We start from the raw sequence: 252,053 nt of genomic DNA on the forward strand, positions 1-252,053 counted from the left end.
TAGGTCACAAATCAAGTCTCAATAAATTCAAAAAAAATTGGAATTATCCCATGTATCTTCTCAGACCACAATGGATTAAAACTAGAAATTAATAACAAACAAAACTCTGGAAACTATACAAACACATGGAAATTAAACAGCATTCTACTTAATGACATATGGGTCCAAGAAGAAATCAAGCAGGAAATCAAAAAGTTTATTGAAACTAATGAAAACAATGATACATCATACCAAAACCTGTGGGATACTGCAAAAGCAGTATTGAGGGGAAAATTTATTGCATTAAATGCTCACTTCAGAAGAATGGAAAGATGGCAAGTGAACAACCTAACACTTCACCTTAAAGAACTAGAAAAACAAGAACAATCCAATCCTAAAGTTAGCAGACGGAAAGAAATCATTAAGATCAGAGCAGAACTGAATGAAATTGAAAACCAAAAAACAATTCAAAAGATCAACGAATCAAAAAGTTGGTTTTTTGAAAAGATAAATAAAATTGACAAGCCATTAGCATGGCTAACTAAAAAAAGAAGAGAGAAGACTCAAATAACAAAAATTAGAAATGAAAAAGGCGATATTACAACTGACTCATCTGAAATACAAGGAATCATTCGAGACTACTATAAACAACTGTACGCCAACAAATTTGAAAATCTGGAGGAAATGGATAAATTTCTGGACACACACAAGCTCCCAAAACTGAACCGTGAAGATGTAGAAAATCTGAACAGACCAATAACAATAAAGGAGATTGAAGCTGTTATCAGAAGGCTCCCAACAAAGAAAAGCCCAGGACCAGATGGATTCACAGCAGAATTTTACCAAACATTCAAAGAGGAATTGACACCGATTCTTTACAAACTATTCCAAAAGATTGAAACGGACGCAAATCTCCCAAACTCATTCTATGAAGCAAACATCATCCTGATACCAAAACCAGGTAAAGATATAACCAAAAAAGAAAACTACAGGCCGATATCCTTGATGAATATAGATGCAAAAATCCTCACTAAAATACTAGCAAACAGAATACAGCAACACATACGAAAAATTATTCATCACGATCAAGTGGGATTCATCCCAGGGATGCAAGGTTGGTTCAACATACGCAAATCAATAAATGTGATACACCATATTAATAAACTCAAACACAAGGACCATATGATCATCTCTATAGATGCTGAGAAAGCATTTGATAAAGTTCAGCACTCATTCATGACAAAGACCCTCTATAAGTTAGGTATAGAGGGAAAGTATCTCAACATAATTAAAGCCATATATGACAAACCCACTGCCAATATCATCCTGAATGGGGAAAAGCTGAAAGCTTTTCCTTTAAGAACAGGCACTAGACAAGGATGCCCACTCTCACCACTCCTATTCAACATAGTGTTGGAAGTACTAGCCAGAGCAATCAGAGAAGAGAAGGAAATAAAGGGCATCCACATTGGGAAAGATGAAGTCAAACTGTCCCTGTTTGCAGATGACATGATCCTATATATCGAACAGCCTAAAACCTCTACAAAAAAACTGTTGGAATTGATAAATGATTTCAGCACAGTAGCAGGATACAAAATCAACACACAAAAATCAGTAGCATTTATTTTCTCCAATAGTGAACATGCAGAAGGAGAAATCAAGAAAGCCTGCCCATTTAATATAGCCACCAAAAAAATAAAATACTTAGGAATTGAGTTAACCAAGGAGGTGAAAAATCTCTATAATGAGAACTACAAACCACTGCTGAGAGAAATTAGAGAGGATACAAGAAGATGGAAAGATATTCCATGCTCTTGGATTGGAAGAATCAACATAGTGAATATGTCCATACTACCCAAAGTGATATACAAATTCAATGCAATCCCCATCAAAATTCCAAAGACATTTTTCTCAGAAATGGAAAAAACTATTCAGACATTTCTATGGAACAATAAAAGACCACGAATAGCCAAAGCAATGCTCAGCAAAAAAAATAAAGCTGGAGGCATAACACTACCTGACTTTAAGCTATACTACAAAGCTATAATAACCAAAACAGTATGGTACTGGCATAAAAACAGACACACTGCCCAATGGAATAGAATAGAGAATCCAGAAATCAACCCACACACTTACTGCCATCTGATCTTTGACAAAGGCACCAAGCCTATTCACTGGGGAAGGGACTGCCTCTTCAGCAAGTGGTGCTGGGATAACTGGATATCGATATGCAGGAGAATGAAACTAGATCCATACCTCTCACCGTATACTAAAATCAACTCAAAATGGATTAAGGATTTAAATATACACCCTGAGACAATAAAACTTCTTAAAGAAAACATAGGGGAAACACTTCAGGAAATAGGACTGGGCACAGACTTCATGAATACGACCCCAAAAGCACGGGCAACCAAAGGAAAAATAAACAAATGGGATTATATCAAACTAAAAAGCTTCTGCACAGCAAAAGAAACAATTAAAAGAGTTAAAAGACAACCAACAGAGTGGGAGAAAATATTTGCAAAATATACATCTGACAAAGGATTAATATCCAGAATATATAAGGAACTCAAACAACTTTACAAGAAGAAAACAAGCAACCCAATTAAAAAATGGGCAAAAGAGCTAAGTAGGCATTTCTCTAAGGAAGATATACAAATGGCCAACAGACATATGAAAAAATGCTCAACATCACTCAGCATCCGGGAAATGCAAATCAAAACCACATTGAGATACCATCTAACCCCAGTTAGGATGGCTAAAATCCAAAAGACTATGAACGATAAATGCTGGCGAGGCTGCGGAGAAAAAGGAACTCTCATACATTGTTGGTGGGACTGCAAAATGGTGCAGCCTCTATGGAAAATGGTATGGAGGTTCCTTAAACAATTGCAAATAGATCTACCATACGACCCAGCCATCCCACTGTTGGGAATATACCCAGAGGAATGGAAATCATCAAGTCGAAGGTATACCTGTTCCCCAATGTTCATCGCAGCACTCTTTACAATAGCCAAGAGTTGGAACCAGCCCAAATGCCCATCATCAGATGAGTGGATACGGAAAATGTGGTACATCTACACAATGGAATACTACTCAGCTATAAAAACGAATGAAATACTGCCATTTGCAACAACATGGATGGACCTTGAGAGAATTATATTAAGTGAAACAAGTCAGGCACAGAAAGAGAAATACCACATGTTCTCACTTATTGGAGGGAGCTAAAAATTAATATATAAATTCACACACACACACACACACACACACAAACCGGGGGGGGGGAGGAAGAAGATATAACAACCACAATTATTTGAAGTTGATACAACAAACAAACAGAAAGGACATTGTTGGGGGGGAGGGGGGGGAGGGAGAAGGGAGGGAGGTTTTGGTGATGGGGAGCATTAATCAGCTACAATGTATATCGACAAAATAAAATTAAAAAAAAATAAATAAATAAAAAATAATAATAATAAAGAGTCCTGGAAAGCTAAAAAAAAAAAAAAAAAAAAGATTACACTTGTTATGTGGGTGGGCCTGATCCAATCAGTTGATTATATTTATATTTCTCTATAAATTATATAAATTATATAATTGGGATCAGGCCCACCCACATAACAAGTGTAATCTTTACTTTAAATCAATGATTGTAAATGTTAATCATGTCTACAAAATAACTACATAGCAATGTCTAGTGTTTTGCCAAATAACTGAGCACCAGAGCCTAACCAAGATGACCCATAAAATAAACCATCACAATTAGTGACCCCCCCGAGAGATTCACACTCCATTTCCACATTCGTTTACATGCAGCTTTGCATGCTGCAAATGAAAGCATGCCATTCCAAAGTCAAAGGTTTACAAATCAATGATCATAATCTTCACTGAATAGGATGGATACTATTTACTCAAATAATTTTCCAATACTGGAATGCTCTATTAAAATGTTCATACAATTGGGGTCAGGTTATCTCAGAGTAGGCCTGTTATATCCCCTTTTATTTTCACTAATGATCTTCCATTGAGAATTCAATACAGTCCTAGTTAGCTTAAAGGCATTACCAAATAAATCTTCTCTACTATTATGAGAACTAAGCAGTCTGGCTGTCTCAACATTAAATGGTTTAGAAAGTACAGATATGTAGATGAGAAAAAAAAAAAAATCCCTGTTGTCATGAAGTAGCCCCACCCACTGTCTCAATGAGAAGAAACTAAAGTATGTAGATATATGGATAGGGTGGAGGGATGGTTGGATAAAACATGTTTTTTATGAGAAGATAAAGAGTGTATGACGGTTTGAGGTACTAATTACATCTTTATTGGTTTATTCTTAGCTAGAGCCAATTGTAACAAAAGAAAAAAATTACATACAATTCTCCAGCATTTTTCTGAAATCAGCCTAGAGGAAGAAAGTGCTTCACAGAAATGCCAAATTATATAACTGAGGCGGGAAAGTCTGAGGTTTGGTCCATTTTCATCCAGCGAAAGCTACACTGAGAATTGTCAGCAACTATAACTGTCAGCAACCAACCAGAACACCAAAGCCTTAAGCTAAATTATACAGGTAAGATACAAGTATATTTAGGATTGAATAGCAATTCTAGAAGCTTTTAAAATTTGCTACTAAGCAAAAAAGATTCCTAATGCATCAGTAATTACTTTTCTACAAAAAGATATGAAGCACTAATTTCTAAAAAATCGATATTACTAGCAACACAGTCTCTTGTTTTTTCTGGGTTTTTTTTTTTGATAAATACATCTTCTCTTAGGCTTGACTGAGTTAGGGCCATCAAAATATTAGGGGACTCTACATGGAAAGAAATAACATCTCAGAAGGATGAACAGATTGATAAGCACCTAAGGGGCACCTACTTCATCTCTAAAACCCTTTCACCCTTCATATCTGTGATCTAAGCCCAAGCCTTAAAAATCATGTGAATTCAAGATAGCATCTGAGGAAGGGTTATTAATGACAAAGGAACCTTTTGGCAAACTTCATAAAACACTCAAAGGCACCACTTTGCCTTTATCATAAGGCAAAATGGCTACACTCCCATTGTTCAATGTTAAAATCTTTGGTATGTTTAAAAAAAAAAAAAAAAAAAGTTGTTCCAGATACATGCACCGTTGCAGTGAAGGAATCAAAATTATTATAAAAATCTCCCTCTAGTGGACTGAATTATGTCCCCCGCAAAACTCACTGAAGGTTGAACTGTGTCTCCCAAGTGTTATGTATCAAAAACTTGGCCCCCACTGTGACTGTTAAAAGGGTGGGAAATCTTGTTATGGCAACTGAACAGTGGGGCCTTGAAGAGGTGATTAGATTGTAGGACCACGTGCCATAGTAAGTAGATTAAAAATGGTGGTCAGGGGCATGGTTCTAAGGGCTTTAAAAGAAGAGAGAAAAGAGTCTGTTTCTCTATGCGCCACCATTTCACAATGTGATACCCTGTATCACTGTCGCCACCACCAAGACCCTCACCAGATGTGTTCCCCGGACTCTGGACTTCCTAGCCTCCAAAACTGTAAGCAATAAATTTTGTTTCCTTCATAAAATACCCAGTTCTGTGTATTTTGTTATAAGCAACAGAAACGGACACATACTCTCCACTTCGTCTTACATTTTTTCCTGGAGATAGCACTACCTGGTTCCTGTTTCCACACAGGTGTAGAGGAAGACAGTTGCTCCAGACCCCTGAAACAAGCAGCATCCATGTCCCTTTTCAGCACTCAGAGCCAGGCTTTTTATCCAGCTCACTGGAAAAGACCTTATTTACAAACAAAAAGAGGGAGATTTATGTAACCAAAAAGTGTCCTAAAAATAATTGCAACATTGCAAATTGTTCCATGAACATGTGTCCAGATAGGTTCATCTATAATAGAAAACAACAGTGTGCTTTGGAAAGCAAAGTCATCTTTGCACACTTTACAACTGGCTCAGAATGCCCAGTTCACAGGTGTCTGAACGCCACATCCGAGTCCTGTTTCTGAATCATTCCCTGGATTCAGAATGGCCTTTTGCTCCCTCCTTCTGGCATTTCATGCATATCCCTCTCTCTTCCAAAACCTTGAAGACTTACTTTCCATTTTGGGTGCCCTTAATGAATCCTGCAGTGTCTTCACATTGATATGTGGCTTTAATCACGTACACAGTTGAGATCTGTGTTGCACAACTTGGTTGATGGTTAGGACCTTTCCCCCCCGCCTCTATGCTCTTCTCTGTGAGTACCAGATAAATGTTGCACTTCATCAGTTTGTAAATAAATTGAATGACCTTCTCAAATCTGACTTTAGGCGTAAGGATACCGTAAAAATAAAACAAAAATAAGCCAAGAAAGGCTTACATGGGTGTTTAATCCACCAAGGATTCAATCTGAAATACCAAATTTGTATTCCTTCCTGAAAAGTATCACTGGATTATAAGATTATAGGTTTTTTTTTAATCCAAAATCATTTGAATCTCATAGGTCTCCTCGACTAAAAATAGCTCCATTTCCCACTTCTCTATTTTAATACTTTCAACTGTAGAGCCATCTCTTCTACACCTATTTTGGTTCCTAATACTCTGAGACTTACACAAAGCCCCTTTCCAAAGCATACGGATATAGTGTATTTTTATATACATAAGGAAGGCATCTTCATTCCAAGGATGTTGGAAGGAAGGAAACCACTGTTACAAAAGAAATTTCTGGGTTTATTTTAAGTGTTAAGTATATCAATACATAATAATGCTATCATTTTATTTTCAATAATAATGTATATCAAATTACTGAAGAATGATATAAATTTTAACATTTCAAGGGTGGCATAAAGCATATTTGTTTAATCAATTACCACAGTGGCTATTGTACATGTAGGGACAATCTGAAGGCCTTACTTGGATAATCTAAACCCGGGACCCATCTGAGGAAGTGACATTTTCTGATTTACTAAGTTATTACATTTTTAAAAAGATAAAAATCAAAATTACAGGTGGAACAAAATATTGTTTTCTTAGGAAGAAATGTGTCTCTCTCACCCATATGCCCACACACCACACCCAGGGCAGGCCTTCTATGGTCCTCTGCAATTTAAGAAAGCTTCTTTTAAAATCTTTGACTTTAATAAATAAAACAGCTGCTAATATCTTCTATTTTATGTATGTATTTGTAAGAAATCCAAACTGCCTCCTGCTTTTCTTGAAAGCCTTAAGGAAGGCAAGTTGTGTACGCTTCCTCCATTTTCTTTGTGCAGAAACATTCAGTGTGGTGACAGTGACTTTTTAAAAATCAAAATGGGTCTGGGAAGTCCATCTCCATGGTTTAAAGCAAAATAACTTACGCAGCAATATTTTAGGAAAGAGCTTAAAATTTAGAACTATGATATAGTAAAAACAACAACAAAAACTTTTGTATACCATAAAAATAAAACAAAAATAAGCCAAAGAAAGGCTCACATGGGTGTTAATTCAATCACGTAACAATCTAAACATCTCTCAGGCCAGTGGAACATTTTGTGCACTATTTTGACAGGAGAAAAGCACTGTCTGCTGTGTTTTGATGCTGCCCTTTATACCTGAGCCAAGCCTATGACAGTGTGATCACACAGCGACAACTACATCTGAATCAGCATTGCATTCTGATGCCCTCATTATGGGGAGCTTAGTATCATAAATAAAATTTTGCTTAAGGGAGAAACCTAGCATGCCGGGATATGCCCGTCTTTACACAGTGATGCAGTACCAATCCTTAATCATCACGAGCACAATAATTATAACAAACACTTGTGCTTATGCTGTGCCAAGCACTGTTCTAAGTACTTTATGTGCATTAACTCATTTAATCCCTGTGAGGATATTACCACTATCCCCCTTTTAAAAAGGAAGACACTGAGTTAGAGAAGGGTTAAGTGACATGCCCAAGATCCCACAGTAAGTGGAGGAGCTGAAATTAGGACCCAGGCAGCCAGACCCAAGGGTCCTTGTACAAAACAGTAGTTCAGAATTATCCCTGAATAATTGGTCTTAGTTATGAATGCATGCTCAGTTTCATTACTATCTTGAAGAGAAATCAAAGATATTCTCTTTTTGATGCGTCAGTCCCATCCAACATCCCTACTGCCCTTTTCATTTTGGTCTTGGATCTTATAGTTATGTACACACCAGCTGTAAAGAGAACAGGGAATCAGTGCTGCCAAAGGTTAGCCCTCACTGAAAAAGCTTCAAATCACAAGTGATGGATGACACCACAAAACCTCCAAAGCAGGCACAGATGTACCTCAGAAGTGCCTCCAGATGTTCTGGCATGGAGAGCCAGAGATGATAATTTGAGGAGATAGTCAAAGCATAAATGAATAAACCTGCTGAATAAAAAAAAGGAGCAGTGGAAAGCACAGAGGATACCAGCTGGGCCGAGGTCACAGCAGCAGCATCTAGTGAGGAGAAAGAAGAGAGGTGAAGGAGAGAAAGATTAGCCTGAAGGGTATTAGCATCCAGTCACTCAGTATGACAGAAGGGAACAGCATCAAGGAGAAGGTTGTCCTTGTGTCAACTATTTATAGACAGACAGAAGAAACAAAGGCCAGCGGTCTCCAGGGCCAGGGGTCTGGTGATCAGAGATCACCATGGGTCATCAGGAAGATCTCTGTGAAAAGTACATAAAATTCTATGAAATATTATAATGTCTACTCCAAATTAACCCTTCCTTATTTTGAGGGAGGGAGGGAGAAGCATTGTGGCAACTAAGCAAAGTAGAATAAAGCTGATTATCTAATATTTTGTCTAACTGCACATATTCATATATAAAAGTACATAAATGTACATGAGTATATGTGTGTGCATATTTGGCTATTCAAATGTACTCCTACCTGTATTCTCTACTTCCTCCAAAAAAGTACTGTGCAAAATAAGGATAATTTGAGTAAACTCATTAGATTTAGGGCAATAGCTGTTATGATTTTCCATGTGGTTTCCATAAGCAAGGTGCTTGACACCTCCTATGATGGTCAAATGGAAAAACACAAAATAGGAAATGCATCTAAACCAGCAGTTGTCAGCATTGATTGCACAATGAAACCCAACTGCAGAATTTTAAAAACACTGCCACCTGGCTTCCACCCCTCAAGATTTTCACATAATTACCTAGGGTGCCACTTTGGCATTATGGTATTTCAAAGGTCCCCAGGTGACTTTAACTTGCTGGCAAGATTGAGAACCAATGATCTGAATCAACAGTACTCCAGCCCATGAGCTCAATTATCATTTCAACAACATAACCTTACACCAAGGAGTGAGCTATATTTAAATGAACCCACCAGGGCTGTGGTTATGAGTATACTAATTTAGAGCATCTACCATGAATAGAAACCAACCCAGCCGGAATGCAGGAAGAAGGCAACCAGGTGCTATTTGGTGTGTCTGCCACACCAAAGACTCTCGGGTCAGGAACTTCTGAGAATCAGAAACCTAGATTAAAATCTTGAGAAGCAGCCAAGCTTTCTGCTACAGGAACACATCTTATAGCCAATTATTATGCACATTACTGCCACCCAAGAAAGCGGGCCTTGTGTTTGGGACTAAGGACACTTAAGGAAGGGGTTTTCTCTAGAATTTCACTTTACCTGAGAGAATAGCTTCTTTTTGACATTTAACAGGGTCAGGAATACAACTTTTATACTTGGAGGTTATACCATAGTAAAGGATGATTCTTTATCAGAGAACCAACTCCAAAAAGGAAGCTTTCATAGCATTAAAAAAAAAAAACAGAAGAAATTTTAAGATGCATGCCCCAAATCTCAGTACTCTTAAACAGCATTTACTCACAAAGCCTGCACAGTGCAGTTCACATATGCCAAATGCACTTCTCTCAGCTTCCTCCCCACTCTGTTTTGCATCCCTAAGCTCCTCTGGGCTATCTGCTAGCAGGTCAGGGGTGTCAATCCTCTTTGGCATTTTTCTCATGATTCTTTCACAATTATTTCTGTAGGAGAATCAAGGACGAAGAACTGTTGAATGCAGTTAATTCTTACTGTCAGAAATATATACTATCTCTTTAGAGAGAAAGAAGGAAGGAAAGACCACAGTAGTGCATTGGTCTTGCAGGGGGAGAGAACACTTCTTGGGCTACAAAGTGGAGTGGGGGGAAGAGTGGGAGGAGGGGGAGGGAGGTTGGGGTTAATTCGGTGGGGGACACGGGGTACAAATGCAATTTCTGGTAATGGGTATGCTGCCAGTTATGAAGCTGGCCCTCACATCATGGGCATGAGGGGTGACGATTAGCTTTGTATCTCATGAATATTCATAATAAAAAATAAATTAATTAAAAAAAGAAATATATATCTCAAATTAAAATTCAAAGTGGTACCTAATAAAACAAAATCTTATAGATTCCTTTCAACTGTTTCTCAAACACAAAGATACTACAGAGAATATTTATTGAACAGAAAAACCAAATGCCATTTAAATGTGTAAACAAATTCACTCAGAGCACTGCAAGAGCTGAGATAGTAAAAAGTAGAAATCATCACTGCTAGAGAACTAAACAGACTAACATTGGATTCTATAGAAGAGAAAAGGCCTAAATACCATACCCAGTTAGTATACAAAACCTCAGACTACAGTGATCAGTGATTAAATGTCCAATGACAGATTGTCAAGACTTTTACAAAGCATTGTAAATACACATTAGTAACTGAGAACTGATACTAAGCATTCAGTTTGGCAATATAAATTGTGCCAACAAATAATCAATAATCAGGATCACAAAACAAGTTATATGACCAATATTTCTAGTTCTCTAACGAAAAAGAATTCATGTGAAGTTCTGAAAAGCCATATCTCATTAGACAACAGACACATTAAGGAGGAAAAGAGAATTTCAGTTGGCATTGGATGTGCTGCATAATGGCAATTCTGTTCACAATCAACTTCAGAATGCAGACTCCACAGGAAATAAGAAATATATACTATGGGGGGAAAAAGAGAAGGAGAGAATTAAGAAACTGATGCAACAGCCAAATAAAAACTCCGCAGTATACCTGGGCTCTGGGATCAACACTACCTCCAGGTTTTCCTAATTCAAGTGAGTATCGTGTTTAGCATCAAAAAGGCACTATTTGACTTTGAGTAATTACATTCCTTTACTTGAAGTTGGTTTAATGGCTAAAATTTAAAAACAAACAAAACTAACAATACCAAGAGTTGGCTAGGATGCGAGCAACTAGAACTCACATGCATTGCTTACAGGAATGTAAAATTGTACAGCCACTCTGGAAAAGCTTGGCAGTTTCTTGTAAAGTTAAACATACAGTTACATGAGTCAACAATCCCACTCCTAGGTACTTATCCTAGATAAACTGAAACTATGTTCACACAAAAACCTGTGCAAATCTTTACAACAACAGTATCCATAAACACCAAAACCTGGGAATAACTCAATGTTCCTCAACGGGTGGATGGATAAACAATCTGTGGTACTTACACAATGGCAAACTACTCATCAATAAAAAGAACTACTTACATGCACAATAGCATAATGTATTTGAGATTCAAACATGCTAAGTGAAAAGAATTCCAGACTCAAAAGATTGCACAGTGTATGGCTCCCCTTTCATGACACTCTGGAAAAGGCAAAACTAGAAAGATGGTGAACAGATCAGTGGTTGCAAGGGTTAGGGCTAGGAGGACAGCCTCCCTACAAGGGTGCAGCATGAAGGAAATTTTGGGGGAAAGAGACCTCCTCTGGATCATGATTATGGTGGTGGTACATTACTCTACAGATTTGACAAAACTCAAACAACTGTACACCAAACAAACTCAGTAAATTTTTGTACGCAAATTAAAAAGTAAATTTTAAAAACTCCCTCTGCCTACTCAAGGATTTCTAAGTTTGTTCTTTCACCAGCAAATTTTATGGAAGGGTCCACTAACTTTACTTCCCAACTCCTTGCTCATGTATTAATCACTTATAATCTAGTGCACCCCAACTCTTGCACCAACAATTGAAATTCCTCTTCTGGGAGTGGTAACTACCTGTAACCACACCAGTGGCTTTTTAAAAGTTTCTTCAGTCTTTGAATCCTTGACCTCTTTGTTCCTCTCTCTGGGCAGGTGGCACTGCTAAATTATGCTTTTCCAACTGTCTTCTTTATAGGCTCTTCATCTTCCTAAGCTTTAAATGTCGTCGTCTCCTCACTCCCAAAGCTGAAATCATTATTCCCTTATGGAATGAATCCCAGAGTCCCATCTCTGTTTTTCTCCTTCTGTCCTATTCTTACAGTTGCCTATTAGACGTTTCCGCTCACCACACACATTTTCATGTCTAAAGCGGAGTTTGTTCCATTTCTCCCACCAAAACCAGCTTGTCCTCATGAATATTTTCCAATAAACCAATGAGCCAAACTCAAACTTGGAGTATAATCTCCTATGTCACCCTTTTTACCTACAATCCTTTGACACACGCCTCTGCAGACTCTTGAACTGATCATTCTCTTCCCTTCCACTGCCATGCCAATGCCTTCCTCGATTTCTGCAGTAATCTCAAAGTTGGTCTGTGTGTATGTCACTAAACTCTTCTTCAATCCATCCTCTGGTCCACACTGCTACTCTGAAATGAGGACCATCTGGGTCTAACACCTATTACTTCATTGACTTCAAGAGAAGCTTTGGCTGATCTCTGGCTAGGCAGATGTTCCTCTTGCACTCTCATCCCCATGTGTACCCTAAAGCAGCAAAAAAATGAATTGGAGAGAATGACTTTCCCACATGTGGAGACTTTGCTTCCATTAAAGGTACAGCTGAGCTCTTTTGTTAGAACCTGCAATCAAGATTTCAAGATTCATGGGCACAGAACTACCTGATTAATCATGCTTTAATCAGTAAATGCTATTCCAAAGAATCATCAACAGTTCCCCCCTGCCCACAGAATAATGTACTAACCTCTCAACTTGGCCTTCAGCCCTTCCACAATTTGGCCTCAATGCATTATCATTCCTAATTGATCTTCTAAGACTCTCTTTTTGAGCCTTACACATTTGTCAGTATGGCCAAAATTTTGCTCTTTTCCACATACGTTCCTTTATTTTTCTCCCTTTCCTCCATCCAACTTGATATATCATTTAAACATATTTAAAAGTTTAAGTGCTTGCTGTGGATTGATTGAATTGTGTCCCCCAAAGTCCATATAATAAAAGCTTAATTCCCACTGTAACTGTTGAGGGTGGGAAACCCTATTATGGTAATTGAAAGCGGGGGCCTTGAAGAGGTGATTAGATTGTAGGACCATGCCTTAGCGAATGGATTAATAATGGTGGTCAGGGGTATGGTTCTGAGGGCTTTAAAAGGAGAGTACACAGAGTGTCTCTCCCTCTCTGCTCCTCCATCTTCTGCCATGTGGGACCCCTGCATTGCTGTAAAACCACCACCAAAGAAGACCCTCACCAGATGTGTTCCCTGGACTTTGGACTTCCCAGCCTCTGAAACTATAAACAACAAATTTCATTTTCTTACAAATTACCCAGTTTCAAGTATTTTGTTATAAGCAACAGAAACAGACTAATACAGTACTATAACCAGTATGTCATCCCTGATGACCACAGCCAGACATGATTCTTCCCTCACTAAACTCCTCAGAACCTGCAATCATTTGTGGATTTTGTCTTCTTTGCTAAATTCAAGGATCATGTCTTCATCAACCTTCTAGCCACCATAACACTTAACATATAGAATGTACGCATTTCTTGGTCAAATTATTCTAAGCCTCAATATTTTTAATTCTTACAGCAATATAATGAGACTTGTTTTTAAAATAATTCCTTTAAATGATTATTTTTCACGCATCAGGAGGCAAAGATGTTAGAATTTTTTAAAGAGAATATGCCAATATAAATTAGTGTTTCCCACACATGCCTAACTAATGATATCACACAAATGCATGCTCCTGAGCATGACTGCTTAGTCTAATAATACTTCCTCCTACCTAGCAAGATGTAAAGGGAACAGCTAGCCATAACAGGACGGCAAAAAGTTATCTAGCCATCTGAATGAAGCCTCTCTAGCTTTTAGGACTTTAATTTCAAAAGGGACAGGCTTAATATCAAATTGTAGTCTGAGCTCCTATCTTAATATTTTTATTTGCAGATATTTAACATAGACCCTTGGAGCTAAGTGAGACTTTAAAGACAACTTTTTAATTTGGAAAAAGTCAGTGAAGGGACATGACCAAGATCACAAAGGAAGCCTACATTCTGTTCTTCTACCACACAGCCTGCTAAAGAGTGAAAATGCCCAATTCCAGGTTCTAAGTCATTTTCCATATCAACTGAATTCACAGAGCACAGGTATTATAACTTATTCCTTTGTGCATCAAAGCATAATCTGGTGAATCCACCGAACCAGCTCTAAATTTGCTTTTAATTCAATAAGTTTTTTAAAAACAGGTTATCAAATTGAGAAATTAGCTCTGTACACTTGCTTTCCACAGCTCTCGGAGGTGCACAAAATTAAATAAACAAAGCTTGGGCAGAGGCGGTTTGTGGCCATCACCCACCTATATGAAGGGAGGGAGGTTTTGGTGATGGGAAGCAATAATCAGCTACAATGTATATCGACAAAATAAAATTTAAAAAAAAAAAAAATAATAGCCTGAAAAAGGACTTGACATCCTCTAGTGGCGAACTCCAAAACTTGTTTCTGAGTCAATTGTTGCTCTCAGTTCTTGCTTTCTTTTGGCTATTGACAAGGAAAATATTATATTGAAAGAGCTGTTCATCCTCGAGAAAAATAAGTTTTCCCCACAAGGAATGTGATTTGACTAACTTTGAGTTGAAAAACATACCCACAGAAATACAGTTTTTAAATGTTGGCTATATATAATGTCTTTTAATATACTTAATGAATGTCTCATTTTGTAGGCGACCCACTCAATTTTCAACCCCTCTTTGATATATACACACACATGCATATAATTCTGAACCCATTACAGGTATCATTTCTTTATAATAACCAGAGATTCTAATCCAAAGTGCCCTAAAATTAGACCAAAATCTTTACATAGAGACACAAAAACTAAGTGCCATTTAAGAGTGGACTCTAAAAAGGGAATAAATTGGGCCCAGCCTGTGGCGCACTCGGGAGGGTGCGGCGCTGGGAGTGCGGTGACGCTCCCAGCGGCCGCGTGTTCGGATCCTATATAGGAATGGCCGGTGCACTCACTGGCTGAGTGCCGGTCACGAAAAAGAAAAAATAAAATAAATAAATAAATAAAAAATAAAAAGGGAATAAATTGAATCCCTAAAGAAATGTTGCCATTTGAGGTGGCAACGTTCACCGTTTCATCGTAATAAAAGACAGAGGGTCTCCTTGCTTCCCCTTTCAAAATCTCCATACAAACCTGTGATTACTGAAAATATAATAACGACTTGCAGCATTTATATGTGTATAATGTGAAATATGTTCATAAGAATAAAGTACTAAATTGAAGTCCCATATTCAGATATAGGTCACATGTCTTAAATATATCAAAGAACTTCTTCAGATGTTAAGGTTAAAGCAATACTCACTTATTCTCTCAAAATATTGTAACTTAGATTAAAAAAATACATTCACACCTTCTTTCTTTGGCACCCACTGACAGAGGTGCTTCTGAGCACTAAAAACATTAACAGTAATCCAGGGCTAGAAAAATACAAAAAAGATGTAGGGCCAGAAATAAGTTTTTAGTTAAATTATAAAGTACAATTATTCAAAAGTCCATATATAAAATGTGTCCCTTGGAAATGGAAGTTTCTAGGCAAAGGTGTGGAAGAATTGTTTTTTATGAAGGAGATGGCAACCAATTTAATTCCCCTTCTAATAAAAGAAGATACTTCACTGACAGGCACACGGCTGACTTGTATATTAACTGTTAGAAGCACCGCCAGTTTATTAATTCACATGCTCAGTCACTGAATAAGCTATAGTTCGTAGTTCACTTATGCCTAACAAGTTGTTCATGTGCAGATTCTAGAAAGTTCATTTCTTTTTGAGCATAAATTGATGCGTATTAACTCGCTGGAGCAATTCTGTTTCAGAAGCAACTGATCGGTGGGGCTGGGCACCAAACCATGTACATATATTCACAACTGAGGACATCGCTCTCTTGCTGTCCTCGGTCAAGGAAGCCCAGTCCTGGCAACCCAGCTCATCAAGGTCCCTAAAGCAATTACAAAGACATCTCTTCTCCACCTCAAACCAAAATAATGATCTACCAATCTTTCAAACACATCAAGAGAAGATAAACCACCGTACAGAAAGCAGTATGACTTAAAAGTAAACAAATTAAGACATCTTGGCAGTCTTAACCTCAGATATTTTGGCCTAAGGGATTAAGTCATTAGGCTTTTGGTGCCCAACTTCTTCCTAGCAATAGCAAATATAATTTACGAATACTGTTTTCTAGCTGTCCAGACCTTTCACGTTAAAATAAGCATACCATCTAAATCAATACTGCACTTATTCTTTTTTTTTGGTGGTGGTGGGGGGGTGTTAGTGATTTTTTCCATTGACGAAAAAAATTGTTTCCAATTATGAGTGTACGGAAGCAGAAAGCAGCTTGCAACTGGGGAGCCTGCGATTAGAATGTCTTTTTCAAATAAACTGCCTGGTCGCCTCCATCCCAGGTGTAGGGAGGCACAGAAACAGCCTTTCGGCCAAGAGCAGAAGAAAAGGGGACTAAGCGGAAGGGCGGACTCGCTCAAGAGAAAAACCATCACGAGGGGACAATCGGCTCACCCTAGAGAGCCGGGTGGGGGCGGGACACCTGCCGCTCGTCTTGGGGATGGATATCGCCTCTGTCCCCGAGTGTGTCCGTGGTGGCTGTGGGGGAGGGAGGATCCTCCACGCCGCGGCCTGACGCCCAGATCCGGGGCACAAACCGACTAAACGCAGAAACTCCGAGGACCTTCCAAGTCAGCGGATCGCGGAGCCCGCCAAGCCCGCACCCGCACACCCGACACCCCACAACGAGCCCCCGCGTTCGGCTGGGGAAGGTCCTGCCCCACAGCGACCCCGCCGAGGAGCCCCCGACACCCGGCGAGACCAGGGACAGAGAGACGGGGGCGGGAAGCAGCGAATCCTGCCGGTCGCTCCGGGCCGCGCGGGTTTTCGGGCCGCTTGTCTGGTCTGGGGATAGGACTTCCCCATGCCGCCGCGTTAGCCCCGAGCCCGCAGGCGGCCGCGTCCGTCCATTTCCCCTCCCGCCCGCGCTCCCCGGCTGCTTCCACCTGTTGCGGGAGGTCCAGGTGGGGCACGAGAGCGGCGACCGGACCCCGGGCCGGCGCTGGCCCGGGGCGGGGGAAGGTGCGCTCGGAGCCCCGGTGCTCGGCGCGCCCGGCCAGCCGTTCCGGGCCGCGGCCGCGCGGGCGGGCGACGGGGGTCGCCGGGGCCAGCCTGCCGATCCCGCTCGTCGCCCCCTACCCGCGCCCGCGGGACCCCCAGCCTGTCCCCGCCGCGCAGTCACCTGTTTCGCTGAGCACAGCGCCGTCGCCGCCCCTGTGGCTATCGCCGCCAGCTCCCAGCTCCGCCATGGTGCTCCGCTGACGCGCCCGGAGAGCCGCCCCGCCCTCTGCCTCGGCAGCGCTCCTGCCGGCCCCCGCCTCCGCGGCCCGCGGCCCAGACAGGTGAGCGCCGTCAGGCGAGGGCGGAGGGCGGGGGCGCGAGCGCGGCCCGCAGGAGGCGGCCTCAGCCCGGCGCGCGCGCGCCCTCTGGCGGGCAGGTGCGGCGTGGCAGCCGCTCCGACCAACGCTGCCGAGTCCGGGCTGGAAGAGCCGCGGGCGGAGTCAGGCACCGCGGCAGCGAGTTTCTGGCCGACGCTGCAGACCCGCTGCCTGCTCCTGTAGGTCTAGAAGGAGGCGTGGTGGCACTCCCTAGGGACGAGGGATGAGCTGGGGATCAGCCCACGAGAGGCGAGGGCGTGAGGACGCTCTGTTTGCCTCTGAACTCTGAGGCAGCCGGGTCAGTTTCGGCTTGGCGGGGTCAGGAGTTCATGGTGACAGCCACAGAAGAATCTGATGCCACGTGGAGAGCCCAAGAGCACCGGCTGGATTCCAACCTGGGATCCGGTCTCGCTCTGAGTTTTAGGAAACCATTGCTGGCCAACCTATCTTTTCATCAGGACTCCGTATCGGATGAGAACCAGGGAACACAAGTCAGTGAAACTTGTGCAGCCTGATGCGGCTTTTCTTATTGTTGGTTTCCGATTAGTAAACTACCTTGTGACTTCTGGCTTCCCCAGGAAGACCAGGAAAAAAGCAATAGGCAACAACATTTTTTTTTTTTAAAAGAAACACTGTTAGTGAGAACACACAAATTTCTGCCCTAACAGGCAAATAAACGATAAGGAACAAAATGCTGAGAGGAAAAAATAAGTAGCCTGCATAAATGGAAACATAAGGAACAAAATCAAGCTGCGACCAGTTCTGCCTGGTGACACAGAAATCCACTCCCACATCCTCGGTTGGCTGAACAACCAGCAAGCTCTCAACAGTTTAAAATCCTCTGAAGGCTGCAACAGAATCTATTGAACACCCAAGAAAGTCTGTGGATTTCTTGTTAGGGTGACAATTCTCTAGATTCTTAAATACAAAACCTGCCACTCTGAACTTAGGTGTGGACTACTTTTATTTGGTTTACTAGTTTTCTGACTATGTAGAGGTTTTGAGTAAGGGACGCTTCAGCTATGGTCTGTGGTTATGGATTTTCCCTCGTGGGGAAATTTCTACAATGGAATAGGCAAACTGATCATTTAGCAATGTGATATTCCTAAATCACATTCAAATCAATTTGATCAGACTTCTAATCAATAAAAATAAGGCACCAGGTGGGCAGAGGTAGTTTCAGTTCTCAACTTGGGCCTCAGGAAAGTTTTTTTTTTTTTTTTTTTTTTTTTTAACATATTAAAGCATCAGGGTATATAAGGCACTTTTCTTTGAACATCAGAAAGAGTCTCTTAGCTGAATTTAGAGAGTGAACTGTTTGGAAGAACCCTGGAAAAGGAACATGATTTGTTTTCAACCTTCTGGGTTTCTACCTACTTAAGTAAACCAGTGAGTTCTTTAAAATAAATAAAAAGTCAATACTTGTTGATGTTTCTATTTGTTTTGTGTATGCTTACCTGTTCCCTCATGCTTTTGATAATTTATGTTTCCGTTTGCCAGAAATCGAACAAAAGTAAATGTAATTAGGGACACACCAAAATCCTGCACTTAGCCCTGTACAGATTGTGTGTTCCAAACCTAACGCGGTGTCTGCAGCAGGGTGGGCTGTCGCGTGGATGACATCTGTTTAGTGTCAAACACCATCATGCTGTACTTCAAGTTGTACTTTACTTGAAACACGGAAGCCATCTGTTTCGAGCTCCACATCCATCTCAAAATCTCTCCGAATCTTCATGGTTCCCCTTTCCAGGGGAGGGGCTAGACCTCCTGTCACCATCTGTTCCCCTCCTGCCTCCTTTGAAACCTCATTGCTCCCTTCTCCCTACTCCCTAAACTCCTCTCCACCCAGTGGCTCCACTCCTAACAAACACATTCAGGACTCTTTGATTCTGCAAATTTCTCCCTTGACTTCCCACCCTCCCATATCTATTGACATATGTTTTATTCACCAAAGGTAATAAACATGTGGACTCTGGTGCCATTATTGTCTTTTTCTTTTTCATTTTTTAAAATAAGCCATATCATTTTTTGGCCTATCTATAAAAACTTCTCAAGTCACAAAATCAGATTACTACTTATTTTTAAATCCATCTTTCCTCTAGACTTTCTGTAGCGCTTCATTAACTTTCTCTTGGTCCACCTGTGGACTGTTTTTTCCCATTCTTCCGTGGCAGGTCCTTTTGTCTCCTTTGTTGATTTAGATTTCTCCTCTCTCCCAATCCTTCCTGAAGTCTTTGCCCTCCCAAAATGCCACGCCATAGCCTTCCTATCTCTACTCTGTCTCTCACAGCCCTCATTTACTTTTAACTCTACCTGGGTGACTCCCAAAGCCAGTTTGTACACCCTTGACCTCAGTCCTGACTTCCACCAATACATTCTCAATGGTTTCTGCACAATCTTATCATGATACTCCGCCATTAACTCGACATATCCTAAACCAGCTTCCCTTCCAAACTTTCCTATTTTCAATTCTTCTCTTACTCACATAGGCTTAACATCTATTCTTTTCTCTCCCTTGTCATCATTGCTTATAGTCCTCAAATCTTGTCAATTCATAGTTTTAATGCCGCTCTCCCAATTCCTACTGCTCTGACTCCTACTAGACACTCATTCACATCTGAGACAGCCTCTGAACTGCTGTGTCCAACTTGTTTCCCCTAATTTACCTTACACAAGTTTACCAGATTAATCTTATAATACACAATCACCTTACACACAACTCTCCCTTGCTCAAAAACCTTTAATAGATTCCCCATTTCCACATAACCAAATATGAACTCCCCCCCAAAATTGGGCTCTGAGCTCTCTACTACCCCGTTTTCCACCTTTTGCCTTGTATAACTCATATTTTCAGCCAATGGAGTTATTCAATTTCTTCAGTAAACCTTTCAAATTCCTAATTTCTAGCTTTTGTTTTTGGAGCTCTCTGCCCAAAATGACTTCCCTGGTCCTGACTTATTTGATAATACCTTCCCTCTAGGGCCCAGGATAAGGTCTGCCTCCTCCATGAAGCTCAGTCTACCTGTGCTGGCTCTGCTCTATCCTGGCAGGCCTGTCCTCTGAACCTCTCCAGGGATTGCGGGGCTTGCCACTTGTCCAGCCTTTAGCATAGACTAGGTATGATTTATTACAAATTTGTCTCTTCAATCTGATGTACACTTTTTGGTGTCAGGGACTTTTTCTTCTGTTTCTCTACAGGTTGTCCATAAAGTCTGGGACCATCAACTATTTCATTTGTTCACAGGTTGCAGATACCCTTGACATCATGTGCATTGCCTGAATTCTAACTTGGTGGGCATGATGTAGATCTTTTATATTGCTACAGTGCCTCACACATAGTAGGCATGCAAGTGTGTTAACAATAATTCCTCATTGCCATACTCTTTTATGTGATGGCCTAGGAATGAATGAAACAAAGTATGCAATGCCAGAATTTGGAGAAAGATATCAAAATGCAGTTAAAATGAAACATTGGATCGACTTCTCCCAGCAAATTCCTGTTTTGTGTCTCTTACAATAGCTCCGCTGCCCCTCCACCCTCCCTGCATAACTGTTCTGTCCCAAACCATCTTTCCAGGTTCAGCTCTGGACCTTTACTTTTCTGGAAAACTTTTCTTGACCCCTTCTGGCAGTTAGATGTAGCTAATGTAACTACAGCATTTACTACACCACTTGTTTCTGCTTTGTCTTGATTCCACCTCTGACAATGAACTTCAGGAGCAAGAACTGTGCCTTGCTCATGCACCACAGTATGTATTACCCAGTAAGTATTTAATAAATACTTTTGAATGAATTGATAAGTGATAACAATAGCAGGGAGCATCCGAGTACTTACTATATGCTAAGCATTGTATTAAGCACCTCACTTGCATTGTCATATTTAAATCTTACAACAACCCGGGAAGGTACATCATTATCCCCATTTTACAGATCAGGAAACCGAGACTCACAGAGGCTAATTAATTTGCTCAAGTCACAAATTAAGTGATAGTTTTGCTCCAGGCCTATGTGTATAGCCTCTTGCTACACTGGACAATCAATGAACAGGAACCACCTTACTACCACCTCTATAGAAAGGGGCTCTCCATGTCCCTGCCCAGGTGTCACCTGAAATAAGGAGGTGGGACTTGATTATGTTAAGTTAACTGTGAAGCGTTTTAAAAAGAGTGTATGGGCCCACCCCTGACCAATAAAATCAATATTTTGAAAAAAGCATCCAGGTCATTTTAATGTGAAGCTGGACTGAGAATCAGCAGCCTAGATTGATGATAAAGGCCTTTCAAGTGCAAACCTTTCAAGGGCTTTGATCCATAATGGATCTTTTGTGCTTGAGACCCAAAATTCTGACAAAAGCCGAGTGATGCTGGCCTTGGAATGTATTATAAACCATGTAGGGATAGAGGAACAGCTGCCCGCAAGATAGGACAGGAGGAAGAGCCCAAGGAAAGATTTGGTTGAAGATGGGTAGCCTGATCCTATACAGACTAAAAGAAGCACATGACCACTCAAATTAGTGAGATAATCTATGGCTTAATAAAGAGGTTCCCTGTGTTTCACTGTGATTCAAATGATGTATCATTGAATTTATATCTCACTTCCTTAGAAATTTCCACACAGGATGCAAGAGGCGACTATCTGTCCTCTGAATTAGGATGTAAAAAAAGATGCAGCTATGTTTTTGCAAGTATAAAATGAGAAAAATGAGTGAGAATGGTTTGTAGACTCTGATGAAATATAAAACGTATGTACCTTGATTTTCACATAGAAATAGAGATGATTCCTGTTTCATCAAAACTGTTACACTGTGGGTCCAGTCGTGATACATAAACAGCTCTGTTGTTTCTACGCTGCATAACAAACAGGTGCCTCTGTGTTTAAGAAATTTGTTTATTTCAAATTTCATCCATCTAGGAGCTTTAGACTTCATCCTATTAATATGGCTCATAAAAATATCATACTCAGCTTAAAATAAAAATATTTCCACCAAATATGAGAACCAGAATCAAGGACATAGAAAACGCAGTGTTCTCCATTAAGATGCTCTTCACAGACCCTGTAAGATACACAATAGTCATTCAAGACATCTTGGGGCCTTGAGAAAAATACACTGATTTTCCTTTATTCTCTTTCTTCACCCTCTTTCTTACTCCTCAGTTGCCCTTAGGAACAACTTGGTTATCAGTTATTTTTCGACTGCTTGAATAAAAGAATCTACTTAATGTTATAGCTGAAGAAATGACTAGAAATTTTAGTAGTTTAATTTGTCAACACAAAATAAGTATTCTTTAGAATTTATCAAAACAGCACGTTGAGAGTCTTTTTACTTTTTAGAGTAAATTTTACACAATGGATAGCTTTAGAACAAGCTAACATTACTATGATTCAGGCAGGTGCAACTGGTACAGTTCAGTAGTACATCAACAACTCAAACAAATGTACTGTGGGCCAGAAACTTAAGTTACAAAATATAGTCAATATTACAATTAATACAGATAAGTAAAAACCATTGCTCTCCGATTCTGCACATTTAAAAAAACATAAACTTTATACAATAACTGAAATTATGCATTTCTACTCAGATGATTAGGGCATATTACAAACATACGTAAGCCTAAAAAGATATGGTCACATTTTGGTTTTTTTGTTCCAGTGGTGCACAATCACATGAAATGTTACATCCGTTTCGTGTGAAATCAACATTTGGCTGAAGTGCAATAGCTGCTGAGTTAAAAATATTTCCATAAAAATGTTTAGACTAAAATAACCCTAAACATTAGGATTCTACTGTTTAGGATTATTTTGAGAGTCCTTATGAAGAGTCCTTAAGAATTATAGAAATAGAAACAGTAAGGAAATTTCAGTGTGTTTTGTCTATTTTTTAAACAGGAGTAAACAAATACTGGATTTAAAGTGCAGCTTCTTTCTCCTCTCTCTTCGATTCTCCCTCCCCCAAGATCAGTTCTGCATTCATTTTTAGAATCTCCGTTGAAGATTAAATCGAATGGTTGTCAAGTCTGTTTATCTCTAAAGTCAACGATGGCCTTCCACAGTGTGCACAGCATCCCTCCTCTGTTTAAAAACACAAGAACACGGGGAAGAGAACACTTCATTTGAAACATTGCCCTTGAAATATGAAAGTGACTTCTTAGCTCTCAGCTGCTCTGTGCTGGTCGGAACGTGATGATCCCAAAGTCCTATCAGTCGTTTTGTGCTCTTTTTGTATATATTTTCTCATCATCCCTCTATTCCTTTCCTTTCCGTTCCCACGAAGTGCCAGGTCCCAAAACATCATTTTAGATTTTCAGTATTTTTGAAATGTGTTTTTATAGAGGTGGATGTAATAGGTATGTATATGCTTGGCCTGATAGATAAAACTAATCATTATAAGAAATTGTATCAGATTATACCAATGTTTGGATGGCAAATCAGCACCTCATCCTAATATTTCTAGTAAGTATGGCACAATCATGAACTAAATTAGAGCATTTGTTTAAGGCAGGTTTAGAATATCTGCATATCTTAGTCTGCATATTACTCAAGAAAATTCTTCCAGCTGATTTTCATTTACTAATATAGAAATATTGGTTATTAGAGCACCCTAAAATAGATTGGCCTAACTCGGTTTACTTGGAGCAGCTGAGAGCCAGAGAGCTGTGCCCAGAATTACAGAGCTAGTTAGAGACCCAGCCAGAGCAGGAGCCCAAACTTCTTGATCTTTGCCCAGTGCTATTTTCATTATGTCTACTTAACAGAAAGAAAGGTGGTACCTTAGTCTCAGGCATTTTAAATCATCACGTGTAACATAGTAGAGAACATCCACTAGTGTATAATCCTCAGCCAAAAACTGTAGAGAAAGTAAAATATGCACAGGAATAAGATTTTTATATACCTTTAACAAATAAACTCTATTCATAATGTAAACATTAGCAATAATTGTAAATGAATCTAAAAGGAAATCCACTAAAAGCATAATCTTCTGGAATTATTAAGGGTCTAGCCTCTCTATTATAAAATAATTACAAAGAAATGCATCCAAATGATTTCCAAATGCATAAAGATTACAAGTGGCACAGAATTTCTGAATGGCCTCCTAATGAACAGATAAGACTCATAATTACATCTACTGCTCAGAAGCAAATGTTTGTATTTAAGAGGTTTGGTGCTGTGTAGCTTTGTTTTTTTCTCAAATGCATAAAAAGTATTCTTGGAAAGATATTGCTTACACTTAATCTCTGAATTTATTTTTTCACGGCTAAAAGGTACTTTCCTGTAACTCACTGCAACATCAAAGTTATGAATTAAAACTGAAGCTCATAATTTTAAATCAAATAAAAGGGGCAACAATTTAATGGATCATCAAAGTGACTTCTTAGCTCTCAGCTGCTCTGTGCTGGTCAGAACGTGATGATCCCAAATTACTATTCCTTAATTATGCTCTGAGTCTAAATTAGAAGAAGAAACATTTTGGAAAAATTGATTGGGTGCATTATTTTCCAAAGGCAAAAGAGTTGTTTAAATTTAGTTAGCAGTAACTTGTTAAATGCAGATGTCTAAGGAGACACTAAATTTTATTTAGTGATCCAATAAATCATCAAGTCAAGGGAAAAGACATCTTTATTCTTATTTTTTAAATTTTAATATAAAACTGTAATCAATATAATATTGTATTATGAGGCCCTTTCTATAAAATGATAAATAACATAACCTTTTAATGTGTGTATACATGTTTGCATATATATGTAATCTTAAAACATAAACAAATGCTATTCATGCCCATTACAAAAGTCTACACGGAGCAGAGAGGAATTAGATCATTACAGATACAATATGGTTTGTATAGAAAATGTTTCTGACATAAGTTCACCAACTTGATCTATTTCATTAAGTAGCAATAAATAGCTGCTGCCCAGTGGAGTCTAATAAGGTTGAAAGAGAATTCAAAATTCAAGAAACAAAAGAATTAGAAACACAAGAATGCTTTTCTTTTTGTTCTGTCTTAATTTTTTCTCACTCCTCCTTATTTTTGATTCAAAAACAAAAATCCTTAGGAGTTCTGGATCACAAAGGTTTTGCCTGCCTCTTGGTCTTTTCACAAACTGCACGCCCACCCCCGAGTGATCATCCCCTCCTTGCCTGCCCCACCAAAAACATGCATACAGTTGGCCTAGTTTATTACTGCATATTCCTTTAGACTTTAGCTCATTCTTCACCTTCTCAGAGAACTTTCCCCAACCTCTCCCTCCCCCGTCTCATAACACCTGATACCTTCCCTTCATAGAATTTATCAGTATATACTTGTATTTTTATCTGTGGAATGATCTGGTTAATGTCCGCCTACCCTAGTCTGTAAGCCTCAGGAGGGCAGGGCTGGGTCTGATTTGCTTATCAGTGTATCCCCTGGGCCTAGAATGGTCCCTGGCACACAGTAGGCACTCAACATCATAAAATGAAATAAAAGAATACTTGTTCCACATATGGTTTTCTTTACCCGACTTATAGTGTCTTCATCAGCTCCATTTTCTCTCAGCCAGTCAGTAAGTTCAGAATCTTCAGTATTTGTGCCAGGAGAAGTCAGGTGACGTGCAGGCAACCCAGGAATATCTAGAACAGAATTTTGGGGAAATACTCCTAACTTTACCTAACAGAGGTAATCTGAGACCCTCACAAACAACAGCCGTTTATTGATACTTTAAAAGATTTGGCTCTATAATTAATATTAATAGTTAATAGAAACAATTGAGAGTGGCTCTATAAACAATAACATAAATAAAACTCAGACAAGTTACCTAGTAAATGGAGAGCCCCACTTTATACTTTCATATCAATTTTATAGTTTCTTAGAATAAACTTCGTGTGCCAAAATTATACTTTGTGTTTTTCATGTAACAAAAATGTACACAATTAGTAGAGAACCGAATAATTATAATAATCTCTTTTCCCACATTTGCAATAATATAGAAGAGCCATATATTCGAATAAATAACTATGAATTACATCTTCCTCTAAATTTGCTAAATAAGATTCTCTAAAGATTATCTTTTCCCTCCAATTTCTCATACAATAGATTTCTTCAAAGTTCCAACTTACGACTTTTTTATTACTATACGTTTATTCTATTTAAGGCTCTTCAAATTATAAGAATAAAAGCTAAAATACCCAGAATACAAATGGAAAATGATGAAATACAGTATTATTTTACTCAAGTCATCTCATTGTGAAACTTTAAGAAGAAATAAAGACTAAACAAGTAGAAAACCATATAATAATATATAATATATAAAGCTCCCAATAATATGTAATCTCAGGAAAAGATGACTATGAATCATCTATTTTTATTACACTTTTAAGAATGACAGTTTGCTACAATTAAGAATTGGATGTTTTTAAAAGCAATTCCTGCTTATAGTTGCAGTACAAGTGACAGATGCTGACTAAGCCATGAAATAAAACTGTTGGCTTTCTCAACTTTTTGTGGCAGCCTGGTTCAACAGTATTACTTTAAAATTTTCTGCTATTCACCTATCGGTTGGGACTTAAGCTTCAGGTGTTTAATTTCCTGTTCTTTTTCTTCAATAGCTCGATGAAGAAGTACTTGTAATTCTTTCTCTTTTCGAACCAATTCTTCCAGTAATCTGCAGAAGGAAATTATATTGATTGACAGCATAACAGAGCTGGAACTGACCATGAGGATCCTCCAGACATGGTTTTTCTCAAACTACTATGAGCACAGACACCCCCGGGATTTTATTGAAATAAAGATTGTCTGCCAAAATATTCAGCGATGTTGTTCTACTGTTTTTTTTTTAAGACCATAAATGTCAAAAATATAAATATGATGTATTAACAGACCTATATTTTACATGTATGGACCTTCATCAAAACTAGTTGGTAAATATGGATAATGTCATAATCAGTGCAAATCAGAATGGCAATTGCTTTTGTTAAACTATGAAAACCTGAGAAATAGCTGTAGATGAGATTGCTCAGAGTACCCGAAACATAACAAGTGCTAAATATATGTTAATGGTTGTTGCTGCAATTGTGGATGTTACTATTATTCCACTCCTTTTTACTGTGGGTAAAAGGATAGCTGTGCTCCTGGTACATTCAGTTCCTAGTTGGTATCTGATGCAGTCTCCAAAGAAGCAAGGAGAAACTATGATATCACACCATAGTTCTTATCCATGGAAGGTTCACGATGCAACTGAGAGCCAATTGGTAACCTACTCACCATTTCCAACACTGTTTCTTGGAGAAAACATTCCAAGTTATGAAACAAGATGCCTAATTTTTCAGAAAAGTATCTTTAAGTAACTTGGTTCCAGAATTACAATAATTTTAAATATATAATTATTAATAAGATCAGCAACATAAATCACTGCATACTCTACAGCTCTTATTCATTTCAATTTCTGAGCATTGAGAGATTTAACTCAGGACCGTGTTCCATGCAAAAGTTTGTTTCTGCTTCAGCTGACATGCTCTAAAAGACAGACCCAGGCTTGTGTCCTGGTTGAGCCACGCACTTCCTGGTTAGCCTCAGACAAATTACCTAGTGCCTCTGGGCTTCAGTTTCCTCATTTGTAAAAGGGAAAAGTAAAACTTCCAGAAAGAATTCCTGTGAGCACAAATGAGAGAGCACAGGTAAAGTGCCAAGCACAGAGCCTGGCCTTTAATAAGGGCCATTCTGTTCCCTGCTGCAGCCTCAGGCCAGGAAAAGAGCCCTCTCAGGGCTCAGTAGGGGTTTCGTCCCTGACCCCCAGGTTCCACTCCATTTCCACAGGACATAATGATGAGGCCTTTAGGTAGGAGAAGGGATCAGAATGGAGCAGGCAGCAGAGGTAGGACAAAAGTAAAATACAAGGAGAGGCAGACAGAGAAGGTGCTTTGAGGAAGGCGGGGAAACAAAGACAACTGCAGAGTCAACACGGTGCACAATGAGGTGGATTAAGCAGCAGGAACTGAGAGCAGCGGGGAGCAGAAGGTTAGAGGGAGACTTTTTAGCTACTCCTACATGACTGATATTCAAAGAAATGGATAGCAAGCTCTGTATGAATTGTTAAGTTGGCAATTTTTTGGTCTCGTGTATTTTTATCTTCCTTGTTAATTTACATGTATGGGATAGTGATAGCATATTCCTATTGTTTTCTCAAAGAACACAGAGACATTTTTCTAGAATTTAACCTATATTTATCTAGATTACATAGTTTCTTTTTATCTTTAAAAGCCAGAACTTAACATGGGAAGCACAGTATTGACAGGCCACTTCACTTGTCCCAAATCCAGCTCTGAAAATTTACTTTGTATTCAGTTATTAGGGAAATATTTGAAATCAAGGCAATTGCCTGCCTCTCTGTTCCAGAAAAGGATAACAAGGATCTACCATGAGGTCAATATTTTAACTCGGATGGGTGGGAGGGGGTGGTAGGTTGGTGGCTAATTCCAGAATTTCAGGATACGGAAGTTAGATAACCAGCCAGCTCCTAATAATGTCCCTGCATCTCCTTGTGCAAAGTGAACTTTCAGAACATTTTATGTAAGCATATACTTAAATGGAAGTAAAACATAAATTCTAAAGCCATTTTGTTATTTTCTGTCATTTAGTAGTATTGATGATATAATAATCAAAAGCTGAATAAACCTGATATACTTTCATCAGTGATCACCCTAAATATTATAAACTTAAGATTTTAAATATGAGAGCTACAACCTTTCCTAAAAACACACTAACATTCCCCTAGATCCATTTTATAATATATATACTTTCATATTTCAAGTAAATACTCGACTGAAAGTTACAAGGACCACCATAAACATGACCAGTCTGTTATTTCAGTTGCTCAGTGCTTATACTAAAGCAGCTGCCCTGTCTTCAGATCATGAGTGAAGCAGATGATGTACTTCATGTCACTTTTCTGAGGGTGATGGAGCTGTGGGAAATACTACTGAAAAAAAAGGGAGGTTGATAATCCTGTACATTTCTTATATTCAAATGTAATTATGTAGAGAAAAAACATCAATGTGTGGGCCATTGTGGAAAATGCAGTTATGTACTAATGTAATAAAGCAATGTGGCAAATCCTAGTCTTTTTCAACAGAGTTGGGAAGATTAGAGAAGCAGGGACCAAGAGACCCCCTGAAGAGGAATGTGCAGACATGAAGAAAGAGGCTGGAGAAGAGCAGCCCTAGGGACTGCAGATGGCCCAAGTTTGGTGGACAGAGGGCAGCGCCAGGATGGTAAGTCCAAGGCCAGCCAGATGGGCTAAGGACAGAAGGGAAAGGAGTGTGTACCCAGGCTGCATGAGGAGAGACAGGTCGTATTGACATAGCCAGGGTGTGTAGACAGAAGGTTTCAGGGCCAGAGAAGCAGATATACCAGCTCTTGGGTAAACAAAGTAGCTTTACCGTCTATATAATGCTTACCAGAAGCCCTGGGTAGGGAAGGCTGGACCAAAATAGTAATGAGTGAACTTTCCTCCTCCAGAGATCAGAGCAGGGGTCCAAAAAACAACTCCACTCAGGATTGGGAGACAGAGAGTAAACTAAAGAGAAGTGACTAAAGTTAACCCCTACCATAAGTGATGGCATGTTATAATTGGACTCTTGCTTGAGAAGAGGAGGAATGAGGGATACCAAGATTTAGATGAAATCTCAGAAGAGAAAAGACCCAAGTTCTCTTCCACTAAAGAGTAGAGATGGCAAGTAAAGAAAATAAGATTGGAATATAGAGGTCAGAGAGCAAATTTCCCTTTATTAAAAAGATTTCCTCTGCAAATCATAGAAGATATGTATGTATGGATTTACATGTTTCTGAATACAGGATGAGTTTTGTAAAACTTGTACTGTTTGGTATTCAAGTTTAACTTTCAAAACCTAAATTTATGACTAGAAATAAGGTATTTTTATCTTCCTGGCGAACAACTAGAATGTTCACCTAAGGTTTTTAAACATTCCAACAACTTTTATTGATTCACCCCAAAAAACATTTTCACTGCAAACCCAGTTATAAAGTCAGTTGTCCACATGTCAACTGTAGCCAGAACAGGAAGCTATAAATCATAAAGATTCAGACTTTGAACTGTGCCAGCATCTGTGAAGAACAGGAAATATTTACTGTTCACGTAATAGCTTGATCATGTGGGTTCTATGCTACCAAATTCTCAAAGACAAACTCTAGATATGTCACAGCTTATTAAAAATAAAAGAGAATCATAAATGTGGTCAACAACCATCGTTTCAAGGTTCTAAAATGCAAAACTTTAGCACTATTAGTTTTGTCCCCTCGAGCACAGAGATCTTCTTTTCCTAAAAGAACTTGATATTCCAAATCATGGGCTTTCAAGATCATGGGCTTTCTGTTCTTTTAGCTATCTATCAGAAGGTACATGCTGCTCTGCATCTGTTTCCAAGACAGTCTATGAAATTACAACTAAGTTCTTTTGTAAATCTCAGTACACTAGAAGATAAATTAGCAAAGAAATGGTGCTGCGGGAGGCTTGAATTGGTAGAGGCAGAAAGTGGTATTTGACAAAAGAAACTAAAATAAACCTCTCTTGTTTTATAAAGAAAGGCATTAAATTAAGTTTATATGAATGGGATAAAGGAATCATATTTTGTATTTTCTGTGCACCAAACTTTTAGAGTAGACCAAAAATTCATGCGCTTTTATAAAAGTAAGAAAAAAGAAACCAACCTATGTCAGCAAAGGACTTACCGATTAGTTTCTATTTTCATCCTTCCAAGCTGTACATTTAGTGATCGGTGAGCACTCTGGGAATCATGGGATACAGTAGAACTGAGTGTGCTCACCCCAGAGGTAGCCACAGCGTCTTCAATGACGGCCTGAGGTCTTCGAACAGTTTGATTTGAAGGCTGTTCCTCATGGTCATCTTCTACATCCAAGTCTTCTTGATCAGCAGTATCACTCTCGGATGCAAGGCTAAAATGTGGCCTCAGTTCTATTTGGTATAACATCAACAATGGTATTAGTAAAATATGACTGATTGCCTTAATTTCTTGATATGAATATCAACCTCCCTGCTATCAATGAGATATGTATTCCAAACTGCTTTTTCAAAAGTGAGAATGGATTTCTGCATATTAACTGAGATTTGTTCTTTCACTAAATATGCAAAATTTACAAGATATATAAACTCAGAACCATCTAATTCAAACAAATAAAAATGTTCACACTGCACATAAGATATGTGGGAAAAAGGCTAAAATCTGAAAGAAAGTTAATAATGTGCAAAGCTATTAATATAAAAAATTATTCATGCAAGTAAAATTCATTTATAGGTTATATACTATCTGGCAACTATTAACTTGCTTAGAAATAAGCAAACAGATTTACAGAGATTATACAAACAAAAGTAAGTATGCAGAATGCCTTTGCCTATAATAGTCAAAATTCCACACACATGCTATATTCACTTTAGTGATACTATCTCTCTTTGACTATTCCATTGACTTTTAGTGTGTGTCCTATTCAAACCTGTTGACTAAGCACTGAAACTTAAAGCACTAAAGTTACAAGTTTTCAGCTCAAATACACAGTCAAACATGAGATATCTATATGTCACTTCAGAACTTGGATGATATCTTCCCATAGAAAAAAAAATTATAAATTGTGATTAGATCCTCAAACTGGCCCACAAAAAGGAATTATGCTCATAATGTAAGTGAAATCAGGATGGCAGAAATACTGGATCCTGACTCCTTACGCTCTGGCACATGGAACATTTATCAGATCACAGAACCTATCAAGAATCTGATGAAAGTCATGTAAACTATTCTAAGAAGAAAAACATATTCATACAATATTTTGCCTAGATTTCTTAGATGTGCACAGACTCCCTAAAGCCTGTCACAAGAGTCCATGAACTACAGGTTAAGAGCAGAGGAGCAGAGTCTAGTGGGAACAATGGAAGACCCCATCCCACCACTCCAGTAGCCCTTATGGCAAGGTCACCAAAGGCCTGCTAGCCAAATCCTCTAGGTAACTTGTCCGTCTGTACTTTACTTGACCTGTGTACAGTATTTCCTCTAAATCTGTGGCTGCTGCTTCTTTTCTTCAGAGCCATTTTGTCTTTAAAAAAGCTGAAACCTGGGATTCTGCCCTTCCTTTTTTTATGTTTCTACTTTCTTCCCATGGATGAGCTCATTCAGCTCTATGAAGGTTAAGTACTACTGTGTGGATGACAAACTCTACACTTCTAGCCTCAATCCTGTTACATCCAGAACCTCCTGGATAATCCTGTTGGGCAAGCACCTGAAATTCAACAGTCTAAAGAGAAGTCATGCCTTGTTCATAACATAACCCAGACTTCCCTTCTTCAGGGCCTTCTTCGGTAGCCCTGGCTTCCTTTATCTCTCTTTTTAAATTAAAAAAATTGTTTATTGTGGTTTCAAATGCATGCCATAAAATTTACCATCTTAACCATTTCTAAGAGTACAGTTCAGTAGTGTTAAGTACATTCGCAATGCTATGCAACCTATCTCCAGAACTTTTTCATCTTGAAACACTGAAGACTCTGTACCCATCAAACAACAACTCCCCATATGTCTGCCTCTCCCCAGCCTCTGGAAACTACCATTCTACTTTCTGTTCCTATGAATCTGACTACTCCAGATACTCCATATAAGTGGAATCATACAGTACTTGTCTTTTTGTGGCTGACTTATTTCACATAGCATAATGTCCTCAAGCTTCATACATGTTGAAGCGTGTGTCAGAATTTCCTTTGTTTTTAAGGCTGAGTAATATTTCATCATATGTATATACCACATTTTGTTTATCTATTCATCTGCTGATGGACACTTAGGTTGCTTCCACCTCTTGGCAATTGTGAATAGTGCTGCTATGAACATGGATGTGCAAATATCTCTTCGAGATCCTTCCTTTAGTTCTTTTGAATATATACCCAGAAGAGGAATTGCTGGATCATATGGTAATTCTATTTTTAATTTTTTGAGGAACTGCCACACTGTTTTCCATAGTGGTTTAGCATTTTACATTCCCACCAACAATGCACAGGATTCCAATTTCTCCACATCCTCAGCCTTCATCTCTTAAGGCTAACAACCAAACTTCACATCTACTCTGTTTTATGCTTTATTTCCTCTCTCTTTCCAAAATACCATTTCTCACATTTCCTTATTTATCTATCACAGGAGTAACTCAAGATCAGGTCCTTCAGTTTTGTAAATCCAGCACCTAGCATAGAGACTAAACATATTAGGCTCTCAAAAAATGCTGGCAGAATGGAAGAGTTATCCCACTAAGGATTCTTCACATTTAGAAGGAAATTAAATAATGAAAAAAACTTACTTTGAAAATAATTTAAGAAAATGCAATTCTAGATTAAATGAGAAGATAAGATTAGGTCTTTTAAAAAATTTTAAAGTTATTCGTAAATTTCTTTTATGGTTTCTAAACTGAAATTTCAAAAATAATTTAAAAGTTTTGTAATCCTGTTGACTATAATCTCACTTTTTGGGAGGGGAAATTTTGGCTATTTATATTTAAATATCCTCTTAATTCTGTACATTTTAAATTATTATTTTATTTACGTATAAATGCCTAAAAAATTAGCTCAAATAATTTGAAGGAGGTAGAAAATTTTAAGCTAATGCAAATGCTTTGTTATTTGGGTCTTTCATGGTGGCTCCCTGAGTGCACACCATCAGATTGGCATTGTAAAATATGCAAATGAAATAGAGCACCTGGTCCTTGTCCTCAAAGGTATAAGAATCTGAAGGAGAAATAGGGCAAATATACAGAAGAGCCCTAAAAGCATGTACTAAGAAAACACGAAATCATAAGTACAAATTCATTTATACAGCCAAAAATAACTTAGATGATCTCAGGTATAGACCTAATTACATATATAATTCACATATATATTGTGATGGTTAATCTTTTTTTTATTATGAATATTCATGAGATACAAAGCTGATTGTCCCCCCTCCTGCCCATGATGTGGGGGCCAGATTCATACTGGGGCATATCCATTACCTGAAATTACTTTTGTACCCTTGGTCCCCTTCCAATTATCCTCCAGCCTCCCTCCTCATCCCCCTCTCCCCTCAACTCCAATTTGTAGCCCTAGGAATGTTCCCTCCCTCTGTTGGATCATGGGGCTACTGTGGTCTTTCTTTCCTACCTTCTCTCTTAGCTCCCACATATGAGTGAGCACATGAGGTATTTATCCCTCTGTGCTTTGCTTGTTTCACTCAACATAAGTGTCTTTAGGTTTATCCATGTTGTTGCAAATGAGAGTATTTCATTCTTTTTTATGGCAGAGTAGTATTCCATAGTGTATATATACCACAGTTTCCTTATCCAATCATCTATTGATGGACATTTAGGTTAGTTCCATATCTTGTGTGATGGCTAATCTTATGTGTCAACTTGACTTGGGCTAAAGGATGGCCAGATAGGTGGTAGAACATTATTTCTGGCTGTGTCTGTGGGGGTGTTTCCCGAAGAGATTCACACTTGAATCAGCGAACTGAGTAAAGGAGATCCATCCTCACCAATGCAGACGGCATCATCCAATCCACTGAAGGCCTGAATAGAACAAAAGATGGAGGAAGGGCAAACTCCCTCCTTCTCTTCTTTAGCTGTGACATCTATCCTCTCCTGCTGTCAGATATCAGAGCTCCTGAATCTCAGGCCTTCATTCTCAATTATACCACCACTTTCCTGGTTACCCAGTTTGCAGATGACATATCATGGGGCTTCTAGGCCTCCATAATCATGTGAGCCAATTCCCATAATAAATCTCCTTTCATACGTCTATATATATCCTATCGGTTCTGTTTCTCTGAAGATCCCTGACTAACGTATGCATGTATTAAGAACACTATGGGTAAAGCACATTTGCAATGGCTAAATCCAGTGGTGGTTTACTCATTGACGGATTCATGGAAGCCGAAGGGCCCAAGCAGGTTTCTGGAGGAGGGGAAAGCCTTGCCTTGGTGGGAAATGGGAAGAAGTGCTTGAGAGAAGGAAGCTCGAATGGTGGCCCAGAGCCCTCTGGGAAGAATGTAAAGCAGAGTGGATGGTCAGGAGAGAGCCATGTGTTAGGAGAGAGACCTGAGACCTGAGAACTAGGGAGACCTGAAATGAGCACACAGCGTTTAAGCTCATGTATGGGAAAGTAGAGCCAGTGCATGTTTCCAAAACAGCATGATGGGATAAAAACAACAATACCATTCCCCTCATTCCCACCCCTCAAATAGTTACTTCTCCAAAGGAAAATAACTAGGCCAAGGTTCTTTATCACAGGATATTTCTGATGCCAAGTAAGATCACACCTGTGAGTGCAGCATATCAGATACTGCATTAAGCTCCTCATTCGGTAGGCAACGCTCTTCATTTTACCTTAATATGTGTGCAGGGCACGTGCTTGATTCAGTTAATAACAGTGGTAATAACAAATTCTTTAAGTGGCTTTTAGAAACTATTGTTAATATGGGAAGTATACTTATGTTAATTCTCTCTCCCTCAGCACTGCCATCATGGTCTCTATGCTCAGCATTTCTCCATCTGGTCCCCCAAGCCAGACTGCACTTGAGGACAGCAACAGATACTTAATGTTGCCAATAATCTAAAGTCTGATTCTTGAAGACAAGTGAGAAAACAGTCTGAGAAAAAAAGAATTCTTCATGGGCTTGCACTGTACTCTCTGTTCTGTGTGCCCTTTCTGGAAGAAAGAAGATTAAACACTTTCTTTTTACTTTTTATTTTGAAATAATTTTAGAATAACAGAAAAGTTGCAAAAATAGTACAGAGAGTGCCTGTATACCAGTTCAGTAACTTGCCCTAACCTTAACATCTTCTATACCTTCGACACTGTTATCAAAACCAGGAAATTAACATTGATAACAATGCTAGTAACTCTTTTACAGACGTTATTTGGATTTCACCAGTTTTCCTGCTGATGTCCTTTTTCTGACCGAGGATCCCTCATTTCAATTAGTTGTCATGTCTCCTTAGTCTCTTCCTATCTGTGACTAGTATTTCTCAATCTCTCATGACCTTCACACTTGAGGAGTACTGGTCAGATATTCTGTGCAATGTCTTTCATTTTGGGTCACCTGATGTCTTGTCATAATTAGGCTGAGGCTATGCATTTTTAGCAAGAATACCACACAAGTGATGTTGCTCCTGTCTCAGGGTATCGTATCAGGAGTATATGAGGTTGATGTGTCTTACTGCAAGTGATGCTTACCTTGATCATTTGGCTGAGGGGGTGTCTGCCAGCTTCCTCCACTGCAAAATTACTGTTTTCCCTTTGTAGTTAGCAAATATCTTGTGGGGAGATACTTTGAAACCACTCAAATATCCTGTTTCTCATTACTCTTTTGCCTACTAATTTTAGCAGCCATTGACGGTCCTTGCCCCTCGCCTGCAGTAATTATTACCGTGGTGTTTGCCTAAGGGTGATTTTCTATTGCCCTCATTCCTTCTACATTTATCAATTGGAATTTCACTACAAAGAGCCGACCCTTCTCTTCCATATATTTATTTATTCAATTATTTATGTCAGTAGGGACTCATGGATATTTATTTTATTCTATGACCTATAACCTAATACTATATTTTATTTTGTTTTATTTTATTTCTCAAATTGTTCCAGCTTAGACTATTGGGAACTGCTTCAAGTTGGCTCCAGTGTTCTTTCAATAAGCCTCCATCCTTTTCTGACACTTCCTTACTTTCTGGCACTACAAGATATTCCAGGCTTGTATTTCCCCTGCCCAGGCCTGGAATCAACCACTTCTCCTAGGAACCCTGCTTCCTTTTATTGGAGAATGGTGTTTAGAAACCAAGATCTGGATCCTCTAAGCAGACAGATCTAGGAAATATAATAATGATGGTAAGCTTTTAAATGTATGTTTTCTTTAGTGTGTCTCTTGAAATTTGATAGGTTAATTGTAGTATTTTATCATCTAAAAATTTTTATCAGGGATATTTGAAGATAGTTGTTTTTAAATATAATTTCTTTGTATCTCAATTTTATCCCCAAATCCTTAAAGACATTTGGTAATTTGACAGAACGGTCAAATGACTGAAATCACTTCTGCTTATTCATGTATTTCATCATATGCATATTGGTGTACAGTGTACACTGGCTTCACCTACCCTGGGAAAAATATAAAAAGTATTTTTTTCATGTAATCCTTCTCTAAAATTTCCACTTTCTTTTCTTAATGCTTTCAAACAGTAATTTCAAATGAAGTCAGTGACTCCTAGTGGCCTCAAAGAAACCAATTTCATGGTGGAAGGACCAATAACTATCTTCAGCAAACACTTTTCATAAAGAACATGCCTCATTCCACACATGGATGGGTAAAGCAGTGCCATCACTGGGGTATGCACGTGAGGACAGCTCCCTCTCTGTGTTCTCCCTAAACTTAACAGTTTTACCTATAGCGTGATATCAGTTACTTTTGCTTTTTAAACTTTCTATTTTGTAAGAATTTTAGATTTACAGAAACATTGCGAAGACAATACAGAGAATTCCTGTAGATCATCCACACAGCTCTCCCTAATACGAGTGTACTTCCAAAAGTTCATGGAAAAATATAATTAAAAGATAATAGGAATTTTTCCATGAACATTTTGAAGTACCCTTGTATATCTCACATAACTATGGTGCATTTGTCAAAACTAAGAACTTACATTGTAAGTTACTACTTCTGTGTTTAACTCATGGCCTATACTTATTCCTTTCAGTGATACACACCTATTTTCCTTTACCTTTTGTGTTTTTTGAGTATACAACCGCTCTAGAGTACATTTCCCTACATCCAGGCTTATCCTAATGATAAATCGTCTATAGATAAGTATTGCTGACCTCCTAAGAGCATGAATTTCTTCTGTACACATGCAACTGCTGATCATGTGTTTCAAAGCCTCTCTAGAATTTTTTTGTTATGTAAATTATCCACCTAAATTTGTCACAATTGGGTGAAATTCATTTACTTATTGTTTCAACCAAATATTTATCAGGGGTCTACTGTTCTCCAGGAATATGCTGGACAGTATGCTGGGCACAAATAAATAAAACAGACACGGTTACCCTTGGGTGAGAGTAAGAGCCATTAAAGTAGAAATGAAGGTAGTTTCGGATTGTGATGTGTCACAAGTGGGTGAAAACAATTTCCAAGGACAGAGCCTAACAGAGGGAGGCTACCTGAGATTTGGCGGTAGTCTGCTTTAGATTCTCTAAGGAGGCACCTTCTAAACTGAGACCTGGAGAAGGCAAAAGAGCAGCCACAGGACAGGAGGGATGGAGGGTCGAGGAGTGATCCAGAGAGAGGGGACATGCTCAGGGATATTAGAGCTTCTGCATATACTTCTTTCTTACATACGAAAGAAAGAAATTAATCTTCATTAATGTTTAATAAAAAGATTGACACTGGGGCCCTGACTCTCAAATCAAACAAGGTATTCTGAGAAAAGAGAGGGAATTCCAAAACTGAGAAGGGTTGACTTGAACTTAAAAGTTTGTGAAATCACTTATAAATAGATTAAAATTTAAAATATTTCATATTGATCTTATCCTTTTAAATTTCTATTGTAGCATAATTTATAATATAGGTACAAATTAGCATAGTTGTGCATTGCTTAACAATTGGAATAGTTGAGAAATGCATCACCAGACAATTTCATCATTGTGCCAACATCATAGAGTGCACTGACGCAAACCAAGGTGATACAGCCTACTACGTACCTCAGCTCCATTATAACCTTATGGGACCACATTGTATATACGAATCTAAGTCTAAATCTGTCTATCTATCTACCTACCCTGCTTATCTATCTATACTTCCACACCCCTTCACACACACACACACACACACACACACACACACACACACACACACACACGGTGGAAGAGCTTTGCTTAAAATTTTTTTTAATGGATAGACTATCAAAACACTTTGGAAGCTCTGCCTCAGAGCGTGAATACACTCCTCACCTACTTCATTGGGCCCTGTTTCACCAGCAATACCACTTTTGTATCTCACTGCCAATATAACTGGGGCTATATATAGACCAGTGTTTTCCAAACCTGGCTGTACATCAAAATGATCTGGAAGCTGTATTAAAATCAGATTCCTATAGGATTCTTAGGGCTGTAAAAATATTCTGTATGATACTATGATGGTGGATACATGTCATTTGTCCAAACCCATAGAATGTACAACACCAAGAGTGAACCCTAATGTAAACTATGGACTTTGGGTGATACTGTTGTGTCAATGTAGACTCATCCGTTGTAACAAATGCATCACTCTAGTGGGGGATGTTGATAATGGGAAGGCTGTGCACATGTAGGGACAGGAAGTACATGAGACATTTCTGTACCTTCTCCTCAATTTTACTGTGAATCTAAAACTGCTCTAAAAGAATAGCCTTTAAAAAAAGAAAAATTAGATTCCTGGATTCATCCCCAGCAGATCCTTTCTCACTTGGTCTGAGTTGGAGTTCTAAAAGCTGTAATTTTAAAGAGCTCCTTACATTGCTCAATATACTGGCAGATTTGGGAACCATTGGTAAAAGGTGACATAGGAATGTGTTTTGTGGGCACAGATACCTGTATATTGACATGCATATTTATTTGGGTCACTGATATAATTTTCTCTTTCTCTTCATATCCAAACATGTTCTTTAAAGATGAGGAAGCAAGTCTTCCTCATTCATAGTAAACATTTGCTTGGTGTACCATTACTCAGACTGTATGCACTAGATAAATGTTATTTGGTGGCTTTAAAAAGATTTTTTTTTAAAAGACTACCATGGTTTTAAAAGCACTAAGAAGATATCAGAGATAACAGAAGAACAGTAATCTAAAATATTGAAGCAATAAATATTTGCAGAGTAGTTAAATATTTCTGACCTGGAACCAGGATGGTAATGGCTGTCTGTACCGCCTTTCGGATGATACTGTCTAAGGCAAACATCCAATGTGGCTTGATGTTATGATTCCGAAGAACTTTATTGACCTGGAGAAAGAGAGTAAGATTTAGCCTACTTTAATTTTTTTAATTGATGCATAATAATTGTACATATTTATGGGGTACCTGTGATATTTTGATACATATATACAATGTGTAATGATCAAATCAGGATATTTGGGGTATCCATCGCCTCAAATATTAATCATTTCTTTATGTTGGGAACATTACAAATCTTCTCTTCTAGCTATTTTGAAATATACAATGAATAATTGTTATCTATAGTCACTCTACTGTGCTATAGAACACTAGCACTTATACCTCCTAACTATAGTTTTGTACCCATTCACCAACCTCTCCCCATCCATCCCTCTCTCCTTTCCTCCCCAGCCTCCAGTAACCACTATTCTGCTCTCTGCTTCTAAAAGATCAACTTTTTTAGCTCCACATATAAGTGAGAACATGTGGTATATGTCTTTCTGTGCCTGGCTTATTTTATTTAATATAATATCTTCTATAGACTACTCTAATTTTTAGTTGCAAATAACTTAGCTGATCCAAGCACTTGGATGAAGTTCTGTCTACAAAAACAACTAAAAGCTTTCTTCACCTTAATTACACACAATTTCTTTATGTCACTGGAAAACAAATTAAAAATTGCCACTTCAAATTAATGTTTAGTGAGCCCATGTGAGGAAACAAGATAAGTCACAGGCTGGTTAAATGAGAACTTCACTTTTTTTGGACTCAGGATGTGCAGTTTGCAGCTTTTATGACTTCTGTAGAATGGGTGGTGGAGGGGGATAAAGGAGGAAGAAAGAATCCAAGGGATTTTAAATAAAAATAAACTCTCTTCTTAAATGCCATGACTCTGCCATTTTACACAGTCAAGTGCCTCAGCATACTCCAGTGATTTGAAAGGGAGACATTAGCATTTGTTGCTAACTACAGGTTTGCTCCCGTGCAGTCCTGTTTACTTCCCACAGTTGTTTTTTTCTCTGTAAAGAGGGGAGAAATCTGCTAAGGTATTCCAGAAAGTCTGTTCATATTAAAAATCTTTGTTATAAAGATATCTTTTTGTCGTGACTAGTAATGTTGCACACATTTGAACAGACACTGAAATAGATGCGTGCATTACCTTTTTGTCTTTTTTCTTTTTAAAAATTGTGGTAAAATATGCATAACATAACATTTACCATCTTAATCATTTTTCTGTGTACAGTTCCATGGCATTAAGTACATTCACATTGTGCTACCATCACCACCACCCATCTGCAGAACTCTTTACATTTTGCAAAACTGAAACTCTGTATCCATTAAACAATAACTCCCCACATCCCCCTCCCCCCAGCCCCTGGCAACCACCATTCTACTTCCTGTCTTTATGAATTTCACCATTCTAGGTACCTCATATAAGTGGAAGTATTTGGCCTTTTGTGACTGTCTTATTTCTCTTAGCATAATGTCCTCAAGGTTCATCCATGTTGTCGTGTCAGAATTTCCTTCCTTTTTAAGGCTGAATAATATTCCATTGTATGTATAATACCAAGTGCATTACCTTTTTTAAAACAACCTTCTATCATAAGAGGCTCATTTAAAGTTTGAATTAACTCCACTACTTACTGGTTGACACAGCCCTCTAAGAAAAAGGCTATTTCCCCAACAGGGCTCTGGTTAGAGAACTTAAAGGAAGCTGGTGACCTAGCTGCAAACCCATGCCAAGAGCTGGAGCTCCAGTTGCTCATTCCAGCCTTTTGTCCATCTTTGTCAAAATCCCCCAATTTAGAAGAATCAGTTTGAGGACTTCTTCACGGTGGTTGTTCTCCAGGAAGTGAGCCATTGCTGGGTTCCCTCTTGTTTAAGGAAATCTTTTCAGGCTGAATTTGTCTTGGTCCCTTCATTTACCTGCTTTTTTGACTGATGGTATAACACTTAGTGAACTAGAATACTTCTCTCAAGAGTCATGCACACAAGGCAGAAGAGGAATCCTATGTCACCTGCACCACATCGTATGCCACATAGGGTGCATTCTTGGGGTTCATTTCCCTCCCAGACTGTGAGTGAGCAAGAGCGGGGGTGTTTGCAAGCATGAACGTGTGTGTGTGTGTGTGTGTGTGTGTGTGTGTGTGTGTGTGTGTATGTTTGCCTCACTTGGGCCCAAGGCCCAGGATTACAACTAAATAGCTCTTAATTTGAATTCTATAGCCAATTTACTTTTCAACCTCTAGGTTGGAAGCCAAAGGTGTTGGCAAGTGCAAATTACCTAAATTATTTCACTCTATTTGTAGATGGTCGGGTTTCCTTAGCTGCAGTGTAAGCATGCCTTTAGCATTTAATATTAGTGATAGGCTTCGCCTGTTGCTTTCATTTCCCTTGACTTCCACAGAGTCAGGACTCCTGTCCCTGCCTACAACATAGCACAATACCAAGTGGCTTACACAGTGTCTCAGAGTACACTAGTGGCCATTGAAGGATTATAATTTGGTTTTCAACTGGGGATCATTTGATGCTCCAAATGCAATTGTCAAGACCTTCTATATAGGACCAATAAACACATTAGGGCTGAATTAATTTTTTTAATTTAAATAAAATTATACGAAGTGCTTCCGTATTCACACCACAGGCACCATCAAGAACTCTCTTCTTTCAGTCTCCCACACCTCATAAGGGTCTTCTGGGAGTGGCTTATGGCTTTTTTGGGACAAAAGTCCACATAAATCTTATCCAAGGATAATGCAGAGGATTTTAAATTGGGCTTTCAGAAGACTGGCTTCCAGTTTGTGTTGCATAGCAACTCAATTTTAGAGAGAAGAATTCTCAGCAATCTCTCATTAGATCATGTGGACTAATTTTCATTCAGTGATGCTCTGTACTCTGCAGTATATTTCTGGTTAGAATGTAGTGGATATTTATGATATAAACATGTTTAAAATGTTCTGTTTGGAAACCAGAGAAAAACTAAAAAAAAAAAAAAAAATTACTGGTTTTATTTAGCAGTGACCATTCCAGTCTGTACTGTTAGATTTTTCTCAATGGCCACTAGATGGCACTTCTCATATAGCATTAGAAAATGCATGACTAGTGTTCTGTTGCGAAAGTCATCAACATAAATAGTGACCCACTAATGGTTTCATAAGAACAAAGTTCAGAAAGGAAGATATCTGTAAGTTTTGCTATTTCCCATGGTGATTCAGTTTTATGTGTATCTAACTTTGGGGGGTGCAAACACACAAAACAACAAATCTGATACTTAGAAGCACGCAGGCAAATATCTCCAATTTATCATCCCAAGAAAACAGAGTACACTGAAATTATTGAAGAAAGAAAAGATAAGAGAATATATGTCATATCCTATTTTTCTGACTAATTTTAGCTTGAGTTTGTGGGAAAACATGGGCAATATATCATACTTACAGCATCTTGAAAACCAAAAAGTACCACCTGGACTTGGCTAATACCGTGGCTGTCAAAGTCTAGCTCTAATTTCAGCTTTGACAATGTGGTGGCTATGATTTTTCGGTCAGTGGATCTCACAAATTCTCTGAGGCTTGCAATGAGGGTTGTGATGTGTTCCCATTTTAGTTTTGGTTCTTCAGCCCCCTGTGAATAAAAAACAACAATCTCTCAATCAGTGCTGGATCTATTGGCCATGAGTATACCATTCCCAAGGCCCTTTCTGTGAAGAACTGGGCTTCAAAATGCCTGGGGGAAGACCATATTTTGAACTATTTGACTGCTCTTCATACACACCCGTACCACCACTGAGAAATAATCAGACCTTGGGAGAACGGGCAATTACCCCACACACTGGTCAGTACCCATGAGATACTCAGATACACAAAGCTTTGCCCAAACAGGGTCAGGATGGGGCAATAAGATTCATGCTCTCAGAAATTTTAATTGGAAACTTAGGAGAGATTCAGGCAATAAGATATAGGATCCCAACCTCAAAGACTGCCCAGAGAGAGAAAAGTCATGAAACAGCGTCATGAGCATGTTCAATTATAAGGAAGGAAGCAGAAGCAATGGAATTGAGAATGGCAATAGAAGGAGAGAAGAAAGGTCAGAAACAGACATGCACACCAAGAGGGCCAATGGCAGCTGAGCCAGAGAAAAGATGCACAAACCCCTAGAACTTGAAGTCCCATGGAATCACACTCTAGTTTCAGTCTGTGTGAGGCTTGGCTAGGGACTGTGGTTGGAATTCCTTCAGAATCCACTTTCTTCTCTGCCACATGTGTCTACCTATAACATGTCCCTAGCACTTCAGCTGCCCTTAAAGTGCGTCACTTACAATCAAAAGGGTCCGATCTCAAACCCTGTCCTTGAACCTATTCCTTACCCATCAACGAGGCAATTAGCCATAAGAATGAATCAATGGGCTACTTTACATATTCAGAATATAATACAATATTCAAACGAATGCCTTCTCTCAAATTGAATTTTTTTACTTTGAGTAAGGCACATTACTTCTTTAAAGGGAACACAATGGTATGTTATTTATCCTTATTTAACTTTAAGAAACAACAGCATTTTTATTATGCTTATTTCTATTTCATATTGCACATTTTCTTACTGCATCACTAAAATTAAATTCCTCAACTGGGCTGTGAACATTACAATTTCTAGGATTCTATTGAAATAAAAGAGAATTGCACCACCAAGTTCTTTCTGTATATTTTCATTTGGAAGCTGTCTTATGTTTATGTTTTCATGAGAAAAGATTATATTGAAAAGCTTGAAAGCTGTCACTAAGAGAACATTTTAAAATCAGACTGGGAACAATTATAAGTTTTGTATTTTTTTTCTTACTACAAACTAAATTACACCCAAAGTAAGGATTCACAGGCAAAATCATAACACCATGAAAATATGTTCAGGAAGAAAAATGTGAGTTATTCTGAAATTGGAAGCTGATCTTAACAAAAATCAGTTACATGTTTGCCAGAAGCTTAAATAGCAGACTTTTTTTCTTAACATTAGCTTTGTTTTCACAACAGAAAAACAAGCTGCTTCTGGTTTTGTGATATGTGTGTCACTGTCCTACCAAGGAATGTTTTCTACTGTGGGAAATGTTTTCTGCCCAGGCTACTTCATTCACTTACGTAACGGTTATTTCTGTTCTAACTACTGTCTCTCCCTGTTAACTCATCAATGTGCCTTCATAAACAGGCATCTTTGGTGTTGGGTGAGCCTCAGTATTAGAAGGTAGCATTTGATAGTGAGTCTTCCCTGTACACTCACAGTGCCAGTCAGAGTCTTCTGCAAAAGTGTCCTCTATTTTTCACCTCTAAACTTCTTTAAAAACCGTGAATGGATTTCAGAAGGGTAGTACAGGTTAAAAGTCTTCTCATGGTTTAAAGGTTTGCAGACCTGACCAACATCTACACTTTGGTTTTGTTATAAAGGGTAGACTTAAATGTAAAAATGTATCTAGAAATATTTAATGTAATGAAAAGATTTCTATCTGATTATAGAAAAAGTTAACGATGTTAGATAACTGTTATTAGACTGCTTGATAATAATAACAATAATAGTTAACATTTGTGAAACATTTTCTGTTATGATCTAAATCACTCATGATCTCAGTTATTCCTGATAGCAGCCTTATGAGATAGGTTGCTGTGGTTTATGGATGAGGAAGCTTAGGCTCTGAGAAGTTAAATAACTCACTCAAATTGTACAGTCTTTAAAGTGGTGAAACCGGGTCCAAAACAGAGGCAAGTCCGAGCTCCTAAACATTATATTCTTCCACCCCAATTAGCTGGAAGAGCCAGCTGTAAACCTGGGCCATGACCTGCTCTACCACTAACTCACTGTGTGATGTCCCAGGAAATGATTCACAATGTCCTTAACAGTACAATTGGAAGGACCCTCGCTGTCACTTGACCATTCTGGACTGGGCATGTGATTCTGATCAGCAGTTTCTCACTGATAGCTTCATGCTGGTGAACCATGGCATGTCCTCTGATGGTTGCTTTTAAGATTTTCTTTCATTTCTCCTTTTATAGTGTGCTTTAAAAACTAGGAGGTACCAAACAATTGAATATGATTAACTAACTCCAAAATATAAAAACTTCAGTACAGTCATAGAAGTGAATTCTGTTGCCAGGCTCTGTGCTGAGGGCTGGGATAATGACCAGCAATGACTAAGGCAATCCCTGCCCTGATGGAGCTACTGTCCAGGAGGGAGACAAAGAAAAAACCCCCCAACAAGCTGACATTTTCTGTATTGGAAAAATCATACCTTCTGGGGCTAATTACGAGATTCATGTAATTCCTGGGTTCTATTTGTTTCTGACCTTAAAATAAGCATCTAAAACTAATGGCCATAGGAGAAGCCTTCATTCCACAGTGGCTGATAATGAATTCCTTTCCTTCCCTCTCCCCAGCACTCACCCCCCATCCCCTTCCCTGCTTTATTTTTCTTCCAGCACTGTCACCATCTGGCATACCAGAGAGGCAGAGCAGTGGGTGGCCAAGAGCACAGATCCAGCAGCCAGGCTGCCTGGGTTCAAATCCTGACTCCATCACCTGGCTGCATGACCTTGGCAAGTTACTCAACTCTTCTGTGCCTCAGATTTATCACCATTAAAATGAGGATGGTAATAGAAATATTATTAAAGAACTACTGTCATGAGGATTAAATGAGCAAATATGCATGGCATACTAATACCTGGCCCATAGAAAGTGTTTTCTATTATTATATGTTTAATATATACAACGGTACTTCAAAGAGTTCGTGGAAAGATTCACATTATTTTTCTTTCTTTTTTTTTTTTTTTTTTGGTGGCTGGCTGGTATAGGGATCCAAACCCTACATTATCTTTTAACTCTATTTTTTCATGAACTCTTTGAAGTACCTTTGCATTTAGCGACTTTTTATTGCTTTTCTTCCTCCACTAGAATGTCGACTTCAATGGGATACAGACTTTTTTGCCTGCTTCACTGTAGTATGCCTATCACACAGGACGGTGTCTGGCATTTAGCAGATGCTCCATGAGTATCTGTTGACTGAATGAATGAAAGTGCTACACTGTTGCTCTCTCCACTTAAACTTGGTTCCTCTTCCATTTCAGCCCATCTGATTCCCAGTCCATGAATGACCACAGTGAGCAGAAGGAAAGGCAAGAGAGAAAGCTAAAGGCCCGAGACTGGTCTAGTCTCCTCCACATCTGCCACCAATCCTGCCCGTGCAGCATCCTCAACACTCATCTCACTTCCGACCCAGAGGCCTGGCGACCCCGGCGACCCCTCCTCCTTCTTCCTTTGCCTGGGACTAACTGCTCAGGACAGTTTTCCTTTAGGACCCAAGTCAGGGTTTTCCCAGAAAATGAAGATGGTGCGCATGTCAGTTCTCTTTGTACTCAGAGACCCTATTGGCACACACATGGCCTTTCAGTTGCTCCTATGGGACCTAAAGAGATGGACATCAGAGAATTCCTAAGGTGACGAAATGCTCAGGCTCAAGAGACCACAGAAAAGCTTAGCAGGCTTCTCAAGACAAAGACAAGCTGAGGCTGTTCGGTAAGATCCAAGAAAGAGAGAGCCTTGCTCCATTTACATCTCAGTCAATAAAAGATGAGAACAGGTAAGCTGTTGGACTGAGAAACTTGGAAAACTTGGCCCGACCCCTCCAGCTCCATGCTTTTTGCAGCCATTTTCTCAGCACAGAAGGGAGGGAAGAAGCTATGTGCAGTCCACAGTGATCACCAAGTTATAGGTCGTGGCCATGGGTAAAGAAGCAGGCAGACGAGTCTCTGATGCCCCCAGAACTAAAAGAGGATGAACAGTGTCATGCCTGGGACCGAGCATGTCTGTGGGAGGGTTGTATCCACAAGAGGCTCACAGCTGAGGGAAGCCCCGTTTCTACTGGTGCAGATTTGGGAGGGGATTCCTCCTCTCTCTGTAAGCAGAATCCCAGCGAACACATTTTCACAGGTATTATGGACTGAATTGTATCCCCCAAATTCTTATGTGGAAGCCCTAACTCCCAATGTGTATTTGGAGATAGGGCCTCTAAAGAGATAATTAAAGTTACATGAGTCATAAGGGTGGGCCCTCATCCAATAGGATTGTTTCCTCTGCTGTCCTTAAAAGAAAAGGAAGAGACACCAGGAGTGCACGTGCACAGAGAAAACGTCATGGGAGGTTACATGGGAGGCAGTTGTCTGCAAACTGAGGAGAGAGGGCTCAAGAAAAACCAAACCTGCCAACACCTTGGTCTTGGACTTTTGTTATGTATTTTGTTACGGCAGTCCTAGCAGACAAATACACCAGGGAACAATAGTCTCACTGACCAGCTTTGTTTTTTATATAGCTCATATGGCCTGCTAACATACCATATAATTTACCTATTATCGCCTGTCACCCTCCATCCCAATGTAGCCCCAGAAGCACAGGAGTTCTCTTGTATTTGCTGATGTTTCCCAAACGTTAGAGGAGTGATGGGTAGGGAGCCTCATGCTAATGTCACGATCAGCAATTCATGCGGTTCAATGCATTTTTATTGATTGAATGAATACATAAATGAAGGGTGAAAGAGACTTGCAGGGACTGGTTGGAACCTCACCAACACGAAGAATTTGCTTGTGACTTAAAAATAGCTTATGTTCAAAAATGCAGTTTCCATATTGGGGATTTGCTTTTTTGCTTGCCCCTGGAGTAGGTCTGTTTTATCACCCTGAGCACATCACGTCTCCACATCATCTGTACAGCTCCGGGTGGTTACGACACAGTCCAGATAGGTAAACTTTGAAAAATGAAGTCCCCGTGAGAGTCTTACCTGAGCTAAAGATTCCATTAGGTTTCTCACAACTTTGTCTTGGTCCTCTGTCAGGATCCTGTGGAGAGTGGCTCGTCTCTCACTGTCCTTCCTCAGCATAAAGAATCCGGAATCTTTTTCTTCTGGGGAAGGCGGAGCACTGTGATCTTCAAAATTTTCATCTGGAATGCTGTGATAATTTACGCAGCATAAATCACAATCTCCTTTATAAAATGACACACTGAACAACGTACTCCTTTCACCCAAAACAAGTCAGAACTTTACCCCAAAAAGAGTGTCCGTATCCCTTTCACGTCTTTTTCTCCACAGGATTTGGCTCGCGTTTTGAAGGAGAAGGGGTCCACCTTTAATTCGGTGTCAGGTGACACTGAGCCATACTCGCTGCTGCTGCTGGTGTCCTCCACCAGGACAGGCACCGGCAAGGAGATACTCCTCAGGTATTCCGCTTGTGATGAGAGGGGGGGAAAGATAGTTAATGCTTTTAAAAACTTACACACCTGAAACATCTGTTGAAAGAGACCAATATCCTTTGTCAACTGTCCCGCTGCAATGGGCGGTATACTTATGTCATGTGGTTATGACTGCCCCCCTTGCTCAGTGCAACCTGTGCAGCCACCAGCCAGGCAAGGGCCTCTGGGCTCTGAAAGGAATATCTCAAAAAGTTGAAAAGTTGTGAAAAGTTGAGGAAGCATCAGGCTCAGCAGGTCTTGGGTTCTGATCCCCTCATTTTTACTGACAACTCATTTTTATTTATGAGTCTCAGTTTTCACATCTGTAAAACACATTACCAGATTCATAATTTTTAAGCCATGTTCCTTAGAGGCTTATGAGTCCACACAGGCTCCGACCCTGTTTTACCTAAAACAAATACACCTTGACCATCACAGATCACAGACTCTGCTTAAGGATTCATTAAAAAAAACATTCTTTGCTAAAAATGGATTTTAGAAACCCATGGTCTAGATGATCTCCTAGGTCTTTCTCGGTTTCCAGATACTATGATTCTGTAGCATACATGGGCTTTGACTTTATTTGGATGGAGACAAAGCTGGCACAATAAAAGTTGCCTACATTTTATCAAACCCTGGTTTTAAGGAAAGTAATTTTTGCCAGAAACATCTTTACAAAACACGTATCCCAAAGCTACAAAAGTCTTTTACTAAAGAAAGCAGGTGTAAAATTATAAAAGAGGAAATCCACCGTTGCCTGGAATCCTCTTTTTATTTAATTCCTCTTGGGCTGGGCTAAATCAGCAACTGCCCCAGTCTCAAAGATGGGGGATTGTTAGTCAGCCTTGGACTCCTGACTCTCTTCTCTGCAACTGCAAATCAGCAATCATGAATGGCGAGGGATGGAGGCAGAGAGCCACCAAGACTCTGATCAGACAAATGGACAAGTTTGAGAAGCACTCATCCCATATCTCTGATTTGCAAATTCCTGAAAGCTAGACAGGTCTTTTTTCCCTTCTTCCTTCCCTTCCTCCAACTATTTACAGATTCTATACCTTAAGATTCCAAGTATGTGTGTGCGTGTTGTATTATATGTTGTATGTATAACTGGAAGAAAATACACCAAAATATGCCATAGTATCAATGGCAGTTATTTGTAGAAGATGTCATTTGGGGTGATTGTGATTTATTTTTCCAGGATTTCTGCAATGTACGAGTATTACTTTAAGATCAAAAATATGTTATTAGGATATTTTTCACATGCAAGTATTCAACAGATAGCAACATTCCATTAGCAAGAACTCGATTCACCTAATACACTTAGGTTAGTGATGATCCAGAAGATGAAAAAAATCCCATCACATAGCAGGAAATGACATTTCTCTGAAAATGTATTTCCCTCGACACTGGGGAACTCTTCCATGTTGCTCAGTCTTGGAAACAGTTTTCTGACCATATCCAGGAGCATCTTTAACCATATAACCTTGCAGGTAGGACACATCCCACCCCCTAGTTATATCAGAGAAGCCATGCAAGTCCGTTCTCTTATTCTATCCCACTTGTAGGCCAGATGAAGAAAGCAGGGATTATAGGGGTACCTAGCTTTGGTTTCACCTGTGCCATACTAATGAATTTTAAGGTTGCTATGGATACTGATTGCCTAAAAGGAAGCCTAATGAGGTAAAACTATATATTCTTAAAAATGGAACCCAGTGCCTGTCATTTTGGCTCATCAAGGAAATAAACAGACTTACAGATGATCAATCTGCATGCCCTGTGTACACAGCCCTAATTCCCTCCTCGACCTGATTTTAAATTAATAAACCTTATTTTAGATTGATTCCCCTTCTATATTCACTCAACACATAGTTACTGATCATCTACCATTCATTGGGTAGCCAACAGGACTTGCTGATGGACTGAAGTGAAGGGTGTGAAAAATAGAATAAAAAAAAGACCCCAAAGTTTCTGGCTTAAGAAAATAAACAGATGCATGTACTACTTATACACTCAAATGAGAAAGAATACAGGCTGAAGAGAAAGTTCTTTTTAGTGGGGAAGGGATGTTGACAGCTCAGTCTGAGAAATGAAGGCAACTAGATATGAGTCTGGAGCCCAGAAAAGAAGACTGGGTTAGAGATATAACCTTAGTAGCCCACTGCCTAGAGATGCTGTTTAAAGCAAAGGATGACAGAGCTGGCCGGTTAGCTCAGTTGGTTAGAGTGCAGCCTTACAACAGCAAGGTCACAGGTTCTGATCCCCATACCAGCCAGCCACAAAAAATAAATAAAGCAAAGGACGACAAAATTTAGGGAAAGATAAGAAGAAGGCATTGGTCCCAGCCCTTAAGAACACCAATATTTAGAGAGAAAGGGAAGGAAGGAGAGTGACAAGGAACAGCCATGAGGTTGGAGGAAAACAAGGAAAACAGGGTGTTGCGAAAGCCTACGCAAGAGAGGGCTAAGGCGAGAGGGAATGACCATCTGGGCTGAAAGCCACCGAGCAGTTGAGTGAATTGAGAAAAGTCCTTGTTGGATTTGGATAAATGGATCTCATTAGTGACCTTGGCCAGAGCAGGCTCAGTGATCAACGGAAGGGTAGAAACTAGATTGGCGGGAATGAAGAGGTGGAGAAGATCTGGAGACACTGAACTTCAAGACCTGGAGCTGTGATGGGGAGCAATAAAAAAATGGGGTGTTAGCCAATGAGGCAATATGCAAGGGTCAGGGGAAAGATCGGTTTATGACAGAAGACACAAGAGCACATGTATATAGGACTTATCTGTAGAGGTGGAAGCTAGGGGTTTGGCTTTCCATAGGAAAATGGATACTTTCTCTATTGTAAGGGGTGGGAAGAAGGAGAAAGGGGTGCTGAGGCAGGTAGCTTTACGCATTTGTGGTGGAAATATGATCAAATCCACTCCTGAGGGTTCTAGCTTCTCAGGTTATAAAGATTTCCAGGCAAATGAGAAAGCGTAGTGACCTTCCACAGTAGCTGTCATTGCAAAGGGGGAGAAGCTCAACTATAATTATTTCCAGAGGGGCACATTGATAGTTTCTGGGTATCAGAGGTCACAAGTCCCTTGATATCAGCTCATACACCCGAATGACTGGGTCCTGAGGCTGCAAGAGAGGAGCCTGGCAGGATTTCTGGGACTGGCAGCCTTACTGCTAATGTCTTGCCAACTATTAAGAAGCCCTCTGCTACAGGGCTGGCTGTGAACAATCTAAGTGTCTGGGTGAACCTCTCTGAGGACATGTCAAAAGTGTGTCTCCAGAGAGGTGATTCTCATTGCACCATTTGAGAAGCTGATGGGAAGGGTTGTGCATCCAAAATTCCCTAAGAGATGGCTTTACCAAGAGACCAAGAGTAGGCTGGGGTGGGGAGGGTGTGAGTGGCCAATCTACAGACCCCTGATTGCTAAAAGCTCCCATCTAGGGGAGGGACATGGCTCATACTTCAAGGAATTGGCATGATCCTGTTGTGGGAAAGTAGGAATTTTCTAAAATTCTTCCATCACTATGAGGGCAGTATGAAATCCTAATTAGGTATTCATGAGCACCAGGGACCTTCTCCAGGACAACCCAGGGACAAAACCTTGCCCCATCCTAAAGACTCCTAACTGATCATCCTGCCTACAGTCTCCAGTTGTCCAAACTTCAAATAATGGTTCTCACACTTTAGTAAGTGTAAGAGTCATCTGGGTTTACCTAAAATTACAGAATTCCAAGTTGCACTCCCAGATTCTGAGAAGGACTGGGCATCTTAATTTTTAACAAGCATCCCAAGTGATCCAGGTAGGCAAGATCTGGGCCTGAGTCACTTCTATATCCCTACTGCTAAGTGCATAGCAGAGGTATAAAAATGTTATTGAATGAACGTTACTAAGTAAACCATCCTTCACACAGCTATTAGAATGATCCATCAGTAGCTTCGATATCCAGTATGGTAGCTACTAGCCTCATATGGTTATTTATGTTAACATTTAAATCAAATAAAAATAAAAATTCAGTACTTCAACCATGCTAGCCATATTTCAAGTATGCAATAGACACATATGACTAGTGGCTAATGTATCAGACAGTGCAGATATAGGACATTTCTGTTATTGCAAGATTATAGACCAGTGCCAGTCTATAACACTAGTCCAGATTGAAATCTGTCCCTGGCTCCCCACCCTACTTTGCTAATTCTTTAGCATTTCATTAGCAGCCCTTTGGGACCTGACCTTTCTCCCACTTCTGGCTTCATTGCTCCTCCTTGTACTTTAAGCACCAGCAGGGCTGAGCCTCTGTAGCTCCCTTAACACCTGGCGAGTGGGGCTTCACACATCCTGGCATTAACCTCACCTGGTTCCCCACTCCCCATCCACCTGTTAGACTCAGGTTCCCCTTTATTCATCAGGTGCCACCCCACTGGAAAGTCTTCCTTGAAACCACACTTTCAGACTGGCTCTATCACTCTCTCCCACTTTGAGACTCCTTCTGTACAGACTAAGTTATGCTATGGTGTACTTGATTTTTTCCTTGTGGGTCTCCCCTGTGAGAGCAACAGCTCCTTAAAGTCAGGAACTCTGTGTTCATCATCCGCATACTTGTACATTCAGGGCATAGCACATGACCTGTGCACACAGTAAGTGCACAAGAAGTATTAGAGTGAATTACTTCAATCTCTGGGTCTGTGTGTGGCAATGGGCAAGCAGTCGGGACCAGCCAAGTCACGTCTTTCTGTGAAGGGAGGGAGGGCCCTTCCTCACCACCCTCCACTCCCCTCTGGAGGGGAAGCTGAGCACAGTTATTGCAGGTGGAGGCCCCTCACATGGACCGCAGTGTCCTGTACCCTGGACAGACACAGGTATATGGCTGGAGAAAGAAGGAATACCCAGGGAAGGAAGAGGCCTGTAGCATGTACTCATCCCAGAGAGTAAGACAAGGTCATAGTTCACCATTCTAATTAATAGCAGGTGTGAAGTTCTCTATAACACCTGAGAACAATAAATGGGATTTTAGCTCCCAATTAGGTTAGCACATCGGTCTCACTTTCCTAGTGAGGAGAGGAAAGGGTTCATGAGCACAACTAGCCTTTTAGCTGACAGTCTGAGCAGTTTAATCATGCGGGGAGTTGAGGGCTGCCCATTCTTTCCAGGCCTGAGTCCATGTCTCAGGTAAGGGGGGCCAGACCAAGGAGGGATGGGTCAGTGGAAGGTATAAAGGCCCAAAGAATGCAGGAGGCCTGGGGGATGTGCTGAGGGAGGAGAATCAGGAGGGCCTGTAGGGACACGGGAGGGGACCTTTGGGCTGTGGTCCATAATTCTGGATGGGTGGCAAGAGCAAGAAGAGGAGACCAGCAATAAGAGGAATAATGACCACCTTGTGAAGGGCTTTCTGGGCTGAGCATCTTACAGATGTGACCTCATTTACTCCACAACAACCCCATGAGCAGGTGGTATAATTGAGCTCACCAAACAGATGAGGTGGCAGAGTAAGTCATTTTCAAGGTCACCCAGTCAACAAGTGAACCCAGCTCTGACCCTAACATCTATCCTCTTAATTCTAACTCTGTAATACCTTAAGTGGGTTAAACTCTAAGAGCAGAGTCCAAATCACTGTTGCATTACCCTGAGCCTGGAGGGTGGGGGGCACGTGGGAAGCACGGCTAACTGAGGTCCACAGGTTCACCTCCCGCCTCACATTCACTCTAAGGCACATGCTCCCTGGGAAGACCTCTGGGTGGAACTGCTGGCTTACATGATCATTCTTTCTCTCTGTCTCCTGCCAAGTGTGTATAGTTGAGAGCGCAGAAGGCAAATGAGTGTGCGATGGGAATTTGTTTCCTGGGAACCAAAACCAAGTCATGTGGAAGAGATAAAACAATCATGAATTGAGCTTCTGGGCACAGCTCCAAGGTTCTTTTAGGCTATTATTTTATTCTCCGAACCAAATCTGTGAAGTAGGTGTTGCTACCAGCACAGAATGACAGATGAAACAACTGCTGCGTGTCATATATCTAGAAAGTAGTTCAGTGGGATCAGAACCAACTTCTGTGTAATTTCAGTCAGTGCCCATTTGATGATACCAGGAGCACGCTGGTCAGGAGGCTGAGGAGCGTTGCAGGGCCTGCCTTGTAAAAATGCAAGGCTGCCTTCCAGAGCCTAGGCTGCCTGTGGAGAAAGGCGGGGGGGTGGGTCTCACCTCTTCTCAGAGCTTTCTACAACTCCCAGAATGGAAGAAGAAAAACTGGAGAGGCTGTGCTCACGAAACCCCAATCAAAGGGCCTCTACTCTGGGCTGACTGGCTTTGAGGCATCTAAGGAACCTGCAGAAACTTGCCCCTAGCCCATGGAACCCATGTGCAACAAACATCATGCCCTCTGCACTCTTTCATTGACCATTCATCCAACTCAGGAAAATCCAAAGCCATGTTTGTTTCTTTATTATTCTTTGAAATGCTCTAGTTGCTCTTCCTAGAACAAATCTACCTTCCTAGTAATGATCTGCAAAAGCCAACTTTAAAAGACAAAAACACAACAACTCCTGACCAATTGAAAATAGAACGTATAACCCCAAAGATGACAGAGAAAGGTATCTGGTATTGAAGTTTTCCACAAGAAATCCATTAGGTGGCCTACTGGCTCCTAGATAAGAAAGCATGAACTTCACTCACATTGAAGATTTCACAAATGCAGTCACCATCTTGCATTTTGGGAGGAACAGTTTAAGCCCCCCTCATGAAAGAGGAGAGGCAAGGGGTTCCCGAAGAAATGAGCCCAGCCATGTGCAGCTGCTCACATCTTTAATACCCAGAAGCCACCATGTCAGCAAGGGCAGAGGAGGAGGCTGTTTGATAGGAAAGCTAGAGCTCAGCGGGCAAAGATAAAAACACTCACCATTTGATCCAGCTGAGAGAGCTGTGGGAGGAAACAAACAGAAACATAAGCACACGTTGGGTTTGTTGTTAAACTCAGAAATAAACAAAAGTGAATGCTTAACATAGGATCCATATCCTTTCCAAACATTCAATCTGCCCATTCTCATCCAATATAAACACCAAAACTGCCAAGAATCAATGGATCATTTATTTGTTTTTTCTTTCTGAAATGAGTTATGGAAATTATTGCAAAAAGACAGTTATATTTTTACACTACTGTTTATTTATAGCTGCTGAAATTCTTTTTTCTTTTGGTAATTAGATATCAAAAAGGATATCAAAAAGATATCCTTTAAGAAGCAACAGGTATTTTCTACTGCCTAAAATGAAAAGAACATATTCCCTAGGTGGCTTGGAAGTTTAACAGCTTTGTAATAACCCTGTAGCTCATTAGTGGTGATTTAGGGTTTCATGTCTAAAAGGCTACATTCATCTTTAAAATGGATGGAACCGAACACTATGCTAATATTTTTACCAATTTCTAATAATATCTGTAAACAGATTAGTTTACTTTTGGAAAATTCTTCCAGCCTAAAAGCTTAGGATTTCATGACTCTGACCCGCATCCTCTTCAACACAACCAACATACCTGAAAGCTTAGACTGTGTCTTTTTCTTCTTGCTTGAAACTTTTAAGAATTCATCAACAAGCAAGTCATTAGCTCCGGCTCTCTTGTCAGGGTCTGGCTCAAAACATTTCAGTATAAATGCCTTGGCCTCTGCAGACATGGACTCTGGGATTTCAGGGTGGACTTTAAACATTCCCACCTAGACAAAAATATAAAAAGCACAGTGTGCCTTCTGAATGACCATCTCATCACCCAACCTCCAGGTTCCCCTAGTGCAACAAGATCCTTTATCATATACAGTAGTCCCCCCGTTATCCACAGGGGATGTGTTCTAAGAGGGACTGCCTGGAACCACAAATAATACTGAATCCTATATATATATACCATGCACAAATTTCTTTTTCCTTCTTAGTTTCATGGATAGAAGATTCGTTCTTATTGTAGATCTTAGCAACCTCATTCGATTTTTTTTCTTTCCTTATTAAGTTGAGATCTTTCACCTTTTCACTTAAAGGAAGCACTTTACAGCTTCTCATTGGCATATCTGAATTGCCAGCATCTTGCACTTTGGGGCCATCATGAAGGAAAATAAGGGTCACTTGAATATAAGCACTATGATGCAGGACAGTCGATCTGATGACCGAGATGGCTACTAAGTGACTAATGGGTGGGTGGCATCTATAGCGTGTGGATGCTGAACAAAAGGATGATTTACGTCCTAGGCAGGATAGAGTGGGATGGCATAGGATTTCATCACACTACTTAGAACAGCAATCATTTTAAAACTTATAAATTGTTTATTTCTGGAATTTTCCATGTAATATTTTCAGTATTTCAAAAAATTCATGGAAAGATTTGTATCGTCTTTTAATTTTATTTTTCCATGAACTTTTTGAAGTACTCATATTATCCCCATTACACTGAGGAAAATGAGGTTCAGAAGGGACGAGTTTACGTGGATATGAAAAGGTAGATCTGAGATTTAAACCTTGATTTGTTTTGTTTGGATTAAAGCCTATATTCTTTCTTTTATTACATGACTTGTGAATGTTTTCCCTGTCTCAAATCACCTCCATTAAAAGAGATATTTCAAAAGCACTTTAAGATTAAACAAACAGTATTTTTTTAACAATTAGAATTTATTTCTCATTGCTGTTATTCTAAAAAAAATTTTAATGATGTTTTCATGTACAGAGAAAATTTTCTAAGTAAATCCTTTTTATTATATAGCTTACATAAATTTATTGTTAATTAAATAATAATGTGTAATTATTCATAAGAATTATATAGCCTTTACTGTGTCAGACACTGTTCTAAGTGCTTTGCACGTATTATCTCATACACTTCTCAAAAAATTCCTGTGAGATACATACCCATTTTATAGATGAGGAAACTGAGGTACAAGGAGGTTAAGTAATTTGCCCAAAGTCTCAAATATCTTTATTGTGCTGGAGCCTGGATTCAAACAATGTAAATCAGTGCCACAGCCTAGTTATCTCATCTCTCTAAGGAAGTATCACTTTCCCTCTGATGGATAATAAAGCTGCATTTCAGAGGGAAGTCCTAATCACATGTAAAAACTTGAAAGACTGGCCAAGAACAGAAAGACATCCATTCATGTCAAGAAAGGCACCTCTCATTGCTCTTTCAGGGTTGGTTGCTCTACTCATTTTCATATTAGCAGTATCCTATGAGATCATCTTCAAGCTTAAAGGAAGTCTAGCTTTGTACAAAGCAGAAGGTATATAACATGTGGTCCCTCATGGGATGCCACACACAAATGGAGTGAGTGCTAGAAACATGACCAGTGGCAGGGATCTTGGGAAACAGGTTTCCACTGTAAACTGCCCACTGGCCTGGCAGTCTGGCAGGTGGAAGCCTGCAGGGACTCAGAGGCAGGCCATTGCCATGCCCAGTCCCCAGATCCTAAAACTGTGGCCCTGGGCTCTCTCGGGCCTATTTCTATATTCAGGCCTCCTACTGGGGAGGGAGGGCTATTACTCCCTCCCACAACAGTTACTGAGGGGCGAATTAACAGGCTGGGAGAGTAGATATATGAGAATAAGACTGATTTACTTAAAATGATAATTATGCCCCTTTTTAATGGAGCCTCCAAAGTATTACAGAAGTTAAAGGAAAATACTGACTTTTTAATTCCTAAATGGATAACAAATGTTCTTATATTTCCCTCCATGGAAAATTTTTAGACTGTTTCCCAAAGAGCTTAAATCATCTTCCATGTAGTGGTGCATTATTTATATTGTGTTCTCATAAGGTGGTCAGAAGAAGATACATTGAATCTCACTTTACAGCTGAGAAAACTAAAGCAGAGAGAGAGCCACTGTGTGGGGCACAGACACTGACTCTGAGAAGAGTGAACCTTGAACTCTGATGTGTTCTCAGCACCTGCTTACCGAGGCCTAAAAAAGTATGACAGATACACACAGAACATCCAGTAGCTATGAAAAGCTTTATCCATCTCTTTTTAAGATAAGGAAATGCGACCTTGAACATAGCTGCTTGTGGTTCTCCTAGTTCATAAAATGGTGGTTTTCCTGTGGCCATTTCAATGATGGTGCAGCCCAAAGACCAAATGTCTGCTGCTTTTCCGTAGCCCCTTGGTCCTTTATCTATTATTTCTGGTGCCATATACTGAAGGGTACCTGGAAATAATTAGAACACATTTCCACGTTAAAAAGAGAAAACATATTTAATGACAGGTTCAGCTTTTCTACATAAAGAAGACAACTTTAAAAACATGATTCAGGTCCTTTCATCTTTTTTGAGTTCCAGTTTTCTCTGCTGTTAATAAAAGTGAAAACAGCAGTTTTTATAATACGTTTTATCAATGACATAGAAATAGTTCACCAATATTGTCTGGTTGTAAATAGGTATATTCTCATTCCCTAGATAGTATAGTATAATTGAGGCATCATTTCTTTGGGACTGCTTAGAAACTTATAACAATTAGTATTTTCAGAACAACAGAGAATACATTGACACACTTTTTTTTTGCATTCAGTTCTTCAAATACACGAAGACTGCTATTATGTCTACTTCTAATACTTTCTAAGAAAAAATCTAGTTCATTCATCCATTTCCTTAGTATGTATTTCTTGATTCCTGAATTGAATGCTTAGTTCTTCTATTTTCATTCTGATGTTTTAATCATGACAGCATAAAAATTCTGAAAGCCATTGTGAAAAATAATGTAAATAATTTCTGGTGTATACTATTCTATAAATCAAATCTACATGACTCCTGCTGTGTGTCTGTGGTCCCTGGAATAAGAGGTTTAACAGATCAAAAACAGGTTATGAGCCTTCGATACAGACAAATCATCAGATAAAGAGAATAAGAATAAAATGAAAAAGAGAGGAGATTCAAAAGGCTGCATGAAATCAGAGAGTTGAAGAGCATGGCATGAGGGAAAGAACATTAAATGGGTGGTCAAGAGTCCTCAACGCCAGTTCTGGCCTGGTACATCCCAAGTAAACACAACTGCAATTACCCCATTGGCCCAAATGAGAGGTTGGATTTGGACATCTAATACCCTCTAGAATGGTTTTCCAAAGTTCAGCAATAGGACAGGAGCATAAATAGGCACATATTATCGCCATATCCCCTGCTTCTGAAATACTCATATAAATGATATAATCAGCAAACAGGTACCCATCCAAGATGCCACGTAGAATTACTTTAAATCCTGAGGTATCTGCCAAAAGAGCTCCTTCAGTACTTTCTGATTCATAACCAAAGTGACAGACATTTTGATAAAAACAGATGACAACTTTTATAAATGCCTCATGCATGATTTATAGGTGAAAACTGTTATGTAAAATTCATCCAAACTGTTCCTATGAAACTTACTCTTATAGGTTTGAAGCTGACTATTGATCATAAAAATAAATAAAAGTACATTATTTTTGTCAAGTATTGTCATATTGCCATGTTTATCCTCCAGACCTCAAATTGTATGCCAATAGTTCATGTTCATGTTCACATACAACTGCACATGTCTGCTCTCAGCATAAATCTGAAAAACTATTGGAGGAAAGCCTTTCACCTGGCCAAGGAAAGGGAAACAAGCTCCGCAAAGACTCACCTACCCGTAATAGAAAATTGTTATGATTTTTCTCCATCTGTAGCTTTCACCCATGTGATAATTTTTTGTGCTTTAAATAAATCAAGCGGTCTTTTAGAAATTATGTGTTGAAGCTGTTGGGGCTCAGAAAACAATACCCCAAAGTATGGCACCTTGGCATGCTCAGTACTTTGAACTAAAGGAGATTGGAAGCAGCTTCAGAAGCAAAGTCTCTCTCTGACCTTCTCCTGACCTCCTGTCTCCTGCCCCTCTTTCTTCCTCAAAACAAGTCTTAGAAACCACAATTCCTCTTTCCCAAGGCAGGTCACAGAAATTAGAACCCCTCTTCCCCAAGACAGCCACAAAACCTAGAAATGTTACTCTAACCTTCCCGCCTTTATATGTAGGATCTGGCCATAAAGAAATTCTCTGACCTACCTTGCCTGAAAGTAGATCATAAGACTTTTGTTCCAGAGGGGCCTTTCTCTATATCCAGCAGAAGAAATACTGCACGGAGAGGCCAGGAAGAATCAGACCAGGCAGGACTTACTGGGTTCCCTGCCTCAGCCCATTACTCTTTTGTCCAATCACACTTCTACATGACTATCTGTTCTTCACTGAACCTAAGCATAAAAATGAACAGTTTTCCCTGGGTCTTTGAGTCTTCATTTCTGAAGGCTCCCATATCACATAAAACTTTGATTAAATAACTTTGTTGTACTCTTCTCTTGTGAACCTGTCTTTTGTTATAGGAGTGTGGGCCATGACCCTTATGTTGGGTGAGGAAAGGAGCACACTTTTCTGTTTCTACAAAGCCTACCACCACATTCTATCTCTGGGTCTAGAATAGAATTAATGAGAGAATTTAAGTTGTACTAATATCTGAGTTGAAATTACAACTGATCAAAAATACAGTGAATTTTATAAATTGGACAATTCAAGAGCTGGCTGATTGGCTCAGTTGGTTAAGCACAGTGTTATAACACTAAGGTCAAGGGTTCGGATCCTCGCACTGGCCAGTTGCCTAAATAAATAAATTAATTAATTGGACAATTCAAGTAAGGTCAACAATAAATTATGCAATATTTTTATTCATCAGATAATATTTCAAAGAGCTTATCTGCTAATTGTGTTTAATTATCCCCTATTGAGCAAGTGTCCCCAAAAAGCAGGTTTAGTTATGTGTTCATATCTGCTCCTCTCTTTACATAATACATTATATAAAATATGACACATAATGCTTTAAGAGATTTACACAGCTGGATAATGACGATTTGAGCCAGTCTCAACATTAGCCTAAGGAAAACAAGTGAGACTATTAACTTGAAAACCCATACCTCATATGAGGGGTCTTCAAAAAGTTCATGGAGAGATCTGTATTATCTTTTAATTCTACAAATACTTCAAAAAGTTCATGAAAAAATAGAATTGAAAGACAATATGAATCTTTCCATAAACTTTTTGAAGTACCCTCATATTTTTCCACAAACGTCTTGAAGTACCTATCTTTATATTATCTACATTCCAAAGTTTTTAAAAAAAAATTTCTATAAAATGTCTATTTTAGAATTTCTTTGTCACTGCAACTACCTGGGAACATAGTATAGCTTAGTGGTCAACAGCTTAAACTTTGATGCCACACTTCATTCATTCATTCCACAAATCTATATTGAGGGCCTACTACGGGCCAGGCAGTGTTCCAGGCACTTGGAATATAGCAGTGGAGTAAAAGGACAGAAATCCCTGGGCTGGTGGAACTTACATTTTTGTAGTGGAAGACAGAAAATAAGCTATCGGCATAATAAATAAGTAAATTACATAGTATGTTAGAAAGTGATGTGTTATTACAAAAGGAGAGAAAGAGAGAGAGCGAGCGAGCGAGCAGGGTGAAGGGGATCAGGAGTGCCCAGGGAGGCTGTCATTGTATACAAGGTGTTTGTGGGAGTCTCACTGAGGAGGTGATATTTGAGTGAAGACTTGAAGGAGGTAATGGACTTAGCCACGCAGATAGCCAGGAGGAGAGTGTTACTGCATGTGCAAAGGCCCTGTGGCAGGACCTTGCATGGTGTCATGAAGGAAATGGCACTGAGTGAGCATTGGGAGAAGAGTGGGAAATGAGGTCTAAAAAGCAACAAGCTCCAAATCAGACCAGAGCCTTGTCCACCATTGTCAGGACTTTGGCATTTGTTTACTCTGAAGACTAGAAAGCTGTGGAGGGCTCTGAGTGATAGGGCTTGACTTATGTTGTAAAAGGATGACTCTGGCTGCCATGTTGAGGATAGACAGGAAGGGGCAAAAGTGGAAGCATTTGGGAGTCTTAAAGTAACACAGATGAGAAACGAGGGTGGTAGCAGTGGAGGTGGTGACAGTGCGTCACTTTGCAGGCAGAGCCAACAGGCTTCCCTGAAGGATTGGGTTGGCATGTGGGAAAGAGAGGCACCTGGATCACTCTAAGTGTGAAGCAGCCATCAACTGACACAGAAGAGTGTGGTGGAACAGGTTAGGGAGAAGGTAATTAATTCCATTTGGCCTGTTAAGTCTAGTTTGAATCTCAGCTTTATTACTAACTAGCTTTGTGACCTTGGGCAAGTTATTTAACCTCTTTGAACCTTAATTTTCTCACCCTAAATGGGATAATGATATCTAATGATTAGGGTTGATGTATGAAGTTCAGTGAAATAATGTAGGTAAAGCACTTAGCACAGAGCCAGGTATACAGTAAGCACTCCATAAATGATGGTCACTGCTGCCTCCCCCTCACCAAGATCACCAAGAGGTAAAACAGATCAGCATCTTTCCACTCAGCGCATCAGAGGCTGGCTAAGCCTCTGCGACTTGGGGAGCTCCAACTTTGGGCTGTGGGGCCTGTGGGTTGGAGGGGCTCGAGGTCCGCACACCCTGGCCCTCAGGATCAGCGCTGGAGACACATCTGAGCACACAGGTCACACACGTCACTCTCAGGGAGGCCAGTGGGAGAGGGAAGCAAAGGCAGAAAGGGTCCTGTGAAGACTGCTTTCCTACAACTCCTTTGGGGTTTTACAAAGAAAAAAAAATGTTTTCAAGATTAATAGAAGATATTAAATTAACATGCTGCTCAAAAAAGTGTGTGAAAGTAGGGATTTTTTTCCTCTCAGAAGTTACTGAGTCTTGGCAGCATCTGAAACATCTCTTGCCAAGTCAAGAGTATGAGGAAAGAAACGTAAGGACATTGAAAGTTACTAATAGGTTGGAACTTATTCAAAAAATACATTCTAAATGCGTTTAATTCTGTGCCCTGAAATTCCCATTGCCTTGAGGTTGGGACCTGGGCCAGAGTTGCTGCCGACCGACTGTTCTGAGGAGAAAACTTAAGGAATTTCTCTCTCTTCCTTCCCACCACCCAGGCTACCAGAACAGATACTGCAGGAAGGTGGAGAGAAAGATGAACCGGAGAAAGAAGGAGAAAGCAGAGAGCACAGGATAGATTTAAAATCTGAGTTTTATCAGAACAAACTGTTGTGACTTCCAGCTGTGATGTCCCTTCTCTCCCAACTTCCTCATCTACAGAGTGGAAGGACTCCCACCTGCTTCACTGAATTCATTTTGCTTTATATTACACCGAAGATTGTTCATTATCTTTTTTTTCTTCTAAATTTCTCTCTAATAATAATAAAAAGAACATAAGACTCCATGAACACCAGCATAATGGAGTGATAAGAACTTGGAACCGAAACCAGCCTTGAAGTTCCATCTACCCTCCTTAGAACTGTTGAACAGTCATTAATCTCTTGAGCCTCAGTTTCCTCTTGGCCACTGATACCTTTCTGGAAATCACTTTGTCTCCACGCTCCCAAGACTGCACTAGAGGCAGCCCAGTCACTGCACTGCCTGATTTCTCAGGAAAGCTCTCTTGCCAGCTCTCTCCTGAGCTGGTGAGTCACTTCCTCTTTCTGAATTGAAATCCTATGGTTATTTATACTGTGAAGGAGAGGAAGAGACCACAGGGAGTAAACAGACGAGGAAGGAGAGAATTCAGAGTCCACATGGGACGTAATTAGGGCATGAGTAAGAGTCACAGAGAGGTAGGACTAAGGAAATGGTTTTAAAAAAATAATCTTGCCAGGGTTATGGTGGTTGTGGGCCAAGCAGGAGAGAAGTAACAACACGAAAAGAAAAACAAATAACAAATTGAGAATTAAAAAAAAATCTTCAGTGGCATGAAGAGGAGACTGAGCAAGTCATAAAGATACTCACACAAGAAGAGAGAAGGGTCAGATCCCATTCTATGTAACATTTTTCAGTGAGCATCGAAAGGCGCCAACATTAAAGTGTGTGAGAACACCAACTAAATCTACCTCTCACATGATGCTCAAACTCAGCAATTACTTCTTTAATTACATAAGATCTGTATCATCGTTGCAAAAACATACCAGTAAAAGTTTCAGTACATGGATTTATGCCAGCAAGCCTCTTTGATGTCCCGAAATCAGAGATCTTGAGAACACCACTGTAGGTATTAATCAACACATTGTCACCCTAGAGAACAGAGGACTTTAATCAAAAATGTTATCTCTCTTCGGATACTGTTTGTTGTTTACTTGTTAAGTCTAACCAAAAAAAGTGTGCTTAGAGCAAATAAGAACACTAACTCTGTATTCTTCATTCATAGTTTACCTCAATAAGGGATTCTTGACACATTTTTTGTTTACATATTATCAGTTGTTCACAGTCTGCTACTCAGGTCACAATGTCAAACATGGCTCCTAATTAGAGCTTGCCACAGTTTGGAGATAGTAGCGGCTGTCTGTGCATGATACACGTATGATAAATTAAATTATGATTTTTGTAACTTCCCAGGCACTTTACTTTGTTTTCTAAGTTGCTTTATGTCTTTTCCAGGAATATGTAAGGACATCACAGATAAATGACCATTTGGCTTGATTTTAGGGTAGTAATATTAACTTGCATTCAATAGTCTAGCATTTGTCGAAAATTCATTAGTTCTAAATTTTCTCTTTTTAAAGAGAATCTAAAGTTATTAGTTTGTTATTTTAGAAAATCTGTAAGTTATAATTTTAGTTCAATCCGTGAGTATGTGACACCTGTGAGAAAAGGAGATTTTATTTTTTTTCTTCTAACCATTCGTCCGTGATTCAATAAATACTTATTGAGTAGCAACTATGGGCAAGAATACAAAGATCAATCAGCCTGAAAGCTCCTCAGGAGCAGGTACCACATCCTGTTTAACTTTACACTGTTACACCCCACCCCTCTCCCCTACCCACACACGCACAGAAAACACAATCTCGTTTGCCAAACATAGTTAAGGAGTTTATTCCTTGAGCAGAAGAGATAAGACATGAATATAAATAACTGATTCTTAACTGTCTGCTGTTTCTAAGATTTACTTATACACCATTTAAACTAATACTCATGACACATTATGGCAAATAAAACAATTCCTCAGAAAGGAACTCATGAAAATGCACCCTGGTGCACCTTACCTTTATGTCCCGGTGAACTATCTGATTGTCATGGAGGTATTTCAATCCTTCCAGTATTTGCTTTGTATAAAAGCCAATTGTTTGTTCATTATCTTTTAATGGACCCCATTTGGAACGAAGGAGAGCAGAAAGACTTCCTGTAAAGTAGGGAGAAAGAGTGGATCAAATCTTATACAAATGAGCTCTTTAAAGCATATTAATAGTGTAACATTAATTTCAGCCAAAATTCATTGGTTCTTCACTGTGGCCCAGGAACTGCACTAGATACTTGGACTCAAACATGAATATGAAAATATCCCTACTCTGGAGATGCTCATTATCAAATATGGTGCAAGTAAAAAGCCAATCAATTGCTAACTTTAATCCAACTCATAACGATTGATATTAAAATCATTCCAATATTTATTTATTGTTTCCTAACAAACTGCAAGGTAATGTCATTAGTTAATTTTTCTTTCAGTTTACACAAATTAAGACCTGTGTTCTGTTAGTTCCATTCAATTTTACTCCTCTTCAAGACCCTATAAATGTATACTTTTTAAAGAAAGAAAAATATCTCTTACCTCCCGGGACTTGCTCCATAAAGATTTTAATGAAACCGTTCTCACTGAAAGAGCCCAGATACTGGACAATATTTTTGTGTTTCAGGTGCTTATGCAATGCTATTTCTTCATGTAGGGGCTGAGAGTATCTAAAAGACATGCAAATGTCAATGAACTAATTATGTAGCCAGACTCGAGTGCATAGATTTAAGCAATACAAACTGAAAATTTCAGCTAAATATATGCCAATATAAAAAATCAAAATCACTTCTAAGTCCTTTATTTCTTATAAGGTAAATCTTGTGAGGTTGAAGCTGTGATAGGATCTGCGTGAAAATGTGCCAGGTGCTGTTCTAAGCCCTTAGTATATATTAACTCATTTCTCAACAACTCCATGAGGAAGTACTGTCAGAATGCCCATTTTACAGATGAGGAAATTGATTTCACAGAAGGATGACTAACTTGCCTAATATCACAAAGCTAGCAAATGACAGAGCTAAGATTTGAGCCCAGGAGAATTGAAATCATTCCCACAGCTTACTGTCCATATTAACATGACTTTCTATTCCACTGGCCTCATCAATATAACTTCACTATTCCAGGAGACTCTTGGCCAGGAAGACAAAAATTGCAAATAACTTTAATGTTCGTTCCAGAACTTCCTGAAAGGCCCATCACTTCTTCAATAGAAAACATAAAACCAGGCTGGCTGGTTAGCTCAATTGGAAGAGCGTGGTGCCGGTAACACCAAGGTCACAGGTTCAGATCCCCATACCAGCCAGCCGCAAAAAAACCCCAAAACATAAAACCATTTGAATCCCTAGTCTCTTTGAGCCCCTTGCCTCAAAATCCTCACCTTACTGTGTCCACCAATCCCATTATATCATGATTTTTACTGAATCCTAACCAAGCCTCCACATTGAAAGACCAGCTTTAAACCAGATTTCAAAATCATGTACTCAGTATATGTTGCCATTTCAAATTATAAAAGTATTTTATATTTCTGCAACAGAACACTTTTGATGATTATTAGAAGTACTGTAAAGCTTGTAGACTCTTAATTATCCTGAATTCAATGTAGTGCTAATGTAATTATTACATAGCTTTTCAAAGAACAAAATTTCAACAAATTGAGTTTTAAAGATCTAACTGGCTTTTATTAGTGATTCATGAACTAGGCAGCATCCAATCAAAATAGACCACAGCTCTGTTCAACATGGCAGAACAGTTGGTTTTTTTAGAGTAGCTTGAGCAGGAACAAGGAAACAGCATAGTGCAAAAAGCAATTGGTTAACATCAGGTTACTTCAGGTTACTTTCCTTGTATGGGTTAAAGCAGAGGGAATTTCCTTATCATGTTGGCTCAGGTTGACTGGGCCCCTTTAGATTGGTTGCTGTGAATCTCCTGGGTTGTTTCTTTTGTTGTTGTTTTTTGTTTTTTTTTTTGAGGAAACTGGCCTGTTTGGGAATTTGGCTCATTACTCTCCTGATTTGAAGAAATACCAATATATAATGTTATCAATAAGGTACTTAGGTAATGATTTTCAACTGTGAAGACTTTTACAAGTTATTTCTTCCATGAGGGTTTAAAAGTACTTTGACACTAGTTCATGATTGCTCTTGAAATGTATTAGTGGCAAATACTGTGCTTATTCTATAGATTTAGGAGATCAAGATAATCAAATAATCTGAAACAAGCATCTCAGTTTATTATGAATCAAAGGGTTCCCACCTCCTGATCTTCTATTGAAAATCAAACCATGAATGCTTAAATGTAAGATCCTGAAAAAGCAGATATTCCCACCTCATTATTTGAGCCAAGGATAGCTCAAAATTTGCAATACCAGTCAGAGTCTAACCTAGCTAAAGATAAATACTATCCTACAATATGGGAAATATTTCAAACACCCAGCAATTTTCACTAAGTGTAAGTGCTAGGCCCTAAATAAGGATGGAATTGTAATTTGTTCAGGACAATAAACTATGCTTGTCTATGGGTATTACAAGAAAATCATATTTCTTCTCAATTAGCTCTAACACTGGAAAGAAAAAATGGTGTAGATAATCAGAGATACTTACATACATTTAACTATGAAAAAATGATTAATACATAGGTATCTCCAGACCACCCTCTCTGAGTCAAATCACCACTGATAACCATTTAGACCAGTGGTTCCCAACCTCGACTAGACATTTGTATCTCCTGGAAGGCGTCTTACAAAATATCGGTGTCCAGGACGACCCAGAATTTTTCAAGGTGAAGCTTGAGCATCAGCATTTTTAAAAGCTCCCCAGCTGACTCTAATATACGGCTGGGTAGAGAATAACTGACAGAAATAAATAGTTTCGGGGTGTGTGGAATGTTAGAGAAAGCCAACTTGAGATTAACAATCAGTTGGGGATAGATGATGAGAGTGTAATTAAACCCACCACCTCTCTCTTTCAACACGCTGATTCACTAACAAAGTGTTTTCAGGATGTGAAGGAAATACAGAAGACACTGTTTCTGTTGCTGTGGTCTTTCTTTAAAGGTGTTAGTTTAGTGTGCCCTGGATCATACATTATTCACACCCATCACAACTACCTTAGAAATAATCCTTTGTAAATGCTCTTTTTTTCAATGGAACATACCAATGTCTCCAGGGCACATAGATAGAAATAGCATTGTTTGCTTTGTCTTCTCAATAACCCTAAGACAGACTTCTCTGTAATCGCTTTATATAGTTAAAAAGAAGATGTCTGGCACTAGTCGTTCAAGGTAATGGTTTGTCATGCAAGTGTTTTCAAACAATCCACATATACCAATAGGACTGCTACAGAACAGGAGCTGAAAATATTTTGTTGGTATCGGTTTGCTTTGTGTACATACAGTGATATTTGAATTAACTTGAGGTACAAGGTAAATTTTAAAAGTGGTTTTCTCCATTCAGAGGCCAGTTCACAGCAGGAAGGAGTTTTGCATTTGGTCTCAGATGAGACTTTGGACTTTGGAATTTTAAGTTGGTGCTGGAGAAAGCTAAGACTTTTAGGACTGTTGGGATGGAATGATTGTATTTTGTATGTGAGAGGGACATAAGTTTTGGGAGGCCAGGGGTGGAATGATAGAGTTTGGATGTTTTGTCCTCCCAGAACTCATGTGGAAATTTGATCCCCAAAGTGGCAGTGTTGGAAACTGATTTAGTCATGAAGGTGGATCCCTCATGAATGGATTAATGCTCTCCCTGGGGGAGTGGGGATTAATGAGTGAGTTCTTGCTCTATTAGTTCCTGTGAGAGCTGTTTGTATAAAAGACCCTGGCACCTCCAAAAAAACAACAAAAAAAAGTGGGTTTTCTTCACGTGCCCACTTAAATCCATCGGGAAAGGGGAAGAGAGGGGATGTGGCTACAAGTTAGTGAATTTGGCTGCAGGAATTTGATAGTGATGACCCCTTTATATTTCATATTGTTCCTAAGTCTATTCTGTGTATGTATATATTACTTAAGAACCTTTAGGAATATTTAACAAAAATTTTAATGTGACAACTTTATACACATCACTCTAGGTATTTAATGAATCATTTATATCACTGTTTCATAAGAATTCATAAGCATGTCTCATGAACTAACCAAATGAAAACTCTGGAACAATACCACAAGAAATAGAAAATTGAGACAGTCCATGTGGCACACAGCAACAGCTGTTTGTCTACCTATTATTTGTTCTTTCCTCTTTGTATGATTTCATCTGGAGAAACCAATGGCTGGTAAAAAGCTATAGAGTTCCTAGTCTTCCTTTTAGGTAGGGATGGGCACTATTGGTCAGTGAAACAGAGTTGAAAGTATGCTAGACATTTCTAGGAAGCTTTGTTTTCCTTTTTCTTTGTCCTGCCTGGAGTGCTCAAGGGGAGACAAAATAAGCCCATGGTGGGCTGGCTGGTTAGCTGAATTGGTTAGAGCATGGAGCTGATAACACCAAGGTCCAGAGTTCAATCCCTGTGCTGGCTGGCCAACAACAACAACAACAACAACAACAACAACAATAATAATAATGATGGCCCAGCATTAAAGCCCGGCCAAATAAGAGTAAGAATTGTAAAGTAAGTAATCCAATCCTCCCTCTTTCAGACTTTGAACACACAACACATAGAAAATGTACATAGTTGATTGTAGCAGCACTATCTTACAGAGAGAAGGCATAAGAAAAGCCAAGATGCCACAGAAATCATGAGGCTGAGAAGAGAATTATTATCTGGAGAAACAAACCATAAAATAGCACTACAGCAGGCAGCGACAGATAATCCTGTTACCAGGGCTGTTCAGTCATTAACAACTTTGTTCCTAAAAACTATTCCATTTTCCACAAGGCCCCACTATGTATGGTTCAAACCATTTCTTCAACATTTCACCTGTTCCTTTCACTCTTTTCCTTCTGGTATTCCCATGAAGCATATGTTATACCTTTTGTAGTTGTCCCACAGTTCTTGATTAATCTGTTTCTTTTATTTCTTTTTTTTTTTTTTTCAGTCTTTTTTCACTTTGCTTTTCAGTTTTGGAAGTTTCTATTAACATATCCTCAGGTTCAGAGATTTCTCACTCAGCTGTGTCCAGTCTACTAATGTGGCCATCAAAGACATTCCTCACTTCTGTTACAGTGTTTTTGGTCGCTAGCTTTCTTTTTAATTCTTTGTTAGAATTTCCATGTCTGAACTTACTTTACTATCTGTTCCTGCCTGTTGTCTACTTTTTCCATGAGATCCCTTAGCATATTAATCATAGTTGTTTTAAATTCCTGGTCTGATAACTCCAACATCTCTGCCATATCTGACTCTGGTTCTGATACTTGCTAAGTTTCTTCAGACTGTGCTTTTTTTGCCTTTTTAGTATGCCTTGTAATTTTTTGCTGAAAGGCAGACATGATGTACTGGGTAAAAGGAACTGCAGTAAAGAGGCCTGTAGTAATGTAGTTGTAAATTAGGGGGCAGAGGGAAGAGTTCTATAGTGCTATGATTAGGTCTCAGTGTTTTAGTGGGCTTGTGTCCCCAGTATTGAACTTCACAAGTGCTTATGAGTTTTATCCCCTGTAGGTAGAACAGGATAGCACAGAGTGGGCTGGAGTTTGGCACTTCCCCTCCTCTAGGTTGGTTTAGGCTCTGGTGAAATATTTTCTCCTGCGGGCAGGTCTCGTTAGGAAGAACAGAATACTCTGGAATATTTCAAAATGGTTCCTTTTTTCCTCTCTGTGCCAGAAGCACAAGCGGATTTTTTCCCTCTGATACTCACTGTGAGGACATGGAGAACCTGGTAGAGCTCCACAAGGTAAAACTCACAAAAGCGTACCCCCCACCACTGCCATGATTGGGCGCCCTGGAGTTTTTAACTCAGACTAGTCCACACTGAGCCTCCAGCAATTTTCCAGTTACAGTTCAGGTTTTCTACCCCAGCTGGTTCCCATGGAGGTTTCTGCTTGTGGCTTTTTGCTCCAATAAGTTATGACTCTCTGTATTCACCTGTCTGTCCAATTTTAGGGACAGCCACCTGCCATGTGACCTCACTTCACCTGTAGATCCAAGAAAAGCCACTGATTTCTCAGTTTGTTCAGTTTTCCACTTGTTAGGATGGAATGATGATTTCCAAGCTCCTTACACGCTGGACTGGAAACTGATAGTTCTGGTTCAAGCTATTTCTGATAGTGCTTATTCCCCATCTACCCATAGAAAGTAACAAACCTACCTTTATCCAGCATAACTGAGCTCAACACATGCAGGGCTGTTCTCTTTTCTAGTCTTTGAAAGTCCTGTCCTTCCCCACTATAGTCTTGCACTTGTATCACTAAACGAAAGAGCAACTAAACCCCACGGGGAACTAATTAACACAATGGAGTTTTCAGACAGAGTTTCATTCATTAGAATATCACCAAGTACTTTCTAAAGTATTATCAACAACCCAAAGTACTTGAGAAAACAGCTTTTATTAGTCATAATTACTGTACCTGCTGTCTCGCTCTGGGATTTCCTTAATAGCAATTCTTACTTGGTTGCTCAAATCTCGACCTGCGTAGACTATCCCGTACGTGCCTTTTCCTAAAACGACTCTGTCACCATTCTCATCATATTCATAGTCATACTACAGAAAAAAAACAAGGAGAGAAGACTGAAACATTAGTTGCATTCTACATTTCAAGCATCACTTTTTTTCCACCAGCATTTCCCCCTGTTTTGTCAAATGCCTTTCACAAGAGAAATCATAAGATAAAGTTCTAAGAAGTAGCTTCAAGAACTGGAAAAAGAGACCTTCTCAACAGAAAGCAGATAGTGTGTTCGTGTTTTTTACAACTGTTATGAATACAGTGGCGACTACATAGTTAAATCCGTAAAAGTGCTTCTCCAAAAGCCCACTTGGATTCTTTTACCACCCAGTCCTGTTTTTCATTGATTCTGGAGATGTGTACAAATGGCATCACCACCTATCAATATCTATCACATCTAATTAATCTTCCTTTTGTTATTCAGGTATTGGTACTGTTAAAGCATTTCACACGCTGCCAGGAGAATAAAACCACTGAAAGGCTTTGGGTAAGAAGAAAATTTTGAGGTCTTACTAGTTGACAATAATAAAGTAAGGACTATTTTTACTTTACCCCCAGTTCCCCAAGACCGCAAAACATTAAAAAAACGAAAAATAGAAGAAAAATTTGATCTCTGATGTGAAAAGGAAATATCTACATCCCTAAACCCCAAATTGTCATGTGTCAGCCAAATATGGAAAACTGGATCAAAGTGAAAGGGGTACAGAAAGCATCTGGTAGAGCCTCCTTGGACCTGGAGGCATCATCCAGAAAGGAATATCCTTTGTCTTGAACTGGAACTACAGGATTTAGGGCCATCAAATGATCCAGCCATGTCCCTGTAGAAACCCAGTGTGAAACTACAGGCCAGCAGAAGAGAACGTAAAAGCAAGCTCTTCTTGTTGTCTACATTTTGCTGGAGTATAAAACTGGCAGCAACTCACAGAAGGTTCAATTTGGCCATTAAAAATTTTTTGATTTCTACCATTTATATGCCAGCACATTTAACATTAATACTGATGAGTAATCCACAAACATGACAATGATCATGGATTTTTACGCTCATTAAAAACACAGCCTTGAAATATAGCAGAGCTGACAAAATTACAAAGATAAACAGACAAATATAAACCACAATAGGTTTTAATGAAACTCTTTTATTGTTTTTCAACTTAAATCATGATAATTTTTTTTAATTGTAACAATTATTTGTACATATCTGAGGAGTTCAGCATTGAATATTGATACCTGTGTGCATTATGTGATGCTCAAATTAAGATAATAAAGTATGTTCAACATTACACAATATAACCATTTTTGTGTGTGTGGCCCTTTACCAATTTCTCACTAACTCCCTCTCCCCATCTGCCTTTCTCACCTGTCGTTGCCTAAGTTCTGTTCTCTCCTTTTGAAAGTTCAATGAAATATTGTGATTGTTGTATCTTTCTTAATTTATTTTTTTATTTTTTAATTCCCACTTGTAAGTGAGGACACGAGGTGTTTCTCTTTCTGTAAAACTTTTAGAAATGGATATATCTATCAGACATTTAAAACAGAGATCCTAATGGCACAATTAACAATTTTGATATAACATACACAGAGAGAACTTTGCACCCAGATATTAATTCCCTTTATGCATATATAAAAATATATTATAATTGATCACATATTAGGTCACAAAGAAAATTTTAACAAACTCCAAAGACTGGATATTATAAAGACACACAGGATATTAAAAATAAGATAGTCCAAAGCTATGCTATCTACCCTAAGTGAATCAATGCACAGTATATGCATGTATTGAAACAACACATGGTCCCATACAAATATATACAAATAAATGTTAAAATAAAAAATTGAAATTAAAAAATAAAATAAAATTAAGATAAGATAGTCAAAAAGTATATTTTACTTTACATTAAAATAATCAATGTGTTAAAAAGGAAATGACCATAAAAGGAATTATAAAATAATTAGAAGGAGAGCATTATATATCAGAAATCACAGATACAGAGCTATGTAGAGGAAGAATTTCATGACCTGAAAGAATTCCGTTAGAAAAAATAAAAAAAAATTTAAATTGAACAAGTTAAATGGTCAAGGAAATACAAGAATAATATATTACTCTCCAAAGACAGTAAAAGGGTCGCTCTAGATTTGGCAATATGGTGGAGTAGGTACTGAAAAACCTTCCTGCTGTAAACACCTAGATAAAATAAGACAGATGTATTTTTAAATTTATAGCTGTTCTTACAAAAAATAAAGGTGACTGCCAGGAGCTAGAAATGAAGAGGAAAAGGAAAAAAAGAGGATAATCACAAGAACTGATGCTCCTGCATCATCCCAAATGGGGATAAGACAGGGTTTTCAGTGTCATGAATCTAGGGCAGGGGTGTGGAAACATTTTCTGTAAAGGGCCAGACAGTGAATATTTTCAGCTTTGTGGGCAATATGGTATTTGTAGCAACTACTCGATGCTGCCATTGTGGTATGTAAACAGCCCCGTCCATATATAAACAAATGCGCATGGTTATTTTTCAATAAAACTTTATTCACCAAGATAAGTGGTGGGCTGGATTTGGCCCTTGGGCCATAGCCCACAGAGCACTCATCTGTGAATTGAGTCTTAATGTCCATGAGGGCACAGGAAATGTGGCCTAGTGCCTACAACAGGGGAAGAGCTGGAACACACAAAACCAGGCCATCAAAGGAAAACAACTTGGTGAAAGGGTAGATTAGAAAAGTGAGCACACTACACTGGAAAACAAAAAGAAAGTTGGTCTTAGACTGAGCTCAGGATGGGCAAAAACAAGTCTTTTCTGAATAATTTCAACCACAGCTGATCTGCACACTGTTTGGAGTTCTAACCTACACTTACTATAATACTCATGATTGCTCTTGAGCCTGGGACATCCCTGGGGTGCCTGACAGAAACAAAGCAAAAACATTTTAAAGGTAGACCCCTTAATACTGACTATGCAGGAATCTCACTGATAATACACCACTGAAATTGAGCTCACAATCTAAAGATTTTAAATATATAAAGAAATAATTCATTATCAGTGAAAATGGATATGACAAATCTCAATTCTCAAATCTTCATAAAATAAAGCAGAAACTGTAGAATATGTATGTTTAATATAAAGACATAAAATAATTTTTAAAATGAGAAAAGGATGAGACATTCTAAAGACCAGATTTGAAAAAGAATCAAATATAACTTCCAGAAATTGAGTACTAAATGAGAAAAATAAAAACAAATTCACACTTAGATATGATACAGGGAAATACAACATAAAACTTTTTTAATAAAGGCAAAGAGGGCTTCTGGTCAAGATGGCAGAATGGACAGTCCCTGGCGTCACTCTCTCCCACAAATCAACCAATTTACAAGTATAAGAAAGCAACGACAGCCAAGCGGGGCTGCTAGAGCTCAGGGGAAGAAGAGGAGAGACCTATGGAGTGCATGAAGTTGGGAGAAACCATGATGAGAGAAAGAAAAAATCTCTCTGACCGTTTTGGGCCCCGGCTGCTTCCAGGCTGGAGCTGCTGAGTGCTCGGAGCAGGAGCCAAACTGTGCTTTTGAGGGTCAGATGGACAGTTCAAAAAGCTTCCTGGAGCTTGGTATTGAAACTTGGGGCGGGATTACCTAGGTGGAACAAGCAGCACCCAGTCTGGAAATGACCAAGCCACTGCTGGAAGTCCCCTGGTCTCCCCTGTGGGACTGAAGGGGGTGCCACAGGACTCAATCCTGCCCTTCCTCCTTCCTCCTTCTTCTTTTTTTTTTTTTTTATGATGAAATGACATCTTTATTTTATTTTATTTTATTTTTTTAGTGTTCAGAAGGAGAACTTTCTTTTTTTTTTTTTTAATTTTATTTTGTCTATATACATTGTGGCTGATTATTGCTCCCCATCACCAAAACCTCCCTCCCCTCCTTCCTCCTTCTTCCATCCCATTTCCTTCCCCTTTCCCCTCTGCCTCCCTCCAAACTGCTCCGCAACAACATCCTAGAATGTAAAAAATAATATTAATAAAGTTACATTTTCTTTTAAAAAAGTAAAAAGGCAAATAGAAGATTGAAAAAGAAGCAGAGATAAAAAGAACAAATTACCTACAGAGGTAGCTAATCAGATCACTCTGCAAACTCTTTGGGGTACACATGGTTGACTTGAAAGGATGGGGGTGGAGTGGGGCATATCGTTACCAGCTCCAGGTTATTTGTTTCCAACAGGTTTCCAAGCCCTAATACAAAGCAATCAGATGATATCTTTTGGGGAAAATTATGCCCAATATCATGCCAGGGCTTGGGTGAGCACTGGCTTCCCTATCATGGATCTTTCTCTAGCTCAAGACAGAGGCCAGGCTCTGGAAGGCAGGTGTCTACTTCCCTGGTGGTAACAGAACATCTACAGCTAGGTACCAAGTGGACCATCAGAGGATACTCCATTAGGATACTCCTAATGTAAGGCCGAAGACTGTCCTAGTTCTGAGCAGATGACTGAGCAGGTTTTCAGGGGGATGGAAGAGACAATAGGGACCATTTAGCAATCTGCCCAGACTCAGAGATAAAACTGGGCTCCTACAAAGAATCAGTGAGCTTAGGTCACACAATGTCACATGAAAGAGCCCAAGTCTCTACACCCAATTTTTATGGTCCAGACTTTTGCAATGCTGTGCCATGCATGCTGGAATTCTACCAGCAGGAACCCAAGCCAGCAGGAGGCAGGGCAGGGACCACCAACAAAGAAGCTCAATTTTCCCAGCATGCCCTCCCAAAGGAATGGAAGCCCCTACACTGATCCTAGTACTACCACCACCTTACATTCTAGTGATGCTTTATAATTTAACAGAAAAAGCAAAACAAAACAAAAAACATTTCAATAACCTACCTCATTTGACTGTCATAATAAGCCTGTGTATAGCAGGGAAGGTCTCTGATTATCTCCAATTTATGAATGATCAGAAATATCTATGCCAGTTAAAATACATCAGAGTTGTGGTTTAAAGCCACCTCATAACATTCCAGATTTTGTGTTCTTTCCACTGCCAGTGCTGTAGGGAAACCTTATTACAGCATAAGAGCTTATAAAGTGAAAATTAGTTCTATTCCCAAACACCAGTATTGTAAAGATATTCCAGTATATTATCCATATCCACTGACCATCCATTCATTTTTTCAAGCAGACATCTGGTAGCCCTCTCAGACTCCATTCTTTACTTTCCCTTACTCTCTATAGCAAATTGATTGCCAAATGCTGTCAGGTTTTTCTTCTTAAAATCTCATAAATCCATTTTATCTCTCTATCCACACAGATATTGCCTCAAATCAGGTTTTTCTTCTGCCCTAATTCCAGAGTCTTAACTGGCCTCCCTGCCCCCTCCTCTCTTCTTGCCCTGTTTCCCAATTTATTCTCCATTAAATTGATGGTGAACTTTCCAAAGCTCCAGGTGAGCTGTCCTCGTCAGTACCACTGCCTCTGCTTTATTGGCTGCTGATCACTTTCAGGATAAAATTCAAACTGTACAGCATAAATGCCTGCTGTGGTCTTAACATTTGTGTCTACACCCCCCTCACCCCCCCATCCCTCAGATTCATGTTGAAACCTCATCCCCAATGCAATAGCATTGAGATGGGCTTTAAAAGGTGACTAAATCATGAGGGTGGGGCCCTGGTGAACGGGATTAGTGCCCTTATAAAAGAAGCTTGAAAGAGCCTGGTTGCCCCTTCTGTCATATGAGGACACATAGGAGGCACCATATATGAGGAATGAATCTCACCACACACCAAATCTGCTCATGCCTTGATCTTGGACTTCCCAGCCTCCAGAACTGTGAGCAATGCATTTATGTTTGTTTATAAATTACCTGAGGTGTTTTGTTATAGCAGCCAAACAGACTAAGACAATGCCCTTCAGGATCTTATTGCTGCCTCTGTGTCTAGCCTTCTCTCTCATCAATTTCCCTTTTTTCTGGGGAACTCTCATTGAGGTTCCCAGACCTTTGTGCCTTTATACATGCTGCTTGTTCCACCTAGGTAATCCTGCCCCATGTTTCAATACCAAGCTCCAGGAAGCTTTCCTGAACTGTCTACCTGACCCTCAAAAGCACAGTTTGGCTCTGTATGATGTGTTTGCAAGGCCTTCGCTCTCCTCTGTCAAGTACCAGGAAAAGTATTTCAAAAAGTTCATGGAAAAATAGAATTAAAAGAAAATACAAATATTTCCTTGGGCTTTTTGAAGTCTCCTCATAGTTTCCCTCTGCCCTGTTTTTCCCACTTGTCCACATCCCCATCTGGACTCTGAGCTCTTTGAGAACCAGGACTTCATCTTTAATTGCTCTGTCCCTAATCTCGTCAATAATATCTGGCTTGGTAGCAGATGCTCAGTAATTATTTGCTTAATTAATTAATCGGGTTACAGAAAATGTGATAAGAATTTTTGTTTAACCAGGTGACAAAACAAAACAAAACATTTAAAGTCAGTATGGGTTTATTTTTGGTTGAAAGCTGTTTTGCCACAGGAATATTTATATAGCATAGTGAAGAATATATAAGCCTCACTGAGGCTGCTCAAGTTTTAGTTTCCCTCAGGAATCTAAAGCACCAAAAGACTACTTTTTGAAAAAATATTATTTATTAAGTATAGAAGTTCACTCCTGTTGAACAAGGTGGTCACAGTCATCAAAAAGACTGTTAATAAGGCCAATGCAATTTAAATAAAGCCATCTCAATAGGTAATCACTGCTTTGTTTCTTCTTCTCTCCTCTTTCTATTCTTACAAGAGAAAGACATACATTGAAAAGGAGATTTTAAGGGAAGCTGAAATAGAGAGGAGACTGGTCTGGCCTATAAGGACAGAGAGTTATCTGTGTGATTGCCAGAAAAAGTAGAACAGAGCCTGGGCCAAGGATTAAGGAAGGCTGGGTCTATTAAATGACAAATATGGAAAAAAAAGAGGGAACAAAAAAGGAGAGTTTTAAAAAATAAAAGGTAAGATTACACTGCTTATATATTTTGCATTCTATTTCTATGGCAATAGATTAGCAAATCAGGTTGTTGCTAAGGGAGACAGCAGCTGCATTTTGAAGCAATGGTAGAAATAATTCCAGAATCATCCCTTTACTGTTGCCTGCGCAGAACAATCTAAACTGGTGCTGGGAAGAGAATTGGTGTAGGAAGACAATATTGACAAAGCCAAATAAAAAAGTGATGATTCACTTAGTCCTTGCAGTGTCAGGGGACCTACAGAAACAACCATCTTATAAAAAGCCGTGAACTTCCTTCTGGGACTTAATGACATTAGGTGAATAGTCACCTCCAAGATCCAAACCGCAGTTTTGATAATTTTCAGTCTGTATTGCCTTCTTAATATGTAAATGTCAAAAGCATTAATAACTATTAATAACATTCATAGAATGCCAAAAACATTGCAGTCACATTACAAATGTCTAGTGTGACAGATCTTCCCTCCCTCAGATCTTTACTGAAATACCACCTTCTTAATGAGTCTGCCCTGGCCTCCCTGTCTAAAATTGCACATCCTAGCTACACTGTAACTTCCAAAACACTCCTTCCTTTAACTTTCTCCTTCACACTGATCACTATCTAACTTCCTATATATTTTACTTATTTATGTTGTTTACTATCTGTCTCTCACCAGAATGTAAGCACAACGAAGGCCGGGATTTTTCTCTATTTTGTTCTCTGCTATATCTCCAGCCCCTAGAATAGTCTACCACACAGTAGATGTCCAATAAATATTTGTTGAGTGAATTAATGGGATCCGTGTGGACGCACTGATGTGGATTATTTTAAGCTGAACACATCTGAACAAACAACAGTTGCAGAAAAAATCTCATCTAAACTTCTTTTGTTGACTTAAGCAAAGCCTTCTGATAATACAGCTTGCATAAATCCCCTCTCTAGGAAGTTTACAGCCAAAAAAGATGGACCACACGTACCAAGGTGAGAAATTACATAAACAATTTCATCAAAACTTTCCATATCTTCCACTTGTTTCTCCCCACTTGTTCTTGTTAGTTTTCCACCACCTGCTTTCCCTTGAAGTCCTAACCCCCTTCTTATTAAGATCATATATGAACACTTAACTCTAGCTGTTTAGGGAGCCACTTATTTATGTGTTGTCTCTTTTATAGACTTAACATTGATCAAATGAATAAATTTTGTCTATTCTCCTGTTAACTTGTCTTTTGTCAGTTAATTTGCAGGCCCCTAATCACCGAACATAAAATTATAAAGGAAAGTTTTTTCCCTCTCAACAGAATGAATAAATAAATAAATAACAAGTTGGTACTCATATCCTATAACACTATAAGTGATATATTTTCTCAGACAGTGAAATATCTGTGGGTATTCAGCTTCACAAAAATAGAAATAGGATGTTAAAGAAAAACCAGTTTACTACTTGATGATTCCAAATTGATTTAAATGAATTCTAAACCGTAATTCGCTGTTTGCTAATGTTTGTGAGGCAAATCATCAGAAAAGGAAATAAGGTCTTTCATCATGCTGCAGATGCTTGAGTCAAAGGAAAATGTCCCTTTTATCTCGCTTGTCCCTACTCCACTCCACAGGGGCCAACTTTCTATTTATGCACCCTGGACACTAGGCCTAAACAGGTTCACAGAGCCAGCTGCTCCGATTGCCTCAGGCTCTGATTGCCTCAGGCCCAGCCCATTTTGATAAGAAAAGTGAAGTACAAATGCACATAAGAGAAAGAGAAAGGGAGGAGAAACAGGAAGGGGGGGGGGAAATGCACATGTGTTTGGGAGAGGAGTAAAGAAGACACAATACATTTCGTACTGAGCACCAAAAGGACCTCAGTGATTTACATCTTTTTTTTTAATGGAAATAAAAAAAGGAGAGGAGAAGAGGATGGGTAAAAATAATGGCTTTGTTATGGCATTAAGCTTGATCATGGTATTCATTCTTCCATTGATTTAACATTGATTAAACAGCCTTCAGTCCAGTTTCCCAGCACCTACTCTGCCCCCTCCAATCCATATCCCTCTGCCCCAAGTTTGAGGTATAATTTAAACAACTCTAGTTTTGTCACTCCCTGGCTTCAAACCCTTTAAAACCTCCTGATTGAATTTCCTCTGCTTGGACACCTGGCACCATGTGATATGTATAGACTGAAGCCATGGTCCTGTCTTGAGACGTTAACAGTCCAGCGCAGGGAGAAGAGCAAGGGTAGAGGGGTGGGCAAGAATGCTATGAGAGCAGAACAAAGTGAGAAGGGGAGTGAGAAATGATTCAAAGAGAATGTGACATTTGAGCTGAATCTCAAAAAATAAGGGCAGTCATCAAGTGGGGCAGAGCAGAAAAATTTGCAGCGTTGTGCGTCTGCCTGTCAAGCCCAGAGGCAGGGAAAGCATGGCCAAATGGAAAGGGATTTGGCATTCTGGCACAGGGTGGAGGAAAGGGTAAGTTACAACCAGAGGGTTAAGAATATTGTGTAGTGCAGAAACCTCCTTCTACAAAGAGTAGGATCTAAGGCTTTTAATTCGGGGAGTCACAGGATTTAATCTGTTTGAGGGAGCTCGCTGATGATAAAAGAGATTGTGTATTGATGGCAGGGCAATGATCAGGTTACAAGAGATATGATGAAGATCTGAGGTCAGGGGAATCACAGAGGGTGAAATGAAGGGGCTGAAGGAAAGACTGGGCATGAGGGAAAAGGAGGGCTTGGGCAGAGGTTTCCCTGAGGTGTCTGGCTTGGGTTAGTGGGTAGATGCCTTTACTATTCTTGATGAAAATAAGGAAGGCAGGAAGAAGAAGAGAGACCACAGTGATAAGTGGTAAAACCCTAATGGTTAACTGTAATAAATTGTTTGATGACTTCAATATAAATTTATTAACACATTAAATTACTTAAAATATGGGTTCATAACCCTTCCATATCAAAATAGTTTCTTGAGTCAAAAAAAAAATAGCTTTGAGTCAAAAGAAATTGTTCCTCTGTTTAAAAACAGAAAAGTCCTTTTCTGAGAAGTGGTATTGAGTTATATTTGAAATAGCCTTGTACAGTTTGTACCAATCTTGAAATTATAAGAAAAAAAAATTCAAGCTAGGAAAGACATTAAAGATCTTCTTGTTTAACTCTAATTTAAGGAATGACATCATCTTAGCCCAGTGGGAGTATGAACTTTGTCCGAAGTTATAAAACTGACCAAGTTAGAACAGAACCCAGGACTCCTGACCCCAGCAAGGAGATCTTGGTGGAGCCAGATTTGACCTGAAAGAGGCTGAATCCCTCCCACAATGGTACTGCTTCAAAGAAACCTTATTATTCAAATCAGAAAGAATAGCAGATCTTAACTTGGGCTCCTGAGAGGATTTTCAAATGCCGGGAAATCTGGGGATTAGCTTCAAATTTGTAGTTTATAGAACCACATTAATAGTTAATATTTGCCAAATGTTGACACCGCCCTAAGTGTAGTCAAAAACATCAAAGATCAAATAAAAGCATCTACTGATCACCTGACTTTTACAACAGTTTTATTTTGTTTTGGGACAAGGTACCCAAAGGCTTCAAGAATAACTGACACATATATATATGGAAACAATTTTAACTCTATCCCCAATTAAGGTAAAGAACAGGAAGTAATTATTTTGCATACAAATCTTGATTACTTTGTACAGATATCTCTAAAGTAATTCCTGTTTGCCCTGGAAAAAATGGGAAGTAGAGGAATTATTTTCTGTATCTCATTAGTGGGCTGAAGTTTGAGTTCAGTTTGTGGTAATAGAATTAAATAATTCATTTTAATCAAATAGTTAGACTGCTAATAAAATAATTCTAATGGAGAATGTTGAAAATATCTAAGAAATGTAATCCAATATACAATGAAGAGTTATCATAAATTATGCAAAAATGTACATTAAAGCTTAATAACTCATGATAAAGGTGCTCTGGCTACAAAAGAAATTCAAGTGAGAGAGAAAGCCAAGATGGATCTTGTCATCTTCCAGCCCAGAACATCACCGTAGGCATTCATTAATGTCGTGCTAACAGAACACCCATGAAAAAGCATCAGCGACGTCACTAGTGGTGGCATAACAGCAAACTTAGGCAAAACTCTTAAAACGAGTATGCTTGAACTCTTCATCTAGGCTATAAAGTCCATTGACAATGCTGTAGAAGCCATTTTCTGTAAAAAATTTTAAATTATTCTGATGAAATGCAAATGATAGAAGTGTCAGAATGTTTTCTAACATTGAAAGAATAGTACTAACTTGAGAAGAGCAAGCTACGAGCACTTGGATAAATCAAAGAAATATTGGATAAGCTGTTTTTGTGAGTTCAGCAGATTTACTAAAACCCTCTGGACATATATATATATATATATATATATATATATATTAATATTTATATATTAACTATCTGGATATTCCTAAGAAGAAACCGTGGCATTTCCCTCCTTGCTCAGTTGGTTCACAGTGATTGCCATAGAATTGCCTAATCAGGAAAGTCTACTCCATATAGGAACTGCACACAGATCAGAGGATCTTGATCCTGGAAAGTCTTGCTAGCTCTTCAAAAAGGCATCTACCTATCCTTTTACATTATAGGAGACTGAGGCTTAGAAAAATCAACCATCCAAATTCATCACAAATTGTAAGGCTATGAAGACCAACCTTGTCTTATATGGTTCCCATAGCCTGGTTGAGCTATATATATCTTTGGTAACATGCATTTATTTCCTGAAAGGAGGAAATGAAATAAAGGATAGATATTGCTGGTAAAAAAAAAAAAAAAAAAAAAAAAAGCCAGCAATTTATGACACTGCAGAAGACTTTATGGATTTTCCAGTCCACCCCCTTCATAATTTTATATTACTGATAGAACTGTTTTATTCTCATTATCTTTAACTTTTACCCTGGCAATTGTTGTATATCTAGTGATATTAAACTTAACACAAGTAAAAGCAGATATAAGGAGGTATAGTCAAAAAAACACTGAAGTAGGAGTCAAATAAGAAGTAAAATATAAAACATATACAAATGAGAATAATAATTTTTATTCATCTATTACTTCCACAGATAGCAAGCTAATGCATGGGGAAAATATTTTTTCCAAATTAGGTCTGTCATCTTTTTATAACTTTAATAAAAGACCTTTAGGCTTACCTAAGAATGTCAAGGCTATACAACTGCTAGGTAATTACAGAACTTAACTATGGACAGAGTTAACAATTGGTTATTATACTTAAATTTTCTCTCAACTGTTACCCTGCTGATTCAATGTTTTTACAGAAATTTTAGTGTATGAAATGAGATTATCAAGGTGACCTCATAAATAAATATACCAGTCAGGCTGGTTTCTTCAATTTCACTTTAACATTAAAAATGTAATTTTTAGTATCCCTTGGTGCTGACTGAATATCTGTATCCTCCCACAATTCACGTTGAAATCCTAACCCCCAGGGTGATGGTATAGGAGGTGGGGCCTTTTGGGAGGTGATCAGGTCATGAGGGCAGAGACCCATGGATGGCATTAGTGGACTTGTAAAAGAGACCACAGGGAGACCTTTGCTGCTTCTACCATGTGAGGACACAGCAAAAAGGTGCCATCTAATGAGGAACAGGCTCTCACCAGACACTGAGTCTGTTGGCACCTTGATCTTGGACTTCCCAGCCTCCAGACTGTGAGAAATAAAGTTCTGCTGTTTATAAGCTACACAGTTGGTATGAGGATACTTCAAAAAGTTCATGGAAAAATAGAATGAAAAGATAATATGAATCTTTCCATGAATTTTTGAAGTACTCTTGCATTTTGTTATAGCAGCCCAAACAGACTTAGACTCTTGGATTCAGAGTTCTATCCCATGTCAAACACTGGGAAGGGCTTGGAGAAAACAGTGCCCTACTGTCATGCTGGAAGAAGTGTCATCCTCCAGACACTGAAGATGCTGGACTGCTAGCGTCAACAGTCTTGAAACAGTCCAGCATGGATCCTTGCATGGTGGGATGCTCTTTTTCACAGATTAGACATGGCAGAGAAAATGGTTGCAAATAAAAGGAGGAATCCACAGTGCACTGTGTCCATAAGGCACATTTGGGGTGATTGTTATTACCTCCTTCCTTTATTCCATTAAACTTTCATGGTTTCAGGTGCTCTGTGTAGCATATTAATGAAGGCCACAAAGGGTACTGTCATCTAGAATCTTCACCAAATTTTGTTTGTCTGAATTGCACATGACTCAGAGGAGAACAGAAGATGTGTAAGGGCACTATGGCCCATGCATTGAGGATAATCGACACCCTCACAGATAAAGCATAGTGACAACCAGATAAGTCAAATGCTAAACCTCAGTTCTCCTGAATAAGAGTTCTCCCCTGTCTGCTTTTTAGCCATTTTTTGCCAAAAAGAAAAAAAATTCCAGAAGTTGCTCTCAACATTAAAGGAAAACTAAGGACTCTGGCTGATCCCCCCCACCCATAAACCCACTCTACTCCCCTCTCTCTGTAAGGCTTTAAATAAAGTTCCTTTAAAAAAAGTCAGCTACAGAGAAACTTTGTAAAATGAACACTGAAACGTAAATCATTACCTCCAGGGAGTCCCCTTCACACTCTCCCTCCTCCGTGCTTCTCCCCTTCTCTTCGGTAATGGTGTTCACCATTTCAAAAAACCTACAATGAAAGTTGGCATGTGGGTGTTCATAAGACGTGCAATATTAAATTTAAGCAAGTACATCCCAAAGCGATTTCAGAGCAAAAATTGAGAGTTAAGAGCATCTCTAAAATCAGGCAATTATCAAACTATCAGGATCAGTGTGAAAATATGATTTTTCAAAAAGAAAACACAAGTAGGATTTTTCTAGAAATTTCTGACTTAATGTCTCACTTGAAATGATAATAATGCAATATACTATAGAATTAGAACAGTGACTCTAGACAGGGTCATAGACATATTAAGAATGTGGACTTGGATGCCAAAACAAGATTATTAGTGTCTGCACAATCTTGGGCAAACCCTGAACCTCTTTGAGCGTCACACTTCAATTATAAAATGAGGAACATACAAGTACCTGCCTCACAGGTTGTTGTCAAGGTGATGTGAGGGAATGACTTGTAAAGTGCTTGGCACAGTGCATTCATTAAATATTAGCTAGTACTGTTTTGCAGCTGTTAATATTATTTAATAGTAATACTTAATATTATTATTTAAAATGGGACATAAAAAACTTATATTCTGTAATAGCATATCTAAATTCTTAAGTGATTATTTGATACAGTGTTCACCACTACAACATTTGATCTCAGTTACCAAGTCATCTGCCTGGGCACCTTGATATTATACATGGAGGTCCAATATACACAGTGTGTGAAATACTGATGTAAACTCAGAAAGACTGGCTTATACATATGTTGGTAACAGAAGCCACATCTCTTTTGGTGAGAAAATAAACATTTTTCATCTGGAACTCTTCTTGTAAAGTTTTGCTCTGGAGACCATTTTAGAACCAAGCAACATAATTACAGAAAGAAACAGATTTCCCCCCCGTCCCATGGCTAGTCCATTCAGAAGGAATGCTGATGGTCCACAGACATAAAGAATGGGAAACTCTATGAACAAGGGCCAGTGATCTCACAGGGAGATCATGCTATGCAATGCCAGGCCAAAGGAAGGACAGATTATGATGTGACAAGAAAAGTTTACCTAACACAACTCAGAACCTTTCTTCCTATTTCTATACGTCATTTTATCCATCATATCCATCCATCCATCCATTCAACAAACACTCATTGAGTGTCTACTGGTATCAAGAACTGTTTTGGTCATGGGAAACATGACAATGAGCAAAGTCTGTTTTGGAGTTTGAAGTCTATTTCTGGAGTTCACATGTGGTGTTTACTTCCTTTCTCTCTACTGACCTCTCTTAGGGGCACCAAGTCTGATTGGAATAACAGTACACTCTGATGAAGGTTAAATATCATGATGAGCTAGAGACAAAATCAAGTTTTACCAAGAGAAATAAGAAAGTGAAAGACCTAACACACACACACACACACACACACACACACACACACACACACACACACACACACACACACCAGCTTTAAAGACAAGCTTTAAGATCTCAGGTAAAGACTTGCATCAGCCACTCATAAAAATTTTTTCAACATGAACATCTCTAACCAGAATATACACTTACAGAGAGATGGGAGCACCATATAATTTTGGGGAGCTTGGATTCTGCAGTCACATGTGCCTGGTTCGAATCCCAAACTTTACATTTCCTGACTATATGATTTTAGGCTAATTAAACTCTCCAAGACCCTATCTTTTTTTTCCACTCTTTTCAATAAAGATATTAATACTATCATCTAATTGGTTTTCTTTGAAGATTAAAATAGATATTAGGTCTGGAGTAAGCACTCCATAAATCTTAGCTATAATTATCACAGAAACAAATAAATAGCCTTCAGAATTTAAGTGTAAGCAGAAAATTAGACCATACATGAGCTAGGTATTCTTTCTTATCTCTAACTCTTTTTACTGTACATGTTATGATAGCAAAAGATAAAACTCTAGCCAAGAATTGTGCATTAAACAAACTTTTTTTTGTACCAAGATAAAAATGAATGACTGTATATTGTAGCTAGTATATCAGTCATTTATAATGACTTCAAATAGTGATTATTTGAGTAAGAATAACTCCCAGTAAAAATTTTAAGTCCAAACTGGTTTTCTTTCAGCCACACTTTGGCTTTTAAATTGTCACTCACTTCTCTAGTTCCTCATAGTCAGTCATTGCGTTCTAAAGGAATATGAAGTATTTAATTATCAGCCCAAGAGAAACATACCTAGGGAGGTTAACCCAAACATACTATGCAGTCCACTGGTTTTTGGATTATCTCTTTCATTGGCGTAGATCACTGGCTCTTAACTCCAGCTGTTCCTCCACCAGAAAATCCAATATAATTAGTCTGGGGTAGGGACCAGGTACTTTCTTAAAGCTAACCAGGTAATTCTAATATGAGCCCAGGTTAAGGGCCACCGTTGCAGACAATAGTGAAAGTATTCCATAATATTTAAGAATGAAAATTTTGGTAATGATGTATAAGTGAGCACTTTAAAAGTGAGGCATAATATTTAACAAGCAACCAGTAAGTCTTGGCTAATGTTTCATCTGTGGGAAAATAAATTATGACTAAGAAAAAGCTTGATTTATTAAAGAGAACACAAACTGCTCTGCTAAACATACCACATAATTACAAAATATTAGCCCAAATAAAATATTTATATAACCACATAGCCATAAATTCTTCACAGGAGCTACATGTTCACTCATTAATTGAAAATAATGATCAGGTAAGAACAGTCTTTTTCACACATAATGACTAATACGTACTTTTTACAATGAAGTTCTGTACAGAAATAGATTTGGAAATCATCAGAATTGTGAAGTACATAAAGAAAACAGCATCGTTCTTCAAACTTAGAAATACTGAAACAAACAAAAAGGCATTATTCAAGGAAATATCAATACTTCTGTGGATCTACAATGAAAACTAAATACTTTCTATATCCAATCCCAATTTTATCAGTACTGTTTATAACAAAGAGTTATAAATAGCACTTTAAGAAGTGATATTCCCTGCATCATAATACTAAAATTATTTATTATTCTGAGAATTTCTTCCTCCTCATATCTGCAGAGAAGGGCTATTCTGGGGTGCTATAAAATAGCAAATAAGCCACATATCCCATCAATTTGGCAAGGAAAAGGTGTCCTGCCTGCTATAGCACTAATCTGTAAGTCAGGAGAAAAAGCATAAATATCAACTGGCTGACTGACCTTGAAGATTCTGATCCGGCAGGATCTGCAGAACAATGAAATGTTTGCGAAGACAAGAAGGCAGTATGTGGAAGTAGTAAAAGCACCTGATTAGTGCTAGAGATTTCAGAGGAGAGAAGAAATGTGGACTAGCACTTGGTTTGAACTCAGCAAACTTTCTGGCTTACATTATAGCAATATAAAACAATTTTGAGTTGACCAGCTAGGCCATACTGTTTTATACCAGGGATTGGCAAACGTTTTCTGTAATGGGACACGTAGTAAAATCTTTTAGGTTTTGTGGGCCAAACTACACAATTCTGCCATTGGAGCATGAAAGCAGCCTCAGATGATACATAAATGAATGAACGTGGCTGCATTCCAATAAAACTTTATTTACAAGAATAGGCAGTGGGCCAGATTTAGCCCAAGGAACATAGTTTGCCAGCCCCTATTTTATGCCTTTGTACTTGCTGTTCCTTCAATTTGGAATCCATGATATTTTTAACTTTTAAAAGAAATTCTATTCATCATTTAGGGCCTAGCTTAAATCTTACCCTCTCTCCCTCCCCTATTTCGACCCTAAACAAAAAAGACTTCCTCTTGCACTTCTGTTCTCTGAATGTATCTCTATCATTGCTCATCTCACACTGTATTGTCATTTGCTAAATGTCTGTTCCTGTGAGTTCTTCAAGAAAGGAGTTCATTTCTTAGCCATTTGTATGTCCTTTGCAGAATGGGACACAGCTAGTGCTTATAAAATGCTCTTTGACTTTGAGCTGAGCAAGCTCTGAGGTGATGCAAGACAAACTGCTGACCTAGTTGGATTTTCTTCCATCGTTTGTCATCTCTTCCTTATTGGGGAGGGATCCAGGGAAATTAGCTCTCTTTGAAGTCACAGACTAGAACTCAAGTTTCCCAATATATAACCCAACAGTATCCAGAAGTAGGCATTCTATGTAAATGTCATAAATCACAACAGTAATGTAGGTCTGTCATACTTGATTAAAGAAAATTAATTCATTGGAAAACAGATACAATAAAGTGAAATTTACGTGTACCATACTTACCTAAATGGATTGCTTAACAATGCGGCAATAATGAGTGCCTTGCTAATGACTGGCTTAAAAATTAAACATTAAGACAAGATTTGGCACATTCAGAGTGGTATGACCATAGACTAAAAAGTGAAATAATAAGAGAGTAAAACTTCACTTGAGAAGGTATTGATTAGAAAAACATGTAATGAGTCAGTCCATAATCTTGCTTGTTTCTATTCAGATCATTCATGAGGTAACAGGTAGTTTTACCATGCAAACTCCAATTAGCAGTGACTCAGACTGCCCTACTAATTCATGCTCTGACAAAACCAATAACTATTATTCCAAAAGCAACAGGATGTTGCATAACTGACCTGTAGAAATCTGTTGTCTCTCGTTTATGTTATGTAGAAATAAATAGTAGTAAACACAACTAATTTGGTTAGAAATTTGCAAGAGGTGGTTTAGCAAGAGCTACTATAGAACAGGAATTTAAACACTTACCCAGTTACTCTTGACTCTAAAAAATAATCTTATTTCTAAATCCCAAGAAATTGCATTTTCTGAGCCACTGGCATTATGACAGCAATGTCAGAACTGAACCAAACTGAACCAAACTGAAGGTTGCCACTGTAACTTCATGAACAAAGCATTAACAGTGACCTTAGGAAGAGTTTTGAAAAATGAGTTTCCTATAATCTCATGTTATTAATATTAGCTCTGTAGTTCTATCACAACCTGGTAGATGGCATGGGTGCTTTGGAGCCATTCAAGGGGAGATTAGTTCCTTGTATACCAAAAGGACAGAAAACCATCCTATAACATAAACCCCAGCCAGCCAGAGAGGACCTCCACAGAGCTCACTTTTATCTATAAAATTCTGATCCACAGTTCGCATTTACCCCACAGCCACCATATTTTAAGTAGGTGACAAGCACCGAGTCAGTTCGGCCAACATTTTGTTGCAAATCTTTTCATAATGGAGACAGTGAGACTGAGGAAGTTTGGGGATTTCCGTCAGTAGAAGGATTCTTGACATTTTTTGCATTTTAAAATCATGATTAAAAGGCCATGAATATTCCAGAAAAATGTCTTCTGAGTAAACAAAATGTAACAAGGAAACTTACCTCACTCCCCTGACAGAAGAAGCACTAAAATTCCACTCATGTATACCTTTCTAGAACACAGGAGAAGAAGAGCAACAACAAAATTATTGAGTCATCCAAATGGAAAATAACATAAAAACAATAATTTTATTATTTTTAAAATAATATACAGTCATTTTTCCTAGTGCATAATTCTTCATGAACTGTAATTATCTGGATGGAAATTGCAATTCATTCTCAAGTCATAAGTGTGATGTTTACTTAGTAATTTGTGTACTTCAATAAAATGGCTACCAAAAGAGCTAAAGAGAATTAGTCTCATTAAATTCTAAAACTTGTTTTCTTGGTAATAACTGTTGTGCATTAATTTTTAAGTAAAAAGCCCAGTGATCAAGGTAATTCAATTATTATAGTTTTTTTCTGAGAAAGAAAAACATTAACTTGAATAAAATCTCTGCAAGGTTTTACAGATAATTATTTCTGAATTATCTTTAGTTAAAGTTTCCAATTAAATGGTTCTATTTCTTCAGAAAATAGTAGAGCAAGTAGGTATGTGCACGCACATGTGTGTAGTGTCCGTCATAGCTACAGGGTGTTGGTACCTAACTTATGCAAAATTCAACATGCTAATATTTTGAACATAAAAAGGTGATTATCATATGATACACGTGTGATTTGCAGGGCCAAGATGAAAAACAATGTGGAAATTTATTTCTTGAGTTTATTACTAAAGCTAAATTAAAATTATCATCCAATTTGTATGTTGCTAAATTAAATAAATTACAAGATGGATCATATTTGCTATAAAATTTTTGACAACAATATAAAATTAATAGCATACATCTTTTTATAGAAATAAAATAGTTTGATTCATGAGTCTAAGTTTAGCAAGTAGTGTACAGCAATAAATTCACACTGAAATTCAATTCCATGAATGTAAAACCACCAGGAGAACAAGCTCTTAACCACATACTGTCAAGAGGCTGAGGTCTTGGCTGGCTTGTCAAATGGGTAATGAAGCCCCGTGGCTCTGAGGTGGCCCAGAACTCTCGTCTTGACCAAAGCAACTCAAAAAGCCACAATTTATATCCACAGCCCCTAGTTCTTTGCTAGGGCCATGCAACTTGAAATAAAAATAGATCCTCTCAAGCCTGATGTAGATTTACTAAAAAGCTAGTTTGAATGCACATCAGTCAGGTCATGGGGGTGTGACCTGAATTCACACAGAGCAAATTTTGTGGTACATGAAGTCCAGGGAGAGAAGACACAATGGAAAGGTGCTCATGGAATGTGGTTCTCAACCAGAATAGAGGGAGTTAAATGAAAATAGCAGCCTGCAGCCTCAGCTGGTAATTTGAAAAGTTGCTTCTAAATCCTGTTGGCCTCAGGTGAACTTCTAAATATATATGTGACCCAGGAGCTGCAGCTGTTACCTGTATGCTACTTGCACACAATGCAGCCTTATCCTCACAGCCTGCAACTGAGCTGCTTTCCAAGGCCATGTCCAGGATCAGGAGGTGCGGGTGAGTGCAGTGCTTGTAGAGCGGTGTGCAAACCAGCAAGTGAACACAGCAACTGGCAAACACCAACAAGACAGCACTGGTAAAATCTGTCTTCCATCAGCCCTGTCTGGGAGCACCCAAGGAGAGATTTCCCAGTTTGACTGGGCTGGTTTTGTACGAAAGGAGTAGAGCATTTCCAGGATGCCAGGTTCCTGAAGGGTTGCCAGTGCTGCCAGGGAACATTCTATTTTAGTGGTGTAAAGCCCAGGGCCTGAGATGCAGTGATCAGAATGAGAAGGCCTCCCTCCCCAACTACCTCGCTAGTGGGACTCACCGCACAGAGGCACTGGTGAGCTACAAAGCCAACAGGTAAATTAAAAGGCTCCTTGGACCTGTCTGGGGATCAGGTAAAAAGGCAGGGACAAGGGCAGAGCTGCAGTGATAATTAATTAGCCCTAACAGGCCCCAAACCAACACTTGACCTAATTTAATCAGCACAAGCACCATCTTCTAGGAACTGGTTAACCTCAGATCACATGCCCCAGATAGGGCAAGAGTAGTAACTGGGAGTTAGTACTGAGTTAAGGTGGCAGAAATGACACTGGCAGGCACTGTTGGCTCCTTAGGCAGGTGCCATTCCCTCCTTCTCCTTTGCTAACAAAAAATGGATTTTGTTCAGGTTCAGGTAGCCATGTTTTGGGATGATGAAATTGATTAGTCTAACTCAGCCACGGTAAGTCTATTTCCCTCGCTGGTTCAGGCATGGTCACACGACACAAATTTTGCTATGAAGGAGAAGGCCTGACCCTCCTTGGGATGCTACCTGTGTGAGGCGATGCTTGGAGCAGCTATTTAAGATCATGAAAAGAAAACCGAGAGTATATAGAGAAGCCAGATCAGAATTCTAACATTGAAATCACCCCCAGAATGTTCCCACTTCAGAATTTCTTGTAATATATAATACCATTTCCTAAATATTTAAGCCACTTTTACTTGGGAGTTTTGTAGCTGAAAGCACCCTTACTGGGAGAGGGCAGCATACCATAGCCTAGAATCTGGGGTAAACATGCTCCCCTCATGAACTTCCTGGGTCTTCTCTGAGTGGCCACTGGCTGGAGCTGGAGTGGGGGAGGGGAGTCACCCTTAGGTACTACACTGGGACCCTGCCACCTGCTACCTTCACTTGATAAGCCACCAGATAGGCCAAGGGTGCTGAAACTTCAAACTTAAAAGGAGGGGAATTCTAAATAGCAACCATTTAAAATATTTTGCAAATACTTCTCTCTTCTTCAGTCTAGGTTTTTCTTTCACTGTACACATGTAAACCTTCCCCAAGTACTAACTTACTTTAAGTAGCAACCATATGTTGAACAAAGGGAAAACTGTTAAAAGAATGGGATTTCAATTAATTTTGCCCTGAATGTAGGGTAGCTCTCTAAGAGTCCCTGGGAACTGCGACTTGGTAAACAATGTGCTTGAAGTTTTGAAAATTGCTGTATAAAGTCTATAATAGCTCATAGAACTGTTCGTTCCATATTTTAGAGTGAAAACACTGAGAATAAAGAAATATGATAAACGAAAAGCAACATTCTCTGTTCTACTTTTATAAAAAACTTTTTAAAAACATTCTATGAAAAAAACAATCCATTTCCTGTTTTACATAAGAACTATTAAACTGGTTGCTAATCTGTTATTTACAGTGTCACAGTTGTTTTAAACTAACATAGTAATAATAAGGTTTTCTTATTTTTATTGCTTGTCCTCCTTCCAATTTTACCATTCCTATTTTAAAAAATCAAGAAAATGGCAGGGGTAATGAATACACTATGGATAGACCGAGGGTTTGCAAAGAAACTGACAAATTCGAAGCGGAAACTGACTTAAGGAATGCTTACATTTTTGAATAAAGAGAATTGTTAGTACTAAAGATTATCGAAAATGGGGACAATGAAAATGTAATTCTTCTTGATCAAAAGATGGTGAAAATGGACGTTGGACAATTCACAGTCTAAATCTGTAACCCTTCTTAATGCACTTGTTTATATCCTAACATATTTATTTCTTAGCATAAAATAAATATTGTCTCTACAACTGTCACAAAACATAAGAGAATCAATACAAGGCTCACTTTATTGAATGAGGAACCTCCAGGAAAGAGAAAACTAACAACTAGCTGGAAATAGTACTCATTTTCCAAAAATCGTTGGCTTCCATTCTATTCTTTTTCTGTCTTCCAAATCCTGCTGGCTTTCTACTCATTCTCTGGGCCTTGTTAATCAATAATTCCTTTAGCTTCGTTCTGTTTCCAAGTGTCCTTGGACAACCTTGCTCTTTCCAGTCAAGCCTTTGAAAATCTCCTCTCCTGCATTCCTTTCCAGAAGGTTCATGTCTCCTAACTTCTTTTAGTTTTTGTAGTTTAAACTGGTTGATTACTATACTCCAGCTTGTGAGAACATGCACGCACATACTTTAAAACAATGTAAATAAAACACTGCACTTTAAAGCAATATTAATAACATGTAGATAGATAGTTACATTGATTATTCTCAATTTTGTCACTGGATGATTGCACTTGTCATGCCGTCAGTTCCAACGAAACAAGTCCAAAATGAAATTCCTTCTGATTCCTCTACAATGCAGGCTTTCCTGCTAACTACCCTATCAGTGTTATCAATACAATCAAATTTTAGTCACCTTACACTTATTCCTCCCTTTTAATTCCTCTTCCTAATTAAGTCACACATTTTTCTTTCTACATGATTTGTACCTTTGTAGTCACTTTATCCCAGTCTAAGGTCTCTACCTGCCTCACATCTAGCTAGTTCTTCTTAACGGTCTTCTCTGTGACCCTCCAGAGTCCAAGACTTCTGAACTCTAAAGTCAAGGCCAGATAAATCTTATAGCTCTAATAGCTACCATTATTGGGCACTTGTTCCATGTCATTTATCACTATGCTAAATGATTTATATTATCTCTCTTAGTCTTCACAACAATTCTATGAGGTGCTGTTATTCTCATTTTACATGTATGTGAACTAAACAATGAGGTGTTTAAGTGATTCTCCCAGGTCACAAAGCAAGCAAGAGATTACATCAGTCTTCATCTCTGTGCTGACCCAGTGTTCTTTTTTATTTATTTATTTATTTATTATTTTTTTAAAATTTTTATTTTGTCGATATACAATGTGGTTGATTATTGTGGCCCATTACCGAAACCTCCCTCCCTCCTCCCTCTCCCTCCTCCCACCCAACACTGACCCAGTGTTCTTAACCAGTACTCTATTCCACCATCATGCCAGCTCTCAGAGTTTAAGAAACTTCAGTGGTGCCCTGTTTCCTACCAACACGTCTGAATTCTTCCTAGCTCCAGTAGCGCTCTATAGTTTTATAATCATCCTGCCTACCCGATTATATTTCCTACCACCTCAACACGTTTCCCCTCGTGAGTCAAGTCTGGCTCTTCCCCCCCTCTGAACATTCATCCCATGCTCACTTTCACTTTGGTGCCTAGGTTGGAATTCTGCCACATTCTTCTAACCTGATTGTCTTCCCTTGCTCCTTTACCTCTTCTAGTCCTACTCACAGCCAAAGTCCAGGTTCCACTTCCTATCTGAGGCCTTCTTTGAAGACTCCATGTGTCACTAGTCTTCCTCCTCACCAGACTTCACAAACCAAGAGCCTACAGTCTTTCCCATAAAACAGTGCAGTCCCCAGGTTCACAGAAGTCAACAATGCTTGCAGATTGATCTGCACTACTCTTATGTCAACAGGGCTTTCCTCAGGTGTCGCATGATGCCTTGGGAGAGGTCTCTTTAACTTATGTGACAGCAATGTTGCTGGTAGGGTTGCTGGAACAGTGACTTCTTTCAAAGGCTTTCCACTATCATTTCACCATGAAAGTAAGTATAAGGGGAAGCTACATATTAGCTGAAAGTCTGCCATAAAAGTCCATTATCAGGGAAGTCTTCTGTTGTGAATAAGTTAGTATCATAAGTGACTTTTTCAAGTGTTTAACCATATAATTGGCACTCCTAATAATGAAAAAGAATCAAGTTGCTGACTCTGCTAATAGTAATGAATATTGGCATGTGTGATCTGGGGTTTGTTGGGTAAAGATCCTTAGTTACTACAACCTGTTAGTGGAGTGACTCTAGAATTCTGGTGCAAACAGACCGGCATTGTCTTGTAAAAGTGTTAGCTGGGATAGTGTTCCACAAACTGGGACTGAAAAAGACCATGGTTCTGAAAGATGCTACTAGGTATTTCTCAATGCTACTGGATAGATTCAGTGTTGAAAATGGATAGTTTTCTCTATGTTTATTATGCGATTTCATGTTACCAACATTTATCATGCCTGCAAAAATTCTAAGTTACCAGTCTTAACATGACCAACTTTATCCAAATATATAAAAACTTAAAATGCAAATAAAAATGCATTCAGGGTGCTGCTCAGTATCTATCTGTTCATTTTAAACACAAGACACTGCCTTTTCTAGAAACTATGGCAATGGAACAGGTGACTTCTTGCCACTTTGATAAGGTCACAGAGCCTGGCAATTGTGGGATTCCCATGACTGACATCTGGGAAAGGTCTGTACCAGCTGACTTAAACGCATCAGGACAGTCTTCTTGCTGGATAATAGACATGCTGTGTTCATTTTCCTGTTGAACTTCCTAAGGTTGGTGATTCACACTCATGAGTTCTGAGACTGTCTTCAGTAGGTGTGACATGTAGACTAGGAATCTGCATTTTAAACCAGCTCCTTAGTTGATTCTAATGCTGGTGGTTCCAGGGGGACACACTTTAAAAAACACCATTGCCAGGAGCCAGCTTAGTCATAAAGTCAAGGATATTAATGATTTTTCTTCAGTTATGACAATTGAGTAACTTAATATGCCTACAACTCCTATTAAAGTTGTTCTCAACCATGGCTACACATCAGAAACACACTGAGATCCTCATAAAAATGTCTGTGCCCAAGCTTCACTCCAAGTATAGAAAATTCCAACTCAGTGGGTCTCTTGCTGGCCAGGGTGCCACAGGTGGTTCTGATACACAGCCAGGCTGTGCCCTAATAGAACACCAACAACCTCCCAAATGATTGCCCCCATGTCGTTTAAAAAGTGAAACAGTTTAAATTCTGGGGTTTCAAAGTTAGGGTTTTTAGTCCAAGTAATATGTACACTGCAGTGATTTTATTATTGTTGTTAATGTTGTTAAAATATACTGAGCATTAATTATATGCCAGGCACTGTGAAATGCACTCTACCTATGTTATTTCATTTCATCTTCACAATAACCTTCAAGGTGGGTAACATTATTATTACCCCATTCTACAGATGAGATAATAATAATGAGCTTAGAGAAGCCAAGTTGCCCAAGGGTAGTGATAGGATTTGAACACAGGTCTACCGACTCAAAATCCACATTTTAAAAAATTGCAACCCATACTCCCAAATGCACTTCATATATATGTGAATACACACACACACACACACACACACACACACACACACACACACACACACACACACAGAGGGATCTGAACCCTTGATTTTAGTGTTATAATACTGTGCTCTAACCAACTGAGCTAATTGGCCAGCCCCCAAATGTACTTCCTGATTCAATTTCCTGCTTTATTTTTCCCTTATCACCCTTGAAAGTACATATATATTTTATTTATTGGTTTATTGCCTCTCTGAGTAGAAGGTAAATACCACGAGGGCAGGAAGTTTACTTATTTTGTACACAGCTGTTTCCTGAGTGTCTAACATAGTGCCAGGTAGTGCACAGAGTAAGTGTTCAATATACATTTGTTCTGTGAATAAGTGAATGAATGATGTTTAAAGAAAATTATAAGGGTATTTCAGAAAACAATTAGGAGAATATACAAATTGAACTACTTTTTTTTTATAAGACTCCTCTCATTTCTGTGGTTTATCCTGTGGACTAGAGTCAGGGCCTTAAAAGTCTCTAGTTTTAAAAATAGTTGGATGATTTGGACATGCATTAAAACTGCAGACGTGGAAAAGTTTATCCACATGACTGCCATGAGCAGAAATGAGAGTGTTTAAGATCCTTCTGAAAACAGGTGGCAGGACAGCCCAGCTCGTTTTGTGCACAGTGCATCAGGTCAGTGGCTAATCTGAGATACAGCAGCTACTCAGACAACCAAACAGCTAGATGTAGTGATAACCATAATGGTACCAGTGTATAACTAGAAGTGGCTTATTCTGACAGTTTTCCTAGAATTAGGATATGCATTGTTTACATCATATTTTTAAGTATTTGTTCTTTGGTGCATAATTTAATTTATAGCATAAATTTACAAAGAAGACAAACGTTCCAATTTTGAGTATACTTTAGATTGTTATTCCATCTGTAATAAAAATCCAAATAGTTCCATTATATCTTATTAACTGAAATTTGTAGCCCAAATTTAACAAATTTTATATTGCAGAATGTATTTATGCCAAGATACACAGTCAAGCTATTTCTTAACTAATGCAGACATTCGCTGGAATATCTAAACATTGAAGGGGGTGAAGTCCTTCCTTACTAATGCTGTGTCTTCACAACTGCACAATTTACCTTGTCATCAGGAAGCACGTGCCAGATAGATATTGTTTTTTCCTCGACTTCATTGTTGATAGATAAATAAGAAGGTTGATAGATTTTGGTTGGTTCTAATATTAATACCTTGAAAAGATAAGGCAAAGAAACTAATATTAATGACTTAAGGTTTAAACCACTTCGTGCTGCTATCACAACCCAATACTGACCTGGGAGATTATTGGATGAAGCTCTGGATCCAATGCCGGAGTAAACTATTTTAATTTCTGGTTGCTGCCATCCCTAAGAGTCCTTTGAACATTTGATGATATTATACAATTATCATAAGGTCCAATAATACATCACCTTTTACTGCCAATGAACTTAGAAATAATTTTTTGAAGTCCATATATTGGTTCAACCATCCCCAGGAAATCTACTAATGATACTTTTTAAAAAAACCTTATATTTTATCACATAAGATATAAGCTATTTCTATAAATATAAACGTGCCAAGAAAAGGCAGAAATGTGGTAAAACAAACAATTCTGTACCCAGAAGAGAAGAGATTCTATACGAGGGCATTTCAAAAAGTTCAAGGAAGGACTTGTACTATCTTTTAATTTTATTTTTCCGTGAACTTTTTGAAGTATCCTCATATATAAAATGTCACGTACTTATTTCGAGTTTTCTGCTGTCACTCTATCATAGAGATGTACTAGTATGGTTTTCATACTCATATAAATGGATTTAAAAATGATTTTGGTTATTATTGAGTTTTATATATAAACAAAAAAAAAATGGACATAGCTACAAGAAATAATAAAAACATTTTTGCACTGCCTCCAAGATAAAACTGGCATATTCAATAATGATATATTTAGCCATATGAGAGAAAAAGAGAGGTAAAATTTGCTCCTGTTTTGGAGATGTCTGAGGGATATGTGATAAGTAAGATGAGAATCCACCAAAAGACTGCATGAATATTACATGATTACTAATATCTCACATTAGGAGCAAATAACATTAAAATACCACACACGCCCTGATTTCAAAGGTGCTATAATTATTACCTATTTGTGAAAATGCTGAAAGCCACCTACCTATTCCAAATTTTCAATGCCGACTTCAGTAGCAATATTTTTTAAAAAAAAGAAAAAGAAAAGCCAGTGCTTCAGAGAAACTGGAATAGTTCTTTCTACTCCACTGTTTAACTACCAAGACAATTACCTTTAGAATTAATCTTGAATCAAGCAAGTTTACCAAACAAAAGTGGAGGGGCAAAAAAACCTTCAGAAGGCTCTGTTAACATGAAATTAAAGATTCACAACACATTAAAACATGAAATCCAGCTTGAGCAAGAAGACACAAGAATCTGGGCCAGAAAACTGACTCCTAGCCATACACGGCAAACCCAATGTATTTATTTTGCTCTAAATTTATCCTAACAGTAGCTTTGTTTAAGTTAAGGCACAGAAAACTAGAGAAAGGGGACTAGGAAAACAAAATTTTCTTTACTTTTCGAGTGTAAAAAACTTTGAGTGCTCAAAGAATTCTTGCGTAAATTCTAGCTATGAAAATAAGATAGGATATGCCACAAATAAACACACACTGAAAGCTCACAAGGGAACATATTCTGACTCAGGAACATACTTGCCAGGTGAATCAAGGCCCAAAGGTCCAATCAACAGAGAATTAAGTGCTACTGATTAATAATGAAAATCAATGTTCAATCTAAGCTTCGTAGAAATGGTGCTCTCATACCCAAGTATCACACTGTTTATGACATTAAAACAAATAATAACTATGCTACCTACCCTAAGTGAATCACAGTGCAGTATATGTATGTATTGAAACAACATGCTGTACCCCACAAATATGTACAAATAAATGTTAAGGGCTGACCCCGTGGCTCACTCGGGAGAGTGCGGCACTGGGAGCGCCCCGAGGCCGTGGGTTCAGATCCTATATAGGGATGGCCGGTGTGCTCACTGGCTGAGCGCGGTGCGGGAGACACCAAGCCAAGGGTTACGATCGATCCCCTTACTGGTCACACACAAAAAAATAATAATAAAAAAAATAAATGTTAAAATATTTTGAAAAAAAATAAAATGAATAATAGAGAATAGAAGGTGGGTTTCTCAAAACATCATCCAAGGCTCTTCACTGACAAATGAGAATGTACCTTGTTCCCTAACTATGAGGGCACACGATGTAACACAGAAAAGCACAGCACCAGGTTAACTCCTCTCTTGTTAAATCATGTCTTTATTGTCCTCTCAAACACAAGGGTACCTCAAAAAGTTGATGGAAAGATTCAAGTTACCTTTTAATTCTATTTTTCCAAGAAGTTTTTGAAGTACCCTTGGATTTCTGATAGGTAAAATCTGAACTATGTGTTCCTAACTTGGGAGAGGAGATAAAAACAAGGTTGTAATTATCATTGTCTAACGTTTGTTGAGCCCTTTGATCTGCCCTCGAAATGACAAAATGTGAGAAATATGTAGCACATATTACAGAGGTTACAGAAAGGCTGAGAAAGGATAAGGAAAAGGAGGCAATTTGACAAAGCCATAAAGCTAGATCCAATTTGCTTATGAGTACACATATTCTTCTTTTTAGTTCCTAGTCTTTTATACTGGTTAACATTACAAGTAACTAACTTCATGTATCTGAAGTGGGAAGGAATACAAGTTGTAAAAAGTAGATATTAACTAGAGTTACATGTCCAAGTTCCTACAGAGTCTTCAAAAGTGCCACACCCCTTGTCTTCCTCTCTCCTGACATTAGGTGATGAGCTGATGGTCTCCCAACTCTCTGGTCTCTGGCTCCCCCACCGTCTCCTCCTGTCTCTCAATTCTCTGTCTCTTTTCAAAACATAAGATGAAGCTTTTCACTTACCTGCCTAAAGTCTGGACCCACCAAAGAAGAAAATTGCCTCTGGTCCTTTCCCTGAGTTTTCATTAACTTAACTCATTTCATGGGAAGGAAGACTGGAGTCTGCCAGCATATCTGGGCAAACTTATGTTGCAGACCATTGTCTTCTAATTCAGTCTCTTCAGCATTGTGAAGAGACTCATTTACCAGTCATTGTCTGCTCTGTGGGTCAAACAGACTTTGTCCCAGGCCATTGTGAGGTCTCCAAGCCCACTGAATCCCCTAAAAATCATTTACTCCTACACCCCCATTTTCCCTTTCCCTATGAAGATAGGTATATAAAATTTGTACCCCACTGGAAAATTGGGAAGTTACTCTCTTGTGATTCCCTCATGCACTTTCCCCTCCCAGCACGTTAAAATAATAAAATTTGTTATGACTTTTCTTCATATTAGTCTCTGTTTATTAGATGATTTTTCAGAGAACTTTCAGGGGGCTGAAGGGGAAGTTTCCCCTTGGCCCTCCACTACAAAGTTCCAAGAAGGAAATGGATGGCTGAAAAACACCAAACAAATATGTTTGCAAGATAATGTAACAAACACCTACGTGCCCATCACCCACAGATAACAGTGTTAAAATATTGCCATATTTGCTTCAAAATTTTTGTTAAAAAATAAAATGTTGCGAATAAATTTGAAGCCCCTATGATCCCTAACACAATCCTATCATCCCCCTCCCTAAAATGATGTCCTGGACAGCATATTTAGTAATTCCTATACCCACCAGCAATCTCTAAAAATGCCCATGTCCACATACCTTTGCCAACTGTTGTAAGACTTTTTAATTCTTTGAGTTCAATGGATAAAAAATGGTGTCTCATTTTAATTTGCATTTTATTGATTACCCAGTGAGTCTAGTTATCTTTTCATATGATTCGCCCATTTTCTTTTTCTTTTATTTATTTATTTATTTACTTTGCTTATCAATGTAGTTTTTTTTTTTTTTTTGTATATTAGTCAAATTGACCATTTTGTAGCATTCGTATTAAATATTTTCTCACTGTCTAGCATTTTCTATTTGGCAGGTTTATGGTGTTTTTTACTGAATAAAAATTTCCATTTTTTAATGAAATCAAATTGGTCAATATTTTCATTAAGGGCTTCCAGGTTCCCTTCTTGCTTAAGAAAGCCTCTCTCACCTGGAATTTATACCTATATTCTCTTAACTTCTCATTTAATAGTTCCTGGGGTTTTTTTTTTACATTTACTTATTTAAATTATTACAGACTAATTCATATTATACTAATTTAAATTAGCTCAAAATAGCTGATACGAATGGCTTCCTTTCACAGGCAATTTTCTAGTTGATCAAGTCAACAGCTAATTAACTACTTGAATTCTGTGGTCTCTTCTTTCACCACCTTATCCACTGCTACTCAGAGCACCAGCTACAGGCAAGCTGCCAGCTCACTCTAAGATAAGTATTTTCCTGGGCTACACATTATCTAGGCTAGAAAATAAAGTGAAGTGTTTTAGTTCGAAAGGCTTTTCAATTAAAGATCCTGCTGAGCGCAAGGCTTCATCAGGAAGCAAAAGGAAAACCCGATAATGCCAACAATGGATTTAATTAAATGAAGCAGATGATCCTACCAACAAGAATGAGAAAACAATATTTTACAAAAAGAATTGAGAATTGTCACCACCTCTGAGTAGGGAAGACTGAGATTAGAGAGCTCAAACAGAGATTTATGGCATCACTTTGATGTGGGAAGAAATTTGTGCACACAGTGAGTTGCCAGTAATTCTTAAATTGGATGCCAAAGCCACACTGCTTTGGATGGTATTCCGAGAACTATCAGGACAGAAGGGGCACCAGCTGAGAAGATGAGCAATGTATTTGAAAGGTATGTATTATACATTTAAACGTTATTTCTAAAGTCCACGAGAGACCAGCCAAAATGAGTTGCAGACCAGAAACTACGAGTTATCATTTCCCACGTTCTAAAGCATTGAAAATAGTGATTGGGGATCCTACATATACCTCTGACCCACACGGGTAATGGGTGCTGGAGATAGAAAAACAATAATAACAATAACGGCGACAATACTGAAGACAATGTCAACAACACTGCAGTATTAATAAAAAGCATCAATCTGGTCTGGTCTGAAGATATGTCTTGACTTAGTGAACTGACCTTCAGATAATCTTTTCACTGCTTGGGAAGCCCACTTCATCATTTATCAAAAGGAATTATCCAAATTCCATGGTGAAAACATAAAAATGTGTCTCATTTCTCTGATTTTGAAATTTTATTTTACAAAGTAAGCTAAAGCAAACCAACTTGCAGAAAATAAATATATTAGCCAGATGACTGCAGTCTTAGGTCACGGAAATCAGCACAGTAGGACTGTTAACAATCACAGAGCAAGATGTTCTTTAAGTAAAAAAAAACAACATAGAAATGTACTTAGATTTAAGTGAAGAGTACTCACTGGAAATCTAACTACAGTAACATCTGTCTTAGTGGCCTCAACCAGAAAATCCATCCAAAAGTCCACCAGTTCCTGCTTGGCCACAGGCTGTTCTGTAGTCAGTTTCACAAAATGCTTATATATCAAAATGGTCTCTACCATAGACTTGAGGAACCTGAGAATGGAAAGATATAAAACACATAACAGACAAATTTAGACCCATCTGTTCCCATGCATCCCAATTTTATTCTGCAAATGTAATTCATATATGGCATTAATAATTATGCATTCAGATTCACCAAACATTCATTATTTGTTACATATCATGTACTTTCACACATTATCTCTTTTAAATTTCACACAACTCAGTAAAGTAGGCTGCTTTTCCTCATTTTAGGGACGAGGAAACTGACGCTCTCAAGGTTTAAGTAACTTGGACTGAGGCCATCCATCTACTTAAAATATGAATTTTAAAACGCCTATGTTTTATCCAAGGAAGTGGTTAATGCATTTACTTTTTAAACATGCTTCTTTGAGGAAGCTTTCCTAAATAGACCCTTCATAAGAGACCACTATTTTGCTCCGAAGCAACTCAACTTGTAGAGAATACAATATCCTCAAACCAAATAAGACAGATGGTGCTTCAAAGGAAAAAGTTAGGAAAAATAAGGAGTAACCTTATATAATTATACAAAATAATGGCTATGCAGGTACTTTGTAGACTATAATCACGGAAATGAACTTTCCATAAAAATTAAGTTAATGGAAATGTAAGGCACTGTTTGTGCTGTTATTACCATTGCATAAAAGTGTCTGTTTTCTTGTTAACAGAAGCCAGGATACCTAACACTAAAGTTCTTTGTACCTGTGCTTCAGTTCCCTCCTCTGCCATCAGAATAGTCATTGTACAGAAATAGCAAATTTGGTTAAATATAACACATGCATTCATTGGTTCGTGTATTTCATATCATCTGCTGAATGCCTTCTGTGGACATGATACTGTTAGTACAGCCCCTGTTCTCAAGTTCTGCACAGTGCCATGGAGACAAATGTAAAAAGGTATTATAACACTATGAATAAATATCAATGGAGATGTAATTAAATAGAGCATCGACTGAAAAAAGCCATGCAATCAATGTCAATAACTAAAGAACGACAGAAACACGAAAGGGACTTGGGTGTGAGGAAGGGTTTTAGGTCAGGGTCCGCTTTACGAGCTGACACGATGGATGAGCGTTCCCAGGTAGATAAGAGCAATAGAAGAGGCATTCTTAGCAGGTGCTGAGACACAAACACATGAAACACAGTTTGGCATGTTTGGTATGAAGAGAGAGCAGTGAAAACCCAGGGGTGTGACAAGGACTGAAATAGGAATGGCTAAGGACCAACCTTGTTTGCCAAGCCAAGGAGATGGACTTTACCCTTAGGCTATGAGGAACAATTAAACTATATTGATGTAAGGATTTCAGTGGAGGGGAAGGGTCAGGCATGCATCTGAGAAAGATCACTGTTGGAGTGATACGGAGAGGACTGGTGAAAGAAGGACACCAGGACGTGAGGAAATCCTTCACACGAAACATGGTTGTCATCTCCTCATCTGGTTCCTGTGATGAAAACAAGCCTGGGCTGAGGCAAATCAGTGGCCTGGGCTCTGAGTTGCTCTGAGAAGAGCCTTTTTTCACATCATTGTTAACCTTTTAAAGTCTTTACAGTCAACCATTACATGTGATGCATAATAAAATTGGCATTGATTTTCAAAATGTTCCTAAATGCTGATAGAGTTTTGTTTTCATCTCTCCAATTACCACATAGATAATGATGACACTTGGGTGCATTCCAAGAACAACTCGAAATTAGAAAAACACACATAGATAAGAAACACCCGAATATGTCAGTCAAACCCTAAGTAAAAATAAATGAAAAGCAAGAATGAGATTTCCAAAACTGAGGTTAGAACATAAAGGAAGCAAAGGGCATATGTTTGAAGCAGAGGCCCAAGAGCTGAGATGGAAACGTGGTCCCAGGCCCTGAACATGAGTCGTATTTCCATGTGTAAAATGCGTGGTCTCTGCTTGATTCATGAAGGCAACACTGGCCAACTTGGGCCAGTGGGTGGTTAATGTATAGGAAAGTCAAAGTCAGTGACTGGCTGACATCAGCCATATCCAAACCCATCAGAACCTATATTCAACACACTTTCTTTATGAATATCACATTTTCCTCTAGATTCTACATTTGTTCTAAAGCAAATAAAACCATCAAATTGACAGTTCAATAAATACAATATGGAAATAATATGGAGCTCTTTATTAAAAGTAATTGTATGAACTCATGACAGCTATTACCATGCCGGTGTCTTCAGTTTGAAAAGCTTTTCAGATGCTTGAATGACTCTCATATGGTCATTGGCCAGGACACTGGCCCCCAGAAAAAATCCAACTTCCCAGTAGCTCTGGAGTTTTTCCAAATTTCCCTTTTTACCAAGAAGGCTACTTAGCTTCACCCCTAAAAGATGAACGGGAAGTAGAATGTTACAAATACACTGTAGACAGGTACAGCTCACTTGTCATTAAAAGCAAAATTAAACTTTCATTCCTCCTTTCAGATCGAAATAGCTTTGTTAAGTTTCTAATTATTAACACAGTCTAAGTTCATTGTAAAAAAATAAAAGTCAGACTAATCAGAAAGGTACACAGAAGAAACTGAAAATTATCATTTGAGTTGAAAACCCAAGAGTAACTGTCACCATCACAGATGTACATCAGTCTAGAATTTCTATGTATGTCTGCATGTGCATAAATTAAAACATGATAATACTGAACACGTTGTTGTGAAACCTATTTTCTCTTATTATATCATGGATTTTTACGTAACTTGAAATGGACACTCCTATTTTTTGTTTGTTTGTTTGTTTGTTTGTTTGTTTGTTTGTTTTTTGGCAGCTGGCCAGTGCAGGGATCAAACCTTAGACCTTGGTGTTATTAGCACCATGTTCTAATCAACTGAGTAGCCGGCCAGCCCGGACATTAGATCTTAATATTCAGGTTAAACGTTTTTAGAGATTATATTTCACAATACTGCAAAGCTGTGGACTTCATAGTCATCACATCAGCAGGCACACGTCCGGCCATCCCTATTAGTGATGCAAGGCTCGATCACTGACAGCCGGTCCCTCCGCAGTGCAGGTATATTTGTTCCTTTGTGACTAACAGCAATCTGTGAATTAGCATTGTTACCATGTAAATATGGTGAAATGTAAATTATTAAAAAAACAAATATTTTCCCTTAATGGTTTTAGTTCTGATGATCCTTGCCAAAATCAATGATTTCAGCATCACTATTGTTATCAGCTTGATCATCCCTTCTACTTTATTCACCTCATTCCTTTGAAGAATACATTCTCTTGAAGAGAATATATGTATATGTAGCATAGTTCAAGAAGAGCTGTACTTCATCAACTGGATGAACTATAGTATCTCCTAGAAAGGAAAAAAGTACTTAATTCTTTCCCTATAATTTCCAATTTTCTGTTAAGTTGTCACCACAGGTGACAAAAGAGATGTTTTGCGGTTAGTGATAAATTTTGTTTTTGTTTTATTTTTTCTGGATTAACTCATGGATTTTTGTATTCAGTAACACAAATTTTATATTCAATAATTTTTTTTAATGCTCGCTGAAAATGAGATTCAAATAGTGGTTTGTCTCAATTCCAAATACATGTTCTTTTACTACAGCATCATTATTACTGGGAACCCAAACTTATGATCCTGACTGTCTCCCATAAAATGTCTCGTAGTTGAAAAATTCCACAGAAGATGGGAATCATCTTTTATTTTGTTAAAATTTGAATTTAATTTTAAGGCTTAAAGCTAAAAATAGGAAGAAGATATAAGTTGTGGTTCTATGTTTTTAAATCCTAGTTAAAATATTCTAAACATCAATGATTCTTCAAAAACCAGAAAAGTCAAACAGATCCATAAAGCAATTAGTTATAACCTCAAACACAATTAGAATTAAGAGTCTTTGAGCAACAGATCATGACAGTGAAGAATCATTTCTTACACTAGAAATCTTAAAGATAATATGCTTAGAAAGCTTTAGATTTTGTGCTCATCTTATGACATCTTAATTTTTAATAATTTATCCTTTATAAATAAGTAAAATTCTCAAAAAGTATTCAATGAAAGGGTTTCATAAAGAAAAGTCTTACTATTTAAGAACTCGGTAATTCAGACTAATTTGTATGTTTGCAGGGGGCCAACAGGAGGAATGGGAGGAGATATGAATTAGTGAAAATTTTTATTAGAGCATTTAAAGAAAGAATGCAACTGTATATCTTTAAAGTGTGCCAAATATGTTATTAATCGGTCTTGTTTTTATTATATACTATTAATTAATATCATTATTATGTTAGAATATTAATTTATTTGCTAACCTCTTTCCTTGAAAATCCATTTAATCCTATCTTACCATATAAAAATTAACTTTAAATCAACCTATTTTGATTAGCATAATTTATGATTGAATAGAACCAAAATTAGTGAGTTTTAATTATTTTTTCATTATTGAAGGACATGCGATTTAGAGTATATATCAAGTATTTTAGAAGCCTGAAACTTAGCTCTTATATTTTAAGTCTGTGTATGTTATACAATTTTCAAAATTTTAAATTGAACTTCGTATGTTTTCAAATGCTTATTCAGTATGTATTATGAATAAGTTCTTGGAAAAAATTAAAGTATGTTTTCTTAACAAAATTATATTAATTGCAGTTCCTCAAACCTCCAAGTACTGACCATCTTAATCCATATTTAACTTAAAAATGAGATTTAGACTAAGAACATTTTCTAACCACTGTTATTGTTCTACCTTCATATGCAAATCAATGTCAATTTCTGCAATGATTTAGTGGCTTAAACAAAACTTCACTTTCAGTTCAAGAACAGAGCAATACAAATTATTTTCAGACCACTGACATTGAAGGAGTTTTGGCTAGTATAGAGTTTTTCAATTAATCTTAGATGCAAAATTTTATTATAATAATTTCTGAAAAGCACAAGTCACAATGTATTTACTCTGATTTCATTTGCCAACAACAAAAAAAATCATTTCAATCAGAGCTTAGTGTCTTCAATACCACTTCAATCCAGCAGTGGTTAATATTTTATCATTCTTTTAGTCTGGGCCTTTTAAAAAGTACTTAATACTCAGAATTTATTTACCTTCAAAGATTTCCCAGAACATTACATATGGATATCTTATAAGCCCTTCCCAAATAATGTAAAAAAGTCCAGGATTCATTTTTCTTTAAGGAAAATTAAATAAAACATTCTCCAGTTAAAAGCTTTAAAGGAAAAATTTCTTCTATAATTCATAGCTTCACTAAGATCAATGTATTTTTCCCCTCTATGAATAATCAGGGCAAATACTTCTATGTCTGTAGTAATAACCCTAAAATAGTTGGAAAAGTTCTTTGAAACAGTTGATTAGACACTTAAGAGAGCAAAATCTGATTACCACAGACAATATTCTAGTATCTAGAATCTGAACAGAAGGGTCAGCAGATGAGACAGTCTGCAGATAAAAGGGACAAAAGCACATTCTATCAATGTCTATAATTCAGAGATGGTCTCTGAGGACACCAGTCACTACCAAGACTGCCATCTACCTGACCTGTGATTCTAGGGACTTTGGGAGGTTCCACCTCCAGCACCAGTGAAATCATAAGGTGTGCTTGAGAAACAGAAAAAGGAAGTTATCAGAGGTTTTTTTTTTTAAAAAAAATCACCAGGAAAGCACAATCTAAAACAGAAAACATTCTTGGAGTTCCACACAACACTAACCTTATTTGGGAGTTGAGGGCTGAATACAGAGCCCATACCTTTAATATTAGTCTGAGCTGGAACAATAAATATTAACCAGGGGGCTTATTTTAAAATAAATTAAAAACTGAATTATATCCTAATACCAGGATTCTTCACAATAATATGAAACATCAAACAAGGAGCTATAATAAGCTTTTTATTCCCCTCACCCCCCCCACTCCCCACAGGAAGTCTGATGAGATAGAAAGCAACAGGATCTATCTATTAATGGTTCTTTTTCTTTGTACCAAGTTGGGTTCAATTTCTTGATTTCCATGTAAAATACCAAGTTGTAATTACCAACTTTCCGGAGTTCAAAGGAAGATTCAAACTGGTGCCCAGCTGCCAGGAGGAGGACCGCATAATTAATTCCTGATTGTAGTGTTGGCTCAGATTCAAATGACTTTTTGAACCTATTTAAAAAAAATGTACAAGTTTACTTTTTCAATCATGAATCCCTGGGTGTGCAATGACTTCTGTTTGCATAACTCCAATGCATGAGCAAGTAAAAATATTCCATTGGCCTTCAACCCACATTCTAGTGTGCTATTAGGACTTAATGCTCAAGAAACTGCATATCCTTGTCTTCAGTTCCATTGGGTTTTCCCACCTAACTCTCCTGTAACCGAGCAGCCCCAGCCTTTTTTAAAAAACCCTCTCTTTGACCATCTACCAGAAATGTGTAAATGTAAAAATTTAGTTAAAAGGGTATTTATTACAAGATAAAAAGTTACTTTAAATTTCCAATAATATTATAAAGTGTAATATGGAATAAAATACATTCCAAATGTTAGAAAGCTATGTAGCTATTTATATTGTAGAAGAATATTAAATGTCAGAGGGAAAACTTCTGTTTCCAAGTGAGATGTAGTAGTCTGTTTGGAAGCTATCACTCTCTGTGTGTGTGTGTGTGTGTGTAAGCAATAAAATTTTTTAAATAACACTGCACATATTTTAAAAAATAGTTTTTTTAAACCCTTAAAAATATACAAAGCACTAAGGAGGGTCATTTGGGTAAACATACTGAAATGATCAGTTCCATAAAAGTGATATAGAAACAAAGTAAAGAACGTCAATTACAGGAAGAAATTAAGAAAGGCAGAGATTGTGCCTCTGCATACTAATTTTGGCCCAAAGAGAATAGGAACCCCTTTCTGAATATGTATGAAACTGAATATCAACCTTTGAAAACACTTCAGCATTTGAAAGGACTTCAGTGTTTGAATACCCACTGTATTTTTGAGGTGACACTTCCCAGTATCCATTTAAGGGTTTCCTCACATACATCATTAAACAGGCAACAATATTTAATATTATTTCATTTGGGAGCATGGAAAAGAAGAAAATTAATGTCTTAGTGACTAACAGAAACTGCCTAAGACAAACACATGAAAAATAATGTCTTTATTTTTTAAAAAAATCACATTGAGGGAAATATAAGGACTAAATACCTAATGAGTGACCATTTGATGATACAAAAAGACGTTATATAGGGAAAAATACAATTCTAAGATAGAGGCATTCCTGTTTAAATCATAACTGCATAAATGAAATAGTAAAAGTGGTGGTAGGCACAATTACAGGGTATTCTTGGCTTTTCCATAATTTAAGTTAAACATCAAACAAAAAGAAAATATATTTTTCTGAATATTGAGGATTGTGCCCTTTCTAGAAGTCTTACTTTTTAATTTTTTTTTTTTAGTTTTTTTTTTTTTTTTTTTTTTTTTTTTTTGTCTTTTTTGTGACCAGCACTCAGCCAGTGAGTGCACCGGCCATTCCTATATAGGATCCGAACCCGCGGCGGGCGGGAGCGCCGCCACACTCCCAGTGCCGCACTCTCCCGAGTGCGCCACGGGCTCAGCCCAAGTCTTACTTTTTAAGTAGAGCAAGTATCTCTACATGGAAAGAAAAATCAAGTAAGTATTAATTTCAACTAGCTGGCTCTGATAGTTATGTACCTGTGTAATAAGAAAAAAAAATATGTCCAACTGCATCACTGTAGGTAATTAAATATCATTTTTTTCAGGAACACTTACTCTATTTTATGGAATAATGTGTTGCCCGATTCCAGAATCGCAAAAGCCAATTAAAATCTTTAACTAAAAAAAAAAAATCATTTTTTTCTCGCCAGAAGTATAGATGTTCCCATTCTAAAATGGAAAAAGTATTTACCCAGACTATAGATATTTAACATGATATCAAAAAAAGGTATGATTTATAAGTCTTAGCCTCATATGTCTCAAAGGTCTTTGTTTTCATTCAGTAGAGAGTCCAAATAAAAAAAGGTTTAGGAGAAGAAAGAAGTTATACACTTTCCTTTCTACCAATTCCTATCAAGATATACAATCTTTTTCAGCAAATAAATTCTTTCATTTCCCCTGAAACCAAAGAACATGGAATACCTCTCTTAAAGATATAAAAAAGAAGATACAAAAAGCAAGACATGCCAAATCCATTAATGAATATTGACTGAGTACCTCTTATGTGCCAAAACCAACCAAAATGAATATTTGGGCTTACAGCTGTTCTTCTGTTACCATAAACAATACATTTTTTTAAATTTCAGACCAAAATATAGATACCAAAAAAATTAATAATATACATTTTTCTATGGCTCATATGACTCCATGACAGTAAGTTCAGTATTGAGGAAAAAGTCATAACATTTTCTAGATTTTATGGAGACTAAAATAGCATGTAGATATATTTCAAAAGAAATAAAATTCTTTCATAGATTGTTAATGTACCACTATAGAAAGTGAGAACTGGATGGGTTTCAAGATGGCGGCGGCTGCGGCGGCTGGCGCGGAGTAGCTGAGGTGGAAAAGGTGGCCACTGGGCCTCAGGCAGCCGGGAAACTTGTGGACCTTCCTCTGGCCATCTCTTAAGGGAGGACTGCTGCTGCTGGCCGGTCGTGGGGGCTCAACGCCACTTTGCCCCCGGCAGGAGAGGCTGCCTCATTTACAGGCAACAGCTTTGAAGTGTGGAGCAGGAAAAGAACTGATTCTTAGCTGCAAAAGTGAGTCTTGAAACAGGGAACACGGCGCCAGGGCTGCTGTGGATGCAGCCAGGATCCCGGAGGCTGGGGCCGCACTGAAGGCGGCCAGCTGCCCTATTCAGGATTCGAGGTTTCAGGCCGGCATTAAAGAAGATTCCTGGGAGCGCCCGAGCGGCGCCGCGACTGAACAGCCCGAGGCGGCAGCGCCGAGAACACGGAAGGCAACAAACCAGAGACAGAGCGAGCGCCCGACCTGGCACAGCACTGTGAGTGATCCCTGGCACAGCTCTGTTCGGGGGGTGAATGCCCACGCGGCTTCCGCCTGCACCACCAGGCCACTCACTGCCCCGGTGCTGCCTCCATTTGCCCAGGTGCGGGCAGCTCCGCCCTGCTCGGCCATCACTGAGCCCATTTGCTTGGCCTGGCGCGGGGCTTTCCGGACCCTGCGGGCCGACCTCCTCTCCCACTCCCTCCGCGGTTCTCTGGCAGGACTGGGGGTGTGGGGCGTCCCGACCAGTTTTGGGAGGGCTAGGAAGTACGGGCGGGCCGACTGTCACTCCACCACACCCTGGACTCAAGCCCCGGTAAACTTCCTGTTACTGGGAGGCAGATACCATCTCTGCGACCACCAGTTTGGAAAAAAGCCTAACGAATTTCTGGTTGGGAATAGTGTGGTAGGAGAGTTCCCAGGTCCGCTTGAACCTGCCGGAGAGCAGGCTGCAGGCGGGCACTAGACTCGGTTTATACCGGGGGGATACAAAGGTGAACAAGACCCGAGAAAGATCTACACAGTGCTACAAAGGCACCCAGAGAGACCGGTCGTCTGTGCCTAGCAGAAACCTGGTAGACTTCCTGGGCGAGGCGGTGCTGAGCAGGGTCTTGAAGGCCCAGCTGATAGATGAGGGGTGCAGAAGACACGCCCCAGCCCAGCACAGTGTGCACAGAGGGGGGAGACGTGCGGCCAGGGAGGCGGAGTCTCGACAGAAACCACACACCCGGTGGGGTCGCCACTGCATGATCTAACAGCCTGGGCCAGAGCACACGGAACGGGGAGAAGTCCTGTACAGAAAGTGAAAGCTCAACAGAGATCACACACCCTGTGGTACGTGATCCACCAGCCCAGCAGAGTACAAGCTGACCAAAAAGGTGGATCCCCGGAGAAGCCCAAGACCCGAGGCAACCACACACACAAGACACTAGAGGCCAACTGAGCAGTCACGGTGGGAGCCATACCAAATTGGCAACCACAGCAACATCCTATTAGTCATTAGTCTTAAACCGGTGGACTGTGAAACCCCCTACAACAATGAATAAACACAAAAAAAAGACACCAGAAATACAAAAAATCAAGAAAGTACACCACCAAAAGTTAATAAATCTCATACTCTAGATCCTATAGAACAAGAAGCCCTTGAAATAACTGACAAGGAATTTCGAGTGATAATTCTAAGGAAACTGAATGAGATACAAGAAAACTCAGCTAGACATCATGATGAAATGAGGAAAAGTATACAGGATCTGAAAGAGGAAATATACAAGGAAATCAATGTCCTGAAAAAAAATGTAGCAGAACTTGCTGAACTGAAGAAGTTATTCAGCGAAATAAAAAACACAACGGAGAGTTTAACCAGCAGGCTTGTCGAAGTTGAAGAGAGAACCTCTGAACTTGAAGATGGGCTGTTTGAAATAACACAAGCAGACAAAAAGAAAGAAAAAAGAATCAAGGACATGGAAGAAAATCTGAGAGAGATATCAGACAACCTCAAGCGCTCAAATATCCGAGTCATGGGTATTCCAGAAGGGGAGGAAAATGGAGATTCCATTGAAAACATATTCAACAAAATAGTGGCAGAAAACTTCCCAGGTATAGGAAAAATCACAGATCTTCAGATCCAGGAAGCTCAACGATCTCCAAACGTATTCAACCCAAAAAGGCCTTCTCCAAGACATGTCATAGTCAAATTGGCAAAACTCAGAGACAAAGAGAGAATCTTAAAAGCTGCAAGAGAGAAGTGTCAAATCACCTATAAGGGAGCCCCAATCAGGTTAACATCAGACTTTTCATCACAAACCCTAAAAGCTAGAAAGGAATGGGATGATATTTTCAAAATACTAAAAGACAAAGATTGCCAGCCAAGAATACTCTACCCTGCAAGGCTATCCTTCCGAAATGAGGGGCAAATAGTATATTTCTCAGACAAACAAAAACTGCGGGAGTTCACTACCACAAGACCACCCTTACAAGAAATCCTCAAGGGAGTACTGGGTTTGGTTCCTGAAAAATAACTACCACTGCCATAAAAACCTAAGAAAAATCTAAACACGCTAGTACAATAAAAATGGCATTCATGAAGAGAAAACAAGCTAACAAAAACACTATCTACAACCTAAGGAACCAACAAACAAAGAAACCAAACAGTAAATCAGAAAGCAAGGAACAAAAGACACCTAAGACAACCAAACAACCAATAAAATGCTAGGAATAAATCAACACCTTTCAATAACAACTCTTAATGTTAAAGGCTTAAATTCCCCAATTAAAAGACACAGACTGGCTGACTGGATCAAAAAGCAGGACCCAACTATATGCTGCCTACAAGAGACCCACCTCACCCATAAAGATACACACAGACTAAGAGTGAAAGGATGGAAAAAGATTTACCATGCAAACAGAAAAGAAAAACGAGCTGGAGTGGCTATTCTTATATCTGACAAAATAGACTTTAAACTAAAAACCATAAAAAGAGACAATGAGGGACACTACTTAATGATAAAAGGACTGATCCATCAAGAAGACATAACAATCATAAATATGTACGCACCCAATGTTGGAGCAGCCAGATTTATAAAACAAACTCTATTAGACCTAAAGAAGGAAATAGACACTAATACCATAATAGCAGGGGACCTGAACACTCCACTGTCAATATTAGACAGATCATCTAGGCAAAGAATCAGTAGAGAAACACAAGATCTAAACAAGACTCTAGACCAATTGGAATTGGCAGATATCTACAGAACATTCCACCCAACAACCTCAGAATATTCATTCTTCTCAGCAGCACATGGATCATTCTCCAGGATAGATCACATATTAGGTCACAAATCAAGTCTCAGTAAATTCAAAAAAATTGGAATTATCCCATGTATCTTCTCAGACCACAATGGATTAAAACTAGAAATTAATAACAAACGAAACTCTGGAAACTATACAAACACATGGAAATTAAACAGCATTCTACTTAATGACATATGGGTCCAAGAAGAAATCAAGCAGGAAATCAAAAAGTTTATTGAAACTAATGAAAACAATGATACATCATACCAAAACCTGTGGGATACTGCAAAAGCAGTATTGAGGGGAAAATTTATTGCATTAAATGCTCACTTCAGAAGAATGGAAAGATGGCAAGTGAACAACCTAACACTTCACCTTAAAGAACTAGAAAAACAAGAACAATCCAATCCTAAAGTTAGCAGACGGAAAGAAATCATTAAGATCAGAGCAGAACTGAATGAAATTGAAAACCAAAAAACAATTCAAAAGATCAACGAATCAAAAAGTTGGTTTTTTGAAAAGATAAATAAAATTGACAAACCATTAGCATGGCTAACAAAAAAAAGAAGAGAGAAGACTCAAATAACAAAAATTAGAAATGAAAAAGGCGATATTACAACTGATTCATCTGAAATACAAGGAATCATCCGAGACTACTATAAACAACTGTACGCCAACAAATTTGAAAATCTGGAGGAAATGGATAAATTTCTGGACACACACAAGCTCCCAAAACTGAACCGTGAAGACGTAGAAAATTTGAACAGACCAATAACAATAAAGGAGATTGAAGCTGTTATCAGAAGGCTCCCAACAAAGAAAAGCCCAGGACCAGATGGATTCACAGCAGAATTTTACCAAACATTCAAAGAGGAATTGACACCGATTCTTTACAAACTATTCCAAAAGATTGAAACGGACGCAAATCTCCCAAACTCATTCTATGAAGCAAACATCATCCTGATACCAAAACCAGGTAAAGATATAACCAAAAAAGAAAACTACAGGCCGATATCCTTGATGAATATAGATGCAAAAATCCTCACTAAAATACTAGCAAACAGAATACAGCAACACATACGAAAAATTATTCATCACGATCAAGTGGGATTCATCCCAGGGATGCAAGGTTGGTTCAACATACGCAAATCAATAAATGTGATACACCATATTAATAAACTCAAACACAAGGACCATATGATCATCTCTATAGATGCTGAAAAAGCATTTGATAAAGTTCAGCACTCATTCATGACAAAGACCCTCTATAAGTTAGGTATAGAGGGAAAGTATCTCAACATAATTAAAGCCATATATGACAAACCCACTGCCAGTATCATCCTGAATGGGGAAAAGCTGAAAGCTTTTCCTTTAAGAACAGGCACTAGACAAGGATGCCCACTCTCACCACTCCTATTCAACATAGTGTTGGAAGTACTAGCCAGAGCAATCAGAGAAGAGAAGGAAATAAAGGGCATCCAGATTGGAAAAGATGAAGTCAAACTGTCCCTGTTTGCAGATGACATGATCCTATATATCGAACAGCCTAAAACCTCTACAAAAAAACTGTTGGAATTGATAAATGATTTCAGCACAGTAGCAGGATACAAAATCAACACACAAAAATCAGTAGCATTTATTTTCTCCAATAGTGAACATGCAGAAGGAGAAATCAAGAAAGCCTGCCCATTTACAATAGCCACCAAAAAAATAAAATACTTAGGAATTGAGTTAACCAAGGAGGTGAAAAATCTCTATAATGAGAACTACAAACCACTGCTGAGAGAAATTAGAGAGGATACAAGAAGATGGAAAGATATTCCATGCTCTTGGATTGGAAGAATCAACATAGTGAAAATGTCCATACTACCCAAAGTGATATACAAATTCAATGCAATCCCCTTCAAAATTCCAAAGACATTTTTCTCAGAAATGGAAAAAACTATTCAGACATTTATATGGAACAATAAAAGACCACGAATAGCCAAAGCAATGCTCAGCAAAAAAAATAAAGCTGGAGGCATAACACTACCTGACTTTAAGCTATACTACAAAGCTATAATAACCAAAACAGTATGGTACTGGCATAAAAACAGACACACTGACCAATGGAATAGAATAGAGAATCCAGAAATCAACCCACACACTTACTGCCATCTGATCTTTGACAAAGGCACCAAACCTATTCACTGGGGAAGGGACTGCCTCTTCAGCAAGTGGTGCTGGGATAACTGGATATCGATATGCAGGAGAATGAAACTAGATCCATACCTCTCACCGTATACTAAAATCAACTCAAAATGGATTAAGGATTTAAATATACACCCTGAGACAATAAAACTTCTTAAAGAAAACATAGGGGAAACACTTCAGGAAATAGGACTGGGCACAGACTTCATGAATACGACCCCAAAAGCACGGGCAACCAAAGGAAAAATAAACAAATGGGATTATATCAAACTAAAAAGCTTCTGCACAGCAAAAGAAACAATTAAAAGAGTTAAAAGACAACCAACAGAGTGGGAGAAAATATTTGCAAAATATACATCTGACAAAGGATTAATATCCAGAATATATAAGGAACTCAAACAACTTTACAAGAAGAAAACAAGCAACCCAATTAAAAAATGGGCAAAAGAGCTAAGTAGGCATTTCTCTAAGGAAGATATCCAAATGGCCAACAGACATATGAAAAAATGCTCAACATCACTCAGCATCCGGGAAATGCAAATCAAAACCACATTGAGATACCATCTAACCCCAGTTAGGATGGCTAAAATCCAAAAGACTATGAACGATAAATGCTGGCGAGGCTGCAGAGAAAAAGGAACTCTCATACATTGTTGGTGGGACTGCAAAATGGTGCAGCCTCTATGGAAAATGGTATGGAGGTTCCTTAAACAATTGCAAATAGATCTACCATACGACCCAGCCATCCCACTGTTGGGAATATACCCAGAGGAATGGAAATCATCAAGTCGAAGGTATACCTGTTCCCCAATGTTCATCGCAGCACTCTTTACAATAGCCAAGAGCTGGAACCAGCCCAAATGTCCATCATCAGATGAGTGGATACGGAAAATGTGGTACATCTACACAATGGAATACTACTCAGCTATAAAAACGAATGAAATACTGCCATTTGCAACAACATGGATGGACCTTGAGAGAATTATATTAAGTGAAACAAGTCAGGCACAGAAAGAGAAATACCACATGTTCTCACTTATTGGAGGGAGCTAAAAATTAATATATAAATTCACACACACACATACACACATACACACACAAACCGGGGGGCGGGGAGGAAGAAGATATAACAACCACAATTATTTGAAGTTGATGCAACAAACAAACAGAAAGGACATTGTTGGGGGGGAGGGGGGGGAGGGAGAAGGGAGGGAGGTTTTGGTGATGGGGAGCATTAATCAGCTACAATGTATATCGACAAAATAAAATTTAAAAAAAAAAAATAAATAAAATAAAAATAAAAATAAAAATAAAAAAAAAAAAAAAAAAAAAAAAGAAAGTGAGAACTGTCACATAATGTGAAAGTAAATAAGTACAATATTTCTTGGCAGAAATTTGCCAACATAAAACTGCAAAAAATTTTTTAAAACTATGTATACCTATTTGACACAATATTTACAAATTTATGCCAAGAAAAATAATTAAATATGTGATCAGACATTTATTTACAAGGTTATTTGTTACAAGATAAAAAGAAATTATTCTTAAGTTTCCAATAATATTATAAAATGTAATATGGAATAAAATATATTCCAAATGTCGGAAAGTTATGTAGCCATTATAGAAGAATATTAAATGTCAGGAGGAAAACTTGTGTTTTCAAGTAATATGTAGTAGTCTTCTTGGAAGCCATCACTCCTGCTATAACAACTAGGGGGAAAAAAGTATACATATCCAAAACACATTTTTACAGACATTAAAGATCTGTGAAAACAAACAAAAATAATTGAAATAAAATCCCAGAGAGGGAAGTTCTCTTCCAAGATGGGCTAAGTTACCATCGCCTTCCATGAGGACATTTACTGATTCTGACCATAAGAGAGGAGAAAATGTAATACTAAATTGATATAAAAATAAAATAAATAAGGCAGGAATGGAGGACTAAAAGAACAAAAATCATAGAAGACAAATAGAAAATAAATAGCAAGATGGTAGACATAACCCCAACTATCAGTTGCCACATTAAATGTAAATGACCTAAAAGCTCCAAATAAAAGTGATTTTTCAAATTAAATTTAATAACAGCAAAAAAAAAATAAAAGGACACAACTATATTCATTTTAAAAAGACACACTTTAAACATATGGACACGGGAAGGTTGAAAGTGAAATGATGCATAAAGATGTAAACGATTAAATATTGACATCAGTCAAAACTGACTTTAGGATAAAAATTATTACAAGAGATAATAATTCTTTCATAATGTAAATTCAACAAGAAAAATGGTCTTAAGTGTACCTATTAACATGACTTCAAAACATATAAAGGAAACATTGACAGAACTAAAAAAATAGATAAACAAATCTACAATCACAGCTGGAAATTTTATTTATTTATTTATTTATTTTGGCAGCTGGCTGGTATGGGTATAGTCAGAGATTTTAAAACACTCTCTCAGTGATGATCAAACAAACAAAAAATATCAGTAAGGATATGAAAGATTTGAACCACACAATTAACCAAGTTAATCTGACTTACCTGGAATGCTATGCCCAACCACTGTGGACTATATACTGGGCCAAAAAGCACTTCTCAACAAATTTCAAAGGACTGAAAAAATGCAAAGTGTGTTCTCTCACCACAATAGAATTAAACAAGAGAACAATAAAGAAATGTAAGTTTGGAAATTGTGCAACCCACTTCTGAATAAACCAAGGGTCAAAGAAGAAATCACACTGAAAAAAGATACTTGAACAATGTTGAAAGTTCAATATATCAAAATCTCTGGGATGCAGAACAATTTATACATTTAAATGCATATATTGGAAAAGGAGTAAGATTGAAAAATCAATGCTCTAAGATTCCATCTAGAAAAAGAACAGCATATTATCCCCAAAGTAGGAGGATATAATAATTTTTTTTAAAAAAGCAGAAATATATGAAATAGAAAGTAGATGTGCAATTAAAACTTCAGTAGTGCTAAAGGTTGGATCTCTGTAAAGATTAATAAAATTGATAAGCTCCTAGGCAGACTGCTCATGAGACAGAGAGAAGAAAAGAGAATACAAATTAACTTCTATGGTATCAGAAACAAAGAAGGGGACATCAGTACAGATCTTACCCGCACTAAAAAGAAAGTAAAACAATATTAAGAACAACAAATACAACTTAGGTGAAATGAAAAATTTCTTTAAAATCACAAATTAGCATCACACAAGAAAAAAAATGGAATAAGGAGAGAATAATGTATCCACTTCCTACCAAGAACTAGGCTGAGACAAGTGACAAATATACCAGCTCATGTAAGATACAAATAATCTATTAACTGTATTTTGTTGTTTTTTAAAATTTTGTTTTATAAGACTCAAACTTGATAAAAATACATGTAGAGGTTGAAATAATGAAACCATCCATTTCAGCTGAAGATAATGTGTCAGTCATTTTAGGGCAAATGTGCCACGGTATCAAATGACTCACAAACCCTGTGGCTTACAACTCCTGTTCAAGCCACGTGTCTGTGTCATGAACTTGATGTCATGGTTCAGCTCTGCTCCACATTGTCCTCCCTCTGGGATCGAGCCTGAAGGAGCAGCCTTCTCGTGGAATTGGCCAAGGAAAAAGTACACATGGTACAACCACAAATGGCTCTTAAAGCTTCTGCTTAGAATGCACATCAATCAAGACACACAACCAAGCTTGGTGACATGGGGTGGGAAGATATTATCTTCCTACAAACAGGGACAGTGTATTTCTAACAATAATATAATACAGCACAGATGATATTCTCTACCAAAGAAAGCTGTGATTAATATCAAATAGCTCAGTTGGTTAGAGTGTGGTATTATAACACCAAGGTCAAGGGTTCAGATCCCCTGACCAGCCAGCCACCAAAAAAGAAACCAAAAAGCAAACACCAAATAGTAAAAGAAATAATAATAGTAGCTGCCATGGATTACTGAGCACCTATTAGGTACAAGGCATTATATGAGACACCTCAGTCACAATATTTCTAATTCTGACAACTCTTTAAGGTAGGGGGAATTCCTTGCCAATAAGGAAATTAGAGCACAGAAATATTAAGGCATGCAGAATAGAAGTGCTCAAGCAGGAACTTTACCAGTTCAGCTGGATTCCAAAGCCTGAGCTCTCTCCTCTGTATCACTCTGTTTACCCTTTGGTTTTTTTAAAAAATAAAAAAATAAAAAGAAAAGTTTTTTTTTTTTTTTAGTTCTTTTTTATTACTTTCTGGGTTTGTTTTTGTTTTATTTTTTAGTAAAAGGGAGTTGAGTAAAACAGGAAAGATAAAAATGAGAAATAAAACAGAGAGAACTGATTTGTTAATAGGATGAACTTTGAATGTCATATACAACAGAAATAGATATTGATATATCCTAGGAAAGAATGGTGTTTTTCACGAAATATATTTTCTCAGTCTCATTAGACTAAAGACTGATATTTCAAAAAAACTGATTTGGCAATCAGTGAAATGTGCCCATAAAAATGCATCAAAGGAGAAGTTTTATGTTGTTGAAAATGTCACAGTTTAACTAGCAGGAGGATAAATGAACATGAACAATAAATTAGCCCATACATAAAGAAATCTATAAATAATGATTAATAGTGCAAAACTATCTATAAAGATAGAGAAGTAAAATGATTAGACATAAGTGAAGCTAAATTAGAGAAGAATCCATGAAGGAAACAAATCTTAAGAGGGGAACCAAACATTCACATCTTAAGAGAATTCCAGTGGCTATTTTGAGTAACAACCTGTTTCATTACTCAAATATATTTGAGCAACAGTATATTTTAGTAAACACTCTTATTGATTTTTTCTATTTTAGTACTAAATATTTTTTGAAAGGGGGTAAATAATTTACATTCTTCAATTCATTATTACATTTAAAAGATGAAACTTCTTTTTCAAGCATTCAAAACAATAGATTTTTGTTCAAGCATTGCCTCATTATTAGTACTGTATTTTGGGCTGGCTGGTTAGCTCAGTTGGTTGGAGTGTGGTGCTAACACCACCAAGGTCCAGGATTCGATCCCTGTACTGGCCAGCTGCCAAAAAAAAAAAAAAAAAAAGCACTCTATTTATTACCTCATTGTGAACTAGCTCTAAAAGCAGTAAATCCTTAATTATAAAGTGAGTGATGAAGTCTTCATAATAAAGACTTTGTTCACATTTGCATCTGTACTGAGACATTCAACAAAAATCAAGAATAGGGGCTGGCCAGCTAGCTCAGTTGGTTAGATTGGAGTGTTGTAACACTGAGGTCAAGGGTTTGGATCCCCATACTGGTGAGCCACCAAATAAAGAAAGAATAAAGGAAATATTCTTGATTACTTCTGGCTAAAGAGAATCTACTTTCCAACAAAGAAGAAACTGAGCTCAAGCCAAGTTCTTTTTATTTTTCCTTGTTTGTGATACAACAGCTGCGATTCTTTTTGTGAGACACACAGGTAATTAAATTAGAATTTCATGGTGCTTTGCATCTCAAGGGATACTTCTGAAATTATTGCCCACAAAGTAACTCAGAAGCAAAGCAGGATAGCATGTGAAGAAAACTAGTGCTTAAATTATCCTGTTGATTTGATCTGGAGATGGAGGAGTGACCCTCTCTCCAATTCAACTATTTATTTGTATGCATTCCTTATTATAATAGAGAACTTGGAAGAAAATGAAAGAATCCCAAATTCTAACTATGTTCTTCCAGTCCTTTTATGATGCACATTCTTTAATTTTTCAAAAAAAAGAGAATCATGCTAAACAGCTGTTTAATTTGACAAGTTATCGTGATGCACGTTACTATTAAACATTTTTCAAAACTGCAGTTTTCTTCTGGGTATATACTCAAAGCAATTGAAAGTAGGCTCTTAAGGAGATATTTGCACAGCAACATTCATTATTTACAATAGCCAAAAGGTGGAAACAACCCAAATTTCCATTAACAGATGAACAGATAAACAAAAAGTGGTATATAGGTATACAGGAAATATTATTCAGCTTTAAAAATGAACGAAATTCTGATACATGCTGTAACATGTATGGAGCTTGAGGATATTATGCTAAGTGAAGTAAGCCAGTCAAACACAAAAAAAACAAATACTATGCCACTTATATGAAGTACCTAGAGTAGTAAAATTCTTAGAAAAAGAAAGCAGAATGTGGTTGCCAGGGGCTGGGTGAGGGAGGGGAGGAGAAGTTGGGTATATGGTTGTCCAACAATGTCAATGTACTGCCTGTCCCTGAATAACACTTAAAATGGTTAAAATTGTCAATTTTATGTTATATATATTTTACCACCAAAAAAATTCTCACAATTTTGAGTGAATGATATTCCATCATATGGGGATGTTATTCTTTGTTTAACAATTTCTCTATTCTTGGACATTTAGGTTTCTTCCAATTTTTTGTTACCATAAAATTCAGTGTAGTGAACGCTGTTGCAAACACATCTTTGTTTCCATATCTGCTATTTCTTTAGGATAGTTTCCCAATGCTAGAACTGGGTCAAAGAACACGAATGATTTCAAAGCTCTTGATGTATAATGCCAAATTGCTTTCCAGAAATGTCTTACCAGTTCACATTCCCAAGTGCAGGGTAGGAGAGTGACTTTGACATTACACCCATGCCCAAATCAAGTATTCTCATCTCTTTTCATCTTGGCCAATTGATAACAACAAGAAAGCATAGCTCAGGGTTTTAACTTGTGCTTACCTGATTACTAGAGGGTAAATAGTTTTCATATGCTTATGACCAACCTACATTTATCCTTCCAATAACTGCACCAATTCTTTCAAATTAAAATGCAAACTCATATTCTAAGTAGGACAGAAAGATGGGAGGAGACACACTTGGGAGAACTCTGAAGGGGATACGGGGCTGGGACCAGGGGTGTAGATTTAGTTTTTGAGGATATGAAGAACAGTAAAGATTAAGGAGGAAGAGAGGGAGTGACAGCAAAATGGGGAAAATATAAACATTTAACAAAAGGGGAATAGTCATATTAATCTATCATAGTTAATCTATTCAATGAAATGGGTCCACTAAAGCAGAATCTCCAGGGACAAAGAATTCCCCGGTGCTGAGAAACTCCCCAAGTGATTCTGATGTTCAGCCAGGTTTGGAAACAATTGTTTTGGTTTACTGAGTGAAATCACTAATCACTCCTATTCTTTCGTATTCTCCTTCCTTTTTGGCATAATTCTTGGCAAATGTCCAGTTCTCTTACTCATTCCTCTGACAACTGAATTACATAAAGCAAGCCTTTATTGCTCTCCTTAGGTGCTCCACATTTGTCATTTACAATTAGGAAACCTCCACAGAGACATATTAAATATTATCATTCTTGGACTTTAACTTGGTCATGCCATAATAGAGCTCCATCCAGTCTTTCATCCACTGAATGTGGTATTAAATCAAGTCAAAGTATGAGACCAATGTCCCAAGGCACTTGTTTAAAAAGCAACTGCAGGGACATCGTGTGTTTTACTCAAGTTCCCAGGTCATCCTGAACCTGTTGGTCCCTTAGGAACCACCTACATCTGGTCACCAATGAGCTGGGTGTCATGCTGAGTTACTAAGGACTCTTCAGGGTTTGTGTTCTAAGAATAAAAATGATACAAAATCTGGAAACTCATTTAATAGGCACAATAAGGGATTAAACAAAAACAATCTCAATGGAATAACTGTGAGATAAAACTTTGATGGTGGGGGAAAGGAAAACGGGGGTGTCAGAAATGAAGATAACATCAAGAAAGATATCTTGAAGCCAAGACAAAGAAAAAAGGACTAATCTGGTAAATGGAAAATAGAAGTTGGTCTCTATTTGTATGCCATTGGATTGTTACATAACTCTTCCAAAGTAAAGCCAGCCCCATTAATAATGTAAAAACTAAATCTTTATTAGGCACACATTGCTGTTTGAATAGCACTGTCACTGACGTAAAAGAAAATTTGTTGATAAGGCAAAGCTCTCTGTTCTTTCCCAAGTTACTATGGAAAAATGAACATATTAATGCTAAAAACAGACTTAATGGTTTTAATTTCCTGGCTATGGATCTTTTTTGGCATTACAACAGGAGAGACATGATTATGCTAATACAGTACGGGCACCTAATTTCCTACCAAAGTTCTGAAAATGATTTCATATCTCCCCTTAAGAATGAGAACACCACCTTCTCCAAACCAAATGTGATTTCAAGGACGCAGTCCCTGTCCCACATGACCCCACGATAGCCCTTATACATGAAATTCAAACAAGGCCTGTGTAAAAATTATACAGACTCTATACATTTTCCCCACTAGCTAAAATGTTTTGGTAGATCCAGAAAGAAGAGATAGAGAATTCATAGGAACTTTTTAGTAAAGGGAAATTTAATATAGTCAATGTCCATTTGGAGCATGAATATATACAACAAACATGTAAAGAAATACAAAATATTCTTATATATACATTAAGGATATAACACTAAATGCCTATCAAATTCCAGAACTTTAACATATGTTGCTTCATTTAATCCTCACAAGACAGCACTCATCCCTCCCAAAGAGATTAGTCTAAACCGGTTGTAATAATTCCATCCTCCTTGCTAGTGATTTGTGAACTATTGGACTGATGATGAAACAGTAGAAGCATAAAGATGTAAGGAAAGTCTGGGGAAGCTTTTTATGACTGTTTTCTCAGTCCGAAGATAAAGATAAAGGAAAAGACTGCCTCCTTTCCCCTTTACATTGGTGTAGCTAATCTGGATCAATCCTGGAATGGCCACAGCCACCTTGCAACCCTGAGAAGGCCAGCCCAAGTGCACAGCCACCCAGGTAACAGTGAGGGAAGGAACTGAGCTGATATTTTAAAACTGCTTCAACCTACACTAGAGCCAGTCCTGCTTTTGGACTTCATGTTTTAGGAGATACATTTTCTTACTGTTTAAGTCTATTGGAGTAAAATGTTCTGCTACTTGTAGGATGCCAGGAGCATTCTAACTCATCTAGGTAGGTATTATTTTTATTTTTAAAATAAGAAAACTGAATTTCCTAAAGGGTAAGTAATTTGCCTGAGATTACTCTTTTTCCAAGCACTTGAGTCAACATTTGTTCCATGTCAGTCTCCCAAAAGTCCATGCCTCTTCAACAAAACTATAGACATTTCTGGAAATGTCTGTCCCTGGAAATTGCAGGAAAGAGAGCTTAGGATCTAGTAAAAACAACACTGGATCTGAAAAAATTAGATTTGAAATTTTATTAATCACAGAGCATCAAGAAATTCACTTAAGTTGTTTGAATTTCAATTTCCTCAGTTGTAAAATGGGAATAAAAATATCAGCCTTGCTTACTTTACAAGGTTTTTGTAAGCCTTCATCTCTAATAACATATACAAAACTTGTGTGAACTCCAAGGTTTAAGGACTTGATTTTTATTTCTACCTATGCAAACAAATACTGCATATAACAAAATGTTCTAGATAAGTCATGATGCATACGAATTCAGCATAACCATTTCGTGGTTATTTCTTTTTAGACTCAGTTAAAAAGAAATTGTGGAGATAATCTTGATGATTATAATTTCCATGGCACTTTAACTCATGGCAATTTGTCCATAATATTTACTTGGGCCATCTTCAGTTGTTAAATCTGTCACTTCAGAAACTCAGTGGCCTTTTTGTAGGATGTAAGTCTAGGCTCTGGGGTCATAAACATCCCATACGTTGAAAGCCAGCTATACTTCCAGGAACACACCCTCCCTTCCCTCACCTTGCTCCTCCTACAGCAGCCCAGCACCACCTCTAACCAGCATGAGAGACAGGAACCATTGCTGCCTTCTTTAAGTTATTTAAAACTTTAAAAGGAACAGCTGTGATAAAAAGGCACAACCTTTTAATAAACCAAAACTAAACTGCAGTTTAATTACCCAGAGATGAAAAAAGGCATTTTTCGTAACTTAACTTGAATTATAGAGATTTAAATATAAGAAAAACAGCATTATTTCATCCACCTCAAAAGCTTCAATGATCAAAAATATGGAAATGACAAGGAAAAACATCAAATGGTAGAGAACTACCCCCTTTAAATATATACATATATACTTAAATCAGCAGGATGTATTCATTCAAACCACTCGCCCTCTGTCTCTAATAAGATAAAGCAACCAAAGTTTGTTCTAACAACATATCATAATTTGGAAAACTTAAAAAAAATCTAAATCATCAAACTTTTATTTTCTGTTTTCACATTCTGAATCACCAACTAAAGCTCTCAAGAAAACAGATCTGCATTAGAGGGTCTTCCTAGCAGTGAAAGGGAGCCATCACAGGACTTGAATGAGATGCTAACACGGGGCATCTCATGCCTCTATTATAGGGCAGAAACATTTAATTTATTAAGGACATTAAAAAGGGGAATTGTGGGAAAGGGTTAGATGAGCCGTTGTAATCACAACTGCTTGGGGCTCTTTTTCTGTTGAGTTGAGCTCTTAGCCTTAAACTTTCCACGGGTGGCGGATCACTGTTTATTCAAGCCAACAGAAGATGACTCAGTCCGTGGAAAGAAGCCAGAAGGACTGACTACCTGCCATGACACCCCAGTCCTTCTCCCAGCACCTGGATTTGATGAGTGAAAGCTCAGAGGATTATGACTCAAAAAAGCCTGGTAGAAGCATCCTTTTGGGACCCATGACTGAGGGCAGGCATAATCCTGGGTACGTCTGGCCAGATGCCCAGTAACCTCCGTGGCCCCCTCTCCTGTCAGGGCAGTTGTCCTTCTCTGCCCTAACAGAAAGGGAGGTTAGGGACAGTGTCAGCATGAATAAGAGTGTTTGCACAACCACGGAAATTGGATCCAAACACTAAGAAACACCAAAATAGCTTTATAAGTGTGAGGGTGTGAAAAAAGTATCCATTTTTAAATAGGGAGAGGGAAAGAACCCCTCTTAATGTCTTTTGGGACAAATGGATATAATGACAATAATGGCAGTTTACGGATATGTACTTTATAGTGAATGTGACATTCTTACATTGCTAAATAAATCAGTGAATGATACACACAAGACCAACTTCTAAGGACTCTCCCATTAAGTCTTTGAGTGAAGGGGCTGGCCAGTTAGTTCAGTAGTTAGAACATGGGGCTGATAACACCAAGATCTAGGGTTCAATCCCTGTACCAGCAAGATGCCAAAATAGTAAATAAATAAATAAATAAATAAGATTCTTTGAGCTCTAAAACCTTCCCTGTTCTTAGAAGAAAATTAATGGATAGATTCACATGAAATCATAAAAGTCCTGACATCTTCAACTTGACCTGAAGACCTTGGACAGAAACTTCTTTGGAGAGACAGTTAATGTTACTAGGCTAATGGGGAACCCATAAAAAAGGTGTCAGAATCTGGAAGAATAGAAAGTTGAAACACAAAGACAACCAGAAAAAGCTGCCTTTTAACTGAACTTTATGAGACCATGAAAGCTCTCAGTAGTCTAAATTATTTTGTTCTCAAAAGGGGAAGCAATTCTATTTCATTCCTGGGCACGATGCATGCTAACTTCGTAGAAGGTGTTTTCCATTTGAATTCACTGACTGTGAAAACCAGGCTTTTTAGTATTATCTAAGCATTTCATTATCACTACCAAATCAAAGCATTTATAGTCAGCATAATGCTCCCCAAATATCAGGTTCTAATTCTCCTACAATTAAGAATTTCCCTAAAGTGTAAATCTCATGGTAATAAAAAGTTTGCATAGTTACATTCCTTTTTTGAAACAGCAGAAAAAAATCTTGGCTAAGAGAAACCATAAAACTCTTGGCACTGTAGTAACAATTTACAGTACAGTCCAAACTAAAGCTTCCCATGATGGATCTAGGAAATCACTGTCCCTGTTTTCCTCTCTGGTTATGTATACACACATTTAGTTCCTCCTGTGGTTTGAGTGAGTCCCCCTAAAAGCATGTATCGGAAACGTGATCCCCTATGCAACGGTTTTGGGAGGTGGAGCCTAATGAGAGGTGATTAGGCCATGAGGGCTCTGCTGTCATGAATGAATTAATGCTGTTATCGTGGGAGTAGGCTCCCTATAAAAGGACAAGTTCAGCCCCCTTTTGCTCTTGCTTGCTCTCTTGCCCTTTCTTTGCTCTTCCACCTTCTGCCATGGGATGATGCAGCAAGAAGGCCCTTGACAGATGCTAGCCCCTCGATCTTGAGTTTCCCAGGCTCTACCACTGTGAGAAATGAGTTACCCAGTCTCAGGTATTCTGTTGTAGCAGCACAAAATGGACTAAGACAGTCTCCCTAAACTGCTAAAATGATATTAGATTTTAAAAAGTTAATACTTGTTTCACAACTTTAAAAAATTTATGACTATCATAAAGAAACTCTTGAACTAAATTGGCCTCCTTTAATATACTATTATCAGGAGATATTTTAGGAATGTTTTAGGAATGCTAAGAAGTACAAAACAATAATACAAGCAACACCCCCACATACCCACCACTCAGCTTAAAAAATAAAATATTTTAAATATATTTGAAACTGCATGTGAATCACTCCAAGATCTTATTCTATTCCTTCCTTTCCTCTGGTAACTAAATTATACTGAATTTGGAGTTTATGATGCCCATCCATACATCTGTACTTATACTAGAATTCTATGACTGTTTTTAGACACTCTATAAATGATACTGTGCTCTATGTATCCTTCTGTTACTTACTTTGCTCAATTTTTTAAAAAGATTTTATTTTACATGGAAATTTTTTATGTAAGAAGCTTCAAGAGTTTCTTTAGGGCATGTAACTCTGAGTAGATCTGCTGCATCTAGAGTAGGCAGCTGTCAGCCTTCCTCGATAATGCCAAAATCTGTAAATGGTTATACCACAACCAGCAGGGGACTCAAACTCCCATTTCTCTAACATTCTTGTCAACACTTGGTATTGTCAGATTTATAAATTTTGGTTAATCTGAATAGTGTAAAATGGTATAATATTGTTTTATCTTATAGGTAAAGCACTTTTTTATATGTTTTAAAAATATGTTTATTGGCCATTTGTAATTCCTCTTTTGTGAATGACCTGTTCATATCTTATGCCCATTTTTTATGTTTTTTTCTTTAAAACTTTTAGAAGTTATTTATATATACTAAATACAATATTGGTTACATGCATGCTCCTCATCTGTGATTTATTTTTTCACTTGGTTGGTAGTATCTTTTGTTCACATATTTATCATTCTCAGTACTCTACATTCCTTTCTATCGATCCAAGTTTCCATTTGGTGTCACTTCCCATCATCCTAAAGATTTTCCTTCAACATTTCTCATAGCAAAAATCTGCTGGCAACAAATTATGTCAGTTATTTACCTAGAATCGTCTTTATTTCACCCTCATTCTTGAAGAATATTATCACTGGATATAGAATTCTTGGTTGACTATCTTTTTCTTTCAGCACTTTAACAATGTTATTTCTTTGTGTTTTGGCTTCCTTCTGATAAGAAGTCAGCACTCACTTTTTCTCCTGATGCATTTATTTTCTTAGATTGCACTGATGACATTTTCTTGCATTTCTGTTTTTTGGCAATTTTACTTTGATGTACCAAGGGATGATTTTCTTCATACTTATACTGTTTGGATTCTGCTGAGCTTCCTAGCTCTATGGGCTGCTTCTTGTTTGTTTGTTTGTTTGTTTGTTTAGTCATATTTGAACAATATTTGGCCACTAATTCTTCAGATATTTTTCCTGCTATATCAGATCCCTCCTCTCCTTCTGGACTCCAATTAAAGTCATAATAGACCACTCAATGCTATTCCACAGGTCACTGAGACTATTAGTTTCTCAACCTTTTTCTCTCCTCTGCTTCAATTTGAATGATTTCTAATAGGCTGCTTTCAAGTTTATTAATCTTTTCTTGTATTATGTCCTATCTGCTGTTAGTCCCATCTGATGACATTTTAACCTCACATATTGTATTTTTCAGCTCTAAAATTTCCATTTGGTTCTTTTTCAGTTTCCTTATATCTCCTATAATTCCATATGTTTCCACCCACTATATTAATCTTTTCAAGTAGATCCTTTAATATATTTATCATTGTTATTTTTGTGTCTTTGATAATTCTAAGATATATGCTGTCTATGGGTCTATTTCTATATAACTAATTTTTTTCTTAATTATGGATCATACATTCCTATTTCTTCACATCTTTAGTAGTTTTTTATGGTATACTAGAAATTTTGCATAATGTGTTATAGAGAGTTTGGATTCTGTTTTCTTCCTCTTGAGAGTATTGAGTTTTATTATAATGGACAAATAAATGACTGGTAGTTCACCTTGATCATGTGGAGTCTTGGTTTAAGTTTTTATTAGGGTGACTCTTTTGGATTTGCTCTTAATTTTTTGTGCACTCCCTTAGTCCTAGGATTTAGTTTTTATTACCAAGACTTGGCCCTTTTGGAATACCAGTGGAAAGTTCAAACTATCTATCAAGTCCCTCTAACTTGGTGAAGTTCAAACTCCAAGCTTTGTTACCCCTGCAGTGAGCAGCTGCTGAAATCTCTGTTCAGCTTTTTCCTGCTTTTATTCTTTACCCCCAGGCTTCTTTGAGTTTTACACTGCACATGCACGCTTCAGAGGTTAGCCAGTAATTGAAGGGGAGTTAATACACAGATTGGGGGGTTCCTTCCTCTGTGGCTTCTTCATTTCTTATGCCACTCAATTTCCAGGCACTCTGACAGACTCCAACTGACTCCTCGGGCCAAAGAGACTGATTTTCTGCTTGAGTTCTATCTGCCTTCTGCTCAGCAGACCAGGGAGTGCCCCAAGGGAGAAGCTATGTACATGTAGATTTTATCCAATGTGCTGCCCTTTGTCCAAGGATCAAAAACTCTCCAGTTTCTGACTACTATTAGTCACTCTTCAGTGCTTTCTGATTTTAAAAAGTGTTTTTCCAACATTTATAATTGCTATTGGCAGGAAGATCAGTGCAATAGAACCTATTCTACCATTTCCAAAAGCCAGAACCTTGACAAGCAGAAGCAAATTTTAATGCAGTCCATTTTCCCAATCTTTTCTTTTATGGTATATGGTATTTTTAAGCCTTGTTTAAGTCATCTTTTCCTATCCCAAAGTCAAAAATATCACTTACATATTTTATTCTAAAAGTATTTTTTCTAAAGTTTTTTTTTCATATTTTGGTCTTTAATTCACTTGGATTTCATTTTTTGTGCATGGTTTAAAATAGGGATCCAATTTTATTTGATTTTTCCAAGCAGACAAATTTTCCCAGTACCATTGCCACAGAGTCCATTCTTTCCTCTCTGGCTCATGAAGCCTACTCTGTCATAAATCTGTTCTCATCTATGAGTATATCTCAGTCTTTTCCAGGCTCTCTCTTCTATTATGATGTTTTATTTGTCTATGCCAACTACAGTATCTTAATTACTTCAGCTTTTCTGTAAGCCTTGTTATTTGGTACAGCAAATTCCTCCACTTTGTTCTTCAAAATTGCTTTGTCACTCCTTGGACCTTTATTCTTTCAAATAAATTTTGGATTCAGTTTGCCAAATCACATGAATAGCCTTGCTGGGGACAATAAACATCTTTAAAATATCAAACCTTCTCATCTACAAACTTGGTATATTTTTCCATTAAGTCAGGTCTTCTTTAATGTCTTTCTATAAATTTTTATAATTTTTTCCACAAATTTATATTTTGTTATTTATATTATATATCTCAAGTATCTTTTTAAAATTATATATATATATATATATATATATATTTATTTATTTATTTATTTTTTTGTCCTTTCCGTGACCGGCACTCAGCCAGTGAGTGCACAGGCCATTCCTATATAGGATCCGAACCCGCGGCAGGAGCATTGCTGCGCTCCCAGCGCCACACTCTCCCGAGTGCGCCACGGGCTCGGCCCAAAATTATATTTTCTTAAATTACCTTTCATACAACTTATCCCAATTTACTATGCTATGTTAAATTAATTTCGCCAAATTTTTTACTACAGTTACAAAATCTAAGATTTAGTTTATAATACCCAAACTAATGGGTAATAATATTTTAACACTTTCATTTCTAAACAATTTTTTATGTCATGGATTAATCAAGTGAGTAGCTTACTTATATCCTATATACTTACCAAGAAGCTCCATGATCTCTACTTTCAGTGTCTGTAAAATTAGAGTCCAAAAACATATCTTTGTAGATTCGACCTACTAGGCAATATAGATCTGAAGCAACTTGCCCTTCACTTTGTACCATGGGGATCATAATATCAAGAGCTTTTGCTCTGTCTCCAGGGAGATTTCTCCTAAGATAGAAAACATTATTGTTTCAATATAGATTACAGAAGCCAATTTGTAGGCCAATTTGCTTTTAAAAACTCTATATAACATATTGACTCACATTAGTGAAGTTTGGAAGGATAAAAACAATTAGATATTAAGAGTCATCTTTAAACCTCTGTCCTAAACCTAATCCTTTTTTTTTTTTTTTTTTAATCCTATTGCATGTCTACTGCGTCTAACAAGGATCTCTTTGGGGTTGTTTTTCTGATAATGGTGATGGATTTGTACTTACCCATCCACAGTCCTTCCAGTTTTCCTGCAGTCTATATGCAGGTTCAAGTTGGTGAAGTGAGAGTAGTAGTGGCCTCGAATAAAGCAGGTCAGTTATTCCAAAGAGGAAGAAAACCCTGACCTTAGGTTTCAATAGGCTTTTGCTCCAAAACCCTGAGCAAACTAATTCATAGGCAATACCAAAAACCAAATCTAATCCAAGAATTGCCTAATTTCTACATGTGACTAATTATTATCTAAGGAAACTGCCTTATGTAGCTCATTTTAAATATCAAGTATGTGTAGAGAGTTCTCAAAACCAGACAAAAATTCTCTAAGAGTCATCATTTCTTGGACTTTGAAAACATTATGCTAAATGAAAGAAGCACAAAAGACCACATACTATGTGATTCCATTTATATGAAACATCCAGAATAGGCAAATCTATACAGACAAAAAGTAAATTAGTGCTTGCCTAGGGCTGGGAGGATTTGGGGGTGACTGCTAATGGGTAGGGGAGTTCTTTATGGGGTAATGAAAATGTTCTAAAATTTATTGTGTTGATAGTCACACAACTCTGTTAATACATTTAAAATCATTGAGTTGTACACTTTAAATGGATAAATCGTATGGTGTATGAATTATATTTCAATAAAGCCATTATTAAAAAAGTAATCATTTATATTCTCAACTACTACTTCAAATCTTCTGTCCATGTAACAGACAGCTCCTTTTTAGCCTTTATACTAAATACCTTGAGTTTAGAATACTGCTTCATACAAGTATGAAGCAGTACTATCATTTTCATTATGCTATTTTAGGAAAGAGATGAAATATCAAGGAAAATTATAAGATGCTCTTATAGACTTTCACTTTTCATTTCAAAATGTAACATATTCCATTCTACCTTTCAAAAAGGATTTATTTGAAAACCAGTTGGAACAGGTAATCTCTGGAGGTCTCATCTAAGTCTGTCAAATCTAGAGAAAAAGATGTTTAATACATTGGAAGGCAAAAGGTACTTTCATTAGACATCTATTGATAAACTTAGCAAGTTCCACAGTTTGGGTGGATAAAAAAGGAAAGAAACGATCTCTGGGTGGATCGCATGCTGACTTTTTTCTTTGAGATAGAGGCAGGAGAGCTTAGTGACAGAGCACAGACCCCAGCATCAGTGGATCTGGGTTGGGGCCCCGGTTTTACGGCGTGCTAACGATGAGCCTGGAGGAGCGGTTACTCAATCTTTCCGAGCTTCAGTTGCCTCAGCTGTGAAATAAGGACAATGAAGGCTTCCATGACACATGCATGGCAAGTGCTCAGTAAAGGTGATGTCCCCGCTCTTTTGGCTTTTCATCATTCTCTTCAGCTGTGGTAATTACATATCTAGGCAACTCTGTTACCACAGACGAAAACAGCAGTACGACTAGTTAAGCTTTGGACAGTTCGGTGCCCTGGTCCCCTACATCGTGACTGTGGTCAGGAAGTGGCACTACAGTGACAGAAAGCACAGAGGCAAGACTGGAAGTGACAGTGTCAGTCCTAAGCCTAGCAGATTCATGGGCACATAATCTAAAATGTGACCAACAGAGTTCTGATAATGATTAGGTGTGTTCAGAGCAATCCCAGTAAAAATATTCTCTGATTAGGAATATTTTCATTTAGACATACTACCTTATTTTACTTTAGTTAACTTTTGTGTGAATAACCATTTGGTGTTGAATGTATTTGCTTAAAGATAACATCATATTCATATAACTTAAAAAATATAAATAGCAAATACAAACTTTGACAGAGAAATAAAGGAATTGTAGGAATGTAAATGTCAGGTACTAATAGTGTGGGACTTTTTTACTGACCAAAAAAATCAGAAAGAAAAGAGAATGCATGCTTCCTATATTTTATGTAGTTGAGGTAGACATGTTAATATTACATTCTCATAGTGATTTGGGGCAATACGACAGTAAATACATACGCTGTAAAGAATCTGCAGGTTAAATAATGATATGTATTGCATTGCAGAAGGGAACTTTTCATCTCACCTGCTCAGTGCAAATGCATAATGAAACTTCACATGGTGACGGGAGGCCAAGTCAAAGGTTGGCAGCTTTTCTAAAGTCTCCACCAGCTTCACGATAGAATCATAGTCCTTTCAAACAAGAGGAGAATAACATAGAATTAAACCATTAGCAGAAAGTTCGGACAGTGAAATGTCTTTCGACAACCAGTATCTGAATCTGAGAAGGACAATAAAAAGAGGTTAGAATTTATGGAAGACTTTGAAGAACCTAGAAGAAACTGTTGTCTTTCTTACAAGAGGTTTGGATTATACAGATAAAATCATTGGAAATATAGAGTTACCATGTTTGACAAAAAACCAACATCCAAAAACACCTAGAATGATAATGCTCTACTGTCTAAATGTGGGTGGTTTATCTCTCCGTAGAGCTAGATTTCTGGTATGCCGTGTTCTAACAATCACTTTTAGGGAAATAAAAAATTTCAAGGACATGGAGCAATTGATTGAACTTCTATTGTAAGTAGCAAAAGGTTTCATTTCACGTGAGGAAGCTACTCTAGCCATGGGACTCTAAGGGCCACAACCCTCCACAGATGTGAGTCTCTATCCATATGAAGCTTTATATGGATCTGAAGGTCTGGGAGTGAGAATAAGAAACCAGAAGTCACTTCGATTTCACTATAAAAACAATAGCAATCCCCACCTCAGAGAGGACTTTATTCTACTTACTATGTTTAAAAAATTTTAAGACATATCAATAAAAATGATACAGCAGATTAGTGTGTCTTGCACTACATATTTTTTAAAAGTAATTTTTACAATTAATCAATTACATATTTCTTCCTTCTGGCTAGTTAGATGCAGCACTATCAATTTCAAAAAAATACAATTTCAAGAAGTAAAAGATATGTCCAGAGAGCTCTAGAAATTTCTGCCATCTGCCAAAACAAAGCTTTCATGTACTGACTGACAGGTGTGCCTGAGGCTAACAGAGTAAAACAGACTATCCATGGGTTAGCTATACGAGCAGATTTTTTTGTTCTTTTGGAGGGAAACATCAGATCTTTACCATATGTCTTTCACAATCATTGATGGTTAACTCATATGAGGCTTTTTCATGCATCATAAACTCATAGGATGGAAAGCTTACGGGAGCCAATAAAAAATTACATGTAGTAACATGAATGACTTATTTTCTAAATGAAATTAGATGTTAACATTCCCTTATTCCTCTAACATGCTATATGACAAAGACTTCCCTTTAATCATCTTCTCACCTGGATATCTCTGTAGGAAAGTAACAGATTTATGACAATATCTGCTGTCAAGACTTCAATATTATCTACTCGCTGCCGAATTCTTGCCAATTCAGCTGCCAATTCTTTACCAGTGTATAAATTACGAGCTTTCCTGATATCGTTGAGTATAGACTCCCGGAAATACTGGCTGGTGAAAAAAATACACATTTCGAAGAATTAACATCAGAAAAATTTCAATGAAAAACAGTAATTTTATAAGAAAATGAATGAGATTTGCAGCATTAGTAGCTTTCAATTCATTAAGACACATAGAATGAAATTAAGACACATAGAATGAAATTAAGAAATTTGGGAGTCCATATATTTCTTTTAATACTCTGCCTCATTTCAAAAAGAATAAAAGGTAAAGGTATTCCATGTTAATGAATTTTCCCGCAATATATCATGTATCATTATACTAAGTAAATTTGATGGGCCTATGATTTGAACATAATATACTCCTTACTTTCTCAGTGCCATCATTTATTAACATAAATGATTGTTTATTAACATAAGTGATTGTTCTTTACATTATATTTATAATGATGCTCTCTGCAATTTTTGCAGTTTTTGCCCTTATAACTAAAAGTCTCTAGACGTTAATTCTGTTAATGTTTCTGTACTTGCTTTGTATATACTTTTAGCTCTACTGATACTATAAAGCAGTTAGCAATTTTTTTTTTCTGATATTAAGTTGTTCTGTGAATAGAGTGAGTGAAATGCACTCTGTGGAATCTTTATTTTATTTTATTTTATTTTATTTTTTTACCTATTTAGAGGACATATACATGTTTTTCTGGTTCTTAGCTGTATACTGACATCTAAGGAACATCTGATAGATGCACAAATAGAGGAACTAGAATAACACTTCCTTGTCCCCACCAAATGGCATTATTAAACTTCACCTGGAACTTGCTTGTGCCACCTTCAGAAGTTGAATGAAACGATCCACCAGAGGTAAGCAGATGGGTCCAAGAAGCAGCTCAAAATTTGGTTGCATGAGCTCTGTCAATCCCTTCATGAAGCTGCTGTCACAGCAATAGACCTTGTTATGTGGCGTTATCATGTAAGGAACAAAGGTGTAGTTCCCAGTGCACATCTGTGGAGAGAGGAGGCACAGGGAGGTGGCGAGCTGGCCTCAAGTTGCCACACAGACAGAACCCCAGGTCTACTTCAGGGACTCATTTTAAATAACAATTCTGAATGCAAAGGGAAATAGAAAAACCTCATTTCTTATTTATGACTTATGAAAATGGAAATTTCCTGCAATTTCTTTAATTGCTTACTTCAGATAATTAGGACTTACAGATGATACAAAAAAAAAAAAAAGAGTGGAACAGTTCCTATTGATCAACTAAATTAAATATTTATTCACCATCATTCAAGGCTGAGGCACTATGATTTATGCTAGGAAAAACAGAGTAGTTAAAAGCATGGCCTTGAGCCTTCAGTTAACTTAAAATGTAGTCAGAGAGACACAGCACACATACGTGACAACACTGAGAGCAAACATCTAAAGGGCCCCCCACGTGAGGGGCGGTGCTGCGCTCGATGCCCCACCACGCTGCCCCCACCAGGCTGCTGTCCCAGCCCATGGCTCCACTAGTCTCCCGGGTACTAAAACTAGAGACCCAGGAGCCATCCATTTCTTTCTCCCATATTCTATCAAAGTCCGATCTGTTCTGCCTCCAAAATCTCTCTTATTTGTTCATTTCCTTCCATCTTCTCTGTCAGCACCTTAGTCCACACACCAACAAAACTTGCCTGAGCCACTGTCGTTGGTCTTAACTGGCCTCCCTGCTTCCACTCTTGCTCTCTAATCTGTCGTCTACCAGCCGTCAGAGTGGTGCTTCAACACCCTCCATCAGATCACTGCCCACAGCGCTTCAAGCCCCGTCACCTGCTCCTGGGATGAAGACAAAACGCTGCAAAGTTGTCTCCAAGGGCTTGACTATCCAGACCCTGCCTCTCTCTAACCTCAGCCCATGCACTCTCCCCTCACTCACTACGACCGAGGCTCACAGACGTTCTGTCAGTTCCCAGATGCTGCCAAGATTGTATGTTAGTGCCAACAAGAGCGGAGCTGGGAAGAAGGAAGGGGCAATTAGACTGGACACCCTTGAATAAGCGAATCTGACCAGAGCTCAGGGAACTGAATGCAAAGCTAACAATGTTAAACTATGTATTCTGGACAATGGGGATCATAGAAGGATCTAGAGCAGAAAAGAAAACACAATCAAAGCTGTGCACTTGGGCAATGTGGGCAGATATCAGGATGGACTGAAAGAGAGTGAAACAAGGTTTGAGGAAATTAGGCAGGAAGCTACCAAGCATGACTAGATCAGCTGCAGTGGTGATGGAGAACGGATGCATGTGGCCCATGTTAAAAAGAAAGGATCAACTGGACCTGGTAACTGGTTACACATATTGAGAAAGGGGAGGAAGGAGTCAAAGTCTTAAATGGGGCTACCTGTAAAGACTGGAATCATTAACAGAAAGCAAGAATTCAGAAAGCATGAACCAGACTGTTATTTATGAACATATTACACTTTAAGACATTTATAAATCAGGTAACAAATCACAAACAGAATCTGACTTCCAGTTAAAATGTGAGAAGAACTTCAAAAGGTTGAGATTTGATTTTGGGGTGGGAAAGGCTGAAATGTTCACTTTTAGAGAGGTCGGTATTTAAGGGGAGCAGGACACCTAATGTGAAAATGCCCAAGAGAGGGTTGAAAATATGTGATTAGCTCATAAAAGAGTTTCGAGCCAAAATACAGACCTGGGAATAATTTGAGATGGTTGAATTGAACGAAATGGGAGAGACCTCTAAGAGAAAAACCACAGACAAAGAAACACGCAGAGGGCTGAGAACTAGAATGACAGTCGTGGAAAGCATTATTTGTCACTGTTCCAGGGAGCACGAGGCGTCCAGGTTGTCGGTTCCTGGCCATATCATTATATGGAGACCAACATAGCACTGCTCTTACCCTTCGAACTGAACTAATCAGAGCAAACATTTATCCACTACTTGCACGTGCCAAGGTATGAATGGTAATAAGTTCAGCACAAGCCACTCAAGAAGGTGCAATTGTCACCATTTCATAGGTGAGGAGACAGGTAAGGCTTAGAGAGGCCACACAGTTGGTCAGTGATGTGTTTGGGACTCCAGCCCAGGCACTCTCTCTAGAGGGCATGTCATTACTGCCAGGGAGTTACCCACCCTCCTAGATGGCCTTTGCAGACTGACACACCTGCTCTCCAATCTTCTGTCACCTTTCAGGGGCAGCCCACATAAGCCAAGTGACTGCTCACAGCAAACAGATGAGAAGTGCCAAATGCCCTTAGAGCCAGGCTTAGCTATTCACAAACACGTTATGCTAGAAGGCACTTGCCTGTCAGGTAACGAAGCAGAAACCAAGTCTGACTTCCAGTTAAAGTATGAGAAGAACTTCAACAGGTTGAGATTTTTAAATCAAGGACATTAAATTATTCCTTTCTCAAATTCTCCTTCATGGAACAATAATTGGTAGACTAATCAGGAAGAGTTTGATAAACAAACACCTCCTGCTTCTAAAACGTTACCAAGATCCCGCAGCATGTCCATTCAACTGAATCCTGTTACCCAAACCACTGCCTATGCAGGAAAGAAAGGCAAGGATATCAAATAGGTTGCTTTCCAAAGCTTCTAGAGCTTAACCTATGAGTGAGTTATAAAAGAACAACAAATTCAACTTCTCTTGTTTTAGATAAGAGTCATAACTCAAAATTACAAAAGAAAATGCTCTGAATCTTCTAAGTTGAAAAACAAGAATAACTAGATGAAAATCCAATAAACCAGAAAAGTGATGTCAGAGTTTTAAAATATTATTCTGCTGCTGCATGATAAACTTTTGTATCCTCAGAAGCCTTCATACCATGTGTACTTGTGTCTAAGACATAAAAATACATTATTACTGAAATACTGGGTACTGGGGAATAATGCATCTGTGTGAAACTAATTCTGGGAGAAAATACCTATCAGATGTCTGAGTAAAGAGAGAAAAATGAAAGCCAGGCAAACAGTAGAGAAAAGCAGTTCCTGAAACAAACCCCATGGATAAGGCTTCGGACTCCTTGTTGAAAATACCCCAGCACGCTAAGGATTTTCCCAAGTTCCTGGCCTCCCTGCACACTTTGGAATTTCTTCCCTATGTTCTCACTGCACTTGTTGGAGTTTCTTCCCTATGTTCCTGAGGCAATAATTTTTTTTCTCAATTTCCCATTGTCAATGTCAGACAAAAAAGGAGAGGGTGATAAGCCGCAGGAGGCACAAGAATGCAACTGGGCCTGAGCTACGAGACTGCCCGGCGAGTATGCAGTGGGGAAAGTGCACGGGGTGGGAGTGTGACATTGTGTGTTTTAAAAAGACATCAACTGCTGAGAACAGTGCTTTTTCAAAATGATGAAAACTAACAATATGGGAACATTTATTTCCCAAGTTGGCTCACATGTAACTTAGAAATGTTATTGTGATTTTGTTTCCCGTTGCCACCAAACCCATTATTTGAAATAGCTGATAAAGTAAAGAAAAACAGCCACTGTGTGATCAAAACAGACACCTCAAGTACAGCAACTGCCTTTTATTAATAAGGTACTAATAACTAAAATATTTAAACCTGCTTCTTGCAAGAGAATGACCACAGTTCCTTACATTTCAAAACACTATGGCGTGGTCATAAAATAACACCACTGATCTTTGTGGCACATGCTTTTGTTTGTGGCTATAAAATCCTACCAGCCAAATCTCATCTTATTCTAACTAGTTATCTTCACTATTTAAAAAATATATAGTGCTAATTCTGTTTTTCAATTTTCAAAAACTACATAAAGGTAAAACAAAAGTGCATGTAGAAAATGAATCAAGCTTCTGGAAAGAAAAGCTCTCAGTATTCAAACATATTGAAATATGTGCTCAAAAATATTCAGATTTTTATGTATAAGGACACAGCAGCTTTCTCAGGTCAACGGGTAACATGCTTAGAAGGTGCAATATTCGGTCGTTTTATCAATCTGCTTCTCCAGATGTACAAACTGGGCTGGGCATGATTGGCCCTTTCCTGCCATTCAGGTCTCAGGCTATGCTACCTCCTCTGAAGTACCTTGACATTAAAGCTGCCCACTCTATAGCACATCACCTTACATTAATTTCCTAATTTGTTAATTTGATTGTTTGTTTACTGACCTCCCCCAACTAGACTCTGCCCCTTCTCGTTTGGTGTCCCATGGAACAGTTGTGAATACGGTGGTTTCCACTCTCAACCTCCACAGCAAGTCCCCTTCAGCACCAAGTCCAAAGCCTGGCACAAGTACATGTTCAATAGATATTTGTTTAATAATACTTGCTACACTGAACTGAAGCATGGGGCATTAATTACTCATTTCTTGTTGAGATGTGAAGGATAAAGGTTTACAATGGCAACAGTATTTACGTTGTAATGAGTCTCTGTACTAGTGAAATTTTAAGTTTTAAAATTTCTCATCTAAGGAAAAACTACCAATTGTACTGTTAATTTTATCATCTTAAATTGAATCACATGCAGTCTTTACGTTGTATGAGTATATTATTTTCATTTTAAATTGCAGAAGTACATTCTTTATGGTTTTTAAGTATTGGCAACTATCCAAAATCAAATATACAACCATTGGCTTAACAAGGCTGTTTCCACCATGTATTATAATTTTTCCTCGTGTAGCATTTTTTAAATTTAAAATTTATTTTTCTCACTCTTTCATGTTTGTTTAATTCTGTGTGGAGGGTAGATATTCTGTAGTATGGTCTCAAAGGCAAACTATAATATTTAGGAACTTAATCTCTCTAAATAGAATACAGAAGATAGATACATACATACACATACATGCATGTGTGTATATCTGTGTGTGTACAGTATATATGCTGCTTTCATGCCACTTGTAATTCTACAACATTGGATACTATGATATACTACGAAAATTTTTTCTAAAACATAATTACACTTAGAAAAAGCCAGGTAATAGTATCATCTCCCATTATTATAAAAATAATTTCACTACAATGGAATATTTAGATAAGATAACCATATATGTCAGAAACTCTAAAGAGGGATAACAGTGATAGAAATTAATAATTTGTGCAGATTTAAAAAGTATCAAGATTAGTTAATGAAAAAAAGATTTTTAAAATTCTGAAAGGTTAAGTAAAATACTCACATTATTCTTCTGGCAAATGATTTCCTGAAAAACAAGAAAATGTACAGCAGAAGTCAATACAAAAATCAATGAATTCAATTATCTTTATTAAACTATTCTGTGTGAGAAAATCTGCATTAACAATTATATCAGCAATTAGAAATTTCAGGAAGAATAGAGTAAGTTACTGCATCTGAGAAGTTTACAATCTGCTGGAGAAGTCAGGAGAACATGAAAGGATTGTCTATGGTTTAAGGAAAACAGCACAAACATGTCAAATCACCAAACTAAATAACCTAAAAATCATTTCTGCAGAATAAGTATGCACATAATTACCTGATCAGCCATGACTGCTGTGGGAAAATGTTAAAATGAGTTTGCTTTCCCCAACCACAACCTCACTCCCAGTAGGGGAACAAGCAGCATGCTACATCTTGGGCAGCTGGAAATAAAGTGTATTGGCCTCTGGCAAATCCACACACAGATAATGAGAATATCTGACAATAAATAGTCATAAATATAATTTATGTACTTTTCAATAAGAAGTGGGATGAGATAATACACCGTGTGGTCAGTGTCCTTATCTTCCAGGTTGTGGGGAATGAGTGAGACAATGCAAATAACATAGTTCTACAGTGTCTGGTGCATGGAAAGCTCTCGATAAAAGCTCGCTATCATTGCTATTATTCCTAGACACTAAAATCACTACAGCCACTGGAGAGAAAATCTAGAAAAGCCTATAGAATAAAGGCTTCATTGAGGTTGGGAATCATGATTTAGAAAAGTGAAAATGAGACAGCGTTTTGGAAAAGATGCCATGCATGTTGCCATGGAAACAGGAAACAAGGCATTTGTGGAGCCTCAGGGGTGAGTCCATCTGGTTAAGGAGGGGAGCCAGATCTGGTGAGGTAAGAAAGCAGAGATGCAAGGCCCAACTGACCCACCATCTTCCCTTGGCCCAGGAGCAGGACGCTCAATCAACAGAGGTGCAAAGAGGAACTAGCAAGGGCTCTGGCTTACAGCAGTGCGTAAGATTTTTGAACATTTAAAAATAGCAGATAAGAAAACAAAAATTGATGGAGGAAGTAATTATGCTGGGTGGTTTTGAGACCCACAAAGGTGTATATGAAATACATAAAGATACCCTCCAATGCCTCACAATCTTGCTGATAAAAAAAAAGGACAGGTGCACATTTAAAAAGAAACACTGTAAGCCTGGATGGGCAGGCATGTATGCACCCACACAATAAAAGTACAAAGAATGATACAGACAGCAAGGGCTGTGGTCACCGTAGAGTGAGGACATCTGCGAAGACTGGCAGAGACGGTGGAGCTCAGGCTGAGCTGTGGAGGACAGACACGACTTCCAAAGGCAGGGCCGGGAGGTGGGGAGCAAGGCTCGAGATCTAGGAAAAGCTAAGGCCCATTCAATGAACAGTAGATGTTATCTTTGGGAGCTAAAGAAGACCATTCATCTGGGGACGTATAGAACAGAGAATTAAAGAAGTATTTGAAAAAGATCTTGAATTTAATCTTGGGCTAAAGCAGAAAGTTCATTTTGACACATTCGATAATAAGATGAGAAAGTTACTTGGGACCTTATTGAAGAAGGCTTGGAACACTAAAACGAAGTACTTGTTCTGTGAGCACTTAGCAGTCAACCTGTTCTTTTGTTTGTTTTTTGGCAGCTGGCCGGTATGGGGATCTGAATCATCGACACTGGTTTTATATCACCATGCTCTAACCAACTGAACTAGCCAGCCAGCACCCTCCATGTGTTTTTTAAGGTGGGTGATATGGATAAAGAAGTACAAGCACACATTCGGAGGCTGTTTGTAATAACAAAGGTTGGGAACAATAGAAATGTCCATCACCTGAAACTGGCTGAATAAACTACAGTTGCTCCGTGCAGTGAAATCCAGTGCAGCCACACAAAGAATGTGCATGTCCTTATTGTAGTGATATGGAAAGATCTCAAGATATACTGCTAAGTGAAAAAAGCAAAGTGCAGAGTAGTTTCTATCCTGTGCTCATATGTATGTATAAAAGGGAGAAAAAGGACATTCTAATGTGTACTTTACTAAAGTCTGTTTAGCAGGATATACAGAAAACTAATGATAGTGGTTGTCAAGGGAGTGAGCTGGCTGGGGAATAAAGGTGAGAGAATAACTTTCACTGTATATCCCTCTGTACTTTTAAATTTTGGTAGCAGATGAACGTATTACCTATGAAAGACAAACAAAAGGTAAAACTTGTTAAAGTTTGAGAAATACTAATTAGATGTTGGTATTTAGTATTTTAGGGGGAAAAAATCACTTAGGTAGCTATCCCAAAAGTCCAGGGACATCATAATAAGAACTTGTACAATGGTGGTGCCCACAAGAATGGAAATCAAGAGACAGAAGAGTGAAATCCCAGAGGAAGGTTGAAAGTAGCTTTTCCCACAGGTAGTTTCATAGATAGTTAATGCATCTTACACACACACACACACACACACACACACTTATCTGCTCATGAACAAATAAGTAGAAAAATGTTGGATAACCACAAAGCTAGAACCACAGCATGCAGAATTTTCCAAACTTGATTTATGGAGCATCTCTCCAGAGCAGTAAACCACATCTCTTACAGATACTACTCTCTTTTGATAGGAATAGCCTCTTACCTCTAAGTAACCAGGAAATGCCCTTCCCTTCACTGTCTACCACAGAACATCCTCTGTGCAGAGCACAAGAAACCCGCTCTCCATGAAGCTGTCCTCGACCACATTCTGTGACTCCTATCCTCCCAACAGGAGAGGACTATGTCCTTACCTGTGCCGTCCTTAGCCCTCATACAGACGTGAATAACAACACTTCATATACTATACTGCACATTTCTGTCATCCTACCTCATGATTCTCTCATCCTACATCATGGTGCAAAGACCATGTATTTCGTTCATATTTGTATCCCCACTGATTGCCTAGTGAATTCCACGGCATAGAGTAGGTGCTCAACAAGAGCATGCATAAATGAATAAATTGGTGACTGAATAAAATACAGGACTATGAGTTAGGGTAAGTACCTGTAAGTTCTGGCTCTGCTCCCAGCTAGCCATGTGTCAGTTCATGTCTCTCTGATGTAACACAATGAGAGTTGGATGGAGTGATTGCTGCTCTCTTACAACTCTGTATTCTATTACTTGCTTTTGACTAAAGGCCTATCACAGTCAGTATTGTCCTTGTGCCACTGGAAGGAGAGACATTCCCTGTGTATAGCAGCACACGAGCTACTCTACTGTTGTCTCTCTTTTGGTGCACCAGGCACAGAAATGGAAGTGACAGGGAAGGGGGCGGTGGCGAGGTCTTAATGAGCTGGAGGCTCTACGGAAAACCACCACAGCCACTGCTGGCTTAGAGCCAATATGCCATATGAGGAACTGCTCGTTGGAGTAGTAACCCTTTTACTTGTCTGCTCTGCTTTTATTTCAGATTATGCATTCATAATATCAAATTATGAAACTATATTCAAATCATCCCTACAGCAATCTACTGAATCCTTGTTAACTATTGCTCATGTTTAATCGAAGCCAAATGGGTAGAAATTGTTCTCTTGAAGCAGAGTTTACTCACAGTTTATGATGTAACCATAAATGAAGCATCAACTTTAAAGAAAAAAAGGTACTATTTGCGCAATTATCAGTCCAAATAAATAGCAAATAAGACCTCGGGTATATAACCACTGTGGCAGAACAGGGAATGTTTAATTTGTAGTAAATTCATTGAAGGGGGAAAAAAGGGAATAAATTTAAGACATAACTGCTACATTTCACACCAGACCATGAACACTTCTCATCTAAAGTGTCCGTAAATAAAAAACAAAGACAATGTAAACTCCAGCTCCGCACCTGTGAAATGTTTCTGAGGCTGCATTACCCGCTCCAACTCCACACTTGTCTGAAGTCTCCAGGGGGCTTATGGCCCATGCACCCCCTGGCTGTACCAGAAACATCCTTTTTTTTTTAAAAAAAATTTTCCAGTACTCTTTGATAACTAAATAGGGAAGCAAGACAAAAGAGACAATCTAGTCTAGATCTCATTCCAAGGGAAGACAAAGAACTTTAGTAGCTATTTGTGATAATATAAGTTTGAAGAGATCATTTTAGGAGTAAATAAATGGTGTATCTCCAACACTGGAAAGCTCCTGTGCCAAAAAATTTAGGTAGTTACTGTCAGGGGAAGGAAGTGGGAATAACAGGTGTGGAGCAACCAAGTCAAATGGACTCGGCGTTGGGGGAGAGAAGCGGGATTAGGAACCAGGGTCTCAGCTTCCCGAAAGAAGAGAAAGGATCTGGCTGAGAGTTCTTGTCCACTGAAAAAACATGGCTCCAGCTGGTGGCGTCCTGGGTCTCCCCTTCTGATCCATTTTTCCATCCCAGTGGAACTTGGCAAGTTTTCTGTTACAGTTGGGAAAAAGACAGATAATTCTTGTACTACCCAGTTCCATCCTCTTTCAACCTAATTTCAGTTCTTCAAAGCTAAGCAAGGAACTATCTCATGGGCTATTGTGAACATCCTGGGCCTCACTGGGAAAGTGAGACTCCCCTTTACCCTTATCGCACACTGCTAAAATAAAGCTCAGCAGTCTCAGTAAGAACAACACAACACAGGTGTCACAGAACCAAGACACAGAGTATTTAAAGATAGGGAACTAAGTACATTTGTGCTTACATGTTATGTTTACATAAAAGCTCAAGTTAAAGAAAAAAAACCCTCTATAATCTATCGAAAACTTAGAAAATCATCTTTTTCCAGGATGTATAATATCTGTGGACAGACTTACAGAGAAAGGTACCAGATGATGCGTGAAAGAATATGGGGCTTATCCCTGCTCTGAGACTAATTAGCTGTGTGTATCACTAACAAGTCACTGTATCTGTCTGGCTTACTTCTCATCTGTAAAAAAAAAAAATAATAATATCTTCTTTTTATCCGATCTATCCAATAGTGAGTGTCGAACTTGTCTGTCTCATTGGGTTATATGTAAAGATCAAATGAAAAAAAGTTTATGAAAGCACTTAAAGTACTTTAAAACCACATACAGCATGAGGTATTAACATCAAAGCAAACAACTCCGACTCAATTCCTACATTACCCAGATCTAGACACATTTTGCACCTGTGTTATTTATTATCAGGGGCAAGAACACATCCTTCACTTAAATCTGAGCAATTGTCAATTAAAACAATCTGTATCAAAAATCAGTTTAAATTATTCCAAAACTGGCAAGTAATCCTCAAAGAAATTCTAGACTCTCTTCTTTTCTTTCTCTATTAATTTTCTCTCATGCTTAAAGAAATATATCTTGGTGGGAGAACTCTACTGTAAGTAGATATATTTCTTTGAACTGGGCTGGAATGCTGACGAGTGACGTTTTACACATAGGGCATTGAACATACCTTCTTCACACAAACTTTACTTTACACTGTTATTATTATTATAATTAACTTTCTCTTCTTTGTCACCCACTTTTTCAGCAACACCTAACTGGACCACATTATTCAAGTGCAGATATTTCTTTTTTAAAAAACTGTATTGATAAAAAGATTCAGGTATAATGAATTTCTACACAGTAAATCACACTTTACACATACAGTAATAATTTCAAGGGTACCTTCTAAAAGGACCCAACAAGGATGATGGGTTGGAGTGCTATGAAGACCAACTTCCAAAGAAAGAACCATTTACTTAAAATGAACAAAAAGGCAGAGAATTCAGCAACTCTTGCCCCACTTCTGCTGTGTGCAGAGTATTCCTTCCTGCTCTCGTAGGTATTCCAACTCATAGGCCTAGGATGAGAGTCCCTACAAATGAAGGCAATAGCTGTGGCAACCCATTATGTGATGGCATTTTCCATTCCCTGTGTCGCATAGATTTCCCTCTCCTTTTGACAAAATGGGAATAAGAGGCCAGAAATGGTGGGTGGGGAGGGAAAATGATTAAAGGAGAAATTAGGGGAAAAAAGCAAGGTCATATTTTATCCAGTCTACAGACACTTCCTTAGAAGATGTAATATTGCCAATTGACATAAAAGAAAACTGGATTCTCCAGTTTTAAGCTCTTCCCATAACCTCAGGGATTCTGCAACTGAGAAGTCAACTCCTACTAAATAAATCATTCATCTAATTTGTCAATTCAACATCTTCAGAGAATATCCTCATTAATCAGTGCTTCCTGTATTATCTGCTCCCCCCTCCAAATTACCTCTTTCTTTCCCCAATTTGAGATGGAATAATCACAGCTTAGATGAAAGTGAGATCATTTCTGAAAAAAGTAAAACAAAGGAAGAAGACTGTCTCCTCTCTCAACAGAAAGAACAAAACAAAACAAAGAAAGCTTTCCATGAAATAAATGTATGGGATGGTAATGTTGAACCTGGGAGAGTACATAGTACCACATTTTCTAAATCAACAGTTGTTTATAAAGTAGGCAAGAGATTTTCAGGAACTTCCAGAAGCAGCACAATTAAAAGGAGCAGGGCCAATGTTTCCAGTTCACAAATTGTTAGACTACTTTATAGGATCATATTTTCAAACAACTTTTTTTCTTTTTTAACATTTACTGAGTGGGTACTTTGTACCACTGACCAAGTCGTTACTACTTAAAGTGTTGAAACAATCCAGTAAAAATTCATTGTTAAACTTAAAGAATCAAAAAACCTTTAGGAAAAGTAAAAATTTTAATTTCAAGCACAAGCCAAGCTAAAACTAAATTCATCTTACTTATTTACCTTAAGGGAAGTCAAACCTTAAGAAAAGGAAGTAGTGGTTTAAGAACAAAAAAGAGAAATATGTTTTTATGAGTTTAAGAACACTCTGGAATCTGAGTAGATTCACCAAATACAGGTAAGGATTCAATTTGAGTCTGAGGTGTTTATAACAAAAATCCCCTTAATGTCTTCATCGATTTACTACAAACGGGTGTAATCATCAATATCCGCTCTTTTCAAATCTATTACCATTTGATTCAAGTGGATATGAGTGAGTACCAGAAAAATAAACTTAGTGTCCAATTTGAAACACAGAAGCTCTAAAGGAGAGTGGGTCCCTCTGTACCTGTAGATAAAAGATCATGGGTCTAGATACCATAGAACAACTTGAATGAGCAACTAGGGCAGTTCTCAAGGTTCATCCATTTGTGTACCATGTGACAAACTTCCTTCCTCCTTCAGTTCTGTGATTTGAATGTCCCCCAAGCTCATGTTAGAGTTTAATCCCCAATATAGCATTTGAAAAGTGGAGATTTGAAAGGTGACTAGACCATAAAGAGTATGCCCTAATGTATGGATTAATCCATTCATGGATTAATGGGTTAATACATGAAGGAGTTATCACGGGAGTGGCACTAGCAGCTTAATAAGGAGAGGAAGAAGCATGTTAGCACATGCTCTTGCCCTGTTGCCATGTGGTGCCCTGTGCTGCCTCAGGACTGTTCAGAAAGTCCCCACTAAGAAGAAGGCCCTCACCAGATGCTCTCCCTTGACCTTGGACTTCTCAGCCTCTAAAACTATAACAAATAAACTTCTCTTCTTTATAAATTACCCAGTTTCAGGTATCCTGTTATAAGCAACAGAAAACTGACTAGTAAATTCAGGCTGAATAATATCCCATTATACGTATATACCACATTTTGTTTATCTATTCAGTGATAAATGGACACTTCGGTTGCTTCCGCCTTTTAAATATTGTGAATAATGTTGCTATGAACATAGGTATACAAACATGTCTTCAAGATCCCACTTTCAATACTTTTGGGTACATATCCAGAAATGGAATTGCTAGATCATATGATAATTCTATTTTTTATGTTTTTGAGGAACTGCCATAGTGTTAAAAATTGCTTATTTTTTTAAGGGCTAACTTACTGATGGTGTTACAAATTTTGGTTTGTTCACATAAGATTTCATGTTGTCAAATCCTAATCTAGAAAGAGATAGATGCATTGAGGCAGAGTAAGGGTTTCAGGCACCACATTTGTGTGTACTATCTTCAGTGAGATAGAGAAGGAGCAAGCATGTAAGATTGCTGTAAAGAATAGTCTATTAAGGAAAAACACATCTGTAAAGTAAATTTTCAGGCAGTGGTTAAAGAGAAAAATACAACTAAATTTCCTGAACAAGGAATAATCTAACATAATCATTACATTTCAACACAAGCTGAGTCATCGCTAACTGACCTGCATGTCAATCTCTAGAGAAACATTTATTCTGTAATGGATAAAATAGGAATAAAGCCTATTTGAGTGTAGAAAGAGAGAAAGATCCAAATGCACCCAAGTCTTTCTAACCACAGCCAGAACATTACAGAAAAGAAACTAAAAATATCTGGGGATTCAAATGCCCAAAATGTGTGTAAGTTATCCTGATAGAAACAGAAAATAATAAAGGGTTAATCTGGAAATATTTCAAGTATATAAAATTATAAAAATTATCAAACATCCATGCATCTACCACCTACCTTTAGAAATGTAACATTACAGATCTAGTTGAAGACTCCTGTGTTCCCTGCCCAATTCTACTCCACTCCTATCCCCTAAAGAGGGTAATTCTTCTGAATGTCATTTCTAATCCTCATACACACTTCTATCCTTTTAAAACACAAATATGTGTAAAAGCATTGTCTTGTATATGGTTACATTTTATACAGATGTACACATGTGATTTGTCTTCTTCCTCAGTGCTGTTTTTTTAAATATATAAATATTGAAATGTAAAGCTCTACCTGATTCATTTTAAGTGCTTTATAATATTCCACTAAATGACTACACCAGAAGGTATTTATTCATTCTCCTGTTAACAAATATTTACCATTCCCGTTAGAGGAAGGGGGTATTACAAGCATTGTTAACATAAACATTCCTGATTATGTCTCCTTATGCATGTGAGAGACTTTTTTTACTGTACACATCTAGGGTCTGAATTGCTGAGTCTTGGTGATATGCTCATTTGTCAGCATTATGAGATATTGTCAAATTGCTTTTCAAAAGGTAGTACCAATACACTCTCCCACTCTTCATAGCCTTGTCATCTGTATTACAAAAGCTCTTCATTGTTGACTATTTGAGTGTGTGCAGTGATATTTCATTATTTTGTTTTGCTTTGTTTATAAGCAGCATTGTTTAGAGTGGGGAATGGCCCAGAAAGAAAAGGAGCTAAAGAAGGGAGTGGAGGAAAGCATCACAAGAACGGGAGTTAAGAGCTGTTGTTACAAAGGAATTTCTGGTGATAGAAGCAATGGTTCATTAGAACAACATCCTCACTCTACGCAACAGCCGTTCATTTCTCCAAACCCCTTTCTGATGTCCTATGTGTTTCACGCATCTGCACCACAGATCATTAGCTGGTGTTGTCCAGACTTTCTCCCATTTACTGAGACATCCCAAGTGGAAGCCTGATCATTTCATAATGCATGAGTGAGTCAGAAAAGAACTGTTACTAGCATTTCTTATTTTCAAGCAAATGTAAACCTTAACATAGCATCTCTCTCAATAAACATTAATAGGCGCATGAGAAGATCTCATGATACTTATTTAAAGGAATTTATGAACAATGTGCTGTTACAATGCTAAGGGGAAAAAAAGAATCAAATTCCCTCTCTAGAAGTGCAAGGATGATCTTTCATCTAAAAGAAAATTTAAATATTTCATTCTCAGTACCATAAAGTAGTACTTGTGATTTAAAATGGATATAAATCTTATTGCAAGTACATGACATGATTAGATTCTAAATATCCTTTCAAATGACGACTCATAGATTTTAAGCACTTTTATAGTCTCCATTAATTATTTTTCAAGGAGCTTACGCTTAAAAATTTTTTTCTATGATTTCTCTTTAGAATCTGCTGCCAAAGAGAAACTGTTGTCTTTGACAAAGAGCAGTAGATGAAAATAAAACTGGTGCAGCTGTACTTCCTTTGATGGCCAAAGAATCAACCTAAGTGAAGCTAGATACATGACAAGAATAGCATTCTAATTCTGTCCTTGCCCCTGTGAAAACAGGGAGATGCTTCATTTTTATTTTATTGGCTAATCCTTACATGATACATTATTCATAAATATCTCTTGTTCTGTCTTATTTCATTGCAGTTTTCCCTTCTGTTGGTAGATGGCAGGGATAACAGAATTACACCTATGACTAATTGCAACAGAAACACATAAAATTTACACACACACACACACACACACACACACACACACATACACAAACACAAACACACACCCCAATTTTTCTCAGTAGCAGAGGACCTGAGAAACTTTCAGGACTCAGAGAAAATTGTTACACTGCAAAAAATACTTCCTATCCCAGATATTTCTGTCCTCTGCAACTAGACACCATGGCCTCCCTAGTTAGGAACAGTCTAAATAAGAAAATGGCAAAACCTTAAGTTAATGGAAGGGAGAAAAGAAAAGATGGATGTTGCATGGGAGAACTCAGAAGGCAGAGTTGATGGGTTTTTCTAAATGAACAGTCTTAGTGGGAATGTCTGACATACGTACTTCTAACTAGAAGAAATTGACAATAAAGCTTGGAGGTTAGAACAGGCTTTGGAGTCAGGCAGATCTGGTCCCAAATCTTCCTAGCTATATCACCTTGGGCAAATGATGCGATTTGTTTGAGCCACAGCTTACAATTCTGTAAAATGGTGATAGAATATATATATCATAGGGCTGTTTTAAGAATTAAATGTGAAAATATATGTGGGTAGAGCACTTGGTACCTAGCATACAGTATGTACTCAATAATGAGCAGCTATTATGTGCAAGATAAGTGAGTATAGTTTATATATCACTAGCCTTTTAAAAGAACTACATTATTCAAATACCAATAACACTCCTATACAAAAGCTGGCTGAAAACAATTAAGCCAGTTTATTTGTCCCATACAAATTTCGAATATTAGCTTTATCTCTTTCTTTCAAATGTAATTTTAATTCACTTAAAAATTTCCCTAGGAAAGAATGGTCATAAAATTACTTGCCAGATACCAGTAGAGTAGAAGCAAAACTTACATAGAGTGAAAAATCTCCAACACAACACTGCCTGCTTAAAATAAACATAATACAAAGAAAGATGAAAAGGTCTAATAGTAAATAAAATAATCTCATTCCTTCATCAACTGCCAATATACATTGCAAACGTAGCAAACCAAACTGTTTAATTAAAAACACAGTTACAACATTTTATAATGCATTAATTAAAGAGGCAAATCTGGAGGAAAATTAAGTATGGGTTTCTTAAGGATCCCTAATTAAAGATCAATTTAGGATGAATAGGGGCAAATCTCTTGGAAGTATTTCAGAGTATTCTGGAAAGGGGTATGCCTATCAATTCCCAGTACAGTGCCCAGCATGCAGTAAATATGTTTGCTCAGTGAAACTCTGCAGGGTTTTCAGAGAAAGCCACCCATGCTTTAGATATTTAGATGAAAGCAAAGCATTACTAAATTTTTTTTTGCATGGATTTTGGGTTAGAGATCTTCATATCACAATTGCTAAGCCATTAGAAATATGGCTCTGGATTCTAGGGCTCCATGTCCAAAGTTGGCTTTGATTTGGGAACTGGAAGATAGAGCTGAGAGAAAGCCGCATGAAAGCTAGCTGGAAGTTTCACAAAGGAAATGGATGCTAGCAGGCTCAGCAAGAGTTTTGCTGAACTGTGAGATGCTTTTCAAAGAACCACACAGTGTGAAAATCACCTGGCCTCACAAAAAGCATTTCAGACAACCTTTTTGGATGTTTTCATATCAGTAAGTTCCTGTTAATGAAAAGAATGTCATTGGGAATGGTTGAATTCTGTAGACAAATACAGAAAGTTTTATTCCCTCTTTCCCATCTTAATTGAGATCATACTCCATTTTAAAATGATAGCCATTATCTGGGATTACTCAGAGAGAAATTCTACCCAGAGCACTTTCAAGTAAGAAACGTACTTTTAGGGCCGAGCCCGTGGCGCACTCGGGAGAGTGTGGCACTGGGAGCACAGCGACGCTCCTACCGCGGGTTCGGATCCTATATAGGAATGGCCGATGCACTCACTGGCTGAGTACCGGTCACGAAAAATACAAAAAAAGAAAAAAGAAACGTACTTTTAGTAGGAGACAGGTGGGCACAACGAAGCCCCCAGTGTGATATTACACAAGGTTGACCTTCTACTTCGTGCAATCCCCTTTTCTTTCTCTGGGATGTGTAATGAGACTTCCTATTAACACAGTCTCCTCAGCTGCAACCCTATCTGGAACTCAGGACAAAATTTTTTCCTACCTGCATATTATCAAATTTCTACATTGAATTTTAGATAAACCTCACAACTTAACCGAGTAATTGGTGCATCATCATCATACTGACGAAAACATCCTTTCACAAACATAAGCTACTTAAAATGTTTGGAATAACAGAGAGCTATCCCTAACATGCTGGTGCTTAAATTAAACATTGAGTAAACAAGGGAGGTACCTTCAGTGACTGCAGAGAGTCCGAGTTAGTATCACAGTAGAGGATGATGTTGTTGGCCATGCTGAAACTCTCTCTCACCCCCAGGTGGTAAAACAAGGATGGCTGCCGGAAGGCATCACTCATCTCCACCACAGCAATATCTGCAAATAGAAAACAAAGTCCCCCCAAAGATGACACCTAAGTAATGCCCAATAAACACATTTTGGTTTCAGTAACTTAGTACTCAAAAGAGGAAATGAGGAAATAATAGGGGTTTTCCCTCTTCATTTGCCTCTGAATTTTGCATTTGCAGTTCTGCCTGGAAGTGGTTTTATAAAATGCAAAAAACGTGCACTTTTTAAACAAGAAGGAGACCACATAATTACTGGAAACTAAGGAGAGTCTGCAATGATGGGAAGCAGGGCTAATGCTCTCTGTTAAACTTCAACACAAACAAGTTAATTAAGGTTTGAATTAAAAACATTTTAAAAAAAGCAAATCCATAGAAAATAGCACCAAATAATACATGTAAAATGAGATTTAAAAAAAAAAAAAAAAACAGAAACAAGTAGGTAAGTTTATTAGTTAATCCAGAGTGGGGTTTTAGAATTACTTAGTTCATTAAAATCTAGTAAGTCCCTGGAAAGTACAATCAAGAAAAAAAACAGCGAAGGTATAAAACATTATGACTAAGGGGAATAAAACCACAAATACAGTCTTCCAAAGCTCAAAGATTACAAATACCAATGTAGTAGAGACCTAATATCAAAATTTGACAATGATGTCACAAAATGAAATTCAGATTAGTCTAAAACTTTCTTATGGACATTGTAGTGAACTGAATTATGTCCCCCCAAAACTCACTGAAGCTTGAGTTGTGTTCCCCAACTTTATGTGTTAGAAACTTAGCCCCCACTGTGACTGTTACGAGGGTGGGAAATCCCATTACGGTAATTGAAAAGTGGAGCCTTGAAGAGGTGATTAGATTATAGAACCAGGCCATAGTGAATGGATTAAAAGTGGTGGTCAGGGGCATAGTTCTGAGGGCTTTAAATGAAAAGGACAGTCTGTCTGTCTCTCTCTCTCTGCATCCACCATCTTGCATTGTGAGACCCCTGGGTCACTGTCACCACCACCAGATGGACTTTGGATTTCCCACCCTAAGCAATAAATTTCATTTTCTTTATAAATTACCCAGTTCCAAGTATTTTGCTATAAGCAACAGAAATGGACTAACACAAACATAGACTAAAATATAAAAGAAAAACTAACAAAATGCACCAAGTGTTATAAGAACCCTAGATCATGAGTTTAAAATTTATTTTGGGAATGCAAGGATGGCTCAATGGAAAAAAATCATCAGCTTCTCCACAGATGCTCCAAGTACGTTAATTAAAATTCAAAATCCATTTCTTCTTAAAAATAATTGCAAACTGAAAATATAAGGGCACTTTCTTAACATGAAGAATAACATACACTTCAGAACAACTGATAACTATGTGCTTATGGGTATTCCCATGAACATCAGGAACAAAAGGCTGTCAACTTGTCCCACTACTATATAATGGCTTTCTGAAAACCCCAGCCAAGCAATAAGGTTTTTAAAAGTAAGGAGGTATAATTCTAGAAATAAAATACACAGTAATCATTACTTGCAGATGTCATGACTATCAACTAAAAAACCCCAAGAAAATAAGCTGGATAACTATTAGAGGTAATAATATAATTTAGTAAGGTGTCAAGATGCAAAATTAAAAAGAATTTCCTTTATATTTACAATAAGCATTTGGAAAATATTACGGTAAAACAGAACCCATTTATAATTACGACAAAAATGCTAATACATAACAAATTTAACAGATGATGACAATTTGTTAAATATATGTGCCATATGTGACAGATGAAAGGCTAATATCTTTATATTTCATCTCTTATTGGTCAATTTAAAACAAATAAGCAATGATAAAAACATTACAGTAGACAAGCTATAGACAGAAGCAGGCAAATATGAAAAAATATTCTCCATCTCACTTCTAATAAATGCACATTAAACCAATCGTAAAGTGTCAATGTTTTAACCTAACAAGTGGGCAAAGATATTTAAAAATAGCCAGTGAAAATACAGAGAAATGACTCTTACATGCTTTAGGAAAGTGTAAACTTTCTAGGAGATTTAAATCCTTAAAATTATGTACACACTTTGACCCAATAATCCCATTCCTTGGAATTTAAAAATTCTTATTAATGTGGGCAGATTTACCTGTGAGCATGTCTACTGCATATTATTTTTTACAATGAAATAATGGAAAATGTCTAAAAACCCATCAGTAGGAAAATGGTCATATATCTGTGTGTGTATATATAATGAAATGTATATACATATACAATGATAATTTCAAATAATAGCAAATCATGTAACTACTGGTAACTATAAAGTAGAAGAACACTTAGCAACGGGGGTAAATTCATGCTATATTATGTAAGAATATTATAATATATACATTATAATGTATAGCATACACATTAAAAATATAATGTTTACATTATAGTGATTACATTTATAATGTGTACATTCTATGTGTATATGCATATGAATAAAAAATATCTGAAAAGTTGTACACCATATCATAAACCGTCGTAATAGCTATGCCATGGGATTATAAATTCTTCCTCATGTCTTCTATATTTCCCACAATTTTTATTATGGACATGGATCCTTTTATAATTTAGGCACCCACCAAAATATAAAAAGAACAACATTCTAGGTCTGTGTGACTGAACGTAAAACAGCACATAAAAATAATGCAGACTCTTGAGAAGCTGTTTGGTGCGGAGTCTGCCTTAAATAACAAATGTAAATTAAAATTCACATTTGGTGAAGAAGAAATATATCAGATGAAATGGAGGCTACACACAGAGAAGATTTATTGAAGTTATGAAAGGGGAAGACAGGTCAAAAGAGCTTCAAAAGATTATTTTTTCCAAGGCTGAAAATGACTCAAGAACTCTTTAATGCAAACAAAGAGTTTTCCTTTGGGATCCTTAACATTTTTACATCAAAAATCAACACACGAAGAAAGCAAGTCATTGCATCCTACCCACACAGCCCATCTGCCCCCCGCAACCACGGTTTCCTCCTCCCGCGGGTGCTAGCCATGCCACAGTCGATCTCACTGCTTTAAAATCAAGAGACAGCGAAAATGGGGCTGAAAGAAATCCAAAAAAGCAGTTGCTGATGAAAAATAAGAGACACGCAAAGAAAAATACTAGCTAAGTTAAAATAAGGAAAAGAGGGAGGAAACTTTCCAGAGCAGTGACTCGTGGAATTTGATGCTAAAATAAAATAAAAACACTACAGAAGGTTTTTGGATTAAGAGAGAAACTAGACATTTAAAATAAATGGAACAAGCAAAAGAAGGTGTATTCATTAGATCTGAACATCTAATCAGAACCCATCCATTTTTAGATGGTATTATATTGGACATTAAAAAATGCTTAGTGGTGCAATTTTAAAATACAGTGATCCAGTGTGGTAATTTAGAAAAAGGTTGACGTTTTCTATTTTAAATTCAGATGAATAGTTTGTTCTAAAACATTTCTATTCTTTTCTAACTTATTTTTTAATTGCCCTAGAGCAAAATTCACTGTCTCTTGAGTACAGTTCTATGGGTTTTGAAAAATGCACATCTACTACTATAGTCATGATATGGACTAGTTCCTTCACTCCAAAAACTTCCCTCATGATGCTCTTTAGCAGTTAACCCTTTTCCCCACCCCTAACCCCCACCTCTGACAGCCACTAATCTGCTTACCGTCTCTATAGTTTTCCCTTTTCCAGAGAGTCATATAAATGGAATCATATAGTATGTAGCCTTTGGGGTTCGACTTCTTTCATTTAGCAAAATGCGTTTGAGATTCATCCACAGATGTCCATTCACAGGTTAAAGGACATTTGGGTTGTCTCCAAGTTGGACGATTTGGAATAAAGGTGCTTATTCATGTACAGGTCTTTGTATGGACATATGCTCTCATTTGTCTTAGGTAAATACCTAGCAGTGAGATGACTGAGTCATATGGTAAACGTGCCTAAGAGTTTGTTTTCTTATTATTGAGCTTTGCATGTTCTTTATATTTTCTGGATATTATTCATCTGTCAGATACGTGATTTAAAAATACTTTCTCCCAGCTCATGATTTGTCTTTTCATTCTCTTAACAGTGTCTTTAGAAGAACAAAAATTTTTAAATTTAATTAAGTCTAGTTTATCCATTTTTTTTTCTTTTATGGATTGTGCTTTAGATGTAGTATTGAAGAAAATCTTTGCCTAACCCAAGGTCACAAAAGTTTTCTCCTAGAAGTTTTATAGCTTTACATTTTACATTGAGGTCTATGATCCATTTTGAGCTGATTTTTGTATATGGTGTGAGACATGGGTCAAGGTTCATATTTGTTGTAGAGACTCTCTTTTGTCTGTTGAATTGCCTCTGAATCTTTGTCAAACATTAATTGTCACACTTTTGTAGTTCTATTTCTGGATTTTCTCCTTCCTTCTTTCCTTCCTTCCTTCCTTCCTTCCTTCATTTCTTCCTTTCTTTCTTTTTTGGCGGCTGGCCAGTACGGGGATTCAAACCCTTGACCTTGGTGTTATAACACTACACTCTAACCAACTGAGCTAACCAACCAGCTTTATTTCTGGATTTTCTGTACTATTCCATTGATCTGTGTGTCTACCTTTTGCCAACACATCATTGTTTTGACTGCTGGAGCTTTATGGTAGGTATTGAAATCAGGTAGAGCAAGTCCTCCAATTCTTTTCTGTTTTCAAAATTGTTTTGGCTATTTAATTGTTCTATTTGTTTTCCTGTATAAATTTTAGAATCAGCTAGTAGTCGATAGCTATCAGTTGATAGCTGCAAAGTAGTCCTCCTGGGATTTTGATTGGGATTGTGTTGGATCTGTAAATCACTTTGGGGAAAACTGACATCTTAGCAATACTGAGTTTTTCAATCCACAAATACAGCATATCTCTCACAGTATTTTGCAACAGTGTTTTGTAACTTTTAACATACAGATACCGCACATAGTTTGTGAAATTTATAGCTGTTTATTTTTATTTATTGATGCTATCATAGATGGTACTCATTCTTAAAATATTGAATCCCCACTGTTTATTGCTAGTATATAAAAACAATTGATTTTTGTATACTGATTTTGTATCCTGAGACTTTACTAAACTCACTAATTCTAGAAGCTTTTTTTTTTAAAAATATAGTTTGGGATTTTCTACATGGACAATCATGTCAATTGCGATTAGAAGTAGTTTTGTATCTTCCTTTCCAATCTGTATGCCTTTTATGTTTTTTGTTTTTTTGTTCTTGCCTTGTTATACTGGCTAGGACTTCCAGTGACATGGCACTTTTTAAAGAGTAGCATTTCATTATCTCACTGAAGAAAATATTATCTTATGGCTACCTTCTGATTCTGATAGGTACCTTCTCAAAACAGTAAAATAAAGGGCTGAAAATTAACTTCTCTGTGACCTGACGTAAGACATTAAAAATACAAAAGGTGATGTAATCATAATAAATTAAACAAACACCTGATACTCCACAATTCTTGAACCCCACTTATAGAAGGTACAGTTTATACATTTTATTTCACGAACACATGTTCAGTACTTACCATGTGTCAGTCATCTGTATGTTTTTCAAATATTAATTCACTTAATTTTCCTAATCTCCTGACAAAAGTCACCTAGAGAGTGACAGCACCAGGATTCCATCCCGAGCAATCCGGCTCTAGGTCTATGCTGTCTATTCTTAATTGAGCCACATCCTACACTTAAAGGAGAAAGTAGTTCACAAGCTCAGAGCATAAATGAGATATGAAAATAGATTTGGGGATGAAACATACTATTCCTGTCTTGTATTTCATAAGTAAATGTACTTCATATTGTCTAATTGAGTTTTTACGGTAATACTGTGAATAAAACTGACACATTTAGAAATTTGACAGTCAGCCATTTAAAGTATAGGCAAAGACACAAAAATCTCCTACATTTTTACCGAAGGTGTAGTTTGTTTCAGTGTCCCAATTGAGTTAATGTTAAATGAAGCATAAAATTAGGTTTACCTGGGGTTTATTAAAGCATGATAAAGGTTTAGGGCAATAACATAAAAACTGTTGAGCCTAATCGCATTCTCATCATCAAATGGCAGTGGTTCGTGGTCTGTGGGGTTTTTTTCAAATTGAATTTTTTCTTCATAATACAGTATTTGTTAGTTAAAGATCTCACATTAGTTGCTGCTGCATGTGAAAAGCAGAGTAGAAGGGAGATGTTACTCTGTAGTTACTTTTTATCCATTCAATCCTTTCCTTAGGTATCAGGTCACTGATGACAAAGCAAGAGCCTGAGTGTCAATGTGGCTTGTCCTACAGTCTACAAGGTGCTCCCTCCAAAACTCCATAATCAATGAAAACTTCCCAAGTTATCACAGAGAACCACCCCATCAAGTCACGATTTATTAATCCCCAAGACAACTCATTAGCGCTGATTTAATTTGACAAAGATCCTGAGCACCTATTCTATAAAAGGCTCTTTGTTAGGAAAGTTAAAAAGAAAACTTAATGAGATACGGGTTTTGCCTTTGCTTGTGGGTCAGAAACACACATTGGCAAGTACCAACATAGGTCAGAATGCAGCCGGTGCTGTGGAAGGACCAGAGGGGTTGCTCAGAAGCCAGAGAGGTCAGTGCTGGTTGGATGGATGAAGGACACCTATGTGGATGGGACATCAGCTGGTTGTAGAGTTGGAGAGTGGAGCACCTCAAAGAGCAGACAAATACAGCAGTGCCGGAACAGCAAAGGCATTGTAGAAGGAGCCAAGGAAAGGAAGGGCACTGGGGTCTTGGTCAGAGAAAATACAGAAAAACCACAGCAGGAAACTAAGGCAATGATTCTCAATGGGTGACCAAAGACAGGTCCCCTAAAGGGCAGACGTTAACCCCCAAATGCTCATCCCTTCTTTGATTCTTAAGGGAATCGCAACCTACATTCCATTGGTATTTCTGTTTTATAATTACTAAATGCAATTTACAACTACACTACTATATGAAAATTACTGAAATGTTATTCATGACCTAAAAGTAGTACCCCAGTAGAGTCTTCTGGAGACTCTAAGTTAGTTTTCTAAAGTCTGGCAGGTATAGTATGTTGGGAAAACTATTGTACAGCTAGGATTATTGAAATTTTCAAGAAGGACAGAAGAATAATCTAGTATCATTGTCTTGAATCGGTCATGGTTTGGCAATTCTTGCTATGAATTACTACTTGTTTAGCTCCATCGGCATCACTTTATTTTCTTATGTGTTACTTGGTTAACCCTACCATGTATAATGAGGCATATTTATGTCAATAGTATATTTTGGCCTACAATTTCATCATTAAACTCTAATAAATGCATGCATAGTGATTCAAACATGAATCATTCTTATATTGCTAAAGCAGGGTATATATAATCTCTCCAACCCAGCTCTAATTTGCTTATTTGATGACATTTTATTATCACACTGAAGTGTTTTGCTTTGGTATTATTGTTTTTCAATCTGAAAAGTGAGGTCTGGTAGAGAGGTGATCAGAGGGCCATTTTGCACTTTCAGAGGTTGGCCTTAAAAAGAGTTGGGAGGCACTGCACTTCCGAAAGGAGAGGAAAAATAGGAAAAGGGAGAAGCCTAGAGATAAGGCAAAGATGAAAGAGAAAGAGAGACGAGGAAGAGGGAGGATGTGAGGAAAGAGGGAGAGAGGAGAGAGCAGAACCAAGATGGGTATTATAAGAAGAAAAAGTCCCTTTACCCAGGCAACAGCTGCAAGAGCTCAGGTCATGACACTCCAGCTTTAGAGAATGTGAGGGGAAAGAGCCCAGAACATCAGGACCTAAAATCACAGCTCTCTGCCAGGAGGAGATGCAGCCTGAGAAAAGCACACCAGAGAGGAGAAAAGCTGGAAGGGAAACCATCCATCTCCAGAGTGATGAATACACAAATAACAGACCAGCTGCTTTTGGACTTCTAGGGTCTGAATCCTAATTAAGTTGCTGGCTGACCTCAGACAATACCATAAACTCTCTGAGCTTTTGTTTCTTCAACTATAAATTGGGACTAATATTGGGTAAATACCACACAAAAATGTTGCAAGGATTACATGTCTGCTAGGCACAGTAAACTCACAATGAACAGTAATCATACAGAACCATGAAACGGAATGGTCATAGGAGGCCCTTGGAGCAATTTATCATAAAAGTGCTATTGAAGACAATGCTATTCTGTAACTCAATTCCTCCTGATGAAGCCTCATATAAGTAATTTCTCATAGAAATGATTTTGAAGTCAAATATACAAGAGCGTAAAAAGCCAACATAAAGAATGTCGACTTGATTCTATAATCAACGAATGGATCCATTCATGTCCATGAGTTTTGAGAAGGGATGTGGCAGGACCAAAGCTATGCTTTGGGAAGATAAACCTAGAATTTGTCGATGGATGATAGACTAAATAGACTGGAGACTGGGTAATCATTTAGGAGTTATCCAAGGGAGACTGTGACCCTAAACAAACACAGAGACAACATGGGTGGGGGCTGGGGAGAATCGATAAGCTGTACATATTTGGTGGATGCAGGCAAAGAAAGAATTAAAGAAGATTCTGTTTTGAATCTGGATGATTAATGATGACGGTTTGCCATTAACACAGTAAGGGACACAAGAGTAGAAACTACTTTTTTGATAGAAACTTGAGTTTGGATTGGTACACACTAAACACTGTACATGTGTGTTTGTGCATGTGTTGTGTGTATGTGTGAATATATAACTGATAGCTGTCATTTTGAATCCCAGCAGAAATATCAGAACCAGACAGAAATATTTAAGGGTCACAGTGATTGGTGATAATTGGATCAGCGGGTACAGATGAGATTATGAAGTTAGAGTACAGAAAGAAAAGAGAAGGTTTCTATGACTCAGAAATTCCCCTCCTCATTGTACACCCAATGGAAACACAGATATATGTTCACCAAAAGACATGTAATGAATGTTCATAGAAGCACTATTCGTAACATCAACAGTAGAAGAAATAAAAAAGTGTGCTATCTAGAGACAATGGATACTAGACGCAATGAGAATGAAAATCTACAACATATGACAACATGGATCAATCTCACAAACATATCGTTGAGAGAAAGAATCCAGATACAAAAGAGTAAGTACTCTGTGATTCTGTGATGTTAAAAGTCACAATAGTGGATACTTTAGGGAGGGTGGGCAATGGCTAAAAAGGGACTTGAAGGGGTCTTCTGGAGTGCTGGTAAGGTTCTGTTTCTTGATTTAGGCACCAGTTACTTAGGCATGTTGACTTTGTGAAAATTAACTCACTTCTAGTCATTAATTTTGCCCAGAATGTTAAAAGAGGACTGTATTGGTTTCCTGCAGCCATCGTAACAAAATACCACAAACTTGATGCCTTAAAACAATAGAAATTTATTCTCTCATAGTTCTGGAGGCCAGAAGTCAGAAATTAAGGTGTAGGCAGGGCCAGGGCCACACAACCAGCAGAGGCTCTAGGGGAGAATCAGTCTATTTCCTCTTCAAGATTCTGGCAGTTCTGGGCATTCTTTAGCTTGTGGTGTGTGTGAATGTGCTGTCTAATCACCCTCTGCCTCTCTCTTTTTTTTATATATGAATTTTATTATATCATTTATTATTTATAATTAACACATAATATTTATATATATTTATGAGGTATTCATTTAATGATCAATTCAGGGTAATTACATAACCATTACTTTAAATATTTATCATATCTTTGTGGTGATTACATTCAAAACCTCTTCTAGCTATTATGAAATATATACTGTATCGTTATTATCTATAGTCACCCTACTATGTAATAGAGCACCAGATCTTATTCTTGCCTGTCTCTTATAAGGGCACTTGTGATGGCATTTAGGGCCCACCCAGATAATCCAGGATTCTCTCATCTCAAGACCCCTTAACTTGATCACATCTGCAAAGACACTTTTTCCAAATAAGGTACCATTCACAGGTTCCAGAGTTTTGACATTTATAAAGGGGTGTAAGGGGGAGGTGAGGGACACTTTCCAGCCACAAGGATTATAAAGAAAGCACATGACAAGAAAGGCAAGTGCAACAGAACTAAAGATGAGTAAATGAAGGTGATGAGCACAGACAATTCTCCAAAGCCTGGCAAAGAAAGGAAGAGGATTAACATTTACTAAGGTAGGAATTTTTTTACAATCAGTAAGGAAACCTACAGAAAAAACCAATACTTTAATGGGACAGAAATATCTAAAGGTTTTTAGTTTTAGAATAGTGTGCTTGAACATTAGTAGAAGAATTAAGATTTTGAAGGAGGAGCTAATTAATGAAGACAATCTCTGTATTCTCACATGCTATGGTTTGATTGCCCCCTCCAAAATTCATGTTGAAACTTAATCTGTACTGTATTGGTATTAAGAGGTGGGGACTTTGGGAGGTAATTAGGATTAGATAAGTGCACTCCATGATGGGACTGGAGGCTTTACAAGAAGAGGAAGAGAGACCTGGGCTTGCATGCTCAGCCCCCTTGCCATGTGACATCCTGCACCCTGAGCCACCTCAGGACTTGGCAGAGAGCCCCCACCAGTAAGAAGGCCCTCACCAGTTGTGGCCCCTTGACCTTCGACTTCCCAGCCTCCAGAACTGTAAGAAATAAATTTCTTTTTTAAATAAAATACCCAGTCCCAGGTATTTAGTTATAGCAACAGAGAACAGACTAAGATATCAGGGTTGGGATCTATGGAAGAGGGGGAAAGTCAACCTTGGAAAAAAGGAGAGATACTTTAAGGGCGAGAAGAAGGGAAGTAATAAAAGACAAAGACCAGGAAACAATAAAGTGTAAGGAAGAATACCGAGATCCTTCACTTTAGGTGGTGACTTCTTGGATAGAGACCTAGGGTTTTGGTGGCCAACAAAGAGAAAGTCCCACCCAGGGACGGCTGGAACGAGCCTGCATCCTGTGGACATCACAGGAAATATGCCTGAAGGTAGCATTACCTCAGCTCTAGTATGTCGTGACCCAATTCACTAAAAGGAATTTGTTAGTGTTTCTGTCAGTTGTGATAGTAACTATGCTAACCACTACAGCAACAGAAGCAAGATGTGAAACCGAGCCTTGTAAGAACCAAAACCCCTATTTTTTCCCTAACTCCTATTTGTCTACAATGAAGATAAAGGGAAGATAGACACGAGATTTCAGTTTTATTCTGTCTAATGGCCATAGACAAAAGCCTTAGCTAGACAAAACAATCTCAATCTTACAAATGAACATTTGTGGTCACACAGTGGACTGAGCTAACCCAGAATTCTTCCTTCCTATTAGAAAAGAATTTCAAACATGCAGCATTTTAATGATGGTTTAGTAAAGTATTATTAAGGCAGCCCTGTAAATATTGTAACTAGGTTCAGTCTTCAAGAGAATTCATCATATCACTTCATAAAGAAAGTAGGTAAATCACAAATTATATCTTCTGGTACATAGCAAGTACTTTATGAAGTGATATTTTCCAAGCCACAAGCATAGCAGTACCCTACATAATTCTGCTTATTAAAAAAAAAATACAAATAGGTCCTGCATCAAAAAGTATTATTCTCTTTCTAAGTTAAAATAGAGTCTAGTTTGTGCCTTAAGAACTTATATTTTTATTTGTAGCTTTTTAAAAAGACTTTAGTTTGAGGTTCATAGCAAAATGAGGAGGGTACAAAGATGTCCTGTATGACTGCTGCCCCAACACACACCTGGCCTCCCCCATTATCCACATCCCCCACCAGAGTGGTACATTTGTTACAATTGACGAACCAACATTGACACAACATTATCACCCAAAGGCTATAGTTCACATTAGAGTTCACTCTTGGTGCTGCACATTCTATGGGTTTCAATAAATTTATTTTGACATGTATCCACTATTACAGTATCATACAAAGTATTTTCACTGCCGTGAAAATCCTCCATGCTCTGCCTATTCATCCAAGAATTTATTTTTTAATGTTATGGTAATAATAATAAAACTGGTCAATGATCTATAAAGAGTATATTAAAAATGTATAAGTCAAAATTAACTCTAAAGTTTATTATGTGACAGGGACATGCTGTACATTATAAATAGAAATGGGAGCTAAGGCTGCTTTGTTGGTAAAAATTTCCATATCACCATTGCAAACTATTTTTCTCTTGAAACTATTTCATTTACTGAAGATATGCTGGGTTTGAGTCTATAATAATAAATTTAAGTCTCTATAAACTCATTTTATATAATAAATTTAAGTCCTTACATAATCAATCTATTTTCATTAGATACTGAACTGAAGGAGCTATTCATGAACATGTAAACAGGCTTTTTTAGAGCTAATTATAGTTTTTATTGTGGGTGAGGTGCATGTCATTCGTTTTTTGGTCTCTCATATTTAATTTTAATTAAATCATCAAAGCTTCTGTCTTTGTTTATGCTTCAGTGAAGTTCCCAAACACACAGAGTAGTCCTTTGTAACCTTAAGAATCTTACGCAAGAGTCCTCCCTCCCAACCCAAACCAATAATCTGCTTCCTTTAATTGGCACTTGCTTAAGTTGCACAGGGTTACAGGAGTTGATCTGTGATAATGTTTGAAGAAAACCTGATTGGTCCTCATCTATGTGGATCCTGAGTGACATATTCTCCCCTAACTGTTCTATACCTTAACAACGTATTCAATAGAGACATCAGGAAGTGGCCAGGGAGAACTTTTACATTATCTGATGGCATTCTCTAGGAAAAATGACTGTGGCAATTTCATTCATGTTTGCGGTTGCTCTGATTAAGAGGAGATTTTTCTCACTCTGGCTAGAAAAATAGCTGTAGTTTATGTGTGCTATGTCTACACAAACATTAATAATTACTAAAGCAGTACAACAGTGATCCAGTCAGCAAAATACAGACTCTGGAAATTTTTACAGGAAAAATGACCTGGTTTCCTTAACAAAAACATTACAAGGGGGAAAGAGATGGAGGGAGAAATCAGATATAAAAAGAGACTTAAGGGACATAGTCAATGGTGATGTATAAACCTTATTTGGATTCTACAAAAACAAACTTTTAGAAATCATAGCATTTACAATAATCAGCTACAATGTATATCGACAAAATAAAATTTAAAAAAAAAAAAAAGAAATCATAGCATTTATGAGACAATGAAAATTTTTAAAATTGACAGGATATTTGATAATATTAAGAAATAAATTATTTTAAGTGTGAGGAACACTTATCTTTTAGAGAATAAAAATGTAGCATGATAATTTAATCCTATGTTAGAAAATGAAAAATGAATGCTAGGAATGAATGCTAGTATCTGGCACCACACAATATGTGTATTCTTTATCAAAAGGTGTTATTTCTCATGCAATAGAGATTTAATTGCAAGCAATAAACACTATAAACACTACACTGCTTCTGCTGTAGAAATAATACAGGTAGTAAAATAAATGAAATCCAGGTGTATACTATGTGTTTGGTAGAAATAGTTGCTTGCCTTGATGAGTGGGCCAGTTTGGAGGGCTTTTCCTCTTGCATTAATAGCTGTCATGTCTTGTACTCAGAAACCCAGTTGTATATAAGACATGCAGGTGAGCGCCTGGGAGTTCTACAGTGCTCCAGGATTCTTAATTTGTCAATATATGGAAACCTTCTCTCAGAGTCAGGATTCATCAATGTCTCCAAGAGGTGCCATGTCTTTCCTTTCTTTGTACTCTGTCAAACTCACTTCCAACACCTAGGAAATAATTGGCATCTAGGCAAAATGTGCACTGAATTTTGTTCAAATTTACACATCTTCTAACAGTATCTGCAATTCTGTTGACACAACAGATGTGCAAATATGATCCTGCCAGTAATGATTTCATTCCTAGCTTACGTGTTGACATTCCATTTGAGTTCAACAATTCATTTTGGGGGGTTTCAAAACTTCTTTCTTGAAATGATCTATTAGAGGGAACGGTGAGGACTAAAACTATTCATGGTTAAATAATCTTTTACTGCTGACAGACTTAGGTGGCTGACCTTAACTGACTGTAGTGAAAGAGTCTGGTTCTTTTCTAAAATTTCTTCCAACTAAAAGTAAATCTATCAGTCTTAAGGAGTTCATTTATTCTCTAGGAAAGTTAATATTGTTGTTTAATGTGACAAATTAATTACTTTTGTATATGTCACTTAAACATGGTTATATAAATGCTACTTTAAAAAAGAGCTGTCATTACATCTAAAAGACCAGCTACACAGAGATGAAGACAGGAAAGAAAAGACCCCCACTAGCCCCTCAAAGAGGAAAATGGGATAAGCCTGCCCAATGGACCCAGTAGACCAGGAGGAAAGGACATGGCAGCCTTCTTCCACGCATTACGTACTAAGTTATTCCCTCCTAGGAGCCTTTCAACGGCTTCTTATTGCACCACAGAGGAGGGTCAGGTTTCTTAACCTCTGCTTCGATCCCACTCATCACAGCACTCTGGAATTGCTTCCTTTACTCTGTTCTCACACTTGTATATTTTAACAATCAGTTATTGTCTCTATTCTGTGCAAAGTTCTGTGAAGCAGTCAAAGAAATCAGCACGAGCCCTTCATGAGCTTATAATCTTCAAGTGCAGCAGCTGGACATGTGAGCTGCAGAAGTCCAAAGTCAAAGGAAATATATGTAAATATTCTATGGGAGCAGAGAAGGAGTCATTAATTCTGATGGGTATCAGGGAAGGCTTTGCAGGGACAACAGCTTCAAAACAAGCCTTGAGAAATGGCAACTTTCAGTACACACAGACTGGAAAGGAAGGGCATTGCTAGCTGCTGTGCGATTGCATAAGAGAGGAATTTCTACCAGAAAAATTGTTCCACCACCTAATAATGGACATGTACACCACCACCCACTGAATGAGGAAAGGCTTATCATTCTGTCCAGCTGGTCTTTCTGCAGGAAGTTTACAGGGAATAAAATAAATTGCACAATTGTTTTTTGGGAACTCTTTTCAGTAAAAATTTTTTTTCTTATTAGGAAGAGAGATACGTCCTTTTACTTGTGCCCTTACACATTCTAACTTGCACTACTAAATATACCCTCTCCCTTTCCCTGTAACTTGGATGCCCGTGTTATCTATGTCCCTACTCCCTTGGCCCAAGGGGCTTCAATCCCTTTCCCTGACAAAGCTCCCTCCACTCGTGATCCTGCAGTTGAGGATTTGCTTGTCTGAGCACCCGGAGGAACCTGATAGTTTAAAAGAAAAACCCTGGAGAGCAGGCATTTGACCATAAGCAGACAACTTTGAATTCATGTTGCGGAAATAAGAGAGATGAACAAACAAAAATCAACCTACAGGAAAAGCTACTGGATAATAGAAGATAGTCTTCCAGGTAGCACCAAGCCCAAAAGGTAAGTCCACAAAACATCACCACAGCAACAGAGAAGATTGAGAGGCAGTGAACAGCATAAAATGTGGATCTGCCAATGGCATTAACAAAACTAATTCATTTCAGGGAGAGCTACAGATCTCCTGGATTTTCAGCATTTGTTTCTATATGTGTATTAACCATCAGAAACAAAAAGGGCTAACAAACTAAAATGACGGTGAGAATAGTTAAGGCACCTTGTACATCTGTACTTGGAGCAAACTGCTGTCAGACTGAGTGACCTGAAGCCATGTGAGCTCCAACACACTAGTGACCAGCTCAGTCATCAATTCAACCTAATAAGTTCAATAAATCCCTACTATGTGCAAGGCCTAAGGGATACAAAAGCCAGACAGACACACACACACACACACACACACACACAGACACGGTTCCCACCCTCAAAAAGCTGATGATCTACTGGGAGAACAGTCAGATAAGTGTACAAAAACAAATGCAAACTGTGGTAAGCGTGCTGATGATGAGACACAGGTGGTTCTGAACAGTACAACAGAAAGAACTGATTAGTTGGTGGAGCTCCCCAGACAAGTGATGGGATCTGAAGGAAGTGCAGAAATCAGAGAAATGGAAATAAATGTGACCTGTAGATAATCAGTACTGACGAGGCACTACAAATGCCCATGGTGTACCTCCCGCCGGTGGGTGTAGCTGGCTGGAGTCAGGCTGCCCAACTCTGCACTTGCGCTGTGCAGTGAGCATTACTGAGAGCCCTGGCCCTGAGCACCCAGGAGCCCATTTCTTCATCTGTCAAATGAGAATAACAATGGTCCCTGTCACAGAAGGTGCTTGACAACAATGAGCCCTCAATGAATGTCAGCTATTACTAGAGAGTGAGCCATGGGTTGGGAAGTACCTTCACACCTCACTCCTACCACAGGGAACTGTCAATTACTTATAGATAGTTCCTGTACTTTTCCTGTTTGATTAACATTAAATCAATACAACAGTTTCATTCTCAACAGACTCTTCTGTGCCTTGACAAAATCTCTAGTTAAAGGACATCTTGAAGAGAGGCCCTGGCCCATATGGACACAAGTAACATCTGTAGTCAGTATTTTGGGGTTGGAAGGGGGCATACCAGGGAAACTAATTGCAAGCCCCTTAGAAGGCGCAAGAACGGCCAGCTGTATAAATATCCTGGTTTGCTTCAAACATTCCCAGATGTCTCCTTCCCATTACATCTGTTACCCCATTGCCATTTTTAGTAGATCTTCCTTTCAATCTCAAGTGTCCTGAGCAATGGGGTGCTTTCCACATCACTAAGTGCCCCTTCAGTGGGCAGAGGCAGCCAAAATCTCAGTAAGAACCCTGCTATGTTGGTGCTAACCCAGTAAGCTTGGCCTTGGGGCTTCCATGAGATGAAGACCTCAGCCCTGTATGTTCTTCAAATTGCTTTCAGACATGAGCTGCTTTTACCAAATCTTGCAGGTCAAGGTAATAAGGAAACTTTTATGAATGGCATGGAGTAGAGAATCAGTCAGTAGGTGAACTCCAACCCTTGCTCCTCCCAGGAAAATGCATGTCATTTTGCTGGAATTTTTCATCTTTTCTTTGGTCATTTTCTGTGTTCGTGTGTGTGTGTGTGTGTGTGTGTGTGTGTGTGTGTGTGTGTGTGTTTCCTTTCCTTTTACCTTGTCCCTCTTTCACCTTTCATCTTGGTTTTCATTTTTTGGAATCTACATCTTCCTCCATGGGTTTATCTTTGTCCTCCCAGGTTTCTGCTATTTACTTACCATTTCTTTCTGAAAATTTCCATGCCAGGTCAAGTTTCTTTTAGACAGCAACAAGTCAGAGCTGGTTTTATAGTGCAGACAATGCGTCCCGAGTCTGAGACTAAAAGTCCCAAATGTTCTTTGGGAACTGGTTTAAGCCAGGTGGCCAAATCTGAAAGACTATATGCTCTCAACCCTCTCTTTCCTCATGTGATTTATTTAAGAGCAAGATTGCGACAATAAAAAAAATTACCTGAAATTCTACCATCCTTAATCCTACTGTTAACCAGATGGTATTTTTACTAGGATTCCTGAGTAAATTTGTGTGTTAGCTTGCTTTTAGAAAAAGTACCACGCAAATTATTTTCTTAAACTGTTCCACATCTTCCATTTGTGCCTGTAATCATAAACAAACCAGACTTCTGAAAATGAGCTTGAGTCCTGAATAACAAAAAAGAAATTTTCCACCATTTATTTGGATCCTATTACTCTGTACAAGAGCTACATTTTTTGCTTTTCTTGTAAATGACAGTTAAATTAAAATGGTGGAAGTTTTTCACTCCTGGAGCCACTATTTACTTTCTCATGTTAAATTCCCAGTAATTCTTACCACATCTCATCATAATACATGCACTTGCTTTTCTATCAATAAGGCCGTTCATGGTTAGAGATATAGGCTATCAACATGACCCTAGCAATGTGACTCTCTTAACTAAATTTATGAAGTAATGAAACTACATCCAGGTGAGTGATAAACAATTTAATGGTTGACAGTCCTCAAAAATGCAGAATATTTATTCCTCAGTATGAAAGAAATAATATACATATTAAAATAACCTATTATTAATTTTGGCATATTACATTCTAAACCTTTCCTTATACAATTATCATACTTAAACACACATATATACATATACACATCCATATGGTATGGGAGCAAAACTGCAATTACTCTGTAGATAAGGTATCAATTATAATTTTTTTAAATTGCTATCTTTATAGTTGGGGAAACTTGAATAAGATGTTCATAATTTGCTGTTGAATCAAAATACTGAAAATGTGTTGAAACATCTACAAAAACCTGTAGCTAACCCCTACTTAATGGTGAGAAACTAGCTTTCCCACAAGATCAGGAAAAAGGCAAGGATGTCCCCTCTCACCACTTCTTTTCAACATTGTACTGGAAGTCCTAGAAAATGCAATAAGATGAGAAAAAATAAAAGATATACTGACTGGGAAGGAAGAAATAAACCTCATCTTTGTTCATAGATAACATGATTGTCTATGCTGAAAATCTCAAAGAATCAAAAAAAAGCTCCTGAAACTAATAAGCCACTACAGAAGGGTTTCAGTGTTCAAGGTTAATATACAAAAGTCAATTTCTTTCCTATATGCTTGCAATAAACAAGTGGGATTTGAAATTAAAAACACAATACCCCAGCATCCCCCAAAATGAAGTACTTAGGTATAAATCTAATAGAATATGTACAAGGTCCATATGAGAAAAACTATAAAATTCTGATGAAAGAAATCAAAGAAAAACTAAATAAATGGAGAGATATTCCATGTTCATGGATAGTTAGAATCAATATAATCTACAGAATCAATACAGTCTCAATCAAAATTACAGCAAGTTATTTTGTCAATATTGACAAACTAATTCTAAAGTTTACATGATGAAGCCAAGACCCAGAATAGCCAACAGAATATTGAAGGAGAAGAACGAAGTTGAAGGACCGACACTACCCAACTTCAAAACTTACTATGAGGCTATTGTAATCAAGATGGTGTGGTACTTGTGAAAGAATACACAATTAAATCAATGGAACAGAATAGAGAACCCAGAAATAGACCTACATATAGTCAACTGATCTTTGGGAAAAAAAGCAAAAGCAGTACAATGGAGCATAGATAGTCATTTCAACAAATAGTGCTGAAACAACTGGATCCCCAATGCAAAAGAATGAACCTGGACACAGACTTTATATCCCTTTCAAAAATTAATTCAAAATAGATCATAGACCTGAATGTAAAATTCAAAACAATAAAACTCCTAAAAGATAACATATGAGAAAATCTAGATGACCTTGAGTATAAAGATGACTCTTTCAACACAACACCAAAGGCATAAAAGAAAGAATTGATAAGCTGGACATTATTAAAATCAAAAACTTCTGCTGTGCGAGAGACACTGTCAAGAAAATGAGAAGACAAGCCACAGACTGGGAGAATATATTTGCAAAAGACATATCTGATCAAGAACTATTATATGAAATATGCAAAGAACGCTTTCAATTCAAAAAATATGAAAACAAAGAACCAGATGAAAAAATAGGTCAAAGACCTGAACAGACACTTCACCAAAGAAGACATACAGGGCCGAGCCTGTGGCGCACTCGGTAGAGTGCTGCGCTGGGAGCGCGGCGACACTCCCGCTGCGGGTTCGGATCCTACATAGGAATGACCGGTGCACTCACTGGCTGAGTGCCGGTCACGAAAAAGACAAAAATAAATAAATAAATAAATAAATAAATAAAGAAGACATACAGATAGCAAGTAAGCATATGAAAACATACTTAGCATCATCCGTCATTATTGCAAATTAAAACAATGAAATACCATTACACACCTATTAAAGTTGCTAAAATCCCAAATGCTGACACAACCAAGTGCTGATGAGGATGTGGAGTAAAAGGAACCCTCATTCATTGCTGGTAGGAATGCAAAATGGTACAGCCACTTTGGACGATAGTTTGGCAGTTTCTTACAAAACTAAATATACTTTTAACATGCAATCTAGCAATTGTGCTCCTTGGTATTTACCCAAATGAGTTGAAAACTTATATCTACAAAAAACAAAAATAAAAAAACACCTGCACATGGATGTTTATAGCAGCTTCATTCATAATTGCCAAAACTTAGAAGCAACCAAGATATCCTTCAGTAGGTGAGTGAGTAAATAAACTGCAATACATACAATAGAATATTATTTAGGACTATAAAGAAATGAACTATTGAGCCAGGAAAAGACATGGAGGAAACTTAAATACACATTACTAAGTGAAAGAAGCCAGTATGAAAAAGCTGCATACTATATGATTCCAACTATATGACATTCTGGAAAAGGCAAAGTGTGGAGATAGTAAAAAGATCAGTAGTTGCCAGGGGTTGGGGGAGGGAGAGATGAATAGGCAGAGCAACGAGGATTTTCAGGGCAGTGAAACTACTCTGTATGATACACAATGGTGAGTACATGTCATTATACATTTGTCCAAACCCATAGAATGTACAGCATCAAGAGTGAACCCTAATGCAAACTATGAACTTTGGTTGATAATGATGTGTCATTGTAGGTTCATTGATTGTAATAAATATACCACTTTGGTGGGGGATGTTGAGAATGGAAGAGACTCCATGTATGTGCCATGGGGGGTGAGGGATAGGGGGTGTCTGGGAAATCTCTGTACCTTCTGCTCAATTTTGCTGTGAACCTTAAACTGCTCTAAAAAATAAAGTTTATTGGAAAAAAAAAGAATCCTTGACTTCCTCCTGCCTAAAAAAGTCTGTGTTCACAGTGTCAGGATTATAAAAGAAGGCTCCTGATATTTGGGCAGAATCCAAGGAGCTCCCACAGATATCCTAAGATCGTGCTGGAAGGAGGATCTAGTTCATGCCACCACAGTTTGGAACCCAGCAGCTCCCAATCCAGCAGAAAGCGGGTACCTTTTAGCCCATGCACCCCAGTGTGTCCAGGTATCCACACCCTGCACAGTCCTCACCGACCCCCACACCTGGGAGTCCTGGTTAGAGGAAGAGCAGCTGCAAGGCCTAGTCATTTAGAGAATGATTCACAGCCTTGGCTGCAATTTGTAATCACCTAGGAGCTTTGAAAAACACTGAGCCTGAGTCCTCACCCCAGAGGTCCTGAGTTACTTGGCCTGGGGTGTGGCATAGGCATCAGGATTTTTAGAATCAGGTGATTCTAATTTTCAATGAGGCCGAGAACCAGCGATTTGGAAGCTGGTTTAAAAATGCCCTCTCATCCATCAACCATGCAAATTGTCTAGAAGCAAAGCTCAGGCTGCTTATTTCAGCATTTTGAGCCATTGTAGTGCTCTTTAGAAATTTTGGCAACAAATATTCATTTTCACATTAATGGAAATAGATTGCTCTTATAATGAAGACCAGTGTAAGCAGTAGTTGGATGGAACCTCGTTTTTCCTGTTCAAAATGCTGACAGGGCAGCAGCTGGTATGCACTTGGCAGTTATTGAATACCTTTATTTTTTGAGCAATTTAATTGGAGCTTTTGCATCTATTACGTATCCTGTCTAGAAAAGTTCCTTTAAACTGGTTGAATAGATAACTACTTTTCTCTTTCCTATATCAGATTATTAAAAATGGGATAAATATAATTATAAACATGTATTCATCAATACACAAATTTGGGAGAAGAAAATTCATTTCCCTGCATTTTCAACTTTCCACTTTCAACACATGAACACACTTTTCGGTAATGAAATAACACTGGTGTTACCTAGAAAAGAGGTTTTGTTGGGGTACACAAAGGGTTAAATGCAAGGTCAGCCAGGTCTCTGCTGTGGGGAGACAGGAGGATGCTGGGAGCTCTCCCCCTCAATGGCTCTTTCTCCCCACTTCTGTGAGCTGGGAGCACAGGAATGCATGACTCCCAGCACACCTACAATCCTGTCCATGAAAATCACAAAACCCTCTTCACAAGGTCGACTTTGAAAACAAAATTCCTTTATTCATGAGCCTGGCTCTTGCCGCATTCCCTGTGCCTCAGTTTTTCTGCTGGCATTCTGCATGTTTCTGTCGCTGGCTTGCTCAGTGCTTTCCAGCTACACACAGACAAGAAGGGCAAATGTACATGAGAAAGAGTTCAAATCTGCACAGGCTCTTTGACAATATTTTCAATCAAGGCAAATATTATTGGTGCTTTTCAGGAGCAGGTAATTTCATCTAGATAACTTCAAGGACAGTCGGAGTAGTCTAGTGATTTCTCAGACACATTCCAAGTTAATAACTTAAAATCAGCTTGATCTGGAAAGGTGCTTCCCCCTCAAACCCAGATTGATTCTGGGACATCTGATTATGGCAGTCCAGTTGGTGGAGGATCATGCTGGCTGCTTGCTGTATGCAGCACAGGCTGGAAGTAGGGTCCAGGGTGGAAGCAGGAGAAAACAGGTCAGGTGGCAACTCCATGGGTGCGCAAGACACTGATGTTTGAACTAGGAGGGTAGCAGTCATGATGGAAAGACATAAACACATTCATAACATGATTTAGAGGATCATCAAATACTTAAAATGATTTAGTATCTTAATCTTGACTTCCCCAATAGAACAAATATCATCCTTGGTAAATACAACAGGTTTATGACTTAACATTCCACTTAATTAAGTTTTCTCTAAGTCTATGGAATAAAAAACTAAGCACAAGGGAATCAAATGTAAGAAATCTCATAAAATTTTGAGTGGGCAGGAAAATACAAATATGTTTATAGGTCTGTGAAAAATGATACATATCAGAAAAGATAATCTAAACTATAATAACAAGATACCAGACTATGAGCTACTAGTTACAACTGAACTGGAGATCTAGGAGTTTCTAAGTACTATTCTGTGGACATATTTGACCAAGAGTCTCAGGTTAAAGTGACCAGCGAGGCACTGAACATCACTGAAAGAATGCTGGAGAAGCAATTGAAAGTGGTACATGTCCTAATAACTATCCCAGTAGAACATTAGAGAAACCCACAGAGAAACCGTGCAGGGTCCTAACACCCAAGAAAGAGAGACAAAATCAATATATAATCACAGTTTAAGAGAAAATAAAAGAATTTGAGTATGCACAATATTTTCTTTTTTGCAACAAAAAGCAAGGAGGAGTAGGAGGATTAGAAGGATTTGGAGAAATCCCCCAATCCTTACTCATCCCTACTCTTCAGTACTCTCGGCAGCCTTGGCTCGAACATCCTCTGTGCTCTGAGGATAGTCAGCTTGCTACACAGACTTAGATGAACTACACTAGAGCAAAATCTCTCTAACTTCTACTCATTCATTGCTTTTACTTCTGCTTTCCTAAAGCTACACTGAAAAAATCAAATTCCTCTTCCTACAGAAACCTTCAGACATTTGAGAACAATTTTGGCACCCTGAACATTTTCTTCTCCAGGTTACAACATCCCTAGTCCCCACTTCATATGGCAACCGAGTTTCTAGTCCTGTTAATGTGGTTGCTTTCTGGATATACTCTGGCCAAGGAATGTATAGGCAGCCAATGACCTGTAAAAGAGTTTTCTGTGGAGAAACAAGGTAGAACTACTTTTGAAAGTGTAACTCCTGATGCAACCTACAGAACTGATTACCCATCCAGACAGTACATGCTGGGAATGCAGGACAAAGGCTGAGAAGCGTTGTGCATATTTAGCTATTGATAGGTCACTAGAGTCTTTTGCAAGATTGGCAGATTTGAAATAATAAATTGAAGAATAAGTGGGAGGTTCTGAGGTAAAAATAGTGACTTCAAACCAGTGTTCTCAAATCTAATGTGTACATGAATCACCAGGGTATCTTGTTAAAAAAATCAACCAAACAAACAAAAAAACATTTTGATTCAGTTGTGGGAGCAGGGAGTGATGAGGCTCTGCCTTTCTCATAAGCACCCAGATGATGCCCATGCTGCAGGTACAGGGACTATGCTCTCGGAGCAATGGTGCAGACTGTTATTAAGCGATAGCCAAGCAACAGCCATATTGCAAATCCATAAACAGGGTAAAAGGAATGTTTTAAGCAAACAGTGAAGCAAGCTTTAGCCAACATGACAAATATTGCTAAAGAAGTAGCTATGGCCCTTGTCCATGGCTTCATTTTCTGCAATTTCAGTTACCCCCAGTCAACAACGGTCTGAAGATATTAAATGGAAAATTCTGGAAATAAGCAAGTCATACGTTTTAAATTGTGCACCATTCTGAGTAACTATGAAATCTCGCACCCTCCTGCTCTGCCCTTTGTCCAGCGTGTCCACATTGTACATACCACCCACTGGTTAGTCATTTAGTAGCCATCTTGGTTATCAGATGGAAAAAACATAGTATATATAAAGTTTGGTACTATCTGCGGTTTCAGGTATCCACTTGGGGTCTTGGAACGAATTTCCCATGGATAAGGGTTGACTACTGTATTAAAAAAGAAAAAAAAACGAAAAACAAAAAACAAGTCTTTAAGATATATGGTGGCTCTTTGGAGGCCATACATCTATTACCATGATCTAAGAGATAGATTTCAAAATGCCAAGTATCTGAAAGAAGCACATTTCCAATTTCTGCCCCAAAGTGAGAAATTCTAAATAAAGCAGTATTCCCTGAGTCATTTGAAGAGCTGTGAATGCGTACATGCAGGAGTACAGTATATGCGATAGTACTCACTTCATATCCTTACCCAGTGTCTTTATCCCAGCTTTCTGCATCAGATATGAATATCTTAGCTGATAAGTTTCTTGAATGCATTCACATGAAGGAGGCACTTGGAAAAATGTTCATATTTACCACTATATATCCACATTTAGACCTTGTAACTATCCATAATGAAATCCCCCAAAATATCTATTTATGTGTTCATTCAAATATGAATCTATTCAGAAAAAAGTGGAGAACTTTTCTTTGAAAATAATGGGGAAGTTTTCTTTACAAAATATATGCAAAAAAAAGGCATAGGGCAAACAACATCTAAGAAAAACTATATACAACTACATGATATCAATAAGGTTAGTTTTTTAAAAGAATGAAGATAAAATTAAATTACAGAATTTAACACTTGGCATGGTACGATAAAAAATACCTTAGAGATTAAGAATTAAAAATAGAAGACAAATTTTAAGAAGTTAAAAGTTGAAGTATTTTGCAGAAAATGTGGTCAAAGATGAGAGAACTACTTCCAAGGAATTAGTATAGACTACTTTAAAATAGCTTTAACTAGATTAACACCAATTAAAGCTCTTAAACACCTACATATGTATATATTTTTTATAATTAAGGAGGAAAAATTCAGCCAGGGAAGAGGTTTTACTCAGTATCTTTCAGATATAGTTAGAGCAAATTAGTGATCTTAGTTCAGAAATCAAAATGGAACATTAAAGAAAATGATATAACACAGACAAAAAACTAGAGATAGTCAAATTGCCTTAATAATTATTGGAGCTCTATTACATTATATGTTAAGGTCACCAGTGAAAATATGATTACTCGATTGGCAGGCGCTTCTATGTAATATGACCTGAATGTCTCAGGACCGCTGTCATGCCCACAGATAAACGACCCTCTATATAAAATGCTCTTCAGTACTTACAGAATGCTTGCTCATCTTCCAAAAGTCTCAGCTCAAACATTACCTCCTATGAGATTGCCTCCTGCAGCACCAAATCTGTTTGCAATTACTGTGAACTTAGAATCTGTCGTTTATTTACCAGTCTTATTCAACAGAACATGAACTTTCAGGCAGGGAAGGAGTGTAATTCATCTGGCACCATATAAGCCTACATGGATGTCTGCTGAGTGACAGGATGAATGACACTGGAAGTCAGAGACCAGGAATGAAGGAAGCTCATGGAGGGACCTGGCGTAGGCTGAGCTTTGCAGCACTCCTCCATTCAGTACTGGACTTGAGGACGTGCACAGTGCAGCTATGCTCTAAACCACCTACCGATGCTCATTTCAAATTCCTCCTCCTCCAGCACATAAACATGCAAACACCACTGCCCCAACATACTCACCAAAGCAGAAACTAGATACTAAGTATGGTTACCTTCTCTCCATACACCATTGACTCTAGAGAAAGTCACAGTCCGCTGTCCTTCCAGTTTTTCATTAGGTAATATGAATACAGAATAGTTCAAAAACATTTCCTATAGACCTCTGAGAAACAATACATACTCTACTTGTGCCAATCAGGCGTTTGGAAGGACTACTGAGGACCAACAGTTCTACTCAACAAGGAAGGGAAGGAGTGGTTAGAGGTCATCTGCTCCTGAGTATTTTTGTTGTTAAAAATAATTTGTCAAATTTCCTCTTTGACAAGATCATATAGCTTCTTTAGGTAGATTTTAAATGTGTTGCATTTAAAAAGTATTTCTGTGGTGGTGGTGGAGCAGTACTGTCTGACAAAAGCACATAGGCTACATACGAGTATGACTAAAGGGTCACCCATCATAGCCCTGTCACGACTATCAAGTACTTAGAGTTAATAAGGACTAAATTAAGGGGATTGTTTTCTTTTTTTTTTCTTTGCAAATAATAATTTAATGGTCTATATAATGTTTGTCAAGCAAAAACATTCCGAGTGACATTTAATTCAATTTATGACCAATATATTAATGTATGTATACAACTTTTGCACATATGCCTAAGAACTTGGCAATATAACTGTCTAAAAATGCAATAAAAGTTTTTAATATCACACCAAAAACAAAAAAAGTATTTCTGAATCTAGACTAAAATGTTAGGCTTTCTTTTCCCAATTTTTTGTTGGTTTCAATCGATGGAAAATGTTCTTAAACTTGTCAAAATCTTTCATTCTTGTACATGTAACTTTCCTACTCCTTCTAAAGAAAGTCATTCTAATTCCCATTTCTGCAGTGTGTTTATATAATTGTCTCCTGCTTCTGAGGATCAACTACAAAATGCAAAAGTTTCTACTAATGTTCTTTCTCAGTATTTCAGGGATGTTAAAAGTTCTGGATTTTTTTGATATAACTTTTCAACTCTGCTTGTCAGAATGACTAACCAGAGAATTAGTTCCTCTTTTGGGACTCCTGTTAGTTCAAATTTTCTCATGACTTCTAACCCCAGTGAATGAGTTTCATTCTTTCATTTTATTCCCCCACTTTTTTGCCTGCCTAATCCCAGAGCTACATTCTCTTGCTCCACTGCAGATTTCTCTGCAGAAACCTGCTCATAATCTTTGCTTCTCCTTGGGCTCTGGCTGCTCCTTTGGCTTATGATTTTACCACCTTCCTTTTTTATTGGTCATCAAAAGGCCTGTCATCCCAAATTTTCCCACACATGTCAAGTGCTTATTTCGGGATTAGAACATTATCTTTCTGAAGTTTAAATCACAGATTAGTAAAAGGAACTGAATTCCAGATTGCGTTGCTATAGCTTTTGGGGATTTGTAAGAGTTGGAGTTTACTACCCTTAAAGAAACACTCAAGAAAGTACTAATAGACTGTTAAACACAGTTATGAGGACTTTAGTCAAATCTAGTAAGGATTTTTACAAAGGAACATACCGCTAGATAAAGATCTGCTAATTTCTTCCTTCTATCCAATGAACAAAAAAATACCAAAAAGCCTCTGAATGCAGAAATCTGCTGGCAACTATAGCCCACAGGTGCTGATTGAAACAATCCCTTCGCATCCCACTAAACAATCAAGCAGTAATAAAGTTTATGAAGTTTAAATATGTGACCTCAGCATAAAAAAGTTGTCAGCACTGCTTGAAAAGAAGACAGCATATTATAATGTTTCTTGTTTTCTGTCTTGGAGTATTATTTCCCAGCCCAGGCTGCTAAAGAAGGGATGTGGTTATACCGAAAGTAGATTTAGGCTTGCATTCTTGTAATCTAACCCACCAAACATGTAAAATATCAAAAACACACTGACTTAAAAGAACAAAGCCAAGCCACTCCTACTTTCAGGAGGTTACCACCCTAGAAATATAGGTGAACTTTCAGTTTGCTTATGGCTTGATAGAATCCAATGACCATGGTCATCACTTGGGTTGTAGCTAAATTTATAGAAACACCTCTGGTATGATGTTAAAGTCATCGTAATTTACTATTAGTTCTAGCGTCTTCTTCTCAGTGTTCTTCATACCTTCAAAGGAAGATTTTTACATTCAGTCTCTGCCTCCCTTCTTTCCTAGTTCTATCCCTCCTTTTCCCTTTCCCCCTCTCCCTCATTCATTCAAGTATTCAACAATTATTTACCATCTATCCTGTCTAGGCACCGGTACCACTATGATGATCAAGCCATAGTCCCTGTTCTCAAAGACTTATAGTTAGAGGGGGAGGAGAGTTTTAAACAAATCACCTACAACTCAAATTAATAGTGGCTGTAGTAGAAATAGGGGTGGTGCAAAGGAATCAACCAAGTGAGAGAGACCAGCTCTTCCTGAGGAGGACAGGTAGGAGATGGGGGGTGGGAGAGGCAGCAGGCAGGTGGGTCATATCTGACATCTCAGCTGGCTTCTGAAGTGTGGTTTCACTCAGAGAAGAAGAGGAAGGGCACTCCAGATGGCAAGGACGGGGCATGGGTCTTTCTTGGCCTCACCAGGTTAAAAATACAGAAAGGGAAATTTGGGGGCTGCAGAGGAACATCACCACAGATAGATTTCTTCCCCCTGAATCTAAAAGGATTACAAGGACTTTTGATAATCTTATTAAAATACTATTAAAAGCAAGACAGTAGTAAATAATGATGTACAATAAATTACCTGATAATTAATTACTCTTGGGTCAAGTAAAAAAGTATCCACTGAATGCTTATTCACTCTTTCACAAATATTCTGTTATGTTTCATTCAGGCATTTGTGCTCGGTCTGAGTAAAACACAAAAATAAATCAGACTGTAAGTAGCTTATGATCATAAATAACGCTAAGGCCTGTCTAAAAGCTTCAAATGCAACAAGACAGGCAAAAAAGATATGTGTGAAGGTAGATGGTCCTTCAGCACAAACAGATGAGCAGTTAGACTGGGCTTTTAAGTAAAGGTAGAATGTGGCCCTGCTGAGGTGGGGACAGCATTTCAGGAAGAGATGCAGGAAAGCAAAAAGTGCTCATTAGAAACAGCAAGAGTTCAATTTGGTGAAAGAAAAGGTAGTATAGTTTGAATGTCACCACCAAAACTCGTGTTGAAATTTAATTTCTCTTGTGTGGGTATCAAGAGATGGAACCTTTAAGAGGTGATAAGGAGCCCTCATGAATCGTTTAATGCCATTATTGTGGGATTGGTCTCCTGATTAAACAGTGAGTTTGGGTTGATTTCCTCTCTCTGTTTCACACGTTTGCTCACTATGTGATGCTTTCCAGCATGGGATGACCCTCACGAGATGCCAGAGCTATATACTCTTGGACTTCTCAGCATCCAGAACCATGAGCCAAATAAACTTCTTTTCTTTATAAATTACTCAGTCTGTGGGTAATAGCAACAGAAAATGGACTAAGACAGAAGGAATATTAGAAAATTCAGTTTAAGGGTGAATCTTAGTGCTTCCCCACTCCATGCTTAATCTGCAAAAAAGAGGGACCCATCAAAGATTCTGCATCAGCAGAGTAACATGTCCAGAGGAATGATTCGGGAAGAATATCCAGGTGCTGGGCTGGAGAGCAGCAAATCCACAGGTGGAAATACCTCAAAGCAAGGTCTTCAACAGCACAGGGAAGAAGGATTAATGACCACAGTGCAAGTGTAAAGGAGGAAACAGGGTTGAGACATATTCCTGAGGTCCATTTACAAGATCTAAATTCTCTGGATGTTGGGGAAACCATTATTCTATTCACTCAGTTGGCTTGTGCCAGAATCTGAGAAATAAACTTGCTGTCCTTCAAATCTCCCTTTCCTCCCCAATCCACTCAATCAGGAAGTCTCGTCAGTTCTACTTCCTGTTGAGTCTATTTACTTCTGTCTATACTGCCCATCTGGTCTCCTAACTCATTTCTCTTTACCCCATTTGCCACATAATATTCATGTTGATTGTTTCAAAAATGCTAAGCGGATAATGGCACTCTCTTGCATGAAAAAACCTTTAATTCCTTAGAAAGAGGTAAAAACCCTTAACTTTAGCATCTAATACCCTGCTTAACTGTGCTCTTGCTTCACTCACCAGCCTCTTCTAGCTCCTCCCTGCCCCAGCTCCTCCTAGATCGTTATGCACCACTCTGCTCTTTCCTGCACACATGCCCCTCTCACCCTTGACCTAGGCCCTCAGACTATGGCACCCCCCTCTCATAGCCCTATATATTTTCCTTTGAGCACACAGCTTCTAATTAAATCATTGAAAAGCTATTTTTTAATGACTATCTTCTTGGATAAGTGCCTCCCCAAGCTGCGGCATAGGGCTTATTATATCCGTAGAGGCTAGAATAGTATCTTATATACAGAAAGCACTCAGGTGAATGATGAGTAAGGAATAAGGATTGAATGATGACACTGAGGTTCCCAGTCTGGTGACTGGAGAGAAAATACTACCACTGATCAGCACAGAGACACGGGTTTCAGAGGGAAAATAATGACATTAAAATTGAGGTTGAAAAAGTCATTCAGCAGATGTTGGATAGGTAGAAACGGAGATAAGGAAGGAAGAATAGTTTGAAAATATGTACTTGAAAGTCATTTTCATGGAGCTAGGCATGGATGGTATGGCTAAATCAGAGAGTACATTGGAATGATCTGTTTGAATATCTGTCTTTCCAACTAGGCTATTACAAGCTCCTTAAGGGTACTACTCATGTTGTACCCAACTTTTCATCCCAAATACCCTAAATAATGAGAGAACAGTACTTCAAGAAAAAGAAAGTAGTCAACCCTTGTTGCTCTCTTTGGTCTTCAGGAGAGAAACAGGGCTGACTACTTCCTTTTTCTTGAAGTACTCTTAGGAAAATGAAGACCAAAAGCCATACTATTGGATACTTGAAGTCCCTGCTGATTCATCAAAAGGCAGTTTCTATTAAATGATAGGGTAAATGCCACCTTCAAGAGTTAGCTGAGAAACAACAGTCTGAGAATGGAGACTTTTTTTCAAGAATTTTAGCAGCGAAGTGTCAGCCTCAAGGGTACTGACAGCCCAGTGCATGTGGATAAAGTCACTTTTTCCTGTTCTACCTTGTTAGCAAGAGTTACCCCAAGACTCCTCAAAGAGATTCTGACACGTGTGTGCAAAGGCTTTCTCTTTGGAATCACTCTTAAAGCAAAGCTCATTTTGGTTTGTCCAGCATCTCTATGGTCTTCCATTGAATCAGTGTTAAGACCTAAGGAAATTCAGATTTCAGTGCTGCAGTAGAAATTGGTAGGAAGGCTTTTTGGTCTGCTTTGGTTCTAGACCATTCAAACTACCTAACCCAGAGAAGGAGATCTTTATGGATTCCAGCCTGGCTCACTAGACTTTTACATCGGGACCTTGGGCCAGAGCCCCATCTAATAATCAAGAGATGTTTTGCCTTCCTTTATTTTCTGACTACATACCTACTTCTGGGTCTTCTCAAGAAAATAAGTTCCAGGGCAAGACTGTGATACTCCTTAGCACCTAGCCAAATACAACTACAACAGTATCTCGATTGCAACATAACTTATAGGAAGAAAGAGTCAGAACTGGATCTTTGGAGAAATAAGGTCAAGAGAGCTATTTCAGGAATGGGAAGCAAGAATTTATATTTATACAAGAGTCACCCATCTAGTCAGATAGCACCACAGACTTGTGAATAATGATCATATATTAACTACTAACAAGATTCCTTTTTACTACTGTGTTTACCTATTAGAAATATTAGAAGTTAAGTACATATATTAATCAGATCTTAGAGACTTCTTTTCATACTTTGCGATATCTGAGAATATTTTAGATATAAAATAGGGAACATAAAAATGAAACCATTTAAAGGGATAATGCGGTAATGGGAATGTTATATAAAAGTACTAGAACTAAAGAAATAGTCTTTCTGTAAGTAATTGAATCCTATTCTAATACCAGAACCTCATGTAAGACTTTTGTTAAAGTATCTTTAGTACATTAGGTTCTTTACTAATTTAGGGGCAAATACTATTTTGATTTTACTTTCACTTAAATACACTGCAAATTAGTGTCATTATACCATACTAAAATTTGAAGTTAAATAATCTTTATGCATTTTTAAAGGAAGCTTATTTGCCCCCGCAAATTTATTCTTATGTAATATTTTAGAGCACTAAAGAAAAATTATTACATAATAAAGCCTTGCAATTTTTCACTCATCTGTATTATTTTTACTAATTTTTATCCTTTACAATGTTCCCATGTTATGTTTTTAAAGGTCTCATAACTTTACATATGATGAAAACTGAACCATCCTGCATTTACAGCTCTCTGAGACATTCTTCCAGGACTCCAAACTAATAATAATACTACCTTTTTTGTTTCCCATTTTTAAAAAGTCATGGGCTTTGCCTACCCTCTCAACCACTTGCAGCTGGGATACCAAATAATTTTTGCAGTTTGGGCAGTCAATTCAGATTCTTAGATTTTAGAAGAAAATCATTTTTACTCCTCTCTTACCCGTGTGTTAGAAAAATCAATAAAATAAAGAGACTAGCAGGAAGCAATTGGCAAATTCATAAGTCAAGGCTTTGTTTATAAATAATAATTTATAAATAATTAATAATTTAATAATTTATAAATAATCGATTACTAGGTTTAAATGTATTATATGTTGATTAAAATTGTTAGTCCCTCTGAGAAAACAAAAATGTGTTTTGAGTTTTTGCATATCTTAAATACACAGTAGGAATCCTATTTTTCTATGCGTCCAACCTTTCTTAAGTATAGACATTTGAGAATTGTTACTCTATATAACCTTATTTACTCATTCACTCATTGACTATTTATTGAATAAGTACTATGTACCAGGCACTAAGCTGAACCATAGGGACAAAGATGAATAAGAAGCTGATTCATGAATGTACCATATTTCCCGCTGAAGATAATAGGCAGGGATCAGTAACAAAAATCCACATGACAACCTGAGAATAACATGATCCTGAGAAAATCTTTAAAGAAATTTTCCTAAAATGACCCACTATACACAAAGTAAGTTAAAAGTTTGGGAGAGTAAAAAACTGTCTTTACGTAAACTATCCCCTATTTTCAAAGAATAGGTTCTAACTACTACAATCATGGGAAAAATCCATAGAGCTTTAAGGGGAAAATGAAAATAGGCCAAAATAACATTTTTAAGTTACTGAGGCAGAAAATGGGTTTTATAGTCTTCACCTAATTTTTTTACATATTTAAAAGTGCCAACCAAATGTAATAAGGCAGGAGAGAAGGCTACAATCATTGCTTAACTTTTGAATCCTGTTCTTACAGACACCAGGTATAGTAGAATAGAATGCACAGGGGACTATTCAATTAGTCCATTAGTCCTCTGTCATATTGTGGAAGAGTGATATAGTATTTTTTAGTTTATTCAAGTAACATATTCTGATTGCAATAAGATGGCATAAACATGCATTCTCACACCTAAACAGCAAAAACTAGTCAGAAGTCAATCTATACATAATTGTCATAAACCTAGATTTTTTTTCTTCCAGCAACAAAAAAAGGACTTAATGGAAGTTAAGACTAGTAAATCCTATACTAAATTTCAAGGTACATGTCATTTTACATATTTATTATAATTCCTTTTTAGCCACAAGCAACAGCTAGAACAAAAAGCAAAAGATTTTTCGAATAAAGCTCTTACATGAGGTATTATGTTTATGAAATGATCAATTCATTAATTCACATATGTTCAATGAATTTAATTAAAGGCATTATTTGTTCATGTATTTATTCAACAAATACTGCTATGGTCTGAATGTTGGTATCCCCCAAAATCTGTACATTGAGATCCTAACCTGCTACGTGATGGTATTAGGAGGTGGTGCCTTTGGGAGGTGATTAGGCCAGGAGAGCAGAGCCCTCATGTATAGGATTAGTGCCCTTCTACCACGTGAAGTTACAGTGAGAAAACAGCTGTCTACGAGGAAGTGGGCCGTTACCAGATACTGAATCTGCAGGCACCTTGATCATGGACTTCTCAGTCTCCAGAACTGTGCAAAAATAAAATTTTAAGTTTATAAGCCACCCAGCCTATGGTAGCGTGTCACAGCAGCCCAAATGGACTACCCAAATACTTGTAGAGCACCTACTACATGTGAGCACTACGGACACAAAAGTGAAGAAAAAGATCCTAACCTAAAAAAACCTAACAGTCTCAGCAGGGAGGTCAGCCATTAAAATGCACAGAAAGTAAGCAGCAGGCACCACAGGACGACAGGAGAGGAGCTCTTAGCTGCCTGGATGGGGCTACACGAAGGAGGAGGGAAGGTTCCCAGGTCTGTCCTACATGGTGCGAAGGAGCCCAGGAAGTGCATTCCAGAAAGGAAGGAGCAAGGAGCTGGAAGAATGGTTCCCACTTCCCCTACTGATTCCAGCAGCTATCAGCACAGTAAAACTCCAGAACTCAACAGGGGAAAATGGGAAAATAAATACAGAAGGATGGTTGTGCGCAAGAATGGAGACAAGATCCTCGAGCTTGTTTTTTTAGGGAAAAGACAAGCAGCCCCAAGGCTGGGGCCAATCACAATCAATCCTGGCTTGGGAGTGGGGGGCGATGGGAGACAGGTGGTTGCGATGAGACAGATGGTCCCCAAACCTCGACAGACTTTGAATGCTTTGCTCACAAGTTTAGTTTCTTCCTGTAGCTGGTCAGGAGCCCAATAAACTCTAAGCTGGAAACTGCACCTATTAGAAAGTCATTTCATAACAACTACTCAGACATCACAAAAGCAAAGCGATGGATAAGGAGGGTAAGAAGGATGAGCCACTGAATGGCCCCCAGAGAGAGCAAAAGCCTCAAGTTGAAGGCAGATTTAATGCATTTAGGGAGGACTTGGTAGTCTCCTAACCAGCCCCCAATTGTACCAAAAATTAAAGATTATTAGAGGGTCTTTGTTCACCAATGAAACATTAGAAAAAGGAAACAAAATAATTTTAAAATTAACTCTTCAAGCTTTTTCAATGTAAAATCAATGGCCTTAAAGAAAGCCCTACAAATGCTTTTTGTTTCTAATTTTAGCAGAGAACAACCCTGTCAGTTTGGAGCAAGTGACAAAAATTCAAAAGGAAAATCTATCCTGAAGGCCAGCCAGAGAAAAGCTGGAAGAAAGAGGCAGGGCAGTAAATGGGAAAGAAAGTGGGTAGGGAAATGAGCAAACAGAATAATGGAGCTCCTGACTTTGTATGGTTCAAGCTAGAAACATTCTGTTAATCAAATAGAATAAGCAATGCTTTTTCCAAATATAAACAGTGCATTTGATAGCATACACAGCCAAGAACTGTCTGCCGATGTTTGCACATGACTCTGAGGTGTTCCGCGGGCACAGATGAGGGAGAGAGGCTGGCTCCTGCTCCTCATTGGTTCAGACATCCATGGACAGCACCAGAAATAAGACAGCGAGTGTGTGAGGGTTGGGGGGAGGAGGGCTTAGATCCAGAAAAGTACAAAAAGAAAAATAAACTCTTGGCCGAGTTTCTAAACCCCAGTGGAATTAAATGGGGGGAAAGCAGCGAGGGAAATTATACAAGAGAAAGTACCTCCTATCTTCTGTCTTTATCTGGAAACTTTAGAGTTGGCTGCAAACCCCTCTAGGGATAGGCACGTTGCCTGCAGATTAAACCAGTCCTTGAACTACATGCTTATGTCTGCACTTGACCCTTGGGAAAGGTCTCCCGCCACATCCCACCACCCCTGCCAGCCTCCTGAGGTTGCTACCACCATTGCTACTCCAGGTCCTCTCTGTGAACCTACCCCTTCATTGCCTTGTTCTCTTCACAGCTAGAGGATTAAAACAACAAATTCTGCCCATTCCCAAGGCTGGGATGAAGTATTGTATCCTGGATGCATGTTAGTTTTGTATAGCTTTTTTTTTTTTAAACTAGTCAACTAAGATGAAATCTTTGACATATAAACAGGATTTTCACAAAAGTGTTCACTGCCTTCTCCACTTCAAACATTAGCCAGGGTAAATTTCTAGCCAACCAGTCTCTCCGTTCAGCCATCTAATCCCAGTACACCCAAATATGTGGGGAAACAGGTCAGCCTACAGGCGGGTGCTCTTCTGGCTGGACAGCAAAAAGTCTCAGGCTCAGAACTGTGACAGTACTTTTTCCACCAGGCATATCTATAGAAACTGAAAATGTATAGAGGAAAAAATATTTGCCACGTAAAGCTTATTTTTGCTGAATCTATTCAGATACCATTTTGAATTTTAATTGCTGCTTTCTCAAAATCTGATGACTCTATTCAAGGCCCAGGCTTTAGTTTCTCTCCATGACTTGGCTACCAGATGAAAACAAAACACGGAGATCTACTGACCTGTTATCAGCCACCTGTACATGTGTGCATCCAGATGACATATGCAAGAACATTCAGACTGTGGTAGATGTTTCCAAAAATGGCCCCCATCAAGTCCTTATCCCTCTGTATGCACATGTCACTCTTCCACTGAGATATCTCCCTTTCCTCGAGCCCAGGATGGCACTGTGACTGCTGTGCCCAATAGAATCCAGCAAAAGTAATGTGCTGACAATTTTGAGACCAAAACTTAGAGAACTGACAGCTTCCACTTCTTCTCGGAATGCACATTTACAGGACACTTCCTCTCAGAACACAGACAGCATGTCAAAAATCCAACCTGGTCATGTGGAGAGGCCACATGGAGAACTGAGGCCCTGCCAACATCCCACACCAACATCCAGCCATGGGAACGAGCCTTCTCAGACAGTCCAGCTCACTCAAGCCCCCAGGTGACTGCAGACTCAACCAAGTTCATGTGAAACATAAGGACTACACAGCTGAACCAACTCAACACACTAAGTTATGTGAGAAAATAACAGGTTTTTGTTGAAGCCACTATGTTTTTGGGTGGTTTGTTGTGCAGCAACAGAAAAGTGAAACACGTACCTCTCAAAATAATAATCAGCTCTGTGAATATATACATGTGGGCCATGCACATATTGTGCACTTTCTCCTTTCCTATATATTTTCTCAATTAATCCTCAAAGCAATGCTAAAATATAGGCTTTCTCATTGCAGAGAGCATATGTAAGAGGCAGAACTGAAACTGAGAGCAAGCCTCCTGACCATCGCATCTCAGAAGCTGGGACAAGTGACTCTGTGGGGTCGGCTCTCAACTCTCTGCAAGCCTATCTGCTTTGCAGATCACTATTATCATGTCTGCTTCCAGGATCATGTCCTTCTACCATCCAGGCACTAATGCCCCGGCAGTGGAGAACTTATACAATATCCTAACAAAAATGAGTAAGTCACCATTAGATACCCCTCCCCCCAGTCAAATTTACAAGGCAATATGGCAACAGAATAAAAGCATATCTAAAAATCTCTTGGTAGGGGGCTGGCTGGTTAACTCATCGGTTAGAGCGCATTATAACACTAAGGTCAAGGGTTTGGATCCCTGTACTGGCCAGCCACCAAAACTAAACGAATAAATAAATAAAAATCTCTTGGTAGATTCATGCATCAGATAATGTGATGGATCATATGACCACTAAAGGCCCTTTTTTTTTTTTTTTTACATTTATCTATTTTTTAATTGATATGTAATAATTATCCATATTCCTGGGGTTCAGAGTTATATTTCAATACGTGTATATAATGTGTGATGATCAAATCAGGATGACTAGCAAATTCATCATCACAAAAATGTATCATTCCTTTGTGATGAGAGCATTTGAGATCCTCTCTTCTAGCCATTTGAGAACACACAATAAATTAATGCTAATTATAGATGCCTAGCACTACTGTATATCTCTAGAACTTATTTTTTCTATCTAGCTGTAATTTTTTGTCCATTAACCAACCTCTTCCTATCCCCCCTCCACTCTTCCCTTCCCAGTCTCTAGTAACCACAATTCCACTCTCTACTTGTATAAGCTCAACTTTTTTTTCTTTTGCTCTCACATGTGAGTAAGAACATATGGTATTCATCTGTCTGTGCCTGACTTATTTCACTTAACATAATGTCTTACAGGCTCATCCAGGTTGCTGCAAATGACAGGATTTCATTCCTTTTTTATGGCTGAATATTGTTCCATTGCGTATATATATACCACATTTTCTTTATCCATTCATCTGTTGACAAACACCTAGGTTGATTCCATATCTTGGCTATTTTAAATAGTGCTGCAATAAACATGGGGATGCAGATATCTCTTAGGTAAGCTATTTTCTTTTCCTTTGGATAAATACCCAACAGTGGGATTTCTGGATCATATGGTAGTCCTATTTTTAGTTTTTGGAGGATAAAACCCTATTTATTCCAACAGTCAAGCACTCTATGAAGTTCCTTCATGCATGATCATTTAACCTTCTCAATAAGCCTATAAGGCAGTAACTGATTTTGTCTTCATCTTATAGATGAGAAAATTAAGGCTTAAAGAGAAGCAAGAACACAGAACTAGTAAGTGGCAGGGACAAGATTCAAAAACAGAGGACTGCCAGATCCACAGTCTAAGTTTTGTTCATTACAATATATGGTTTCCATTCCTTCACTAGGAAGACATGATATTTTTTCTAGACCTCTGATCATTGAAGATATGTTCTACTCACTCTGGAAATACAGATAGGAATTACTTTTAGAAAAAGCATGAAGTTTAATAATAAGCATATTATGGAAAAATTAATTTTTCAGTAAGTTTTTTTCTTACAAAAATCAGAATTTCTGTATTTTATATAAGAAGCCACTGAAGACATAAATGTCCCAATGTGGACATGCTTAGACTATACAAATGTCAAGCAATGGTCCCTATGCCTGCAGAGCCATCCCAGCTGCACCTCAGGTCATGAGGTGGGCAAGAATCAATTCAGTACAGCAGAAAACCATGGAAGCTGCGGGTGAAGCCAAGGCCCAAGCCACCCTCCACCCACCACTCTGGGGAGCAGTCAGAGACTGACTGCATAAACACCTCACTTGCAAACCTGCACCAACTGTCCTACAGAATAAGTTTCTGACTTGAAGCTCTAGTTTCCCTTTCAGAACAAGGTCAAGCAATAATTCAGCAAAGAAATGACCACAAGGATGACCTCTGGGAACGCTTCATAATAAATAAATAAATAAATGGATAGATAAATAAATAAATAACTGGGCACCACTGATCTCATAACCAAGTAGGTCAAGGCTGTGGCCCCTGTCAGTTCCATCCTTCCACCCTGCTATACCTCAGTTCACCCATGGGAAGGAGCAAAATAGTAGATTACCTTAAGTTCTTAATTATTCCCTTCATTACCAGACATGTAGCCAACAACTGGGTACTAGGATATCTGGCTCAACAAAACTGGACAGGTCAGAATTTGTGGTTAGAAATATAGATCATTAAAAGATTTACAGAGCAAGAGAATGTCACTGTGATCACCCAAGTTAAGGTAATATTTCAGAGAAGATTTCATATCAGACCAACATAAGAGCAATTTAAATCTATAATAAACTCCATTTCTTCACCTTCTATCTTAATGCTAAAATGCAGTCCATAAAACACAGAGTGCTAAACCACTCACCCTGGAAATACTTACACATAGGGATTACTTTTAGAAAAAGCATGAAGTTTACTAATAAGTATATTATAGGAAAATTAACTTTCAATACTCTTTTTTCTAACAAAAATCAGATTTCCTATATTTTGTATAAGAAGCCAAGTTACAGGGGACAAGTTTATCACTACCATGACCCTTTCAAGAAATATTTGGACTTTCCACATTTAAATATTTAAGTTTTAGGTAATAAGTAGACAAAGGTAAGTAGTGATTCTCATTTATTCTGAATTAACATCCATAATTCTGATAAGTGTCAAACCCACAGGAAGGAAGGGAGATAGGACATAAAGGAGGAAGGGATGAAAAATGGAAGGAAAGAAGAAAGGATAAGAAGGAAAGAAGGAAGGAAGGGGAAAGGAAGCAAAGGAGGGAAGGAGTGAGTGAAAGAGGAAGGAAGAGAGAAAGAGAGGGAGGGAAATCCACCCACCCATGGACTGTGATAAATGACAATAAATGCCAAAATCCTGAAAAATCTACAATCCATGAATTACTGATCAGCTCAACAGTGAAGGTAAGAAGCAAAACTCGAGTCCAACTGTCATGAAAGCAAGTGAAACAGAAAGGGAAAAATTTAATGAGAAAAAAAGGAATATTAGAGACAGTTAAAAATGGGAGGAAGACCTGACTCTTTTTTGTTGTTGTTGTTTGGGTTTTTTTTTTTTTTTTTTTTTGCAGAAATTAACAAGCCTAAAATTGATATGGAAATACAAGGGAATCAAAATATCCAAAACAGTCTTGAAAAAGAACAAAGTTGGAGGACCCACTTCTTGATTTCAAAATTTAACACAAAGCAAAAGTAATCAAGCCTGTGTGGTCCTGGCACAAGGACAAACACACAGATCAATGCAATAAAATTGAGAGTATAGGAATAAACTCATACATTTATGGTCAACTGATTTTTGACAAGGGTGCCAAGAAAATTCAATGGTGAAAGAAAGTTCTTTTCAGCAAATGTTGCTGGGACAATTAGATACCCACATGAAAAAGAATGATGTTGGACCCCTACCTCAGGGGGTATATAAAAATTAACTCAAAATGGATCAATGACTTAAATGTATGAGCAAAACTATAAAACTCTTAGAAGAAAATATAGGTGTAAATCTCCATGACATTGGATTGGGCAGTGGTTTCCAACACAGGACACCAAAAATACAAGCAACAAAAGAAAAAATAGATAAATTAGACTTTGTCAAAATTAGAACTTGTTGTGCTTCAAAGGAGACTATCAAGCAAATGAAAACCCATAAAATGGTAGAAAATACTTGCAACTCATATATCTGATAAGGGGGGCCGACCTCGTGGCGCACTCGGGAGAGTGCAGCGCTGGGAGCACAGCAGTGCTCCTGCCGCGGGTTCAGATCCTATATAGGGATGGCCGGTTCGCTCACTGGCTGAGCGCGGCGTGGCTGGTCACAAAAAAAAGACAAATAAGGGAATTGTATCCAGACTATGTAAAGAACTATTACAACTCAACAACAAAAAGACAAATTAAAAAATGAGCAAAGAATCTGAATAGACAGTTCTGCAAAGAAGATATGCAAATGGCCAATAAGCACATGAACAGATGCTCAACATCATTAGTCATTAGGGAAATGTAAATCAAAATATCTAGAATAGGCAAATTCATAGAGACAGAGGGCAGATTAGTGGCTGCCAGGGCCTGGGTGGAGGGAGGGATAGGAGGGACTGCTGATGGGTACAGGGTTTATTTGTAAGCTGCTAAAAATGTTCTGGAATTAGGTATTGGTGATGGTTGCACACTTTGTGAATCCGCCAAAAATCACCGAATTGTATATTTTTAAAAGGTGAATTTTATGGTATAGTTGCACTACATAACAATGACAGACTGTGTATACAACAGTGGTCCCATAACATTATAACACCGTATTTCTACTGTACTTTTTCTATGTTTAGATATGTTTAGATACACACATACTTACCATTGTGTTACAATTGCCTACAGTATTCAGTACAGTAACATGCTGTGCAGGTGTGTAGCCCAGGAGCCATAGGCTACACCATATATCCTAGGTGTGTAGTAGGCTATACCATCTAGGTTTGTGTAAGTACACTTTGTGATGTTGTGATGTTCACACAACGATGGAATCGCCTAATGATGCATTTCTCAGGACATATCCCTGTTGTCAAGCAGTGAATAACCATATATGAATTATGGTTCATATATGCTTTTAAAATGAATTTAAAAATAGAAGGAAGAGAGAATTATACAGAAGTGGAATGGGGTAAAAATATACAGAAAAACGAATAGTGAGGTGATGACAGAGTGAAGACCACCAGCTGAGTGTCCTGTGGGCAGGGCCCATGTCACTTTCACCTTCTATCCCCAACGTCTGGCACATGATGCAGACCCAGCCAGTGTGGAAGGAATGAAGGAGGGAAAGAAGTAAGGAAGGAAGGGAGGGAGGGAGGGAGGGAGGGAGGGAGGAAGGGAGCAATGAAGGAAGACAGGAGGGAAAAGAGGGAGGGAGGAAGGAAGGAAGGGAGGAGGTTTTGGGACAGACAGTGACTATATACGTCAGCAACTCCTAATCACATTACTGTGTTACACTGAAAGAAAAGTAACTCAATGACTGTCACTAAGTTTTCCTCTTCCTCTAAGGGAATGGGAGACCATATGTGGGGCATTTCCCCCAAGGGATGGATTGGGGCATTGGGTAAAAGAGGAAAGCTTAGCCCCCTCACAGAATGTATTACACTATACATTTAGTATTGTATGATAACTGTTTATAATAGCAACTCTAAGCAAAGTAGAAAAGGTTAAATTATTTTCAGTATAATCCTTAAGAGCAAGGGACAAGACATTTTATATAATAACTCATGTATTTCAGACCATTTCCTGACCAAATACTGTTTTTTAGAGAAATGTTTATAAATTTCACTTAGCCCACAAATTGTTTCCTTTTATCAACCATAGTACATTTGAATACAAATATGTTACTTTTCCTACTTCACACAACAAAATAAATTCAAGATGGAGGAAGGAGTCAAGTATAAAAAGAATATCTATTAAACTTTCTAGAAGAAAATAAAAATGAGTACTTCTCAGATCTACGTACTTCTCATATTGTTTTTTTAAGTACAGAAGCAAGAATCTGTACGTAAAAGCAATTGTAGAAATCACAAAAGAAAAAAAAATCCATGTCAAGAATTCACATAAAAAATTATAATAAACATCACACTAAGAAAATAATGTAATAAATTTGGAAAAAGAAAGGATTGATATTCTTAATACATATACAACTACTTACTATTTTAGAGGAATCTAGAACAGGTTTCTGGTTTGAAAACTTGGTGCTATTTAATGAGATGTTAAGAACTAGAGAAGGGAACCAATTTCTGTACGGAAATGAGTTTGAGGTTCCTGTGGACCAGCCACCAGGTTTGAAGTGTGAAGCAGATTTAACCTAAGCTCCAGGGTCTGGGCTAGAAAGATATACTGGCGAGTCATGTGACACCCAAAAAGGCATTTTGTTCATTTCACATGAACAAAGGAACGAAACCTAGCTGATTCCTCATATTGCAGCCAAAAAATTGTAAAACTAAAACTACCCTAATCTTTTTATTATTATCACCATTACCATTATTACTATTATCAAAGAATATTCCATACTTCTCAACGACCCAATATTGTGAGATGCTATTTTTGGAAAATTCAAGTTTCCAACCTGAGAGCTGATTTCTATATATTTGGCTTTATAATGGCCCCCCACTATATAAAAGAGGGGTGGAGGGGGGAGAGCACTTTGTCCTTAGTAAAGCAGTGCTTAAGTATGTGAGCATACAAAATGTTTCTATGTTTTCTTCCCTAGCCTACCGTGGTTCAGTATGGCACAGAAGACACTGCAAGGAAGCATCATCAGAAACATCAGTCAATACTGTGTACCTCTCTGTATGCAGTAGGTATAAAAGATAAAGCTGAAGGGAGCAGTTTCCAAGATGTGCCAGTAAAACAGCAACTATTCAGATAAGGATTTGGGCGGGGGTGGGGATGGGTGGGCTTCTCTCTGGAAAGGACGAGGAGACCATGAATACAAATGAATGCGCAGGTATGGTAGTGAGAATAAGTTCAAGTTAATCCACACTTTATTTCAGTAATCTAGGCAGGGCAGCCCTCTGCTCAGGAGTGGTTAGGAAGCTAAGATGAAGAAAACCTAACAAGGAAGCAGAGTTTTGAAAAAATGTTAAGTGTTCCCACTGTAAGTTTACAAGGTGAGATGGCAAACTGGGCAAACCTACCTTATTTTCAAAAATGAATCATTTTTACTGTTATAAGTAACCAGAGTTATGAACAATGAAGTGTTTCACGTGGCTGAGAAAAACAATACAAGCATTTTGAATTCTAGTTCTTACTCTTTAGCTTTCAAAAGCCTGTGAAATCGGCCACTGGGGATAGACGAATGAAAAATGAACTAGCCCGAGATATCCATTTCCTTAATGGGCACTTCCCCTTCCTGAACAAGTCCTACACTGCTGTAAACTGAGTCAACCAGTAAGCAGTCCTCAACTGAAGCTAAATCACTGTGAATTCAAATTTATCTAAGTTACAGAATCTCCCACGGAAAAGCAACCCTATTTTCAGCCAATTAAAATTAGCAAAACAAAAACAAAAAACTCCAAGTACATTTACAAAGGGTCATGCTCCAAAAGTTCTTCCTGTAAAAAAGTGGTTGGGAATTTGTGTTCCACGTTCCCACAGAAACACTGGTAAATAATACCTGAACCCACAAAGGCCTACTGACTTCATCCTGTCTCTGAGGCATGAATTCTGGCAGGACCAGGCAATATCCTCCCCCCAGGAGTAGCATGTGCTGCTTCTAGCGACCGCCTTCTCTTTCTGCTTCTCTCACGCACACCTTTCTTTAAATAATACTCCTTGTTACATGACTCCCAGTGTTCACCAGCAATCAGTCAAGTCACCAGACCTGACTTTTACCACCCTGTACTTGCCTGAAACAACTCTAACAAAAGTCATCAGGGGCTTTGTAATCTCCAAGTCCAGTTACTTCTCTGAAACATTCAACTTCGCGAACCTCTGACAAGCCCTCTTTGTGTTGCTGTCAGATTTCTCTCTCTCCTTCTGAACTTTCTCCCATCTGTTGTTCTACCTTGCTGACCACCTTCTCTTTCTCACTAGTGGTCTCCTTTCTCTGTCCATCTTTAAATGCTGTTGTTCTCTGAGTTCTATCACAGGCCCTCTTGTTTTTCTACCCTTTCCTTGTGGGACTCTGATTTATTCCCATGATTTAAAATGCCTGGCACATAATAAGTGCTCAATAAATGTTAGATTTCACTATTATCCTTCAAAACCCAATTCAAATGTCACCTCCTGTCCAGAGTCTTAGCCAACCTCCTCCACACTCCCTTCTCCCCAAGAAAAATCCTCTATCATCTGTATTTTCAATGCACTTTACATAAACCTCCACTATAACAATTAGCACAACCTAAGTTTATAGGCTGGCCTACCGTCCCAGACTGTGAGCCCCTCAAGAGAAGGGATGTTGTCGTTGAACGCTATTCTGTAAACATCATTAAGTGTCATATCCCGGTCACAAACTGATGTGGAAGAGCTGGGGGATGTCAAGATCCATAAAATGTGATTTTTGCCATAAACTCACACTTAAGCAAGAAAAGCAGACACCAAAACCAATAACTAAAATACCAGTGGGGAAAAGTGTGATAGTCATGCATTCAATCAATCAATCCTAGCTTCGGAATGCTTGGCTTATTATGCACCAAGCACTCCAATAGGTACTAGAGATACAGAGTAAACAAGACAGACAAGAAAAAGATGTGGAATTATATTTTAATGACCCTTTAAATATATAACTGAAACTGTTCCTTCTCTGTCAGACCTTTCTAACAAAGGATTTCTCATTATCCTATCATATTGGACTTGATTTTTTCAGTTGTTCCTTCTTAGTCATATCACATATGATGCAAGACTGATAGAGCAATGACTTTTTTCATATCTCCCAAAGAGTCGAGTATGCTTTGAATACTGAATTTGTAAAGCAAATCAAGATTTATTTAGTGGCTTTTAAAGATTATTTTAAGAAGAAATCAACAGGGGCTACTAACAAAAACGTGCGATATAAATTTACACTCTTAAAGAGAGAATAAAAATAGAAAGATAAATAGTTCCATGATTATTCTTAGTTTAAATAAAAAAGAATGCTAAGGTCAAGCTCATAAATAACTATGCAATATGCTGGATTTAGGAAGAAAGTTCCTTGCTGACCACATATTATGTATATGGCATATATTATATAGTATATATAAGGTATATATATATATATATATATATATATATATTAGGTATAACATAATTAGGTATATATTATGGCTCAAAAGTTGGCTAATACTTCCGTGGCTAGATGGGACATTTACAAGTCTTGAAAAGGTAAATCTCATAGACTAAATATAAAGTCTTTAGAAGGTTATAACCTAGTTCAAGTCTCAAATTAAGCTGTCAGCATTTAGACCAGGTAACTGAAAACTGAAAGCAGATTAGGACCTTGGATTCTCCAATCATAGCCTATTTCTTCTTTTATGCTCTCAGAAAATCTTCTCAAATTAAATGTGGCATAACTATCCTCTGGCACAGAACTCTATTCAGGCAACATGCTCCTTATTCCCTGACAAATAAACCAAGGAGAACAAACCAAGGAACACGGAGTTTGAAAACAAAAAAAATCATGATTGCTTTGTGCATTTGCCACTGCTAACTTATTCTAATCTGTCTGATGATATTTTGGAGGAAAGCACAAACCTATTAAATAGCTGTGGTGTGGGAAAAATTAAGGCATTGGCAACATACAATTACCACAGTACAATTTTGCTTCCAAATTCCCAAGCAGTGTCCCAACACAGTGGCAAAAGTTCTTGTGTGAACAACTTACTCCTCTGGGACTACTTGATGATGAGATCTGGTCCTTCTTGGGCTGCTCCAGATTAGAAATGAACTTGCAGCCTGGAAACAACTAATGATAAGAAGATCCAATCCTGGACCATCAAGAGATTATCCATCAAAGTATGTTCACTATTTATTTAACAAGATAAATTCTACTTCTTTAATAAAGCCTGCCGTATGTGGAGAGTCCTGAGCTCTATAAAGCTTGGAAATTATGAGGCTGCCCTTTCCCATTATTCGTTTATATTTCACCAAGCAGTGAAAACACGTGTCTTAATGTTGCAGGCTAACCAGGGAGACACAGCAATATCTTCATTATATTTCCAAGTGTACATGAGATTTGGCTGAAGTAGAGGACTGTCACTCTTATGATATCAAGGTTTAACCTTCTCAAAGATTTCATAAACAGGCACCAAACAAGCCATAGGTGATGACACCTATAAAAGTAACTATAACACTATGTGAAGGTTATTTAACACATACAAATTAAGACATAAAAATTCTTCCTCTTGGAGTTAGTTGTCTGCCTTTTGCCTGCCCTCTTTCGCCTTAAACGGAGACTCAAGAACCGAAGGATTCTATCTGAACTTCTAAACTTCCCATAAATCCAGGTAAGCCGTGTCCTAACCTTGTCATTAATAAACACTGATAATATTTACACATTAGCAGCCTTTAAAAGCTCCTGCAACTTGCCTTCTTAACTAGTATGTCTTTGCATCTAACTCATTTCTTCAAAAGAATGTTAAAAAGTGAACTTCATAAGCACACTGTGTTCATGACAAGTATGAATTTTTGTTAGTTATAACTTGATCTGACATAAATTAATCAAAATTAACCCTGATGTCACAAATGTGCCACTCATTTGAATATATGCTAAATGGGCTAGTAAACACTAATGAAATATTCCTATAAATTAAATGTTAATCAAGTCAAAAGCATAAATGACCATGCAAAAATTTCACAATAAAGACAACCCTTAACTTCAGACATTGGAAACAATGCAGATCTGCAGAATGACATTCTAATAAACACAGCAAGATCAGTCCTTGGGTAACCCACTCACATGTCATATTTAATGGTTAAATGAGTTTTCTACACTACTGATTTTATAAAGGAAAGAAGAGTCTAGAACTCTCTGAAGAGTCTAGGCTAGCATTTCCTTTCCAATTTTATTTCAGATTTACCAACTGCCAAGTGTGCTTTAAGCACATAAAATATTGGCAGCCCTGAGATGCATGGCAAGAAAAGTCAGGCCAACTATTCTTGTCATAACTCACGTGCAAGCTACAACATTGGGCTCGAATTTTACTAGGTCATGCCAAGCAACTTGTAATCGATCCCTGCTTTGCAACTAATAATCTACATACACGCTAAGAGATACATGAAGTTTTAAAGCCAGACTCCTTAACTCCTCTGTATTGTCTACTAATCTTTTCTTACTCTAATTCTATGCAAACAGTAAAAAATGGGCCAATATATCTAGGAAACTAATTGACCAGGAGTTATTTTTGAAAAATTAAAATCCTATTGTCTAGATCTGAATATCTGGATTTTCACTGGATCAACCAAAGCTAATTTCTCGAGACCAAGTCCTAAAAATCTAGAAATTATCTTGGTAGAGCTAACATACATCACGTATATATATGACTCAAAAATAACTAGAAATGTTATGTAAAGTGTACATTCATAAATGTTGCTTAGAACTTTCACTGGTAGCCCAGATTTCTACTTTAGTCATTTTTTATGCATATCATAATACAGATATGGTTCTGCATCAACAATGTATCCAATACATACCTATCTTTATTATCGAAACGGAATTTTGTTTGTTTACTATTCTCATTTTGGCCCAGCCATTCAATAACTTGGCATTCAGGTTTACTATTTTCTGTTAACCAAGGACCACACACCTCAGACATCGTCAACTAGCAAGCAACACAATTTTATTATGAACCATAGGCCTAAAGAATACTACATTGATATTACGTTGTTGGCATGTTTCAATTACCTAAAACAACCTAGATTTTTCCCACAAACTGAAAAGATTAATACAAGGGTATTTGAGCACAGTTTAAATTACACTACTAGAAAAATAATATATAAGAAAAAAGGTTTCAAGTCTCAGGCAATAACTTAATTTGCTTCTGTAAGAGTCAGTATAAAAGATTCTTCTTAATTAAAGAATAATAATACCCCCTTGTAAGTCGTTTTGATAGATTTTATCAATATTTATTAAAATAATCTCTTAAAGGTTTTTAATAAACCTGGGAATTTATTTTAAAAGTTTTCAGTATGACACTGACTTCATACAAATAAGAAAGTGGGGAGCCTAACGCATAGTATATTGTTGTGTAAGATTTTATTTTCAGCGCATTTTCACATCTATGATAGCAGTAAAAAACATTTTTCTCAAGTGTACAGTTCAATGAAATCATCCACATTATGAAGTCCTTAAAAAAATTCCCTTGGATTTTTCACTTATACACTTATTTGCTACATCATCTTCCATGTGGTAAGTTCTCAATACTTACTAAATTGCTGAATTCAACAGGCAAACTGCAAGACCATAACAGGCAGAAGTTGCACTCTTTTAACCTAATTTTGTGCAGAACTTAGAAAGAAATCTTGCGGATTTTAAGTAGTCAACAAATTTCTACTAATGAGAAGACCATAATCATAGTATTAATAATAATTTCAATGTTTCCAAATGGAAAATTTATTTCTCAGAGACAGGAGAACATAGTTATAAATGGATACACAGGTTCAAAACTTAATTCTGCCCCTTAGTAGCCATGTGACACCGAGAAAGTTGATAATAATTTCAAGGTCTCAGTTTCCTCATACGTAAAATTTATCAGCTGTTGCCGTCTGTCTCATAAAGCTGCTTTCAAGACTAAATGAGATCATGTATGTAGAGTGATTGGCACGGCACCTAGCACACAGTAATACAAGTTGTTTGTTTAGGTATGACTTGTCTTAAATTATAAAACCAAAGTCCTATCTTTGGCATATGGAATTTGACAGCAGTTTGCCAGCCCTCTAAAATATAATAAAGTTTTTTCCTCAAAAAAATAAGCCTATTTGGGGCAGTCTAGATGACTGATGTTCCAGCACTGCAGTCATCATACCGATATATTCCTGACTTAATCTGGCTACACGGCTTGTACCTCTTATCACATCCAAAACCCAGGTGACTAACGTCCTAATATTCAATTTGTACATGTTTCCTGATCTGAAACAACCATGATTAGAAACCCTGGTTAAAGCAAGTTACTCTAGGACCCTCTCAGGGCAAACACAGCTTCACATGGCAGAGTAGAAGAGAAAAGAAAACAAAAAGTCCTTTAAGTCGAGTTGCATTCAGAGCACTTGGGGAAAACTACCAGCATAGAGCCTGCTGAGAATAACCAGCTTTCTGTCAAGAAAAGTTGTCAGAGACTGGGAAATGGGCAAAAGAGAGTATTGGGTTTCCTTTCAGTGGAGGGCTGGCCTTGTAGCACACCCTCTGGGAATTACCTGATTTAAAGGCGTGTGCACCTTTGATTATCTTTCTAGTGACTAGGCCATTTTACAGTGCTATTGGGGTATACATTAAGTTGTGCAAAACTGATATTAATAAAAATATTTGTCCATAGCAATACAAATGAATATTGTTTGGCAGAGATACAATTGATTTCCAGCTGGTTTCAAGATGGCGGCGGCTGGGGCGGCTGGCGCGGAGTAGCTGAGGTGGAAAAGGTGGCCACTGGGCCTCAGGCAGCCGGGAAACTTGTGGACCTTTCTCTGGCCATCTCTTAAGGGAGGACTGCTGCTGCTGGCCGGTCGTGGGGGCTCAACGCCACTTTGCCCCCGGCAGGAGAGGCTGCCTCATTTACAGGCAACAGCTTTGAAGTGTGGAGCAGGAAAAGAACTGATTCTTAGCTGCAAAAGCGAGTCTTGAAACAGGGAACACGGCGCCAGGGCTGCTGTGGATGCAGCCAGGATCCCGGAGGCTGGGGCCGCACTGAAGGCGGCCAGCTGCCCTATCCAGGATTCGAGGTTTCAGGCCGGCATTAAAGAAGACTCCTGGGAGCGCCCGAGCGGCGCCGCGACTGAACAGCCCGAGGCGGCAGCGCCGAGAACACGGAAGGCAACAAACCAGAGACAGAGCGAGCGCCCGACCTGGCACAGCACTGTGAGTGATCCCTGGCAAAGCTCTGTTCGGGGGGTGGATGCCCACACGGCTCCCCGCCTGCACCACCAGGCCACTCATTGCCCCGGTGCTGCCTCCATTTTCCCAGGTGCGGGCAGCTCCGCCCTGCTCGGCCATCACTGAGCCCTCCCACTTGCTTGGCCTGGCGCGGGGCTTTCCGGACCCTGCGGGCCGACCTCCTCTCCCACTCCCTCCACGGTTCTCTGGCAGGGCTGGGGGTGTGGGGCGTCCCGACCAGTTTTGGGAGGGCTAGGAAGTACGGGCGGGCCGACTGTCACTCCACCACACCCTGGACTCCGGCCCCGGTAAACTTCCTGTTACTGGGAGGCAGATACCATCTCTGCGACCACCAGTTTGGAAAAAAGCCTAACGAATTTCTGGTTGGGAATAGTGTGGTAGGAGAGTTCCCAGGTCTGCTTGAACCTGCCGGAGAGCAGGCTGCAGGCGGGCACTAGATTCGGTTTATACCGGGGGGGATACAAAGGTGAACAAGACCCGAGAAAGATCTACACAGTGCTACAAAGGCACCCAGAGAGACTGGTCGTCTGTGCCTAGCAGAAACCTGGTAGACTTCCTGGGCGAGGCGGTGCTGAGCAGGGTCTTGAAGGCCCAGCTGATAGACGAGGGGTGCAGAAGACACGCCCCAACCCAGCACAGTGTGCACAGAGGGGGGAGACCTGCGGCCAGGGAGGCGGAGACTCGACAGAAACCACACACCCGGTGGGGTCGCCACTGCGCGATCTAACAGCCTGGGCCAGAGCACACTGAACGGGGAGAAGTCCTGTACAGAAAGTGAAAGCTCAACAGAGATCACACACCCTGTGGTGCGTGATCCACCAGCCCAGCAGAGTACAAGCTGACCAGAAAGGTGGATCCCCGGAGAAGCCCAAGACCCGAGGCAACCACACACACAAGACACTAGAGGCCAACTGAGCAGTCACGGCGGGAGCCATACCAAATTGGCAACCACAGCAACATCCTAGTTAGTCATTAGTCTTAAACCGGTGGACTGTGAAACCCCCTGCCACAATGAATAAACACCAAAAAAAAGACACCAGAAATACAAAAAATCAAGAAAGTACACCACCAAAAGTTAATAAATCTCATACTCTAGATCCTATAGAACAAGAAGCCCTTGAAATAACTGATAAGGAATTTCGAGTGATAATTCTAAGGAAACTGAATGAGATACAAGAAAACTCAGCTAGACATCATGATGAAATGAGGAAAAGTATACAGGATCTGAAAGAGGAAATATACAAGGAAATCAATGTCCTGAAAAAAAATGTAGCAGAACTTGCTGAACTGAAGAAGTTATTCAGCGAAATAAAAAACACAACGGAGAGTTTAACCAGCAGGCTTGTCGAAGTTGAAGAGAGAACCTCTGAACTTGAAGATGGGCTGTTTGAAATAACACAAGCAGACAAAAAGAAAGAAAAAAGAATCAAGGACATGGAAGAAAATCTGAGAGAGATATCAGACAACCTCAAGCGCTCAAATATCCGAGTCATGGGTATTCCAGAAGGGGAGGAAAATGGAGATTCCATTGAAAACATATTCAACAAAATAGTGGCAGAAAACTTCCCAGGTATAGGAAAAATCACAGATCTTCAGATCCAGGAAGCTCAACGATCTCCAAACGTATTCAACCCAAAAAGGCCTTCTCCAAGACATGTCATAGTCAAATTGGCAAAACTCAGAGACAAAGAGAGAATCTTAAAAGCTGCAAGAGAGAAGCGTCAAATCACCTATAAGGGAGCCCCAATCAGGTTAACATCAGACTTCTCATCACAAACCCTAAAAGCTAGAAAGGAATGGGATGATATTTTCAAAATACTAAAAGACAAAGATTGCCAGCCAAGAATACTCTACCCTGCAAGGCTATCCTTCCGAAATGAGGGGCAAATAGTATATTTCTCAGACAAACAAAAACTGCGGGAGTTCACTACCACAAGACCACCCTTACAAGAAATCCTCAAGGGAGTACTGGGTTTGGTTCCTGAAAAATAACTACCACTGCCATAAAAACCTAAGAAAAATCTAAACCCGCTAGTACAATAAAAATGGCATTCATGAAGAGAAAACAAGCTAACAAAAACACTATCTACAACCTAAGGAACCAACAAACAAAGAAACCAAACAGTAAATCAGAAAGCAAGGAACAAAAGACACCTAAGACAACCAAACAACCAATAAAATGCTAAGAATAAATCAACACCTTTCAATAACAACTCTTAATGTTAAAGGCTTAAATTCCCCAATTAAAAGACACAGACTGGCTGACTGGATCAAAAAGCAGGACCCAACTATATGCTGCCTACAAGAGACCCACCTCACCCATAAAGATTCACACAGACTAAGAGTAAAAGGATGGAAAAAGATTTACCATGCAAACAGAAAAGAAAAACGAGCTGGAGTGGCTATTCTTATATCTGACAAAATAGACTTTAAACTAAAAACCATAAAAAGAGACAATGAGGGACACTACTTAATGATAAAAGGACTGATCCATCAAGAAGACATAACAATCATAAATATGTACGCACCCAATGTTGGAGCAGCCAGATTTATAAAACAAACTCTATTAGACCTAAAGAAGGAAATAGACACTAATACCATAATAGCAGGGGACCTGAACACTCCACTGTCAATATTAGACAGATCATCTAGGCAAAGAATCAGTAGAGAAACACAAGATCTAAACAAGACTCTAGACCAATTGGAATTGGCAGATATCTACAGAACATTCCACCCAACAACCTCAGAATATTCATTCTTCTCATCAGCACATGGATCATTCTCCAAGATAGATCACATTTTAGGTCACAAATCAAGTCTCAATAAATTCAAAAAAATTGGAATTATCCCATGTATCTTCTCAGACCACAATGGATTAAAACTAGAAATTAATAACAAACAAAACTCTGGAAACTATACAAACACATGGAAATTAAACAGCATTCTACTTAATGACATATGGGTCCAAGAAGAAATCAAGCAGGAAATCAAAAAGTTTATTGAAACTAATGAAAACAATGATACATCATACCAAAACCTGTGGGATACTGCAAAAGCAGTATTGAGGGGAAAATTTATTGCATTAAATGCTCACTTCAGAAGAATGGAAAGATGGCAAGTGAACAACCTAACACTTCACCTTAAAGAACTAGAAAAACAAGAACAATCCAATCCTAAAGTTAGCAGACGGAAAGAAATCATTAAGATCAGAGCAGAACTGAATGAAATTGAAAACCAAAAAACAATTCAAAAGATCAACGAATCAAAAAGTTGGTTTTTTGAAAAGATAAATAAAATTGACAAACCATTAGCATGGCTAACAAAAAAAAGAAGAGAGAAGACTCAAATAACAAAAATTAGAAATGAAAAAGGCGATATTACAACTGATTCATCTGAAATACAAGCAATCATTCGAGACTACTATAAACAACTATACGCCAACAAATTTGAAAATCTGGAGGAAATGGATAAATTTCTGGACACACACAAGCTCCCAAAACTGAACCGTGAAGACGTAGAAAATTTGAACAGACCAATAACAATAAAGGAGATTGAAGCTGTTATCAGAAGGCTCCCAACAAAGAAAAGCCCAGGACCAGATGGATTCACAGCAGAATTTTACCAAACATTCAAAGAGGAATTGACACCGATTCTTTACAAACTATTCCAAAAGATTGAAACGGACGCAAATCTCCCAAACTCATTCTATGAAGCAAACATCATCCTGATACCAAAACCAGGTAAAGATATAACCAAAAAAGAAAACTACAGGCCGATATCCTTGATGAATATAGATGCAAAAATCCTCACTAAAATACTAGCAAACAGAATACAGCAACACATACGAAAAATTATTCATCACGACCAAGTGGGATTCATCCCAGGGATGCAAGGTTGGTTCAACATACGCAAATCAATAAATGTGATACACCATATTAATAAACTCAAACACAAGGACCATATGATCATCTCTATAGATGCTGAAAAAGCATTTGATAAAGTTCAGCACTCATTCATGACAAAGACCCTCTATAAGTTAGGTATAGAGGGAAAGTATCTCAACATAATTAAAGCCATATATGCCAAACCCACTGCCAATATCATCCTGAATGGGGAAAAGCTGAAAGCTTTTCCTTTAAGAACAGGCACTAGACAAGGATGCCCACTCTCACCACTCCTATTCAACATAGTGTTGGAAGTACTAGCCAGAGCAATCAGAGAAGAGAAGGAAATAAAGGGCATCCAGATTGGAAAAGATGAAGTCAAACTGTCCCTGTTTGCAGATGACATGATCCTATATATCGAACAGCCTAAAACCTCTACAAAAAAACTGTTGGAATTGATAAATGATTTCAGCACAGTAGCAGGATACAAAATCAACACACAAAAATCAGTAGCATTTCTTTTCTCCAATAGTGAACATGCAGAAGGAGAAATCAAGAAAGCCTGCCCATTTACAATAGCCACCAAAAAAATAAAATACTTAGGAATTGAGTTAACCAAGGAGGTGAAAAATCTCTATAATGAGAACTACAAACCACTGCTGAGAGAAATTAGAGAGGATACAAGAAGATGGAAAGATATCCCATGCTCTTGGATTGGAAGAATCAACATAGTGAAAATGTCCATACTACCCAAAGTGATATACAAATTCAATGCAATCCCCATCAAAATTCCAAAGACATTTTTCTCAGAAATGGAAAAAACTATTCAGACATTTATATGGAACAATAAAAGACCACGAATAGCCAAAGCAATGCTCAGCAAAAAAAATAAAGCTGGAGGCATAACACTACCTGACTTTAAGCTATACTACAAAGCTATAATAACCAAAACAGTATGGTACTGGCATAAAAACAGACACACTGACCAATGGAATAGAATAGAGAATCCAGAAATCAACCCTCACACTTACTGCCATCTGATCTTTGACAAAGGCACCAAGCCTATTCACTGGGGAAGGGACTGCCTCTTCAGCAAGTGGTGCTGGGATAACTGGATATCGTTATGCAGGAGAATGAAACTAGATCCATACCTCTCACCATATACTAAAATCAACTCAAAATGGATTAAGGATTTAAATATACACCCTGAGACAATAAAACTTCTTAAAGAAAACATAGGGGAAACACTTCAGGAAATAGGACTGGGCACAGACTTCATGAATACGACCCCAAAAGCACGGGCAACCAAAGGAAAAATAAACAAATGGGATTATATCAAACTAAAAAGCTTCTGCACAGCAAAAGAAACAATTAAAAGAGTTAAAAGACAACCAACAGAGTGGGAGAAAATATTTGCAAAATATACATCTGACAAAGGATTAATATCCAGAATATATAAGGAACTCAAACAACTTTACAAGAAGAAAACAAGCAACCCAATTAAAAAATGGGCAAAAGAGCTAAGTAGGCATTTCTCTAAGGAAGATATCCAAATGGCCAACAGACATATGAAAAAATGCTCAACATCACTCAGCATCCGGGAAATGCAAATCAAAACCACATTGAGATACCATCTAACCCCAGTTAGGATGGCTAAAATCCAAAAGACTATGAACGATAAATGCTGGCGAGGCTGCGGAGAAAAAGGAACTCTCATACATTGTTGGTGGGACTGCAAAATGGTGCAGCCTCTATGGAAAATGGTATGGAGGTTCCTTAAACAATTGCAAATAGATCTACCATACGACCCAGCCATCCCATTGTTGGGAATATACCCAGAGGAATGGAAATCATCAAGTCGAAGGTATACCTGTTCCCCAATGTTCATCGCAGCACTCTTTACAATAGCCAAGAGTTGGAACCAGCCCAAATGCCCATCATCAGATGAGTGGATACGGAAAATGTGGTACATCTACACAATGGAATACTACTCAGCTATAAAAACGAATGAAATACTGCCATTTGCAACAACATGGATGGACCTCGAGAGAATTATATTAAGTGAAACAAGTCAGGCACAGAAAGAGAAATACCACATGTTCTCACTTATTGGTGGGAGCTAAAAATTAATATATAAATTCACACACACACATACACACATACACACACAAACGGGGGGGGGTAAGAAGATATAACAACCACAATTATTTGAAGTTGATACAACAAACAAACAGAAAGGACATGGTTGGGGGGGAGGGGGGGAGGGAGAAGGGAGGGAGGTTTTGGTGATGGGGAGCATTAATCAGCTACAATGTATATCGACAAAATAAAATGTAAAAAAAAAAAAAAAAAAAAAAAAAAAAAAAAAAGAGATACAATTGATTTCCACTCTGTAGAAAAGATGACTCCAACACTTATACTTATAGAATTGCCTTACAGAGTATTAATCAGTTTAGCATCTACTAGCAAATTCATTTCGGCATTCCTGACTGTGTGTGTGTCTGGGTGTGTACAATATTTGCTCTTCAAATGCTCCTTTGAACCAGTTTCAATATCTTACTGGTTTTCTCTTTTTAAAAAATGAGTTAATTAAACATTTGCCATACGTTCATATTTGTAGAGAGTCATGCTTTTAGATCTTTGAAAATTATAATCTATCAAATTAGAATATAGTACTTCACATGAAGGAAGCACTTTTCTAGGAAGAGAAATTGATGAGGTAAAAATAGGCTTTTAGTTTTGTCCAGAATGATTTATTTCTTCAAAAGAGAGAAAAAAAAGAAGTGAAACAAATATGTCAAAATGTTTAACAACTATGATCTTTATATAGTGGATGCATGAATGTCTATTATACTATTTTACGTACTTTTTTATGACTGTTTTATAACTTAAATTTTAAAAAAATTTTTTAAACAATTAGTTGGGCAGAGAGGAATGGGGAATATAGGTAGTTCCTCCTGACTTCTTCCTTAATACCAGTTTTTCCCATATATGTTATAAACCTTTAGACTCCTGAAGATTTATGTCTTCTTCTCTTTCAGCAGTAAGAAGTATATCACAGGCAATTAATAAATGCTTACAAAATTGAATTACTGGGAATATGCTATCACAGCAGGAGAAACCAAATCAGACTCAGGAGGCAGAATTTCTCAGGGAAACAAGGAAAGGAACTGTACCCAGGCTGTGTTGACAGCCCAGCTGTCTGATACACTTTAGATAAAGGCCTGTTTTGGCCTATCACTTGGTGGTCCATCTGACTATTATGCCCAGAAAATAACCCAAGACTTGCCTGGAGAAAGCCCAATTTAGAGCTCCTGACCAAGCAACTTGCAACCAGGATTCAGTATAGGCTCTAGGCTCCCTTTTTGGTATTAACAGAGAAATGTCAATCAGCTTTCTCATTGATGATTTTGCAAGACTGTTAACAAGAAGTCACTGAAATTTGTTAGCAAGAGGGGAACAGAGTGTCACTACTATGATTTTTCCTCATAATAATGGACCAAGATATTAGAACTGATCGTCTTAAACAGGATATATGCTTTGAAATGTTTTCCACTATAGGGGGAAACTGTGGAACAGTGGAAAAAACTCCTGGATTATTTTGGAAGTCAAACTTGAGTCTGACTCTTATTTAACCATTTGATTAATTCTGGCCAAGTCACATAACCTTTCCAGCTGTAAAATATCATTACACTGCCATGTCTATTTTTTATGGAGTCAATAAGATGATCAAAATGGGAGGACTACAGAGCATTGAACAACATACATTTATATCATCATTCTGACCCAGCCACATAAAATCACCCATACACCATCATAATCAAATTATGAATTGGGAAATACTTAGCTAGAAGTAAAACTTGTGGCCCCTGGACAGCAAGAACCATACTCCCGGTCTTGGCTGCCCCAGCTCTAAGCTGGTCGTGTCACAATAAACATATTTGAAAACTTGAATGTGACATTAAGAGGTATTTGACATGTAATAGCCATGGATAAGTTTTTTTTTTTAATAAGAAGTAAGGGTAATCAAGATTTTTAAAGGAGGAACAATTCTCTGGCTTAGGTAAATTCTTGGTTTTATATGGTTTGACGTTGATATCCACTAGGGCAGCTCTCGCCCATATTTCTGTTTCTTTAGAGTTCACAAGTACAGAAGAGGCTAAAAGTGTTGGAAAGTACTGATATAATTGGTCACAACCATTTTTAGAGACTTCTTGTACTAAGGAATATTACTTCCTTCCTGTATGAATCATATACAAAAGGCAATTGCTTTTCTCATTGTTGATTAACTACTCTAACAGAAAAGGTTTCTAACAATGAAACGTTTACTATTACTCTGTGTAACTCCTGTGGCATTTAAGTTACACAGATCTGTTCTGCTATGATTTTTATTAATGAGGAGATATTCTTCACATTTAAATTCTCTCTCCTCCCTCCTGTTTCCCCTAAAAAAAAATTACCACAATGTAGTTTGGGTTATGTATCCAGGCTGTCTTCAGGATATACCCTATCCAAAGCTGTGGGTTCTCAGTTTTGTCCTGATACCCACATAGCAGTGGATTCCTGCAACTCTGCCTACATTCCCCACATTTCTGACTCTCATCTTGCCCAAGGTGGGATAGAGATGCTGGCATGTTCTACAGCCACAGTGAAAGCCCCAAAGGGAATGGAAAGGGGAGCATGTAATAAAATGCCCTAGAATTGCCTTTTGGGAGGGGCCCCCATTTCATAACACACTGTCAGCTCTAGAGTCACTGGCCAACAATGCACTTTCCTATGTTCTCTACTTTCCTGGTTTGGGGTGGTGATGGAAGGGAACACATGGGGGATCTACTTGCAAAGTAGACAGAGTTGGTATGTTGCACAAGAAAGACTTGCATGTTCATTGGGCTTTGTGCCTGTCAACCTCCAGCTGCCTCACTGAGAAACTGTGAACCAATTTTATCCTGCAAACTAGAAACAGGAACTGAACAGGCCTCTAACCAGGCCTCTGAAACAGGAAGCAGGGGACAGTCCCTGTAGCCACAAGAGGGGAACTGACCCATAGCAGAGAACTCCCAGAAGGCTGGCAGCAGCTAAGAACTGCTGAGACAAGACCATGTTATGCACTTATAAACAGGCTTCACTTAGAGATCGAACCAGCTCGAACTACCAGCTAATGAATGCCTCAAGCAGACCAAAGGTGACCAAGTTGAGGAAAGAAACCAAGATCCCAGGAAACTGGGAAGCAGGGCCAGTCATGACAATCTGCAGTTGACTATTGGGGTAAGAACTCAGTGCTCTAAAAACTAATCTATTTTTGTGCTTTCTTTTCAGTTTTGCTTTTTTCTGATTTGCTAGTAAAGCTCTTTTTGAAAAATTATAAATTTGCCTCAATTGACCAGTTATCTAAGAAAGGAAGAGGAAGCACAGTGCTTTGGGTTCATATGGGACTGGGCAGGAGCTGCTGCAATGGTGTGCCTGCAAAAAAGTGAAAAGCTCAGAGGAAAACCATGTGTTTTGAGCCCTTCCTAAGCGGGGTTTTCCTTATGAGCTTATGTATGTTTCCTCTTTTGATAATTTTACTAAGGCTTGTTTCTTGGATGAGGAAGCGGAGTCCCTGAAAGGTAGGAAAAGGCTGTAAGGCAGTTCCCATGGTAGTTTTCACTCATCCATTGTGAAATAGGAAAAATGAATAATGGTGAGTTTTTCCCTACATTTGCTATGTGCAAAGAGCTATCCTTTATTCTAAGGTTATACCCCACCCTAATTTTTTTAACATAAAAATGTCTTCCCTTTTTAAAAAATCATGGCAATAGTGGCTGGTTGTTGAGTTTTCTTTCTCTTTCTCCACTTATACTTACTTGGAAAAATTTAAATGTTGGCAAACACATGTCAGTCCTTCAATTTTTTAAAAAAACTGGTTCATGGGAACTACTTTTTAGGAAATGGAGACTTCACCTTCTCCCTCAAAGTATATACGACAATACATAAAAGCTCCAGTGGATTTGAAAATAGAAATGCAAAAGTAGACTAGAAAACTTTTAAGAACTTTTCAGTCTGGGATAGATGGGATACAAGGGTTATGTTTTGGGGTTTTTTGTTTGTTTGTTTGTTTTTTAACCAAATAAGTTTGGAAGTCCTAAGGAGCTTTGCTGGAAGAAAGTGAAGCCAAAGCCCAGAAAGGTCAGATGCCTCTCCAGAGAAATGACATAAATGGGTGACTTTCATCATGAGCTCCAGCAGAGTGGGAACATAACATGGGTGGAAATAGAAAAGCTAATTTTAAGTTCTTAAAATTTCATCTGGCATGTGCCTCCTTCCTGCTACCCACTGTTGCTACAGGGTGAAAGGCTGAGTAAGAGATTGCAGTCTGCAGTGAGAAAGGCCCCAGCGGATGTGATGGCTGGTCACAGGGAAAGTGGAAGCAGGCAGCCAATCTAATCCAGTGCCCACCAAGATGAGTGAGCGTGACAATGGCCCAGGATCTTACATCAGCAGGAAGTTGAAGATTAGGAGGGGAAGAGGCTGAAAGAGGTGAAAGTGTTTGGATCCCGGCTGGCACTGCCTCCTCCTTCACTCAGCGTCCTCTTCTCCCTGCAGCTGCCCAAGCCTTCCTCTGTCCCCCACCTCACCACAACCGCCACCCCACCAATACAAGTTGATGCTCCTTCTACACCTGGCCAAAAGCTAGATCAAAGCAAAAGTCACTGATCTAACACAGAAAAAGGTGTATGCAGAGAGGTGTATTCAAAGTCCCAGTTTTAGGTTTCAGAAACATAATTTTTCCAAATGTTTAAAATGGAGAGTGGGTTCCATACACTGAGTTCAGAAGCCTTCTTAGAGGCTAGTCCCAGAACCAAATGACCATCTGTAATACTGTTTCTAAGGAAAAGCATGCTCCTTGTTCTAAGCAGCAACCTTACATCATTTAACCTGAATGAATGAGTATAATCTCTTTATGGTTCAGTGGTTTCATAAATAAAATGAGAGAATAATAAAGCCTATTCTAGCTATATTCACAGAATTGATGGTCATTAAAAAATTTTTTTCTGGAGACCGACCCTGCCCATTGGGGTCTGTCTAGCTATACTGAGAAATCTCGTACCACTGACATCTCTTAGCTCTTATAGAATTTTACTGCCTACAATGAAGGAGGCTGGAAAGGGATATTGCTAGCTTGGCATTTGCCATCTCTCAGTGATAGTCTCTTGTATATGTAAATAAGATGAATCTTCATAAAAGCATTAATAGAACATTAGTTTTGCCTCAGAAAGGGAATGAAAGGGAGAAGACAAGTATAGTCTAAGAGCAAACTATATTTAAATAACAATCAAATTGGGAAAATCAGTGAAAACCTTTAATTGCAATCTATTCTTTAAAAAGACACCAGTACATAAAGATAGGGAAAGTATGTAAAAATGTCACTAATTTCTTTAAGTTCTCATGCATACCATTAAGTTGAGCTACTTAAACACCAGTTTCCCTTCTAAATGTTGAGGCCCTGGTGAGTCTTCCTTGTTTCTCCTTCCATTTCAGTCCAGGTGTCACCTCCTTTGAAAAGCTACCCCTGAACCCACCCCACCCTTGGTCTGATTCGAGAGGCTGTTTCCTGGGAGCCCAGTGCATTCTTCCTGACCCTTCACAGAGGCACTGACACAGCCAAGGCACTGGGTCTGCCCTCCCCACCCACTCTGAGCTCCTGGGGACAGAGCATGATATATACACGTAGTTCATTAATCTCTATGGACTGAAATGCTTCATTTGTAGTAATAATATTGTAATCCTAACATACAGAATTTGAGAGCTGGAGGGAATATCAGATACCAATTACTCTAACCCTCCGCTCTTCTCTGGGATTTTAAATGACTTGCTCCAAATTAGAGAAGAACCAGGACCAAAATCTAGACCTTCAAACTCCTGTTCCAATGCTCTGTCCCATCACACCATGCTTGCCACTGCAGATTCAGAGGATTAAATATGAGAATCCTAGGAATTCAGTGCAATTTCCCCTCCATTTCAATCCCTGGTCAATTAGAGAGATGAGGGCCTTCCTCACAGTGACTTGGTTCACAGCACAGCTGGGATGAAAACTCAGATCTAACTTGAGAACAGTATTCTTCCCACTATATCATAATGATTCCACTTTCAAGCACAGGTAGTGGGTGAAGAGGAAAGGTCAACATGGCCCAGGGGCCAAATCCTGCAGGCCACCTTTTTTGTGCGTCTCGCAAGCTAAGAAGGGTTTTTACAATTTAAAATGGTTGAAAAAAATAATATTTTGTGAATTATATGAAATTCAAATGTGAGTGTCCATTAATAAAATTTTGTTGGAACATAGCCACAATCATTTGTTTAGGGACCGTTTACGGCTGTTCTCGAGTAACAACAGCAGAGCTTAGTTGTGAGAGAGACTTGAACTGCAAAGTTTAAAATGCTTACTATCTAGTCTTATATGGGAAAAGTTTGTCAACCCTGGTGGAGGAGGAGCCAACCCTCTCTTAGAAGTCAGAAGAAAATAGTTCGGCTACCATCAAACTGAATGGCTCTCAGTTTAGAAAAACAAAGCGTTTGAACAAAACTGACACCATCTGGATTCTGTCACATCTTCATGTTGAATGATGGGGTGCAGGATTCCTGTCATCCAGATGGGCAGGGGCTAAACTGAGGCCTGCTTAGGTCAAAATAAGCAGTGGGATGAGGCAGAGCTGGCCCAGGAACAGAGTTTCCCAGAGCATACCCTCCCTACTCTTCCACACTGCACCCAAATGCCTCGCAAGATCTTTGCCACCTCTCTGTCACAGGATTCCAAGATGGGGAGCTTCCCTTGATCCTGAGAGTAAATCAGCCCACATCAATGGAGGCAGCAAGGGCCAAGCATGTCCTTTAAGGGTCAGCCACCCGACACAGAATCCTGCACTGACCAGTTACTACCTATGAATCCTAGGGCGGCTTATGGATGTCTTGGTTTCTCACCTCACAAGGCAAGTAAGTACAGTACTTTTTTCACAGGCTCATTTGGAGGATTAAATGAGACACAGTTCACATGTTAGCTCCCCTCTAATCTCTCTCTCCCTTTCCCAGAGACAGTATTTGGAGAATAAGAGAAAGTAAGCCTTTTTGGAAAGTTTCTTTCAAATTAGCTTAAAGTTTAAGATTTTTTTTTATAGGACCTTAGAAAAATTGCCCAGTCTATCAGTGCAATAAAAATAGGCTCAAGTGTTTATTTGGGTATTTTCCTCTCATATCTTTCAGTTCTTTGAAGCTTCTTCCAAATTATAATCCAAAAATAAGAGTGTTATAATTTTTAGAAAAGTTATGTTTATATAATTTTTATAGCAAGCCACCCAAAGAACCAAGCTATAATATATTATACTCATGTTCAGTTATGGAGACCAAAGACGGTAAAAAATACCAGAATGAGAAAGTACTAATTTATTTAGTCTGGCTTCCTTAACATCAAGTTCTTCTTGTTCTTAAAATATTCAGCTTTGGCTGAGTTCCAAAACTGACATAAGCCTACTTCAGGTGTTTTGAAGAGGCTGAAGAGAAAAAGAACTGGAAACAAGATTGTAATATAAAACCATAACTTATGTGGTCACAAATGCAAGAAGCTGATTGTTTTGAAACCATTAAACCAAGTTTTTGGCCCACAATTAAAAAAATAAATATGTATATATTCTCAACATCGGATGTACAGGGTGCTGAATGTTAACTTCAATAATAAGTCATTATTCCTAACATTTGCTAACATAGCTAATTGCTTCAGTTACTAGAACTACATCACACTTTCTGAAATCTGTGATAGGTTGAAAAGATACATTTTTTCCCCCATGGATTATGCTAGCAATCGCTTTAATGGCCAAGTTATTCTTAGTGATTAAAACAGCATATCAGCATTTTCAACAATGATAAATTATAAACTTTCCAGCCCACCATGGTATATGGGGTAATAAAAAGCAGGCCCTGGATTTTTCACTAAAACCCTAACAAAGCTATCATGTAAGTCTACTGTAAGTCACCATGTTACTACTTTTGTAAGTCTTACTTGAAAGCTCAAATTGGTAAGAGATGGGAAATTCAAGCCACTAAAACTTGTTGAAGGTGAAATGAGAAGATCCCAGCAAGACGTGCCGATTCACATAGTGGCACTCTGCGTGTAGCTGGATGCGTGGCATGTCATTGTTTCTATCTCCCAAAACTACACTGAGAAAAGGAGAACGTCATCGAAAACCATCACAGGTATATGTAAAAGGAAAATACGGGCCAAACCTAACTGAAGGGCGAGGGACTGACGGGGACAAATACCTCGCACTGCTGAAGAGCAGTTCAAGTCGACCACATGGAGCCCAGGGCTCCAGCGCGGGCGGTGAGTAGGTTAGTGGGTGTCTCCCACAAACGCACACTGGCTCTTGCACAAGCACACACTCCCAGGGGCAGCGAGCGCCCCAAGCAGTAACGCCGCGCTGTTGGCTGCCCCCAAGGTGGGACAAGAAGTAAATAAGTAGGAGGCACGCTTCCTGCCCAGACACCCCCCTCACCCCCTAAGACCGCCAGGGAAAACGGGGCCCCCGACCGCGAACGATGGGGAAGGGGTTCCACACTCACCTGCATTGTAAAAACGGTCCAGCACCGTGGTTTCCCCAAAGTCCAGTTTACCGAAATGCAGCGTCTCCAGGGTGGCGCCCACCGCCTCGCACGCCTCCCGCAGGCTCTGCAGGGCCTCACTCTCGGCCACCACCAGCTGCCCTTGGCTCGCTTCGTTGATCACATAGGCCACCGTGGTCCGTCGGCCGCCCCCGCCAGCAGAGTTGCCCCGGCACCGGGCGGCGCTGCTCCCGCAGGTGGCAGAGGGACACCCGGTGCCAGGGGCGGCGGCGCTCTCCACGTTCCAGAAGCTGCCCGGTGGCGGCGGTGGTAACTGGTTCTCCTCGCCCTCGGCCACCGCGGCCACTCCTCCCCTCCTGCAGCTTGTGCCCTCGGGGAAGGTGCAGACGCCCGAGGAGGCCAAGGGTGGCACGGAGAAAGTGATGCCCTCGCCAGCCTCCGTGCTCATTTCTCCCGGCCGGGCTGCAGCGGCGGCGGCGTCCCCCGCCCAGCCGCACCGTCTGGCCAGCCACAGCTCGGGGCTGCTCCGCGCCCGCCGGGCTAAGCAGCTGCCATCGCGCGCCGCGCCTTCGCCGCCGCGCCGCCGCCTCCTGTCCGGCGGCCGCTCCCCCGGGGGCACGCCGCTGCCCGGCGGAGGCTCGCCCCTCCTCGGCGCCTCCGTGGCCGCGCCGCTCGCCCGGCCCGCTGCAGGGTTTAGAGTACAAGGGGTGGGGAAGCCGGGGTGAGCGGGAAAGGACAGCGCTTCCTTCTCTTGGCGGGCGGACAAGTCGCCTGGCAAACCTGCGCCGCCAAGCAGCTCAAGGGCGCCGCGCTCGGGGTGCCGGGCGCCCTCGCCACCCGGTGCGCGGCCCGGCTCCTTCCGACCCGGCCGCTGTGCCCTCCGGGTGGGCAGCTACCTGGAGAGCACCTCACGGGCGCGCGGGCTCCCCGGGCTCCCCGAGCTCCGGCCCGGAACAGCAGCAGCTGCAGCCGAAAGGACTCGCCTCCCTACCCGGCGGCAGCTCCGCTTCATCTGCTCTCTGTCCTCCTCCTCCTCCCGCCTGGCCTCGTTTCCCTTCCGATCGCCGCGGCCGCGTCGTCCCCGCTCGAGTTTCGTCGCTCCTTGCAGCCGCTCGCCCTCTCGGCCACCCGTTCCTGGCCGCCCACACGTCGCGGCACCGAGAGTCGAGAGCCCGCCCCGGGGGAGGGCGCTGCTGGGAAGCTCGAGCCCAGACGGAACCCGCCGCGCCGCGACTCCCGGACCTCAGTTCTTCCTCGAGAGCCGCGCGCGGCCACGGTCCCCACCGTCACCCAGCCGACGCCCCCCCCCCCCAGAAGACCTGGAGTCGGCAAAAGCCCGGAGCACACGCGACTACAGGATGGCGCAAAAAACTCTCTCCAGCGAATGTGGGTCCTCGGTCTCAGCCCCAGAAGCATTGGCTGCGTTCCCCGCGGCCACGGCGCCCCCTTCCGGCCCCTCCCGGGCTCGCTCGGCCCCGGAGACCCGGACCGCGTGCGGCGCTGGGACGACGGGGACAGCCCCGTGAGGCCAGCGTTGCGTCGGGCGGGAGGACTTCAGCTAGCACCCTGGAGCCCGGGTCTAAACTCGGGTGGTTTAGGAGTGACATGGCGCTCCAGAAGTGGCAGGCTACGTTTTTCAGGTCGGCCCCTGGTACTTTTCATTTTAAAATTTACAATCTCTTGTGCTGTTAACATCTCTTGTGTTGACTAGCTCCAACTGCTGAACAATTCAGGATCTTTAAATTTCCTCCCCACACGCCATATAATTGAGATAGAAGATGGAGTCTACTCCTATACCCGACTTGGCAAATTATCATCCGCAAAATGAAAGAGGAAAATTACGTGACTTCTACTTTTAAAATTGCACCACAGAAAAGAAGTACCTGGATTGTTTAAGAGCAATCAAAAAGTACCTACTTCTTTGGGCAGCAAAAAACAGATGTGTAAACTTCCAGAGCACTCCAGAATGCTGTAATCGTTAGGAAAGTCAGTTCAAGTTGCAATGAAATAAAGTAACAGGTTTTGGACTCCCATCTCCATTAACCGAGATTAATGAGTCCTATGAAAAAGGCAGAAGAAAAATGCGAATTACATTTCAGCAGAGGGGGTGGGGGGAGAGGCGCGGAGAGGATAAAGCAGTTGAGTAGTAAAGAAAAAGAAAAACCTAGCAGCTGCACAATTGTATACTCAATGAAGTGAAGTGACATTTGATTTTTCTAAAGATGTGTAAAATGTAAATTTATAGTAAGGACACTTTATACTCTTCACGTCAACTGCAATCTATGTGACCCACGTCGGCTTTTGGAATTGATGTCAATAGTAAAGTAGTTATGTGATCATACTGAAATAAAATGTTGATGGGCTACTGATACTTACCTTTTAATATTTCAACAATTCATCAAATCTCTAAACCTCTGTAGGACTAGATAATCCTCCAACCCATCCTGGCCAAGAACAATTAACACTAGAAATCCATGAGGATCATGTCTGGAAAACTAAAACACCTAAATTCTCAAATAGCATTTTACTATACAAACACAAGTCTAAGACGATATATAAAACTATTTTCTGAAAACCATAACTTTTTAGAACATCTGACCCGTGCTTCCCTTCCAGATCTTTTCAGAGCCATTTTTCATAAGCAATTTTTATATTTGTTTTTGTTTTATTTTGCTGGCTTTTAATTTGAATTGATTTAATAACTTTAAAGATCTTACTCATCTTAGGCACCCACCCCCAATGCAATGTTGAAATGCTGCTTTGAGTTGGTCCTGAGACTTTCCCACTACCTAAAAGGCATGGTTTAGCTAATTCATCATACACAGCATGTACTTAGGTTGAACCATATGAATTTTCCAAGTTTATAGCTGATAAACAGTCAAATATGCACAATTTCAAGTAGTTCAACTTAAAACTCAAATTTAGGACCTGCCTGTAGGCAGGGGCACTAGGCAGAGGGGACCCAGGTGGTGCTGAAACCCAGCCTGCCTTCAGGCTGCCAAGCCTGGCTCAGGGTGTATCTGGGGGAATGAAAACTTTTTTCTCACTGGCCCACCCAGAGGATGTGCATTTTTGCAATTTGTCTATACAGAAGGACACATTTTTTTCTAATACAAAAGGACATCTTATATGGTAATGATGGACATAAGCAAGATCATTGCCTATCTTGGGCTTGCAGGTTTGCTTTTGAAGAGACGAAATTGTGAATTGCCCCAAATTGGGCAAAGATCTCCTAGCTAGCTAGCTTTCGTTTTAGGTGACAAGTTTGCCTCCTCCTCTGCATCCTCAGATAAAATATGAGATACAATATACTATTAATTCCTAAAAGTACTTAAGGCTACATATAAAACAAGGTAAGTATCATTTTAAATTATCAAAACTTAACAAGGAAGCCAGTAAAAGAGATATTGAGCATGAGGGATAAATTCACAATTCAGTTGATTGTTAAATTTATTTCTTTGTGTTTTTACTGTCAAAATAAAAACAAAACACTTAAGGTTACACAAATTCATACGAGTCATCAACTCTGTTCCTGGCATTGAATTCTGTAAAGAATTTATTACATATAACCTGATGTACAGGACATTGGACAATACAGTGTAATTGAATATAAATTTATTAAAAAATTATATATGTTTTTGAAATTTTAGCTTAATTTTTTCTTAAATTCAAGAGTATAATATCAAATGTTAATTCAATGTAGGCATTTCAGAATATGTGCAAAATAACATAAATCAGGAATAATACTTTCTGGTCATAGTACCTTAAAAAATATAAGGAACCTAGGAGATTATCCTGTATTTCTCATTGGAAGCTCACAAGAGCATTCTACATTGCATTAAAAAAAAAAAAAAAACCAAAGAAATAGACAGGTAACACATTGCTTAGACCTACCACAAATAGAAGACTTCTCTAGACGCTTTTGACAAGGATTAAATCATAGTCGATAAATGATAGAATTATAATTATCATAAAGTTTCTATGACATCTTTATACTTCAGAAAGCCATGGTAGCAGTAAAGTTTCCTGGTAAGAATTATATTTTCATTCAGAGTCAGTCCATCCCACTTCCACTTAGAGATGGACCTTCAGACACTTTTGAGAACACCTACAAGTGGGGCAAAGAATTTTCCTCATAAAGTGCTGGAGAAATATGAGAGAGATCTCTCTTTCTGATTATGAGAGATTAGATAATTCTGATCCACCATGTCACTGAAGAAGATTAAGAGTGCTGGACAAAATTTTAAATATATACATAAGGCCATCAAAGGACTAGTGAGATATTGAGGAACTATCTGGCAAGATTCTGAAAGAAAGAACAGGAATCCAGAGGGTGAGCCACAATGAGGGGTGCTTTTGGCCTGGGGAGTTTTGCAGATCTGAATTACACAGCTGAGAAGCTGAACTGGATTTCTGACAACATCTTAAAGGAAAAAGCAAGGATGATAGACCTTAGAAGTAGGTGTGAAATATGGGTAAAATGGCCCTTACATGGACACCACCCCTGCCTCCAGACATCTGAATAACCCAGAAAAAAGTTCGAAATCAGATTAAGGTAATTCCAGGCATTTGAAAAGCAAAATTCACTCTAGAGAAAGATAACATCATCCTGAGCCATGATTTATTTCTACAAATGTAAGATCTGAGAATATAAGCTAACATCTGAATGCATGGTAGAATGGTAGAGTAGGAGTAAGAATATAATTCAAATCCTGACTTTGCCATCTGTTCCTGATTTTTCTTCTCCAAATTCATTCTCTATTCATATCCCCCAGAGTCCCTGTCTAGAGAGGATAATCTGTATGGATTAAATCAATGAGCTCCCTTGCTTTCTGTTTACCAATCAGGTTTAACCAATGGGGAGTCTGAGCAGGGGATAAGGAGGAAGGAGATGAGGAATAGGGTATTCATCTCCCTGGGTCACTCTATACAAGTCACCTCAGGCTGGCTGTTTTCCTCAACAGGTCATCTCACTTCCCAAGGTGATAGATACGAGACTCACTTTCTTATAGGGTCTCATAACTGTCCCTTGCTTTGTCCTTTGGCACCTAGAAATGATGATAGCTCTGAAGCCACTAGCCCCAAATTCCTACACAATCTCTTGAATCTTCCTTATACCCTGATAGAGTTTGGATGTGTTGTCCCTGCCAAAACTCATGTGGAAATCTGATCCCCAATGTGGCAGTGTTGGAAGCTGAGTCATGGGGGCAGATCTCTCATGAATAAGTTAATGCTCTCCCTGCAGGGTGGGGCTCCTGAGTGAGTTCTCACTCTATTAGTCCCCATGAGAGTTGGTTGTTTAAAAGACCCTGGCACCTCCTCTCTCTCTCTTGCTTCCTGTTGCCATGTGATCTGCTTGTACCCAATGGCTGCCTGCCACTTTCCGCCATGAGTAGAAGCAGCCTGAGGCCTGCACCAGATACAGCTGTCCCAGAATCGTAAGCCAAATAAACCTCTGTTCTTTATAAATTACCCAGTCTCAGGTATTCTGTTATAGCAACACAAAAAGGACTAATACGTATCCCTTCTGAACTTTTGTAATTAGTCTCATTATTATTATTATTTTCTGTAATTAGTCTTTCTGTAAATAAACCCACTTCAAATTACCCTACCTATTTTCTGTTGGGACCCTGATAACTACAAACAAGATTTTAGAAATTAGAAAACTAATTTAATCTCTCTGGACCTGTTTCTTCATCCATAAAATAGCATGTTAGATTAAATTGACAATCCTTTGTAGCTCCAATGTGCTTTGTTTAAAAACACAGTTCTCTGTGCCCACACAGAGACCCCATCTTCTGAATTATCCTCTGGGTACCCTAGACCCAGGAATTCTCTGCTCAAGTAGCCTCAAGCCTGTTTCCAGAGCCTGTTTGTGAGGGCTATCAGTAGAGTTTGGCTGCTGGGGTGGAGATAGCTCCACAATTGTCTGTAAGATCCTACAGAGCTAAAGATGTTAAGAAAGGGCACTCTCCCCATGACACCAAATTCCAGGTTTTTATGCAAGTTTATTTGTCAAGAACAAGTATACGAGGGTACTTCAAAAGGTTCATAGAAAAATAGCATTAAAAGATAATTTGAGGGCCGAGCTCATGGCGCACTCGGGAGAGTGTGGCACTGGGAGCGCGGCGACGCTCCCGCCGCGGGTTCGGATCTTATATGGGAATGGCCGGTGCACTCACTGGCTGAGTGCCGGTCACGAAAAAGAAAAAAAAAAAGATAATTTGAATCTTTCCATAAACTTTTTGAAGACCCAGTGTATTTATTTCATAGTATGCTAACCTGATTGATAAATAACTTTTAAGTATTTGGATATATAGTATGCAGGTCTGCACCTGAACTCTTGCCTCAATGCCTGCAAATGTTAGTTTTCCTGCCTCCTTTCTCCCTGCCCAAACCTCCCCATCTCTCATTGCCTCCCACCCTACCCCATCCTTCATCCTCAGAAAAAGTTACAAAACAAAACAAAAGGCCTTTTTCACAAAACAAAAATGTAAACCCAAGTCAACATGCTTTCTGTGTCCCACAGGAGGGTGAAAGGTATTCTTCCTCTTCAGTGACATAACTTCTTAAGCATAGACTAGCACAGGACAGAAATGGCCTAAGAAGAAAAGAAGCAAATGGGATGCTATGGGTTGAATATTTCTTCCCTCCAGAGCTCATGTTGGAACTTAATCCCCACTGTGGTGTTTGAAAGGTGGGGCCTTTAGGAGGTGGTTGGATTATGAGGGTCCTGCCCTCAGGAATGGATTAATCCATTTATGAATTAATGGGTTAAGAAATTAATGGGTTATCATAGGTGTGGAGTGGTAGCTTTATAAGGCGAGCACATGAACGCACTCTGGAGGTGCTCTTGCTCAGCCCTTGTGATGGGACTCCTCACCATGGGACTCTGTATAGAGTCCCCACCAAGAAGAAGGCCCTCATTAAGTGTGATCGCTTGACCTTGGACTTTCCAGCCTCCAAAATTGTAAGAAATAAATTTTATTTCTTTATAAATTGCCCAGTTTTAGATATTTTGTTATAAGCAAGAGAAAAGTAATACATGGGATATGGCAGGATTAGTTTATAGATGTTGGGGTTGAGGGTGGAGTGATAGGGTAGAATTGTCCCAGCTGGAATCTTCTAAAGGGAGGATATTCTTATATTGTGATGTATTTTTTTCCATTAGGTACTTGTCTTAGTCCATTTAGGCTGCTATAACAAAATATCTTAGACTGGGTAATTTGTAAACAATACAAATGAATTTCTCACAGTTCTGGAGGCAGGGAAGTCCACGATCAAGGCACTAGCAGATTCAGTGTCTGGTAAGGGTTTGCTCTCTGCTTCAAAGATGGCTCCTTCTTGCCATGTCCTTACATGGTGGGAGGGGCAAGCAGGCTCCCTCAACCCTCTTTTAAGCACTAATCCTATTAATGAGGGCAGAGCCCTCACAACCTAATCACTGCCCAAAGGCTCCACCTCTCAATACTATTATACTGGGGATTAAGTTTCAACATACGAGTTTTGGGGGGACACAAACATTCAGACCATAGCAGTGCTAAACTGTTAAATCATTATAGCATTCTATTAATAATTTTCAAATAATAATAATAATGTTTTCTTTCTTGTGACATTATTATACTCCCCAAACAGCTAAGGGCTGGAGAAACACAGATTACAGATCCTGGAGAGACTATCTGTTAATCAAGTTCTTTACTAACACTATAACTGATACTAAGCTAATTTTCTAGTAATGATGTGGTCAAATGTGTCTCAGGGCCATTTTCAGTTTGAAAAAAATAATGAGTGCCCATTGCTATTTTAATTTTTATATGCATATCTCAAGTTGCCCATCTTTATAGATGAAGAATCCAAAGGAAACAGGTTACCCAATGTCACACAAGAAGTTAGTATCAAAACAGGCTCCCAATCCAGAACTTGTGCTGTTATGCACTGCTCCTTATCATACTGATGGACTAAGATCATCTCATTAGAAAATAGTAAACAGCCTGCTTTATTTGTCCTGGTATGAGGACATGCAATCAGTCCATCTAACAGCTGCCTAAAGATTATACGAAGGGTCATGAGAAGTTAAGACACGGTGTATTTTGCCAAATTTGGAATTTAAATATCATGTCTAAAGATCATTCTTATTTCTTATTCTGGAGGCTGTGAACAGTAGTTATGTTTCCAAACTCTTCCATCAGAAGCTAGGAAAAGCAAAGGCCAGGGGAATAATCTGAGGCTGAAATCAACCAGGGTGAATTCTGTTTGTATTTGTTTGATGCTTCTGTTTTGTCTTTGCCATGTATTTCATAATTTGTGGTAATTTGTTTTGATACAAAATCATGTTTGGGATTTCTTAATCCTTTAAGAAAAAAAATCTATGCTCCTAAAAAACAAACCTGGTTGCTTTTTTTTATCCGGTATCTTCAGATTCCTTCCCGCAAAGCACTACAGCACACTCCCAGGGCAGTCGTTCCTAGGCCTTCAGGAAACTCCCAGTGCAGTAGTTCTTAGCCATGGGTGCAGATCAGATTCGCGTGAGTCCTACACACAGAGAGACCTCACCCCCACCCCACCCTGAACCTCAGAGATGTGATTTAAATAAATTGAAGAATGGAACTCCTTTAATATGCTTATAGAATTTGATAAAGCAATTTTGTTACCGAGAGATTTTATTCTTAGGACTCTTTTAATCTTTAAGAAATTCTATAAATGCTTTAAAATGGACAAAGTTAACTGGCGTTCAGCTACAAAAGTACTACTAAGATTGTCAACACGTAAAAAGATTGTCATAAACTCTAAAGTGAGTAAAATTATTTTCCTCAGACAAGCATAGAAATCTATCTTTCCGCTGTTCCTTTTCTACAAATTGTATAAATGGATACAAACTTTTTAGCATAAAAGTTCACCTTGAATCCTATTATAAACCATTTAAAAATAATTACCAATAAAAGATTTAAAATATTAGTACATAAATTACTATATTGAATTAAATACGTGTTATATCAAACAACCCCTATAAAAGCGTTGATGCAATCCAATTTATTAAAATATTTGGAGAAAAAATATTTTTACTAGGGTTTTCACTGCAAAATTACCATATATCTTCTTCTTTGGAATCACCTTAATCTAGCAAATAAACCTAAGTGTAAATAACAAGGGGGTACAGAAAACGGTTGAAGTAAAACTAAAAAGAGAAGAAAACGTGGCTATTTAAGTTAAAATTAAAATTAAATAAAATTTGAAATTTAGTTTCTTAGTGGTCTCATGTAGCCAGTGGCTACTATATTGGACAATGCATACATGGAACATTTGCATCATTGCAGAAATTCTACTGTACAGAGCTGTTACAGAAAGAAATCTACTTGCCAAAATACTTCAAAACATTTGTGTTCATTTATTTAGCACTATAATAAGCCTTAGATATTAAATAATTAATAATGTATGCTCTCAGTTGAGCTCACATCTGAAGAGATAGATATGTAAAGAGGTTGAGCTACAATAAAATACATACAAGAAGTGTGGAAGTCAGAGCTCTACCTGTCCAGGTGAGTGGGAAGAAATTCTAGGCCCCTGCAAAAGCATGCAAAATGTACAGGTATGAGATGGTATGTTGAATTCTAGAAAACTGCAAGTAACTCAAGTAATAATACTAGTAAAAGAGTAGTAGTGGTAAGTTTTATAATAATAGTTTTACAGGAGAACTACCACCTCCACTACTACCATTCTACTGCTACTCCTATTATTATTATAAAACTACTACTACTATTACTAGAGAGCCTGTTTGATATGGCAGTTTGGAAACTTGTAAAGAAACAAGTTTTGAAACTCAGGCTGAGGTCAGATTTTGAAATATACTGATGAAAGGTAAGTGTAACTTCATTCTGTAAGAAAAGGCAATATTCGAGGATTTTAAGCACAGGAGTAATATGATCCAATCTATATTTTAGAAAGAAAACTCAGGCTCAGTGTCGAAGTGTGGGCTTGCAGCTAAACCCAAAAGGAAGTGAAGAGGCTTCTGTGGTATTCCAAGCCTGGCCTAGGGGAGGAGCAGTGATCTCATTGCATCTCAACTCTCATCCATCTGGAACAATTTTTGATGAAATCGTTGATATTCTTCTTTTGAAAGCATAGTTGCCAACATTTTCATTTCTCTTTCCTGGTAAGTTAAAGTAATTTTAATGGAAATGATTCTCCCTATAGTTCATGAAAGGAAGACCAAGGCTCATCTGTTTGATGCTGCCCCTTGCATCCGTGCCCCACCTACATACCCCCATCTCCCAGACTGTCAGAGTGTCCCCTTCATCCTTCACTCTGACTAAAATTCTTACTATTAAAGATATTTCTTTAATCTAGATAAACAAATCATAAAATAATATGCACATAAGGCCACAGTAATAGTTTTTGTGTAAGCAACAGAAACCAAATCTGACTACCATAACTAAAAAAAAAAAAAAAAAAAGCCCAATTTTTTGCAAGAGTATTTGAGCTCATGGTATCAATGCAAGGCTGGGGTTAAGGCACAGAAAATATGCAGGAACCAAGAGTGCTCCAGAAGCCACTGCAGCCGAGTTCATGACACAGAAACAGTACCTGTGACTTTGTCCCAGATAGAAGCCATAGTTATTTTCCTTCATATTATAGTTATTAAAAGACATAAGTCCTCTACAATTAATGATGTGGATTCATAAATAAATAGATCAATTGGATAGAATAGAAAATCCTAAAATACATCCATTTACATATGAAAAGTTAGTATAAGATAAAAACAGTCTTTTGGGTGATTGGAAAAGATGGAACTTTAAAAAGTGTGGGAATAACTGTATAGCTATATGGAAAAAATAAAATTAGATTTATTCCCCACACAATATAGCAGGAAAAATTCCAAACAGATAAGAGATTTAACTCTAAAAAATGAAACTGTATGAGTACTTAATAAATATATAAGTAAATTATTTTCAACTTAGGAGTCACAAAACTGTGACTCAAAGTCCAAAAGCAAAAAAGGAAAAAATAGACAAACTTGATAACATAAAAATAAAAAGTCTTTACATGGCAAAGACACCATAAGTAAACTAGACAGACAAATAAAATAGCATCTGCATCTATTACTGCTCATGAGTTTCTGAAAGTAGAGAAATAAGAGACCAAATATACAAGCTATAGAAAGCCATACACAATTTATAAATATGGAAATACAGGTGGCTCTTACTCATATGAAAAGATACTCAACGTCATTCATAATGAGATGAGTGAAAATTAAAATGACACTAGCACTAAGGTTTTAATGCTTGTCCCCTTATTTTGAAACTTAATCTCCAATGTGGCAGTATTGATAGTGGAGCTTTTAAGGTGTGATTGAGCCATGAAGGCTATGCCCTTATAAATTAATTAATCCATTCATGGATTAATAGGTTATCATGGGATTGGGAGTTGTGGCTTTAAAAAAGAAGAGCAACCCAAGCTAATATGCTGAGCTCCCTCACAACGTGATGCCCTGCATCATCTCGGGACTCTGCAAGGAGTACCCACCAAAAGAAGGCCCTCACCAGATGCAGCCCTTGGACCTTGGAATTACCAGCCTCCAAAACTGTAAGAAATAAATTTAATTTCTTTATAAATCATCCAGTTTCAGGTATTCTGTTATAAGCAACAGAAAAAGAACTAAGACAAATAGTATTCTACTTTTCACTAACTATGTTGGAAAAAAACCCAAAAGTTTGACAACACACTTTATTTTTGAGACTGGTGATAAGAAAATATGCACTCATTCATTTCTGGTAGAATAACAAATGATAAAACACCGGTTACACTTCTCACTGTGTAACAGAGACAAAAAAAGGATTACTTAAGGCACCATGAATGCACTGAGAAGCCCAAAGGGTCTGTATCCCAGAGAAAACTGGGTACAGCAGCCATTCAAAGTCAGCTACTGTTTTTTATTGTAAAGACAAGGAAGTTTCACAAGAAAATTCAGTTGATTCAATCATTACAAAAGGACACAAGGACGTGGGCAGTGTTACAAAAGTTATCTATGGCTAAGTACAGCTTAAGCAATAGAATCTAGTAACATCAGTAAAATTAACAATGTGACATTCCAAAGTACAATTAGTGAAAAGCTAAGTTGGTCAAACTGACTCATTATCTAAAGTATAACCTCCCCTTAAGCAAAAGTTACATTCTTATGATAAAATCTAAGTACAATTATTTCTAAAGTTTCCCCCAACAGATAGCTTGCTCCTAGCAAACATTTTTTACACATCTTTCCCTTCAGCAATTCTTAAAATCTCTTAACAGGATCAGTATGACAACCACCTGTTACCTCTAAAATCATTGAAGTATACTACTATACCATACCTAAGCAGTGATTAGAGTTGACTAGATAGGCTGTGACCTGGCTATCTGTGGGCTGTTGCCCCCTATGCAAGAGCTTTTGCCCCATATATATATTTACCTAAAAACCCTATTCTAAAAATCAAATGAGAATCAACATTATTTAATTAGAATTGATTAAATGGGCTTTTGCCCTCTATCTGTAGACTGTGGTCTCCTCCCCGAGAGTTTTTGCCCCATACATCCATTTACCTAAAATCCCTATTCTAAAATCAAATAAGAATCAAGATTTCTAACCCTCCACAAACACCTGTAGAGGGAAATTTGGTAATATTTAGCAAAATTATACATACATATACATTTTGACCCAGCCATCCCACTTCTGAAACTTTATCCCAAAGATACACTGGAAAAATTGTGAGACATTTTTACAAGGCTATTCACTTCAGTACTACTTACAATAGCAGAAGATTGGAAACCACCCAAGAATTCATCAGTCAGTCACTGGTATCATAAACTATGATACAGACACTCCATCCCCAGCCCAGCCAAGTGCATGCAAACCAGAGAGGCTCCCTGCCGGAGAGGCCTGAGATCCATGGAGACCATGAGCCCTGTGGTGCCAGCACATGACCGAGCAGGTAGGCCTTGGCACCGCCAGACTCCATCCCCAGCCCAGCTGAGTGCACACCGACCAGAGAGATGCCTCCCTGGAGAGGCCCAAGACCCAAGGCAACCATACACTCGAGGTGCCAGTGGGCCACCAAGCAGATGCTGAGGCAGCCATGCCAAATTGGCAGCCCCAGCAGCATCCTAGTCAGACAATAGTGTCGAACTAGTGGACCATTAAATCCCTTGCCACAATGACTAAACATCAAAGGAAAAATACCAGAAATATGAAAAATCAAGAAAGTACACCACCAAAGGGGAATAACTCTCAAGCTCTAGATCCTATAGAACAAGAAGCCCTTGAAATGTCTGACAAGGAATTTTGAGTGATAATTCTAAGGAAACTAAAAGAGACACAAGAAAACTCAGCTAGACAACATGATGAAATGAGAAAAAGTATACAGGACCTGAAAGAAGAAATGTACAAGGAAATCAATGCCCTGAAAAAGAATGTAGCAGAGCTTGCTGAACTGAAGAATTCATTCAACAAAATAAAAAACACAAGAGAGAGTTTAACCATCAGGCTTGCAGAAGCAGAAGAGAGAATTTCTGACCTTGAAGATGGGCTATTTGAAATAACACAGACAGACAAAAAAAAGAAAGAAAAAAGAATTAAAAATATTGAAGAAAATCTAAGAGAGATATCAGACAATCTTAAGTGCTCAAATATCTGAGTCATGGGTATTCCAGAAGAGGAGGAAAAAGGAGATTGCATTGAAAATATATTCAACAAAATAGTGGCAGAAAACTTCCCAGGTATAGGAAAAGACACAGACCTTCAGATTCAGGAAGCTCAAAGATCCCCAACTGTATTCAACCCAAAAAGGTCTTCTCCAAGACATGTTATAGTCAAATTGGCAAAACTCAAAGACAAAAGAGAATCTTAAAAGCTGCAAGAGAGAAGCATCAAATCACCTATAAGGGAGCCCCAATCAGACTAACATCAGACTTTTCATCACAAACTCTAAAAGCCAGAAAGGAATGGGATGATATATTCAAAATACTAAAAGACAGAGATTGCCAGCCAAGAATACTCTACCCCACAATGCTATCCTTCTGTAATGAAGGGCAAATAGTATATATCTCAGACAAACAAAAACTGCGGGAGTTCACTACCATATGACCACCCTTACAAGAAATTCTCAAGGGAGTACTGGGTTTGGTACCTGAAAACTAACTACCACTGCCATAAAAAACTCAAGAAAAATCAAAACCCACTAGTAAAATAAAAATGCCAACAATAAAGAGAGAAAAAAAGAGTTTATCTACAACCCAAGGAACCAACAAATACAGAGGACAAACAGTAAACCAGAAAGAAAGGAACAAAAGACACTTAAGACATCCAAACAAAAATCAGTAAAATGCTAGGAGTAAATCAACACTTTTCAATAACAACTCTTAATGGAAAAGGTTTAAATTCCCCAATCAAAAGACACAGACTGGCTGACTGGATTAAAAAGGAGGACCCAACTATATGTTGCCTTCAAGAAACCCACCTTACCTATAAAGACTCACATAGACTAAGAGTGAAAGGATGGAAAAAGATTTACCATGCAAACAGAAATGAAAAACGAGCTGGAGTAGCTATTCTTATATCTGATAAAATAGACTTTAAACTAAAAACCATAAAAAGAGATAATGAGGGCCACTACATGATGATAAAAGGACTGATTCATCAAGAAGACATAACAATCATAAGTATATATGCACCCAATGTCAGAGCAGCCAGATTTATAAAGCAAACTCTATTAAACCTAAAGAAGGAAATAGACACTAATACCATAATAGCAGGGGACCTGACCACACCACTATGAATATTGGACAGATCATCTGGGCAAAGAATCAGCAGAAAAACACAAGATATAAACAATACTCTAGACCAAATGGACTTGGCAGATATCTACAGAACATTTCATCCAACAACCTCAGAATATTCATTCTTCTCATCAGCACATGGATCATTCTTTAGGATAGATCACATGTTAGATCACAAATCAAGTCTCAACAAACTCAAAAAAATTGGAATTATCCCATGTATTTTTTCAGATCACAATGCATTAAAATTAGAAATCAATAACAAATGAAATTCTGGAAACTATACAAACACATACACATGGAAATTAAAAAGCATTCTACTTTAATGACATATGGGTCTGAGAAGAAATCAAACAGGAAATCAAAAAATTTATTGAAACTAATGAAAACAATGATACATCTTACCAAAACCTATGTGATGCTGCAAAAGCAGTACTAAGGAGGAAATTTATCACACTAAATGCTTACTTCAGAAGAATGGAAAGATTGCAAGTGAACAACTTAATACTTTACCTTAAAGAACTAGAAAATCAAGAACAATCCAAACCCAAAGTTAACAAAAGGAAAGACATCATTAAGATCAGAGCAGAACTTAATGAAATTGAAGCCCAAAAAATGATACAAAAGATCAATGAATCAAAAAGTTGTTTCTTGAAAAGATAAATTTAATTGACAAACCATTAGCACGGCTAACTAAAAAAAGAAGAGATAAGACCCAAATAAAGAAAATTAGAAATGAAAAAGGTAATATTACACCTGATACGTCTGAAATACAAGAAATCATTAGACACTACTATAAAAAAGTATATGCCAACAAATTTGAAAATCTGGGCGAAATGGATACATTTCTGGACACACACAAGCTCCCAAAACTGAGCCAAGAAGATGTAAAAAATCTGAACAGACCAATAACAATAAAAGAGATTGAAGCTGTTATCAGAAGGCTCCCCACAAAGAAAAGCCCAGGACCAGATGGATTCACAGCAGAATTTTACCAAACATTCAAAGAGGAATTGACACCACTTCTCTATGAACTATTCCAAAAGATTGAAACAGAGACAATTCTCCCAAACTCATTCTATGAAGCAAACATCACCCTGATACCAAAACCAGGTAAAGATACAACTAAAAAAGAAAGCTATAGGCCAATATCCTTGATGAATATAGATGCAAAAATCCTCACTAAAATACTAGCAAACAGAATAAAGCAACACATATGTAAAATTATTCACCATGATCAAGTAGGATTCATCCCAGGGATGCAAGGTTGGTTCAACATATGCAAATCAATAAATGTGATACACCATATTAATAAAATCAAACACAAGGACCATACGATCATCTCTATAGATGCTGAAAAAGCATTTGATAAAATTCAACATTCATTCTTGACAAAGACCCTCTATAAGTTAGGTATAGATGGAAACTATCTCAATATTATTAAAGCCATATATGATAAACTCACTGCCAATATCATCCTGAATGGGGAAAAGCTGAAAGCTTTTCTTTTAAGAACAGGAACTAGACAAGGATGCCCACTCTCACCACTCCTATTCAACAGGGTGTTGGAAGTACTAGCCAGAGCAATCAGAGAAGAGAAGGAAATAAAGGGCATCCAGATTGGAAAAGATGAAGTCAAACTGTCCCTGTTTGCAGATAACATGATCCTATATATTAGACAGCCTAAAGCCTCTACAAAAAAACTCTTGGAGTTGATAAAAGATTTCAGCACAGTAGCAGGATACAAAATCAACACACAAAAATCAGTTGCATTTCTATTCTCCAATAGTGCGCTTGCAGAAAGAGAAATCAAGAAAGCTTGCCCATTTACAATAGCCACCCAAAAAATAAAATACTTAGGAATTGAGTTAACCAAGGATGTGAAAAATATCTATAATAAGAACTACAAACCACTGCTGAGAGAAATTAGAGAGGATACAAGAAGATGGAAAGATATCCCATGCTCTTGGATTGGAAGAATCAACATTGTGAAAATGTCCATACTACCCAAAGTGATATACAAATTCAATGCAATCCCCATCAAAATTCCAAAGACATTTTTCTCAGAAATGGAAAGAACTATCCAGACATTTATATGGAATAACAAAAGACCACGCATAGCCAAAGCAATGCTGAGCAAAAGAAAAAAATAAAGGTGGAGGGATAACACTACCTGACTTTAAACTATACTACAAAGCTATAATAACCAAAACAGTATGGTACTGGCATAAAAACAGACACACTGATCAATGGAATAGAATAGAGAATCCAGAAAACCCATACACCTACAGCCATCTGATCTTTGACAATGGCACCAAGCCTATTCACTGGGGAAGGGACTGCCTCTTCAGCAAATGGTGCTGGGATAACTGGATATCCATATGCAGGAGAATGAAACTAGATCCATACCTCTCACCATATACTAAAGTCAACTCAAAATGGATTAAAGAATTAAATATACACCCTCACACAATAAAACTTCTTAAAGTAAACATAGGAGAAACACTTCAGGAAGTAGGACTGGACACAGGCTGAATATGACCCCAAAAGCATGGGCAACTAAAGGAAAAATAAACAAATGGGATTATATCAAACTAAAAAGCTTCTGCACAGCAAAAAAAAAAAAAAAAAAAAAAAAAAAACATTAACAGAGTTAAAAGACAACCAACAGAGTGGGAGAAAATATTTGCAAAATATACATCTGACAAAGGTTTAATATCCAGAATATACAAAGAACTCAAACAACTTTACAAGAAAAAACAAGCAACCCATTTAAAAAATGGGCAAAAGAGCTAAATAGGCATTTCTCAAAAGAAGATATACGAATGGCCAACAGACATATGAAAAAATGCTCAACATCACTCAGCATCCAGGAAATGCAAATCAAAACCACACTGAGATACCATCTCACCCCAGTTAGGATGGCTAATATCCAAAAGACTGTGAACGATAAATGCTGGTGAGGTTGCAGAGAAAAAGTAACTCTCATACATTGTTGGTGGGACTGCAAAATGGTGCAGCCTCTATGGAAAATGGTATGGAGGCTCCTCAAACAATTGCAGATAGATCTACCATATGACCCATCTATCCCACTGCTGGGAATATACCCAGAGGAATGGAAGTCTTCAAGTTGAAGGTATACCTGTTCTACAATGTTCATTGCAGCACTCTTTACAATAGCTAAGAGTTGGAACAAGCCCAAATGTCCATTATCAGATGAGTGGATATGGAAAATGTGGTATATCTACACAATGGAATACTACTCAGCTATAAAAAAGAATGAAATACTGCCATTTGCAAAGACATGGATGGACCTTGAGAGAATTACATTAAGTGAAATGAGTCAGGTACAGAAAGAGAAATATCACATGTTCTCACTTATTTGTGGGAGCTAAAAATAAATAAATAAATACACAAAAAAAAACTGGGGAAGTGGGGGGTTGGAAAGAAGACACAACAATTACAATTCCTTAAAATTGATACGACAAGTGAACAGAAAGGACATTGTTGGGAGGGAGGGGGGAGAGGGAGGAGGCAGGGAGGTGTCGGTGATGGGCCACAATAATCAACCACATTGTATATCAACAACAACAACAACAAAATTCTACAGTTAGCATCACGCTTAATGGTGAAAAACTAAATGCTTTTCCCCTAATATCAGAAATGAGAAGGATGCTCATTCTCACCATTTGTATTAAAATTGTATCAAAGGGAGGCCAGCTGATTAGCTCAGTTGGTTAGAGCACCACAGTATTATAACACCAGGTTCAAGGGTTCAGATCCCCATACCAGCCAGCTGCCAAAAACAAAACTAAAATTGTATAGTGCAACAAGGCAAGACAAAGTAATAAAATGAATAGGTATTGGAGTTAAAAAAGTAAAACTGCCTTTATTTGTAGACATGATTATGTATATAGAATATCCTAGGGAACTTAGAGAAAAAATTACTAGAACTAATAAGGAGTCCCAATTTAGATCTCCTGAAACTGATCTAAAGATTCAACACAGTGTCATGCAAAATTTGTACAGGATTTTTTTTTTGTATGAATTGATAAGCTACATCTAAAATGTACATGAAATATATGTATAATATATAAATAGGCCACACAAATATGCTCAATTTATTTTTACTAAGGTGATGGAGTTTGGATCTGTTGTCCCCTCCAAAACTCATGTGGAAATTTGATCTCCAATGTGACAGTGTTGGAAACTGATTGAGTCCTAGGGGTGGATCCCTCATGAATGGATTAATGCTCTCCCTGGGGGAGGAGGGTTAGTGAGTGAGTTCTTACTCTATTAGTTCCCACGAGAGCTGATTGTTTAAAGGACCCTGGCACCTTCTCTCTCTCTCTTGCTTCCTCTTGCCATGTGGTCTGCTTGTACCGGCTGGCTGCCTGCCACTTTTCCACCATGAGCAGAAGCAGCCTGAGGCCCGTGCCAGATGCAGCTGTCCCAGAATCGTAAGCCAAATAAACCTCTTTCCTTTATAAATTACCCAGTCTCAGGTATTCTGTTATAGCAACACAAAACGGACTAAAACCCTAAGGGTATCTAGGTAATTTAATGGGAAAGGGTAGTTTTTTCAAAAATAGTGTTTGAACAACCAGATACTCATAGAGGAAAAACAAAACCAAAAACAACTCAATCCTTACTTAACATGCACATAAAAATAACTCAAAATTGACCATAGGCCTAAATTTAAAGCAAAAACTGTAAACCTTCTAGGACAAAGTAATTGAGAAAATTTTTGTGAACTTGGATTAGGCAGAGATGTCTTAGATATGACCTAAGAAAAACAAAATATATAAGTAAAATAATAAAATAATGAGATAAAATGAAAAGTTTATACAAAAAATACTGCATGTCCTCTCTCATAAGTGGGAGCTAAGAGAGAAGGAAGGAAGGAAGGAAGGAAAGAAAGACCACAGTGGTGTATTGGACTTGAAGAGGGAGAGAACAGACCTAGGGTTGTGGGGGGGGGGGGGAGGGGGGAGGGGAAGAGAGGGCCAAAGGAATTGGAGAGAGATTGGTGGGGAGACGGGGAATAATTGCAATTTGAGGTGGTGGACATGCAAACAGTATTGATCTGCTCACCACACCTTGGGCACAGGTGCTGAAGTTCAGCTCTTTCCCTATAAATATGTATAATCAATAAAAATAAAATAAAATAAAAGTTTACACATTGGACTTAATTAAAATTAAAACTTGTTCTGTTCCATACCTTGTAAGAAAATGAAAAGGCCAGTTGCACACTGAGAGAAAATATTTTAAAAACATATATCTGATAAAGGCTTATAATAATAATATTTAAAACATCTCTTATAGCTCAGTAACAAGAAGATAACACTCCAATTTAAGAAACAGGCAAAAGATTTAATCAGACACTTTACAAAATACGAATAAACACATGAAAAGAACTTCATCACCATTTAATGCAAATTACAATCACAGTGAGATACCATTATGTATTTTTAGGATAATCTGACAGAAGATGTATAAGATCTATATACTGAAAACTACCAAACATTACCTAGAGAAATTAAAGAAGACCTAAATAAATAGAAATGTATATTATGTACTTAGTTTTGAAGACTCAGTATTGTTAAAATGTCTGTTCTCCTGAATTTGATCTATAGATTTGACACATTCCCAATCAAACTCCTAGCAGAATTTTTGTAGAAATTGAAAATCTGATTCTAAAATTCATATGGAAATGGAAAGGACCTAGAATAGCTGTAACAACTTTGAAAAATATGTAGTTGGAAAATAAACATTACTGATTTTAAGACTTATTAAAAAGCTGTAATAATCGAGACAGTGTGGTATTGACATCAAGATGGATAAATAAAGCAATGAAGCAGAATAGAGTCCAGAAGTAGATATATGAGTACATGTACACAGATGGCTGATTTTCAACAAAGGTTCAAAGGCAAGTCAGTAAAGAAAGGACAGTCTTTTTTGTGCATAGATATCTGACTGTTCCAGATATCTACACAAAAACAATCAGCTATTTACATGCAAGAATATGAACTTTGATCCACACCTCTCACACTATACAAAATTAACTCAACATTATCATAGACCTAAATTAAAAACTCAAAACCATAAAAGTTCTAGAAGAAAACATAACAGAAAATCTTTGTAATTTTGAATTAGGCAAAGATTTCTTAGTTAAGATACCAAAAGCATGATCCATAAAAAACCAAACTGATAAACTGGACTTCATTAAAAAAAAGAACTTCTGCGCTTTGAAAGGCACTATTAAGAAAATGAAAAGACAAACCACAAACCGGAAGAATATATTTGCAAATCACATATCCGACAAAAGGCTTGTATTCAGAAGAGATAAATAACTTCCAAAGCTCAATATAAGAAAACAAATAACCCTGTAAAGATGGGCAAAATATTTTAACAGATATTTCACCAGTGACAAGCACATGAAAACATGCTCAATATCATTAGTTGTTAGAGAAATGCAAATCAAAACCACAATGAGATACCACCAAACCTATCAGCATGGCTAAAATTAAATAGCTTGACCATATCAAGTGTTGGTGATGATGTGGAGGAACTGGAAGTCTCATACGCCACTGGTGAGAGTGCAAAATGGTACAATCTCTTTGGAAATAGTTTGACAGTTCCTTAAAAACCTAACCACACATGCCTCCATTATGACTGACCATATCACGCTTGAGTATTTACCTAAAGGAAATGGAATCACATATTCAAAAAAAAAGGCATGTACATTAATGTTCACAATTTTGTCATAGGCAAAACCTTGAAACAGCCCAAATGTTCACCATCATGTAACTGAATAGACACATTGTGTAATATACATAGGACAAGAAGGAATATACACTAAAAAGAATGGACTGCTGCTACACATAACAACAAATTAAGCTGAAAGAAGCCAGACATAAAAGAAAGAACATGTTGTATGATTCCCAATACATAAAGTTCTTTAAAAATGCATACTAATTTATAGGGAAGCAGATTAGTGGTTGCCTGGCAGAGGAAAAGAGGAGAGCCTGGAAGGAGGGATGTCAAAGGGGGATAACGGATATGTCCATGACCTTGATTGTCATGGTGGTTTTCCTGGTGTGTGTATATATATATATATATATATATATATATATATATATATATATATATATATGTATCTAAACGTGTCTCTGTTGGGGTCCTGAAGGCCATCCCCAAGTTCAATGATTCACTAGGAGAACTCACGGGACTAAGCATACAGTCATACTTAATGCCTACTATTCATTACAGTGAAGGATGCAGAGCAAAATTATCAAACATGCACATGGAACAATGTCAAGAGGAAACCAGGCACAAGTTTCTAAGAATTCTTTCCCAGTGGAGTCACACAGGAGGCATTTAATTCCTTCAGCAATGAGTTGTGACAGCATGTGTGAGGTGTTGTCTACTGCAAAGCTCACGAGAGACTGAGTACCCAGGATTTTTATTGGGGCTGGTCACATAGGCATCCTTTGCCCAGCATGTACAGAAATTCCAGACTCCCAGAAGGAAAGCAGATGTTCATTATGAACTGTAATGTTTACACAGTTTAGGCAAAGTGAGCTACTCTTATCAGGGGATGGCGGATACTCTCCCAAAATTCAACCTTGTAAGCTGACCTTTCTAAGGATAGCAGTCTAAAGCCTGCTATGTTAATTCTTTTTTGCACACTATCAAAGCATACACCATAAATATGTGCAGCTTATTGAATGGGACTTGTACCTCAATGAAGCTGTTTTAATTTTAAAAATGGAATGAAATCATTATAAATGCAACTACACGGATGAATCTCAAGAACATTATATTGGGCAAAAGAAGCTAACAGTAAAAGTGTATATATAGATGATTCCATTAGTATGAAATGTAGAAAATAAAAATATAATCCACAGTCACAGAAAGCAATTCATTGGTTACCTGGAGTTGGTTGGTTATAGTTACTGTCCTTATTGACATTCAAATTCCCCCATCTTTGGCCTCAGCCACTTTGAACTGGCTCCTATCACAACCCTAAGAGGCTATCAACTAGATACACATTAGATTAATTAGCTTCATTTTATTTTTTATATTTAGGGATTGCTTTTCTAAACTTTAATTTGCTATTATAATTATGCAAAATAGTTCACAGTTCCAAAGTCAAAATCTATAAAACAAGGTATATTTCATTCATATCTTCTCTACCCTATTTCCTCCCTCCCTCTATAAATAACCATTTTTTTTTATTGTTTTCTTAAATCCGCTGTATTGAGGCACCATTTCCATATTATAGAATGCACACATTTTAATTGCATGTTTCAGTGAGTTAGGGCAAATCTTTATGCCCATGTAACCACTACTACGATAAAGATGTTCATTTCCATACACTAACAAATCCATTATACCCATTAATGAAATGATCAAAAATTTGAATACTGACTGAACATTCTGTGATATTTGAAATTATTATTTTTTTAGTGGAAATAATTGTATTGTGGATAATTTTTAAGGAGTCCTTATCTTTTAGTGATACTTGATGAAATGTTTTTGAATAAATGATATGTCTGAGATTTAATTCAAAGTAAAACAGGAGGATAGTAGAAGTGTGTGGGAGTTTAAATGAAATAGAATTGGTCACAAATTGATAACTGTTTAGCTGTATTACAGGTCTATGGGGATTTATCATACTAATCTATTTTTGTAAATGTTTAAAATTTTCTACTACAAAAATAAACAAAAAAATTATCTGGAAAGATTTTAAAGAACATTTAAGCAATAGAGAGTTTTGCTATAAACATGGATGGAAAAACTGAATGCCTAAAACATACCAACCTTAATGTATAAATTCAGTAAATTTCAAACCCAATTAACTTAAAACGCAAAACTTTTGACAAGCAGATTCTAACCTTTATATGAAAGTAAATGATTGAGACTAGCCAGGATAATTTTAAAGAAGAAAAAAGAAGGGAAGACTCACTCTGTCAGAAATCAAGATATTTTACAAAGTTGAGTTTGGCTTCGCAACATCAGAATGATGCTAATGCAGAAATAGACACATGGCCTAATGGGACAGACCCAGAAATGGGCTCATGCAGATAGAGAAGTTTGTATGTACCATATAACAACATGAATAAATGTCAGAAAAACAAAGCTCTCAGAGAGAAAAATAGTCAGCTACAAAAGGATAAATGTACGTTTTTAAGACAAACCAAATAATAATGCACATTATTTATGGATAGATATGTGCATGGACGAAGAGGATTCATAGTAATTTTAGAAGATATATCATGGATCTCCCAATTTTGGCGTGCTAGCAAAACCACTTTATGAGGCAGCCAAAAGAGATCTTTCATTTCCCTTAGATCCCACAAAACCCATTCATTCTCCCTTCCAGTGACTAAAGGCTGCTCTCCTCACAGCCCCAGCTCTATCTCTCCCAAACCTGTCTCATCCTTTTATTTTATATGTCGCCGAGACCCAAGGACTGATGGTTGGGGCTTTGGGACAAGAGGCAGGAGATATTTTCTCGCCGGTTGCATAACTCTCAAAACAACTAGACACCACAGCCCGGGGATGGGTCCCTTGCCTACGTGCCTTGGCGGCACCTGCCCTTCTAGCACAAGAAAGCTCTAAATTAACCTTTGGACAACAAACAGTTATTTGTTCCCTCCATCATCTTCAAGATCTTGTCAGTCATAAGGCAATGTCAGTTCTCTCTCCCTCCTGTCTACAACTCATCCACCTTACTTTCATTGAAAATTCTCAGTTTTCCTTTAAACCTTGCCCTCCCTTGAACCCAGCCACTCTCATCCCAAGGCACTCTCAACCTATAGAACACAACTGTATGGAGGCCCTTGATTTTTTCCTCGATCCCTTTCCACACATCTCACCACACCCCATTACAGAGCCCCAACACACATGGTTCATGGATGGGAGCGCCACCTCTGCACCAGTACCCCAGGCAGGATGTGCCATAGTAAGCTTAACACAGACCATTGAGGCTGCTCCCCTTCCTCCTAACACCACCTCCCAATAGGCAGAACTAGTTGCCCTCACCTGAACTCTCACCCTGGCCAATGATAAACAAGTCAATATATATACAGATTCTAAATATGCCTACCACATCTTACATCCTTGCGCAGCTATATGGAAGGAGAGAGGATTTATGACTACCCAAGGAGGGCCCATAAAAAATGGACGCCTCATCAGGACGGTTCTCGAGGCTGCCCAGGCCTCCAATAGCCCCATAGCTCAGGGTAACAAACGAGCAGAACTTACTGCAAAACAGGCTGCTCAATCATCAGACTCCCACATTTCCTTCACCCAGGTTCTTCTTATGACCCCTACGCCTTCACCCCAGTGAAGAGGTACACCCCTCAAGAGGTACACCGCCTCCTAGAACTGGGGGCACAAAAGAAAGATGGCTGGTATGTTATTTCTGGTCGTTATGTTCTCCCTGAGACACAAGCAAAACAAATCCTCTTAGATTTCCATAATACTATCCACATAGGCCACAAACCCCTGTCACACCTCCTCCAGCCTTTATACTATTATCCTCACATGACCAAATTGCTTAAACAAATCACCCAAAACTGCCCCATTCGTTCCCGTTGCTCCAATCAGGGTAGCCTCCAGATCCGATCCTTTCCCACCCATCAGGCTAGAGGCTGTACTCCTGGCCAAGATTGGCAAATTGGTTTTATCCACGTGCCTCCACACAAGAAAATGCACTACCTCTTAACCTTAGTAGATACCTTCACAGGATGGGTAGAAGCTTTCCCTTCCATTTCAGAGGATGCAGCCCTAGTGACATGAGCTCTCACCTCAGAAATCATCCCCCGTTTTGGCCTAACCACCAGCCTGCAGTCAGGCAATGGCCTGGCATTCATTTCCCAAATCACACAACTCACAGCCCAAGACTTAAACATCAAGTGGAAACTTCACATGCCATATCGGCCTCAGTCGTCCAGCAAAGTAGAAAAGGCTAATCATCTTATTAAAACATACCTCACCAAATTGTCCATGGAACTTCATCTTCCCTGGACACAGCTCCTCCCTGTGGCACTATCTCGCTTATGGGCTGCCCCCCGTAAACCCACTGGCTTCAGCCCCTTTGAACTCATGTATGGCAGGCCCTTCACCCTTATGCCACTACCTCCTAGTCCATCACCTTTAGGCCAGTATCTCCCTACTCTTTCACTTATTAATGACCTTCCTCATGAACAAGCCAACCTTTTACTATCTCATCCTTTCCACACTGCTCCCTCAAATTTAAAACTAAGCCCAGGACAACAAGTATACATTAAAACCCGGACCTCAAAGCCCCTCTCACTGTGCTGGGAGGGGCCTTATACAGTACTTCTCACCACCCCCATGGCAGTAAAGGTACTAGGAAAGACCTCCTGGTACCACCTATCTTTGGTAAAGTTAGCACCTGAGGCTCCACCCAGTGAATCCAGGCACACCAACCCAGAGGGGTCCCTCTGCTTAAACCCTAACCCAACATTTCCTTATACTTTGTCTATCTTAGGACCTACAAAATTAAAAATTTCCAGGACCTCCACTCTCCCCTCAGTTCCAGAGGAGAAATAATCTCCCCTTGTGGCAATCATCCCTTTGCTTTTACAGGCCCACTCTACCTCGCACATACAAGAGCCACTCCAAGATTGATCCCAACCTGCTATCGTGAGTTTGCCATCATGGAACATGATAAGTATATGCCACCCTGTGTCTCTAACCTTTATTGTGCTACTCGTCCTAACACTGGCTATAGGATTGGCATCCGCCACCCCAAGAGATTGCAGAACCATAGAAAAAATTCTCCTGGCATTCCTATACCTCCTGTCAGTAGGATGTTTCTTAACAATCTCACTGAGTCAATGTACCTTTTAAATTAACTCTTTCTGCCCCAATCCCAAAAGAGATGATATTTCCCCCGGCAGTTATCCTTTCACTCTTACAGGCCCGCTTCACATCATTTATTCAGGATCTAGTCTGAGACAGATCCCAGCCTGCCTCCTTTGACGTAGATAACATCCTTGAGTGGGTGACTGAGCTAGCCTGGCAGGACGTTCTCTGCGAATACACCCCCTACGAATTTGCCCTTGTACTTCTTTTTTCTATTATGTGTTCTCTCAGCACCCTCCCCGCCCTCATATTTTTCCTTCTTCTGTTTATGCGGCTCTTGTCATTAACACAGGTATCTGCTTCACCATGCACACAGTGCATTTCCCAGGTCAGAATCTTCGGGTCAGGATGGACAATTGGTGCACAGACACTGGCTAGACTTGGGCATGGGACTGTCAAAACTAGTTTCACAACTATTACACATCTTCCGGCCCCCTGCTATGATAGGTCTACAGCCACATCATGTTCCCATGAGAAAATAAACCACTGTATGGTTCTTTCCAAGGGGGATTCTGCTGGAGCCCAGTGCCCTCCAAGAGGCAAATATGTGTGCTTCACTAAAACTACACACCTAGGTTATAGCGATGGAGGAAGGCTCCAGGATGAAACAAATTAAACAAGTCATTAAAATCTTACTCCCACCCAGCCAAGCCAACATCCTCTCCAGCTCCCTCGACCGCAACGTCCATCCCAAATAGACCCCAAAGTTATACAGCTTCTCAATGCCACCCATCATTTGCTTAATTATATGTCCCCCTCATTAGCAGGGGGGTGCTGGCTCTGCCTGCGATTGACCCTTCCCCAATACCAGGCTACACCCCTGTCTAACTTCGATCTGTCTAATTGGCCTACAGACAATCATACCTCAGTCCTCTTGGGGGGTGGTGGCCACCAACATCACTTTAACTCAACCAGCAGGGTATTGTCTAACAAATCTTACCAGCAATATAGAAGTGGGCAATCTCACAGTAGAAGATTGCAACCACACCATTCCGAGGGACAACACAAACATCACCTGTAGCTACTGGAAGGGGGTCTACTTTGTGGGCCATTTTCATACCAATGCCTTCCACAGAACTGGATGGGAACTTATGTCTTAGCAATTTTAACACCCCAAATTAACATTGTCCCTGGAACCAAATTCTAGAAATCCCTCTGGTGGCTCATACTCGGGTGAAACGAGCTATTCAGGTTATTCCCCTGGTCCTCGGGCTTGGCATAGCAGCAGGAGTGGGAACAGGAATGGGAAGCATAGCTACCTCAACAACTTACTATCATAAAGTAACCCAAGAGCTAGCTGATGGAATTGAACAGGTAGCCCAAACTATGATAGCCCTCCAAGACCAATTAGATTCCCTAGAAGAAGTTGTCTTACAAAACAGGCAACGACTAGACCTGTTGACAGCAGAGAAGGGAGGTCTCTGTCTATTCCTAGGAGAAGAATGCTGCTTTTATACCAATGAATCTGGCATCATTAGAAATATGGCCCAACAACTCCGTGATCAAATGGCAAAAAGGAGACAGGCTGCCACTGATTCTTGGGAAGGGTGGAGCGAGCTATGG

The 252,053-nt window shown here is 38.4% G+C and overlaps 1 protein-coding gene across 1 annotated transcript; it reads right to left on the reverse strand.

Moving 5' to 3' along the window:
• Positions 1 to 22,551: 22,551 nt before the first annotated feature.
• On the reverse strand, positions 22,552 to 224,651 carry MAP3K5 (mitogen-activated protein kinase kinase kinase 5). Its single transcript, XM_063097188.1, has 30 exons — positions 223,785 to 224,651; positions 158,530 to 158,669; positions 146,062 to 146,085; positions 140,739 to 140,932; positions 139,813 to 139,981; positions 138,558 to 138,664; positions 136,101 to 136,271; positions 112,022 to 112,134; positions 108,203 to 108,362; positions 105,879 to 106,032; positions 100,549 to 100,656; positions 92,477 to 92,526; positions 89,884 to 89,979; positions 87,076 to 87,157; positions 73,426 to 73,559; positions 67,479 to 67,606; positions 66,916 to 67,052; positions 65,842 to 65,947; positions 59,854 to 60,011; positions 57,370 to 57,547; positions 56,740 to 56,760; positions 49,670 to 49,850; positions 49,406 to 49,574; positions 44,035 to 44,220; positions 40,563 to 40,668; positions 31,361 to 31,604; positions 27,166 to 27,278; positions 26,135 to 26,247; positions 24,414 to 24,490; positions 22,552 to 23,715 (listed from the first exon to the last, which is right to left on the reverse strand). The coding sequence occupies exons 1-30, from the start codon at positions 224,230 to 224,232 to the stop codon at positions 23,655 to 23,657; spliced, it is 4,128 nt and encodes a 1,375-aa protein (XP_062953258.1). The 5' UTR covers positions 224,233 to 224,651; the 3' UTR covers positions 22,552 to 23,654.
• Positions 224,652 to 252,053: the final 27,402 nt, after the last annotated feature.

The sequence above is a fragment of the Cynocephalus volans genome, chromosome 5 (genome assembly GCF_027409185.1).
Source record: "Cynocephalus volans isolate mCynVol1 chromosome 5, mCynVol1.pri, whole genome shotgun sequence".
Classification (NCBI taxonomy): Eukaryota; Metazoa; Chordata; class Mammalia; order Dermoptera; family Cynocephalidae; genus Cynocephalus; species Cynocephalus volans.

Bases quoted from the DNA above. Each gene is read 5' to 3' on its own strand.
- MAP3K5 (XM_063097188.1), bottom strand. From the start codon at position 224,232: ATGAGCACGGAGGCTGGCGAGGGCATCACTTTCTCCGTGCCACCCTTG. The intron at 100,657-105,878 runs GTGAGTACTCTT...TATCTTTTCAAG, and splicing joins TTACTGTAGTTAGATTTCCA to GTATTAATATTAGAACCAAC. The intron at 27,279-31,360 runs GTAAGTCCTTTG...TTCCTTCTGCAG, and splicing joins ATGAAAATAGAAACTAATCG to ATTACTGGAAGAATTGGTTC.